A 268,861-nucleotide genomic window follows, 5' to 3' on the forward strand; every position below is an offset into this window, starting at 1 on the left:
AATGTAGTTGCAAAAACCTCAGAAAGGCAGTATATCAAGTCCCATTTCCCTTTCCTTATTTGAGATTCTACATGGAATGTTGCTACTATTGGAGATTCTAGATGGAATGTTGCTAGTGGAGAAGTAGCCTAGTGGTTAGTGCAGTGGACTTTGATCCTGGGGAACTGGGTTCAATTCCCACTGCAGCTCCTTGTGACTCTGGGCAAGTCACTTAACCCTCCATTGCCCCTGGTACAAAATACGTACCTGAATATATGTAAACAGCTTTGAATGTTTTTGCAAAAAAAAACCTCATTTCCCTTTCCCCCTTTCCCTTACCTAGGAACCAAACGGTGGAACTCCTTGCCGCCCAAAATAAGAAATATACAGGAATATACTAGATTCTGCAAAATCCTCAAATCGTTCCTATTCAAACAAACCCTCACAAAGAACGACCATATCTCAAACAACTATTTATTACCTGAATTGGTTATTACTCTGTTTACCATTAACCTTCTCTTTGCTTCATGTATAATTTCTCATTCATAATATTATCAATAGAAATCAAACAAAATAAAACATGGAAAAGAAAATAAGATGATACCTTTTTTATTGGACATAACTTAATACATTTCTTGATTAGCTTTCGAAGGTTGCCCTTCTTCGTCAGATCGGAAATAAGCAAATGTGCTAGCTGACAGTGTATATAAGTGAAAACATTCAAGCATTATTATGATAGTCTGACAGGGTGGGAGGATGGGGGTGGGTCGGAGGTATGCATGGGGACATCAAAGCATATCATTGATATTCTAACAGGATGGGTGTGGGTAGGTGAGGGGAGGGTGATCAACAGAGACATACAGTTTTATGGTTTATAATGGGCTAGGAACCCCAGGTCCTTGTTAAGTCCTTTCTGTTGGGTGTTAAAATATTCAATCATTCTGACTTCAAAGGTCTTACGTTCTTGTATGGTTTTACACTCCTCATTCATAATAGAATTTCTAAATGTTAAACATCCATAGTTATCCCAGTACATTTATGATACTGTATTGTAAAATTGGATTCTTACAACAAATTACTTTCTTATGTATTATTCCTTGTTATGCATCCTATACTGTTTGTTGTAAGCCACATGGAACTCAAACTTGTTTGGGATACTGTGGGATATAAAGGTCACAAATAAAATGTGACCCCAAACACTATAACTAAAAGACCCACTGTACAGTTGTAGCCCACCTATTCCGTCAAGAGGCCACGGCATCTTTTCCCTCGAGAAAGAACTGTAATTGGGAAGATTTAAAAAACTACAAATTTCACATTATTTAAGGAAATCATACATTCATCTTTATTGAAAACTTTTTATTTTCAGTAGGTCTGGTGGGTGGTTGACTTGGGGTCTGCCCCCATGGAATATCCTTTTCTGGTCTACGTCTGTGTTTTTATCTGTCCTACCTATTTAATGGAGTTCCTTTTTTTTAATATTGTGTTTTACTGTACACCACTTAGAACTCATTTGCGTGATATATGCAGTATATCAAGTTTAATAATAAATAATAATAATAATATTCCATTAATTATGTTTTGCTAGAAATAGCAGTGACTTTGTGGAAGGTCAGGTTGCTACAGCAGGGCTCAACCACCCACCTCTGGAACAGCTGTGACTTTTTGTTGAAAGCTTGTTTCCCGCTCACTGTCCAGATGATGTCTCTCTAGCCCTATTTTCCATTCCTAGACGCTGCCATTAACCTAATCAAAATGCCCCGATCTCCACAAGCAAAGAGAAAAACTCTTGATCTTCCTCAACAGGTAGAATTAGAAAATCCCAAATTTTCCAAGACTGTGGGTGATTGTCTCCACATTTACCCCGTCAGGATCAGCTTTGCTGCTTTTTAAGCTCTGGTGCTGCCTCTTGATTTCTTTGTATGCCTCACTCTATTTTTATCTGGCTCAGCTGATCAGATTTGTGGTAATTGTCTGGATAAACACACATATTCACAGCAACTTAATGAGATATAATCAGTAAGAACCCAAAGCTTCTAATATCCAGTCTTATAATGCAGCATTGGTCTACTGCGGGCCAGTGCAGTGTCTGTAGACAGTAATTGCTCTGGCTGCCCACACAAGCCAATTTATATGACCGTATAAATGTGGGGACAATTAAAAAAAAAATTTGTTTATAGAAGAGATTTATAAAATTACCCCACACAGGGGCTGATTTTCTAATTTTACTGGGCTTGTAGCCATTTACGATTAATGCAATCGTGGAAGCAGCAAGCAAAAGCGCAATGCGAATGTGTTAAAATGAGCTAATTAGTATTAAAAATGAGTAAAATGAGCATTCTGTGCGATGCACGGACATTTCCATGCAATGCACAGAAGGGAGCACCTACCTGTAATGTTCACATTTTTCCAGCAGGTCTGAGGTGGCATTGCATGTGAAAGGGCAGCTTCTTGGTGGAGTGGTCTGCTTGAAATTTTTAATAGTATCTGCACTTTTCATGTTTATTTATTAGGATTTATTTACCGCCTTTTTGAAGAGATTCACTCAAGGCAGAGTACAGTAAGAATAAATCAAACATAAGCAACAGACAATTACAGCAGTAAAAATATTCAACTAACAATACAAAGTATGGCATGGAGGGGCATAATTGAACGAAAACGTCTATCTCCATGGGCGTTTATCTCCGAGAACAGGTCCGTGAAGGGGCGGACCAAACCGTATTTTCCAAAAAAATAGACGTCCATGTTTTATTCGACAATTTGTGAGCTGGGCGTTTTTGTTTTTCAGTGATAATGGAAAATGAAAGCGCCCAGCTCAAAAACGAATAAATCCAAGGCATTTGTTCATAGGAGGGGCCAGGATTCGTAGTGCACTAGTCCCCCTCACATGCCAGGACACCAACCGGGCACCCTAGGGGGCACTTTTACAAAAACAAAAAAAAAGGTAAAAGAGCTCCCAGTTGCATAGCACCCTTCCCTTGTGTGTTGAGCCCCCCAAATCCCCCTCAAAACCCACTGCCCACAAGTCTACTCCATTACTATAGCTCTAAGGGGTGAAGGGGGGCACCTACATGTGGGTACAGTGGGTTTGGGGGGGTTGGATGACTAAGCATTAAGCAGTACAATTGTAACAGGTAGGGGGGGATGGGCCTGGGTCCACCTGCCTGAAGTCCACTGCACCCCCTAACAACTGCTCCAGGGACCTGCATACTGCTGCCAGGGAGGTGGGTATGACATTTGAGGGTGAAAATAAAAAGTTGTGAAACATCATTTTTTGTGGTGGGAGAGGGTTAGTGACCACTGGGGGAGTCAGGGGAGGTCATCCCTGATTCCCTCTGGTGGTAATCTGGTCATTTAGGGCACTTTTGGGGGCCTTATTCGTGGAAAAACAGGGTCCAGGAAAAGAGCCCTAAATTCTCGCTAAAAACGCATATTTTTTTCCCATTATCGGCGAAAGGCGCCCATCTCTGATCGCCCGATAACCACGCCCCAGTTCCGCCTTCACCACACCTTGGACATGCCCCCATCAACTTTGTCAGCATCCGCGACGGAGTGCAGTTGAAAACGTCCAAATTCGGCTTTCGATTATACCGCGTTATTCGTTTTTGTGAGATAAACGTCTATCTCCCGATTTGGGTCACAATATAGGCGTTTTTCTATTTCGATTATAAGCAGGATAGTATACTACTTACAACGTCAACACAATATGTAATAAAACATTTTCATAGACAGCATAGGGTAAAAGCAAAGATGGACCATAGATAGGTAAGAGAGTAAGAGGAGTTAGAAAATAAGGGGACTAATTTAAAGAAAGCTGCACATGAGGTCAGCGAGATGATTAAATATTATCTTAGCTAGGGTAGAAGTGGATAAACATGTCCTGCTGCAGTCATTAGTAGTAGTAGTAGTATGTACAGCCCGTGTCGCTCTTTGTGTGTGTGTGTGTGTGTATGTGAGAATAACAAGTTAGTTACTTCTTCCATTAAAGGCCTGGTTGAAGAGCCAAGCTTTCACCTGCTTCCTGAAGTAGAGAGAGTCTTATTTTTCATCTTATTCGTTACATTTGTATCCCACATTTTCCCACCTATTTGTAGGCTCAATGTGGCTTACATAGTACCGGAGAGGCCTTTGCGGGCTCCGGTGTGAACAAATACAGGGTGATGTTGTGGTAAGATCAAGTTCATGTGGCACAGCCACATTAAGGAATCGGAGAATGGAAGAGTTGTGTTATGTCTATTACGTGCTTTAGTTTGGTTGTGTCGCAGAGATTAGGCATTTAAGTTGGATCGGTAGGGTATGCCTTTTTAAACAGGTTGGTTTTTAGTGATTTCCGGAAGTTTAGGAGGTCGTACGTCGTTTTCAAGGCTTTTGGTAGTGCGTTCCACAGTTGTGTGCTTATGTAGGAAAAACTAGATGCGTAAGTTGTTTTGTATTTAAGTCCTTTGCAGCTTGGGAAGTGCAGGACACTCTTTCTTCCCACATGCAAACTTTCTAAAGTCACTGCTCCCATTGGTTATGTCTGCAAATACCCTTGTCTTTGCTAACATCATTTTATGTATTTTACGAGCTGGGTGTGGCATGGGTGGGACAGAGGTGTGGCTGGCTGTGTCAGCTAGTGTGAGGGTCAGTACCGCACTTGGTAGCTGTCAAGACTGCGGCCAGAAGGATGCTAGGCTGCATAGAGAGGGGTATAACCAGCAAAAGAAAGGAGGTATTGATGCCCCTGTACAAGTCGTTGGTGAGGCCCCACTTGGAGTATTGTGTTCAGTTTTGGAGGCCGTATCTTGCTAAGGATGTAAAAAGACTTGAACCAGTTCAAAGAAAAGCCATGGAAATGGTATGCGGTTTGAATAGCAAGACATATGAGGAGAGACTTGATGACCTGAACGTGTATACCCTGCATGAAAGGAGAAACAGGGGTGATAGTGATACAGACAATCAAATATTTGAAAGGTATTAATCTGCAAACAAACCTTTTCCAGAGACGGGAAGGCGGTAGAACTAGAGGACATGAATTCAGGTTCAATGGGGGCCGACTCAGGATGGAATAATGTCAGGAAGTATTTTTTCATTGCGAGGGTGGTAGATACCTGGAATGCCCTCCCGCAGGATGTGGTGGAGATGAAAACGGTAATGGAATTCAAAAATATATGGGATAAACACAAAGGAATTCTGTTCAGAAGGAATGGATCCAAAGAAGCTTAGTGGAGATTAGGTGGCAACACTGGTAATTGGGAAGCAAAGCCAGTGCTGGGCAGACTTCAGTGGTCTGTGCCCTGATCGTGGCTGGACAAATTCAGCTTCAGAAGTTGGAGAACAAGGCCAGTGCTTGGCAGACGTCTACTGTCTGTGCCCTGATCATAGCTGAATAGATTTGAATGGGTTGAAATGGAGCTTTTCAGGGGCTTCAATGACAACTTCTGAAGTTTTACAACAGGTTGTCCAACCTCAGTCCTTGAGAGCTGCAATCCAGTCGGGCTTTCAGGATTTCCCCATTGAATACTGGATTGGCACTAGCCTTTTCAGTCACTTGTAAGCCACTTTGAGTCTGCATCTTGTGGGAAAAGGTGGGGTATAAATACGATAGATAAATAAATAAATAAATAAATATGCATGAGATCTATTAACATGCACTGCCTCCATTGTATGCAAATAGCTCTAATGCATATTCATTGGGGAAATCCTGAAAATGTGACCTGGCGAGGGCCGAGGTTGGACACCCCTGTTTTAGAACAAGGACCGTGAAGGGTAGACTTCTACAGTCTATGCCCTGAAAATGGCAAGGACAAATCAAGATCAGGTATACATATGAAGTATCCAAAAACACAAGGAGAGTCCAAATCTTCCGCAAAAACACATAAGAAAAAAACAAATCAAGCGGAAGATATCCAGAAAGACCAGACTGAAGTCATAGATGTTAAAAGCCAAAATGATTTATTAGGACCCAACACGGTCCGTGTTTCGGCCAAAAAAGGCCTTCTTCAGGGGTCTTCAAATTGGCATATATGGATAATCCTTCCAAAACGTAGTTATAAAATGAAACGATCTGGACAAACATGCACTAGTGCTATCCAAATGCAGCATAGTCTCTCAAGTGAAAGACTATGCTGCATTTGGATAGCACTAGCGCATGTGATTTGTTGTTTTCATACATATGAAGTATCACATCATACTTTATGCTATGAGTTTATCTTGTTGGGCAGACTGGATGGACCATACAGGTCTTTACCTGCCATCATCTAATATATATGTTAAAATATATGTTAGAGGGGCATTTTCAATATGACGTCTAAAACCAATTTTGGACATTTTGCTAAAAACGTCCAAAAATCAAGTAGTGAACGTGGAGGGGCATAATCGAACGCGAACGCCCATCTCCATGGGTGTCTATCTCCAAGGACAGGTACGTGAAGGGGCAGGACAAACCGTATTTTCGAAAAAAATGGGCGTCCATCTTTTTTCCGATAATACGGTTTGTGCCAGGCAAATGCATTGGATTTGTGCGGATTTGAGCTGGGCAGTATTGTTTTTCAGCGATAATGGAAACCGAAGGCGCCCAGCTGAAAAACGAACAAATCCAAGGCATTTGGTCATGGGAGGGGCCAGGATTCGTAGTGCACTGGTCCCCCTCACATGCCAGGACACCAACTGGGCACCCTAGGGGGCACGTGTAACAATTAAAAAATTTTTTTTAAATACCTCTGAAGTCCAAAGCTCCCTTCCCTTGGGTGCTGACCCCCACAAATCCCCCCCAAAACCTACTGCCCACAACTCTACACCATTACCATAGCACTTATGGCTGAAGGGGGGGCACTTAGATGTGGGTACAGTGGGTTTTGGGGGCGGTTTGGAGTGCTCCCAGTTAGCAGCACAAGTGTAACAGGTAGAGGGGATGGGCCTGGGTCCACCTGGCTGAAGTCCACTGCACCCACTAACAACTGCTCCAGGGACCTGCATACTGCTGTGATGGCATTTGAGCCTGTAGGCTGGGAAAAAAAGTTGTTAAACTTGTTGTTTTTTTGGTGGGAGGGGGTTTGTGACCACTGGGGGAGTCAGGGGTGGTCATCCCTGATTCCCTCCAGTGGTCATCTGGTCATTTAGGGCACTTTTTTGGGACTTGTTCGTGAAAAAAAAAAGGGTCCAAAAAAAGTGACCCAAATTCGCGCTAAAAACACCTTTCTTTTTTCGATTATGGGCCGAGGATGCCCATCTCTCCTTGGCCGATAAACACGCCCCGGTCCCACCTTCACCACGCCTCCAACATGCCCCCATCAACTTTGCCCGTTTCCGCGACAGATTGCAGTTGAAGATGCCCAAAATCGACTTTCGATTATACCGATTTGGGCACCCACGGGAGAAAGACGCCCATCTCCTGATTTGGGTCGAAATATGGGTGTCTTTCTCTTTCAAAAATAAGGCGGATAGTGATTTTCGAACCAGAAAAATTCTGTCTTTTTGTTTCAAAAATGCCCATTTCCTAGACATTTTGTAGACGTTTTGTGCTCAGTGCATATTTTTTTGTCCAATTTTAGAAAAAAAGAAAACGTCCAAGGGAAAAACGCACAAAAAGAAGCCATTGGTACATATGGGGGGGGGGGGGGGGGGGCAGCATTCTTAGTAGACTGGCTACACAGACATCCCAGCAGAGCAGTGAAGCACCCTAGGGGGTGCTGCAGTGGACGTCACATAAAAGGTCCCAGGTACACATCTCACCGTTACCCCTTTATATTTTATGATGAGCCCTCCAAAACCCACCAAAAACCTACCGTACCCAACTGTACACCACTACAATAGCCCCTATCGCTGCAGATGTCACCTATATGTGGGTACAGTAGGTTTTTGGTGAGCTTTGGACAGCTCGCACTTTCCACCACAAGTGTAACAGATAGAGTGAGACATGGGCCTGGGTTCCCTTTTTCTACAGTTCCCTTCACTGACCACTAGGCTACTCTAGTAAGACTCTAATAAGACTGGCCATACAGTGGCATTCCTAGGGTGGCTGACACCCGGGGCGGATCGCCGATGCGACCCCTCCCCACGGTGAAATGACAGACACCCCCCCCCCCCCGGGTGCATCTTTACCTGCTGGGGGGTACCGCGTGTCTGTCGGCAACACTTGTTCCCTGCTCCCTCTGCCCCGGAACGGGTTACTTCCTGTTCCGGGGCAGAGGGAGCAGGGAAAGAGCGTTGCTGACAGACGCGCGGCACCCCCCCAGCGGTGAAACGATGGACACTTCCCCCTGGCGAAACGACAACCCCCCCCCCGGGTGCATCTTTACCTGCTGGGGGGGGTGCCTCGTGCCTGTCAGCTTCGCTCGTTCCCTGCTCCCTCTGCCCCGGAACAGGAAGTAACCCATTCCGGGGCAGAGGGAGCAGGGAACGAGCGTTGCCGACAGACGCGTGGCACCCCCCCAGCGGCGTGCACCCGGGGTGGACCGCCCCCCCCCCTCCTTGGTACGCCACTGTGGCCATAACATCTGATACCATCATAGGGGCTGGTATGCAGTGTTTCTTTCGCATCTTTGGGGGGGGTGGGAGGGGGTCAGTGACCACTGGGAGAGTAAGGGGGGTAATGCCTTAATCCCTCCAGTTGTCATCTGGTTATTTAGGGCACTGTGAGACCCCAGACGAGGGTTATGGGGTGGCCCTGGAATAACTCAGCCAGACAAGGTATATAAAGGTGAAAGTAAAGGTTTTATTCACCTGAACCCTGAGACCTGTTACATCACAGGCCAGGAACCTCAGATGCAAAAGCTTCTCTAGTTTAGTAACAGTCTTGAGTAGGCCTCTGGCTAGCAGACCAAGCAGTCTGTGGCTGGTGGGGCTGCCCCACCCCAAACACAGCATGTAAGTTCTTAGGTCTTTTGAGACTCAGGTCCGGCTCCAGCCAGCCCTCAGCAAGACTTGCAAGTCTTAACAAGAAACAAAGTTGGCATATTTCAGCCAGGTTACAGTATTTAAACGTATTCAGTAGAGGCATAGACTTGGGCTTCAGTTCTTCCTTCCTTGGGCCTCCTTATTCTTAGCCTGGCCCTGTCTTTTAAAATACCAATGATTGAATCCACCCCTCCTAGCTCACTTCCTTCCGGGGCAAGATCAGTGCTCTTAAGGTGGTCCAGACTAGTTAGAGAGGGACTTTTCTTAAGGGTGAGGGGCAGTTGCTTATAAACCCCCTCATAGGCACCTTTTGTGACTTAAGTCGTGATTGAAACAGGTCTAGACCAAAATGTCCAACTTTAACCCAGGACATTTGTGCTTTGTTCCATACCCTGGTTATCAATAGAAATCAAACAAAATAAAACATGGAAAAGAAAATAAGATGATACCTTTTTTATTGGACATAACTTAATACATTTCTTGATTAGCTTTCGAAGGTTGCCCTTCTTCGTCAGATCGGAAATAAGCAAATGTCATTTTCATGTTTTATTTTGTTTGATTTCTATTGATAACCTTAAGAGTGGACTAACACGGCTACCACACTCCACTTCCATATCCTGGACATTTGTGCTTTGTTCCATTATGGCAGAAAAGCATCCAAGTTCTGGGAATGCCCAAATCACGCCTCCAGCACGCCCTCTTGTGGTTTGGCTGTACTGCAGACGAACTGCATAGAAAAACATCTTAAAAATGGGTTTCAAAAATAGTGGTTAGGACGTTTTCACATCTGCTGCTTTGTGCCGCTTTTTCTATATTTTCTGTTTCGGAAATGAGCCCTTTTATTTATTTAAACACATTTACCTCTCACTCATCAAAATTCCTAAGCAGGTTACAACAAACATCCAACATAATCTAAAATAAACACCTGTAACATCTCAAGGACTCTGCATACAATTCAGTTGTAACCGCCTTATGAAAAATGTAAATAATCAGACTCTAAGCAGAAGGCTCTTCATTATATATATTCCATAGGTATGGAAGTAAATGCCCTATCTCACATGTTGGATTTAGAGAATACCCTAAGTGCAGGCGGAGACAGTTACTCCTTGGAGGCTGAAAGCAATGTACAACTAGTGACACAGTGAAATTCCAACCTGCAAATATTGTGCAGCAGTGCCGTGCAGAGCTTCATACAATATAGTTTATAGTTTATTTAAGGTTTGATATACCGCTGTTACAATATTGACTGATCACAGCGGTTTACAATAAAATAGAATTAAATTAAATTAAAAATAGAAAGGAACACCAGCTTAAAATAGAAAAGCAATCATTCACCCAGAAAAAAAGGAAGAGGCAGGAGCTAAATATACCTGAAATCATGGGAGTAGGTTGGGGGAGCTAAGAATTAAGAGGGAGTATTCGTGGGGCCAAAGTCTAACTGAAAAAAAAAAACGGTCTTAAGCATCAACTTAATTATGGCAAACAAGGATTCAGACCTAATGAAGGACAGCAGATTGTTCCAAAATTTAGGAGCAATATAGAAGAAGGCAGAAGTGCGGGTAGACTCATAATGAGCGAGTCGAGGAGAAGGGACAGTATGACAATTAGTGTCAAGAGATCTTAGAGAACACTTTAGAGTATAAAGTATGGTCAAAGAAGACAGATACAACAGGGAGCCTAAGTGAAGAGCCTTATGGGTGAGACAGAGAGTTTTAAAGATAGGACAGAACTGAATAGGAAGCCAGTGTAGGCGAGACATGAGGCCGAGGGAAGGACATTGCATGAGAGGCGGCGGGAGTGGTGGGATGTCCAAGAAGGAAACCTCGGGGCCTGTTGCAGGTGACCTGAATGATAAAGTGGAAGGTGAATGCCTGTTTATTCTTGGAGATCATGAGCAGGGGGCACTAAGGGATTGTACTTGGTCCAGAAACTAGAGAATGAACCAGCCCAGTGAAGATAGTGTGCCCCGCGAACCCCACCGCAGCTGATAACGCCAGAGAATAGAACCGGAGCATGGAGGAGCAACTACCGTGCTGGGTGGACAAGCTCCTGGGATGCTGTGACCAACCCAGCAGCCAAGCAGCGTGACAGACTGAGTGACGGGCTGCAGACATGGAAGGCGAAGCAGCCACACCGTGGTAATTGCCCGCAGCTAAACATCATCACTGGCACCACAGTTTACGCTACTAGAGAGAATCAGACGTCCACAATAGAGAAGACCCTAGTCATCCCGGTGGGGGCCTCAAAAATCCAGCCCAACTGAGATGAGAGATGGATGCTTCGGTCTTTATGAGCACCTCAAGTGAGAAAATATTTCAGAGGACAGACCCGCTCACAATCGAGGAGAGAGGAGAGAGCTGAGGACCGGTATGGAAGGGAGGCAAGGTCAAGGCCAACACTCGGGCACGTCTCTGAAGTTTGACTACCAACTCAGCAAATACTCTTCTTATTGTCTAGACTAGTCCAAAGCAGTGGCGTAGCTACGGGGGGCCTTGGGGCCCCTCCATTCCAGCCTCAGGCCACCCCAACCCTGATGGCCAGTCAAGTGCCTGTGTTTTGGCACTACTGGCTGCCCTCCCGCTCCCTGCACTGCTGTCCTTCAATTTTCCGGGCCACTGGCAGCGTCAGTAAAGTAAGCACACTGCCTTCAGTGGCCCGGAAGCTCTCCCTCTGCTACAATTTCCTGTCCCGCATAGGCAGGACGCTGCAACAGAGGGAGAGCTTCTGAGGCCACCGAAGTCAGTGTTTACCTCAGTGATGCTGCTGGTGGCCTGGAAAATTGAAGAAGGGCAGTGGTGCAAGGAGCCAGAACAGGCAACATTAAAAACTGAAGCCAATGTGGAGTGGAGGAGTGGCCTAGTGGTTAGGGTGGTGGACTTTGGTCCTGGGGAAACTGAGTTCAATTCCCACTTCAGGCACAGGCAGCTCCTTGTGACTCTGGACAAGTCACTTAACCCTCCATTGCCCCATGTAAGCCGCATTGAGCCTGCCATGAGTGGGAAAGCACAGGGTACAAATGTAAAAAAAAAATGTAAATCTTCTTTTCCCTCTCCTCCACGCAGCTGTTGGTCATCCCGTTCACGTAAAACAAAGCAAGTAAACCTATGAGCCACTCTGTCCACGTTGTTGTTCTTTATTGTTGGTAACATTTTTATTTGATCTTGCTTATATTTTCAAACATGCCGGCTTGTACAGCATGTGGATGTACACAGGGGAACTATTGGTTTCATCGGTTAGAGTAGTAAATATTTTTAAATTGTAAATCATTGTGTCATTTGGAGGGGCTGGCTATAGGGACTCCCTGTATTCATTCAGCGATGTTTTCACCTAGTAAAGGGCCACCAACATAGACATCATGTTATGAGAATCAGGTGCTTAACAATAAGAATTTCTATTTATAAGTACAATTAAAAAAAAAAAGCATTAAGTAGGTTGAATGAGGAGTGGCCTAGTGCTTAGGGTGGTGGACGTTGGTCCTGAGGAACTGAGTTCAAGTCCCACCTCAGGCACAGGCAGCTCCTTGTGACTCTGGGCAAGTCACTTAACCCTCCAATGTCCCATTGCCCCATGTAAGCTGCATTGAGCCTGCCATGAGTGGGAAAGTGCGGCGTACAAATGTAACAAAATAAATAAACCTGGGAGCATTTAACATCTTTTTTCCTGTGTCTACATCAAAAGAAAAAGATGGCATGTGGGAACTTGCTCCTTTGGTTTTGTGGAATGCAATGGTATATTATAAAAATGCACTTGCCTTTTTTTATTACTAGTATTTCATAGGGGGGGTATTGAATAATGAGGGAAGGGCTTCCTTCATGCAGAAGTTCTGTCCAGAGTTAGTCTAAGTGTGCCAACATCATCCAGTTCAGCACACTATTAGCCACCAAGTTCATGCAAGGTTAATTATGATCAGTGGAAAATAAATCTGTTGGGTCAGGCTGCTTGCTATGTGAATATTCCATCACTGTTTCACATTATTGCTATCAAGTATTATATATTAAGGGCATTTGCTTTAAATTTTGTTTTAATTTGTTTATCCAGTCTTTGCATGCACATGATTTTGCTTTTTGAACTCAAAGGGAATCCTAAGGGTGGCTGAACAATTAGGTATAAACTATGTTGTTTCTTACTTTACTTGTTTTGGACAGCTTTGGGTCCTACTGATCTGTACATCTCCTGTCTAGAATTTTAGAAGATGGAAATGAGAAAATAAAAATTAAGTTTTGGATGTACTCTGTAGAAGTTGATATTTGCTTTTGCAATGTGTGTATGGATGCCTGTTTTGGTGTGTGCAGGTCATATGGCTATGATTTCTGAACATGCGGCATCATTAAATGACAGATTTTTTAAATGCCCAGTTGGGTATATATGCTAATCTCAGCTTTGTTAAATGTTTCAGAACGGTGGTAGGAGGGGGTAGTCAATGATTAAATCTGTCACTGAATAGGGGTTCACCTGTAATGGCGAAGCAAATTACCCTGGTGACTGTATGAGACTCTCCCTTAATATACGATAAGCACAGGATTGCAGATAAGGAAAACAGGAGATACTCCAGGGATCGTTTCTACTGGTTTGTGTATTGTATGTTTGTGACATTACAGTAGAATATTGCCATAGTTTATTGACAGTATTTCTAGGATAAGCAGCGTAACATGTATTGTACTGTTTTGGGATCTTGCCAGGTAATTGTAACCCAGATTGGCCAATGTTGGAAAGAGGATACTGGGCTTAATGGACCTTTGGTCTGTCCCAGTATGGCAACACTTATGTACTTATGTAACTCCCTGGAAGATCCCCTGGATGGTCTGTTTTAGGTAAGAGACAAGTCAACACTGTATTTTCATCTGGGGTAAAGTGTGAAACATCCACCACCGCCTCAAAATAACTTAGCAAGGGACCCACTAATTGAGTTTGTAACATTTGCTCGTGAAATCTGTCAGAACCCGGTGCTGAAGATCTTTTAGGGGCTTTTAATGTGGCCTGCACCTATTTGGCCGAAATGGAGTAATTTAGCCTGTCCTTAACCTCTTGGGTGAACTTGGGCGTTCCCGAGTCCTGCAGATAAGCCTGTATATCTGCCATTATACCTAGTGAACTCAGATCCTTAGGATGTAAATTTTTGAAGTGGGGGGCAAAACTTTTCACTATCAACTCCATCTTGGCAGTTATCCCCCCCCCCCCCCCCCCCCCCCCCCCGTTGGTGTCTTGAGCGTCGGGATGTACTTTTGTCCCTCCCAAGCTCGCAACACCCTGGTGAGAAGCCTACCTGCTTTATTCCCAAGCCTGTAAAAGTTATATTTTCGGGCCTTCAATAATCGAAGCTAAGCGTGTGGCCCTCAAGACTTCAAACGTTGAAGGTGTAGGGCGGGCGATGTATGTGTGACAAGCCACTTTCAGTTTGCATTCTAAATCAATTATCCCTTGTGCTAAACGTTTTATTTCCTAGTACTTACGTAAGCGAAGATAGCACCTCTCATCACTGCTTTCACCATAGGCCAGAACAGCATATGTTCAGAGATCTCTTCTGGGCCTATCACAGCTGCTGCTAAATGGGAAAACAATTCTCTGCTCACTAGTATGTAAACTATTCTAGAAAGGGTTTGGTGGGCCCAGGACATGTGCATATAGTCTCTTTCTTCCAGGTGGAAGAGTCTCCAGGGATCTAATAGTCCCAATTCCTGGCTGAAGGAGGCTAACACCCTGGCTCCGCCCCCCCCGACGCCCACCGAGGTCCCTGAGGAACGGTACCACCTAGGGTCCATTACTTCATTAAAATCCTCTGCTATTATCACTATTATCAGGGGAGTTGTGGCATATTTTATGCAAACAGTTGTCTGTAAAAGGAACGATCATGTGAGACTGGGCCATAAAGTCTTATCAGTATCATCTCTCTCCCACTTAAGTTAAGATGAACTCCCATATAGTGGCCATGTGTATCTTGAAAAATCTGCCTTGCTTTGCATTTGACTGTCTTTCTCACCACTACAGCCACCCCCCCTTACATCCTTCAGAAGGGGAGCAAAAAAATATCACCCATCCAGTGATGCTTTAGCTTTTGGTGTTCTGCGAGGGACGACCTGGTTTCTTGCAGACACACTACATCTGCCTTAAGACTATTTAGGGCTCCTAAAAGTTTTGCTCTTTTTATGGGTGATGTTATACCACAGACATTCCATGACACAAATCGAGTGGTTCCCAATGTCATCTTGCTCGTGCCCTGCGATGCTAAATTGAACTAGATTGACTTCATTGATTGGTTCCCCTGAGTGCCCAGCCTCTCCTGGGGAAAGCAAAATAGTCCGGTCTTGTCGTAAGGTTTCTTGACTCCATTCATTCCACTCACACTCACTCATACAGCCAAGTGTCCCACCCATCCTCCCCCACCCTCCCCATTACACTGAATCTTATTCCCCTTCCCTCCCCCACTCAACCCTCGGTCTCCCGTAACTAACCCATCATGTTGCCTCCACATGTTAGTATGAAGCGAATCTAGAGATCAACTTTTGATGTCTGGGGGTCCCATGCCCCACGTACTCAACAATTCTATAATCTCAGCACATTGCAGCCCTTGTACTGCTAGAAACCAATCCCCCTAGTAGGCCATAATCTGTAGTAACAGTACATAACATCTTTGTAGTACCTTCCTGTTTTAACTATGCATTTTATGAGTAGCTGAGTCCTGTATGGCTTTTAATCCTTCCAGTGTGCCTTGAGGTGTTTCATAACTGCGTCATTGGCCAACCAATCATGTTGTATTTTGAGTAGGGCCAGATACAAAAAGAGGAACTTTACTTGCATTGCTCTCAGTTCCGAACAGATGGGTGAGAATCTCTGCTGTCTTTTTTGAAGGGCTGCAGAATAATCCTGATATATACTAACGGATGCTCCCTAATATTGCAATATATTCCTTTTTTTGGTGGAAGCCCTGTAGTATTTTTGCTTTATGCAAATAATTGTGCACCTTTATTAGGATCACCCGTGGCAGTTTCTCACCCTCCCACATGCCGCTCACTCTGTGGTCTCACTCTAGGCATAAGGAGCCCATGCTGTCAGACAGAGAAAATTCCTTTCTGAGCCATTTTTCCAGCATTGTGCCCAGCATGCGATCAGGAAGAGATTCAAGTATGCCAACAATTCTCAAATTGTCCCTTCGGGACCTGTTTTTTAAATCATCAATGTGTGCTTCCTGATTTTTCACCATTTTTTCTAGTTCCAATAGCCGTGTGGCAGCTGTATGGCTCGCATCTTCTGCAGCTGAAATCCTCTCCTCTAACTCCGCAGTGCGCTGATTGGTTTCCACCAGCGTGTTCTTCTAGCCCGTGAGCTGTTCTGAAAGTTTGCCGTGGTTCCATGGCGTTACACACCGCCTCTGTTAATTGTTGTAATTGCGGGGCGGTAAGCAAGGGAGCCTCAGGCTGTTCCACCAGCGCCATCTTGGCAACGCTAGCGTGTGGTTTTTTCCCTTTCAGCTTTTGTCACTCTGACAGGCATGAGTCCCTCTTTCGGGATCAAAAATCTGTCCATATAGGTGTGAATTTATGTAGCCTAACTTTCCAGCTCGATTTTTCTGTTCTTTGGGGCTTATTCATTGGCAGCAGGGTGCGGGACCCCGGAAAGGACCAGACCCACATCTGCACCTCTCAAAACATCAGATGATCTCTCTCACTAAATATTAATTTTAAATACAGTTGTCAATATTTTAATTTTTACATCTCAATTATTAATCAGTGTATGAATATGAGTATCACTATTGTGTCTGTTGTTAATCAGTTTCAAGACTCTGTGCTCCCACAAATCAAAACAGCACCAATCAGCTGGCAGTATAAAATACTCATTCGAACGAACAACTGTACCCTTGACAGCTCTTTGTGTGAATGAGAATTACTTTACACTGCCAACTGATTGGTGGCAGTTTTCTTAATGCACAGTCGCTGGCATTTTTCAGCTGCTGGAACACAAACAGAAGCACTGTGTGAGGTGTAGTGAGTAAAAGCAATTTGAGATGGCTTTGATTATATTGAAAGTATGTAAACTGATTACTCTCTTCTTTTGACTTTTCTTTTTTTGGTATTCTCCCCAAAGAAGCCTAGGTTTATGGGGCTAAACCAATGGCCAGGTCAGAGCACCCAAATATTACATTAATGAAGGAGAATGCACGTCTCAATTTTTATCTTTTAGGGGCCCTTTTACTGCTGGGTGTTGCACACAGCAAGTCGGCCCTACCGCCGGGTTTGCCCAGGAACCCAGTGGTAGTTCCAGGCTTATTTCCGACACTAGAAAATATTTTCTATTTTCTAGCGCTGGTAGGCAGGGGGGTGGGTGTGCCTGACAGTAATCAGGCAATACAGAGCTGTATAAATGATCACTGTTATAGATATATATACACAGATATTTTTTCTATATTATTTCTTCAGACAATCAGACGTAGAATTGCTTTCACTGGCACTATACCATATGACGCTTTTCATATGGTAACTTACTTCATACCCTTCTCGTCATCGGTCTTAGATGTTCATAAATATATATTTTTTTAGACTTTTATAATTTTTTAATTTATTATTTAAAGAGTAGAGATCCTTTTACTTAGCTTTAGAATCTTGTCTTGTCGGACTGAAAAAATGGGGCTGCATACCGACACGTGTTTCACTGGAAGCACTTTTTCAAGGTATGCCCCTAAGAAAAGAACAAAAAATCAGTCAAGCATCAGACAGCAGTATAGTTCACCAGTTCTTCTTATATCTACATTGTCATGGTCAAATACCTTTATGTCTCAATGTAGAGTACCAAAGTTTTAGACCCCCTCAGCCAACATGGCCGCGGCTTCTTTCTCTTGCCATTTTAAATTAAAAGTCAGGTGACTCCACCAACCAAATTAGACTGCTATTCAGTTTCTCTGTTGAGCCCATTAGGCTCAACAGAACTCAATTTAAAGATCCAGCTTTGCTCCTTGTAGTTTAGAATCTACTCAATATTACCTCCTTGAATATCTTTAATGACTATGTCAAGTATTCGCCAACGGAGATCAGCTGTCGTATGGTTCATCTGTGTCCAATGCTGGACTAGTGGCACTTCATCTGCTTGCATGGTGATCTTAGATTTGTGCTCAGTTAAACGCACTTTGACAGGTCTACTACTTCTTTATCACAGGGGCATTGAATAATATAAATTACATTTCTTGTGTTGCAGTCAGTATTCCTGTGTGCCAAAATTTTCTGGTTAATATTGGGAGCAATCCAGCTCTCCCCTTCTATCGTCAACGCACACCATTGGCAGGATCCACAGCTTCTATGTTCGGCATTTAATATTGTTATCATTTTATGAGGTTTATATTTAATCAATTCACCCATGTTTTTTCCACGCTGTAGAGCTATCGTTGGGTGATCAGAAAAGCATGGATCCAATTGGAGCAAATGCCAATGTGTATGGATAGCCCGTGTCACTGCACCCGACACTTGAGAATATGGTAAAACACATATGAGTTTATTGCTATTGATTTACTGGAATAATGTAATTCAAATTTCAGATTAGGATCAAGTCAATTCAACCATTGGACAAATTGAAGAAGTTGCTCTTCTGTATCTTTCCATAGGAAAAATATATCGTCCAAGTAATGCTTCCAAAGATAGACTTGGTCAAACTGAGTCTTTCCATATAACAAGTTTTCTTCAATTTCTGCCATGTATAATGTTGCCACAGAAGGGGCTACTGTAGCACCCATTGCTACTCCATGGATTTGTTCATAAAAAGATCCCTCAAAAAGGAAATAATTTTTGCATATCACAAGGGTAGCCATTTCCATAAGTAAAGCTGTCAGGAGTCTAGAAGGCATATTCCGTTTGAGAATTTTCTCAATAAGAAGCAAAGCTGAGTCTTGCAGAATGTTGGTATATAATGCAGATACATCAAGAGTGGCCATAATGATTGTTTCATTAGTGAATTGATAATCCTGAAGGATATTCAACATTTGTGTTGTATCTTGTACAAAAGATGTAATATTTTTAACGAATGGTTGCAGACAACGATCCAAAAGGATCGATAACGGTTCCAATATTGACTCCTTTGCCGATACGATGGGACATACCGGTGGATGTTCAACATTTTTGTGGATTTTCGGCAAAAAATAAATATGTGGTATCTTAGGATACTTAGGAGTAAGGAACATTATTTCTTTAGATGTCATACAGCCTATGCGTTGAGCCATCTGTAACAGGTTCTGTATTTGTATATCAGTAGTAGGGTCAGACGATAACAGATGATAATATTTAGCATTAGATAGATGTTTATAAGCTTCTGACAAATATGATTTTTCTGCTGTATTACTGTTGCACCGCTTTTATCTGCTCTAGAAATAATAAGGTCTTGCTGAGAACTAAGTTGTTGTAATGCCCGTCGCTATTTTATAGTTAAATTGGCTTGAATACGCTGATGAGACAGAGTGTCTTCAAAGACTTTTGTCATTTTCAACTAAGGCCTGAAAGACAGCAATATTTGGATTAGGGGCAGCTGGTGGAGACCAGCGAGATTTAGGTTTAACTAATGATATATCAGGACCTAATGGTTTAGTGTTGAAATAACTTCTCAAATGTAATTTTCTTATAAAAAGCTTTATTGCCACCCTCATTTTAAATGGGTCATATACATGGCTGGGAACGAATCCCAAGCCTGAATTTAATATATCATGTTGATCTTGACTTAAATTGTGTTGGGAAATATTTATTACTGCTGAATTGTCACTTTCTTTTGACGTGTGTTGTATCTTGCTCCTCCTGAGTCGTTGTTCATTTGGGACCTGTTGCCCTGATATTGACTCCTGCCTCTTTGACCTCAGGGAAAAGGGAACTTTTGTCCTCTATTATCTATTTGATTTACTTCTTCCCCTGAGCTGCTACCAGACTCACAAGAGGACCCTTCAAAATCAGCTTTATTAGAAATACATTTCCTCCTCTTGTTTGTCCAAGAATAAACTTTGTCTTGTATAATTATGCTGATCTCTATGATACTTCTTGATTTTTGTTTGACGTAATGTCTCACGGAATTTCGTTATATTCTGTTGCAAATCGGTCATCTGTTTAGTATATTCCTGATCATCTGATTGCTGTTTGAGTAAAGTTTCACATTCAGTGATGGTATTCTTAATTTGACATTCTACTACCGCTGTAGTCTCAATGATCAGTAACATCAGATCTCTGCTGCAACGGTTCAAAATTCCAATCCATTTCTCAAGGAACTCCTTATTGGACAGAAAAAGTTTTGTTTCTTTAATTATTCGCAAACCACGTGGTATCATAGTTTTTTTCACCACCAGGTTACTGCCAGAGCCCCTCACTGCCTCCTAAATAAGAGGCAGCAATTTTTTATTACCACATGAACATTTACTGCCCTTTAAAAAAAAACACTTTTACCCACAGTGGTAAAAGTTGGCCTCAGCGCGTGGTGATCCCATGAACTGATGCCACAGTAGGCCACCTTTGACCACCGTTTGGTAAAAGAGCCCCTTAATTTGAAGGAGAATTATAAGATATATAAATGTTTGGATATAAGCAATTCCAGCGAGCAAACCGTCTATGAGCTCAAGATAAATCGTTCATTTATTTTTCAGAAAACTTTATAATTGAACTATGAACTTTTTACTTATCAGCTGAGTGAGGATGACAAAGAATATAGACTCCTTGTGCCATTGAGACTGTGAAATATTTACATAGTGGTGGAGTTTGGTCGAGCTCAACTCATCTCTCTTTCATTTTTATATAAACCGAAATTTAAGAGATCTTTCGTATGATTTCATGTATGTTTTGATTTGCTGGAACACAGAGTAACAGTAGGTACAATAGAGATGCATATACTCTAATTATAAATTGGTTAATAATTAAGATTTAAAAATTAAAAAGTATTGAAAAGGTATTTAAAATGAAAAGGTATTTAGTGAAAATGAAGTCATATAGGGGCCCTGTTTACTAAGCAGCGTTATAGGCGCGTTAACATTTTTAACACGCGTTAACCATATACGTGCCTACAATATCCCTATGGGCGCCTACATGGTTAGCGCAGGCGCTAAGTGTAGGTGTGCTAAAAACACTAACGCACCGTAATAAACAGGGCCCATAGTATCATAATAAAAATGGATAGCAGGAAAATGTATCACCATGGTTTTTTTTATTTTATTTTATTTTATTTTAATTATTGTCACAGGAGCTGTTCAGACCATGGTGCTGAAAAAGAGTGGAAAGTGGTTACAAGGCTGACCAGGTGTGTATTGGCAGGGTAGCAGTGCTATGGGCTGCCAAATGGTAGGACCTGGGGTTCAATTCCTGGCTTAGTTCTTCCACTAGGATCAAAAAAACACACAAGGGTGGAAGAACGCCAACAAGTCCAAAAATGACCACTTCTGAAACCACGGTATTAAGAGCACCAAATGAAAGTTTATTTGGACCCTACACGGTCCGTGTTTTGGCTAGACAGCCTTCATCAGGGGTCAACAGCTTGATGTATACAGATTGGCTTCTCGATCTCTCAAGTTGAAGAAAAGTTTAACTAGATAACTCGTTTGAATACACCAGGCAGAGAGACGCGTTACGCTGTAACTCGACTCATTCGATCAGATACATTAATTAGATAGTGGCGCCGGTGGCACGCCTCCCTCCCACTCTCCTCACGTAGGCCATTGGTGGCTCAGGTTGCACGCCAGCTAACCTTCCTTCCCTTCCACTGATTGGGTGTGTCTAGGCTGTAGGTGCTGAGCAGCCTTTGCTCACAGCCCTGGGGGGGAAGAGAACTGTGACAAATGCTTCACTTGCTGCACGGCCATTTTCTTAAAAACAAAACAGGCTTTTACCCACTGCGGTAAAAGGGGGCCTCACCACACACCAAAAACATGTGCTGATGCCAGTGGAGACCCACTTTTGCTACAGCTTAATAAAAGGACCCCATTGTCATTACCCACTCGATACCCACGTGATGAATACGATGAAAAAGATGTTCTACTCCATGTGGAAACTCAAAAGAGTAAAACCTTTCTTCCCGAGATACATCTTCCGTAACCTGGTACAGTAAATGGTAATAAGTCACCTGGATTACTGCAACGCACTGTACGCTGGCTGCAAAGAACAGACTATCAAAAAACTCCAAACAGCCTAGAATACCGCCGCCAGACTCATTTTTGGAAAAACTAAATATGAAAGTGCAAAACCCCTAAGAGAGAAACTTCACTGGCTCCCACTTAAGGAACGTATCGCGTTCAAGATATGCACGATTGTACACAAAATCATCCACGCAGACGCCCCAACCTACATGCTAAACCTCGTGGACCTGCCTCCCAGAAACGCCAAAAGATCATCCCGCAAATTTCTCAATCTGCATTTCCCCAGCTGTAAAGGACTAAAATACAAACTGATACATGCCACCACCTTCTCCTACATGAGCACGCAGCTGTGGAATGCATTACATACTGACTTGAAAACTATTGACGAAATAACCAACTTTCATAAATCTCTGAAGACATATCTTTTCAACAAGGCCTACAAAGAAAACCCATAGCCTTACTAAATTACTTGACCAACCCAACCCAGTTAAGAAAGTCTACCTTCTATACTTACACACCTAACTCCTTTCTTTTTCCCCTTACTTCATCTTTGTGCATCACTAATTGTATCTGATATCCTGCCACATTGAGCCTGCAAATAGGTGGGAAAATGTCGGATACAAATACAATAAAATAAATAAATTAGAGAGGTTGCTGTTTCATTGAGTTTGCAATCTTTTAAACACAGATAAACATGGCAATACAATAATTAGGGTGTCCAATTTACTAGGGGAATGGTTAAAAACAACACGGGTATGAACACGAGAATAAAGGGTTAAGAAATGGCCAGTAGGTGATGAAATGGCAGAATCACTACGACATGGCCATTTCAAGGGGAGCTCTTGCCACCTTGACCCATTGAGGTGGTGGTAAGGGCTTCCGCACTAACCCGGCAGCAGTGGCGTAGCCAGACCTGACATTTTGGGTGGGCCCAGAGCTAACTTGGGTGGGCACTATGTATATAGGTTATGAGTAGCCTTTCTTGGGATACATACATAATATAGCAGCTAGAATGTTTCCTCTAACAGCTTTCCATAGGAAAAATGCATTCAAATTCTGATAGCACCTCAATAATAGCAACACAAAATCCCTTCACTGCCAGGTACTTTGTGAAGTAACACTATATCCTGCAAAGAGGCTTCTTAGAGCCTATGCTGCAAACCTTAACACCAATTCTGAATAGGAATACCAGTAACAGTACCTTTAAAAAGGCAGCAGTGAATGCAACAGCAATACACATCCCATTGGAATAGCCAGACAAGTCAGACTCATAGATCCTAATACAAACCACATGCCAGCAGAATCTCTCACCTGCTCGGTCACAGGTAGAACACAAACCAACCTTATCCATTACAAAATAAAGGACCAAAATTTTAAATTTGTCCTGTAGTCCTTCCTTTCCCTACCCCCCCTCCCATCCATCCCAGTGGCCCAGCATCAGCCCTCCCCTACTCTCCCCTACCTCCCCATCCATCCACATAGCCCAGCACCAGCCTTTCCCTTCCTCACCATCCTTCCCGTAGCTAGGCATCAGCCCTATCCTACCTCCACCCCTCCCTATAGCCTCAGCCCTGCCCTACTTCTACCCATCCCTTGCCCTTCCCCCACCCTGAAGCACACCAGCATTAAATATAAAACATTTTGGGTTTTTTAATGTCCTTTGCACTGTAGAGTCCACTCCCACCCAGAAACCTGCCTACATTAAATACAAAACTTGTTTTTTATTTTAACCTGGGCACTGTAGAGCCCACCCCTACCCAGAAACTCGCCTTTATTAAAATTTATTGTTGGTGGGTTTCTGGGTGAAGGTGGGCCCGTCACTGAGGGAAAAAAAGTATATTTAATGATTATACTTTTTTTCCATAGGCAGTGAAGAGTCACCCCCACCCAGAAGCCCACCACAAGCATTACATTGTATATAATATTAAAAAAAAATATATACAGTATATATATATATATATATATATATTTTTTTTTTTACCTGGGCAGTTGGGCTTCAGTTTTCGAAATTCTTATACACACCATACACTTGTGTGCACGTAGTGACAGATGACTCAGAGCACTGTAGATTGTGCTCTGTGTGCTGCTAGCTCCTGTGCTTGACCTGTTTGTGGCTGCAGGAGAGGGCTGAGGCCTAGGGGAAGGGGGCTCAACTGAAAGCTGATTAAGCGAGCCTGGGAAGGCCCAATAGCTCCTCCAGCTACTGCTGGCACGGTGGAGGACACCCAGAGCCACGTCATTATACGATACCGCTACGGCGCTACTGCGTAGGATGGATGGAGGGAACAACTACGACGCGCTGCGCGGCCGCGATGGGACTTGCTGCTGCTGCAAGTTCATTTTTCAGTGCCGCCGCCGAGCCGAAGGTAGGTGGACTGAGGAGAGATCAGCTGAGCCGCCCTGACCGCGACGTGGTACGCAGTGTGTGGGCGCTTGGGTGGGCGGGCCTGAGCTGAAATTGGGTGGGCCTGGGCCCACCCAGGCCCACCCATAGCTACGCCCCTGCCCGGCAGTAATTGGGCCGCATGTGACACTGCTCGATTACCGCCGGATAAACACTGGTGCTACAAAAGAAAAATAGTGCTGGAATGGCGCCTGCTGGGGGTGGGTAAGAACTACCACTGGGCTGTTGTGATAGCCCGGCAGTACTTCTGGTTTAGCGAGTGGCCCGCGTTGGGCTTACCGCCGCTTAGTAATGCTGAAGCTACGAGTATATCTCAAAGCTAACCAGCACGAGGACACTTGAACAATAACACCAGTTGGGTAATTGGTCATTCCATGTAGTAAGTCTCCGGAGGGAAGGGGGGGGAGGAGGGGAGGGTGGAAGGGGTGGGGAGAAAATGAAAATTGGTGCAAGAGAATAAGGCAAGTCATGTTGGCAGCTGAGGTCTCATAGCTAACGTACTATGTTGTATAACCATTTATAGATGGGGGTTTGAGCTGGGAGACCTCTATGTTTGATGTTTGCTGATATATGTTTGTTGATGTAGTCTATTTTTATTGATACAGTTTGATCATGGCTACACTTGTGTATTTCTCTTGCCAATAAAGACTATTAACAACAACAACAAAAAAAGTAATGCTGAATACATGTAGTAATACTATAGGAATGACAAGCAGTAGTAGAAGTAATTCAGGACCTGTGGTTGCAGAGTTCTGGAAGGAATCCTACTTCATAGCCCCACGGAAGGACTGTCACTGCAATGGCTGGTCTAAAGCAAGAGGAAAACCAATGGGTAATTTCAAAAGAAGGATCGTGGTGCATGTCCCACCCCTAATTCTAATTAAGCTGGAAGGCCCTGCCCCTTTCCTACTTCACAGGATTTATTGGTCAATCTTATTTGATTTTACAGTTTATTGTGCATTTCCATTGCGATTATTAATACTAATAGTACTTATTTTATAGCACCATACAATATGTTGTAGCACCCAGGCATCTACTTCCTTCTTTCCATCCCCTCAGGTGGCTCAAGACACTACCCCCCTCCTTTCCCCTTCCATATGGCCAGTATCTCCTCTTCCCTACCCCTCTCTACCATCTCTTTCCTTCTTTATTCTCTCAAAGGTGTCCATTTTCTCTTTCTTTCCCTATCTCCCTTCCCCTGCCACCACTGCTGCCCCATCCTACCTCCATACAAGTACCAAAAGAAGAAGTGGTTTGGCAGCAGGCCAATGAGCAGTGTGAATATTCATGGTCTACCCCTTGATGCAGACTTCCTGTCAGAAGGGGCAGGAATTGGGATGGAGCAGACCTTAAATATGCACACACAAGTGTTCAAAGGTCTACTACTGGAAATGCATGTTTTTCACTGCTGCCTCCTGAAGCCAACTGCCTCACACAGATGTCTAGTCCACCTACTGGTACTGCCAAACCAGATCAAGGTTTCAAAATATTAGCAATGAATTTTCATGAGATAAATTTACATACATTGAAGACCTAGTAAATGTACATTTATCTCGTTCATATTCGGTGTGGATATCCTAAAAATCCAACCAACTGTAGTGTCAAGAGGACAGGCTTAGAAAGCCCCATATTAGTCTTCTCTCTTCCATCCCTTTCACCTTGAGTTCCTCCTTATTCTCCCTCTACTCCTTCCCAAGCACCATTTTTGAAACCCACAATTTTTGCATACATTCTTTGACACAGACTCTGTCCCCCAGCAGAATCATCACCCAATCGTACGTTGCCCCCTTTCCCAATTTTTCCAACCCTTCTGCAAGCATGTCCCAGCTGTTTTCCAGCTGTGCTCCAGCTCACTACTGGTCCTGTCAGGGTCACCTCTGAGCTTAGCAGCAGGTATGTATGTATTGAAGAACATGACCTTTTATTAAGGTTCCAGTAATCTGCTTCAGGGACTGAAATAATTCAGACGGCCATCAGCTCTCAGGACAAATAGTATCGGCATTTGTCCTGAGAGCCAGTGTTGGATAGTAACTAAGTAAATGTAACTAGTTACTGTACTTAAGTAAAAGTTATATTACTTTTACTTGTAAAGAAGTACAGGTTAACATTTGTTACTTTTACTGAAGTAATAAGTACATAAGTATTGCCATACTGGGGAAGACCAAAGGTCCATCAAGCCCAGCATCCTGTTTCCAACAGTGGCCAATCCAGGTCACAAATACCTGGCAGAAACCCAAAGAGTAGCAACATTCCATGTAGAACCCCAAAGAGTAGCAAGATTCTAGAATTCTAAAGAATAACAAGATTCCATGCAGAATTTCAAAGTGTAGCAACATTCCACGTAGAATCCCAAAGAATAGCAAGATTCCATTCAGAATCCCAAGCACATAAGTATTGCCATACTGGGACAGACCAAAGGTCCATCAAGCCCAGCATCCTGTTTCCAACAGTGGCCAATCCAGGTCACAAATACCTGGCAGAAACCCAAAGAGTAGCAACATTCCATGTAGAACCCCAAAGAGTAGCAAGATTCTAGAATTCTAAAGAATAACAAGATTCCATGCAGAATTTCAAAGTGTAGCAACATTCCATGCAACATTCCATATAGAACCCCAAAGAGAAGCAACATTCCATTCAGAATCCCAAGTACATAAGTACATAAGCATTGCCATACTGGGGAAGACCAAAGGTCCATCAAGCCCAGCATCCTGTTTCCAACAGTGGCCAATCCAGGTCACACATACCTGGCAAGATCCCAAATAATAAGTTTGCCAGTTTTTACTCAGTTACATCTGATGCTTGCAGTTAAAAGTAAAAGTGGAAGTGAGATGTAATGATTCCTCAGTAAACCAAATGAAAAAGCAAAACTGGGAGCAGGATTTTGCTGTCACACAAACAGTGGGGCCCTTTTATAGAGCGGCGGTAAACCCAATGTGGACTTACCGCTCACTCTTCCGGAACTACTGCCAGCCCAACGCGGCCGCCAGCGGTAGTCCCACCCTGAGTGTGTGCCATTTCCGGGGGAAAAAGAAACCCCACAGAAATGGCTTGCATGGCGGTAACCCGTCAGTAATCGGGCATCACTGTGCGCTGCCCAGTTACCACTGGGTTAGAGCAGGAGCCCTTATCACCACCTAGGTGGGTGGCGGTAAGGGCTCCCCGTCACATGGCCTTTCAGTAAGTGTTCTGTTGCCGCATGGCCATGTGTGCCTGGGGTCTTTTACCCGCTGCGGTAAAAAGGGCCCTGGCACATGGGAAAAATGGCCCCTGCCACTAGCACAGGGCCCTTTTCCCACAGCTTGGTAAAAGGACCCCAGTGTAAATTATGCTGTTCAGTGAATATAGCCTATAATGAGTTGCCTGTGATTGTTGAATTGGTTTCTAGTCTCCAGTTAAATGGAACAGTGGTGAATTGGGTTACTTTAAAGCGGTGATGAAGCTGGTTGCAATTCTTGGTGAAGAGACATGTGTTTCGCCACCACAACAGACTGCTAGTCATCCCATGGAAAATTTTACATTGGCGTGAGTGTCCACTGGATTGATAATCCTTGGACAGGAAGTCTGTTGGTCTAGCCTTAAGACTGAAGGGTTCCCACACATTTGACATTCTTGCATCAGTTCTTGAAGATATTCAGACAGAGTTTGTCATCAGATAAAAAATTGTTAGAACAACAACGGTCGATGATTCCAACTTTGTGAAAGCCTTCTTTGTAATTGGACAATATGACGATGATAACAAAATGAAGATGAAGATGCAAGTGATGAATTAGACACCACTGCTTCATGCAGATGATAATGACAATAACGATGATAATGTATTCTTCGCTACAGTGGCGTAGCCAAGGGTGGGCTTGGGTGGGCCCAGGCCCACCCATTTTGGGCTCAGGCCCACCCAGTAGCAGCATATCTATGATGTGGCTGGCAGGGATTCCCCAAGCCCCACCAGCCGAAAACTCCCAACAACTGTCCCTCCTGCATACCTTGTAAATACCAGATGCCTGCAGTGAGCAGCGACTGATACATACTGCTCGCACCAGCCCCACAGCCTTCCCGCTGATGTATTCCTGCCTATGTGGAAACAGGAAGTTACATCAGAGGGAAGGCTGTGAGGCCAACATGAGCAGTGTGTAATAGTTGCTGCTCGCTGTCGGTGAAAATCTGCTATTTAAAAGGTATGCAGGGGAGGAGCTGATGTATGAAGGAGCATATGGCATGCAGTTGAGAGAGGGAGATACCAAATCACTTGCGGAGTACTTCTGCCCACCCATCTTGGGCCCAGGCCCACCCAAAATTGGGTGTCTGGCTACGCCCCTGCCTCCCCCCCTTGTCAGGCATTGCCCCCTCTGTGCCCATATGCCATTGCCATCCCCATACAGTATCTCACATTTGTGTGCCTTTCCCCATACTCCCACCTAATGCCCATCATCTCCCTTCTGTATCTGTACACCTCCCTATGTCCCCTTTCTCCCTCCTCCACACCAATGTGTTCCTCTCCTCTCTGATCCCACCCCAACCAGCTTCTCTTTCTCTCTCTTTCCTTCCCCTTATGCATCTGGCTCTTTCTCCCATTGTGGGTTCAGCATTTGACTCCCTCTTCCTTTATTCCCTTGGCCAGCATCCTTCTCTCTAACCCCTCCCTTAGGTCTAGCACCTTTCTCTCTTTGCTCCAACCCTCCTTGCAGGTCCACATCTCTCTCCTTTCCCTTCAGCTATCCCCTGCATATCCAGCACCTCTCTTCCAGCCCCCCCTACATGCCCAGCACCTCTCTCCCTTTCATCCAGCCCCCCTACATGTCCAGCACCTCTCCCCTTCATTTCAACTCTCAGCATATCCAGCACATCTCCCCTTTCCCTCCAACCCCCCCTGCAATTCCACCACATCTCCCCTTCCCTCCAACCTTCCCCCTGCAAGTCCAGTACCTCTCTCCCTTCCGTTCTCTCCAACCCCCTGCCCCTCACAAGTCTAGCACCTCTCCCTTCCCTTCAGCCCACTCCCCTTGCAGGGCCATCAGCTTTCCCTTCAGCCCCTGCCCCCCTCCCCTTGCAGGGCTAGCTCCCCATTGTCTTACCCCCCCCCCCCCAACACACATCCAGAAATCTCCCTTCCCTTGCAGTGCCAGCAGAGACCACTGTCTTCCTCACTCTCCCCCCCCCCCCAGTGCTTGTATTCAACACTATCGGTGCTGCATCCCCCTGCACCTCATAGTCTCCCACCCCCGCTGCAGCACTTGCAATTTGCACATACTTCAGCGATCCCTCTTCCATTATCCAGTCCATCAAATCTCCCCATTCTTAATCCAGCGTCTTTCCTTCCCTGCTCCCGCCACAATCCGACGTCTCTCCCTCATTTCAAATTTCCCGCTGCGCTCCCGCGTCCTCCTACCTTCAAATTCGACGCTTTCGATCGTCCCGCCTCCTCCGACCTGCTCTGGGACCTTCCCTTTGCCGCGTGCGTTCCGTTCTGCGTAAACAGGAAGTTGAATCAGCACGGCAGAGGGAAGGCCCCGGAGCAGGACATCACGCCGCGTCTGCAGCTGTGAGGCAGCGCCGTCGCCGAGCAAATTACAAGCGCTGCCGCAGGGGTGGGAGGCGGCGCTATGGTGGGGGTGGGAGAAGGTGAGCCAGCGAGGAGACACGGCGAGGAACTCTGGATGGGCCTGAAACAAAACTGGGTGGGCCTGGGCCCACCCAGGCCCACCCGTAGCTACGCCCCTGGTGTGGATAGGTGAGGGGTGGGGTGATCAACAGAGACATACAGCTTTATGGTTTATAATGGGTTAGGAACCCCAGATCCTTGTTAAGTCCTTTCTGTTGGGTGTTAAAATATTCAATCATTCTGACTTCAAAGGTCTTACGTTCTTGTATGGTTTTAAAGTTACCTTTCAGGATTCTCACTGTGAAATCACTTAGCTCATGGTAGAAATCAGCTGGCGGTAAACGCAGAGATGCACCAGTCCAGTGTATGTCCAATAAACACGCCCACTCTACCCCGGCCAGCCCACTGTTTGATGTGCATTTGTAAAAGGGCCCCTAAGTATGATATTTGTCATTTGTCTATAAATAAGCGCATAAAGATAGAACCGCCTTTTATACAGTCCTAGTTATGTGATTAACTTTAACCGGTTAAGTGCCGACTTCACCCATAGAATGCCCCTCCCCAAGTAACCAGTTTTGGCTTGGGTGCTAACTGGGCATTTTCTGTGGCACTATCGGAAAATACCCTGTAACCACCGGACAAGCGATTTAAACAGCCAGGAGCCTCTTCTTGCCGTTTAAATTATTTTGAATATTAGGCTTCAGGTTATTAAGTATTCCATAGCAATGCAGAGAAGGAAACAGGTCCAGGGAAAGGTAAAAGGCTCTTTCAGCGTCAGTCAATCCCTGCCTTCCAGGAACTCCACCCCCAGGGTACTGGGACTTCTGGGACCTGTAGTGAAGATTCCCCAGAGGGTATAGGGCCCTTCTACCGCTTCCCCCAACTCCTGCCTCAAGCACCCTTGGAGGGTTCTCACAATACTTAGCTTTCTGCATGCTATGGTATTACACTCGCTGTAGAAGCCATGCACTCGGACAGCTGCACGAGGCTCTACCATGTGGCTTTCTGCATCTGCCCCAGCGCCAGTGCTGTCTGCTTTGTAGAATGCACGCACACCCTCTAGGTGAACACACAAATCTAGAGCCCAACCAAAACCAGGATCTTCAGTTTCTGCAAAAATTGAATCTATGACTGAAATTGGCTGCTTGGTTTTGGTAGAAATCAAAGCCGAAAACAAAACTGCCCTCCACCAGGCCTGGGCCTGGATCCACAAATGGTGGTAGCTCCCTCCTCTTGAGCCCTTCTACTGGTGGCAGTGCCCCCCTCTCGAGCCCCCCCCTGGCAGCAACTCCCCCCTCTCAACCCCCCCCCCCCCATAGAAGCCCCCTCCTAGACCTACCTTTTTGTCAGTAGGTAGTGAGTACAGGACTACCGCTGGAAGTCCATGATGCCATTTTCTGGCCAGCTGTGTGCAGGAACAGGACCAAGTGAGGACACTCCTGTGCCCACTTCCTACCAATGAGAAGGTAGACCCAGGAGGGGGCTGCTGCCAGGAGGGTGGACTTGGGCGGGAGATGAGCTGCTGCTGGAGGGTCTCAGGAGGGGGAGGGGGAGCTACTGCCAGCAGTCCCATCTTCTGATGGGGGCTGAAAGTGATCATGAAGGGGGGGGGGGGGGAGAGAGTTTGTGGTTTCAGCTGAAAATGCCATGAACCCCAAATTCTGGGCTGGTTTCAGTGCCGAATCTGAAACCAAAACCGAAATTTGCTCAGCCTCTACATGACTGTTTCCAACAGTGGCTAATCCAGATCACAGGTATTTGTGATCTGGATTGGCCACTGTTGGAAACAGGATGCTGGGCTTGATGGACCTTTGGTCTTTCCCAGTTATGTACTTATGACTGGAAAAGAAAATCTGTCTGATTGATTCCTCTTGGCTCCCAGCATGTCCTGAAAACATGTGGATTGGATGAAAAATTAAAAAGTTTATTTATTTATTTATTTGTTGTATTTGTATCCCACATTTTCCCACCTATTTGCGGGCTCAGTGTGGCTTACAATAAGACTTGAATAATAGACATACATTTGTTACGACTAGGTTATGGATTACATTGAACAGAGTTGTGTGAGACATTCAAATATCCTTAGTAGTATAGCAGTGGGACAACAACATAGAGACATTAGAAGGAGACAATGAGAGAAAAAAGGGCATTATTAGGCACCTAGGCATATATAGATTGGATGAAAAATTAAAAAGTTGTGTTAGGGAGGCACAATTTATACATCTTTAATAATCTTTCTGCATTAACTGACATATAAGAATTTGGCGTGGATTACATGTAAATAAAAAAAGTATTAGAGGATGCCAATTGCATGCATGCATTTCTGGAATGCGTAGATGCAGATAAAACACCACTTCTCAAACTCATTTTGACCTTCACACACACTTTACTTCTGGGGGAATTCTGCACAACTTGTCCCTCACCTACACAGAATTCTGTAAAGGCAACTGGGCATCAACAGTTCTCCTGAATCTATCTCCCCCTCCCCTGCAGAGATCATATGGCAAGAAGAGAATTTAGATCCAGCTGCAGGGCTGCACAGATGTTGGCATGGTTCAAATGAACAGCTGGGCTTAGGCTGGCAGAGGAGGGGGTGTGGCCTGATGTGCAGCTATACACCTCCTCCTCCTCCTCCTCCTCTTCATACCATGATTGGGGCATGGAGGGGGAAGAGGCAAGGGAAAACCATGTTCATGCGGGATAAGTAGTTCAGAGGGGTGAGGGTCGCTGGAACAAGCTGAGTGCCATGGGGGGGGGGGGGGGGGGGATAGAGAGAGAGAGTAAGGCTTAATGCGTGGCTTGGTGGGTGGAGGCGCATTTCAAGGTTGAGTTACTGCCATGAGGATAGGAAGGGGGCATTGCAAGATGCGGTGAGTGCCATGGGGATGGGAAATGGGCAGTGTGTGTGTGCCATGGGGGGGGGGGGAGCCAGACTGTGTGTATGCAATAGGGTTGGGAGGTGGGGCAGAGGAGGATGTACCAATGAGAAGGGTAGAGGAGAAAGAGGTGGAGTAAGTTCCTGGGGGGGGGGGGAGCCAGACTGTGTGTATGCAATAGGGTTGGGAGGTGGGGCAGAGGAGGATGTACCAATGAGAAGGGTAGAGGAGAAAGAGGTGGAGTAAGTTCCTGGGGGGGGGGGGGTAGGAAGAATGAGAGGTGGGGTATGTGTCTGGGAAGAAAGAAGGAGAAGTGAGTGTATTGCCTGTGGGGGAAGACCTTGGGGACAGACTAAATTTGGGATCTTGCTGGGAGATAGAAGGAAAGAGAACTCAATTACTCCAGTTAGAGGGAACTAGGGAGTTGGGAGTCTGAACAGGGAAAAGACAGGGGGGATTTCAGGCCCGGGGAAGCTTGATCCCCCCCCCCCACCCCAAATACAAATAATCAGAATCGCACAGAATTTTCAACATTTTTTGTGCGGAATTCCCCTTAGAGTAACACACACATATGGGGTCTGAATAATTACAGAGACCCACTGGATTCGGGACTGTAAGGTTAATACTTCTTCAGATAATTCTATATACATATCTGACAACCTGAGGGAAAGAGGAGGAGGTCAGCCCTCTGACCTCTTCCAGTGAGATTAGCTTCTTCTCTCTGGGGAGGGGACAGAGAGCCCCCTGTCCTGGAAACCTTCACATCATAAATACGCAGTCCCTGTCTCTTTAAATCCAAGCCAGAGAAAGAGGAGAGCAGACAGCCTTGGATCTAGCCTCCTTGATAAGCAAGATTTACGAACGTTCAAAAAAAAAAAAAACAACAACCCCAAAACAAGAAGTTAACAAGGTAATCCTTCATGATGCAGGCCAAAAGGAGCTCCTGCCTCCCACAACCCATGCATAAATGAAGAGAAAAAGGCATCAAGCCCTCCAGATGCACCTTGCAAAAGCTTGCATTTCCTGGAGCATGAAGGCAGGCTATGCCTATTAATGCCAGTGGAGTGAGCTTTGCACTGGAGAATCGAATTGGTTGTTTAATTGTATGGGTGAGGTGTGTGTGTGTGTGAGAGAGAGAGAGAAGGGGGGGGGGGGGGGGGGAGAGTAGGAGGAGAGAGCGAGAGAGAGAGAGAGGGAGAGACACTGCATTGCTGATCCACGACTCCTGCATCTAGCTTGCCAGTCCCTGCCCCTCTAATGTGGGGGTGGTCGGCTCAGCCTCCGGAAAGAGCTCAGAAGCCAGAGATGGGTCTGATCTGATCGCCTGAAGGCTTTTGCCTTGGATGGTTTAGGTGCGCCGGAGATCCAGGAGGTGCTGGCCCGGTTCTGCTGCCTGCTTTTTCCCCCCCCCCACCCCCTGAGCAGGTCCATTTTGCACTGGCCAAGAGACACGATGAACCATCAGGAGAAAACGAAATCGTCTTGAATTGTGGCGACCCCTCGCTTCTTCTTGTCGTTTTTGGGGAGGATTTGCAAGCCTAATTACATGCATGTCCAGTGGGGGAAGGTTTAATTTTGATGATGGGGGCTCCTACTGTGGAGGCTGGGAAGACGGCAAAGCTCATGGCCACGGAATCTGTACTGGCCCAAAGGGTCAAGGCGAGTACACGGGCTCCTGGAGCCATGGCTTCGAAGTGCTTGGCATCTACACCTGGCCTAGTGGCAACACCTTCCAGGGCACTTGGGCTCAAGGCAAGCGACATGGCATCGGGGTGGAAAGCAAAGGCAAATGGGTTTACAAAGGCGAGTGGACCCACGGATTTAAAGGTCGCTATGGGGTCCGAGAATGCACGGGCAACGGAGCCAAGTACGAAGGAACCTGGAGCAACGGGCTACAAGACGGCTACGGGACGGAGACCTACTCGGATGGAGGTAAGGGCCTTGCATGCGTGTTCCTCCTCCTTCTCCTCCTCCTCCTCTTGTCATCCACCGCCCTGCGCCTTCTCTGCAGTTCAGCTGGCACCAAGGAGCAATTTTCTGACACACAGTAACGCAAATCTTCGGTTGCCACAGGTAGCCCTGAGTTCCCCGGGGCTTTCGGATTTCATTGCCAGGCAGCAGGAGCAGCAATCGGGAGGGGGAGGCTGTCTAGGCTAGAAGGGATGGAGAAAAGCTACAACTAAGCCTGACGCAGGTAAAAGGCAGCCAGGAGAAGCCAAGTCCAAAGCCATCACTTACGCGCTTAATTTAAAGCGCAGAGACTGGGAATCCAGTTGCCCCAGAGTTAAATAGGTGGCTGCAGGGTCTGGGGTGTGATACCTAACCTCGTGTGTAGCTTTACTACAGCCCTGCCTCCTCCTGTCACTTCTGAAGTGGGGAGAGGTCCTGCTGCAGCCCTGGGGCACCTTAGACCTGACTAGTCACTAGCCACTCATTTCCACTGCTCCTAGGGCTCAACCTGCGTACAGACAAGTAGAAATCAGTAAACAGTTTACTAATGGTATAATATAGACTGAACTAACCATAGCGCTGGGCTACTCAATATTGAAAAAAAAAAACCCAACTATTTGTGGTAAGGCTGACTATACTTTGGCCACTTCGCCTTTACCAAACATATATTTTGATTTTACACTCAGGTCTGAGAATAGCTGCTCATATTCCCATGAAGTCCTTCTGAGGTGTCAGCGTTTTTGGGTCTTTGTTAATAAAACACGTGCCACTTGTTTTCCTTTGTGTCTTATTTCAGTTGTATTTTCCTTTTCCATCTGAGACTGAGGAGGCTTGAAAGGTGTTCTAAATTCAATTTCCAACCACGATTGCATAGTACAGTGTTCCTGAAAAGGGAGCAAGATGCCTCCAGTTTTCCAGCATCACTGGAAAGACTGACATGTTCATAGCAGAGCTTGTCTGGTAGGACTAGTTTGTTTCCCAAAATAAGGGTGCTGCCTCCAGCTTCACCTCTGTGTCTTAGAAAGACACCACTTATCTTGTAAGTACCACTGTGATATACAACAACAAAGATACATTTTCTTACCTCAAATGGCATCTTATACGGAACATTCCTACTTGAACATACGGTGCCAAATTAAACAGGTTAATATTTGAAGTGGACAACCAAAGCAATTCATTTCTTGGCTCTGACCCGTCTGAAAATAAGTTCAGCTTCTATTTCTAGATCTCTCTTTTCTCCTTATAAAATTCTGAGTCCTCATTAGGATTGACTTTTGATCTCAGACCTTAATCTCGATAAAAGAAATACAGTGATCAGGCAATGAAGGAAGGTGATACACATGAAGTAGCTATATTACACTGGGACACACACCGGGTAATTGGAAGCTCTGGGCCGCTTTTCCAATCCTGGGAGCCTGGGAACACTCTTCAAGACAGAGAGGCAGGGACAAGTCAGTAGTCTTCATGAACCTTTAGGGTTCAAAGTACGTACCCTAGTACATAAAATCATCCATGGTGATGCCCCAGCCTACATGTCAGACCTGATAGACCTACCATCCAGGAATGCTAAAAAATCATCCCACACATTCCATCTCTTCGACAAGATATACCACAAAGACCAAAACTGTGAAACTCCCACATATACCCAGAAATGTTAATAATGCCTTCTGTTATATTACTATCATGTATTCCATTACCATGTAACCCAATATCCTTCTGTAACATCAAATGTATACTCTTTTCTCTATTCCACTATCCATAATGTATTGTAAGCCACATTGAGCCTGCAAAGATGTGGGATACAAATGCAACAAATAATAATAATAATAACCTGCCAGAAATGGCATCAAACATCAAACTGGAACCAGGTAACTCTTTGGTTCAATTTGTTCTTTACTAGTAGGGCTACCCCTTAGCTGTCTCCTAATACCTAAGAGTAAGGAGAAAGTTTATGTTCATATGCAGGCAGACAAGAAAAACAAGCTGTAGCATCTTGAAAGAAAAATCTAATGAACCACTACACACTGTTTGCCCTTTTTATAGGACCTGGGGCATGTTTTCTCCATCCCTTTACCTTGACATGTAGGCCTTTGTGTCCTAGGCTTTTCTCCATTCAGCTAAAAATGGAAGGGCCAAGACACACTTTTCTTGTGATGTGGGACAATGATATCTCTGATTGACCCAACACAAGACTCCTCCAGAGATGATGCTGTGTCAGAGTTTTGCCATTAGGTGGGCTCTCTATTTGAGATAACTGTTGAACCTATAACATATATTATTACTTACAAAAGGTATCCAATTTTCTCTCTGACCATTATGGCAACTACAATTCTGAGCTGTGGGGTTGCCAACATATATTTTTCAGTAGAGTAACTCCTAGCCCTGACCAATAAGAACCAAAATATATTTTTTAATCACATTCAATGAAAATGTAGACTCAGTGTAAGCAAGATTTAGACAGGCAATCAATGTGGACCTTAAATAACTGACCTCCCCTACACAGATCACAAGCTTTAATTTGAAATTCATATTCAATATTTTCTAGCTAAAACCAGTTCAAAGCATGTTACAAAAACATAACTAATTAAATAGTGGAAATAAACCTAATAAAAGCAATGACAACAGGGACAACTAATCAAACCTATAATATATTATCAAATCTAAACATTGGAAATCGGCTATTTGCCATCCATAACAATAACTTAAAATGTATGGAGGATCAGGCACCTATGAAGACCAGAAATGTATGACTTGACTGACTGCACTCGACTGCAAAATTAACAGAAGTTGATAGGGAGCAGTACTGAAAAATTAAAGCAAAGTCTAAATTATACTAAGTTAATTTGTTTTCTGTGAAACGCAGGCTGCTCCCTTGAAGTTCTTCTGAGGCCTGTCTTTTACCAATGACGATGACATTCAGGTAGTCAGTTATATGGCTATTTTATGGAAGTATAGCCCCGTATAGTAAAGAATGAATCTGACTTTCTTTTCTTTTTTTTCCCTACACAGCAGATATCAAAAAAGCAGTAAAAGCTCTGCACACTCTCTATTTGTGAAATCATGTTTGGCATGAATAATGTAGAAAGGGCAAGACAGATTCAAGATAAGGCCATTTCCTTTCGGTTTTCTTTTACTCTCTCTCTCTTCGAGGAGGCATTAATAGGAAGTGAAGTTCTAGAATGTAGTTAGAAACAACTTATGGGGTGTTTATTTCCCTCGTTTCTTTATTGTTTGACATAAGCACATCTTTTTAGGCAGAAAAATAGAGCTATGACATGGTCTACGGAATTAATCTAGTATTTCAAAACTTTAGGATGGGTAACACCCTTTCCTATAAATTGCCCAGTAAGAAAAATAGACGAAAATGTGGATGGAATCCTGTTCTATGCAGGTGATGCATCTTTTGAAATGCTAATTTTTAAAATTTTTGTTTTGTAACTGCGTGAAAAAAAACCCAACTTTTATCTAATAGGATGCTTATGTTGATTTAAACCAAGTCCTTTCAAACTAGAACCACTACTACTACTGCTACTCATCATTTCTATAGCGCTACTAGACGTACGCAGCGCTGTACAGCTGAATCAGGTAACTCTTTGGTAAGTGTTGCCATTGATAATGTGTTGTGAGGGACACTATTTGTGCTTCACTGACATTGAGTATAGGAACAGCAAAAACAGACGATTTGATCTGTTATTTAACGGTAGAAACACGGAAAAAGGAAAAATATTTCCTGTTTTGCCTTTTAACTTCAGGCATCTCTTAGTGATAATAGATACATGGCTATTGGGCAGACTGAAGGGAACATACTGGGGTTTTTTTTGCCGTCATTTACTATGCTACCATAAAGCAAAGGCATGAACGCATCTGATTGGCTGATATATGTTTATTGTACTTTAAGTACCACTAAGTTTCTCCGTTTCCCGTGTTTTTATTTCTAGTGTACTTTCTTTTTTAATTTCCTAAATGAAGAGTCCAGTGAGATAGTAACTGCTTAAAGACCACTGTCACATTTTAGAGTCTTTAAACGCTTCATCAGCCAACGCACATTCATAATGAGGATTAGGTGTCCTGTAATCGAAATTGTAGTTCAGAGATTAGTGATTGCCTCTGGCCAAAATGCAAAACTATTTTACTTGTCTTATTTATGGATGTTGAGATGAGCTCATTGAAATGTACTACGAAGCTGCATCCTGTGAAAATAGCCATAGTGACCGAAATGTATTTCTACACACGGAACCCAGCCAAACCTACAGAGCTCCACCAAAGCTCCGGGAGAGGAGTCTCTTCAGCACCCTGGAGAGCGGTCTCTTCAGCACCCTGGAGAGCTCTTGCTATATAACAATGCCCACACGGACGACTAACGCTTCACACTTCCTACACACTCCTAGAGCTGCTGACAACTTCTGCAGAGCTCAGGTTTTCTTAGTTTTCCTTAATAATCATTCAGAAGGAAAGTGGTAAAAGCTACTTGAACTTTATTTTCATTGCCGAATTAGTATTTATTATCGCTGTTTACCCTCGTCAGTAGCACTTTAAGGAAAAGGAAATGGGACTTGATATACCGCCTTTCTGTGGTATTTTGCAACTACATTCAAAGTGGTTTACATATATTCAGGTACTTATTTTGTACCTGGGGCAATGGGGGGGGGGGGGGGGGGGGGGGGGTTAAGTGACTTACCCAGAATCACAAGGAGCTGGGGAATTGAACCCAGTTCCCCAGGATCAAAGTCTGCTGCACTAACCACCACTAGCAACATTCCATGTAGAATCTCAAATAGTAGCAACCACTAGGCTACTCTTCCACTCCTTGGGATTCCAGAATCTTGCTATTCTTTGGGGTTCTACATGGAATGTTGCTACTCTTTGAGATTGTGAATGGAATCTTGTTAATGGCACACTTGATATACTTTAGACACTTGATATACTGCCTTTCCAGGTTTTTGCAACTACATTCAAAGTGGTTTACATACATTCAGGTACTTATTTTGTACCTGGGGCAATGGAGGGTTAAGTAACTTGCCCAGAGTCACAAGGAGCTGCAGTGGGAATCGAACCCAGTTCCCCAGAATCAGAGTCTGCTGCACTAACCACTAACTACTCCTCCACTCGATATACGTGTAAACCAACATTCAAACTGACTACAATGTTCTTAAAAGCAATACAAGTACTTGAAAAACTTACCTTTGCTGAAGTAAAACATTATTCATTTTAGGAGTTTTTGGAAAATTCCCTCTCTTTCCCGCCCCCACCTCCCAAAAAAGTCACATACTAAATAATTTAAAAAAATGTTTTTTGAATGTGTAGTTTAACTCCCTTCTTAAACCCCCTTTTATGTTTTTTTTTTCTTTTTAACTATTTTACTCCAGAGGGCATGTTCGTCTTGTACAATAATTTTACTCCAAAGAGAATCTACAATTTTCTGAAAAGTAGAAATTATTTTAAGAATTCAATGGGAAACCTGAAATTGTTTTATTAAGACAGCAAGGGTGAATGTAAGTAGCTAGAGGATGAGGTTCGAACAATCTAGATAGTATTCAAGCTACTATCTTCTGGAAGCAATAAATTTTCACAGAAATGCAAAAGATCAGGGAAAACTAGGCAGATTTAAGAACTGCTGCCTAGGCATAACCCTCATGTGTCTAATCCCTAAGAACTACTACTGTGCCGTCATTCTTTTTCATATGTATCGGTTGCTTATAGCTCAAACTTCTTTCCTATCTTGTCTAAGAGAATACACTGAGGAAGGGAGGGAGCAGGGGCCCGGGCCCGGCCCCGGCCAGGACACATGAGTGCCGGCAGAGAATTTTTTTCTTGGGGGGGGGGGGGGCGGCCATAACACAAAATATAGCGAGTTAGGAAACCAAAATAATAGAAATAGTTACAAAAACAGTTACTGAACCCTTTTTATTGCCCCTCCCCCCATTGTGGGCACTAATTGCTCGGAAGATATTTAGTGTTAGCTAAGCTTGGATTTTTACCTTTTTGATCTCGTCACCCAGTTCCTTGCATCACATAGACCATATTCTCAAAACTGCCCTCCTGAACTCCTTTCCAAGACCTCATTTTGGGATGGAAAGGTGTAAATAAATTAAACCGCGGAGCAGGTGGGAGGAAGAGGGGTTGGTGGTTGGGAGGCTAGGATAGGGGAGGGCAGACTTATACAGTCTGTACCAGAGCCGGTGATGGGAGACGGGACTGGTGGTTGGGAGGCGGGAAATACTGCTGGGCAGACTTATACGGTCTGTGCCCTGAAAAAGACAGGTACAAATTCAAGATATGAGTTTATCTTGGGCAGACTAGATGGACCATGCAGGTCTTTTTCTGCCGTCATCTACTATGTTACTATGTTACTATGTATGTCTAAAGCTAATGCAAGGGGCACATGCTGCTTTCTTCGTCCTCAAATCTTACTTTTGAACTTGTGCCTGTGATTGCAAACGGATTGTTTTCATATTTTAAAAAAATGTAATGAAATCTTATATAAACAAATTCTAGGGTTGAGTAAGGCTTTAAGCATCTCTTATCTCCAGTAACCGAGCAGAAGATCTCCACAGTATATTCTTTCTGCATTGCCTCTGAAATTGGAGGGAAGGAATGGAGCAGATTATGCTTTACATCGGAAAGCTGAGCATGCGAACTTTGCTCTAATTAATTAGTGAAATGTGTTCCATGGTAGCCCACAAAAGTGCGGGAGGAGAGAAAGGCTACAACCACGGATTTTATGAAGACACTTCTCATTAAGACAACATCAAATCCCTGGGCTGTAGAACAGCAGGCAGCAGAAATCTTTCTTTGCTTTCATGAACACATGGTGTGTGGGTGAAATTCATGAAACCCAAATGCAAGCGAGGTCTGTTTGTATCTCTGATTAGTCTGGCTAGATCTGGAGGATTCAGTTTGAATTGATTGTCCTAATTTTTTCATGCTAAAAACAGAGAATTCAGTAAACCCCCTTAATTATTATATGGAGAACTGTAAGCACTGGGTCGGACAGTTTGCATCTGTACAAGTGACCATTGATCTGAATTAGAAAGTGTCTTTTTTTTGTAGTGGGTAATGATGAAATGGGTTTCTCAGTAACCTAATTTATTTCCTTTCGTTTCTTTGAGATTGATATAGCTGTGGACAGTTTCCTAAAGGACAAGTCCATAGACCGCTACTAAATGGACTTGGGAAAAATCCACAATTTCGGGAATAACTTGTATAAAATGTTTGTACATTTGGGTTGCTTGCCAGGTGCCCTTGACATGGATTGGTCACTGTCGGGGACAGGATGCTGGGCTCGATGGACCTTTGGTCTTTTCCCAGTGTGGCATTACTTATGTACTTACGTACTTATTCTGGAGACCATGCTGACATCCACTAAACAGAGATCAATACCATCTCAACATAGGAGGGAGCCAACTTTTCAAAGTGATTGGGGATACTAAACTCAATGGAAATGACCCCTCCCTGGATACTGATAAGGAGTTTGCTCAGTATTGGGGGGTGCTCAAGCACCCACAGCTCTGGCTCCTATGCATCTGGAGAGAGCTACTCAGAGTGCAGAAGTGTAATCGGAAGCCCATCTGTCAAAATTAAATTAAAGTTAGTTAAAATAAAGCCAACAAAGTGGTCCTGTTGAGAAGGGTTACCAAATTCTTATAAACACTTCTAAGTCACCTGAGTGTCCGTCATTTTAGTAAGTGACACTTAGGGTCTCATTTTTCAAAAGAGAAAAACATCTAAAAAGTGTCAAAGCAGTATTTGGATATATTTCTTCTCAAAACGTCCAAATTGGTATTTTCAAAACCTGTTTTGCAGATGTTTATCTATGGAATTCATCTGCAATGCGTGCAAATCACAAGAGGGGGTGTTGGGGGCATTTTGGGGGTGGACTTTGGGTGTTCCTAACAGTTGGATGTTTTATAGCCACAATGGAACAAAACGAAAACGTCTAAGGCTAAAACTTGTTTTGATCTAGACCCGTTTTTAGAATGAATAAGACACAAAAAGGTGCCCTAAATCATTGTTTCCCAAGTCCTGTCCTAGAGTATCCCTTGCCAGTCAGATTTTCAGGATATCCACAATGAATATGCATGAACTTGATTTGCATACACTGCCTCCATTATATACAAATCAGCAGTGGCGTTCCTAGGGGGGGGTGCGGTCCGTCCCGGGTGCACGCCGCTGGGGGGGTGCCATGCGCCTGTCGGCGCCGCTCGTTCCATGCTCCCTCTGCCCCCTGGTGATACACCTCCCTCCAGCGAAACGACACCCCCCGGGCACGTGACACCCCCCCAGCAGGTAAAAATGCACCCAGGGGGGTGTCGTTTCGCTGGGGGGAGGTGTTGTTTCGCCAGGGGGGGGGGCGCATCGGCGATCCACCCCGGGTGTCAGCCGCCCTAGGAATGCCACAGCAAATCAGATTACCTCCCTTGCTCCCCCAATGGTCACTGACCCCCTCCCCCCCCCCAAAGAGGTGCACTAATAGAATTGGCTATAACATCTGACACTGTCATAGAGGCTGGTAAGTACTGTTATAGCCAATTCTATTAGTGCAGCAAGTAGGTCCCTGGAGTAGTCAGTGCAGTGGGCTGTAGAGGAGACCCAGACCCATACCTTACTCTACCTGTCACACTTGTGGTGGAAAGTGTGAGCCTTCCCACACTCCCCCAAAACTTACTGTACCCACATATAGGTGACCCCTTCACCTATAAGGGCTATTGTAGTGGTGTATAGGTGGGGGCGGTGGGTTTTGTGGGCTCAGCAGACAAAATAAGGGGGTAATGGTGAGATGTGTACATTGGAGGTTTTACATGAAGTCCACAGCAGTGCCCCTTAGGGTGTCTCATTGCTCTCCTGGGATGTCTGTGTGGCCAGTCTACTACTATTACTGGCTTCTCCTACATCCCAATGGCTTCGTTTTGTACATTTTGGACTTGGATTTGTGTTTTTTTTAATGGACCAAAAAGATAAACGCACAGAGCACAAAACCATCTAGCAGGTGGCCAATTCTGAAAAAAAAAAGATAGACGTTATGCATTTAGATTCTGCAAAACATCCAAAGTTCGATATAGACATCATATTGAAAATGCCCCTCTATAACAACTTTGACATTTAAATGTGCATCAGTTAAGAGTGTATTATTTCACTGTGTGATATTTGAGTGCTCAACTGAATGATTGATTTAGGGGGAGGGGAAGAAACGTGAAGACAGGAAGGCAAGAAAGTAAGAAGATTTGAAAGAACTACGAATTTCAGGAGGGAGAAGAGAGACTGAATGAATGATGGGACTGAAGCTACTGTAAGGCTGAGTGAGAAGACTAAGGAAACCGAGGGGACTGTGAGTTGTGAGCAAGAGGGTCAGATTGGGTAGCAAAGGGTGGGGCCCTTTTACTAAGGCATAGGAGGGGCTAATGTGGGCAGCGCATGCCAAATTAGCACTACTGCTAGGCTGGCATGTGTACCCAGCGGTAATTCTGAGTTTGACAGGCGCTGAATCCTGCGTTAGAAAAAAATGTTCTATTTTTTACAACAGGGGCCATTACCGCTAGGTCAATGGGTGGCAGTAAGGACTCAGGGCATAATTAGGCACCCGCTAGTTTTATTTTCAGTGAACACCCATTTCCCGGTCAGATAGGAACTATGGGTCATCTGTGGTGGTCATGTATAAAGGTACAGGCTTTCTGGAAGGCAATTCAACATAGACTACGGAGTTAGCTGTCTAAACCTATAACGTGGGCACCTGAATATTTTCTTTTCCCATTGAGTCCTCCTGGCCTTACTAAATCGCAGCCTTTACTGGTACGCCATGCTCTGTCAGTGGCTAGGGTCACTTTGGCTGCTCAATGGAAATCACCTTTGGTACTTTCCTTGGTTAAATAAGTTATGGTATATATGTGAAATGGAGAGACTCTGGGCAAATTGTTGCCACACTCTGACCAAGTGGGAAGCTATTCGGGATCCTTTCTTGAAACACTGCTCCTGATGGAAGCTCGGGATTGTGGAGAGGGGGGGAGGGGCTTTGAGGGGAGAGGGTTTTTGGGTTTTTCTTAGAAGTACATGTGCGTTTAGTGTTCTTGGTTTGAGAGTTATATGCTTATTGTTAATGTTTATTGGCGGCTTTGTTCCTCTTCTGTTGTATTGTACTTGCTTAAGTAGCCGTTTGTGGCTTGATGTTTATTATGTTTTGTCTCTCAATACTTAATAAAGATTTCTATAAATTAAAAAAGCCCCTTTTCCCAGCTGCAGTAAAAATAAAAATGGCCCAGTGCATGCCCAAAACACTCGCCCACACTAGCACAGGCCACGTTTTACTAGCGCAGGCTTAGTAAAAGGACCTCTGTACGAGGCAGTCAAAGGCAGCTGGAATAATCCCCTCCCCCTCCCACACACAAGGTGAAAAAGAGTAGGCCATGCTTTGAATTCCAGGACACTACCACCCTCCCAAGGAAACTCAGGAAAACAAGAAGTGCACTCAGTTTCACCATCAGCCAAGTGAAATAACACACACTTAAATGGCGCAGTTGCTTAAGTGATGCCATGCTTAACTGATACCCACTTAAGTGTCACACACTAAGATAACAGACACTCAAGTGTTGGGCAATCCTTATAAATGCAAGTACAGGTACGTGGAATTACTTAGGTAATTTGTCAGATGCAAATACGTCATCAGGTCAGGACTTTAATAATCCTACAAACTTCTGCCATTAATCACCGAGGCTCAGATGCACAAAAGTTGCCATTAAACACAGTGTATGTTTACATCTGCTGTTGAACTTATCGATTTTGAAACAGCGACCAATGCTCAAAGGAAATTGCATGCAAATAAGATGCATGGAAATTCTGCAAGCAGCTCAGTAGGGAAAGTGCCTAGCACATGCGCAGAACAGTCTCTTGGTAAGTGTCCATGTTCAGCGCATGCCGAGGAATCATTTTGTCCCACTGCTGCACTCTCTCCTTTCCCCCCCCCCCCCCCCCCCCCGCAGTGCTCTGATGCTGGCTCGCTCCACCTTTCTCCTGCACCTTACTTGCTCTCCCAGGCTGCTCCTGCTTGCTGAAAGGCCCCAGCTGACATCATAGGGGCTTTCCGCAGCTGATTGGCTGTCTGTTTCTATTTCTCCGTCCCCTCTAAGCTGTTTTCTGCTCTCCCACACTGTTTTGCTCCTCCCCTCCTATTTCAATGCTATTGAAAAATGTAAGCAGACTGCTCCTCCCAGAAGTTGCTCCAGACCTGACAGGAAAATTTGCACATTAAAGGTAGGCGCTCCTTTCTGTGTATTGCACAGAATACTCACTTTAATACTAATGAGCTCATTGTACATAAGTATTGCCACACTAGGACAGACCAAAGGTCCATCAAGCCCAACATCCTGTTTCCAACAGTGGCCAATTCAGGTCACAAATACCTGGCAAGATCCCGAAAAAGTTCAATAAAGTTTGTGATGCTTATCCCAGAAATAAGTAGTGCACTTTCCCCAACTCAATTTAGTAATGGTCTATGGACTTTTCCTTTAGGAAACCAGCCAGACCTTTTTTAAACCCTGCTAAGCTAACCGTCTTTACCACACTCTCTGGCAACAAATTCCAGAGTTTAATTACATGTTGAGTGAAGAAAGATTTTCTCTAAGTCGTATTAAATTTACTACTTTGTAGCTTGATTGTGTGCCCCCTAGTCCTAGTATTTTTGGAAAGAGTAAACAAATAACAATTCACGTCTACCCATTTCACTCCACTCATTATTTTATAGACCTCTATCATATCTCCCCTCAGCCGTCTTTTCTCCAAGCTGAAAAGCCCTAGACGCTTCAGCCTTTCCTCATAGGGAAGTCATCCCATCCTATCTTAGTGGATTGGACATTTGCATTGGTTTATCGGTAGCTGCTATGGTGAATGGTTAAAGCCACACAGAATCCCTTTGTGCATTAGATGCTAAGTAACGTTTGCTTTAGACTTGCTACAACCAGTCTAAAGCAAACATTGCAAGCACGGTAAGCTTTGTGTATTGGGGCCTCAGTCACTTTAGGAAAATATTGCCTGTTACTGGATAGCATCTCTTTGAACTCATTTTCTTGTTATCAGGCTATGGCATTCTTGTTTTAATTTCTAAATGAATGTTGCATCCAAGATCCCCTGCTTCCCCATGAAACAAGAGACAACACCCCCCCCTACCCCCAGTATTTTAGCATATCTTCCTACAGCAATAATTCCAGGTCTGTCAGCAGATACCCCTTTGAGACTGGTGTCAGACTCTATCCTTCCCCTATACTCTGGGCTTTCTGCACTGCCTCCCTCAGAAGCACCCCTGAGTCTGGCCAGTCCCAGGAGCATGTCTCCCACTTTGTTGGACAGGGTAATAATAATCTGAAGCAAATTAGGGCTTTTACTCCTCTTTTCAAAAGCACGATTATGATCCAGAAGAGCATTTAATACTGATGTTGGATGTATAAGAAGTAAATACAGAGGTTGCTTTAACTCATATGCCGTGTTGTGATTCAGAGGTCTGGGAGTTCAGGTCAGCTCCAGCCGACAGCACTTCCACTAAAAAATGAGTCACAGATAAAGGGTGCCTGTTTCTAGGAAACACAAACCTGAGGCATTTTCTTCAGGAATGGCTAAGGGAGTAGTTTCTCAGTTTATTCTGCTATTGCTTTCTAGACGTAATATACTTTTATTCTGCATTATTTGCTTATGAGTTTATGTATTTATGTGATGTGTACTGCGAGGAGTAGTTGACTGTCATTGTGCATTTTTTAAAATTGTGGTACACAAATTTGGTGGTCCTTTAATGGACTAGGCATGCAGTATATAAGCTTAACATTACACAAAGCAGCGACATCAGTGACATTTCATAGTATAGTACAGACAAGACCATTCTGTGCTACTACTAATCATTTCTATAGCACTAATAGATGTACACAGCACTGTACACATTATAAGCAGGTACTTTCTCTGTCCCTAGAGGGTTCAAAGTCTAAGCTTTTCTACCTGGGGCAATGGAGGGTTAAATGACTTGCCCAAGGTCAAAAGGAACTGTAGTGGGAAATGAACCCAGGTCTCAAGGATCAAAGCTCACTACACTAACCATTAGGTTACTCTTTCCCATACTACCTACAGACTTAGAGGAGTTACTGACCTTCCATAGCTGTGCCTGGCAGTGTATGCTGTAGGAATGTTTGGTACTCCATCCCAGAGCAGTTACTGAACTTCCTCAACAGTAACTGGCAGTGTATGCTGTAAGATTGTTTAATACTCCATTCTAGAACTGTTACTGATCTTCCATAACAGTAACTGGCAGTGTATGCTATACTGTTTGGTACTCCACTCTAAAACTGTTACTGATCTTCCATAACAGTAACTGGCAGTGTATGCTGTAGGAATGTTTGGTTCTCCATTCTAGAACTGCTGCTGATCTTCCATAACCGTAACTGGCAGTGTATGCTGTAGGATTGTTTGATACTCTGTTCTAGAACTGTTACTGATCTTCCATAACAGTAACTGGCAGTGTATGCTGTAGGAACAATTGATGCTCCATTCTAAAGTGGTTACTGACCTTCCATAACCATAACTGGCAGCAGTGGCGTACCAAGGGTGGGGCGGTCCGCCCCGGGTGCACGCTGCTGGAGGGGTGCAGAGAGCAGTCATGCGCCTGTCGGCTCCGCTGGTTCCCTGCTCCCTCTGCTCTGGAACAGGTTACTTCCTGTTCCGAGGCAGAGGGAGCCAGCGGAGCTGACAGCCGCGCGGCTGCTCCCAACACCCCTCCAGCAGCGTGTGTTGATGCAGGGTATGTTGATGCGCTGGGGGAGGGGGTGTTGATGCGCCGGGGGTGTGTGTGTGTTGATGCGCCGTGGGGTGTGTGTGTGTTGATGCTGCCGGGGTGTGTGTGTGTGTTGATGCTGCCAAGGGGGGTGTTGATGTGCCGGGGGGGTGTTGTGCTGCACCCAGGGGGGGGGGGGTGCGCAGCGGCGATCCGCCCCGGGTGGCAGCCGACCTAGGAATGCCACTGACTGGCAGTGTATGCTGTAGGTATGCTGTAGGAATGTCTGGTACTCCATTCTAGAGTGGTTACTGATCTTCTATTGCAGTAACTGGCAGTGTATGCTGTAGGCCTGTTTGGTACTGCATTCTAGGACTGTTAAAGATCTTCCATAACTGTAACTGGCAGTGTATGCTGTAGGAATGCTTGGTACTCAATTCTAAAGCGGTTACTGATCTTCCATAACAGTAACTGGCAATGTATGCTGTAGGAACATTTGATGCTCCATTCTAAAGTGGTTATTGACCTTCCATAACCATAACTGGCAGTGTATGCTGTAGGTATGTTGTAGGTATGCTGTAGGAATGTCTGATACTCCATTCTAGAGTGGTTACTGATCTTCCATAGCAGTAACTGGCAGTGTATGCTGTAGGAATGTTTAGTACTGCATTCAAAAGTGATTACTGACTTCCACAACCATAACTGGTAATGTATGCTGTAGGAATGATTGGTACTCCATTCTAGAGTGGTTACTGAACTTTCTCAACAGTAACTGGAAGTGTATGCTGTAAGATTGTTTGGTACTCCATTCTATAACTGTTACTGATTTTCCATAACAGTAACTGGCAGTGTGTGCTATACTGTTTGGTACTCCACTCTAGAACTGATCTTCCATAACCGTAACTGGCAGTGTATACTGTAGGAATGTTTGGTACTCCATTCTAAAGTGGTTACTGACCTTCCACAACCATAATTGGCAATATATGCTGTAGGAATGTTTGGTACTCCACTCTAGACTGGTTACTGAACTTCCTCAACAGTAACTGGCAGTGTATGCTGGAAGAATGTTTGGTACTCCATTCTAGAGTGGTTACTGAACTTCCTCAACAGTAACTGGCAGTGTATGCTGTAGGATTGTTTGGTACTCCATTCTAGTAACTGGCATTGTATGCTGTAGGACTGTTTGATGCTCCATTCTAGGGCGGTTACTGATCTTCCATAACAGTAACTGGAAGTGCATGCTATAAGTATGCTGTAGGAATGTTTGGTACTCCATTCTAAAGTTGTTACTGATATTACATAACAGCAACTGGCAGTGTATGTTGTAGGTCTGTTTGGTACCCCATTCTAGAACTGTTACTGATCTTCCATAACCGTAACTGGCAGTGTATGCTGTAGGCCTGTTTGGAACTGCATTCTAGAACTGTTACTGATGTTCCATAACTGTAACTAGCAGTGCATGGTGTAGGATTATTTGGTACTCTGTTATAGAACTGTTACTGATATTCCATAACAGTAACTGGCAGTGTATGCTGTAGGAGTGTTTGGTACTCCATTCTAAAGTGGTTATTAACCTTCCATAACTGGCACTGTATGCTGTAGGTATGCTATAGGATTGTTTGGTACTCCATTCTAGAACTGTTACCGATGTTCCATAACTGTAACTGGCAGTGTATGCTGTAGGAATGTTTGGTACTTCATTCTAGAGCAGTTACTGATGTTACATATCAGCAACTGGCAGTGTATGCTCTAGTAATATTTGGCACTCCATTCTTAAGCGTTTACTGATCTTCTATAATAAGCCACACTGAGCCCGCAAAAAGGTGGGAAAATGTGGGATACAAATGCAATAAATAAATATAACAGCAACTGGCAGTGTATGCTGTAGGAATGTTTGGTACTCCATTCTAAAGTGGTAACTGATCTTCAATAATAGTAACTGGCAGTGTATGCTATAGGAATGTCTGGTACTCCATTCTAGAGTGGTTACTGATCTTCTATCATGGTAATTGGCAGTGTGTGCTGGAGGACTGTTTGGTTCTCCATTCTAGAACTGTAACTGATCTTCCATAACCGTAACTGGCAGTGTACACTGTAGGACTGTTTGGTACGCCATTCTAAACTGGTTACTGATCTTCCATAACCGTAACTGGCAGTGTATGCTGTAGGACTCTTTGGTACTCCATTCTAGAACTGTAACTGATCTTTCATAACAGTAACTGGCAGTGTACACTGTAGGACTGTTTGGTATGTCATTCTAAACTGGTTACTGATCTTCCATAACAGTAACTGGCAGTGTATGCTAAAGGACTGTTTGGTACTCTGTTCTAGAACTGTTACTGATATTCCATAACCGTAACTGGCAGTGTATGCTGTAGGCCTGTTGGTACTCCATTCTAGAACTGTTACTGATCTTCCATAACCGTAACTGGCAGTGTACACTGTAGGACTGTTTGGTACGCCATTCTAAACTGGTTACTGATCTTCCATAACCGTAACTGGCAGTGTATGCTGTAGGACTCTTTGGTACTCCATTCTAGAACTGTAACTGATCTTTCATAACAGTAACTGGCAGTGTACACTGTAGGACTGTTTGGTTTGTCATTCTAAACTGGTTACTGATCTTCCATAACAGTAACTGGCAGTGTATGCTAAAGGACTGTTTGGTACTGCATTCTAGAACTGTAACTGATCTTCCATAACCATAACTGGCAGTGTATGCTGTAGGAATGTTTGGTACTCCATTCTAGAGTGGTAACTGATCTTCAATAACAGTAACTGGCAGTAATGGTAATGGTAAATTGGTTTTCTCCTGCTATTACCTTGCAGTTCTAAGCGGGTTACAATTTTTAAGAAGCTCGTTTCATTTAACTGGAAAGAAGGGCCATAGTAATAAATTCAATAATTGAAAAAAAAAAAATACATATTAACTAAAGTAAAGAATAATTACTGATGTCAATAATTAGGATGAGATACATATTTTTGAAACAAGAGGGATTTCAGATTTTTTCTAAAAATAATATAAGACTTAAAAGATTTGAAAATAGATATAATTATAGTCCATAATCTTGCCGCTTGAAATGCCAACCCTAATTCAAAGAGATGTAATCTCTGTTTTTCCTTTTGATGATCGGAAAGAATAACCTACAGTACCAGTGCATCTTGTTCTCAAAGCATAAGTATTTATAAAATGTGGATATAAGTAAGCTGTTTCTAAGCTATAAAGAAGTTTAAAGAGAAAACACGCCAGTTTGAAATCAATTCTGGCCTCAATAGGCTGCCAGTAAAATGTTAAATAGCTGGAAGTAATCCTATCAAATTTGGACAATCCAGAAATCATTCAAACTGCTTTGTTCTGTATCATCTGCAGTTTCCTTACCAAACTTCTATTACATTCTAAATATACCAGATTACAATAATCCAATTGAGAGACTAAAAGAGACTGAACCAGGATTCTGAACTGATCTAGTTCAAAATAACTGCGCACACATCTCAATTTTTTCATCAGGAAAAAACATTTCTTCACTAAGGAAGAAACCTGTTTTTCTATGGTTAAAGCACTATCAATAAACACCCCTAACATTTTAATGACTGTAGAAAATTCAAAGGTGACTTGGTTAATAATGATGGATTTTATAATATTCTCTGGCTGCATGTCAAAACAGATACATTTTGTTTTATCAGTATTCAGTTTTAATATAATCAAACATCCAATTATTTATTAATGATATGCATTGTTGAATTAAAATAGGTTCAGTTACTGAAATGGAATCAAATGGTATGCTGTAGGACTGTTTGGTTCTCCATTCTAGAGTGGTTGCTGAACTTCCTTAACAGTAACTGGCAGTGTATGCTGTAGGATTGTTTGGTACTCCATTCTAGAACTGTTATTGAGCTTCTAGAACAGTAACTGGCAGTGTGTGCTGGAGGACTGTTTGGTATTCCATTCTAGAGTGGTTGCTGAACTTCCCTAACAGTAACTGGCAGTGTATGCTGTAGGATTGTTTGGTACTCCATTCTAGAACTGTTATTGAGCTTCTAGAACAGTAACCGGAAGTGTGTGCTGGAGGACTGTTTGGTATTCCATTCTAGAGTGGTTGCTGAACTTCCCTAACAGTAACTGGCAGTGTATGCTGTAGGATTGTTTGGTACTCCATTCTAGAACTGTTATTGAGCTTCTAGAACAGTAACTGGCAGTGTGTGCTGGAGGACTGTTTGGTATTCCATTCTAGAGTGGTTGCTGAACTTCCCTAACAGTAACTGGCAGTGTATGCTGTAGGATTGTTTGGTACTCCATTCTAGAACTGTTATTGAGCTTCTAGAACAGTAACTGGCAGTGTGTGCTGGAGGACTGTTTGGTATTCCATTCTAGAGTGGTTGCTGAACTTCCCTAACAGTAACTGGCAGTGTATGCTGTAGGATTGTTTGGTACTCCATTCTAGAACTGTTATTGAGCTTCTAGAACAGTAACTGGCAGTGTGTGCTGGAGGACTGTTTGGTATTCCATTCTAGAGTGGTTGCTGAACTTCCCTAACAGTAACTGGCAGTGTATGCTGTAGGATTGTTTGGTACTCCATTCTAGAACTGTTATTGAGCTTCTAGAACAGTAACTGGCAGTGTGTGCTGGAGGACTGTTTGGTATTCCATTCTAGAGTGGTTGCTGAACTTCCCTAACAGTAACTGGCAGTGTATGCTGTAGGATTGTTTGGTACTCCATTCTAGAACTGTTATTGAGCTTCTAGAACAGTAACTGGCAGTGTGTGCTGGAGGACTGTTTGGTATTCCATTCTAGAGTGGTTGCTGAACTTCCCTAACAGTAACTGGCAGTGTATGCTGTAGGATTGTTTGGTACTCCATTCTAGAACTGTTATTGAGCTTCTAGAACAGTAACTGGCAGTGTGTGCTGGAGGACTGTTTGGTATTCCATTCTAGAGTGGTTGCTGAACTTCCTTAACAGTAACTGGCAGTGTATGCTGTAGGATTGTTTGGTACTCCATTCTAGAACTGTTACTGATCTTCCATAATCGTAATTGGCTGTGTATGCTGTAGGAATGTTTGGTACTCCATTCTAGAACTGTTACTAATCTTCCACAGCAGTGACTGGCAGTGTATGCCGAAGAAGTGTTTGGTAGTCTATTCTAGAACGGTTAGTGTTCTTCCATAGTGGTGACTGGTAGTGTATCCGAAGGGGATATTTGGGACTCCATTGTGAAGCAGTTATTGACCTTCTATAGCAGTGACTGGTAGTGTATCCTGAAAGGTTATTTGGGATGTTATGTGTAGAGCAGACACGGTTGATAGATGATAAAACTTTTATTATAGAATCACAGTTAAAAAGAATGCCTAACATGGCCACGTTTTGCCCAGCATGGGCTGCTTCAGGAGCAAAACAAACTGGTACAATAAGAACATAAGAACTGAGCCAGCATAATGGCATATCTAAAAACTGTAAACAAATAGGTAGAAATAGAAATCATAAGAATATCAAACATCTCAAACCATACTAAATAATAAGTAAATGCACACATGGGTAGAAGAGTACTAAATAGCCATAAGAGAGACATGGATAGGGTCTGAAATTTAAAGAACCTTATAAAAAATTAAAGGACAATAAATGTTTGCAGATCTTTTAATATAACCCTAATACATAAGTATATAAGCGTCGCCATGCTGGGACAGACCAAGGGTCCATCGAGTCCAGCACCCTGTCACCGACAGCGGCCAAAAGAAAAAGCAATTTGTCCCGCCCATCCTAGAAATACATATGGTCAGAAAGAGTATTTTGTACTCTAGAGCGCTTGCTGATTTTCCATAGCGGTGATTGGCTTTGAATACTGAAGGAGTATATGGTACTATATTCTAGAGCAGTTACTGACCTTCCATAGCGGTGACCGTTCCCTGTTAACGTGCTCCACATCATTCATTCTGAAGGGTCCTGACCTGTTTAGCCTTTCTTCTTAAGGAAGCTATTTAATCCTCTATCATTTTTGTTGCCCTTCTCTGAACCTTTTCTAGTTCCACTATATCTTTTCGGAGCTGGGGCAACCAGAATTGCAAACTAGGGGGTCCTTTTACTAAGCTGCAGCAAGCACTAATACGTGTTTACCACAGGTTAAAATACACTACAGTGGGGCAATCTGAGGCATCCCGTGGTAGCTTTGTGTTCGGCACATGCTAAAAAATATTTTTTTTAAGCACTGGGGGCGTGTTTATAGGCAGAGAGTAGGCATGCCCAGCGCTAATCGGTTAGCACAGCTGCATCACTGAGCACTAACCGATTAGCGGTTGAGAAACCACTGGTTGGTACTCAATGTAGATAAAATGGTTGCGTGTTGGCTTTCCAGATCCCATACCCCCCTTCTGCCCCTATTACCCTTTCTGGAGCCCGAGTCACCCTAGTCACCAGCTTTTGTTATCTTGGGCTCATTTGGGACTCCGCTCTCTCCTTCCTTCCTCAAATCTATTCTATTCTATGGCTTATATTTCGCTTTTATCTAAGGAATTCAAAGCGGATTACAAAAGATAACACATTCTTAACTAGAAAGAGTTACAGTAATTAAGGAAACAAATATAATTCAAATTCATTAAAACATATAAACTCATTTATAAAGCAACAATATGTAAGTTTTAAGAACTTTTCTAAACAAGAAATAAGGCGTAATTAAACGAATCTCAATTGGTAAAGTATTCCATATTCTTACACCCTGAAAAGAAAAAGAACGCTCCCATAAGGATTTCTGAGTCGTACCAAAATCAAATAGTAATGTTTTCAAACTTCTCAAGCCAGATCTATGTTTTAAAAATAGAAGTAGGCCTCCAATCATACCTGAATTTAATCCATAAAAGCATTTATAAATCATACAATTTAAAAATGAACACGAGATTATATTCTCAACCCATGTAATTCTTTAAAAACTACTATTACTACTTATCATTTCTATAGTGGTACTAGACATACGTAGCGCTGTATACTGGACATAAAGAGACAGTCCCTGCTCGACAGAGCTTACAATTTAATTAGGACAGACAAACAGGACAAATAAGAGATAAGGAAATTATTAAGGTGGGAATGATAAAACATGGGTACTGAACAAGTGATTAAGGGTTAGGAGTTAAAAGCAGCATCAAAAAGGTGAGCTTTTAGCCTAGATTTGAAGATGGCCACAGATGGAGCTCGACGTACCGGGTCAGGAAGTCTATTCCAGGCATATGGTGCAGCAAGATAAAAGGAATGGAATCTGGAGTTAGCGGTGGAGGAAGAAGGTGCAGATAAGAGAAATTTACCCAGTGAATGGAGCTCCTAGGGAGGAGTGTAGGGAGAGATAAGAGTGGAGAGGTACTGAGGAGCTGCAGAGTGAATGCACTTGTAAGTCAATAAGAGGAGTTTGAACTGTATGCGGAAACGGATAGTGAGCCAGTAAAGTGACTTGAGGAGAGGACTAATATGAGCATAGCGACACTGGCGGAATATAAGTTGTGCAGAAGAATTTTGAACAGATTGAAGAGGAGAGAGATGGCTAAGTGAGAGACCTGTGAGAAGCAAGTTGCAATAGTCTAAGCGAGAGGTGATAAGAGTGTTGATAAGGGTTCTGGTAGTGTGCTCAGAAAGGAAAGGGCGAATTTTGGTGATATGATAGAGAAAGAAACAACAGGTTTTAGCTGTTTGCTGAATATGTGCAGAGAAGGAGAGAGAGGAGTTGAAGATGACCCCAAGGTTACGAGCTGATGAGACAAGGAGGATGACAGTGTTATCCACAGAGATGGGGGAAGAGAAGAGGTGCAGAGAAGGGTGACAAAGATGTTACTAAAGCTTCACCATTGGTTATGTGTTGAAAAATGCATCACTTACAAGATAGCACTTCTAACATTTAAGGCCCTCAGAATAGGCACATCTCACTATCCCTTAGTCTCCCACAAGGGTCCTGCACTCCATTAATGACCACCGCCTTCTCCTTCCTAGCCCCAAATCTGCCCACAACGAATCCACCAGACACAGTGCTTTCTTCTTCCTTTCTCCTTTTATCTGGAACTATCTCCTGATTTCACTTCACAGCAAATTTTCTTTGAAATCCTTTAAAGCTAACCTGAAAGCTTTCCTTTTTGAGCAGGCTTTCGGGGACTCGGGATGACGGGATTTCCAGCATGAGACTATACCCTGTACCATTTCTCTGACTCTCCTCCACCCCTACTCTTTGTGTGAATTTATACCTTACTATTAAAATTGGCTTGCCTTTCCTATCTCTAAATGATTATAGGTTTGTAAACCGCTCTGCTTTGCCTCAGCAGCTAGAGCAGTCTTGGTATGTCTAAACAAACTATAACTGAACTATAACTATGGTTAGCATATGAGCCCTTACCACTTAGTAATAGGTGGGACAAAGGGCACCTGCACTAATGGTCATGCACGAATTGAGAAATTAGTGTTTAGCCATTAATTCAAGAAATGGAAAATGCAGTCCCACACTACTGATACCACAGCTTAGTAAAAGGACCCCTAGGAGAGGTTTATATTTATGTTTATTTAATTCTTACTATATCACGCCTCTCACTACTCAATTAAATTCAAGCAGTTTACAGATAAAATAAAAAAAAACCACCCAAAAAAAAACAGAAGTACAAGGAACAAGACCAAACAAAATAAATAAATAAATATAAGAAAAAAGAGTAGAAAAGAAAATAGTGAAAATCAAGAAAAAGTAAAAAATCATATAAAAATTAAAAAATACAATTAAAATTTGAAATTAAAATTACAGCACAGATTACCACAAGCCAGCTTACCTTTCCCTTGCTGAAAAATCCACAAAGGGAAAAAAAACCAACCTGTTTTTACAACCACTCTTAAGTTTCTTGAAATTAGCCTTGGCCATGGGATGTAAAGGAAGGGTAGTTCAAAGGGCAGGACAAGATTTTTAAAATCTGTGGGCTCCTTTTACTAAGCCGTGGTAGTGATTCCCAGTGTGGCAAATGCAATGAAGGCCCCCCCCCCCCATTCAGTTCCTATGGGCTTCGTCACATCTGCCGCGTGGGAATCACCACCCTGGCTTAGTAAAAGGAGCCCTGTGTGTCTTGTTGAATCCAACCTGGCAGCAAATAATAGTGGAATGGTTACGTGATTCTGATCTTGAGAATATAAAGTCCTTACAGGAATATATGGAATTAAAAAATAGTATAAATAACAGGGACTACCGGTATAGAACATCTTGGTGAGCTAGAATTTATTTATTTATTAGGATTTATTTACTGCCTTTTTGAAGGATTTCACTCAAGGTGGTGCACAGCAAGAATAAGTCAAACATAAGCAATAGACAATTACAGCAGTAAAAATATTCAATCAGTATTTTAAAATTAATTCTGTAGGATGCCGATAACTGGTGAGCATCCTTAAGTCCCAAATACAAGACAGGAAAAGTCCTCTATGACGACAAAGCATACAAGGTGAAAGTAGAGGCTGCCCAAAGACGAGTCACCACAGAAGATACGAGTCCAACAGTCTTTATTATTATACTTAAAAGAAAGACCTGACACGGGCCGTGTTTCGACGCACGCAAGCGTCTACTTCAGGGGTCATACAGTGAAATCCAAAACAATATACAGGACCGCAGCCCTGCTCTTCTCTGAAGTTTTAGACCTTACCCAAATTGCTTGTGTAGTCAAAGCAAACAGACAAGCTTCTTGCAACGACTATAGTAACAAAAATCGCAAAGGAAGCGTGTCAGGTCTTTCTATTAAGTATAATAATAAAGACTGTTGGATTCATATCTCCTGTGGTGACTCGACTTTGGTCAGACTCTACTTTCACCTTGTGAGCATCCTTAAGTAACGGAGGTGCCCCTTAAGCAACAGGAGAAGAAACATATAGGTAGCGCAAGCCAAATCGGCACTACCGCTGGGGCAGCATGTGTACAGATGGTGATTCCAAGTTTGGCGTGTGCCGAATCTCGTGGTAGAAAATATTTTTCTATTTGCTACTGTGGGGAGCGTTCCTGGCATAATTGGCAACACATAAGTAAACAATAGTAAGAGGATCACCATAAAGGACTCCAAGGTATAAGGTCACCAAACAGATAAAGAGGAATCCAATAAAAACTTATATGGAAATATAATGTTTAATTTTAACAAAATATTTCTAAAAAGCAAGGAAAAGACCTCAAAACGCCCGACCGCTTACTTTCAGTTTTCGGCGGCTTTAACTGGGGGCGTGGTGTTCTGACCAGTGATGAACACCACGTCCCCAGTTAAAGCCGCCGACAACTGAAAGTAAGCGGTCGGGCGTTTTGAGGTCTTTTCCTTGCTTTTTAGAAATATTTTGTTAAAATTAAACATTATATTTCCATATAAGTTTTATTGGATTCCTCATAATTGGCAACACAGCCACGTTGGCGCTGCATGGTTACCACGCGGACAGCAAGTGAGCCCTTCCCGCTAGGTCAGTGGCTGGCGGTAAGAGCTCAGGCCGTAAATAGATGTGAACTAGCTTTAATTTCTGCACATGCCATTTCCCAGCCCGTTAAAAAAATGGCCTTTATCCCAGCCGAGGTAAAAAAAATTAGCCCAGCACATGCCAAAAAGATGTGCCCGCGTTACCACAGGGCACTTTTTACTGCGACCCCCAGAGTGACACAGTCAAATTTCCAAGAGCCCTTAGCCAATTTAACAGGAGTATTTTGAACTACTTGGAGACGACATATAAGCAGGACCGCCGAGAGACTGAGCCGGGCCCTTGGCAAGGCCCCCCCCCCAATCACCACTGCTGCTGTCACCTCCCTCTCCTGCTCCCAGGCCGCCAGTGCCGCAGTCCCCAGTCTCCACCTACCTTTCCTCAACTCCCTTCTGTCTGCCATTCGACCCCCTTCATTAAAAAAAAAAAAAAATTTGAAATCGGCAGCGCAGCACCTTCTGTGTGAAAGCGGCAGATCACCTCGGGCTGGCCTTTCCTCACTGTGTCCCACCCTCATGGAAATAGGAAGTTACATCAGAGGAAAGCAGGACACAGTGAGGGAAGGCCTGCCCGAGGCGATCTGTCGCTTTCATACAGAAGGCGCTGCGCTGCCAGTTTCAAGATTTTTTTTTTAAATGAAGGGGGTCAAATAGCATATATTTTTGAATTCCATTACCGTTTTAATCTCCACCACCTCCCACGGGAGGGCATTCCAGGTATCTACCACCCTCGCAATGAAAAAATACGTCCTGACATTATTCCATCCTGAGTCGGCCCCCTTTGAACCTGAATTCATGTCCTCTAGTTCTACCGCCTTCCCGTCTCTGGAAAAGGTTTGCTTGCAGATTAATACCTTTCAAATATTTGATTGTCTGGATCATATCACCCCTGTTTCTCCTTTCCTCCAGGGTATACATGTTCAGGTCATCAAGTCTCTCCTCGTTTGTCTTGCAATTCAAACCCCATACCATTTTCTTCGCTTTTCTTTGAAACACTTAAAAGTCTTTTTACACTCTTGGCAAGATACGGCCTCCAAAACTGAACACAATACTCCAAGTGGGGCCTCACCAACGACTTGTACAGGGGCATCAACACCTCCTTTCTTCTGATGGTTATACCCCTTTATGCAGCCTAGAATCCTTCTGGCCGCGGCCACCACCGTGTCACATTGTTTCGTCACCTTGAGATCCTCGGACACCATCACCCCAAGGTCCCTCTCCTCAGCCGAGCTTACCAATCTCTCCCCTCCTATCTGGTACATCTCTTTTGGATTTCTGCACCCCAAGTTCAGCACTCTGTACTTGGCATTAAATTTTAAATAACAAAATATGAAAATACGTTAAACATTTATTCAAATTTTCATCCATAGAAAATCAAATGAAATCAATATAATCACTATAATATTTTACAAAACCCCTACAATCCATGGGCTAGCTTTCAGATTGCAAAGATACAGTGTGTCTCTTAAATCCCATATATGTTCCCACCACATACAAAAATAATATATAGGTATTTATCTGTTAACGCAGAATGTCTCTTCTAGAAAAAGAACAAACATGCCCTTAAATAACAACGAATAGGTACAATACTTGACGATAATTCTTGAATATGGAGAATTTGTAATCCAAAGGGATAAATCTTGAAAAACTGTCTGACGGGGTTGCAGGGGATCCCAAGTTGTGCTGAAAAACTACTACTACTACTACTATTTAGCATTTCTATAGCGCTGTACAAACATAGAAGAAAGACAGTCCCTGCTCAAAGAGCTTACAATCTAATAGACAAAAAATAAATAAAGTAATCAAATCAATTAATGTGAACGGGAAGGAAGAGAGGAGGGTAGGTGGAGGCGAGTGGTTACAAGTGGTTACGAGTCAAAAGCAATGTTAAAGAGGTGGGCTTTCAGTCTAGATTTAAAGGTGGCCAAGGATGGGGCAAGACGTAGGGGCTCAGGAAGTTTATTCCAGGCGTAGGGTGCAGCGAGACAGAAGGCGCGAAGTCTGGAGTTGGCAGTAGTGGAGAAGGGAACAGATAAGAAGGATTTATCCATGGAGCGGAGTGCACGGGAAGGGGTGTAGGGAAGGACGAGTGTGGAGAGATACTGGGGAGCAGCAGAGTGAGTACATTTATAGGTTAGTAGAAGAAGTTTGAACAGGATGCGAAAACGGATAGGGAGCCAGTGAAGGGTCTTGAGGAGAGGGGTAGTATGAGTAAAGCGACCCTGGCGGAAGACGAGACGGGCAGCAGAGTTTTGAACCGACTGGAGAGGGGAGAGGTGACTAAGTGGGAGGCCAGCAAGAAGCAGATTGCAGTAGTCTAAACGAGAGGTGACAAGGGTGTGGATGAGGGTTTTGGTAGAGTGCTCGGAAAGAAAGGGGCGGATTTTACGGATGTTGTAAAGAAAGAAACGACAGATCTTGGCAATCTGCTGGATATGAGCAGAGAAGGAGAGAGAAGAGTCAAAGATGACCCCAAGGTTTCAAGCTGAGGAGACAGGGAGAATGAGAGAGCCATCAACAGAAATAGAAAACGGGGGGAGCGGGGAGGTGGGTTTGGGGGGGAAAATGAGAAGCTCGGATGAACTGAGATGAAAAGTCTCCACTCAGAATCAAGCCAACTCGGCAACATAATGTTCCATCCAATAACAGTTCAACAGTTCTACATCAACAGGCACCAGTATTGGTTCCTGATGGCGATCCGCCAATTCTTGCTATTATTAAGATTGAGTTTGTGATGTTGTGGTTTATAGCTCCTGAAGACATCATCAGCGAAACACAGAACTGTGTTGAGCTGTGTATAAATATACTGAACCGCTTTTTCAGAATGTTGATATAGAAGTGTTGAACTGTTTATGCTTGCTTTGCAAGTTGGAAAATTATATTAACATTAAACAAAATATTTCTGCATATTGTCCCACTGTCCAAAGAGAGCCCCTGTTACAGGTAAGCAACTGCCCTTTTTCTGGTAGCAGTCTAAAATAAGTTATGTGTGACATCTTGACACCACAATAAACACCCCTCTCTCCACACACACACACACCACAATCAATACTCCTCTCAAAACACACACACACATACACAGCACAATCAATACCCCTCACAAAAATCTGAGCTTTATCACAGTTTGTGTCTGCGAATGAAGCCCCCCCCCCCACCACAATCAATACTCCTCTCAAAACACACACACATACACAGCACAATCAATACCCCTCTCAAAAATCTGAGATTTATCACAGTTTGTGTATGCGTGTCTGCGAATGAATCCCACCCTTCCTTGCTTGGTTTCTAAAGTTTGAATTTTCACCAGACCTGGAGTTTTTTGGCAAATGAGTAAATTGAGATATTTCAGTTTTGCTTTGGGCCTAAGATGCTTGGAGCAAGGGGACTTTTGCAATTCACCAACATTTTATAGCCTTCAAAATCCTACTCATAAAAAGGCACAGATGCGCATATTGATACCTTCCAAACTGCTCTTCCCTCACCTCACAACATTCCCCATGGTTGCATCAAATGGGAAAATCCATACTGACCCCCTAGCTTGAAAGCCACGTAGGCATTTTCCTTTATCATCCTGCAAAAAGGCGGTAAATAAATCCTAATAAATATCCTCTGACTTGTCTGATTGCACCACACTAATGTTACATGACAACTGGATTGGAAACAAAGCCGAGCTAGGCTGAAATATCTTGATATTTCCTTTAAACTGCAGAGCTCGCCATCAAAATAGAGCATATTCATGTCTGAAAACACATCTACAAAGTCAAAGAGCTTCTATCAGCCTCCCTTGTTGTGGCTGGAAAGCCTCCGAAACACTGACAGCAACAAGATCAAAAGCTAAAGCATTTCAGACAATGAGAGCGTTATCTGCAGGCAATAATGAACTGTAGGGTGTCATCATCCTCTTGACAAGGCTTTACCTAGAGCCCAAGCCATTAGCTAAACTGTAAAATGCAGATAAATCTACAACAGGACATGGGAAAGTGATTTATTACCTGCACAAACACACTGCTCCAGCTGTACAAACTACATCCGGATGGTGCCATTCACTAATGGACAAATATCTCACATTATGTAAGGAGAACTGATAAACCAAATAGATTTCTGTGCAAAGTTTCTATATTTATCACCATCTGTCTATAGCAGGGGTTCTTACCAGTGGTGCCCACACCTCCGAGGGTGTAGGAAAAGGTCAAACAGGGTGTAGAGAAGGGTCTTGAAATCTGGAGACAATTTATTGAAGCTTTCTAGACAGTGAAAGTTATTAGCAGTTATTGGAGTTGAACGGGTAGATGTGAAGCGTCTGTTCACGCTTTCCAAAAATACTAGGACTAGGGGGCTACACTGTAGTAAATTTAAAACGAATCGGAGAACATTTTTATTCACTCAACGTGCAATTGAACTCTGGAATTCGTTGCCAGAGAATGTGGTAAAGGCGGTTAGCTTAGCGGAGTTTAAAAAAGGTTTGGACGGCTTCCTAAAGGAAAAGTCCATAGACCGTTATTAAATGGACTTGGGGAAAATCCACTATTTCTGGGATAAGCAGTATAAAATGTTTTGTACTTTTTTGGGATCTTGCCAGGTATTTGTGATCTGGATTGGAAACAGGATGCTGGGCTTGATGGACCTTTGGTCTTTCCCAGTATGGCAATGCTTATGTACTTATAACTGTAATGTTAGTGACCTGTTAAGCAGTTAGCCGCTAACAGTGGCAAATCGGACAGCCAACTGGGTTCAGAGGCCTTTCTGTTAATTTTCAACTTCACTATCCCAGTCCAAGTGGGCTAAAGTATAAATCTATTGTCTTGGCTAAGTCATTTGGAATTCAATTCCATTACATTAAGAATTCAAAACTATATTGATTGTAGGAAATCCTGAAAACATTTCTTTTGAAGAAGTTGAGTTTTTTGGTCCTATGTTGCATTGTTCTAAGGGATTTATTTCATATTTTGATTTTGTATTGTTAGCTTGTAAGGTCTGCCTGTCTTTTCTTTGTGATCCACACTGAACCCATCGGGTAATTGCAGAATACAAGAACTAATGTAAATTCCCTGGGCTGCTTTTTTCCTTAGCACTGATATTCCTGGGTAGAAATTCAAAAGGATTTAAGCAGTGGTGCCATCAGGGGCAGATCGCCGCTGCGCCCTCCCCCTCCCCCGGCGAATCATAGTAACATAGTAGATGACGGCAGAAAAAGACCTGCACGGTCCATCCAGTCTGCCCAACAAGATAACTCATATTTGCTGCTTTTTGTGTATACCCTACTTTGATTTGTACCTGTGCTCTTCAGGGCACAGACCGTATAAGTCTGCCCAGCACTATCCTCACCTCCCAACCACCAGCCCTGCCTCCCAACCACCGGCTCTGGCACAGACTGTACAAGTCTGCCCAGCACTATCCCCGCCTCCCAACCACCAGCCCCGCCTCCCGATCTTGACTAAGCTCCTGAGGATCCATTCCTTCGGCACAGGATTCCTTTATGCTTATCCCACGCATGTTTGAATTTCGTTACCGTTTACCCCCATGAATCACCCCCCCCCCCCCACAGCGCATTGCTCTTATCTCCTAGGGGTGTAGGGAGCAGTCACACGGCTGTCGGCTCTGCCCGTGTCCTGTCCCAGAACAGGAAGTAATTTCAGAGGGAGCCGACAGATACGCAGCTGCTCCCTGCACCCCCTTGCAGTGTGCATCCATTGCGGACCGTCCCTACTGCCTCGCCCTTGGTATGCCACTGGATTTAACCAGGTAGGAAGGCTCCAACCTGGTCAAAACCTGCTGTTTGACCTCAGGAGGACAGTGATCCTTAAGCAGCTAGTGCTGTAACTGCAGTTGCACTAGCCTGGGGCAGTGGGGGGGGTCAAGCCTGAACTTACCCAGTCAGTGGTGATTTTCTGTCCGCTAACCCCCTAAATTCTATGAACTTGAACATGCATTTTATGCTTCCTGCACAGAGTTGTGCTCAGAAGTTATACAATAGCATCAGTTATGCATGTAATAATTTAGGGGCCTTTTTACTGAGGTGCGCCTAAATGTGGCCTGCGCTGGTGTAGGCATGTGTTTTGGATGCACACTGGTCCATTTCCTCAGCGTGCCTGGAAAACAGGCATTTTTTTTGTGTGCCGGAAAATGGACGTGCGGCAAAATTAAAACCAGCGTGCGTCCGTTTTCAGCCTGAGACCTTACCGCCACCCGACTTGGCGGTAAGGTCTCATGCGCTAACCAGCCAGTAAGGGTTCAACGCCAGTAAGGGGTAAACGGCCAATTACCACCGGGTAAGCGTCATGCGGTAGAAAATAGAAAATATTTTCTACTGCGTCTTTTAGGTGTGCGCCAAAAATGGAATTACCAGCCAGGGCACGAGGTAACTGGGCGGTAGTGCCAATTTGATGCGTTGGATGTGCGTAGGAACCTTTTAGAAAAAGGGCCCCTTAACTGGCATTAATAACCAATGAGTGGCTATAACTGGTGTTAGTTAGCACTAATGTCAAGCGTTTGTTTACACTTTCAAACAACAATAGAACCAGGGGACACAAGATGAAGCTAGAATATGGTAGATTTAAAACAAATAAGAGAAAGGTTTTCTTTACTCAGCGTGTAGTTGGACTCTGGAACTCGTTGCCGGAGAATGTGGTGGCAGCGGCTGGCCTTACGGAGTTTAAGGAGGGTTTGGACAGATTCCTGAGGGAAAAGTCCATTGAACATTATTACATTTTTGGGGGGTTTTGCCGGGTTCTTGAAGCCTGGATTGGCTGCTGTTGGAGACAGGATGCTGGGCTTGATGGACCATTGGTCTTTTCCCAGTATGGCAGTGCTTATGTTCTTATGTTAGCTGTACAATCTTCTGTCACCCAGCTCCTATCAATTCTTATTCACACTCTACCAATAGATATTTCAAGGGAGTATTGTAATGGATCTATCAGATCTCCATGTCACCACCATTCAGGCTATATATATGAGCCAGGCACTTATCTTTATGGTGGGCATGTATTCGTCATTGATCCAACATCTTTAATGTTTAACATTTAACGTTTTAGCTTTTATTCTCCATTTTTATATTTCTTCAAAGTCCAAAAATTTCATATAGTAAAATTCACTTAACTTGCAAGAATCTTCAATTCTTTTTATCTTTTGTCTTTTTTTTTTTCTTTTTCTTTATATCAACTGAAGTCAGAGATGCTCATTAATCCGACATGAACTCATGTTTCGCGTCACTTGCTGTCTCAAGGTACATCTCCTAAAGGATAAAAGATCTAATATATAACATCAAATAATATATCAAACTCTTGTATAAGCAATCCATAATTCACCATTACCTCTAAAGAGCATAAAAACCATCCATCGCTCTATTTTCTACCTTTTCAAAATGGCTACGGCGTTTTTCTGCTTTTATATTCATTAAGTAAATCTCTCTACAGCTGATTCGTGACGTGGACCAATCCCAAGAGCCCAGGCCAAACTCCACCTCCCGAAATAAAACCTTTTTTAAAAAGACTGTCATCCACTCTATTTCGCGGTTTAACCCGTCAGGGGCAACTGAATTCAGTGTAAATATCCAGCGTTGTTCTTTATAATTCAGGATACTTTCAATATTACCGCCCTCCCACCCTACTCCAATTTGATCACTCACTCTCCAGCGTATACAGGTGCCCCTGTAAAAATATATATGTTGGTAGGACTAAGCATAGCATAAAGCTACGATTAAATGAGCACAAATCTTGCATTACAACTGGCAAAATGGAAGCCCCGTTGGTTCAACACTGGGCTGAACATGGACATAAAATTTCTGATATATGCTGGAGAGTGATTGATCAAATTGTAGTAGGGTGGGAGGGCGGTAATATTGAAAGTATCCTGAATTATAAAGAACAACGCTGGATATTTACACTGAATTCAGTTGCCCCTGACGGGTTAAACCGCGAAATAGAGTGGATGACAGTCATCTAAAGAAAGTGTCCTATAAAGAACAACGTTGGATATCTACATTGAATTTAGCTGCTCCTGAAGGGTTAAACCGCAAAATAGAGTGGATGACAGTCTTTTTAAAAAAAGGTTTTATTTCGGGAGGTGGAGTTTGGCCTGGGCTCTTGGGATTGGTCCACGTCACGAATCAGCTGTAGAGAGATTTACTTAATGAATATAAAAGCAGAAAAACGCCATAGCCATTTTGAAAAGGTAGAAAATAGAGCGATGGATGGTTTTTATGCTCTTTAGAGGTAATGGTGAATTATGGATTGCTTATACAAGAGTTTGATATATTATTTGATATTATATATTAGATATTTTATCCTTTAGGAGATGTACCTTGAGGCAGCAAGTGACGCGAAACATGAGTTCATGTCGGATTAATGAGCATCTCTGACTTCAGTTGATATAAAGAAAAAGAAAAAAAAAGACAAAAGATAAAAAGAATTGAAGATTCTTGCAAGTTAAGTGAATTTTAATATATGAAATTTTTGGACTTTGGAGAAATATAAAAATGGAGGATAAAAGCTAAAACGTTAAATGTTAAACATTAAATATGTTGGATCAATGACGAATACATGCCCACCATAAAGATAAGTGCCTGGCTCATATATATAGCCTGAATGGTGGTGACATGGAGATCTGATAGATCTATTACAATACTCCTTTGAAATATCTATTGGTAGAGTGTGAATAAGAATTGATAGGAGCTGGGTGACAGAAGATTGTGTATGTATAATACCCCCTCCTTTGAGAAAATATTGATACTGTGACTTATGTTAGCTGTTACACATATTTATTTTTATTTTATTTTTGTTACACTTGTACCCCGCGCTTTCCCACTCATGGCAGGCTCAATGCGGCTTACATGAGGCAATGGAGGGTTAAGTGACTTGCCCAGAGTCACAAGGAGCTGCCTGTGCCTGAAGTGGGAATCGAACTCAGTTCCTCAGGACCAAAGTCCACCACCCTAACCACTAACCACTAGGCCACTCCTCCACTGTTGCTACTATTTGAGATTCTACATGGAATGTTGCTATTCCACTAGCAACATTCCATGTAGAAGTCGGCCCTTGCAGATCACCAATGTGGCCGCGCAGGCTTCTGCTTCTGTGAGTCCAATAGTAGCAACATTCCATGTAGAATCTCCAATAGTATCTATTTTATTTTTGTTACATTTGTACCCTGCACTTTCCCACTCATGGCAGGCTCAATGCGGCTTACATGAGGCAATGGAGGGTTAAGTGACTTGCCCAGAGTCACAAGGAGCTGCCTGTGCCTGAAGTGGGAATTGAACTCAGTTCCTTAGTTCCCCAGGACCAAAGTCCACCACCCTAACCACTAGGCCACTCCTCCACATTAACTGTCATAGTCGGGATTCTACACACAAAATCCATAGGGTGTAACTGCAAAGGCAGCATTGACCTGGAATAGGTGGGCTAGGCACAAGCATTTATACCAGACTTTGAGGTGCTTGTGCCTAAAGTTAGACATGTAAATTGAGACTTACGCTAGTATTCTATAAAGAGATTTGATATACAGGTACTTTTTTTTCTTGACCCTAGTATACTTACAGTCTACGTTTTGGGCGGGGGGGTGTTGGCACCCGGAGCAATGGAGGGTAAAGTGACGACCAGGGTCACAAAGAGCTGCAGTGGGAATTGGACCCTGCTCCCCTGGTTCTCAGGCCATTGCACTAACCATTAGGCTACTCCTCCATTTCCAATATAAAGCTCACACCAGTGGCGTAGCCACAGGTGGGCCTGGGTGGGCCGGGGCCCACTCATTCAGGGCCCAGGCCCACCCAACAGTAGCACATGTTTAGTGGTAGCTGGTGGGATCCCAAGCTCAGCCAGCTGAAGACTTTCTCCTGACGGTAATGAAAATGTTACTCTCCACGATACTGGCACCTGCGCATGCTGCTGCAAACTGCCAAGGTGGAAAGAAGCATTTTTCCACCAGCTTTTTTGGGTGGTGGTTGGGGGCTGGGTGCCCACCCACTTCTTGCTTAGGCCCACCCAAAATCTGTTGTCTGGCTACGCCCCTGGGTCACACTTAGCACACATCATCCCAGCACCTAACTGTGGTGGAGCAAACAGGAGTGGAAATCACAGATTTATTTATATCACAGAAAGGTGAGGGCGGCATAACGACTTATTTTTCTCAGGGGATTAAGGTGTTGTTGGGGGGGGGGGCACCATCTAACTAGAGAGAGAAGCATGTATGCACTGAAGAGGAGGGGAGAATGAGGGGGGGCGGGGGTTAGAGAGCCGGGGACACACGGGGGATTGAAGGGGAGAGAGAGAGCCATGGATATATAGAAGAGGAGGCAGAGAGAGCCTCAGACTCATGAAGGAGTGAGAAATGACCAGGGAAGGGAGACATTCGGGGATCTATGGAGGAGTGGAACAGCTGGAAATACAGGTAGGAGGGAGAGAAGGGCTGAGGATACCCAGTGGTAGCAAGGGGGGAGGGGATAGAATGAACAATCCTGGTCTGGACTACAACGGGTGGGATACTTGAGAGAGAGCCAGGGATACACAGAGGGCAGCAGTGGGGAAACTGAGTGGAGGAGAGAGAGAGCTGGAGATTACCAGGGAAAGGGATACATGCAGGATTGGGGGGAGGGGGGGCAGAGAATCTAGGATATACGTATTAGAGAGAGAGAGACTAGGAATAAATGGAGCCAGAAGGGAGAACAGCCAAGGATACGCTTGTTAAGGAGTTAGAGCCGTGACTTCCAAACCTGTTTTGTGGGAACCTGGCCAGTCAGGTTTTCAGGATATCTACAATGAATATCCATGAGTTTGATTTGCCTACCAAGGAGGCTGTGTATGCAAATCAATCTTTTGAATATTCATTCTGGATATCCAGGAAGTAATGTCAGGAAGTATTTTTTCACGGAGAGAGTAGTGGATGCTTGGAATGCCCTCCCGCGGGAGGTGGTGGAAATGAAAACGGTAACAGAATTCAAACATGCATGGGATAAACATAAAGGAATCCTGTTCAGAAGGAATGGATCCTAAGGAGCTTAGCCGAGATTGGGTGGCAGAGCCGGTGGCGGGAGGGGGGGATAGTGCTGGGCAGACTTATACAGTCTGTGCCAGAGCCGGTGGTGGGAGGCGGGGCTGGTGGTTGGGAGGTGGGATAGTGCTGGGCAGACTTATACGGTCTGTGCCAGAGCCGGTGGTGGGAGGAGGGGCTGGTGGTTGGGAGGCGGGGATAGTGCTAGGCAGACTTACACGGTCTGTGCCCTGAAAAGGACAGGTACAAATCAAGGTAAGGTATACACAAAAAGTAGCACATGTGAGTTTATCTTGTAGGGCAGACTGGATGGACCATGCAGGTCTTTTTCTGCCGTCATCTACTGTGTTACTGTGTTGGGTAATAACTCATGTGAGTTGTATAGGGTCATGTGAGAACTATGCTGAGCCATGGTCTCTACCCGCCTCAGTAAGATTTTTATGCTGTTAATACAATTAAATATCAATACATGCAAAAGAAGAATTTTCACAGCTAAAACTATCACTGACAAATAATTAGAAGACTATGAAATCTGGTATTGGACAGTCTCCTTTTTGAGAGAAAAGAACACAATGGAGTTCCTTATGGATCATCTTTCACACAATTCTTCAATTAAACTACTTCAAGCATTGTATTACTATCAAATTATTTAATCTTATTATCAATAACAGCACACACCACTACTAAATCTCATATTCCACATCAAGTCTCTTAAATAATCCATTATACAGGAACTAGCGTCCAAGTAATGGTCCAATGTTGTACAGTTCTTTATTAAATATGACCTTCAACAGATCCAACATCCACGCTTCACATATTTCTCAGGAGTAATCCAATCCACTTGATACATAATCCTTTGCTCCACATAAGAGCGCTGATATTCAAAGAAATCTCCACTTTCACTGTATAAATAGCGCCTTGTAGCGCTATAGAAATGCTAAATAGTAGTAGTAGTAGTAGTAGTAGCGGCTTGATCAAACAAGAAGTGGTCTTCACAAACATTCTTCAAACTTTCATTCGGTCTCAACACTGGCCGTGTTTCAATCTCTTCATCAGGAGACCTTCCACAAAACATTAAACAATTACCCTCCATATCTCAATACATACAATCTTATCATATCATAACATCGTATTAACAATACCTTATTCAGCCTTTCAAAATTGCCTGGAACACCAAGAGTTCCCTCCGTGTGTGGCAAACCGCACTGCTGATCAGATGACTCTACATCCCCTTCAGTCCCCATTTTATATCGTCATCAATAATGGCCAGTCTACTGCTTTATTTAAACCATTGGGCTCCACCGTATCCCACTTATAGATCATTCTTTGTTCTCTCTTAATGAGCTCTTTCTCACAACTACTACTCCCCCCTCCCTTCCAACAGACCAAACCACAAACTGCAAGTCCTCAACAGTGTGTCCCAATTGCACCCAATGGTGTATCAATTTTATGCAACCTGATATTACTCAAATGTTGCGCAATACGCATCTTAATTTTTCGAGTTGTTTCACCAATATACCAGAGGGAACACGGACACCGTATCCCATATATAACATTAGCAGTATTACACAATCAGACCTTGCCCTCAAATAAAACTCTCTCCCCAATGTCTGAACCCATACTCGATCAGTGCACAAAGCATATTTACAATATATGCAGGCACCGCACTGTGCATGCCCCCAAGGTCCCTCCTGCCCTGTTTGCACTACTAATCTCTTCCTCAAAAGGATTTCCCCAAGATTTCTGTCCCGGGTGCAGGAGAAACGTGGCTGCATGCACAATTGTTATGATGACACTTGACGTCACAGCGTTGTACACTAGTATACCTCAGAAGGATTGCCTTCAGATTCTCGGGCGGACATTGCATAGTTTAGATCTGCCCTGCAGGAAAATTGAGTTGTTGAAGCAGATGGCGAGCTTAGTTATTGAAAAGAATTATTTCCAATTTGAGGAACGTTTCTACCTGCAGATTAGGGGGGTCGCCATGGGGGCTACCAATCCCGGGGCAAGCAGTTGCTTCCCCATGTCTGTCTCAATAGCAGACTATGGACTTTTCCTCCAGGGATTTATCCAAGCCTTTTTTAAACCGAGATACACTAACCGCTGTTACTACATCCTCCGGAAAAGAATTCCAGAGCTTAACTATTAATTGAGTGAAAAAATATTTCCTCCTTTATAAGTATTTCCATGTAACTTTCTCGGGTGTCTCCTAGTCTTTCTACTCTTAGAATGAGTAATGTGCTGCGTATGTCTAGTAATGCTATAGAAATTATGATATAGTAGTAGTAGTAGTAGTAGTAGTAAAAAGAGATGAAAAATGCTGGGCCCAAAATACTCATAAAAACATTAAACAAAATAGGAGACAAAGGCGACCCCTGAGGGACTTCACAAATAGGAAACCAACTTTTCAACAAGTTACCCATGTTTTTTACTTTGTATCTCCTATTCTGTTAAAAAAAACCTCTAAACCAGTTCAAGACTGCCCTACCAAACCATGATCGCTCAATCGTTCTAACAACAAAGCATAATCCACCGTATCAAAGGCTCCTGAAACATCAAACTGCAATAGGACAGATGATATTTTCTTGCCTAAACATGTTTTCATATTAGATACTAAAGTCAGTAGCAAAGATTCTGTACTGTGAAAAGGTCTATAACCATGCTGTGACATATGTAAGCCTTGAAAAGCATCTAAAAACTCCATTGTTTGAGAAGCTGCTAGAAATTCAATCAACTTTACCATCCAGGGTATACTAGCCACTGGACGAAAATTTGAAGTCAGAGTCAAATCAGCTCCTTCTGACTTCGGAATAGGTGTCAAAATTATTTCACCAAAACTCCCTCCTTAAACAATTTTGGTCTTTTCCCAGTATGGCATTACTTATGTACTTATCCATGATACCATCTCTTTTGGCATGCTATTCAGTAAAAATGATGGACATGAATCTATTAGACATGATTTTTTCCTAATTCCTTCAACTTAATTGCTATCTCTCTGTTGTCGTTGTGGGTTGGAAACTTTCTTTAAGTGATTCCAATTAATTGTAAAAGAGCATCTGTAGTGGTCAGACCACAATGTTTAGTCCCAACAGATGTCCAATAGTCCGACTATGGGACTCATGATTTCATTGTTGTTGAAGGTAAGCAGGTCTAATTGGTGGCCCTTGTTGTGGGTTGGGAAGAAGAGATCTTATAGCTCAAAGAGGACATGAAAGAGTTGAGATCATTTCTGCTAGTGTCTGACAGGTCTTCTAGATGGATATTGATGTCCCCAAGGAGTAAATTGTACAAGCTGTCGATAGAATGTTTTGAAATGAATTTGAAGAATTGTGGGAACGCTTTCGGCCACTTATTGGGGGAACAGTAGCATAGTATACATATTAAGTAGTCTTGTGACGGTGGATCTTTGTGATGGCATGCAAGGATCTCTAAGTCTGAGGGAATGAGTCTGCAATAAGGATTTCAAATATGTCCTTGTATATGAAGAAGATGTCCCCTCCCCTCTTCCCATTATGCTACAGTGTGATAGCATTGTATCCCGTAGGGGAAAGTTCTTGATTCGGGGGTCTTCTTCAGAAAATAGCCAGGTCTCTGTTAGAAAGAGACATCTGAGTTGGTGTTCCTCAAGCAAATCTCTGATGAGTGGACATTTATTTCCCACTGATTGGATATTTAGGTAGTAGCAGCAAATTGGGATAGAGGAAGAAGTGGTATGTTTTGGGGGCTGTATGTGTTTGAAAGTCCTGTTCCTTTGGCTTTAAAGTGGATTTGTTTTTGTGCCTTCCAAAACGTTTGTAATTGGAAGTACCTTGTAGAACATTGATCGTGCTGCGTAAAGTTTGGGTACAGTCGATCAGATTATTTATGGTCAAGCTCCAGTCAGGTAAATGCAGGTAAGCTGGGTTGGGGATGTAGTTATGTTCTAAGTTGGGAGATTGAATGAAGAGCCCCTGACCACCGCTAATGAGGATTAGAACTAACCAGAACCATAAGTTCGGTGCCATGATTATCAGATATTATCTCGGAATACACTGTTGCAGAGAGGTCAAACGCTGAGGACAAATCAAATTGGAATAATAGTGCACTTTTTCCTTCACTTAACAAAAGTCTGGCATGGTCCAATAGGGAGCAAAGGACTGTTTCAGGCAGAGAATCCTTCAGAGAAGTTGTGACAGTGATTACATCCCAAAGGTTCCCTGTGGCCTAAGTCTACTAGGAAGATAGGGTCGATTGAGCCTGGCTCAAATTGAGGTGTGTCATCATTATAACATAAATCCAATAAACAGGACCAAATATAGATACAGGGATAGTTAGTATATAACAAAATCAGTTTTCCCAGTAAGCATTCTCAAAGAACCAATTTTTCAATGCCATCAGTATATTCACATTCACACAATAACATTTTTTTAAATAACGGGATCCTCAGGTATCACAATGCAAGTGCTACCAGAAGTCATTTTTTTGATATAGCACTACGTACTCCTCATTGGTCCCTTATTTTATCTTTAATCTTTTTATATCAAAAATTCAAATGCTACTTAGCTTAGAAAATGAATGGAGCCTCTGCCAAAATGGCCAGGTTTTGCAATCTTCTTCAGGGTAGAGTTCCATTGAAACATAACAAAAACTGAATTAGTCCAACTAAATAACAAAAACTTGCAGGTAATAATAAAAAGGCAGCTCATAAATAGCATCTGCAGTTTTCTCATATATCTTCAGAGAGTATAGCGACGGCGTCTGACACCACAAAATATATAACAGCAAGTAATCAGTAAGCTAACATGTTGATTGGATACAGCAAACCACCAGTACAATGCTGATTGGCGAGAACAAATGTCATTCAGCTGGATCATACCAATGACCATCACTCTAATTCTGCATTAAGACCAGAAGGGAAAAGTGTTTTCAATTTAAAAGTCTATCTTTGCTCCTTATAATTTTTATTTATCTATTTAAAAAATGTATAGACCACCTAAAATGAGGTGGTTTCCAATAAAGCATTCATAATCCATTCCACATTATACCAAAACAATACATAGCAGAACACATTACAACAAAATCCCCACAATATCAGAAAAATAGTCAAAAACAACACAGCCACAAAAAGCTTTGTCTTCAACAATTCTTTAAACTGCACAAAACTATCACAAAGGCGAAACTGTCCAGAGAGACCATTCCATAATGAAATTCCCACCGACACAAATGCAGAAGCCCTTGTGTCAGCATAATGTAACTGCACTACCTCATTTTGTTGACAGTCGCATGGCAGTCTCTGATCTTAATACCCGTCTTGGCTGGTAGATGGACAAAACTCGTTTCAAATAATATGATGCAGCAGCATACAACATCTGGTATTCAATCATCAGTACCTTAAAGTGTATTCTTTGTTGCACTACTTAAGCACTGGAGGAATATGAGAGAACTTTGACAGACCCACTAAAACTTGAGCAGGCCGCATTCTGGATTTAGCAATTGTTCAACATTCCCACCCTCCCACCCAAGTGGAAGTGTCCAAAATGCGCCACTGTAAATCTTCAAGTCATTGATTGCAATCTCGCCAGTGTTGCACTAAAGGTGCCGATAGTATCGGATTCTTTATGCGTGATTTATGGTCATTAAGATGAAGTCTGATAGGATGACTTGATTGTCCAATATACAATTGTTAGCAAGGGTATATAATCATGTAGATGGCATTAGCTGTTTTAAAGTGGTACGAGTATGAGATGATATACGCTGAACAGTTGTGGGACATACCCAATCAATGCCCTCATTCATTAAAGGGCACCACTGACAGTCACCACATTTAAAATGTCCCAATTTAAGGTTAGTAGTTTCTGCATAATCCAAATGCTTATAAGACAGGAATTCACCAATTGTCTGACTCCGCCAAAAAGCACAAATTGGGTGATTTTTAAAGCATTCATGGATTTGTATAATATTCCAATGTGAATGGATTAAAGTAGTAATTTTACAACTCGATGTTGAGAATGGTAAGACCGCCACCAACTTGTCTTCTTCTGCAGATTGCTTATACTGAAGTAGAAGGTCATGTTGGGCATATTTAGCACTTAAATATGCCTTTTTTATGAGCTTCATAGGATAACCACATTCTATGAGGCAAGATGACAACTGATCAGCCTGAAATTCAAAATTATTCCCCCAGAGGAACAGATTTGTCTTAACGCAAAAATTGACTGATTGGCAGACTTGCTCTCAGGTGGTATAGATGGAAACTAGAAAAATGTAACATAGTGTTATGAGCCATGGGTTTTTGATATAAAGTAGTTTGAATAATGGCACCCACTCTATATATCCAAACATCCAAAAATTCCAATTTTTGACAATCAAAATGCGCTGTGAATTTAAGATTACTCCACGATGTATTAATCCACTGTGTGAATTCTAATAATTGATGTTCTGTTCCTTGTTACATAGACAGTGGAGGCCATGTGGCCTAGCAATCTCAACATCTGACGAACTGATACCTGCTGACTCTGGTGCATCTCCTGAACCACTGAGATGAAAGCCTCTATGTATTGTGCTGGAAGTAGAGAATGACATGGGGACAAAGTTTGTCTCCGTCCCCGCCCTGTCCCCGTGGGTTCTGTCCCCATCCCCACCCCGTCCCCTTGGTTACTGCGGTTTTGCTGTCCCCGTGTCATTCTCTAGCTGGAAGGAAAGCACTAGCTTGAGTCTTGTTTAACAGGGCTCCAATGAACTCCAATTGCTAGGATGGGCTGAGGTAGGACTTGGGGTACTTTTGTGATGAACCCTAGTAGCTCTAGCACCCAAATGGTTCTGTGCATCGATTCTTTGGCCCTCTCCTCTGATGCGCTCTTGACCAGCCAGTCATCTAAGTAGGGAAACACATACATCTCCAGTCTATATAGTGACACTGCGACTACTGCTAGACATTTCGTGAAGACCCTGGGTACTAACATGAGGTCGCGGTTACTGGTAGTGGTGTTTCCCTACTTGGAATCTCAGATTCTTCCTGTGGCCGAGATGCATCTATTTGTGGGTATAGGCATCCTTAAGTCCAGTGAACATAGCTAATCTTTTTCCTGAATCATGGTGACAGCTATTTGTTCAGGACCCTCCTGTCTTTTAGGTGACCACTTGGAATAAAATTTCTTCCTTTTTCCCCCCTGGTGGAATGAGTTTGACCGCATTGGGCTGTAAAAGGGAAGAATTCCTTTGTAAGCAATTCCTGGTGCTGAGAGATTAACTTTGGTGCTCTCAGTGTCCAGTTTGGAGGGAGTCTGTCCAATTGTAGTGGACTCTGAGGTTACAAGGAGCCAGATTTGCTGGAAAAAATTCAGCCTCTTTTCTACCAGAAGGTTGTCATGGGAATTGCAGTTATGATCTCTTGGAGCCAGCCAAAAGCTCACTTTATACCTCTCGTTGGATTGCCGTCTGCTTCTACTCTAGCCCAGCACTTCCTGAAGAAGGTATTTCATCTTCATGGGCTACCATCCATTGTTTCTGATCGGGGAATCCAATTCATCTCCAGGTTCTGGTGGAGCCTCAACCACTCCCTACAGGTGAAATTACACTTTTCCTCTGGATAGCACCCCCAGACCAATGGGCAAACCAACAAGTTAACCAAATTCTGAAAGCCTTTCTGCAGGTCCATGTCTCTGCATCCCATGATGACTGGGCTCGACTACTCCCCTAGGCAGAATTCTGCTACAATAATCATATAAGCGAATCCACCAAGGCATCCCCCCTTTTGGATTGTGTATTGCCAATACCCTTGAATTCCCATTCCTGTGCCACAAGCTCCTGAAGTTCTTGTGCTCAAAGAAACTGTCAACTTCCTTTTTCAGATTTGGAAAACCACTCGGAGACTCCTGATCCAAGATGCCCAGAGATATAAGCAGAAAGCCGACAAACGAAGGCACCCTGTCCCTCATCTTCAAGTCAGAGATCTGGTCTGGCTTTCTACACAGAACTTGCGCCTCAAGACGCTCTCTGTCCAATTTGCTCCCTGGTTTATAGGACCGTACCCAGTGATCCAGCAGGTGGGGCGTCACTTAGCAGTTGAAACTTCCACCCTCTCTACGGGGGGTCCACAATATTGTCTTTCAAGTATTGTTACTGAAGCTGTTGGTCCTGTGGAGGACCACCAAGACTCCTCCTCCAGTCTTCGGCTTTTCCCAAGTTCCAGTCTTCATCTCTGTGGTTCTTCTACCAGATATCTAGTATCCAATCTAGTCTGGAGGTGACTGTTTGCCATCATCAGAGTTCCCCTACCTACAGAGTTTGGAGCCAATGACGGCTTGAGGGCTCGCTATTGGGCCAGACACCCAGAACCCTAACATACCTGCATGGGAAGGCACTATAGATGAAAGAACATCTCACACTGAAAGGAGAACACAGTGATGCCCTGCTCCACAGAAAAAGAAAGACTGAGGGATCCGCACTCATGCAGTGGGCGGGAAGGAAACAGCGCATACACAGTGGGATGCTGCTAGAAAGTTCTACATTTATCTTGCTAGTCGGTGTTCACACCAGGCTCTGTCAGATGACATCACCCAGCTGTGAGAATACAACTGGCCTGCTTATCCTTGAAGAAAACATTTTCAGCAGGTGTATTGCTGTTTTATAGCAATGTACATATAGGGACATCCATTGCAGACATAGTGAGTGGCACTTGTGTTTGTAATGGGGCACAGGGGGCTACTGCTGACTACATAATGGATGCTGCCTTCTCTGGCTTCCTATCTTTACTCCATTATTGCTGTGTAATTAATACATCAGAAAGCACTTTCTGCTGATTGATTACATGCAAAGTGCTACGCCAGGGCATAATGTCAGTGCAAATGTTGCATTAAGGGTAAGTAACAAAATTGAAGGGTTACAGAATTTCCCTTTAACATCCTATCTTGAGCTGCAGCAGAGTACTGGTCACACTAGTTTTTCAGATATCTAGAGATGGAAAATTTCCTTATATTTTGGTTTCATTCTGCAGTAGAGCTTGGTGTTTGAAAGCACTTAAAAATCTGAATAAATTTAAGGGAAACGGGACTTGATTTGATATACTGCCTTTCTATGGTATTTTGCAACTACATTCAAATTGGTTTATATATATACAGGTACTTATTTTGTTCCTGGGGCAATGGAGTCACAAGGAGCTGCTGTGGGAATTGAACCCAGTTCCCCAGGATCAAAGTCCACTGCACTAACCACTAGGCTACTGAGAATATGCTGGTGTCGCCCTAATATAAAGTTCAAATATAGCACAAGCTAAAGAATTGTTTTAGCTTGTGCTATATTTGAGCTTTGTATTAGGCCCCCACCCCAGCCTTCTTCTGAAAATTTCTCTTCCTCCCTCTCCCATCATTTATTCCCAATCTTCTCTCCCCATCTCCTACCAGCTGAGAGCTAGGCTGTTATACACATCTGTTGCAAGACTGTTGGTTCATTTCTCTCCATTTGTCCTTGTAGTCTATCCTGAATGCATAGGACTTTCTCATTCCTGGCAGCTATATGTTTCATTGCTTGTTGTCCTATCCTAGCTGTCACCACATGGGAAACAGTATTTCAGTGCCTCCCAGCCCACCACTACCCATAGAAAATTGCATTTCTGCAGCTGAGAACTCCTCCTTCCAGCCAGGACATAGACATCTGGTTCATTGGACAGCAATGGTGACACAGGTGAAGTGTGATTGCCAGGTTGACACGGGCTGGGGGGAGGGTAGGCACTCCTTTCACCCATTCACCTCTCTCATTAGCACTAGTCTTGTCTGGCAGACTAAAAAACTGGTGCAGCGTATTATAGTAACATAGTAGATGATGGCAGAAAAAGACCTGCACGGTCCATCCAGTCTGCCCAACAAGATAACTCATATGTGCTACTTTTTGTGTATACCTTACCTTGATTTGTATCTGTCATTTTCAGGGCACAGACCGTATAAGTCTGCCCAGCACAATCCCCGCCTCCCAACCAGCCCCCCCCTCCCACCACCGGCTCTGCCACCCAATCTCGGCTAAGCTTCTGAGGATCCATTCCCTTGGAACAGGATTCCTTTATGTTTATCCCACGCATGTTTGAATTCCATTACCGTTTTCCTCTCCACCACCTCCCGTGGCAGAGCATTCCAAGCATCCACCATTCTCTCCATGAAAAAATACTTCCTGACATTTTTCTTGAGTCTGCCCCCCTTCAATCTCATATCATGCCCTCTAGTTCTACCGCCTTCCCATCTCCGGAAAAGGTTTGTTTGCGGATTCATACCTTTCAGATATTTGAACGTCTGTATCATATCACCCGTTTCTCCTTTCCTCCAGGGTATACATGTTCAGGTCCGCAAGTCTCTCCTCATACGTCTTTTAACGCAAATCCCATACCATTCTCGTAGCTTTTCTATGCACCGCTTCAATTCTTTTTACATCCTTAGCAAGACACGGCCTCCAGAACTGAACACAATACTCCAGGTGGGGGCCTCACCAACGACTTATACAGGGGCATTAAAACCTCTTTTCTTCTGCTGGTCACTATACATCTCTATACAGCCTAGCAACCTTCTACTTACTGCCACCGCCTTGTCACACTGTTTCATCGCCTTCAGATCCTCAGATACTATCACCCCAAGATCCCTCTCCTTTCGTAGTGCTGCTGTAGGGATTGGGTCAACCTCGCTGACACAGAATAGAGTATATTTGCTATGGATTGCAAAAATAAGAGATGATCCCTACCTGAATATGGCTTACTATTGTTGTCCAGCTCCATGGCACTAATTAAAGGAGATAACTGGTTTATAGCTTAGTTACGGCTTAAGCTAACTAGCAGATCACAGCAGTTATGTCTAAACAGGAAAAAGAAAAGAACTACAATTCAAGACAGGAAAGAACAGCAGACAGGCTGATTCTAACATGGAGATAAAAGTAGGAAAAAGGGGGAGATAGTATTAAGGAAAGACTATCTCTAAACTTTGAATCCTGTTTAGAAGGAATGGATCTACGGAATCTTAGCGGAGATTGGGTGGCGACGCTGGTAAATGGGAAGCAAAACCGGTGCTGGGCAGACTTGTACAGTCTACGCCCTGATCGTAACTGTATAGATATGGAAAGTTTAAGAACAGTGCTGTGCACACTTTTATGGTCTGTGCCTTGAGAAAGGCAAGGACAAATCAAACTCAAGTATACATATAAAGTATCACATTCCATGTAAAATGAGTTTATCTTGTTGGGCAGACTGGATGGACCATACAGGTCTTCATCTGCCCTCATTTACTATGTTACTCCTTTGGGGTTCTACGTGGAATGTTGCTACTAATTGGGATTCTGGAATCATGTAACTCTTTAGGATTCCAGAATCTTGTAACTCTTTAGGATTCCAGAATCTTCAGAACTTTTAGTACAAGAAGAGTGCTGGGCAGACTTCTACGGTCTGTGCCCTGAGAATGGCAAGGACAAATCAAACTCAGGTATACATATAAAGTATCGCATACCATGCAAAATGAGTTTATCTTGTTGGGCAGACTGGATGGACCATACAGGTCTTCATCTGCCCTCATTTACTATGTTACTCCTTTGGGGTTCTATGTGGAATGTTGCTACTAATTGGGATTCCGGAATCATGTAACTCTTTAGGATTCCAGAATCTTATAACTCTTTAGGATTCCAGAATCTTCAGAACTTTTAGTACAAGAAGAGTGCTGGGCAGACTTCTACGGTCTGTGCCCTGAGAATGGCAAGGACAAATCAAACTCGGGTATACATATAAAGTATCACATACCATGTAAAATGAGTTTATCTTGATGGGCAGACTGGATGGACTGTTCATGTCTTTATCTGCCATCATTTACTATGTTACTCTTTGGGGTTCTACATGGAATGTTGCTACTAATTGGGATTCCGGAATCATGTAACTCTTTAGGATTCCAGAATCTTGTAACTCTTTAGGATTCCAGAATCTTCAGAACTTTTAGTACAAGAAGAGTGCTGGGCAGACTTCTACGGTCTGTGCCCTGAGAATGGCAAGGACAAATCAAACTCGGGTATACATATTAAGTATCACATACCATGTAAAATGAGTTTATCTTGTTGGGCAGACTGGATGGACCGTACAGGTCTTTATCTGCCATCATTTACTATGTTACTATGACTAGGGGAGGGAAGGTAGGGAATAACAGTGATATTTACAAAAAAACAAAACACAATCCTTGATGGGAGTCGAATGCTTTATGAAAAAGTCAGGCTTTCAGGGCAGATTTAAATTTCTCAAATGAGAGTTCAGCACAACTTGGAAGAGGCCGAGCTCCATAGAAAAGAAGCAGCAAAAAAGAAGGCATAATGTCTGGTAAATTCTAACTGGGCATGCCTGGGGCCAGGGAGAGCAGTCTAACCAGGGAGTATGGGATGGTGAGACCTAATAAGTAAGGATGGAGGGCTATCCTAAAGACCTTAAAGGTAAGTGTAAGAGTTTTGAAGATTATCCATTTTTCAACTGGGAGCCAACGGTGTTTATGAAGCAAGGGGGAAGACATGATCAAATCTTTGTGCTTGACATAATAATTTAATAACTGTGTTCTGGAGGAACTGCATGAGAATAATTTTGCAGTGGAAAGAAGAGGAAAAAGTCACTGCCTTGATGAGAAGCTTAGTAAAGCCAGAGATAAACTTGGTAACTAATTTGAGCGTATTTTGGTAGGAAATTGCCCTCATTTTTCTAAGACAACTAAGAGATCTTAGTTTCAATAAGACAACTATTAAAATTAAGATCTCTTTAGAGATCACGTGATGCCTTAGAAGGAAGCAGCAGCACGTTGTTATTCCTCTTGGGCCCCCTCCCGATTTTCCGACCCATTTCGGTAGGAATGTGAACGATATATGGGGGAGTATCACACACGAGTAGCAGACAGTGTATGGAATCCTTTCTAATCCATGCAGAGGCGGGGATGCCGAGCAAGCCAGCGAAAAACGATTCGGTGAAGACCCGCGGGCCGCCCGAAACAAAGATGGCGCGGAGCCCGGGCGCCGAGACACAGCTGTTCAGTGACCTTTAGCTGCAGCAGATTACAGATGCGGTAAAAGAAGCCACAGAACTGCAGTTTGCTCAACTGTCTGAACAAATGTCAACTATAGAAAAAGCGCTCGAAGATACTGTGCGTCGCACGGAAGACCTCGAAACTCGAGTAACAGAGGCAGAGGAGCGAGAAAAGGCCATAGAGTCATTGGTACAAGCCTTGCAAAAACTGGTAAAAGAACAAGGGCAGCTGATCGACAAGTTGGAAAATCGCTCCAGACGAGCTAACATTCGCATTGTGGGATTTACAGAATCGGTCCCGGACCAAGCTCTTAGCACAGTGTTGGAACGCTGGCTTAACACAGAACTAGCACTAACGGACAGCATGGGGAAGCTTTGCCTGGAGCGCGCACGGCTGGGCCGCAGACAGGAAAATACGGTCCGCCCCAGGGTGATCATTGCAAAGGTTCATAATTTTATCCACAAAGTGGAAATTTTGAGAGGGGCACGACAGAAGAAAGAACACCTTAGTTATGAGTGCCAGCCTATAAAAATTTTTCAGGACTATTCCCTGGCACTACAGCAACGTCGTCGGGAATTTACTCCGATTTGTAACATGCTATATGCTAAGAAAGTGAAATTTATGCTGTTATACCTGGCAACTCTCAAGATATTTCACAAAGAACGATGGCACGTGTTTACTTCGCCTCAGCAGGCGGATGGCTTCCAGAAGGCCATGAACATCAAAGAGGAACCTACCACAGGACAGACAGAAAATTGCTGAAACAACACCACAAGGGCAGGACAACAGTGGATTACAAAGCGCTAGAACAATGGACAAACGTCAAGCCTAATGAGGAGCACGGTAAGTGCCCACAAGCGCTATGCAACGGGACTTTGGTGAAGCAACCAATTCCTCCCAAAGCCCCATCATTAGGGTGGGCTGCGTGGACTCTAGTGCAGCACAGCAGTACTGGGCCTAAAATTGCCGAAGGGCAAGCTCTATCGGGTTTTATAATGGTTGGACTTCAATGTTAATGGTTGCAAAGTTAATATGTAGAACCAGAGAACGTGAATGAGTGTGTGTGTGAGTGCTGCAAGTGAGGTGGGGGGGAGGGCCGGGAGGGAGGACCATCACAGTGATTGCTTATTGCCTAGATTCTGTCGGGGGATAAGAGGGGTGTTATGGGTAAATTTAGGGGTTCATATGAGAGGAAGGGTGTGGGAGGGAAGGGAGGGAAGGAAGGGGGAGAAGGGGGGAGGAACACAGTCGGGAATAGGGAAGGGACCACACTTTATCTTGAAGGGAATCATCCATCTCCTCACCTATTATAACCACGTAGGACACCAACAACTGTCCCAAACCATAGGATTAGTATATGACACAGAGGTGGTAGGGCGAGGCTGGGCGCCTGACACCCACAAAACAGAAGGTATGCGCTATAGAATACATCACAACACAAATGGCGGTTAACTCAGTTAGATTTAACACTTGGAATGTAGGAGAAATCACATCCCCTGTTAAGCGTGCTAAGGTGCTGACAACGCTACATAGGAAGCAAACAGACATTGCTTGTATACAAGAAACCCGTCTATCCAATGAAGAACACCAAAAGCTAAAGAGAAATTGGGTTGGGGAGGTTTATGCATCCCCGGCAGAGGGCCGCAAAGGAGGAGTGGCCATACTAATACGAAAAGGCTTAGCTGCCAAATCAGAGCTCATAATGACAGACACCATGGGTAGATATGTGCTCCTTCATTTATGGTTGCAGGGTAGAGAACTGCTGCTATTGGCGCTTTATGGGCCCAACATATATGACAAGAATTTTTACTATGATTTGGTGCAAGTGTGTAGGCCTTATAGATCTTTAAAGCTCATGGTCATGGGAGGTTTTAATTTGGTTGCACAGCCCTCAGAAGATTGTTCAGAACCAGGTAGGCACATAGAGGGGGACCACGTGCACGAGTCCTTCCCACATTTATGCAAAGTCTGGATGTGGTAGATACCTGGCGAGCCCTCCATCTGGGGCAAATCACTGTGGATTGAAATTCCATGTGCAAAGGGGAAAAGGATAGTGATAGGAGTGTACTACCGTCCGCCTGGCCAGGACGAACAGACGGATGCGGAAATGTTAAAGGAAATCAGGGACGCAAACAAACTGGGCAACACAATAATAATGGGGGATTTCAATTACCCGCATATAGACTGGGTTAATGTAACATCTGTACACGCAAGGGACATAAGATTTCTTGATGAAATCAAGGACAGCTTCATGGAACAGCTAGTTCAGGAGCCGACAAGAGAAGGAAAAATACTAGACTTAGTCCTTAGTGGTGCTCATGATCTAGTGCAGGGGGTAACGATACGAGGGCCGCTTGATAACAGTGATCATAATATGATCGGTTTTGATATTGGCATTGAAGGAAGTGAAACTAGGAAATCAAGTACGCTAGCGTTTAACTATAGAAAAGGTGATTACGACAAAATGAGAAAAATGGTGAAAAAAAGACTGAAAGGAGCAGCTCGCAGAGTAAAAAACTTGCATCAGGCGTGGATGCTGTTTAAAAACACCATCCTGGAGGTTCAGGACAAATATATTCCACGTATTAGAAAAAAGGGAAAAAAGACTAAACGTCAGCCGGCGTCGCTAAACAGTAAGATAAAGGAAATCATTAGAGCCAAAAAACAATCCTTCAGAAAGTGGAGAAGAGAACCAACTGAAAGTAACAGGATAGATCATAAGGAATGCCAAGCCAAATGCAAAGCGGAGATAAGGAGGGCAAAAAAGGACTTTGAGAAGAAATTAGCGTTGGAAGCAAAAATACATAGTAAAAACTTTTTTAGATACATTAAAAGCAGGAAACCGGCCAAAGAGTCGGTTGGGCCGCTGGACGAAAATGGTGTTAAAGGGGCGATCAAGGAGGACAAAGCCGTAGCGGAGAAATTAAATGAATTCTTTGCTTCGGTCTTCACCGAGGAGGATTTGGGGGGGACACCGGTGCCGGAAAGAATATTTGAAGCGGGGGAGTCGGAGAAACTAAACAAATTCTCTGTAACCTTGGAGGATGTAATGGGTCAGTTCAGCAAGCTGAAGAGTAGTAAATCACCGGGACCTGATGGTATTCATCCCAGAGTATTAATAGAACTAAAAAATGAACTTGCGGAGCTACTGTTAGAAATATGCAATCTGTCCCTAAAATCGAGTGTAATACCGGAAGACTGGAGGGTAGCCAATGTTACTCCGATTTTTAAGAAAGGTTCCAGAGGAGATCCGGGAAATTATAGACCGGTGAGTCTGACGTCGGTGCCGGGCAAGATGGTGGAGGCTATTATTAAGAATAAAATTGCAGAGCATATACAAAAACATGGACTGATGAGACAAAGTCAGCACGGATTTAGTGAAGGGAAGTCTTGCCTCACCAATCTAATGCATTTTTTTGAGGGGGTAAGCAAACATGTGGACAATGGGGAGCCGGTTGATATTGTATATCTGGATTTTCAGAAGGCGTTTGACAAAGTGCCGCACGAAAGACTCCTGAAGAAATTGCAGAGTCATGGAATCGGAGGTAGGGTATTATTATGGATTAAGAACTGGTTGAAAGATAGGAAGCAGAGAGTAGGATTGCGTGGCCAGTATTCTCAGTGGAGGAGGGTAGTTAGTGGGGTCCCGCAGGGGTCTGTGCTGGGTCCGTTGCTTTTTAATGTATTTATAAATGACCTAGAGATGGGAATAACTAGTGAGGTAATTAAATTCGCCGATGACACAAAATTATTCAGGGTCGTCAAGTCGCAGGAGGAATGTGAACGATTACAGGAGGACCTTGCGAGACTGGGAGAATGGGCGTGCAAGTGGCAGATGAAGTTCAATGTTGACAAGTGCAAAGTGATGCATGTGGGTAAGAGGAACCCGAATTATAGCTACGTCTTGCAAGGTTCCGCGTTAGGAGTTACGGATCAAGAAAGGGATCTGGGTGTCGTCGTCGATGATACGCTGAAACCTTCTGCTCAGTGTGCTGCTGCGGCTAGGAAAGCGAATAGAATGTTGGGTGTTATTAGGAAGGGTATGGAGTCCAGGTGTGCGGATGTTATAATGCCGTTGTATCGCTCCATGGTGCGACCGCACCTGGAGTATTGTGTTCAGTACTGGTCTCCGTATCTCAAAAAAGATATAGTAGAATTGGAAAAGGTACAGCGAAGGGCGACGAAAATGATAGTGGGGATGGGACGACTTTCCTATGAAGAGAGGCTGAGAAGGCTAGGGCTTTTCAGCTTGGAGAAGAGACGGCTGAGGGGAGATATGATAGAAGTGTATAAAATAATGAGTGGAATGGATCGGGTGGATGTGAAGCGACTGTTCACGCTATCCAAAAATACTAGGACTAGAGGGCATGAGTTGAAGCTACAGTGTGGTAAATTTAAAACGAATCGGAGAAAATTTTTCTTCACCCAACGTGTAATTAGACTCTGGAATTCATTGCCGGAGAACGTGGTACGGGCGGTTAGCTTGACGGAGTTTAAAAAGGGGTTAGATAGATTCCTAAAGGACAAGTCCATAGACCGCTATTAAATGGACTGGAAAAATTCCTCATTTTTAGGTATAACTTGTCTGGAATGTTTTTACGTTTGGGGAGCGTGCCAGGTGCCCTTGACCTGGATTGGCCACTGTCGGTGACAGGATGCTGGGCTAGATGGACCTTTGGTCTTTCCCAGTATGGCACTACTTATGTACTTATGTACTTATGTACCCATTTATCGAGAGCCCATGGGACTTATTCCCGACTAGATTACATCTTAGTGGCGCGGTCACTGTTCCCGGAGGTGCTCTCAGTAAATATAAGCACGGCAGATATCTCGGACCACGCCATGGTCCGGCTAGATTTGGAAGCTCAGAGATATTATCAGCAGCAGGAGCGGGGATGGCGATTCCCTGCCTATTTAGATCATAATCGAGATTTCGCAAAATATATTTGGGCAAAATGGGAGGAATATGAGCAATTCAATGAGAAACAAAGATGATCCAACCCTATTTTGGGCAACTGCAAAAGTGGTTTTGAGAGGGGAGGTGATAGCTTTTGTGCACGCGCGGAACAAAAAAATATCTGGGGCCATCATAGACTTAGAGAAGAAGTTGTTAACAGCAAAAAGGAAAGTCATAAGATCGCCGACAGGAGCAAATAGAGAAGAGCTACATGCAGCGCAAGTAACCCTTAATACACTGTTGCATGAGTGGGCCACAAGGGGGTTACTTTATAATAAATACAGACTACATAGATTTGGCAATAGGGTGGGCCCTATGTTGGCAGGGATGGTCAAGACATGGGGAGGAGTGGGGGGGGGGGGCAATAACTGTGTTAAAGGACCACCTAGGGAAACCACAGCACACTAACGAAAAGATAGCAGAGATTTTCAGCCAACACTTCTCTGGGGTATATGCTGCACCAAATGCAGGCGACGCGGTAGCAATAACTAAGCATCTGCAGCAAGCTAACCTACCCCTGCTAACACCTCAGGAGATAGAGAGCTTAAATGCCAAGGAATTACAGGAAGGCATTAAGACGTTAAAATTGAATTCTGCTCCGGGCCCCGATGGCTTATCAGGCGAATTCTATAAGTTATTGAATGTTAAACTCCTAGGCCCACTGCTCTCTTACTATGATCAGACAGTAAATGGGGACACTTTCCAGCGCATACAAATGAAGCGTTGATTGTTCTATTGAAAAAACTGGGCAGAGAGGAAGATATGCCTGATTCATATAGACCGATATCATTGCTCAATGTGGACTTGAAATTGCTGTCAAAGATAATGGCCAACCGCCTCTCCCAGATTTTGCCTCGGTTAATTAGCGCAGAACAGGTAGGTTTTGTTAAAAATAGACAGACAGTACATAATATCTGCAGGCTATTGCTGGGGATGGCAACTTGCCAACGCCATGAATGGCAGTCCCTAGCAATAAGCCTAGATGTAGAGAAGGCATTCGATAAGCTACATTGGGATTACCTATTTGAGGTGTTACATGTAATGGGATTCGGGGACTGGTTTATTCAAGCGCTTCATCTGCTATATAGAGATCCAACTGCAGCCCTGCTAGTCAATGGGATTAGGACACCAATGTTCCCCATAGGTAGAGGAACCCGTCAGGGGTGCCTGCTTTCCCCACTTCTGTTCCTTTTATCACTAGAACCGCTGCTGAGAAACTTGAACGCAATTGGGGAGATTCAGGGAGTGAAGTTGGGGGACATTATGATCAAGACTTTAGCCTTTGCGGATGACCTATTAGTGCTACTTCAGAACACACAAACTTCATTACCCCGGTTATTACAAGAGATAGAGCAATATGGGAAACACTCCGGTTTTGTTTTAAATATGCAAAAGTCAAAAGCACTCACAGTGTATGGTGATGCCTGTGAGGGAAGGGGGAGGGGAATGGCTGTGCTGGATGCAGGGATACCCCTTAAATATTTAGGAGTATATATACCACAGAACTTGTTCCAGTTCTATGATGTCAATGTAACCAAAGATAGGTTACGTGCTTGGCAGGGTTATCCATTGTCACTACTGGGTCGCATTGCTTTGTACAATGTTGATAATACCACGCTGGCATATATGTCTTCCAAGTACTTCCCCTATATCTAAAACAAAGATGAGAAACAACTTAATAGACAGCTACAGCAATTCCTCTGGAGAGGGAAAAAACCAAGAACTTCTCTAGCTATACTGCAAATACCTGTGGAATATGGGGGCCTAGGCTTCTTGAGCATACGACAGATGACGATCACAAGTGGCATGCGCCATATAGCAGATTGGTACCGGACATCACAAGACTTTTCTGTAACGCCAACAGAACTAGAACTTACCGGTAATGTGCATTTCAGTTGTTGGTTACATGAGACAAGGGGACATAGTAACATAGTAGATGACGGCAGAAAAAGACCTACACGGTCCATCCAGTCTGCCCAAGATAAACTCATTTGTGTATACCTTACCTTGATTTGTACCTGTCTTTTTCAGGGCACAGACCGTATAAGTCTGCCCAGCAGTATTCCCCGCCTCCCAACCACCAGTCCCGTTTCCCATCACTGGCTCTGGCACAGACCGTATAAGTCTGTGCTCCACTATCCTCGCCTCCCAACCACCAACCTCTCTTCCCCCACCTGCTCCGCCACCCAATTTTAGCTAAGGTTCTGAGGATCCATTCCTTCTGCACAGGATTCCTTTATGCATATCCCACGCATGTTTGAATTCCGTTACCGTTTTCATCTCCACCACCTCCGCGGGAGGGCATTCCAAGCATCCACCACCCTCTCCGTGAAAAAATACTTCCTGACATCTTTCCTGAGTCTGCCCCCCTTCAATCTCATTTCATGTCCTCTCGTTTTACCGCCTTCCCATCTCCTGAAAAGATTCGTTTGCGGATTAATACCTTTCAAATATTTGAATGGGACCCATGCCGTATGAGTTGATGCGAACGTCGATACCACCTACAGCAAAGAGAGTTTGGCGGTGGGTATGCAAGTTACGTAAATTTTCCGCAAAGGCTACTCCATTCCTATCTATCTGCGGAAATCCAGCTTTTCCCCCGGGAGATATGTATTCAACTTTCAAAAGATGGCAACAGAAAGGAATTAAATATGTCTACCAGATCCTGACGGAGGAAGGCCGATTGCAACCCTTCTCAGAATTACAATGTACATATTCTCTGCCAGGATCAGATATATTTCACTATAGCCAATTGAAGCATTACACGGACAGTTTGGCATGGCAAAATTTGACTGAGGATGTACAAGAGGAAATCTCCATGGCATACTCTCTGACAGCCCAGCAGAAAATTCCACTTTCATTTTACCATAGACATATTCATGACACAGCACCGGAATTGGCCTTTGAGCGACTGGCAAAAGATTGGTCACTTGATCTGGGCACGGTAGTGTCAGCGGATATTTTTCAAGCGCATGTTTTAAAAATGAAGAGATCAACCAATTTTACCTGATGCTGGGAACTACAATATAAGTTTGCCCTGCGAATGCACATAGCCCCAAGATGGGCCTTTCACATGGGATTATCCCCAGCGGGGGAGTGGGTGCTACCTTAGGACACATGTTTTGGACATGCCCATATATCAAACGCTTTTGGAGACAGCTTTTACGAACGACATTGCAATTATGGGGAATGAATTGGATTTAGGATTGTCAGTTATTATTTGGCCATCTTAAGACCACAAAACAGACGTCCAAAGGCTTTAAGGAATTTACCGATCGGGCAATCATTGTGGCGAAGAAGGTGATCTTGTTGGAGTGGCTCTCAAAGAATGCCCCAACCATACAACAATGGAGAGCCCAGATGATACAGCTAATGAGAATGGAGAGGTTAGAAATGCCAAAATTGGACAAAAAGAGAGGCCAGCCATTTGAGAAGCGGTGGTCGGCATTTTGGCAAACCCTAACGCCATCAGCAAGGGGTCATCTGTTAAATCTTTGACTCTCTGGGGATGCTGGTGAGAGAGAGAGAAATGAACTTTGTGATTTGATAGGTCCCGGGAAGGTAGAGCCTAAGAATGTGTTCGAGAGAGAGAGGGGGTAGGGAGTTTCAGGGGGGAGATACAAGGGGGGTGGGAAAGAGGGGAGGCATAAAAATAAAAAAGTCAAAGCTATTGGAGTTTGGTGATATCAGCAATGTTATGTATTTCTATTCTTGTAGTAACTTGTGTTAGATAAGAAAAGTGACAATTTGTTTGATGGACGTGTTATGTTGTGCTTTCTTCAATAAAAATTATTGAAACATAAAAAAATTAAAATCTCTTTGGTTAATAGTACTGTCCATCCATGGTCTATGCCTAGCGAGCATTGAAGTGCCACTAATTACAGCTAAAACTAATTTGAACACAACAGCATATGAGTTTCCTAGCCTTACCTTCCTTTTCCACTGCAGATGTGAGAAGCAGTAGCTTGAAGCAGGTCAGTAAGATTCTCCATTATTTTTCCAACTTTAGCTGAATATTAATAAGAATATATGTGCATGGGACAGAATGCAAAACAATAAATGTCTAATGTTAAACTAGGAAGATCTTCCAACTAGCAAAACTAGGAGCGCTGCTGTTTTGAAATCAGTTGCTTGGAACTAAAAAGGACCAGCACTGGAAAAGGGATAGGAGCAGGAAGTGCTCAGCTTGGTGGAACTAACTGGACTTTATTATTAAAAAAAAAAATTGAACTGAAGATTGACCACAGAGCCCTTGGGACTTTCTCCCTAACCAAGAACCAGAAACTTCACACCCAACTCTGCCCTACAACGGCAAAAGGAAGGCACTTGCTTCTTTTTGCCATTGGAAGGCAGAACTGATGGAGCCTACTTTCTAGTATAGATTTGCCCCAAAAATGCTGCTCATGATTCTTGTAAACCCAAAATACCCAGTTGCACACATATCTGTGGTATACATATTTGTGTTTATTATTCATTTACTATAGTGTTCACACTTTAAAGAAATCTAAGCAGTTCACAAAAATATTGAATCCCCCCCCCCCCCCCAAAAAAAAAAAAACAACTTTGTCAGAATCATCATGCCCTCCTTATATATCTTGAAAATTTAGTGTGGTCAAATGGAAAACAAAGCAAAAATTATTAGGTGGAATAATTGTATGCATATATTCATAAATTACATAAATCCACAAAAGGTACCTGTCCTCCATGACAAGTCCTGACAATGTATTTATTTGGAAAAATATAATACACCACTTTCTTGGCAGCATATAGATAGTTAAGTTATATTTTAAAGAACAATTTTACAATGGTCTATAACAGATCACAGGACTAAAGACTGACATGACACTCAAGGGAATCATAGCACAATAATAATTTACCAATGAGAGAATGTCAGAACTTTGAGAAGAATTATGATTAAATGCCAGAAAATAAGAGGGGGAAAGTGGTGTCTGATAGAAAATGAAAATGTTAAGTAGTGTTTCCCATCAACAATACCAATCATGACACTCATGGACCCCCTGTTATGTGATAATTTGTTGTGGAACAGATGCAGAATGAACACAAAGTAATATGTCAGCCCGGCTTGGGCATAAGTAACAGAAATGTAATCTGCCAGCCAGTTGGAGAGTGTGCATATCCCTATGGTGACCCCCATCCTGTTGGAATCAAAAGAAATAAAAAGCTGGGTAGACTGTCAATAGGAACTAGTCTGCTTCAAGTAAAAGGCCAATGCTCACTTGCAGTCCAGAGTGTGCAGTATGCTTTCACCAGGATGGGTATGAAGTTTGGGAAAGAATGTTGGAAGGATGATGGAGTTCCATCTGAATCAGTCTGACATCATTTTAAGCAGAACAGGGTGCACATGGAGAGCTACTCTTATGATGAAACTTCATGTAAGGTGGATCTGCTGCTAAGGCCTAAAGCTCACTGACCCTGCGAATTGAACTAATTGCCACCAAAAACAAAACATTCCAGGTCAAGTACTTCAATGGGCAGGAATCAAGCAGATCAAAAGGAGATTTCATCAGCTGGGTGAGGATGACATTGAGGTCTCATGACACAGGAAGATGCTTGACAGGGGGCTTTGTCAAAAGCAAACCTCTCATGAAACGAACAACTAGAGGCCGTCCAGAGATGGGCTTACCTTACACACAGTGATGGTGAGCACTTATTGCATTGAGGTGAACCCTTACAGAGTTGGTCTTAAGACCAGACTTGGAGAGGTGCAGAAGGTATTCAAAGCAGGGTCTGTGTAGGGCAAGAAAGAAGATCTAGGGCCTTGCCCTCACTTCAGACGGCAAAGACAGCAAGACCTTGAAGACGCCCTTTAGGAGATGCAAGGAAGCAAATTCTATGCTCTCAACAGCCAGGCTGTGAGGGCCAGAGACTGGAGGTTGGGGATGCAGAACAGATCCCTCATTCTGCGTTATGAGGGTTGGAAAACACTCCAATTTCCAAGCTTCTTCAGAGGATAACTCCAGAAGAAGCAGGAATCAGATTTGCCTGGGCCAATATGGGGCTATTAGAATCATGGCTCCCCGGTCTTGCTTGAGTTTCAACAAAATCTTCCCCACGAGAGAAATGGGAGGATATGCATACAGAAGGCCATTCCCCAAGTGGAGGAGGAAAGCATCTGATGCTAGTCTGTTGTGTGCTCTGAGCCTGAAACAGTACTGATGGACTTTCTGACTGTAAGGAGTGGCAAAGAGATCCACTGAGGAGATGCCCCATGCTTGGAAAATCTCACGGGCAATGTCCATGCTGAGTGACATGCAGTTGCATGACCCTGCTCAGTCTGTCAGCCAGGCTGTTGGATTTGCCCGCCAGGTATGTGGCTCTGAAAACTATGCTTTCCGGACAGCCACATCAAGATGGCCTCTTGACACAGAGGGTTGTGATCCGGTACTCCCTGCTTCTTGGTGTAATATATCGCAACCTGATTGTTTGAATGAGTATAATTTGGTTGAACAGCTGATCCCTGAAAGACTTTAGAGCGTTCCATATTGCCCGTAGCTCCAGAAGGTTGATATGAAGATCTGTCTCCCGAGATGACCAAGCACTCTGAGTATGAAACCCATCTATGTGAGCTCCCCACCCTAGGTGGGATGCATCCATCTTCAGCACCTTCTGGGGCTGAGGAATTTGGAATGGAAGTCCCATGGCCAAATTGTCCACCAGAGCAGGGATTGAACCAACTCTGAGGTCACTTGGATGATATCCACTAGGTTCCCGAAGGCTTGTGACCACTGGGAAGCTAGGGTCCACAAAAAAGTTCTCTTGTAAAGGCATGCCAAAGGAGTGGCATGCACAGTAGAGGCCATGTGGCCTAGAAACCTCAACATCTGCCGAATTGTGACCTGCTAGTTGGCTCAAACCCAAGTGGTGAGTGCAATGAGAGTGTCCATCCTTGGCATAGGGAAAAAGGCTTGCTTCTGCCGTGTGTCTAGCAGGATTCCAATGAATTCCAATTGCTGAGCCGGAAGCAGATGGGATATGGGTTAGTTTAAAACAAACTCTAGTAGCTCTAACACCCAAATAGTTCTCCTCACGGACTGCTAAGCACTGTCCCTTGACATGCATTTTACTAGCCAATCGTCCAAGTAGGGAAACACATGGACTTCCAGTCTGCATACATGCAGTACTGAAAGTGGTGTTCCCATCCAAAATCCTTCCTGGGTCTGGAAGTATCGGGATATGCCAGACTCTAGTGGGAGAGAATCCGCCAAATCAGTCAAACTGTACACTAAGTTGTGCAGGTACAGGCTAATGTAGAGCTGGTATGACTGTATACAGGATATGAGCATTGAAGCTTGATACATTTTCTGCCCAAATAAGTCCAAAGTTCGAGCTTCTCTGCCTAGGGGCACCAAAGCAAAGTCTCTGGAACTTTTGGCCCATTTGAGCATGGATTTCACCACTAGGTAATGATGAGGCAACTGCTGCTTATCCAATCCAGGTGAACTCTGGATCCGATACATGGTGTCAATTTTTGGGGGGAGGACAGGGACAGAGGGGTCTCCGAGTTCTTCACCTGAATGTCACACAGGATCTTGTGAAGTGGGGCAGTCGCAGCTTCTTTAGGTGGACAGTTGTAGTCCAGGACCTTGAACATTTCAGCCCTGGGCTTGTCCTTTGTCTGCAAATGAATTGGGATTGCAGACACCATCTCCTTCACAAAAGCAGAGGAGAGACTCTTGCTTCTCCTCTGGTGGGGAGGGGTCTGATGGAATACCATAGGACTCTTCCTCTGAAAAGTATATAGGATATTCATCAGACGCCCATGAGTGGTCTGATTTGGTGTCAGCAAAAAACTCCTCATGGGAGGGAAAGGGAAATGGGACTTAATATACCGCCTTTCTGAGGTTTTTGCAACTACATTCAAAGCGGTTTACATATATTCAGGCACTTATTTTGAACCAGGGGCAATGGAGGGTTAAGTGACTTGCCCAGAGTCACAAGGAGCTGCAGTGGGAATCAAACTCAGTTCCCCAGGATCAAAGTCCACTGCACTAACCACTAAGGGCTAAGACTGAGCCTATCTTTGGTAGGAGGAACCAGGTACCTGCCTGGAAGGGCGCTGGATGCAGGCTTCACTCACTACTGCATCAAAGGGGTACCCGCGTGGATGGCTGTTGACTCCGATACTGCACATGGCACCAGCATCGGAGACCTTGCCACAGGCTGAGGGCCCCGTGAGGCAGCAGGTAAAGGCATGGCTGGCACAAGCATCCCTGATGCCAATGCACTCTACTGAAGAAGCCCCACCAGGTGCTCTTGGAGCATGGCCTGGATCTGCTCGAGGGTTGACATCAGGAAAGGCTGGGGCATTGGGTCAGAGACAATCTGCTGAACTGCCAGTGTCAACTTGGATACCTGGTTCTGGCTGCATGGAGATCTCCTTACGGGCACCTCCTCGATGGAAGGAAAGCGCTCCTCCTGGTGCCAACCCTTTTTGGATACTAGATCCCTCAGTGCCCCCAGCACCACGCATCGATCAAGATCGATGCTTGTGCTTCTTGGGCTTCACCCAATGCCAACCATTGACATTCCTCAGTGCCGATGAGGATGATGTTGAATCCTCATGCCTCCTTGGTGTCGGGTCCTATGCTGACTAGTCCCGGGGGCCCTGCACTGTGGTTGGCCTTGAGGCAGGTGGAGACCTGTTTGATGCACATCTACTCCCACAGGAGCGCTGGACCTATGTCTATCAGCCATCGGTGCAAACACTGATGTCAATGCCAACGATTCAGACCTGGCTCCAAAATTGTTCTCTATCTGAGCCTTTCTGGACTTCTGTGTTCTTTTTTTCATACGCTAACAAAGAATACAGTTAGTAGAGATATGGTCTGGCCCCAAACATTGGATATACCAGGAATGAGTGTCAGCCCCAGAGATGGTCTAACTACAATGAGCATAGCGTTTGAAGCAACTGGGAACCTTCAATGCCAAATGAAAATTAAAACTGTAAGGGAAGGAAGAAAAAATATCTTAAAGAGGGAACAAGAAAAATGCAGGCCAAAAAAAAAGCCCTGTAAGGAAAGGAACAAAAAGCATTTGAAAAAAATTACTGAGAAGATGCTGTGAGGGGCCGTAACAAACGGTTCTCTCCTCATCATAGATGAGACTGATGGTCCTGCACTTGCAAGGTGAGTGGGAAAGCACTCGCACATGCACAATAGGCACGCTGCCATAAGCTCTCAAAGTTATTTTACGCTAGGCAGCATTTCAAACAGGGTGCCGTGGATGATGTCACCCACATGTGAGAATCAACTGGCCTGCTTGTCCTTGGAGGACAAAAAAATACCCTTGTATAAATCTTCTTGGCCACTTCATATGCCCTGAAAACTTGGTGGCAATAGGACACTAAGGGCCTCTTTTACTAAACTTCCTCTAGCAATTCGAAGTACAGCAAATGTGCCATAGCCCATTTAATTTGGATGGGCTGTGTCCAGAGCTGGAATAAGGCATAGGCAAACTACAGCTGCCAAGGAGTCCCAATTTTTGAGAGGGAGATTTTAGTACTCACCCCCAGCCCTGCATTGGCTCCACCCACTCTACATAGCTCCACCTCCTGGCACACCTCAAAACCAAAACCACGGCCATTTCAGAAAATATTTTATTTAATAGCCTAATTCCCTTTTCAATTAGCTTTCAGAGCCCAAAACCTCCTGCCTCAGGTCAGGTCAGTATAATGCTATTATGGTATCCTCTCCTGACCTGAGGAAGGAAGTGCTGGTCTCTGAACGCTAATCAAAAATGTTTTAAAATCAGTGAAGGTATCACCTTATTTTCTATTGTGTTTTATTTGCATTTATTAACCTTTATTAATACAGCTACCACATTATTTTATACTAAATTAAAAATAATTTTCTGTACCTTTGTTGTCTGGCCATTTACGTTTTCTAATTGTGTTACTCCCAGTCTCTTGATTCTGCTTTCCTTCATCTTCTCTTAACTCTCTTGCCAGGGTTTCCTGTCCATTTGTCATTTTTCTTTGTTTTCTTCAATATTTTTCTGCCTCTCTCTGTCCAGAATTAATTCATCATTCTTACTATAATTTCTTTTACTCCATCTACCTATGGCTTTTCATCTTTTCCTCACCCATGTTCTCCCCATGCCCCTTTCTCTTATTTTCCAGTCTTTCACTACTCTGTCCTCTCCCCCTTTCCATCCAGCAGCACCCCTCTTTCTCTCCTCATCCTTCCAGTGTCTCCCTTTTCTGCATCCTTCCGTCCAGCATCTCCTTTTTCTTTCTATCCTTCCATCCAGCATCTTCCCTCTTTCTCTCCCCATCCTTCCTCCCATCTATCCTCTCCTGATCCTTCTATCTAGTGTCTCTCTCTCCCCCCTCCTTCTATCCAGTGTCTCTCTACCCTTTTCTGTTCAGTGTCCCCTCTCTCACATCCTTTCAGTGTATCCCCTTCTCTCTGCATCCTATCTTTCCACTCTCTCCTTTCAACCTCCCACTCCCCCTTCCACCCAATATCCGTTTCCTGGCCACTGCTGCTTCTCCTGTTGGGCAGCAGTGGCCGCAACAACAAAAAAAACCAAACTAACAGAAAAAGAAAGTGCGGGGCCATAGCAGCCTTCAGGTATGGGCTGTTGGCTCTGCCGCGTCTCTCTCTGCCCCCAGAGCAGGAAGTTGATGAGGTGCTCCAGGGGCAGACAGAGGAGCATCAGAGCCAACAGCTCATGCCTGAAGGCTGCTATGGCTCTGCGCTTGCTTTTTTTTGTCGAGGCCGCTGTTGCCCAACAGGAGAATCAGCAGTGGCCAGGAAATGAATACTGGGTGGAAGGGGGAGCCGAGCGGGATGCAGTTGTTTTACCACCGCGGTGTCACAGTGGGAGACTTTCCCGCTTTGGCGAGAGATGACCCGCCAAAGCAGGAGTCTCCCACTGACTGCGGGAGACTTGGCAGGTCTGAAACTAGGTATATGCCCCAGGCCCAAAGGTTTATGGGGACCCTGTCAGATGTGCTCAGGATTCAGGAGGCTAGGATTGCCAACTGCCTGGATTTTTTCTTGATTGTAAAAATGTGTAAAGTTACCTGTCTCAAAGACAGAAGGATGTGGATATTTTTCAGATCTTAGCTCACTACAGCTCTCCACCCCCCCCCCCCCACCCCCACTCTCTTTCTCACTTCCAGTGAACAGACTGTGGTAGCATTCAGCCAATGGGAAGGCTACTAGTCACAGAAAGGAGGGGCTGAGCAGCAAGGGCTACGGGGCGGGGGGGGGGGAGAAGCTGAGCTTTGCACAGGGTGTTTGGAAACAGTGTTGCCAGGTGGGCGGTTTTACCGCCCAATTGGGCGGTTTTCCGCGACCTGCCGTGGGAAATTTTTGCCCTCGGCGGGTTGCGGTTTTTTGGGCGTTTTTTTCGGCCGTGGGGGCGGGGCTAGTGGCGTTTTGGGCGGGGTTAGTGACGTTCTGGGCGGGGCTGATGACGAGGGAGGCGGGGCCGATGACATGGGAGGCGGGGCCGATGACGGCGGGGGCGGGGTTGATGACGGCGGGGGTGATGATGCGGGGGTGGGGGTGGGGTGTCAGGGGCGGGGTTTGAGTTTGGGTGGGTTTTGGGCTGGATTTAGGCTGGTTTGGGTGGGAAAAAAATTTTCCACCTGGCAACCCTGTTTGGAAAACCAGTGGAATTAGTGAGTGTTCTGGGGTTGGGGGGAAATATTGTTGAAAAGGAGGACTGAAAATGGGGAGAAGTGTGAAGGGTCTGGAAAAGAACTGGCAGCAAATGCCAGAATTTTACATGATGGTGGACAGACCCAGTGGGGTGGAGGCACTGCCTGGATGAGCACATGAGCACCAGGACAGCACTAGAAGAGAGCTAGCTAGAGCGCATGCATTCATTTGTGTATGTTTCTGTGGCTTTGGTGAGGATAGACACATAAATAATGCTTCCCTTTGAAAATCTGGGCTGGAATGGAGAAGCTCACTGGTATAAATATACCTCTGCACATGTAAAGTGAAGGGAAGTTTTCAGCCCAGGGAATTTACTGGGCAAATTCCTGTGAACACTGTCCTAATAATGCCTCCATTCTGCCTGTATCCTTTCAAAAGTATATATAAAAAAAAAAAAGCTAAATATTTTATTTTGCCTTTAAAACTTTGCAAATTTATATCTTGGACACGTGGTCCATGTCACTCTTTCAGGCAGTTTGCTCTTGGAATCTAATTTGTACATGTGGCAATGGAGAGTGAAAATGATTTACCCAGCTTCCACGTTCTCAGCCCACTGCTGCAGAGCTGCCAAGTTACCCAGCTCCAGGCAGGAGAATCCTTGGCCAGTTCTGTTTATTTTTAAACTTGTATCCTAATTCAGTATTCTATTTATAGTCCCCGATTCCACCAATTGAAATCAGGACTTCAGGTTCCATAATGTACCAGGATAGGGTTGCAGAAATCCAGGATTGGCTCAGATTTTCCCTCCTGGAACTGGGTAACTTAGCAGCTCTTCAGCTGTAACCATGAAGCCTCTCCATTTAAAGCATTGGCCTGCATAGTCCCCATGCTCACTCACAGATTATGCTATCATACCCGCAACTAGGCTGTGCACTTTTCCCTGCTACTTCTGGAGACATGAAATGATGATGGGGTAGGGTGGCCCACAAATATTTTTGCCTAAGGTCAAATAGTGTTAATCTGGCCCTGCATGTCACATTTGCTGTGTGGGAATCGCTAGCGCAGGTTAGTAAAACAAGTCGTAAATGATAAATTTTCTTGGAAAACAGACATACATAGAGGGTGATTGTAGAAAATCTCCTCCCTCTCTTCTGCATTGCAGCAATCCTAAAAAATTAAAGTAAAAATACTTCTAAGGGACTAAAAAATATCACCTGTTTTTTAAAAAAGTTTTTCAATCATAACAAATTCAAGGATAAACACTTGACCCGGCAAAGTGTTATAACAAACAAATTAATAAAGAATAATGTATTTATAGCATATATAATAACACTCAAGTCCACTTTATATTTGGATTTCAAGATCGCTAAATAGGAGGAATTTAAGGAAACCAATTTAAAGGCAATTACACCTAGGAAAAAAAAAACAGGGATGTAAACCATTAAACTCCTTCCACTCTTTTAGGGGAAACAAAAGATGTTAAATGGGAAGGTTCCATGAACACATATTTAACCATATTGTACCTAAAGATACATTCCAAAAAAAAACAAAAAGGCACACAACTGCTTACAAAACAGTAGATAAAAAACAACACAGCGAAACGTGGCCACGTCGGGTATTATTCCAAATAAATGCATTTGATTCCACTGCTTTGTTGTTTTTTTTACCTAAAGATACATTTACAAGGAAATCTTAGATAAAATGTGCCGCCTAGTTTCAATAACAAGAATTGCTTGCGCCGTCTCTGAGTGTCCTTCGACACATCTGGAAACAAAGATATTTTAAAGCCCCAAAATAATTTGTCCTTTTTTTGAAAAAACATTCGAAAGAGCCATGTTTGTTGGGAAGTAAAGCTACTGTGGCTACCAAGGTTGCCGCAGTAACCAATTCAGTTTCAGGAGTTTCCAAAAGGGCAGTCACGTCCAAGGGATTTTGTTGGTGTTGTGAAACCACTTCTCTTTGAGGTATGTAATACACTTGAGTAAAAGTAGGTAAATTTGTTTCAGGAATTTCTAATATTTCTCGGAGATATCTTTTTAACATATCAAGTGGTTTCACCATATTGATCTTAGGAAAATTTATAAATCTAAGATTACAAATTCTCAAATGATTATCATAAATTTCTATCTTACTTCTCAAAGTTGAGATATCTTTTAGGATTGCTGTTTGTAAATTACCCATATTTAAAACATTTGTTTCCATAGTCTCAATTTGTTCAAAAGAAGATTTTATGTCTAGTTCATTTTTCGCCACTCTTCGTTCAGTCTCTGCAACGTTTTGCGAGACTGAGCTACTTTGGTGTAAGAAAGTTTGTGCAAGTTGAGAAATTAAATCCCAGAGAGCCCAAAGTTACCTCTGCCGGCTTTTCCAGTAATCCAGAGGGCACAGTGACCAAAAGTTCGGGATTCTTCCCATGTTCAATTCCTCGTTGTCCCGCTCCTGATGTATCCGGACTGCTCACCTCAGGAGGATTCAATTCCCCTCCAATCTCCCTCACAAGATGATTCATCTGAGCTTCACTCGTTACTGGGTCCACGCCACTCCGTGGTGGAGGCCCCGTCGATCCCTCGAAGGGGTAGCTAGTTTGCTGTGGTTGCAGGGGTGGAGTTCTCTGATTGGGGCTCAACGTAACATCATTCCCTGGAAACGCCAATACCTCCTCCAGGACGCCGGCGTTTGCTAAGGGATTGCTCCCAATCTCTTGAACCTGTCCTGGAGTCCTCACAAAACGGTCTATAGGACCAACAGGTAATGGGGCAGGCAGTGGGGAAGCCCGAACTGCTGCCCTGCCTCTTTTCGGCATATTGAACAACAAGGTAATGAGGATCTCTGTTCATTAGTATTAATCATGGCGCAGAACCCTGCCCATTAATATGGGTGCATATTCAAGCACACTGATCTCCATAGTGGGCAATTTGAATATAAAACATCGATGAAAAATATTCTGTTTCTGCTTAATACATCTGAAATGTGTAAAGAATGTGATATATATATTTAGGAAAACCATGGGATATAACTTGGGAACAAATCTTCTCTTTATCATATCAGTGCATATTTAAATATGCAAAACTCACAAGTTGCCATGATGCCGCGTCTAAATGAAACATCAAGGTTCTTACACAATACTCCTAAACTATTCCCAGATTCTGATTTAACACAAATGTCACTGCAAAATACATACACTAATATCTGCACAATCTAGAACCGCTCAATATGAATCAAAGCCCAAGTTCTGGTTTAATTCTAACTTATATGATCCCCTCCAAAACACCTTAAGTTTCTGAGATACCAATGTTTAAAACATTATTTTCAAAGAAAAAAGGTGAAAAAAACTTACCAGCATACGTTAATTCAAATTGCGACAAAGAATCACCGCTCAAGTGCTTCTTGGAGGTAGTTCAATCCAAACTGCACCAACCGCCACCTGAAACTGTACATGGCCAAGACCGAACTTATTGTCTTCCCACCCAAGCCCACTTCTCCTCTCCCTTCACTCTCTATCTCAGTTGATAACACCCTCATCGTCCCCGTCTCATCTGCCCGCAACCTTGGTGTCATCTTCGACTCCTCCCTCTCCTTCTCTGCGCATATCCAGCAGATAGCCAAGACCTATCGCTTCTTCCTCTATAACATTAGCAAAATTCGCCCCTTCCTCTCTGAGCACACCACCCGAACTCTCATCCACTCTCTCATTACCTCACATTGACTACTGCAACCTACTCCTCACTGACCTACCACTTAGCCATCTATCCCCCCTTCAGTCCGTTCAGAACTCTGCTGCATGTCTTATCTTCCGCCTTGACCGATATACTCATATCACCCCTCTCCTCAAGTCACTTCATTGGCTTCCGATCAGATACCGCATACAGTTCAAGCTTCTCCTACTAACCTACAAATGCACTCGATCTGCAGCCCCTCCTTACCTCTCTACTCTCATCTCCCCTTACGTTCCTACCCATAACCTCCACTGTCAAGACAAATCCCTCCTTTCAGTACCCTTCTCCACCACCACCACCTCCAGGCTCCGCCCTTTCTGCCTCGCCTCACCCCATGCTTGGAACAAACTCCCTGAGCCCATACGCCAGGCCCCCTTCCCTGCCCATCTTCAAATCATTGCTCAAAGCCCACCTCTTCAATGTCGCCTTCGGCACCTAACCACTACACCTCTACTCAGGAAATCTAGACTGCCCCAACTTGACATTTCGTCCTTTAGATTGTAAGCTAGTTTGAGCAGGGACCGTCCTTCTTTGTTAATTTGTACAGCGCTGCGTAACCCTAGTAGCGCTCTAGAAATGTTAAGTAGTAGTAGTAGTAAAACAAAGAATCATTGTACATGAAGCGTGCGCTTTAAATGTATGCAGCTCATGTGTAAGTGGGACAATGTCAAAAACTTTAAAATATACTAAAAATTACTGTAATGGAAGTCCCAGAAATGAATATACATTAAAATATATATATTATGTTTCTAAAACAAAGTAAAAAAAAAGCACCTCTAAAAAGATATATTATTTTAAAATATGTAACATATTTCATGATTTACTAAGGCACAGGCCTGCTGTGGGCAAAAGGGCACTACCGTGGGGCGTCCCACTGTAGTTTAGCCATCAGCACCCACTTCTCCTGTGGTAAAAATTTTTTTATATTTTTTGCTACAGGAGGCATGTCTGTGGGTGGAGAGCAGGCGCGCACACATTACCACATGCTACCCGATTAGCATAGGAGTAGTACGGGAGCCCTTACTGCCTCCAAAACAGGTGGCAGTGAGGGCTCCCAGCAGTAGTGACCATGCGCTAAGGAAATTACCACATTTGGCCATTTAAAAAAAACTGTGGCCATTTTTCAGCCACGCTACAAAGTGGCCGGAGCGCGCAGCAAACCCACACATTAATTGTGGTGCTGGCCACTTTCTATCGTGGCTTGGTAAAAGCACCCCATAACGATCACAGAAAGACAGATTAATCCATTTCATTACTTAAACCAGCTAAACATTGTTCCTGCTGTACTATATCTTGGTCAATATCTCCACCCTGCTCAGATGTTCTTCCTATCTTTAATACACAGAATCTCAGGTCTGAAAAAATATGTGCTGGTGCAAGACAGTGTTGAACCAATGGGGCAATAGTGTTACCCCTTCTGATGGTACTTTTGTGCTTAATCGTTGTTTTTGATTGTCTTTCCTACATATATTAGGGAGCATGGATATTAGGTCTCCCTGTGTTATAATCAGAATGATGATGTAATGGAATTTCCCAGTTTTTGGATGTTCAAAATCTGTTATAGACATTTATGATGGACAAATAGAACACAAACCACATGGATAATGACCTAAGATCAAACCAGTTTCGACAATCGCCCTAGGAAGAGTGGCTGAGTCCATATTAATGTGCAAGGTTGTGCACAATGATTACTAACACAGGTCATGATATTTTTTTCAGTCCCTTAGAAGTATTTTTTACTTTGAATTTTTAGGATTGCTGCAACTCCATTTTTGGATAGTATTTTTTATACTGAGTGGACTGTACAACATTGATGAGAATTAAAACTTAATTATACAAACACTCCTTGTTCAATATTTATCATTTTAATAGAACATTAGTTATAGTTCATCTCCATATGTTTAATATTAGCACTTTGTTCACATGAGCTTTCTCCATTTTATATCACCTCATCTGTAACCCTTCCATGATCAAATATTAGATGTACATATCACACATAGGATGTGGTATTTTTCATGTGTTGAGTTTGTTTTAAGGTATTAATCCGCAAACGAACCTTTTCCGGAGATGGGAGGGCAGTAGAACGAGAGGACATGATATGAGAGTGAAGGGGGGCAGACTCAAGAAAAATGTCAGGAAGTATTTTTTCACGGAGAGAGTGGTAGATACTTGGAATGCCCTCCCGCGGGAGGTGGTGGAGATGAAAACGGTAGCGGAATTCAAGCATGCGTGGGATAAACATAAAGGAATCCTGTGCAGAAGGAATGGATCCTCAGAAGCTTAGCCGAGATTGGGAGGCACGGCTGGTGGGCTAGTTCTGGGCAAGACTTCTACGGTCTGTGTCCTGAAAATGGCAGATACAAATCAAGGTAAGGTATACACAAGAAGTAGCACATATGAGTTTATCTTGTTGGGCAGACTAGATGGACCGTGCAGGTCTTTTTCTGCCGTCATCTACTATGTTACTATGTTTACATTCTGCCCGATATTCAGCACTATATAACTAGCCAGGAATGGCTCCTGGTCGGTTAAATAGCAATTAACCGGTTATCCGCAAATATTCAGTGGGAGATAGTCGGTTATCTCCCACTGAGTATTCAAAATCAGTTCTTCGTGGATAAAGCAAAGATACTTACCTGTAGCAGGTATTCTCTGAGGATAGCAGGCTGATTGTTCTCACATGTGGGTCGGCGTCCACGGCGTCCCAGGAATGGAAGATTTTTCCAGCAAAAATCAATAAAGCTTTAAGGCAGCTTCTGGAGCGCGAGGGACTCAGTTATATCAAAAAGCAAATAAAGAACAACAACTCCAAAAGGGGAGGTGGGCGGTTTGGTGAGAACAATCAGCCTGCTATCCTCGGAGAATACCTGCTACAGGTATCTTCGCTTTCTCCAAGGACAAGCAGGCTGCTTGTTCTCACATGTGGAGTATCCCTCACCCCCAGGCTCACTCAAAACAACAAAAGGTCATTTGGGCCTCGCAACGGCGAGGATATAACAAAGATTGACCTACGAAGAAACATCTGAGAGTGCAGCCTGGAACAGAATAAAAATGGGCCTAGGGGGGTGGAGTTGAATTCTAAACCCCGAACAGATTCTGCAGCACCGACTGCCCAAACTGACTGTCGTGTCGGGAATCCTGCTGAAGGCAGCAATGAGATGTGAATGTGTGGACTGATGACCACGTCGCAGCCTTGTAAATCTCTTCTATAGTGGCTGACTTCAAGTGAGCCACCGACACTGCCATGGCTCTAATGCTGTGAGCCGTGACATGACCCTCAAGAGTCAGCCCAGCTTGGGCATAAGTGAAGGAAATGCAATCTGCTAGCCAATTGGAAATTGTGTGTTTCCCAACAGCGACTCCCCTTCTGTTGGGATTGAAAGAAACAAACATTTGGGCGGACTGTCTGAAGGGGCTTGTCCGCTCCACATAGAAGGCCAATGCTCTCTTGCAATCCAATGTATGCAACTGACGTTCAGCAGGTCGGGTATGAAGACAGGGAAAAAATATTGGCAAGACAATTGACTGGTTCAGATGGAACTCCAACACCACCTTCGGCAAGAACTTAGGGTGAGTGCGGAGGACTACTCTGTTGTGATGAAACTTGAGGTAAGGAGCATGCACTACCAAGGCTTGAAGCTCACTGACTCTACGAGCTGAAGTAACAGCCACCAAGAAAATGACCTTCCAGGTCAAATACTTCAGATGACAGGAATTCAGTGGCTCAAAAGGAGGCTTCATCAGCTGGGTGAGAACGACGTTGAGATCCCATGACACTGGAGGAGGTTTGACAGGGGGCTTTGACAAAAGCAAACCTCTCATGAAGCGAACAACTAAAGGCTGTTCAGAGATAGGCTTACCTTCTACACAGTAATGAAAAGCACTAATTGAACTAAGATGCACTCTTGCAGAGTTGGTCTTGAGACCAGACTCTGGTAAGTGTAAAAGGTATTCAAGCAGGGTCTGTGTAGGACAAGAAAGAGGATCTAGGGCCTTGCTGTCACACCAGACGGCAACCTCCTCCATTTGAAAGAGTAACACCTCTTCGTGGAATCTTTTCTGGAAGCAAGCAAGACTCGGGAGACACCCTCAGAAAGACCCAAGGAGGCGAAGTCTACGCCCTCAACATCCAGGCCGTGAGAGCCAGAGACTGGAGGTTGGGATGCAGAAGCGCCCCCTCGTTCTGAGGGACGAAAAACACTCCAATCTCCACGGTTCTTCGGAGGACAACTCCAGAAGAAGAGGGAACCAAATCTGATGTGGCCAAAAAGGAGCAATCAGAATCATGGTTCCACGATCTTGCTTGAGTTTCAGCAAAGTCTTTCCCACCAGAGGTATGGGAGGATACGCAAACAGAAGGCCGTTCCCCCAAAGGAGAAAAGCATCTGACGCTAGTCTTTCATTGGCCTGAAGTCTGGAACAGAACTGAGGGACTTTGTGATTGATCTGAGTGGCGAAAAGATCCACCAAGGGGGGTGCCCTACTCTTGAAAGATCTTGAGCACTATATGCGAGTTGAGCAACCACTCATGAGGTTGCATGATCCTGCTCAACCTGTCGGCCAGACTGTTGTTTACACCTGCCAGATACGTGGCCTGGAAATACATTCCGAAACGGCGAGCCCAAAGCCACATCTGAATGGCTTCCCAACACAGGGGGCGAGATCCGGTGCCCCCCTGCTTGCTGATGTAGTACATGGCAACCTGATTGTTTGTCTGAATTTGAATAATTTGATTGGACAGCCGATCTCTGAAAGCCTTTAGAGCGTTCCAGACCGCTCGCAACTCCAGGAGATTGATCTGAAGACCGGATTCCTGAAGGGACCAAACCCCTTGAGTGTGAAGCCCATCTACATGCGCTCCCCTCCCCAGGAGAGACGCATCCGTTGTCAGCACTTTTAGACACGAGGAATTTGAAAAGGACGTTCCCAAGGTCAAATTGATCGAATTGTCCACCAGCGAAGGGAATTGTGAAATTCGGTGGACAGCTGGATCACATCCTCTAGATTCCCTGCAGCTTGATACCACTGGGAAGCCAGGGTCCATTGAGCAGATCTCATGTGTAGGCGGGCCATGGGCGTCACATGGACTGTGGAGGCCATGTGGCCGAGAAATCTCAACATCTGCCGAGCTGTGATCTGCTGAGATGCTCTGGCCAAGGAAACTAGGGACAGAAGATTGTCTGCCCTCACCTTGGGAAGATAGGTGCGAGCCGTCTGTGAATCCAGCAGGGCCCCTATGAATTCTAGTTTTTGAACTGGAAGAAGATGGGACTTTGGGTAATTTATAACAAACCCAAGTAGCTGCAGCAGTTGAATAGTCATCTGCATGGACTGTAGAGCTCCTGCCTCCGATGTGTTCTTTACCAGCCAATCGTCGAGATAAGGGAACACATGCACTCCCAGTCTGTGTAGCGACGCTGCAACTACTGCCAGGCATTTTGTAAATACCTTGGGCGCAGAGGCGAGACCAAAGTGTAGCACACAATACTGGAAGTGCTGTGTTCCCAGACGAAATCGAAGATAATTCCTGTGAGCTGGAAGTATCGGGATGTGTGTATAAGCATCCTTTAAGTCCAGAGAGCATAGCCAATCGTTTTTCTGAATCATGGGAAGAAGGGTGCCCAGGGAAACCATTCTGAACTTTTCTCAGACCACGTATTTGTTCAGGGCCCTTAAGTCTAGGATGGGACGCATCCCCCGTTTTCTTTTGCACAAGGAAGTACCTGGAATAGAATCCCAGCCCTTCTTGCTCTGGTGGAACGGGCTCGACCGCATTGGCGCTGAGAAGAGCGGAGAGTTCCTCTGCAAGTACCTGCTTGTGCTGGAAGCTGAAGGACTGAGCACCTGGAGGGCAATTTGGAGGTGTGGAAATCAAATTGAGGGAGTGTCCTAGCTGGACTATTTGAAGAACCCACCGATCGGAGGTTATGAGAGGCCACCTTTGGTGAAAAAATTTTAGCCTCCCTCCGACCGGCAGATCGTCCGGCACAGACACTTTTATAGCGGCTATGCTCAACTGAAGCCAGTCAAAAGCCCGTCCCTTGCTTTTGCTGGGGAGCTGCAGGGGCCTGTCTAGGCACACACTGTTGACGAGAATGAGTGCGCTGGGGCTGAGTCTGAGAAGGCTGTCGAGAAGGTGGATTGTACCTACGCTTATTGTAAGCATAGGGAGAATTCCTCCTTCCCCTGAAAAAACGTCTACCTGATGAGGTAGATGCTGAAGGCGCCCGGTGGGAGAGTTTGTCGAGGGCGTTTTCCCGCTGGTGGAGCTGCTCGACCACCTGCTAGACTTTCTCACCAAAAATATTATCCCCCCCCCCCCCGGCAAGGAACATCTGCAAGCCACTGCTGGACTCGTCCAGGTCAGAGGCACGCAGCCATGAGAGTCTGCGCATCACTATACCTTGAGCAAAGGATCTGGATGCAACATCAAAAGAGTCGTAAGCACCCCTGGACAAGAATTTACGACACGCCTTCAGCTGCCTGACCACCTCCTGAAAAGGCCTGGCGTGCCCCACAGGGAGCTTATCTACAAGGTCCGCCAGTTGCTTCACTTTGTTCCGCATATGGATGCTCGTGTTGAGCTGGTACGACTGAATCTTGGACACGAGCATAGAGGACTGATAGGCCTTCCTTCCAAAACAATCCAGGGTTCTAGATTCTCATCCCGAGGGCGCCGAGGCAAAATCTCCAGTACTCCTGGCTCTCTTGAGCGGAATCCACAACCATAGAGTCGTGAGGTAACTGCGACTTCATCAACAGGTTCTCTGTGAATCCGATAGTGGGACTCAGCTTTCTTGGGATGGTGGGATTAGATAGTGGTTTCATCCAGTTCCTTAGCAATGTCTCCTTAAGGACATTATGCAGAGGGACAGTGGATGACTCCCTAGGTGGCGAAGGATAGCAAGGACCTCGAGCATCTCAGTCCTGGGCTCATCCACAGATACCAAAGGGAAGGGAATGCCCACAGACATTTCCTGGACAAATGAAGAAACAAAAGACTCTCCAGGGGAGAAAGCTTTCTTTCTGGTGAAGGAGTAGGATCAGAGGGAAGACCACAAGACTCCTCAGAAGAGAAATATCTGGGATACTCTTCTTCATCCCACGAGGCATCCTCCTTGGTATCGGACAAGAGTTCTTTAACTGCAGTCCGAAACCAGGCCCGTCTCGACGCCGAGGAACCCCATCCTCGATGGCGATGCCGAGAAGTCAACTCCCGTGCCGGCGGTGATGAAGCTCCCTCCAGTGACTTCGACCTGGGTGGCAGCCGAGGCCGATGCCGCGTTACTGGCATCGGGGACCACACTGCAGAGCCAGCTGCCGCTTCCATCGACAGTACCGAGGGCGCAAGCACCCCCGGTAGCGAGGCAGACTGACGCAGCAGCCCTTCCAGAAGGCCTGGAAGAATGGCTCAGATGCGCTTGTCTAGAGTCGCTGTTGAGGAAGGCTGTGGGGTCGGTGAAGAAGTTGGCATCAGAATCTGTGGAGGCCTGGGAGGCGGTACCGGGCTGTCCGAAGATCGACGCACCGACACCTCGATTGTGCCAACAGAGGGGCACAAAAAGAGAACCGCGTACACGCGGCAAGCAGGCCGTGACAAAAACGAAAGGAAACTTAAAAGGGGAAAAAATGAAGAATGTAAGGGTTTTTTTTTTTAAACTGGAAAAGAAAAGACAAAGAAGGCAACTTAAAACAAAAAGAAAGCGCAAATGAACAGTGCTAAACGCCAAAGTCTTTCTCTGGGCCTGAGGGAGAGAGACCGACACGCAGCCACTCTCCTCCACAGAAAAAGAAAAACTGAGGCGGGAACGGAAAAGCGCGGGTGGGAAGATGGCTGCGCATGCGCAGTACAAGTCCCTCGCGCTCCCTCTCTCATTACCTCTCGCCTTGACTACTGCAACCTACTCCTCAGTGGCCTCCCACTTAGCCATCTATCCCCCCTTCAATCCGTTCAGAACTCTGCAGCATGTCTTATCTTCCGCTTGGACCGATATGCTCATATCAACCCTCTCCTCAAGTCACTTCACTGTCTTCCGATCAGGTACCGCATACAGTTCAAGCTTCTCCTACTAACCTACAAATGCACTCAATCTGCAGCCCCTCATTACCTCTCTACCCTTATCTCCCCTTACGCTCCTACCCGAAACCTCCGCTCACAGGACAAATCCCTCCTCTCTGTACCCTTCTCCACCACCGCCAAGTCCAGGCTCTACCCTTTCTGCCTCGCTTCTCCCTATGTGTGGAATAAACTTCCTGAGCCCATATGCCAAGCCCCCTCCCTGCCCATCTTCAAATCCTTGCTAAAAGCCCACCTCTTCAATGTCGCCTTCAGCACCTAACCATTATACCTCTATTCAGGAAATCTAGATTGCCCCAATTTGATTGTCTGCACATTTTGTCCATTAGATTGTAAGCTCTTTTGAGCAGGGACTGTCCTTCTTTGCTAAACTGTACAGCGCTGCATAACCCTAGTAGCGCTTTAGAAATGTTAAGTAGTAGTAGTAAAAGCTTTATTGATTTTTGCTGGAAAAATCCTCCGTTCCTGGGCCGCCGTGTACGCCGACCCATGTGAGAACAAGCAGCCTGCTTGTCCTCAGAGAACTGGCAATTATCACACAATATAGCCAGCTATCCGCTAATATTCAACACATCACCGACTAAGTTTGTCAGCCAAATTGGTCTGCTGAAATTGCAGGCCTGTTTCTGACTGGCTTCAACTTAACTGGCCAGTGTTGAACATTGATTTGGCTGGTTAAGTTGAAACCAGCCAACAATAAACTGGATATTCATTGGTCAGTGGAAATAGCTCAGCATTAAATATCCGGGCTCAGCACCGACCGCAGGAAGCAGCCCGGCCAACTCCTACGGTCTAATTAATTGGCCCAATTATGTTTACAGAACCCTGATGCTGGCGCATATGCCGAACACCACCTGTGTTGGGTCTGACAATAAAGCAGATACCTACCTGTAGCAAGTATTCTAGGACAGCAGGCCATTCATTCTCACATGTGGGTGACGCCATCCACTTCGCCCTCTGCAGAGCGCTTTCCAAGCATATAAGGCTTTAAGAGACAGACTATGTTCTTTTCCTCCAGGAACTTGTCCAAACCTTTTTCAAACCAAGATAATGCTAACTGCTATTACCACATCCCCCAGCAACAAGCTGCAGAGCTTAACTATTCTTTGAGTGTTTTAAAAGTATTTTCTTGTAATTTCATTGAGTGTCCCCTGGTCTTTGTACTTTTTGAAAGAGCAAAAAATTGATTCACTCAACTGTCTCTTTTCCAAGCTGAAGAGGCCTAGCCTCTTTAGTCTTTCCTCATATGAAAGGAGTTCTATCCCCTTTATCATTATTGTTGCTGTTCTTTGAACTTTTTCTAATCCCGCTTGTGCGGTTGCATGACCCTGCTCAGTCCATTGGCCAGAGTGTTGGATTTGCACGCCAGGTATATGGCCCTGAGAATCATCATGTTCTGCATGGCCCAGTGCCACATCCATACAGCTGCTTGACACAGAGGGTATGATCTAGTAAACCCCTGCTCGTTGGTGTGATACATTGCCACCTGGTTGTCCATTTGAATGAGTACAATTTGATTGACCAGGTGATATCTGAAAGGCTTTAGTGTTCCAGATTGCCTATAGCTCCAGAAGGTTGATCTGAAGATCTGATTTCTGAGCTGATCAAGCACCCTGGTTGTGAATCCCATCCAGGTGAGCTCCCCACCCCAGGTGGGGTGCATCTGTTGTCAGCACCTTCTGGGACTGAGCAATTTAGAATGAACACAAGACCGTAAGAATAGCCATACTGGGTCAGACTAATGGTCCATCTAGCACAGTATCCTGTTTTCCAACAGTGGCCAAAGCCAGGTCACAAGTACCTGGCAGAAACCCAAATCGTGGCAACATTCCATGCTACCAATCCCAGGACAAGCAGTAGCTTCCCCATGTCTGTTGTAGACCTCAATCATATCTCCTTTCATCCCTTTTCCAAGCTGAAGAGCCCTAACCGCTTTAGCCTTTCCTCATATGAGAGTTCCATCCCCTTTATCATTTTAGTCGCTCCTCTTTGAACCTTTTCCAATTCCACTATATCTTGAGATACAGCAACCAGAACTGAACGCAATACTGAAGGTGCGGTTGCACCATGGAGCAATACAAAGGCATTATAATATTTTTGGTCTTATTCACCATCCCTTTCCTAATAATTCCTAGCATTGTTTGCTTTTTTGGCTGCCGCTGCCACACACTGAGCAGAAGATTTCAGTGTATTATCTACAACGACACCTAGATCTTTTTCTTGAGCGCTGACCCCTAAAGTGGACCCTAGCATCAGGTAAATATGATTTGGATTCTTCTTCCCAATGTGCATCACCTTGCATTTGTCCACATTAAATTTCATCTGCCATTTGGATGCCCAGTCTTCCAGTTTCCTAAGGTCTTCCTGCAATATTTCAAAGTCCACACGTGTTTTAACAACTTTGAATAGTTTTGTATCATCTGCAAATTTAATCACCTCACTCATCGTTTTGATTTCCATATCATTTATAAATACGTTAAATACCACCAGTCCCAATACAAATCCACTGTTCACCTTCCTCCATTGAGAGAAATTACTATTCAACCCTACCATTTAACCCTACCCTCTGTTTCCTGTCCAATAACCAATTCCTAATCCACACCAGAACCTTGCCTCCTATCCCATAACTCTTTAATTTTCTCAGGAGTCTTTCATGAGGAACTTTATCAAAAGCTTTCCGAAAATCTAGATACACTACATCAGCCAGCTAACCTTTATCCACATGTTTATTCACGACTTCAAAGAAATGAAGTAGTTTGGTGAGGCAAGACTTCCCTCGGCTGAACCCATGCTGACTCTGTCCCATTAAAGCATGTTTGTCTACGTGGTATGTAATTTTATTCTTTATAATAGTTTCCACTATTTTGCCCGGCACAGACGTCAGGCTTACCGGTCTGTAATTTCCCGATCTCCTTGGAACCCTTTTAAAAAATTGGCATCACATTGGCCACCCTCCAATGTTCAGGTACTACGGACAATTTTAACGACAGGTTACATATTACTAACAGCAGATCAGTAATTCATGCTTGAGTTCTTTGCAAACCCTTGGATGTATGCCATCCGGTTCAGGTGATTTACTACTCTTTGTCAATTTGGCTCAGTACAACTTCCAGGTTCACAGAGATTTCTTTCAGTTCCTCTGCATCATCACCCTTGAAAACCATTTCCAGTACAGGCAGATCTCTTACATCTTCTTCCATAAAGATAGAAGCAAAGAATTCATTCAGTTTCTCTGCTATGGCCTTGTCCTCCCTGAGCATCCCTTTTGCTCCTTCATGATCTATCGGTCCCACGGATTCCCTCACAGGCTTTCTGCTTCTGATGTACCTGAAAAAGTTGTTATTGTGAGTTTTAGCCTCTGTGGCAAGTTTCTTCATAATCTCCTTTAGCCTTCTTTATTAATGCTTTGCATCCGATTTGCCAGTGCTTATGTTGCTTCTTACTTTCTTCATTTAGATCCTTTTTCGATTCTTTGAAGGACAATCTTTTGGCTGTAGTAGCCTCTTTTACTTCACCTGTTAACCACACTGGCTGTCGTTTTATTTTTTCAACCTTTGCAAATACGTGGAATGCATCTGGACTGGGCTTCCAAGGTGGTATTTTTTAATAATAACCACGCCTGATTTAGTGTCCTAACCTTAGCAGCTATCCTTTTAGTTTCTTTTTAACTATTTCCCTCATTTTATTATAGTCGCCCCAGAGGAGACACTGAAGAAACTCCAAAGTCACCAATGACATCTGCTAGATTTCCGGAAGCCTGACACCACTGGAAAGCTAGAGTCCACTGGGCAGTTCTCATGAGAAGGTGCATTTGAGAAAATAGGAAGGGAAATAAGAACTTCCAAAGTAAAAATAAAGCAAAACTAGGAAAAATCTCAGAGGGAAGGCATGAAAAAACTTTAAAAAAACAAACAAAACCACACACCAGACACTGTGAAGGGCACGGGACAGTGCAAACTCTCACAGCAGATGACGAGAGAATGCTAGTCCTGTGCTCTTATGGCGGGCGGTAAGGCACTCGTGCACATGGTGGGGACGCTAGCACTTGCTCTTAAAGCCAAGTATGCCTGGAAAGTGCTCCATACCGGGCAACATAGATGATGACACCCACATATGAGAATATGGCCTGTTTGTCCTCTGAGAAAGTTCTGCTATCCCTATCCTGGAGGCCTCTGGTGCTTTTTCTTGCTGTCACTTATCTAGTGCTTTGGACTTCCTCTCTTTTTGCTGATCTATACAAAAGGTGGATGTTCTGCTTCCAATTGGGTTAGCCATTAAAGGTAATACTCCATACCAAATGATACCGTGCAGCAGGTAATAAGTATAAAGTGAAAGGTCCAAGCCATGGATAGACACAAACAGTTGCTAATACTATACTGAGCAAGCTATCCTATGATTTGAGGATGACATCAGCTAGCACCTGCTTTGTTCATAAAAAAATATGCTGGATTTATATATCTTTTCTACCTGCTTTTTTTTTTCAGATTTCTGCTATTTACTTGGATTAAGTTTTTACTGCACTGTGCACTTTTAGCTTCAATTCTACCCTCCCTCCTCCCCTGAAGATAGTGAGCTCCACAAAAGGCACATTGTGTATTAAGTACCAAAGGACATGTCCTTTTCTGCACCCTTCAATGTGCCTACTGTGGCACTGTTGCATATTTAATGCCTGTAACTTTGCCAGTATAGAGGCAACTACTTTTTGGATCTTTTTTTTTTCTTTGAAGGATGGGTGATTTAGCACAGTCATTTTCTGTGGTTGGTATAGCCCTTTTATCCCATTGAGAAAGCCTTCATTATGTCAGTGGCCCATGTGAGTATAAGCCTACCAGACTTTCAGTATAAGTCACAAGAAACATAAATGAAAAACCAAGGAGACTAGGATTTTTATTTTTTGTTACATTTGTACCCCGCGTTTTCCCACTCATGGCAGGCTCAATGCAGCCTTGTATAGAATCTTGGTTTACTCTATGGAGCAGTAGCCTAGTACACTGGTTCCAAAACATGGTCCTGGAGACACCCCAACCAGTCAGGTTTTCAAGATACCCACAATGACTATTCATGAGAGATATACTGAAAACCTGACTGAGGTGCCTCCAGGACCAGGTTGAGAGCCACTGGCCTAGTAGTTAGAATGTGCTGAGACCCAGAGAAGCCAGGGCTTAAATTCCATTGATTATCCTCATAGCCTTGGGCAAAACATTGTACCTGAGGCAATGGATGGTTACATCTTAGATTGAAAGCCCTCTAGGGACAGAGAAATACATAGTACCTAAAGTAACTCACCTTTAACCACTACTCAAAGAGTAAGCTACAACCCAATATTAAAGATGTTATCATTAATACTTTTTGTAGACCATAAGCGAAGGGAGTGGGTGGGTGTGATTTAGTTTCAATGAAGATGAGTGGATATGCCATCTCACAGATTCTTTTACTGTCTTATAATTTCTGCTGTTTTTGTCCCTGTCTTATTTTCCCATCAGGCCAGGTTGTTTAGTTGGCTTTGCCTTTATTTTGATTTATATAAAACTTGCGTAACTCCCCCTTCCCGTGTGTTGGGCCGAGAGTTACCCCCAGAGGCAGGTGCATAAGTGGTGTCTATAGCCACATTCATACTCTTACTCTCTTAACTTTGTCTTATACCACAAAGAATAATAAAGGCAGAGTAGGTCCTCCTAGAAGGCAGCTATTGCCTAATTCAAGGGTCACAATTTCAAGACTGGCTGGTACCTGAAACCCTATTAGATACAAAAGAGGTCAATACAATCCCGAATGGAGTGGATTGGTTAAATGCCAAGTTGACTGTTTACTCTTTCAAAAAAAATACAGACTACAGAACACTCCCTGAATTGACACAACTGAACATTTAAAACAAATAGGACAAAATATGTCATTCAACATATAGTTAAGCTCTGAATCTCACTGCCAAAAGAAGTGGTAAAAACAATTAATGCTGCTGGGTTTTAAAAAGGTTTGGACAAATTCCTGGAGGAAAATTCCATAAACTGTTAAGGTGGACCTGGGGGAGGACACTGCTTATCCCTGGAAGTCAGTTGCATGGAAGTTTGCTACATTTTGCCATTCTGCCAGGTACTTTTGACCTGGACTGGCCACTGTTGGAAACAGCATACTGGGCTAGATGGAGCCTTGGTGTGACCCAGTATGGCATGTTCCTATGAGATCACTGTATTTAGTGACATACCAGTTTGACAGAAAAATATAGTAAAAGGTAACTAGAGGTTATAAGTAGTTTTAATGAACTTTCCATTAATGTGCATGAGTATACAAGGATGATGAAAACAGACAGTTCATAAAATCACTATACAGTTGTTGCATTGGATTAATACTTCTAGCTGTCTTTTGAACAGATCTCCCATTTCCGACATCATTCTGCAAAATACTCCTTGCTCTTTATGGTAGTACCTTTAGGGGGGTTTTTTTCTCTTTGCTTCGCCGTTGTCTTTATCTCCTTGGTAAGTCAGTGTATCTTTTGACTGGGCAAAGATTAAGCCCTGTGGCCCTCCTCATCTTAGGTGACAACAGGGTTTCTGTGCTCTCACCTCTGTGCTCACTCTGTCTTTTTGCTGTTGCTCTGTGGCCCGAATGCTATACTTTGCCTGTACAATAGCCTGGGTGGGTGTATTATCTCCTAACAGTTAAGGTGGTAGTCACTCACCATCTCCACTGCCTCCAGTTTTAGGTCTGTCTGGAACGGTACTGTCAATAGCTTCATTCTGTGTTCTGATTGAGGTTCAGAATCCAGTTTCCCCATGACCAGATTTTCTTCCTTAGGGTACTCTGATTTGGCTGACCTCCTCTGATCAGTCCACAAAATATTGGAATAATGTTCTCCCCTTTAAAAGGGGACAGCTGCAGATCAAGACTTGCACCTCTATGATGGATCTTCCTCCTTTTTCTCTTTCCTTGGTCCTCTGACTCAAGTGCTAAGATTCTAGTGGGCCCCTGGGTAAGGTAACCCATTCACTGTTCTACATGCTACTTGTTGGGCACCCTCTGAAGGAGGAAAAGCTGGCTCCTCTTATATACTCAGTGTTTTATACTTCCCTCCAAAGTCTAAAACTCAAATGTTATTGGGTGATTCTCCCAGAATAGCCTAGTTCAGACTAGTAACATAGTACATGTCAGCAGATAAAGACATGCATGGTCTATCTAGTCTGTCCAACAAAGTGGCCAGAATTGAATCTGGTTCCACTTTAATACATCTCTCTGCCAATTTGGGGGCACAGACTGTATAAATCTGCCTGGCACTAGTCCTACTTTCCAACTACTAGAGTTGCCATTGAAGCCCACTCCAGCCTTGATCCTGATCTGTTTTTGCAGTTTATGGGACCCAGCCCATAAAAGTCTGCCCAGTATTGATGTTACTTCCAAACTGCTGAAGCTACCATCAAAGCTAAAGCGAATGCTACATACCTGTAGAAGGTATTCTCCGAGGACAGCAGGCTGATTGTTCTCACTGATGGGTGACGTCCACGGCAGCCCCTCCAATCGGAATCTTCACTAGCAAAAGCCTTTGCTAGCCCTCGCGCGCCCATGCGCACCACGCATGCGCGGCCGTCTTCCCGCCCGAAACCGGCTCGTGCCGGCCAGTCTCACATGTAGCAAGACAAAGAGAAAGGAAGACACAACTCCAAAGGGGAGGCGGGCGGGTTTGTGAGAACAATCAGCCTGCTGTCCCCGGAGAATACCTTCTACAGGTATGTAGCATTCGCTTTCTCCGAGGACAAGCAGGCTGCTTGTTCTCGCTGATGGGGTATCCCTAGCCCCCAGGCTCACTCAAAACAACAAACATGGTCAATTGGGCCTCGCAACGGCGAGGACATAACTGAGATTGACCTAACAATTTTTCCAACTAACTGAGAGTGTAGCCTGGAACAGAAAAAACCATGGGCCTAGGGGGGTGGAGTTGGATCCTAAACCCCAAACAGATTCTGAAGCACCGACTGTCGTGTCGGGTATCCTGCTGCAGGCAGTAATGAGATGTGAATGTGTAGACAGATGACCACGTCGCAGCTTTGCAAATCTCTTCAATAGTGGCTGACTTCAAGTGGGCTACCGACGCTGCCATGGCTCTAACATTATGAGCCGTGACATGACCCTCAAGAGCCAGCCCAGCCTGAGCGTAAGTGAAGGAGATGCAATCTGCTAGCCAATTGGATATGGTGCGTTTCCCCACAGCCACTCCCCTCTTGTTGGGATCAAAAGAAACAATTGGGCGGGCTGTCTGTTGGGCTGCGTCCGCTCCAGATAGAAGGCCAATGCTCTCTTGCAGTCCAATTTGTGCAGCTGACGTTCAGCAGGGCAGGAATGAGGACGGGGAAAGAATGTTGGCAAGACAATTGACTGGTTCAGATGGAACTCCGACACAACCTTTGGCAAGAACTTAGGGTGAGTGCGGAGGACTACTCTGTTATGATGAAATTTGGTGTAAGGGGCCTGGGCTACCAGGGCCTGAAGCTCACTGACTCTACGAGCTGAAGTAACTGCCACCAAGAAAATGACCTTCCAGGTCAAGTACTTCAGATGGCAGGAGTTCAGTGGCTCAAAAGGAGGTTTCATCAGCTGGGTGAGAACGACATTGAGATCCCATGACACAGTAGGAGGCTTGATAGGGGGCTTTGACAAAAGCAAACCTCTCATGAAGCGAACAACTAAAGGCTGTCCCGAGATCGGCTTACCTTCCACACGGTAATGGTATGCACTGATTGCACTAAGGTGAACCCTTACAGAGTTGGTCTTGAGACCAGACTCAGACAAGTGCAGAAGGTATTCAAGCAGGGTCTGTGTAGGACAAGAGCGAGGATCTAGGGCCTTGCTGTCACACCAGACGGCAAACCTCCTCCATAGAAAGAAGTAACTCCTCTTAGTGGAATCTTTCCTGGAAGCAAGCAAGATGCGGGAGACACCCTCCGACAGGCCCAAAGAGGCAAAGTCTACGCTCTCAACATCCAGGCCGTGAGAGCCAGAGACCGGAGGTTGGGATGCAGAAGCACCCCTTCGTCCTGTGTGATGAGGGTCGGAAAACACTCCAATCTCCACGGTGCTTCGGAGGATAACTCCAGAAGAAGAGGGAACCAGATCTGACGCGGCCAAAACGGAGCAATCAGAATCATGGTGCCTCGGTCTTGCTTGAGTTTCAACAAAGTCTTCCCCACCAGAGGTATGGGAGGATAAGCATACAGCAGACCTTCCCCCCAGTCCAGGAGGAAGGCATCCGATGCCAGTCTGCCGTTGGCCTGAAGCCTGGAACAGAACTGAGGGACTTTGTGGTTGGCTCGAGATGCGAAGAGATCTACCAAGGGGGTGCCCCACACTTGGAAGATCCTGCGCACCACTCGGGAATTGAGCGACCACTTGTGAGGTTGCATAATCCTGCTCAACCTGTCGGCCAGACTGTTGTTTACGCCTGCCAGATATGTGGCTTGGAGTACCATGCCGTGACGGCGAGCCCAGAGCCACATGCCGACGGCTTCCTGACACAGGGGGCGAGATCTGGTGCCCCCCTGCTTGTTGATGTAATACATGGCAACCTGGTTGTCTGTCTGAATTTGGATAATTTGGTGGGACAGCCGATCTCTGAAAGCCTTCAGAGCGTTCCAGACCGCTCGTAACTCCAGGAGATTGATCTGCAGATCGCGTTCCTGGAGGAACCAGCTTCACTGGGTGTGCAGCCCATCGACATGAGCTCCCCATCCCAGGAGAGACGCATCCGTAGTCAGCACTTTTTGTGGCTGAGGAATTTGGAAAGGACGTCCCAGAGTCAAATTGGACCAAATCGTCCACCAATACAGGGATTTGAGAAAACTCGTGGACAGGTGGATCACGTCTTCTAGATCCCCAGCAGCCTGAACCCACTGGGAAGCTAGGGTCCATTGAGCAGATCTCATGTGAAGGCGGGCCATGGGAGTCACATGAATTGTGGAGGCCATGTGGCCCAGCAATCTCAACATCTGCCGAGCTGTGATCTGCTGGGACGCTCGTACCCGCGAGACGAGGGACAACAAGTTGTTGGCTCTCGCCTCTGGGAGATAGGCGCGAGCCGTCCGAGAATCCAGCAGAGCTCCTATGAATTCGAGGTTCTGCACTGGGAGAAGGTGGGACTTTGGATAATTTATCACAAACCCCAGTAGCTCCAGGAGGCGAATAGTCATCTGCATGGACTGTAGAGCTCCTGCCTCGGATGTGTTCTTCACCAGCCAATCGTCGAGATATGGGAACACGTGTACCCCCAGTCTGCAAAGTGCCGCTGCTACTACAGCCAAGCACTTCGTGAACACTCTGGGCGCAGAGGCGAGCCCAAAGGGTAGCACACAGTACTGGAAGTGACGTGTGCCCAGCCGAAATCGCAGATACTGTCTGTGAGCTGGCAGTATCAGGATGTGTGTGTAGGCGTCCTTCAAGTCCAGAGAGCATAGCCAATCGTTTTCCTGAATCATGGGGAGAAGGGTCCCCAGGGAAAGCATCCTGAACTTTTCTTTGACCAGATACTTGTTCAGGGCCCTTAGGTCTAGGATGGGACGCATCCCCCCTGTTTTCTTTTCCACAAGGAAGTACCTGGAATAGAATCCCAGCCCTTCCTGCTCGGATGGCACGGGCTCGACCGCATTGGCGCTGAGAAGGGCGGAGAGTTCCTCTGCAAGTACCTGCTTGTGCTGGAAGCTGTAAGACTGAGCTCCCGGTGGACAATTTGGAGGTTTTGAAGCCAAATTGAGGGTGTATCCTTGCCGGACTATTTGGAGAACCCACTGATCGGAGGTTATGAGAGGCCACCTTTGGTGAAAAACTTTCAACCTCCCTCCGACCGGCAGGTCGCCCGGCACTGACACTTGGATGTCGGCTATGCTCTGCTGGAGCCAGTCAAAAGCTCGTCCCTTGCTTTTGCTGGGGAGCCGAGGGGCCTTGCTGAGGCGCACGCTGCTGACGAGAGCGAGCGCGCTGGGACTTAGACTGAGCCGCAGGCTGTCGAGAAGGAGGATTGTACCTACGCTTGCCAGAAGAGTAGGGAACAGTCCTTCTTCCCCCAAAAAATCGTCTACCTGTGGAGGTAGAAGCTGAAGGCTGCCAGCGGGAGAACTTGTCGAAAGCGGTATCCCGCTGGTGGAGTTGCTCTACCACCTGCTCGACTTTCTCTCCAAAAATATTATCCGCACGGCAAGGCGAGTCCGCAATCCGCTGCTGGATCCTATTCTCCAGGTCGGAGGCACGCAGCCATGAGAGTCTGCGCATCACCACACCTTGAGCAGCGGCCCTGGACGCAACAGCAAAGGTGTCATACACCCCTCTGGCCAGGAATTTTCTGCATGCCTTCAGCTGCCTGACCACCTCCTGAAAAGGGTTGGCTTGCTCAGGGGGGAGCTTGTCCACCAAGCCCGCCAACTGCTGCACATTGTTCCGCATGTGTATGCTCGTGTAGAGCTGGTAAGACTGAATTTTGGCCACGAGCATAGAGGAATGGTAGGCCTTCCTCCCAAAGGAGTCTAAGGTTCTAGAGTCCTTGCCCGGGGGCGCCGAAGCATGCTCCCTAGAACTCTTAGCCTTCTTTAGGGCCAAATCCACAACTCCAGAGTCGTGAGGCAACTGAGTGCGCATCAGCTCTGGGTCCCCATGGATCCGGTACTGGGACTCGATCTTCTTGGGAATGTGGGGATTACTTAGTGGCTTGGTCCAGTTCGCCAGCAATGTCTTTTTGAGGACATGATGCATGGGTACTGTGGACGCTTCCTTAGGTGGAGAAGGATAGTCCAGAAGCTCAAACATTTCAGCCCTGGGCTCGTGCTCCACAACCACCGGGAAGGGGATGGCCGTAGACATCTCCCGGACAAAGGACGCAAAAGACAGACTCTCGGGAGGAGAAAGCTGCCTTTCAGGAGAGGGAGTGGGATCAGAAGGCAGGCCATCAGACTCCTCGTCAGAGAAATATCTGATGTCCTCCTCCTCTTCCCACGAGGCCTCACCGTCGGTATCAGACACAAGTTCACGGACCTTTGTCTGAAGCCGTGCCCGGCTCGACTCCATGGAACCACGGCCACGGTGGGAGCGTCGAGAGGTAGACTCCCTCGCCCGCACCGGCGAAGCTCCCTCCGCCGACGGGGAGCCTTCCTGGGAGGCTACCGCAGTCGGTACCGCGGCGGAGCCTTCCTGGGAGGCTACCGCAGTCGGTACCGCAAGCGGCACCGATGTCGGAGACCTCACCCCGGGCAAGGGGCCAGCCGGCGCCTCACTCGACGGTACCGGTGGCGCAAGCACCCCCGGTACCGGAGGGGAAGGGCGCAACAGCTCTTCCAGGATCTCTGGGAGAACGGCCCGGAGACTCTCGTGCAGAGCGGCTGTGGAGAAAGACATGGAAGCCGATGCAGGTGTCGATGTCAGAGTCTGTTCCGGGCGTGGAGGCTGTTCCGGGCTGTCCATAGTGGAGCGCATCGACACCTCCTGAATAGAGGGTGAGCGGTCCTCTCGGTGCCGATGCCTACTGGGTGCCGACTCCCTCGGCGACCCAGAGCTCTCGGTGCCAACATGGGAAGGGGACAGGTGTCGATGCTTCTTCGACTTTTTGGGACGAAGCATGTCACCGGAGCTTCCTGGCACCGACGAGGACGTAGAATCCAACCGTCGCTTCCTTGGGGCCGAGGCCGAAGAAGGTCGGTCTCGAGGGGGCTGTACCGCAGGAGCCCTCAGGGTAGGGGGAGACCCACCCGAAGGCTCACCGCCACCAGCAGGGGAATGGACAGCCCTCACCTGCACTCCAGACGAAGCACCACCGTCCGAAGACATCCGCAGATGAGGAGGTCCCTGTACCACCGACGCCGACACAGCCTTCCGATGTCTCAGCCCCGATGCAGAGGGTCGATGCCTCGATGCACTCGATGCAATCGCGGCCGAGGATGAAGGTCTGGATGCTGGCGACGTCGATACACTCGATACTCCCGGTGCCGATGCCGACGAAGAGCCCGAGAACAAAACGTTCCACTGGGCCAATCTCGCTACCTGAGTCCGCCTTTGTAAAAGAGAGCACAGACTACAGGCCTGCGGGCGGTGCCCAGCCCCCAGACACGACGCGTGTCTATCAGTGAGCGAGATTACCCGGGCGCACTGGGTGCACTTCTTGAAGCCGCTGGGAGACTTCGATGTCATGGGCGGAAAAATCGCGCCGGCGAGATCAAAACTCGTAATGGCGAAGATGGCACCAAAAAAGAGGGGAAGAAAAACTTCGAACCAAGGCCTCAAAAGGGCCTACCCCGACGACGAAAGAAAACTTAACGGGGCAAAAACTAGAAATACAGGAAGGGGAAAAGACCGAAAAGGTCTCCTTCCGAATGTTTTTTTTTTTTTTCGTAGCGAAGTCCAAAAAAAAGACGCGCGAGGTCGACTTTTGGGGCGTGAACGGCGTAAACACGACCGTACCGAGCGCGGACAAAAGAAGACTGGCCGGCACGAGCCGGTTTCGGGCGGGAAGACGGCCGCGCGAGGGCTAGCAAAGGCTTTTGCTAGTGAAGATTCCGATTGGAGGGGCTGCCGTGGACGTCACCCATCAGTGAGAACAAGCAGCCTGCTTGTCCTCGGAGAAATCCAGCTAAGATCATTTAAGTTTTGCTTTAATTGCATTCCATCCTTTGTCTACATAGTGACCTTGTTTATCCCATGCATTCTTGAATTCTATCACCATTTTTGTCTTCACAACCTCTTGTGGGAAGGCATTCCAGGCATCCACCATCTGATTAGCACCTTTCTGGAAAAAAGACTCAAAATGTCCTACTAATGCATCAGAAAGAGCATTTTGGCAGCCTGATGCATTTCTAACACTTGGTAATTTTAATCTACATGTTGATTAGCTTCTATTGTCTTCTATGGTTCTCACCTGATTTCATAGCCCACGCGAGAAAGGCCACACTTTTGATCTTATGTTCTTTCCAGCTCATATTATGGAATATTTCTTGTGTCTTTGATCTGTCTTGCCCCACTTATTACTCATTACAACCCCACATATGTCATTGCAAATGAAGGCTTTAACTGCTAAATGGCACTCAGCTGTGGAGGGGGAGACTCGGACCACATCAGATAATGTACACTTGTTGGATGTAATGTTTGAGTGGTGTTTTATGTTCACATAGAGATTATTCAATCTGATATAATCTGTGCTTCTCACAGCTATGTGGCCTCATGGTTTACTGTGGCTTCAAAAGAGAAGATATTCTTATTGTAGAAGACCTGGTTGTTAGCTGATAAAGTGTATAGGATCCTTCTAGATCTCTACCAAACTAGAGTGAGTGATACAAAGCATATATTTTATATGAAACGCATTATGTTTTCTTTGAAGAGTCCACGTGAATTGTTTGCAACTGTATGTGAACGATTATGTTCCCCGTACAACTACTATCTGAGTACAGATTGATCTGCTGATTATTTTCTGAATTTTGTGGGTTCTTTGTGAATCGATGCAAGATGCTGTTACTGCATGTAAGGCTGCTCCACATTTAGATTTAGAGGATAGGTCTTTCATTCTGATATACCATCATAATCAGGAATTAGAATTTTGAGATTCTTTTTCTCCACTGAACTTTTTGAAGATATTTGTGCAACTTTGGTGTGTTTGCACAATATATAATTTCTACTTGACCCTTTACAAACTCATATGAGCAATAATTGTTCATATTGAAGACCTTTTGTGCACTCTGGTTCAAGTATCACTATCATCAGGTGAGATTTAGATTTCTTTGAAACTTGTTGTTAGACCTATCTAGCTATAAAAGAAATAAGTATGATTCCATGATATTGAACAATTATTTATTTCTAACTTACTGTGTTTGTGTAGTTTTAACCCAGTTTCAGAAGTTTGTTATAAATAACGATATTCTAGATCAACATCTATATGGTTTCTGCATGTGTCACAGCATACTCATTTTCAGTGACAAATATATGTTACAGGGGCTCACAATGAACATTGCCTGCTATTTTTACATGTTGCATCAGTATTTGGTCCAACTGTTTCCAAACTGCCACCCAACAAGGGCGAATCAGACTTTAAGACCCCCGCATCCCCTCTAGAAGCGCACACGCGATCCGGGGAGCGATTCCTTGCGCCCTCGCCCTCCGACGCCATAGGCCACGTGGAGATCAATCAGGGAACCCCCTGCCCGCTACAAAAAAGGTAAAAGTTACCTGCTTTCCGCTCCGAGCTGTAACGAACTGGTGTCCAGTGAGTAGCTGCAATAAACATTTAAATAAACGCCCTTAAGGACGTCCAAAATTTTCTTTTTTTTTTTTAACGGAGCCAGCGGGAGGGGGGAGAAAAGGAGGGACCTGGCACCACCAGGTTTGCACTTGCTCAAGAAGAGCCCTCAACCCCAGGTACTCAACAAAACCTAAAAATTAGGCTTGGAGACCTAGCCAGAGCTGCTGCTGTGTGTGACCACCACCTGCTGAGATAGAGAACATACTGAGGAGTTTCCGGCAGCACATGACCACATATAGGGAGGCAAAAGGATTGCTCTCTATCTCCACCTGCTGGTAGATGGACACAACCCACCAGTCTATGGATTGATCAGCATGATGAAATGGAAAGCAGTGTTCTGCAAGGACTGCAGTATTTTAGGTGTCCTCCTTATTGGCATTGATATTTAGTATCTATTTGCATCTTTTTTGCATATGCACACCGTAGCATATGGACTATATGAAGATGTGAAGGTATGTTCTTTGGACCAGTGGAGACTTCCTGACTCACAATATTCTGGTGTTCATGAGTGATGAGTGTTGCCTCTCAGTAGTTGATGGAAAATAGCCTAGATATTAATTAGTAAAAAAAAATAAGGGGGGGGGGGCAGGGGATGGAACCAAGATGGTGGCATCCGAGTGAGATGCAGTTCTGGAGGCTCCCACTACTGCTTGAGAAAATTTTCTTAATTTTTGTTTGGATTTCAATTACTAGTAATGCTCAAACATACAAAAAACAGTGGGGAGATCCTCCTAACCCTTCTGCTACTTCATTGCTGTGTCAGACCACAACTACAGCAGTTGAGGTGCCTTCAATGTCAGACGGATCTGTCAGTCAGTCTTAGGAAGGAGACTGACCTAAACAGTGAAATTTCACTGAACTCTGAGTCAAGAACACTCTCTCCTCCCAAGAATGTTGCAGGAATGTGCAGTCTGAAGAGGACCAGGGTTTACTTCTGGGTTGGAAGTGCAGACTCTTCAGCAGACTTTCCCGAGAATTGATACAACTTCAGTTCTGGCATTAAGGACGTTGCCAGAGCTTGTGGGTGAACAGCTGCAGTGAGCTGGTGGTGAAATGCAGAATGGATCTGAAGAAACAGCTATGAGAGCAGGTGGCAGCCTTGTGAATGCTTCTGCAACTTTGATTCTTCTCAATCCACTGAAACTGCAAAATAATAATGGATGCACGACAGATTGCCCTGGAAAGTTTGCTCCTCCTTTGTAACTAATTCCACTGAACAAGACTTCTAAATTGCCAGATCTGGAGACTAATTTAAATCACCACTCCTCTAGGACTGATGGTATTAAAAAGATTGTCAGATATGAAGGTAGCATCACTGCAAAAAATCTTCAAGATAAGAACATAATTATCAGGAAAACAAAATCTGGAAAATTCCATTAGAAACCTGAATGAGACAAACTTTCCATTATCCAGACTGGTACCACCTAGAGATCTGTTTCACAATTTCCTGACTTAAGTTTTGAAATACTAAAAAATGTGCCTTCTATTCAGAAGATATATTATTGATCAGGCACTACTACTACTACTACTACTACTACTACTACTATTTAGCATTTCTATAGCGCTACAAAGCGTACGCAGCGCTGCACAAACATAGAAGACAGACCCTGCTCAAAGAGCTTACAATCTAGTAGACAAAAAATAAAGCAAACAAATCATTTAATATGTAGAGGAAAGAGGAGAGGAGGGTAGGTGGAGGCGAGTGGATACAAGTGGTTACGAGTCAAAAGCAATGTTAAAGAGGTGGGCTTTCAATCTAGATTTAAAGATGGTCAAGGATAGGGCAAGGCGTAGGGGCTCAGGAAGTCTATTTCAGGCATAGGGCGCAGCAAGACAGAAGGAGCGAAGTCTGGAGTTGGCAGTAGCGGAGAAGGGAATAGATAAGAAGGATTTATCCAGGGAACGGAGTGCACGGGAAGGGGTGTAGGGAAGGACGAGTCTGGAGAGATACTGGGGAGCAGCAGAGTGAGTACATTTATAGGTTAGTAGAAGAAGTTTGAACAGGATGCAAAAACGGATAGGGAGCCAGTGAAGCGACTTGAGGAGAGACAGACATAATGGCATAAGCGACTTGAAACATAATGGCATAAGCGACTTGAAACAGACAATGGCAAAGGCATCGGGGTTAGATGCTTCTGATGTAGATATAGGAAGGAAAAGGTACCTATGCCAAAACAGTGGGTAGTAGTAGTAGTAGTAGTATTAAGCTGGTAAACTGTACTATTTCTTGAAGTGTATTTCTTTAGTTTGACCAGCAGGTGGTGCATATTTGTGTTTAAAACTGTTAGAGGAATGACTGTTCCTTCTTTTAATTAGCACACAGATAAAGGAAATGCTTGTAGTGATATAACCAACTATTTTTGACACTTCTTGTTCAGGGCTCTGATTGGCTCAGGAACTCATTTCATTTGGATTGTACTGGCTTTTGCTCCAGTTTCAGGCTGTGAGAAGAGAGAGAAAGCTCTTTGCTGAAGCCCTATAAAACAGTTATATTTGATAACTGGTGAGCAACTATAGGTTCAGATTGCCCCAGGTACTTTCTAGAAAGTAAACAAATGTTTAGTGTTATAATTGATCCATATTTCAGTTACCTGCTATTGTTTGCCAATTGCACATTTTTTGTTGTTTAATTTTTAAGACAATATACAAATTTACTTTGTTGCCGCTGCCTGTATGGACTGATAAAGAATCCTGGTGGTTTGTGTGTTGGGTCCATGAATGCTTTCTAGGAACTGTGGGACACCTGGAAGTGTGGCCCCAGTAACCTAGAAATCACTGGGGATAATTTGAGAGCGAGAGACTCGCCCAGAGGCGGTTGTGACCCAGTCAGTGGGAGAAGAGTGATCCCTCTTCATCATCCACAAATGGCAGGTGCAGGTGGACCTGAGCTGTGCTGGGGATGGACCCTCTAAATGGCCGCAGGGTAACCCCAGGGGGGTTGCTAGGCATTTTGTGACAGTACCTTACGAACGTCTCTTGGTGTTTTGTAAGATAAAGAAGTGACCCTGATAATCCAACTTTCCTGGGTAAAAAAAATATTGATCTTTCTGAATGTCTTCAGCTGCCTGCAGTATAGAAGGAAATGGTTCTTGATTATACAACTATCAGTTGGTTCATTGGGGGCTTTCTACTATGCTTTACATTCAAATGTTTTATTTTCTATCAAAATAATAGATACATTTTCTTTGAACCAGCTCAATTGCAATACTTCCTCAAAGGTAAAGGGGTTTCATGAATAACTGATAATGCCACAAACTAGGGGCTGTTTGCTAAGACACACTGTAGGCGCACTAACTTTTTAGCATGCGCTAAAAATTAGCACGTGCTAATGCTAGATGCATCCATGTATTCCAATGGGTGTCTCTATCGTTAGCGCAGCTTAGTAAACCTAGGTCTGTTTTGAATAGAAGGGATTTTCCTCCCTTTGCCTTGTTCTTGTTTTAACTTCCAACTTCCTCTGGATTTTATTTTTCTTGGTTCTGTCTCCATGTGTGGACCATATTATGTAACTTTTTTTGTTCCTTATATACTAGTAAAAAAGGCCCATTTCCGAAACCAATGAAACGGGTGCTAGCATGTGTCTTTTTTTTGTGTGTATGTGTCACAGAGTTTTCGTGTGTGTGTGAGGGTGGAGTGTGTGTGCAGGTTGTTGATGTGTCTTTTTTTTTTTATTTGTTTTTTTGGGTGGGGGGTTGTGCTGTGCTGGCAAAGTGGGATGGATTGGTGTGTGGCTTTGAGGGTGTGTTTCTGTTGTATTGTGTGTGTGGTTTTGTCTGTCAAGGAGGTTTGTGGAGGGGGTCTTTCTGTTGGTGAAATGTAAATGTGGTTGTAGGGGGGTCAGCCTTTGTTGAGTGGTGGATTGTTTTTTCCGGGTTTTTTTTTTTGTGTTGTGCTGAGGCAGCAGTGTTGTTTTAGATGGGCGGAAGGTAGAGGCATGTTCTTGGTCTGTCTGGTTTTTTTGTCAGTTTCAGGGCTGCTGTAGGGGAACGCTGGAAGTGAAATGTGCTGTGGGAAGCAGCGCCGTCTTTTTCCGTTGGGCTGGGGTTCTGGGCATCCTGGAGGTGGGAGACGGCTTGCCTGAGGACGCGGATGGTTGTTTTAAGTTGGCGGGAGAGGAGCACGGTCTCGGGCCGTCGGAGGGTGATCCGGTATGTTCTGTCCATTTCAGGCCTGCTGCAGGTGAATGCTGGAACATTTATGCGCTGCAGGAAGCAGCGCCGTCTTTTTCCGGATGCTTGGGGAATCCCCGAGGTGGGAGATGGCTTGCCTGAGGCTGGGGATGGTTGGCCACATCCTTTGCCGCTTCAGCAAAAGGGGAAGAGGAAGGGGGTAGGGAGTTACCTGCAGCCGCGTGAGAAACCGGGTATTCTTTGTTTGTTTTGTATTATTAGTTTGCATTTCTGTTGTAGAAAGAGTGGATGCCTTTCAAATGATGGAGGTGGTGTGTCGATGTGCGGTTGTTTCGTTAGTTTTGCAGCCAGTCTCCAGCAATTCCTAGGCAGGGAAGGAGTAGGGGAATTTGCTGCTGGCTGGGTCGCAGGTAATCCTTCCAGCTGGGCCACAGCTTGTCCTGTTCGCCCACGTCCCAGATGGTGAGGAGCACACTGTTCTCCGACTCCACGTCTAGCGAACCCAAATATAGTCTGTGCTATAGGCCCTCCGGCACTCTTCAGTACCGGCATTAGGCATTTAAAAATTTCTCCCCCCCCCCCCCCTTCCGGTCTATTTTTGCACATACCCACAACAGGAATATTCTTCTCTCGTTCAAGCGGTGGTTCTGTGCTCTCCGTGCTGCACAGATAATGAGCCATTCTGCTGGTGAATGCTCCTCCCTTATTGCCATGTAGTTTCCTCTGATAGGTCCGTCTTACGTTGCCTGGGAACGGTTTTGTGATGGTCCTTTGTGTTTCAGGACATTGAGTGTTTTTTCTGATTGGTCCGTCATGCGAGGGCAGGGCTGAGAGACATGGTCAGTGTTGTGGCTTCACCACCATGAATCCATGAACCCTTCAGGGAGTGACTGAGTGACTTCAGAACGTTGAGGGTGAGTTGTATTATAGTAGATTGTTGGGTTTATCAGAGGTTAGTCTTTGATTGCACAGAACAAAAACTCCCTCAAGCATTAGTGGTCTCTAAAGAGTCTTTTTACTAAAGCTTAGCATGTGCTGAGTGCCATTGGTATAAAATAGTGCACACAGCATTTAGCACATGCTAAGCTTTAGTAAAAAGGACCCCTAAAACATTTGATGGTACTGTCTTCCCATTTACTGTTTGGAGAATTGAGTATACCTCTTCATTAAGAAGCGGATTATCAGGTTAGTACAGCATAACAAGTTTATACTGCCACATCTTCCATATTTTTAAGCTGTGGTTGATGAACAATTAATATCCTTATTAGAGCCATGGTCCAGGAAATTTTTCTTCTTGTCCTTGATTAATGTAATTCTATTTAAGGACTAGTAGCTGTTCCCATAAAAGCTTTCCAGTGCACCAGCATGGCTACTTGTGTGTTATTTCCATTTTCAACATACTGCACCTGGTCCTAAGACACTACACTGGCTCACAGCATCTTGCCATCTTCATTTTAAACTACTTTTGTTAGTTTTCAAAGCAATACAATGTATAGTTCCACAAAGAACATCAAAATTTATATGGAACAATCACAGCACTTGGCTTAAGTGCTGTGATGCTCTATATAAATTTTTATGTTCTTTGTAGCCTAGCCAGTTGGCACTATTAGAGGCTATAGAAATGATACATAGTAGTAGTAGTAGTTTAGAGAAGATACTTACCTGTAGCAAGTATTCTCCGAGGACAGCAGGCTTTTGCACTGAGTCTTCTGGCGCATGAATCATGGGTACCGCACATGCGTGGATGACTTCCCGCCCGTTGCACCCTTTAGTTAAATCAAAAAGCATACAACAAACTAGTAACAACTCCAAAGGGAAGGTGGGTGGGTTTGTGAGAACAGGGTTTGTGAGAACAATCAGCCTGCTGTCCTCAGAGAATACCTGCTACAGGTAAGTATCTTCGCTTTCTCCGAGTACAAGCAGGCTGCTTGTTCTCGCATGTGGGTTATCCTTAGCAACCAGGCTCACTCACAACAATGAACATTAGTCAATTGGGCCTCACAACGTCAAGGACATAACAGATTGACATGAAACCATAAAAGAACTGAGAGTGCAGCCTGGAATAGAACAAAAATGGGTCTAGGGTGGTGTTGGATTCTAAACTCCGAACAGATTCTGCAGCACCGACTGCCCAAACTGACTGTCGCGTTGGGTATCCTGCTGAAGGCAGTAGTGAGATGTGAATATGTGGACTGATGACCACGTTGCAGCCTTGCAAATCTCTTCAATGGATGCTGACTAAGTGAGCCACTGGCGCAGCCATGGCTCCGTGACATGGCCCTCTAGAGTCAGCCCAGCTTGGGCATAAGTGAAGGAAATGCAATCTGCTAGCCAATTGGAGATTGTGCGTTTTCCAATGGCGACTTCCCTCCTGTTGGGATCGAATGAAACAAACAACTGGGCGGACTGTCTGAAGGGCTTTGCCCACTCCACGTAAAAGGCCAATGCTCTCTTGCAGTCCAAGGTATGCAAACTGCTTTCGCCAGGGCGGGTATGAGGACGGGGAAAGAATGTTGGCAAGACAATTGACTGGTTCAGATAGAACTCCAACACCACCTTCGGCAGGAACTTAGGGTGCGTGCGGAGGACTACTCTGTTGTGATGAAACTTGATATAAGGTGCATGCACTACCAAGGCCTGAAGCTCACTGACTCTACTAGCTGAAGTAACAGCCACCAAGAAAACGACCTTCCAGGTCAAGTACTTCAGATTGCAGGAATTCAGTGGCTCAAAAGGAGCTTTCATGAGCTGGGTGAGAACGACTTGGAGATCCCATGACACTGGTGGAGGTTTGACAGGGGGCTTTGACAAAAGCAAACCTCTCATGAAGCGAACTAAAGGCTGTCCAGAGATAGGCTTACCCTCTACACGGCGATAAGCACTAATCGCATTAAGGTGAGCCCTTACTGAGTTGGTCTTGAGACCAGACTCTGACAAGTGTAAAAGGTATTCAAGCAGGGTCTGTGTAGGACAAGAAAGAGGATCTAGGGCCTTGCTGTCACACCAGACAGCAAACCTCCATTTGAAAGAGTAACACCTCTTCGTGGAATCTTTCCTGGAAGCAAGCAAGACTCGGGAGACACCCTCTGAAAGACCCAAGGAGGCAAATTGTAAGCGCTCAACATCCAGGCTGTGAGAGCCAGAGACTGGAGGTTGGGATGCAAAAGCGATCCCTCGTTCTGGGTGATGAGGGTTGGAAAACACTCCAATCTCCACAGTTCCTCGGAGGACAACTCCTTCTAGAGAGGGAACCAAATTTGACGAGGCCAGAAGGGCGCAATCAGAATCATGCTTCCGTAGTCTTGCTTGAGTTTCAGCAAAGTGTTCCCTACTAGAGGTATGGGAGGACACGCATACAGGATACCTGTTCCCCAATGCAGGAGAAAGGCATCTGACGCTAGTCTGTCGTGGGCCTGAAGCCTGGAACATAACTGAGGGACCTTGTGATTGATCTGAGTGGCAAAAAGATCCACCGGAGTGCCCCACGTTCAGATCTTGCAAGCGACGCCCATGTCCAGTAACCACTCATGAGGTTGTATTATCCTGCTTAGCCTGTCGGCCAGACTGTTGTTTACACCTGCCAGATAAGTGTCTTACAGAAACATGCTGTGACGGCATGCCCAAAGCCACATCTGGACGGCTTCCTGACACAGAGGGTGAGATTCGGTGTCCCCGCTTGTTGGTGTAATACATGGCAACCTGATTGTCTGTCAATCAATATGATTTGGTTGGACAGCCGGTCTCTGAAAGCCTTTAGATCGTTCCAGATCTCTCAGAATTCCAGAAAGTTGATCTGAAGACCTTTTTCCCAAGAGGACCAGGCTCCTTGAGTGTGAAGCCCATCTACATGAGCTCGCCACACCAGGAGGGATGCATCTGTCCTCAGCACTTTTTGTAGCTGAGTAATTTGGAATGGACGTCCCAAGGTCAAATTTGATTGAATCGACCACCACTGCAGCGAATTCCAGAAGTCTGTGGACAGTTGGATTACATCCTCTAGACTCCCTGCAGCTTGATACCACTGGGAAGGTAGGGTCCATTGAACTGATCTCATGTGTAGGCGTGCCATGGGAGTCACATAAAATGTGGAGGCCATATGCCCCAGAAGTCTCAACATCTGCCGAGCCATGATCTGTTGAGACTTTCGAACTATGGACACCAGGGATAGGAGGTTGTCTGCCCTTGCCTCGGGAAGATAAGTTCGAGCTTGAGTTCAGAGCCCCAATGAATTCCAACTTTTGAACTGGGGTAAAATGGGACTTGGAGTAACTGATTACAAACCCCAGTAGTTCTAGCACCTGAATAGTCATTCGCATTGACTGTAGAGCGCCTGCCCTCGAGGTGCTCTTCACCAGCCAATCGTCGAGATAAGGGAACACATGCACTCCCAGTCTGCGTAGCGACGCTGCAACTACCGCTAGGCACTTTGTGAACACTCTGGACGCAGACGCCAGACCAAAGGGCAGTACACAGTACTGAAAGTGCGATTTCCCAGCCGAAATCAAAGATACTTCTTGTGAGCTGGGAGTATCGAAATGTGTAAGCCTCTTTTAAGTCCAGAGAGCATAGTCAATCGTTTTCTTGAATCATGGGAAGAAGGGTGCCTAGGGAAACCATCCTGAACTTTTCTCGAAGAAATTTGTTCAGGGCCCTCAGGTCTAAGATAGGACGCTACGGGGATTCTTTTTTTTTTTTTATAATACAATAAAGAAAAAGGCGAATAGTCACGAAGACTCTTTCCTGGGCCTGAGAGGAGAGCAGAAAAAACCTACCGCACCTCAATGCGGAGAAAAGAAAACTAAAGGGCACGCTCGCATGATGGGTGGGGTTGTCCGCACATGCGCCAAAACTGGGCAAAAATTTATTTTTGCTTCAAAATTTGCTCCGTTTCCTGAGCCGACGCAGACGTCAACCCACATGTGAGAACAAGCAGCCTGTTTGTCCTCAGAGAACCTTGTTTACGGAAGTAAGTTCCTTCAGTCCAAATCTGCTGTTTTACATTAGCTGACCCTGTAGATTGGAGCATTCTATTTATTTTTTAGCTATAATGGGTGCAGCATTGGATATACTCAAATTTAGGAAGCAGTCCAAAACAGTGTTATTTTAAGGTGTATTGGAGAGCAACAAGGTTTATTTATTCATGTTTAGGTTTGTTTTATTAATATATTTTATTTTTATTTTACCTTTATGTGTGACTGTTTTAACTTAGGTATCGCTCAATATTTTATGTTGCCTATTTCTGATGTTGATATGTTACCCACCAAGGATATTTATGTGGGGAGGATACAAAATATTTTTAAATAATTGGCCATTCCCTTTACTGCCTTCAATTGGTCAGTCAATGACTACCTCATTCTCTTGTCTTTCTACAGGTACATATCAGGGCCAGTGGTCTGGTGGCATTCGTCAGGGCTATGGTGTGCGCCAAAGCGTCCCTTATGGAATGGCTGCAGTTATCAGGTCTCCTCTGAGGACATCAATTAATTCTTTGCGCAGTGAGCATACTAATGGAACTGTACTTCACCCAGATGCTTCACCTGCTGTGGTGGGAAGCCCTGCTGTGACAAGGGGGGGCTTTGTGCTCATGGCCCACAGTGATGCTGAAATTCTTAAGAGCAAAAAGAAAGGAATATTCCGCCGCTCCTTGTTAAGTGGACTAAAGCTGCGCAAATCAGAATCTAAGAGTTCACTGGCAAGTCAGCGGAGCAAGCAGAGCTCCTTCCGAAGCGAGGCTGGAATGAGCACAGTGAGCTCTACTGCCAGTGACATCAACTCTACTATCAGCTTTGGGGAGGGTGAGAGTGAGCTCTCAGTCATTGAAGATGACATTGACGCTACCACTACAGAGATTTACTTGGGGGAATGGAAGAGTGACAAGCGGTGTGGCTCTGGTGTAAGCCAGCGGTCTGATGGGCTGAAGTACGAAGGGGAATGGGCAAACAATAAGCGACATGGCTATGGGTGTATGACTTTCCCAGATGGCACCAAGGAAGAAGGGAAGTACAAACAAAACATATTGGTAAGTGGGAAGAGAAAGAACTTGATCCCGCTCAGGGTCAGCAAGATCCGGGAGAAGGTGGACCGGGCTATAGAGGCATCAGAGAGGGCAGCCGACATTGCCAAGCAGAAAGCAGAGATCGCAGCTTCCAGGTAAGTCATGACATCTTTTACTGGGTGTGGGGTGGAAGTCTCAGAGAAGTCATATTATATGTTAAGATACCATTGCCAATTTGTCTGGAAATGAGACTGTTATTAAATGATAGCTGCTGCCTCTTATGTTTAATCAGTCAATTCCTGTTTTAGAAATATGAGTTAAAACTGTAGTTTTAACCTATATAAAAATTCAAAGGAAGGCTGAATAAGAAACAAGCCTTTGTGATTAACTGCATTTTCACTGCCAGAAAAGATCCAAGAGTTAAATTCCCTTCAATGTTCATTCTCATTCACTTTTAGCTTTTCACTTAAAGTTAGGCGCTAGGATGCTGTGTGCTAAACATCTGTTATAGAGTGCACATTTAACCCATTAACTTCCCAACCAACTTTAAAGCTCCTTTTAGAAAGCAGCACTAATTAGCATGTGTTGAATGCAGAGAAGCTTGTGAGACCCCAATGGTAGTACCACTTCATAAAAGGAACCTTTTAGCCTGATAATTCACCCTGAACATCCCCACTAAACATCTAATTCCCCTTCAGCCTTACAATCTCCCATTAAGCTTCCCAGTCCACATTCAACCTCTTCATCATCCATTCTTCTGTTAGAAGTCCCAGCCTCATCCTCAGTCATGCATTTTTCTCCAAGGATATCTAGTTTGGTATTAGTTTTCCTAGTATTTAAGCAGTGGATTCTCTGGGCACACCCAGGTACTCTCTCTTATTACACTCTATGCTGAGCACATTGTTTAAGATCAGGAAAGCACAGTGACTCAACAGGCCATAATCAGAATCAACAATCTTTTCTTCGCACAGTGCTGTGGTAATCTAAATATAAGTCAGCTGCTGCCTGTAAAATCCATTTTTTTATATAAGTGCATAAAAACATACAACTAAGAGAATTTCTCTCTACAGAGAATATAGAAAGAAGAATCAAACAAAAATTGTAGATGAGAGCAACATTTGAAAGCTACCCCCCCCCCCTTCATTAGATCAGGGAAAGAGCAGCAGTTAAGATTGTACTTTTCAAACTCAATGAACTGCTGCTTTACTAAGTGGAAGGGAGCTTAAGTAGCTTTCAAAAGCTAGTCACTAATAAGAATGCATTTTCTATTAGCTGTGTTTGCATAAGGTAGCAACAGCCCTACAACCAAATTCACCACATATAGTGCCCTGTCATGCTCTTACAATTGGTATTAACTCTTCCTTCTGTTAGTTACTAGTTTTATGCTCACAGCCAAGGACTGGTCTATTAATTTCCTGCTACTGTACTAAAGTACAGGTTGCTTCTTACTCAAATCTCAAGAGGATCTGCTACACCACAGGTACAAAACCAATCATGACTGTACCCTAGGTATAGCACAGATTTGAAAAGTTGAATCAGAGTATAGGACTTGATATACCACCTTTCTCTTACAATGGAAGCAGTTTACATGTTATATACACCTGGGAAAATGGAGGGTTAAGTGACTTGCCCTGAGTCATAAAGAGCAGCAGTAGGAATCAAACCCAGTTTCCCAAGGATCAAAGCCCACTAGGCTACACAGGGGCAAAACCAGCATTAGCTTATCACTTAACTGGAGCCATTTGGAAACCCTACTGACCCCTCTCACTTGTAATCTCACAGATATAGGCCCTTACTTCAGAAGATATATTTGAGGTTTCCATCTGTCAATTGTGACATATGTGAATACTGCATATGCATGGTATGTACCCATTTCAAAAAAAAAACAAAAAACTTTGTACACAGAAATCCACATTACAGGGTAAATTCTGTACAAGTCACCTAAAGTTAGGCGCTAGGATGCTGTGTGCTAAACATCTATTATAGAATATTAAAGTAAGTCAACATTTACACCAACATTTCAGTGCAACTGCTTAAGTCTCATCATTGGCTAGTGTAAAATGTCCACAACTAAATGTTGAAGTTGAACATGTAACTGACATGATTCTAAAAGCGTAGCACATAAATGTTTGGCATGCCCATCTTACATGCAAACCTTATAGATTTTGAGCACTTAAGTTTATAGAATAGCAGTAAGTGTAGTTACACTTGACACTGCAAATTAGTGCCAATTAACTCTCAATTACTACTTGGTGCCAATTACCACCTAATTTACCAATTAAGTTAAATGTGTAACTGTCAGTATTGTAACACCTATGCATGTAAATGTGCACACAAGATGATAGAATTAGGGGTACATGTAAACTGTAAGGAAGTATGGTTTGGACAGAACCAAAATCTACATGTATATTCCTCACTTGAGAAGGGGGAAAGCAGTCAGGTTTTCAGGATATCATCAATGAATATGCATGATTTATGCAAAAGGGAAGTAGTGCATGCAAATTTAATTCAGCAACATCATTGGTATCCTGACATGCTGGTTGGATCCTCAGTTGAAACTGTTCTACATAAAAGGGCTCTCAACCCAGTTCTCAGGACAACTAGTCACACTGGTTCCCAACACAGGCCTTGGCCACCCAGCCAGTCTGGTTTTCAATATCTCCATAACAAACATGCACAAGAAAGGTCTTCATGAGCTGCCCCCCCCCCCCCCCCCTTTGAACATAAATCCCTCTCATGCTTATTTTTTATGGAGATCTTACTGTCTGGAAGTTCAAGGCCTGTGTTGAGAACCACTGCTGTAACAATTTGTTTCAGCTTCTCCAAATCACCGCTATTCCAAGGTGGTTTTTAAGGTAGGCATAAATCTCTATCTCCTCAGTAAGGACTGTGGCAAAGAATTCATTTAAAGTTTTTCAGCGGTTACCTTGTTCTCCTCGAGCATTTTTTTAAACCACTTGGTCTTCTAGCAGACCAACTGTCTTGCTCTTTTTACCCCTTGGTCATAAGCACATAAATGCCACACTGAGAAATGACCAAAGGTCCATCGAGCCCAACATCCTGTCCACGACAGCGGCCAATCCAGGCCAAGGGCACCTGGCGAGCTTCCCAAACGTACGAACATTCTATACCTGTTATTCCTGGAATTGTGGATCATCTAGCAGACCAACTGTCTTGCTCACAGGCCTTATACTTCAAATATACTTTAAAGTGTTTAGTACAGTTTTAGTTTTTGTCCAAATGAGAAGTTTATTTTCAAAGACTCTTGGTCTTTCCCAGGGCAACACCAAGGGCATTTAAAACCCTAGCCAAGCTTGCAGTAATGTTGCGGAGGAACTGAAAGAAATCTCTGTGAACCTGGAAGATGTACTGAGCCAAATTGACAAACAGTAATAAATCACCTAGACCAGATGGCACACATCTCCAAGGGTACTCAAAGAACTCAAGCATGAAATTGCTGATCTGCTGTTAGTAATACGTAACCTGTTAAAATTGTTTGTAGTACCTGAAGACTGGAGGGTGGCCGTGACACCAATTTTTAAAAAAGGTTCTAGGCGTGGATCCAGAAAATTACAGACCGGTAAAAGCCTGACGTCAGTGCTGGGCAAAATAGTGGAAACTATTATTAAGAACAAAACTACAGAAACACATAGACAAACATGGTTTAAAAGGACAGAGTCAGCATGGGTTCAGCCGAGTCGCACCTCACCAATTTGCTTCATTTCTTTGAAGGCGTGAATAAACATGTGGATAAAGTTGAGCCGGTTGATGTAGTGTATCTAGATTTCCAGGTTATCAATAGAAATCAAACAAAATAAAACATAGAAAAGAAAATAAGATGATACCTTTTTTATTGGACATAACTTAATACATTTCTTGATTAGCTTTCGAAGGTTGCCCTTCTTCGTCAGATCGGAAATAAGCAAATGTGTTAGTTGATATGTAAGTGAAGCATCAAATCATTTCAATGACAGTCTAGCAAGGTGAGGGTGGATAGGAGGTATGCGTGGGTACATCAAAGCATTTCATTTCATTGATAGTCTAACAGGATGGGTGTGGGTAGGTGAGAGGAGAGTAATAAATAGAGAAATACAACTTTATGGTTTATAATGGGCTAGAAAACCCAGATCCTTGTTAAGTCCTGTCGGGTCTCAAAATATTCAATCATTCTGACTTCAAAGGTCTTACGTTCCTGTATTGTTTTAAAGTTACCCTTCAGGATTCTTACTGTGAAATCACTGGTGCAGTGTCCTGGTCCTGTAAAGTGTTGGCCCACAGGGGTGGGAATCTGACTGGCACCAGCTTTCTTCATGTTGTGTCTATGTAAATTGAATGTTGTCTTAAGCATCTGGCCTGTTTCTCCAATATAGCATCCTTTGTTACATTTTTTACACTGAATGATATATACCACATTGGAAGATGAGCATATGAAAGATTCCTTCATGTTGAATGTTTTTCCTTTGTGAATGACTGTGGGGTCCTGTGAAATGTTTTGGCATAGCTTGCAGCTGGATATGTTACAGGGAAACGTGCCCTTTTCTTTTTCAGTCTGTGTTGGGAGTTTACTTCTGATTAGCTTGTGTTTTAAGTTGGGTGGCTGTCAGAAGGCCAGCACTGGTGGGGAATGGGAATATCTCTTTCAGTAATTCATCCTCCTGAGGCTGTAGGTCTCTTATGATTTTCCTCAGTTTCTCCAGCTCTGGGTTGTATGTAACTACAAGGGGGATTCTGTCTGTGGCTTTCTTTTCTTTGTACTGTAGCAGATTTTCCCTGGGTGTTTTGAGGGAGGAGGCAATATTTCTGGAGATTATTTTGGGGTTGTAGCCTGTTTGAAGGATGTGGTCAGGATTTCAAGATGTCTGTCTCAATCCCCTGGGTCAGAGCAGATACAGTGGTATCTTGTGGCTTAGCTGTAAATAATGGATCTTTTTGTATGTGAAGGATGGAAGCTGGAGTTGTGGAGGTAGTGCATCTGTTTGTGGGTTTCTTGTATATAGATGTTTGTATACAGCCATCACTGATTGAGACTGTGGTGTCCAAAAAAAATTGACTTTCTGGGGAGTAGTCAATTTTGAATCTGATTGTAGGATGGTATGTATTAAAGGAATAGTAAAATTGAGTTTCTTCCCCCTCCGTCCAAATCATAAAAATGTCATCGATGTACCGGTAGTATTTTAGAGGTTTGGTCTGGTATGTCTTCAGAAATGTCTCTTCCAGCTCAGCCATAAAAAGGTTGGCATATTGGGGTGCTGTCCTGGTGCCCATTATTTGTAGATAGATATTGTTGAAGCGGAAGTAGTTGTGAGTTAAAATAAATTTGATTAATTTTGTAATAGTTTCTGGTGAGTATTGATGGTCCAGTGTGGATATTTTTAGGAGTCTCCCACATGCAGCTATGCCATCCACATGTGAAATGTTGCTGTATAGTGATTCTACATCCATCGTGACCAGAAGGGTGTTTGGTGGTAATTGCCTTTAAGAGTGGACTAACACGGCTACCACACCTCTCTACTCTAGATTTCCAGAAAGCTTTAGATCAAGTTCCTCATGAAAGACTCCTGAGAAAATTAAAGAGTCATGGGATAGGAGGCAATGTCCCTGTGTGGATTAGGAATTGGTTATTGGACAGAAAACAGAGTAGGATTAAATGGATCTGTATTGGGACTGGTGCTATTTAACATATTTATAAATGATACAGAAGTCAAAACAAGAGGTGATTAAATCTGCAGATGATACAAAACTATTCAAGGTTGTTAAAACATGTGCAGACTGTGAAATATTGCAGGAAGACCTTAGGAAGTTGAAGACTGGGCATACAAATGGCAGATGAAATTTAATGTGGACAAATGCAAGGTGATGCACATTGGAAAGAATAATCAGAATCATAGTTACCTGATACTAGTGTCTATCAGATGTAGGCGATATACTGAAATTTTCTGCTGCATGTGGCGGCAGCCAAAAAAGCAAACAGGATACTAGGCATTATTAGGAAAGACGGAAAATACTATAATGCCTTTGTAGCGCTCCATGGTGCGACTGCATCTCGAGTGTTGCGTTCAGTTCTGGTTGCCAATCTCAAAAAAAAAAAAAAAAAAAGATACAACGGAATTAGAAAAGGTTCAAAGGAGAGCGACCAAAATGATAACAGGGATGGAACTCCTCTCATTTGAGCCAGTCAATAGAATAAAATAAAACCTAGAAAAGAAAATAAGACGATAGTCCAATAAAGAAGGTATCATCTTATTTTCTTTTCTGTTTTCTTTTATTCTATTTCTATTGACTGGCTTTAAAGTGGACTAACATGGCTACCACATCTTTCTACTCTCATATGAGGAAAGGCTAAAGAAGGCTATTCTGCTTGGAAAAGAGATGGATAAGGGGAGATATGATTGAGGTCTACAAAATCCTGAGTTGTGTAGAATGAATAGAAGTAGATTGTATTATATATAGGGATAACTGGAAGATTTACATGTAACTTCCTCAAGTGTCCCTTAGCCTTTGTACTTTTGGAACGAATAAAAAATGATTGTGCGAAGATGTAAATGGGAAAGTGCTAGCCTCGTACTTGGAGAACTTCATTGGCTACCAACTAGGAAAGTGTTCAAGATGATGGTTTTGGTTTTTAAGCTACTATACTACCAACCTATTTGAGGATTATTCATCACTATGAACCAGCCCATATACTTAGATCCATCTCACTTAGTATTAGAAACCCTAAATTTAGCTTCTTGACAAAACAAAAATGGAGGAGTTAAGGGCTTTAGCATGGTAGGTCAGAGTTATTGGAACAAATTGCCCACCAAAAGGCTATATGAATTTTATGAAAAGTAAAAAAAAAAAACAACCACCCCTTAGCAAAAAAAAAAAAAAAAAAAAAAAGAAAAGTTTGTCTAGTATTCTACTCTTACGGTATTTTGTTACTTATGTCCATAAAAGTGATATACTACTACTTAACATTTCTAAAGCGCTACCAGGGTTACGCAGCAGGGACTGTCAAGGAGCTTACTATCTAAAAGACAGGTGTACAATCTACAGACAAGTGTACAGTCAAAGACAAGTGTAGAGTCCGTCTGATAGGGCATACTATATTTCACGAAAGGTTAGGTGCCGAAAGCAGCATTGAAGAGGTGAGATTTAAGCAGAGATTTGAAGATGGGTAGGGAGGGGGCTTGGCGTAGGGGTTGAGGAAGGTTGTTCCAGGCATAGGGCGAGGCAAGGCAGAATGAGCGGAGCCTCGAGTTGGCAGTGGTGGAGAAGGGAACTGAAAGGAGGGATATAAATCTGCCTCTAGAGACCTTGTGTGGGACAAAGCATTTCTGAGAACACTACCCAATGTTCAGTATTTCTACTTCCTATCTAAAATCCTAAAACTGTCTTTTAGAATCTCCCCTCCTGAATCTGTTTAGCGGTTAGTATTCACGGTGAATGTCATTTGCTACCGTCATATCAGGCAACTACCAAGCACTCATCCCACCCAGCTGCTACAGTTATCTACATTCCTACTATGGCCAACTATCAGGCAATCAATTATCAAGCACTCATCCCACCCAGCTGCTGCAGTTCTCTACATTCCTACTGTAGGCCAACTAAATTTAGTCTTGAGTACCAAAACTAGCCTGAAATTCGATTTTCAGCCGAACCCCTCCCCCCCCAAATTGTCATCTCCCACCATTCCAGGTCCTTTCCGGGCCTACCTTATGAGCCCTAGTGGCCTAAATAGGGCAAGCGATATCTCCTGTTGCTCCTGCTGACTCAATGGGTACTGAGATTGCTGCTGAAGGTCAAGGCAGCCATTTTGACAGCAGGAAAAGGAGCAACCGAAGACTGCTCACTGTACAAATTTTACTCCTGCTGAAATTCTGTACAAAAAAAAAAAATCAACACTCTGCACACAGTTTGCAAATTCTGCAAAGTTCTGTAAGTTTGGAATAATTGTATAGCCCCCATCTCCCTGTACAGATAGCATCCATTTTTCTCAGCACCCATAGCATGTTTTTTTTTTTGCCCCCCTCCATCTATATTTTTTCCAGCCCCTTCTGCACCTACACAGCCTTTTTTTACAGGCCTTTATCACTTTCTCCACCCACATAGAATCCCCCTTTACAGCCCCTCCCTCCCCCACAGAGCATCCCCCTTTTTTTGCAGCCCTCTCCCACAGAATTTTTTTCAGCCATCCATAGCATTTTTAACACCCCCTCCTCCCCCACAGCATCCCCTTTTTATAAAGGCCTTCCCTCCTCCAGAGCATTTCTTTTTTTAACAGTCTCTCTCCCTCCAGCCACCTCTGCACTCACCCATGAGGTAGGAGGAGCAGTTGCAGCAGCAAGAGAATCTCTTTGGGACAAGAAAGAATCCCACTCTTTCCTGCCCTGCTGCTGCCGCTCTCACCAGTACTGTGCTTTTTTCAAATGGCCGCCGAGACTTCAAGTGGAAGTCTTGGTGGCCATTTGGAAAAAGAACAGCACCGGCGAGAGCGGTGGCAGAGGGACAGAAAAAAAGTGAGTAGTGCCCCCAAAAAAGCCAGTAGACTACCAGGGCGTGTTGTGCTCGGGCAGGCCGGGTGGCAGTAGGCGTTTGGGGGGGGGGGGGGGGGGAGCGAGCAGGAGGAGAGCACAGATATGTTGAATTCTGCGCTCCAATTGTGCAGAATTCCAGGAGTAAAATCTCAGCAATTTTTAGATGAAGTCAATTCATCTTTCAACTCCAGGAAAGCCCATGGTTACCTATTGACTTAATTTTATTTATTGCATTTGTATCCCACATTTTCCCACCTATTTGCAGGCTCAATGTGGCTTACAGAGTTTGGTTATGACAAAATCATTCCATGATAACAGATACAATTACCTGCTTATAATCGAAATAGAAAAACGCCTATATTGTGACCCAAATCGGGAGATAGACGTTTATCTCACAAAAACGAATAAACCGGTATAATCGAAAGCCGAATTTGGACGTTTTCAACTGCACTCCGTCGCGGATGCGGACAAAGTTGATGGGGCGTGTCGAAGGCGGAACTGGGGTGTGGTTATCGGGCGATCAGAGATGGGCGCCTTTCGCCGATAATGGAAAAAAAATAGCGAGAATTTAGGGCACTTTTCCTGGACCCTGTTTTTCCACGAATAAGGCCCCAAAAAGTGCCCTAAATGACCAGATGACCACTGGAGGGAATCGGGAATGACCTCCCCTGACTCCCCCAGTGGTCACTAACCCCCTCCCACCACAAAATATGATGTTTCACAACTTTTTATTTTCACCCTCAAATGTCATACCCACCTCCCTGGCAGTAGTATGCAGGTCCCTGGAGCAGTTGTTAGGGGGTGCAGTGGACTTCAGGCAGGTGGACCCAGGCCCATCCCCCCCCTACCTGTTACAATTGTGCTGCTTAATGCTTAGTCGTCCAACCCCCCCCCCCCAAACCCACTGTACCCACCTGTAGGTGCCCCCCTTCACCCCTTAGGGCTATAGTAATGGTGTAGACTTGTGGGCAGTGGGTTTTAAGGGGGATTTGGGGGGCTCAACACACAAGGGAACGGTGCTATGCACCTGGGAGCTCTTTTACCTTTTGTTTTGTTTTTGTAAAAGTGCCCCATAGGGTGCCCGGTTGGTGTCCTGGCCCCTCTCACGAACAAATGCCTTGGATTTATTCGTTTTTGAGCTGGGTGCTTTCATTTTCCATTATCGCTGAAAAGCAAAAACGCCCAGCTCACAACTTGGCGAATAAAACATGGACGTCTATTTTTTTTCGAAAATACGGTTCGGTCCGCCCCTTCACGGACCCGTTCTCAGAGATAAACGCCCATGGAGATAGACGTTTTCGTTCGATTATGCCCCTCTTAGTAATGTACAAAGATTAGACAATTAGTAATGTACAAAGATTAGGTGAGGGAGAAGGAAGGTGTTAGGCAAGATATAAGGTGGACTGTAATAATTGGGTGAGTTGGTGAGGTAGTTTAGTAAGGCTATGGATTCTCTTTGTAGGCCTTGTTGAATAGATGTGTCTTCAGAGATTTACGGAAGTTAGTTATTTCATCAATAGCTTTCAGGGCTGTAGGAATTGCATTCCACAATTGCATGCTCATGTAAGAGAAGGTGGTGGCATGTATGAGCTTGTATTTTAATCCTTTACAGCTGGGGAAGTGCAGATTGAGAAATTTGCGGGATGATCTTATGGCGTTTCTGGGAGGCAAGTCCACAAGGTTTAGCATGTAGATTGGGGCATCTGCATGAATGATTTTGTGTACAATCGTGCAGATCTTGAACGCAACTTGTTCCTTGAGTGGGAGCCAGTGGAGTGTCTCTCTTAGGGGTTTTGCACTTTCATATTTGGTTTTTCCAAATATGAGTCTTGCGGCGATATTCTGGGCTGTTTGGAGTTTTTTGATAGTCTGTTCTTTGCAGCCAGCGTACAGTGCATTACAGTAGTCCAGATGACTTATTACCATTGATTGTACCAAGATATATCTCGGGACGAAAGGTTTTACTCTTTTGAGTTTCCACATGGCGTGGAACATCTTTTTCGTTGTGTTCTTCACGTGAGTATCGAGTGTGAGGTTTCGGTCGATGGTAACTCCAAGAATTTTCAGATTTTGTGCGCTGGGGAGAGAACAATATGGTATGGTTATTGTGGAGTAGTTGTTTTTGTTGTGTTGTGAGGTGAGTACGAGACATTGTGTTTTCTCTGCGTTGAGTTTCAGCTGAAATGCATCCACCCAGGAGTGCATGATTTGGAGGCTTTGGTTGATCTCGTTGGTGATTTCGTTTAGATCCTGTTTGAATGAAATGTAAATCTTGACGTCGTCTGCATATAAAGGGATTAAGGTTTTTGATTGGCTAGAAGTTTGGCTAAAGGTATGAAGAGAGTTGGTTATAGTGGGGATCCTTGGGGAACTCCACTTTCAGGTGTCCGCATTTGTTGTTACTTGGTATGATCTTGTGGTTAGGAATCCTTTGAACCATTTGAGAACTATACCTCCTACTCAGAAGTATTCTAGTATATGTAGTAGTATTCCATGATTAACCATGTCAAAGGCACTGGACATGTCGAATTGTAGGAGGAGTATGTTGTTACCAGTTGCAATTGCTTGTTTGAATGAGTTCACTGCAGATACTAGTACCGTTTCGGTGCTGTGATTTGACCGGAATCCTGATTGGGACTCATGCAGAATTGTTTGTTTAGGTAGTCAGAGAGTTGATTCGTCACTATGCCCTCCATGAGTTTGGTTATGAGCGGAATGGATGCTACTGGGCAATAGTTGGTTAGGTCCATTGTGCTTTTCTTAGCATCTTTTGGCAGCGGAGTAAGATGTTTCCTTTTTCCGTGGGAAAGAGACCATTTTGAAGCCTGTGGTTTATATGATTCGTGAGGTCTTTTTTGAATTGTTTGGGGGCGGATCTTATTAGGCTATTGGGGCAGATGTCTAATTTGCATTGGGATTTGGCGTATTTTCCGAGCCATTGTGAGAATTCATCTAGCGATATCGTGTTAAAGTTGGTCCATGATCAGGCGACCCTCAGGGGGAGGAATGCTGGCTTCGGCCTAACCCCTGGTAAGCCTTTCCTCAGCTGAGAGGTGCCCAGCTCTACCACCGGCTGCCTTTCAGGTGCTGTGGAGGACTTGCAGCTCATCTGCATATCCTTACAGCCTTCTCCGGGGTGACACCCAGGTCCACTCCGATCCACTCAGGGCCTCCGCTTTAGGCGTGCGGGGCATTTTTCTCTTTACATCTAATCTTCTTCCCAGTTGCTAAAGTACCTCAGTCATTTATGGCCCCTATTCACATTCTCTTCCTAGCCCTGTCCCTTCCTAATCTTTTCCCTCACCCCCTACCTCTCTCCGCTACAGGAACTCACTGCCCATCCATCGACTTCATCACCTCACCTTCTCCTACCCTCTTCCTCCCTTCTTGGCTTTTAATCTCCGCCTCTTTCTTCCGTCCATTTTGCCTTCCCCATTCCACCTAAATACCTCTCGCCTTTGACGCCACACCTCTCCTACTCTCCTCCGCTCTCTTTTACTCCTTCTCTTACTCTCAGCCGGTGACATCAATCCCAATCCTGGACCCCCCTCACCAACTATTATCCCAACTCTACAGATCTCACCGTGACCTCTCTAACCTCATCTCTATTTCTCTACTCCCCTCCTCTTCTCTGCCCTTCTCTTGCGCCCTATGGAATGCCCGCTCTATCTGTAACAAACTCGCCTATATCCAGGACCTCTTTATCTCGCGTCACCTCCATCTGCTCGCCATAACAGAAACTTGGCTCTGCCCTGATGACTCTGCTTCAGTCGCAGCCCTGTGCCATGGCGGTTATCTATTTTCACATACTCCTCGCCCTGCTGGCCATGTTGGACTACTTCTCTCTCCGTCCTCCAGATTTCAACCCCTTCTTCCACCTCAATCTCACTGTTTTTCCTCCTTTGAAGTCCACTCTATCCGCCTTTTCTCTCCTCTGCCTCTTCGAATAGTGGTCATTTATCGTCCTCCTAATAAGTCCCTTTCATCCTCTCTCAGTGAGTTTGACGCCTGGCTTGCCTTCTTCCATGATCCTTCCTCCCCCTCTCTCATCCTTGGTGACTTTAATATTCCTGCTAATGATCCTTCCAACTCTTATATTTCCAAATTACTCGCTTTAACGTCCTCCTTTAATCTCCAACTATGCTCCACCTCCCCCCCTCAAAATGGTCACTGTCTTGATCTCATCTTCTCCTCCAACTGTTCACCCTCTAGTTTCCTTGCCTCTGATCTTCCCTCCTCTGATCACCATCTTATAACTTTCACACTTAAATCTCCTCCCTCCCAGTCCCGTCCTATCTTATCTAATTTATCTAGGAATCTTCACGATATTGACCCTTCATCTCTATCCTCCCATGTTTCAAACCTCCTCTCTACTGTGGCACCATCCACGTCTGTCAACGAGGCTGTTTCTTCTTACAACAATACTCTATCCTCTGCCTTAGACACTCTTGCACCTTTGATGACCCGCCCTGTAAGGTGTACAAAACCCCAACCTTGGCTGACTTCTAATATCCGCTACCTACGTTCCTGTACCCGCTCCGCCGAACGCCTCTGGCGGAAATCTCGGGCCCTTGCTGATTTCTTATACTTTGAGTTCATGCTGACCTCCTTCCAATCTGCTCTTTTACGTGCCAAACAGGATTATTATATCCAACTGACCAACTCTCTTGGCTCTAATCCTCGACTTCTCTTCACCACATTGAACTCTCTCCTCAAGGTGCCCCCTCCCCCAACAACCCCTTCATTATCTCCTCAGACCCTTGCTGAATTCTTTCACAAGGTTCAAAAGATAAACCTTGCTTTCTCTACCTCACCACCTCTCCCCTCCACTAGTCCGTTCCCCTCATTACTACTACTACTACAATTCCATTTCCTCCTTTCCTGAAGTTACTATTGAGGAAACTACACTTCTCCTTTCTTCCTCAAAATGTACCACCTGTTCCTCTGATCTCATTCCCACCCACCTTCTTAATGCCATCTCTCCTGCTCTTATTCCTTTTATCTGTCACATTCTCAACCTCTCAGTTTCCACTGCGACTGTCCCTGCTGCCTTTAAACATGCTGTGGTCACACCTCTCCTTAAGAAGCCTTCACTCGACCCTACTTGTCCCTCTAATCACCGACCCATCTCCCTCCTTCCTTTTCTCTCCAAATTACTTGAGCGTGCTGTTCACCGCCGCTGCCTTGATTTTCTCTCCTCACATGCTATTCTTGACCCACTACAATCTGGTTTTCGCCCTCTCCACTCAACCGAAACTGCGCTTACTAAAGTCTCCAATGACCTATTACTGGCTAAATCCAGAGGTCAATATTCCATTCTCATTCTTGATCTTTCTGCTGCTTTTGACACTGTCGATCACAGCATACTTCTCGATACCCTGTCCTCACTTGGATTCCAGGGCTCTGTCCTTTCCTGGTTCTCTTCCTACCTCTCCCTCCGCACCTTTAGTATTCACTCTGGTGGATCCTCTTCTACTTCTATTCCTCTGCCTGTCGGCTTACCTCAGGGTTCTGTTCTTGGTCCTCTCCTCTTTTCTATCTACACTTCTTCCCTTGGCTCATTAATCTCATCCCATGGCTTTTCCTACCATCTCTATGCTGATGACTCCCAAATCTACCTTTCTACCCCTGATATCTCACCTTGCATCCAAACCAAAGTTTCAGCGTGCTTGTCTGACATTGCTGCCTGGATGTCTCAACGCCACCTGAAATTAAATATGACCAAAACCGAGCTTCTCATTTTCCCCCCCAAACCCACCTCCCCGCTCCCCCCGTTTTCTATTTCTGTTGATGGCTCTCTCATTCTCCCTGTCTCCTCAGCTCGAAACCTTGGGGTCATCTTTGACTCTTTTCTCTCCTTTCTCTGCTCATATCCAGCAGATTGCCAAGACCTGTCGTTTCTTTCTTTACAACATCCGTAAAATCCACCCCTTTCTTTCCGAGCACTCTACCAAAACCCTCATCCACACCCTTGTCACCTCTCGTTTAGACTACTGCAATCTGCTTCTTGCTGGCCTCCCACTTAGTCACCTCTCCCCTCTCCAGTCGGTTCAAAACTCTGCTGCCCGTCTCGTCTTCCGCCAGGGTCGCTTTACTCATACTACCCCTCTCCTCAAGACCCTTCACTGGCTCCCTATCCGTTTTCGCATCCTGTTCAAACTTCTTCTACTAACCTATAAATGTACTCACTCTGCTGCTCCCCAGTATATCTCTCCACACTCGTCCTTCCCTACACCCCTTCCCGTGCACTCCGCTCCATGGATAAATCCTTCTTATCTGTTCCCTTCTCCACTACTGCCAACTCCAGACTTCGCGCCTTTTGTCTCGCTGCACCCTATGCCTGGAATAAACTTCCTGAGCCCCTACGTCTTGCCCCATCCTTGGCCACCTTTAAATCTAGACTGAAAGCCCACCTCTTTAACATTGCTTTTGACTCGTAACCACTCGCCTCCACCTACCCTCCTCTCTTCCTTCCCGTTCACATTAATTGATTTGATTACTTTATTTATTTTTTGTCTATTAGATTGTAAGCTCTTTGAGCAGGGACCGTCTTTCTTCTATGTTTGTACAGCGCTGCGTACGCCTTGTAGCGCTATAGAAATGCTAAATAGTAGTAGTAGTAGATCTGCTGGGCTTTCCCCAGGTTTTGGATCTAGACCAAAGATGCTTGTGTATTCAATGGTGTTGGTAGGTATCATGCGTCGGAGCTTTATAATGTTTTCATTGAAGTAATTCACAAGATTGTTTGCGGATGGGCTGTGTTGTTAGAGGTCACCGGTGTAGTACTTAGGAGATTGTTTACGAGTGAGAAGAGTTTGTGTGTCTCTTTGTAGTTTGGTCTTATTTTGGTTTTGTAGTACGTTCTTTTAGTTTGTCTTATAGTATACTAGTAAAAAAGGCCCGTTTCAAATGAAACCGGCGCTAGCAAGGTTTTCTTCGGAGTGTGTATGTTTGAGACTGTGTGTGTGACAGAGAGTGTGACTGGGTGCGAGTGTGTCTATGACAGTGTATGTATGAGAAGAGTGTGTGCCAGGGGCCCATCACTCCCTCCTCCCTCCCAGTTCCAGGGTCCCCCTCCCTCCTCCCCAGTTCCAGGGTCGTCCCCCCTCCCAGTCAGCTGTGCACCGCAGCTGACCTTGTTAAATCACCGAGGGCAAGACTCTGGGAGGAGTTAATTGCTTTGCAAGGAGCTGTGCCCTCCAGCTGACCTTGTTAATCACCCAGGGCAACCACTCCAGGTGCTTGAGAAAACAATTATCTCCCTCAGCTATTTCTCTCTGCTTGTTTTAGTGCTACTTGCTAAACCGGATATCTATGCCACCTCAAGTTTCCGGCTGGAGGCTTCAATTAGAACGTTGGCGGTGCCTTTATATAGAGATTTGTATCTTCTTTGAAGCTGTTTCCAGTCTTTGAGTGTATGTTCATCTTTTTTTCTTGGTCCATGCTCGTTCTAATCTTCTGACCTGTGTTTTTAGTTCTTTCAATTCTTCATTGAAACATGGTATTGAGTTTTTTCTATGTGAGGTTATGTTGTCTAGTACTGTTCTGCATCTGTTGTCCCATTCTTGGAGAAATTGGGACGATTCTGTAGGTGTTGTCCATTCGTCTGTATAGAATTGCTGCCAGAATGTTCTCACTCTTAACAACTCACAAGGTTTTCTATAGTGGAACCCCAGTTTATCTTGCTTCCATGGTGATTCCATATATCCCCTCACATACATTTCGTTCTTAAGGATAAAGCGAAGATACTTACCTGTAGCAGGTATTCTCCAAACACAACAGGCTTTATAGTCTCACAAGTGGGTGATGCCGATCTGCATTGCCCAGTCTGGAATTTATGAACGCTAATAAGAACTTTGTGGAGCGCAAGCCACGTTCCACTGCACATGCGCCTTCCTGCCCACTGCGAGAACGCGGTCTCAGTTTAATACTATAGCAAAAAAATAAAGTACAAATAAAGGAGACAATTCCAAGGGGAGGTGGGAGGAATTATGAGACTATGAAGCCTGCTGTCCTTGGAGAATACCTGCTACAATAAGTATCTTTGTTTTGTCCAAGGACAAGCAGACAATTCTCACAAGTGGGGAATCCCTAGCATGTAATAAATAATCCAGGCTCACCAAAACAAACATTGGTCAATTGGGGATATGAGTGCAGATTGGAACAGAATAAAACAGGCCTAGGAGGGCAGAGTTGAATTTTAGACCCCAGATTCTTCAACACTGCCCGAAATGGCTGTTGCGTCCAGTACCCTACTCAAGGCAGTAGTGTGGACGACCTCGTCGCAGGCCTGCAAATTTCTACAATGGAGGCTGACCTCAAGTGGGCTACCAAAGTGGCCACCTCTGACATCATGAGCCGTGACATGACCCTCTACGGCCAGCCCAGCATGGGCATAAGAAAATATAATCTGCCAGCCAATTAGAAATGGTTCATTTCCCAATGGCGACCCCCTCCATCCTGTTGGGATCAAAAGAAACAAAAAGGTGGGCGAACTGTCTGTGGGGCCTTGTCTGCTCCATGTAGTAGGCCAATGCTCTCTTGCAATCCAAGGTGTGCAAAGCTGCTTTTGCCAGGATGGGCATGTGGATGGAGAAAAAAATGTTGACAAGACAATTGACTGGTTCAGATGGAACGCAGACACTACTTTCGGCAGGAATTTAGGGCAAGTACGGATGGCTACTCTGTGGTGATGAAACTTAGTATGAAGTGCATCCACTACTAAGGTCTGAAACTTATCAACGCTACGAGCTGAAGTAACAGTCACCAAGGAAATGACCTTCCAGGTCAAGTACTTCAGATGGAAAGAATTCAGTGGCTTGAAAGGAGCTTTCATCAGCTGGGTGATAACGTTGAGATCCCATGACATCTGACAGGGGGCTCTGACAAAAGCAAACCTCACAAGAAGCGAACTAGAGGCTGTCCAGAGATGCTTACCCTCTACACAGTGATAAACACCAATTGCACCTAGGTGAACCCTTACTGAGTTGTTCTTAAAACCAGACTCAGAAGTGTAGAAGGTATTCAAGCATGGTCTGTGTAGGGCAAGCAAGGTGATCTAGGGCCTCGCTGTCACACCAGAGGGCAAATTTCCTCCATTTGAAAGAATAGCACTTAGTGGAATCTTTCCTGGAAGCCAGCAAGACCTGGGGGAGACACCCTCCGAAAGACCCAAGAAAGCGAATTCTAGGCTCTCAACATTCAAGCCGTGAGAGTCAGAGACTGGAGCTTGGGATGTAGAAGTGACCCCTCATTCTGCGTAACGAGGGTCAGAAAACTCCAGGAGGGAACCATATCTGCTGCGGACAGTATGGCATGATCAGAATCATGGTTCCGCAGTCTTGCTCAAGTTTCAACAAAGTCTACCCCACTAGAGGTATGTGAGGATATGCATACAGAAGACCTGTCCCCAATTGAGGAAGGCATACGACGCTAGTCTGTCATGGGCCTGAAGCCTGGAACAGAACTGAGGGACCTTGTGGTTGATCTGTATGGGGAAAAGATCCACCAAGGGGGTGCCCCATGCTCGGAAGATCTTGAAGGCTATGCCTATATTGAGAGACCACTCATTTGGTTGACATTATCCTACTCAGTCTATCAGCCAGGGCACTGTTGACGAGCCCAATGCCAATTCCCCCCTGCTTGTTGGTGTAATACATTGCAACTTGATTATCTGTTTGGATGAGAACAATTTAGTGAAACAGCCAATCTCTGAAAGCCTTTAGAGTGTTCCAGATCACCCAGAGATCCAGACCATTTCCTGGGAGAAATAAACTCCTTGAGTGTGAAACCCATCTACATGAGCTCCCCATCCCAGGAGATGCATCCATTATCAGCACTTTTTGTGGCCGAGGAATTTGGAATGGATCGAATGGTCCACCACTGAAGGGAGCATACAAACTCCGGGAACACTTGGATGATATCGTCAGACTCCCCGTGGCTTGATACCACCGAGAAGCCAAGACCCATTGAGATCTCATGTGCAGGCGTGTCATGGGCGTAACATGCACTGTGGAGGCAATAGGGCCCAACAATCTCAACATCTGTCGAGCTGTGACCTGCTGAGAAACATGGACCTTGGACGTGAGTGCAAGAAGACTGTCTGCTCTCGTGTCTGGGAGGTAGGCTCATACCATCCAAGTATTGAGCAGGGCTCCTATGAACTCCAGATCGCTGGGAAGGGCAGAGATGGAACTTGGGGTAGTTTATAATTTTATTGGTTACATTTGTATCCCACATTTTCCCACCTATTTGCAGGCTCAATGTGGCTTACATCTTACCGTAAGGCGATCGCCTAGAACGGTATGGAAACAGATACAATTTGATGGTCGGGTAAAGTTAGTATATTCAGGTTCCTAGGGATCGAAGATAGGAAGTAATATATAGTGTCCTGTACAGTTTATGGTTTGCTGTGTAAACCATAAACTGTAGCTCCTGCACCTGAATAGTCATCCACATGGACTCCAGAGTACCCTTCTCTGAGGTGCTCTTCACTAGCCCGTCAAGTTACAGAAGATATGAACGCCCAATCTGCGTAGTGATGGTGCAACTACTGCTAGACATTTGGTGAAGACCCTGGGAGCTGACACAAGGCTGAAGTACACGGTACTGAAAGTGATGTGTTCCCTGCCAAAATCAAAGATACTTCCGGTGGGCTGGAAGTATAAGGATGCAAGTATATGCATCTTTTATGTCCAGAGAGCATAGCCAATTGTTTTCCTGAATCATTGGGAGAAGAGTGCCCAGGGAAACCATCCTGAACTTTTTTTGGACTAGGAATTTGTTCAGGGCCCTTAGGTCTAGGATAGGATGCATCCCTCTGCTTTCTTCTGCACAAGTACCTGGAACAGAATCCCTGACCTCCTTCCTCTGGTAGAACGGGTTCAACCACATGGGCCTTTAGACGGGTGGAGAGTTCTTCTGCAAGTACCTGCCTGGGCTGAGAGCTGAATGAGCTCTCGGTGAGCAATATGGAGGCTTTAGGTGCCAACTGAAGGCGTACCTGAGATGGATTATTTGAAGAACCCACCGGTTGGAAGTTGTAAGACTACCTTTGGTGAAATAAATTTTTTTTAGCCTCCACCAACCAGCAAGTCATCCAGGGCCGACCCTTTTACTGCAGCTATGCTCTAGTGGAGCCAGTCAAAAGCTCATCCCTTGCTCTGCCTGGGAAGCAGCAGGGTCTTTAGGTGCATGCTGTTGACGACCACACTGGGCTTCAGCCCGAGTAGGTTAGCAAGTCAAAGGGTTGTTATCTATGCCTTGGATAGTAATAGGAACTCCTCCTTGGCTTGCAGAAAGTCATCCTAGCTGAGGAGGTTGATGCAGAAGACGCCCGAGAGAGAAAATATGGCAGTGTGTTTTTTTGATTTGGCCAGCGACCCCCTCAACCTTCTCTCCAAAGAGGTTATACCCCCGGCTGGGAATCTACAAGGTCCAGCACCTTTAATTTTAATCTCCTGCTTTATGGAATTTATCTTTTCATGCCCTTTTGAAGGCTTATTTTCTTTCAGATAGTATTTCAAACATAACCGGGGCAGCACCTGCAATGGGGGGATTTGCCTGGGGTTGTGGCAAATGAATCAACTGTATGCTACTTGCTTATGTCTTTGTATGCATAATCAGTTGTGACTTTTTATTACTCAAAATTTTAATGTTTGGTTGTGACTGGGCATTTGCTCTTTCCCACTTAACAAATGGAATTCTTTTCTATTTATTTTGCTTTTTATTGTAAACTTTGTTTTGCCTACAAAAATGATAAAACTATAGCAACATCTGCACTAGGAAACTCACTCAGACATATCTTTCTGGTCTAAAGTATGCCACAAAGCAATAATCACAAGAAAGAAGCTAGATCTTACCTACTAATTTTTTTTCCTTTTGGTCTTACAAGACTTGCCCAGAACCTGTTTGTTATGCCTGCAAACCAGCAGATGGGAACAAAACTGCAGTTAGGTCTGCCTAAGGGCATCAACTCTTCGGCTGAGCAATGGTACTGTTTTAGCCTTCAGCCTGACTTCAAATCCCTCTCTATAACTGTCCCGATGTATGCAAAGGAATACTAAGAGTGAAGGATATCCAACTTTACAAAAATAAAACTTATAATACTTCAAACAGGAATAAAAACAAACAGCAGTGCATTGAGTGGACAGCAAAGGCTCAAGCACAAGGAGGGCACCTGGACTGGTCTGGTGGTGTTGAAGCTCTTCAGCTTGGAAGAGAGATGGCTAAGGGGGGATATCATTGATGTCTACAAAATCCTGAGTGATATGGAGCAGGTGGAGGTGAATTGATTTTTCACTCATTCAGAAAGTACTTTTAAAAATAAATAAGGAAATTTTTCCACAAAGAATAGTTAAGATCTGGAACTTGTTGCCAGAGGATGTAGTAACAGCAGCTAGCATATCCGGGTTTCGAAAAATGTTTGGACAAGTTCCTGGAGGAAAAGTCCACATTCTTATTAAGATGGACATAGGGGAAGCCACTGCTTACTCTGGGAATAGTAGCATGGAATGGTGCTACTATAATTGTGTTTCTGCCAGGTACTTGTGACCTGGATTGGTCACTGCTGGAAGCAGGATACTAGGTTAGATGGCCCAGTATGGCTATTCTTATGTTAAGACCTTCCTTAAGTATCCTTACCAGACCAATCCAGAATCTGCAAGGTATAGCAAAAGCAAATCTTAATGTGGGAGTGATTCTATAACCAGCAAATCTTAATGTGGGAGAGATTCTATAACCCTGCCCAAAGAAACATGTGCCCCAAATACACTTCTGAGCTTGTAGCCACATTGAGTCTATAGCGGTGGTTCTCTCAAACCTTATCCTGGAGGCACCCCAGCCAGTCAGGTTTTCAAGATACCCACAATTAATATTCAGGAGAAATTGGCATGCACTGCCTGAACTGCATGCAAATCCATCTCATGAATATTCATTGTGGATATCCTGAAATCCATACTGGCTGGAGTGCCTCCAGGACCAGATTTGGGATCCACCGTCTATAGTGTTTTGTGGATGTATGCAGGGAGAACCCTGTATCTGCCCTAGAAAAGGGAATAGGAGCTACTGTATTAACCCCACACAAGCTTACTAGACTTTAGGAGGCTGCTTACCCTATGGAATATAGATAGGCCATTGAAAATCTCCTTAAACCAATATGCAAGTCAGCTTAGCAGCTGTTGAACCCATTCTTTCAAAAGGGGCAATTAAACACCCAGCCTAAAAAAAAAGATCTCAGGAAAATCGGCCTTGAATAGATTCTGGAAGCTGAAAAAAAGTGGCCCAGACACACATAGTCTTCAGTAAGATCCTTAAATGTTACCTTCAAGGGTTCAAAACGTGGCAAGCCCAACATCCTGAATTCTGTGTAAACTCCAATTGCGCATACAGGGGAACAATGATGAAACATCCCTTTCAAGAAAGGAACCATGTTAGTATGGGCAACTATAGGAATCCTCTCTGCCTCCAAAAAAGAAGGTACAGATGCCACTTAAATCAAAGTACTGACAGTCAATTGTGTCTGATGACCTTCCTGGAGGAACTCCAGAAAATAAAATGGATGCTTTATGGGAAGCTTCTGACCTACTTGCATACCACACTTCAATTTGACTGCATTTACCAGAGGGTGTGTGTTTTGAAGCACTTTCTAGCTAGAGGCAGCAGAATTCTGACTTTCACCGAGCAGCCACACCAACTTAACATGACCACTCAAAACCCAAGCCAAAAGATACAGATGGGTTCTACATTGAGTTCCTTTATGAGAAATCCCTTATTTTGGATGGTGCAAAAACAACTGACCAATCTAGAGGCAGAATAGGTCTGCTAACAAATCTGGAAGTAACAAAAACCACCCTACCAGGGTAAGCAGCAATTTTCTGTAGATATGGAAGAATTATATACAGGATACTCTCAAGTTCTGGACTGGCACATCCAGACTCAGAACTATGATCCAATCATCCCTCCCCACTTCCCCTCTCCCAAGGATTGACTGTTCTGCTGCATTTTTAATTCTATTGAGAAATTGCAGTTCATTTTCACGTCTTTTAGCCTGACCAGCACCCTTGCTCTGCATGGCAGCAAAGGAGGTATTGCAAATATTAAACATGTTTTCTACAACTACAAAACAAAGGCACCATTGCATCAGCCTCAGTTGCCATGAGGTCCAATTGGGAATCTCCATCTAACACTTATGGTAAAAGTGAAGGCCTTTAAAGACAACTCCCATTCCCCTGAACAAGGGGCATGTCTAGTGAGGCATGTGATTGCAGATGTAAAGAATATTCAAAGTGAGCTGCACAAGGGGGCAAGATACAATTCTAGCCCATAGAGGCACACTCTTACATTCTGGGCCACTATTACACTTATGTCTGTCGCTTGTATTCTTCTGGAGCCATCTCGCCAGAAACCTCACCAGCCTTCCTGTTATCAAGCTGCTAAGGCCTGCAAACTTACTGAACTGCCTATGTTTATCAATGACCTCAAGCAAGAGGCACAATAGTCAGTTTATTCTATGAAGCATCTGTTCCTAGAGCAGGGGTTCTCAACCTAGTCCTCGGGACAAGCAGCCAGTCAGGTTTTCAAAGATATCCACAATGAATACACACAATTGATTTGCACACACTGCATATTATTATTTTATTTATTGGTTACATTTGTATTCCACATTTTCCCACCTATTTGCAGGCTTATGCATATTCATTGTGGATATCCTTGAAAACCTGATTGGCTTGGTGCGTCTTAAGGACTAGGTTGAGAACCCATGACCTATAGTGATAACACTAGCCAAGACAAATGGTGCCTGTTAGAATAAGCTATTTGGGAAATTAGAAACTCTTCTAAGCTGGTTGGGTGAGTGAAGCCACCCTTTTAAATTGTTCCTTGCCTGCCACCCCTGTGAAGACAGCAGCACTTCTAGCTTAGTAGACAACTGAGTAGATAGCTCTGTAGAGGGCAAAAGGCACCAGGACTATGGTCACAGTTCTTGACTCCAGTCGGTGCATATAAGCACAAACCTAAAGGGACTGCCTGGCTCAGAAGCAGGCAAACCTGGCTATAGAGCTTTGGTTGCTGTGGAAGGAGAACCTTCCTTGTGACCGACTTTGTTCCCAAATAATTCTACAAACTGCGAGGGAACCAGATTATTTCTGTTGAAAACACTCCAGAGTAATGATGCAGCTGTACAACATGAGCTCTTATTGGGGCACCCTCTTGCTGCATGCCCACTCAGATGAGCCACTCATCAAAATAAAAGAACCCTGATCACCTTGCAATAGAGAAAGTGCCTATCACACTGCCCTGCAAATGCTGTAACACCAAAGGCCATTGCCTAAAACCAAAAGTGCTGGCTGACCTAAAATCATGAACTTCAAATACTTTTGATGGAAGCCAAAAAAATAAAATAAAATAAGATGCCTCAAGGTCTAAGGCTTAGGTATTCTCCTGGCAACACTACTGCAATCATTTACTACAAGGTTCACATTCTGAAACGAGTCACTTGGTGACCAATTACCAGAATAAGGCCAAAACAAGCACTTTGACACTATGAAATAAATTACTTTGAGTACTAGAACCATCACCCCCAACCCAAGTTTTACATAGTGGCTTGAACTGCAACTTCAAACAATACTAAAAAGGAATCGAGTGGGAGGAGTAACTCCAGATTGTAACCATGTTTTACTACATCCAAAACACTGGTCAGATGTAAATTGGGTCCACTCCTCAGCAAACAACCATATTGTCACCTATGTGAACAGAAATGGACTCAGGTGCTCACAGTCACTAAGAGTCCCTCCCTGACAGGCATCGAGTGATGTTGAATGCAAGTATTCAGAGCGTGCTAGTGCCTGGCATCCCAAAACCTGGTGCTGCCAATGGCCTAAAACAAAGGCTGTTTAAAGTTTATCCCCAGAACACCTCTGTGGCTCAAGATCTCCCAAGAATTTCAAAAACTTCAAGGTACTTGCCAATTAGCATCTATACACAGAAAGGAAGTTTTCTGAGCTGGTTTTGAAAGTTGTGTCGGCCAACCAATTTCAGAGCCATAGACATCTGGCAGAGAGACTGCCGTTTTCCAATTAATTATACAAGGCATCAATGTTCTCTCTAATTATTGCTGGCCCATGTGTGCATGAAGTGGTTACTCACCTGAAAGCAGGTGCTCCGAGGACAGCAGGCCAAGTATACTCACATCTGGGTGACATCATCCAACAGAGCCCGGTTCAGACACCAACCAGCGAGTTCAAGAATTTTCTAGCAGCGTCTCACCACACATGCACTGGTGCCTTCCTGCTTGACACAGGAGCACAGGTCCCTCAGTCATTACACAAATTCAACTCCTAGGAGGAAGTATGTTTTATTTTTTTGGACTCCTGTCCTTGGAGAACACCTGCTAAAGGTAACTTTGCTTTCTCCGAGGACAAGCAAGCCATCCTTTTCTCACTGTTGGGAATCCCTAGCTACCAGGATCATTGAAAACACTAGGACAATAGGGACTTGAAACATCAAGACCTGTTAATCAACCTGAAAATTGATGTACTAGTTGTGGAAGTGCAGCCTGTTAACGTAAAATAAAACTGGATCTATGGGGTGGAGTTGGATCCTAGATGCCGAACAAGTTCTGCAGGATTGTCTGATCGAACCAGTTGACATCAGGTAATCTGCTCAAGAAGTAATGAGATGTAAATGTGTGGACAGATGACATTACAGCTTTACAAAATCTCCTCTATGGAGGCTGACCTCAAGTGGGCTACCAACATAGCTGTGGCTCTTGCTCTGACATAAGAATTGATATGCCCTCGAGTCAACCCACTCTGGGCATAAATACAGGATATGCAATCTGCTAGCCAATTGAAAATGTGCTTACCAATGGCTACCCCCATCCTGTTTGGGTCAAGAGAAACAAAAAGCTAGTCCGCTCCAGATAGAAGGCTAAGGCTTGCTTGCAATCCAAGGTATGTAGTACGCTCACTAGGATGGACTTGTGGTTTTGGAAAAAATGTTGGTAGAACATTGACTAAGGATTGAACTTAGGGTGCATGCAGAGATCTACTCTACTGTGGTGAAAGTGTAAGGTGGATTAGTTAGCTACTAGGGCCTGAAGCTCACCGACTCTGGGAGCTAAAGTGACCGCCACCTTAACAACTTTCCAGGTCAAATACTTCAGCTGACAGGAATCAAGTGGCTCAAAAGGAGCTTTCATAAGCGGAAAACCCACTGATCTGGGGGGCTTTCATCTGCTCCAGGAAGAAGGCTAAGGCTCGCTTGCAATTCAAGGGATGCAGCACACTCTCGCCAGGATGGACATGTGGTTTTGGGAAAAATGTTGGTAGAACGATTCACTGAGATGGAACTGCTACACTACATTAGGAAGGAGCATAGGGTGCATGTAGAGAACTACTTTATTGTAGTGAAACAGGGTAAGGTGAATCAGCTGCTAGGGCCTGAAGCTGACACTGCGACCTGAACCGACCGCCACCACAACTTTCCAGGTCAAATACTTCAGATGACAGGAATCAAGTGGCTCAAAAGGAGCTTTCATAAGCTGGGTGTGGACATGTTGAGATCCCATGACAGTTGGAAGTTTGAGAGGGGGTTTTGTCAATAACAAACCTCACAAGAAGCAAACAATGAGAAGTTGTACAGAGATGGGCTTACCTCCCACACAGGCACATGAAAGAGAGAATGGGATCAGGCCCCCTCCAAATCAGCAGTACCTGTTCAATGGCTGGTGGGGTAGCTGAAGTCCTGCCAGCCAAAGAAATACGCTGCCCGAGTCAACCCCTTCCTCCTCACATTGCCTCAGGAGACAGAACTCAGCAGGGTGCCTCTAGCTACCGCTTGCAGACTATGCTCAGGAACTGCTGGCATCGGCAGCTGGATGTATCCCGCTGACTTCCTCACTCCTGAAGCGGCACAAGGAGGAAGGGGGCCGCTTTGGCAGTGGATTTCTTCGACTGGCAGGACTTCAGCATCCCCACCAGCAAAAGAATGACATCTAATGTGGGAGGGAGAGGGAATGTGTGCCCCCAATGGACTGCTGGCTATGTCACATCTTTAAAATCACTGCAGTCCTATTAAAAAAAAAAAAAAAAAAAAAAACTTACATGATACTAGAGGCTCTACAGAGATGGGCTTACCTCCCACACGGTGATAAGCACTAATTGCTGAGATGAACCCTTACAGAGTTGGTTTTTAAACCAGACTCAGAGGTGCAGGAGGTATTCAAGCAGTTTTTTGTAGGACAAGAGAGGGGATCTAACGCATAGCCCTCACCACCTCTACTTAAATAACACACCTTAGTGGAGTCTTTCCTAGAAGCCAGCAAGATGCAGGCCACTCCCCACTCAGAAAATCTTGCGGGCTACGCCCATATTAAGACCAAAACGCTACTCAGTCTGTCCGCTAGGCAGTTGTCCTTTACTGCTAGGTATGTGGCTTGGAGGTCCATCCCATGAAGGAGGGCACACTGCTACCTGACAAGGGGTAGGATCCCACACACCCCCCTACTTGTTTACATAAAAACACTACAATCTGGTTGTCTGAGTACAATAATTTGGTTTGCAGCCAATCTCAAAGCCTTCTAGAGTGTTCTACATAGCCTTGAGCACAAGGAGATCGATATGGAGATCTTTTTCTTGAGCCAAGTTCCCTGGGTGTAAAGCCCCATCTACATGAGCTCCCCATCCTAGGTTGGATACATCACAGCCTTCTGAGTAAGTGAAATTTAGAATGGCAGTTCCACTGCCAAATTCATCCTAAGGCAGAGTCAACTCCGGAGGAAATCTGGATTACATCCACTAGATTTCCAGCCAACTGAGACCACTGGGAGGCTAGGATCCAATGGGCCTCTATTAAAAGGAAAAACATGCCAACAGACTGACATACACTGTTGAGGCCATGTGGACGATCAATCACATTTGCCAAGCTGCAACCTGCTTAGAACTTGTGAGGTGAGCTACGTTTTCTGCTCTCGCTTGTGGAAGAAAACCTGAGCTTGCAATGTTATCTAGTAAGGCTCCTATGTATTTAAGTCACTGAACTGAGAGACTTGGTGTACTGAAAAACCCTCGTAACTCAAAAACCCAAATAGGTGCATTGACTGACACCCCCTCCTATGATATGCTCTTGATCAGCCAATCGTCAAGATAGGGAAACACAGACACTCTCAGACTGTGAAGATATGCTATTACTACCCTGGGAGCCAATGCAAGGCCAAATGGTAGTACGTGGTACCTATAGTAGTATTTCCCTATTCAAAATTTGAGATACTTCCTGTGACTGGGAAGTATTGAAACATGGGTATAGGCATCCTGAACTTATCAGGAATTTGTTCAGGGCCCTTAGGTTTTGTTTTCTTGGGCACAAAAGTACCTGTAATAGAATCCCTTCCCTTCCCTTCTACCCCTGGTGGCACAGGTTCGAGAAGGGCATAGATTTCCTCTACAAGTACCTGCTTGTGTTGAGATGAGTGACAATCTGGTGGTCTTGGAAGCCAATGCAGAGCACAACCGAGAGACTATTTGAAAAGCCCACTGGCAGCAGGTTACAAGAGGCCACCAGTGATGGAAAAAAAGATTCAGCCTTCTCTCTACCGGTAAGCTGTCTCGGACAGCAGCTACGAGTACAGCTATGCTCTCTTGGAACCAGTCAAAAGCTCATCTCTTGCTTCAACTGGGACTTTTGAGGATGGGATTGGCAAGGCCAAGAACTCTGGGTCTGTTGGGAGAGTGGGAAGATGGTGGAAACCTATGCCTTTCAGAGCAGTAGGTTCACTAGGCCCACTCAAAAACCTCCATGAGGAAGAGGATGTAGCTGGAGGATTCTGAGTTTGGATGGTGTCCTTTTTTTTTTTTTAATGAGGTCAGCAACCTCCTCCATCTTATCTCCAAACAAGTTGTCACCCTGGCAAGAACGTTCGCCAACCTCTCAAGAACCACCGGTTCTACATCAGACATGCAACCATGAGAGTCTGCACATCCCCACAGTCTGGATGCTTATAGTGCCCCTGGTAAGATATTTCCTGCACTCCAGTTGCTTACTGACCAACTGGCGAAGCTCTAGAGTATTGTGTTCAGTTTTGGAGGCCGTATCTTGCTAAGGATGTAAAAAGAATTGAAGCGGTGCAAAGAAAAGCTACGAGGATGGTATGGGATTTGCGTTACAAGACGTATGAGGAGAGACTTGCGGACCTGAACATGTATACCCTGGAGGAAAGAAGAAACAGGGGTGATATGATACAGACATTCAAATAATTGAAAGGTATTAATCCGCAAACAAACCTTTTCCGGAGATGGGAAGGCGGTAGAACAAGAGGGCATGAAATGAGATTGAAGGGGGGCAGACTCAAGAAGAATGTCAGGAAGTATTTTTTCACGGAGAGGGTGGTGGATGCTTGGAATGCCCTCCCACGGGAGGTGGTGATGAAAACTGTAACGGAATTCAAACATGCGTGGCATAAACATAAAGGAATCCTGTGCAGAAGGGATCCTCAGGAGCTTAGCCTAGAATGGGTAGCAGAGCTGGTGGTTGGGAGGCAGGGCTAGTGCTGGAAAGACTTATACGGTCTGTGCTAGGGCTGGTGGTTGGGAGGCAGGACTAGTGCTGGGCAGACTTATACAGTCTGTGCCGGGGCTGGTGGTTGGGCGGCGGGGATAGTGCTGGGCAGACTTATACGGTCTGTGCCAGAGCTGGTGGTGGGAGGCGGGGCTGGTAGTTGGGAGGCAGGGATAGTGCTGGGCAGACTTATAGGGTCTGTGCCAGAGCTGGTGGTTGGGAGGCGGGGATAGGGCTGGCCAGACTTATACGGTCTGTGCACTGAAGAGGACAGTACAAATAAAAAAGTAGCACATATGAATTTATCTTCTTGGGCAGACTGGATGGACCGTGCAGGTCTTTTTCTGCAGTCATCTACTATGTTTACTATCTCTGCTCCTGCAGGAGAGAATCCACAACACAATGTACTGCAGACCGAAGACTGCAAGTAAAGGCTCATGTAGAGCTAGATGCGGGCAACCAGCACCAAGGCCTGAAAAGTCTTCCTCCCAAACAAGACTAGTGTCTGGCCTCTCTACCTGGGGGAGCTGAGGCATGAGTCTCTTGGATACAATACTGCGTATCCACCTTCTTGAGAGGGAAGATTCAGTTCTTATCAGTACATCCTTAAGAATAAGATGCAATGGTAGTTACCTCTTTCTTTGGAGACTTGTAGTCCAAGACAGTCAACATCTCTGCCTTGGGATCTTCTTCAGTTTCCAACTTAAATGGGAAGGCAGAAAAGCCATCTTTGATAAAACCAGTGAGAGTCCCTCAGGTGGAAAGTCTCTCTTGAGGTGGGGAGGGTTCAGAAGGTATCCCCATAAGACTCCGAGAAGTAATATGGGTCCTCTTCTGAATCCCATGAGTGGGCCCATTCAGGCTCACCATACTCGGGTTGTTCTGAATGAGTCTGCCTGCCTCAACTCAGTGGATCTATGTCCATGCCCCAAAGAGGATCAAGGTATAGCCCTAAACTGAATCTGGGAAAAATTCCACTCCTAATGCAGTGGTACTGTATGCATCAAGGTTGATGTCGACACCCATCAAGGTGCTGGCATCAAGGATCCCTGAACCAGCATGGAAGGAGCTTTGGGAAGAATCTGGGCTGGATCCACATGTGGAACCAGTGCTCCTCCCTGAGCATGGCTTGGAACCACTCATTGAAGTAAGGCATCCGCAAAGGCGGGGTAGTCGGAAGAGAGGCAGCCTGAGTTGGTGTCACTGTCTGACCGGTAGTGGGGACCTGTCTGCAGGGAGACTTGTACACCAGTACCTCTTCCAAGGAGGAGGAGTGCTCCCTTGGTGTTTCTCAGGTACTGGTGATGCCCTGGTGCTCCCTGGCACCATGCATTGAGAACCGAATCTTGGTCTTCCCCACCCCCAAAGCACACATTGCAGACCTTTGGTTCCAAACAGAATGATCAGCCCCGGGGCCTACTCTCAGCATCCAATGTTGAGGGAGGTGGAGACCTCCTCGCTGACAGTGAAGTCTTGGCAGTCATTGAGGTCAATGCTTCTGTTGCCAATGTTGATGTATACTGGCCTTCAAGGAGCCAGAAAGCTTGTCCCATTGAACCTGCTGCGCTGTGTTCCCAGCTGCATTTGCAAACAGAAAGAACAAGAATTAGGTTTATGGTCAGGTCCAAAGTACCCAATGCACATGACGTGTGTCACCCAATTACATTGGGCACACCTTTTGAAGCCACTGGGGGGTCCGCTTGGATATCGAGAAAAGAAATTAAAATCCTCAATTCTGAACCAGAAAAAGGGGGCAGTGTTCATAGTAAAACATAGTGACAGCAGATAAAGACTTGAACAGTCCTATCCAGTCTGCTCAAGTCACACTCATTATCAAGTTATGATTAAACCAGCAATGAATGTGATATTTTACTTAATATACATATTTCATATAAAATACATCAAATTGAGGTTTGGGATCCAGTCTAAAAGGACCTAGCAATATATGAAAAATAAAGGGTCATGCTCTTGATATACTGTTTTTCTGTGGTACAACCAAAAAGGTTTACATGCTCTATGCTGGTATTTTTTCCGTCTCTACTGGGCTAACAGTGTGTGTGTATGGGTGGTGGGGGGGGGGGGGGGGTTAATCTGGGACAATGGAGGGTTAACTGACTTGCCCAAGGTCACAAGCAGCTGCAGTAGGAACTGAACCCAAGTAAAAAAACAAAAACATGCTAACTAGAACTTTAGTGGTGGACTACATAGCAGGAGTAGTGCTTCAGGTTTCCAACAGGGGCCCCACATCTGCACCATTACACAAACTACTGTAAGGGAAAGAAATGCAACAGCACTAAGGCATGCTCCTCACATTGCTAATCATGGCACACTCAGGCCTGTCCACTTAAGCTCCCTTTAGCCTTGTTTCCCTAGCAGCTGAGTATCAGCTTACCTGCAGCCAGGACTTTCTGCACAGGAACTTGTGTATGTGTGTGCATATTTAGTTAAATCACACCTGCCACTGAAAAAGCCTGTCAAACCACCTTAGCCCTACCTAGGTAGTGTTAATGCGGTTTAGATAAAAGGCTGTCATCAGTTAAACTGTGTAGCTAACTGGGTATGGCAGCTGAATCAGTGGTACCTGAATAATTCCCAGTAGCTGCCCAATATTCCTGGTATCCAGGTTTAGGAAATCCCACAGCAGCCAGCATTAAAAAAAAAAATAATAATGCTAGACCACACTGGGCTAAGTACCAAGCCAATAAATTTTTAACAAGCCTTATTCAAGTGTAGACATGGCAAAAGGTAACTCAAAGCATTCAATTCATGCAGTAATTCAAGACAGTCAACAGTAATTAAAAAACTTGTTGCTGTGTCCTGAAGTAGTAGGTGGGGGGGGGGGGGGGGGGGGGTGGGGTGGTGGCTTACACCAGTTATGCCCTGGACACAAGCAGAAATTTTCTGTTGTAAAATTTCTTGCACTGCCATATCTATCATCATTCAGAAACCTGCAGCAGTAATGTTAAACAAAACTATATATGAGCATGATTTTTTGCAATGCCATATCATTCAGGTAAAGAAATCTGCAGACATAACATTAAAAAACTATATATGGGCATGATTTCTTGCACTGCTATATCATTCAGGTAAAGAAACCTGCAGCAGTAACATTAAACAAAACTATATATGGGCATGAATTCAACCACTTGTATAGCACATGCAATTTTGTTATAAAGTCCCTGACCTTTAGAAGAAATTGGTGACAATTCATCAAAAAAACTCCAAAGTGCATTACAAAATATATATAAATCAAACTGTACCTAGAAATGCACCAAGTTCTTACTTTGTATGTGCATTATTAGAAGATAAAAAAAATCTGCCATGAGCAGCCCTAAAAGGAGGACTGATAGGTACCAAATCCTGATGCAGGTCTACTCATCTGCAAAATGGTCATTCTCTACCAGAATGTGAACTGCTCTTTCCCTTTCAAAGTTTATGATAAAAGTCATCTCATAATTCTGGCAACAACTGCAACCTCCCCCACCCAAATCCAACCCTATCCCAAGAAGGCAAACACCATAATAAGATACAATTGAACATAACAGGGCCGCAGCTTTATTCAAAATGTTTACAAATTCCTTCTGCACAGATCTGAGCCAGTCTAGCCACTTGCTTCATCTTCTTTGGACCTGCCCTAAAACTAGCTAGGCCAGACAGACCCCTCTTCCATTTGAGTACGGCCTTTGTCCCAGCGCGCACCATGGTCACCTGGCAGCATCTGGGGATCACTTCACAGCCACGCCCTCAGCCCTCCTGCCAGCCAGCAACTGACGTGACCCCCACCGCCAGTATCATGCCTTGCCACGTGATTCTGGGTTAGTGCCCTTCAGGTATCAGCGCCACATAGCAAGGCTCAGTTAAACTTCCAACACTAATGGCTACTGGCTCAGGTACCCTGCCACAATCAAGAGCAGTGGCTCCTACATGCCCTATGACCCCCCCCCCCCCCCAAAAAAAAAAAAAAAAAAAAAAAACTACAGCTGTGTTTACACAATTCCAAATGCTGATTTAATTGCCCCTTGCATCATCATATTGAACAGGTCATTCCCAATGTCAGACAACTGAACACCATCTTGTTTATAAAGGCTGGCACACTCAGCTGAGAAAAACTCATGTCGGACCTGCATGCCACCAAGGCTTCTGACAAAGTCGCTTATTTGCTTGTTAACTTTCTTTCTACTCCTGTCCAAACACTTTTCATGTCTCCTTCGTCTATTAGGAAGGATGTCTGACCAGATAATTTTTGTATTGGGATAGGTTGTATTCAGAAAGACAAGATCCTTCTTAATACATTTTATCAGTCGTATGCCACTAATCTGTTCAAAGTCATTGCTTCCCAAGTGGATCACTAGGGCATCAGGACAGGGTTGGACCTCAGCTTGCCTCAACAGGGCTGGAAGCAACTCATCCGAACGCACCCCTTTGTCCATCCAGAGCACCTGGACTCCATTTGCTATCAGACCAAGATGTTGTCCATAGGAGCTATTGCATGCTCTTCTGCTTGCACAGGCGATAGCAGTGTGTCCAGCTATCCACACGCACCGGACCTGCAGAGGCACTCCTGTGTATGGGGAGGAAAAAAAAAAAAGTTAAGAATTTAAAGCTGTTCTTATGCCTAGTAAACTCAGAGCAAGTATGTGATGCAGACTTCCACCACACAGTTCTCTGAAGGTAGTAGGGTAGACCCAAGGATGCCATCGTAGGCAATCGGATCCAAAAAGTATGATTTCTGAAAATGATTTGATTCAGGCCCACTACCAGTTAACTTCTGATTAGTACCCCAAAGGAAGGCTTAAATCCCTGTACGTCAGCTAGCACTTACTATGCTTAAAGACCCTTGATAAAGGTACACCATGGTAATTTTAAAAAAAAAAAAGGGGGGGCATACAAGTCTTAGTCTCTTGCCCTGGACAATATGCAGATAACCAGGAAGCAATTCCAGAACATGCAGCAGAAATGCCTTTTCCAGAGAAGGCCAACCAATTGGCCTGCAAGTAACACATGGGCCTCCTTCCTTGGGGCCATTCTCTAACTCAGTTGTGATGCATAAACTTATGACCTCTCTTGGTGTTAAAACATTGCATGCACCTACCATGTCCTAAAGACTAAAGCAGCCAGTGTCTGTCAGGGAGCTCGCAGGTACCCCAGGCGCAAGATTGGTGTAAACCCTCTTACTACCTGTGGGACATCTCAACCAACAAATCCTCCTCCCACTACTTCTAGCTACATACAATCCTTCCATTTGATTTTGTATTGTGTCACCCCTGCTTAATGCCAAAAATTAGGCGTTGAACAGTCCTGGAAGTCACAGTATTTTATTTACTGCATTTGTATCCCACATTTTCCCACTTATTTGCAGGCTCAATGTGGCTAACAGAGTTTTGTTATGACAGTCATTCCAGGATATCAGATACAATGAGTAATGTCTAAAGATTAAGTAGGAAGCGAGAAGGAAGGTGTTAGGTAGGTTAGTATAGAAGGTGGGCTTGTATAACTGGGTGGTTGGTGAGGTAATTCTGTGTAGATTGCAGGGTAAGGGCCAGCAGAATTCAAGTACTACTACTAAACCATTTCTAAAGCACTACTGGGGTTATGCAGCACTGTACAATTTAACATAGAAGGACAGTCCCTGCTCAAAGAGCTTACAATCTAAAGGACAAATGTACAGTCAGCCAAGTAGGGGCAGTCTAGATTTCCTGAAAGGTATAAAGGTTAGGTGCCAAAAGCAACATTGAAGAGGTGGGCTTTGAGCAAGGATTTGAAGATGGGTAGGGAGGGGGCTTGGCATAAGGGCTCAGGAAGTTGATTCCAAGCATAGGGTGAGGCAGAATGAGCGGAGCCTGGAGTTGGCGGTGGTGGAGAAGGGTACCGAGAGGAGGGATTTGTCCTGTGAGCGGAGGTTTCAGGCAGGAACGTAAGGGGAGATGAGGGTAGAGAGGTAATGAGGGGCTGCAGAGTGAGTGCATTTGTAGGTGAGGCCAAGCTTGAACTGTATGCGGTATCTGATCGGAAGCCAGTGAAGTGACCTGAGGAGAGGGGTGATAAGAGTATGGGTTACCATATGGCTCCAGAAAAAGGAGGACGGATTGCGCCAGCCGGGTTTTACTTCCATTGCTTTGAATGGAAGTGGATTGAGCCAGCCGGGTTTTACTTAAAGCCGGCTGGCTCAATCCGTCCTCCTTTTTCTGGAGCCAAGAGTATATCCCGGGACGTTTTCGTTCTTATTACTGCCTCCAGATTTTCGTATACAAAAGGTGGAGGAAGGGAGGGGGAAGAGAGCATTTCAACGGTTTGTCTCTCACTTTTCTTTTAAAAGATGAGACACACACCTACTAGACAAAACAAGGGGAAGCCCCCGATCCTAGAAGCTCACCCGCCTCGGTGGAAACAAGGGCTGGCACTGGTGCCGGTACCGCTACCGCCAATGGATCAGCTGCTGCCGCCGCCGCAGGCCGCTCCTGTTGCTCTCCCTGCTGCGGGGACACCGTGGGCCAGCTGGTCTCTTCCTCCGCTGCCGCCGAGATCTCCTCCACTGCCCGGCTTAGTCCCGCCACCCAAGGCGAGCCTCTCTTTTCCGCCTCCCGCTGAATCAGGGAGTAGAGATGCTGCAGTTCCTGCTGCGAGGCGGGGAACTGATCCCCCAGGTGAATTAACCCACGGCCCGAGGGCCTGGGCAGAAGGGGCTGCTGCTGAGGCTGCTGAACGCCAGCGGAGGCCTCCGGGAACACACCGCCCATGCCGGCTCGGGCCTCGCTCCACCCCCAACCGTCACCCTGCCAGGCCGAGTTCCAGGAAGCGGCGGCGGCGGCCGCAGGGACTTGGGCGCCTCTGGCGCCGGGACCGAGCAGCGAAGGAGGATACGCCGTCTCCCCTCTGCCACCGGGACCGAGTAAGGAGGGCGGGTAGGCCGGCGCCGCCTCCCCTCTGCCGCCGGGGCCGAGCAGGGACGGAGGGAAGGCCGACTCCCCTCGGCCGCGGCCGCCGGGGCCGAGCAAGGACGGAGAAAAGCCGGCCTCCCCTCGGCCGCCTGGCCCGAGCAGCGACGGCGGAAACGACGACTCCCCTCTGCCGCTCGGACCGAGCAGCGGCGGGATGCTCCGCGTTCTCCCGCGCGTCACGTCCGCGCCGGCCCAGCCCAGTACCTCCGACGCCCGTCGGAAGGGGAGAGGGCTCGAACACTCTGCAACCGGTGTCGACATGCGCCGAACAGCATTGGACATCAGTCGCAGGGCGGTTTGCACCTGCCCGGCGGGGTTCGCGCCCCCCAAAAAATTCTCCACACAACCCGCGCGCATTCCTGACATGGCGCAGGCTTAACCGCCGCCGCCGCAACAACGGAAAAGACGACGCGCTTTCCGACCACGCCCCCTTTCTCGTGCCTTCCTCGCCAGCTCCTCCCTTAACCGTCCCTTGCTCGGCTGACTCCGCCTCTGACTCCTCCTCCCGCCAGTCGCAAAGCTCGCCCTTCTGCTGCTGTGCTGTGTCTGCGCGCGACTATCTGGGAATGGAGAGAGGGCGCCAGACAGTGTGTTCCGTTATTCGGGAGCGTGACCTTTACTTCCCTTCTGCACCTGTGAAGATTTGGAGTACGGTCAGGGAGGCTTCCCAGGCAGGAGACCTTGCCACTTATTCCTGTCATTTTTATTTGATTTTATATTTCGTTCCTTGTGTGAGTAATAAATAAATGAGCCTTTATTTATTACTCACACAATGCCAGTCCTGACGTTTTGGGTGGCCACTGTGTATATAGGTATATGAGTAGTGTTTTTTGGGATATCATCTTATTTTCTTTTCCAAGTTTTATTTGGTTTGATTTCTATTGATAACCTTTAAGAGTGGACTAACACGGCTACCACACCTCTCTACATGTAGAACCCCAAAGAATAGCAAGATTCTGGAACCCTAAAGAGTAACAGGATTTCAGGCAGAATCTCAAAGAGTAGCAACGTTCCATGTAGAACCCCAAAGAACAGCAAGATTCCAGAATGCTAAAGAGTGACAAGATTCCATGCAGAATCTCAAAGAGTAGCAACATTCCATGTAGAACCCGATCTGACGAAGAAGGGCAACCTTCGAAAGCTAATCAAGAAATGTATTAAGTTATGTCCAATAAAAAAGGTATCATCTTATTTTCTTTTCCATGTTTTATTTGGTTTGATTTCTATTGATAACCTTTAAGAGTGGACTAACACGGCTACCACACCTCTCTGCTTTGGGATACTACAAAATAATGCCTTAGAATACACTTGATGATGAATTTCTAAGTAATCTGCCCAACAGCTGCCCTGCATCAATGTAAACCATATATATTCTTAATGGAAAAATAAATATTTTTAAATATAGCTACATTAAGTCTACTATAATGGCAAACATCTCAACACACACGAAAGGATTCTGCAATATAATTACAGCAATGATATATATATATACTTCAAACTTTGCAAACGTTAACACCAATTCCAATAACAATACCTTTACAAAGGCAGCAGTGAATATACACAACGGCACTACGCATCCCATTGAAAGAGTCAGACTCATAGATCCCCACACAAACCACATACCAGCATACTCAGTCAAATGCAGAACACAGACCAACCCTCATCAATTACAGAATAAAGGACCAAAAATTAGAAACTGTCCTGTAACCTGACACCAGCTCTTCCCTTCCCTACCCCCCCATCCATCCCTATAGCCCGTCATTAGCTTTTCCCTTCCCTACCCCCCCCCCCCCAACTGTCCTTGTAGCCCGGCATCAGCTTTTCTTTTCCCTACCCCCTCATCCATCCCTGTAGCCTGGCATCAGTTTTTCCCTTCCCTACCCCCCCAATCCATCCCTGTAGTCTGCCATCAGCCCTTCCTTTCCTTCCCAACACCCCCACCATCCTCGTAGCCTAGTATCAGCCCTTCCCTTCTCCACCATCCATCCCATAGCTAGGCATCAGCTGTACCCCACCCTTGTAGCCTAGCGTCAGCCCTGTCCTACCCCCACCCATCCCCCCATGGTCTGGCATCTCCTGTCCCTGTCCCCCCCCCACCCTTAAGGACACCAGCATTAAATATGACCTTTTTTTTTTTATTTTTTTTTTAATGTTCTGGGCACTGCAGACCCCTTTCTGGGTGGAGGTCGGCTCTTCACTACTTTGGGAAAAAAAAGTATACTGAATGATTAAATATACCTTTTTTTGCCCTTGGCAGTGAAGAGTCCACCCCCACCCAGAAGCCCACCGGCACCACCAGCCAGCATTACACTGACTTCATTACACGTTAAAAAAAAATTTTTAACCTTTTTTTTTTTTTTACCTGTGCAGCTGGGCTTCAGTGGTTGCAGGTGGTGAAGAGCTCAGCACTCACTGTGCTGTGTGCTCCGCTCCATGTCGTGTGGGGCCGCAGGGGAGTGCTGACTAGGCCTGGGGGGGGGGGGGGAAAGGCTGCCGCTGCACTGCAGGGCACAGAACGGAAACGGCAACAGCGACACTGATGGCAGCCGGCACAGCACATTTCCCAAGCTGAACTGCGGTGCTGTGATGCGCACTGGGGGCAGGGAAGAAAGAGCAAGGCAAAGCAGCACAGAACGGGGAGCGAGCAAGCAAGGCACTGAACAATGGACTGGAGTACTGGCGCCGACGTGCAGCTGCAGCGCAACCTCTACAATGACTATGCCTACACTTCCGGATCAGGACTCGGGAGGAGAGCTGCCGGCTGTCTGGGTGGGCGGAGTAAAGAAAACTGAGGGAATGCGCTCATGTGACGAGCTGCACACACGCCAGAAGATTCTGGCAAAACTTTTTTATATATTTTGCTTGCAAAATGCCGATTCCTGGGCCGACGCGGACGTCGACCCACATGTGAGAACAATCAGCCTGCTGTCCTCGGAGAATACCTGCTACAGGTAAGTATCTTCGCTCTCTTGCAGTAACATCATCCAGCGATGCCCACATGGAAATACTCCCTAGCAATCATTCCAGAAGCTTTTGGGGGGGGGGGGGGGGTGCTCACTGTGCATTTATGCATCTTCCTGCCTGCCTCTGTCACACAGGACCATAAGGGTTTTGTTCTTTTTGCAGAGCAGGTTGGACATCTTTTTCATTGTCCCCCACAGCTGAAATCAGAAAGTTAATGCTTCGTGTTTTCTCTGGTTATTTTCTTTTCATTGTGTGTTTTTCATTGTGCAAGTCCTGTTGAGTGGGGGCTTTACCTTTTGTTATCCTTAGGCAGTTTTTTTTGGCATTTTCTAAGTTTTCTTTATTTTCTGTAGCCTACTAGGCTCTCCTAGGCCTTGAGTTCCTGATCAGGCTGACAGTTTTCAACAACTGAGTAATTTGGTTGCACTGTGGCCATTTTTCTGGATATTTACTAGAAAACTTCCAGTGGTTTTAAAAAGTGTAGCAGACCCATGTCCATTATGGAAACCCACAAGTTGTGCTTGCAGTGGTTGGGGCCTGATTAAGATTTCTCTTGTAAACTGTGCAGATGTCAAGAAAAGGTATCTGTCATGGTTGGGAAAGGTAAGCCCTTGGGCTGTGACGATATTGGCTGTACCTGGGTGGCGTAAATGCTATGCAGCCCTCATCGACAACTACTGACGGGACTGCCTGGCAGAGTCCGGAAGCTGAAGAAGGCAAGACCTGACTCAGTCTGGCTGGAGCATACACTCTAGTGGCTTCCTGAATCAGTTGAGGGGTGTGACAGCATCAAGGATTGAGAGAAAAAAAGGATTTTTGGTGCCAATTGGTATTGGGGATATTGGTCTCAACAAGGAGGTTAGATTGAGAACAGGAGACTGCATGACATCAAAAAGCTGAAGACACAAAGAAGTAGAATGATCAACAGGACATTTCCAAAAAACACCAGGGAGATGAGAAGTAAAAGCAGTTCTTTAATAGTAGATAAGACTTGACACGGCACCAAGTTTCAGCCAACACCGCCTGCCTCAGGAGTCTATAAGTTAAAATAAGATACATAAATATAGGTCCATGGAAATGTATAAAATCAAAAATAGTATATGACTATGTATAAGGCATAAGATGTACATATAACAATAAAAACATATATTTAAAAAAAAAAAATATATATATATCTAAGAAAACATACTGAATGAATCAAATAAAAACACAAAAGCCATCAGGGAACATATCCAAAAGCATATTATATAAGTACATAAGTAATGCCACACTGGGAAAAGACTAAGGGTCCATCAAGCCCAGCATCCTATCCACGACAGCGGCCAATCCAGGCCAAGGGCACCTGGCAAGCTTCCCAAACGTACAAACATTCTATACATGTTATTCCTGGAATTGTGGATTTTTCCCAAGTCCATTTAGTAGCGGTTTATGGACTTGTCCTTTAGGAAACCGTCTAACCCCTTTTTAAGCTCTGCCAAGCTAACCGCCTTCACTACGTTCTCCAGCAACGAATTCCAGAGTTTAATTATGCGTTGGGTGAAGAAAGATTTTCTCCGATTTGTTTTAAATTTACTACACTGTAGTTTCATCGCATGCCCCCTAGTCCTAGTATTTTTGGAAAGCGTGAACAGACGCTTCACATCCACCTGTTCCACTCCACTCATTATTTTATATACCTCTATCATGTCTCCCCTCAGCCGTCTCTTCTCCAAGCTGAAAAGCCCTAGCCTCCTTAGTCTTTCTTCATAGGGAAGTCGTCCCATCCCCGCTATCATTTTAGTCGCCCTTCGCTGCACCTTTTCCAGTTCCACTATATCTTTCTTGAGATGCGGCAATCAGAATTGAACACAATACTCAAGGTGCGGTCGCACCATGGAGCGATATAACGGCATTATAACATGCTCACACCTGTTTTCCATACCTTTCCTAATAATACCCAACATTCTATTCGCTTTCCGAGCCGCAGCAGCACAATGAGCAGAAGGTTTCAGTGTATTATCGACGACGACACCCAGATCCCTTCCTTGGTCCGTAACTCCTAACGTGGAACCTTGCATGACGTAGCTATAATTCGGGTTCTTTTTTCCCACATGCATCACTTTGCACTTGCTCACATTAAACGTCATCTGCCATCTAGCTGCCCAGTCTCCCAGTCTCGTAAGGTCCATCTGTCATTTTTCACAATCCTGTCGCGAGTTAATGACTTTGAATAACTTTGTGTCATCAGCAAATTTAATTATCTCGCTAGTTACTCCCATCTCTAAATCATTTATAAATATATTAAAAAGCAGCGGTCCTAGCACAGACCCCTGAGGAACCCCACTAACTACCCTTCTCCATTGTGAATACTGCCCATTTAACCCCACTCTCTGTTTCCTATCTTTCATCCAGTTTTTAATCCACAATAGGACTTTTCCTCCTATCCCATGACCCTCCAATTTCCTCTGTAGCCTTTCATGAGGTACCTTGTCAAACGCCTTTTGAAAATCCAGATACACAATATCAACCGACTCCCCTTTGTCCACATGTTTGTTTACTCCTTCAAAGAATTGAAGTAAATTGGTCAGGAATATATCATGTTATGATGAGTGAGTAAACAGATGGTGCTGACCTGTAGTTGGTAAACGCCAGTTGATGGAGTTGAAGAAAGTGATCCTCGTAGTAGATCCAGTTTCTCCACCTTTGTGGTGACTCTTTGGTTTATGAAAAAGCTGAAGCCAGTTAGGCTGATTTCCCTTTCTCTCCCCTCTGCGCAGCTGTAATCCCCATTCACCCAACAGAAAGCAACAAAGCTATGAGCTGTTCTATCCACATTGTCATTCTTTATTGTTTGCAGCATTTTTATTAATCTCACTTATATTTTCAAACATGCCGGTTTCTGCAGTATACGGATGTACACAGAAGTATTGGTTTCATTGGTTAGAGTAGTAATTAGTTCTAAATTGTAAATCATTGTGTCAGTGGCGTAGGAAGGGGGGCGGGAGGGGCGGTCCGCCCCGGGTGCACGTGCTCGGGGGGTGCCGGCCCCGCTGGTTCCCTGCTCCCTCTGCCCCGGAACAGGTTACTTCCTGTTCCGGAGCAGAGAGAGCAGGGAACCAGCGGGGCCGACTCAGCTCTGAGTGACGTGCACTCGGGGCGGATCGGCCCTCCCGCAGGTAAGAATGCGCTCTGGGGGGGGGTTCGCTCTGGAGGGGGGGGTGCGCCGCAGAGGGGGGTCGCACCATGCTACACCCGGGGGGGGGGTGCGCAGCGGCGACCCGCCCCAGGTGTCATTAGTCCTCGCTACGGCACTGCATTGTGTCATTTGGAGGGGCTGGTTATAGGGACTCCCTGTATTCATTGCAGAGATGTTTTCACCTAGTATAGGGCCACTAAAACAGACATCATGTTATGAGAATCAGGTGCTTAATAATAAGACTTACTATTTATAAGTACAATTAAAAAAACCCCAAAAACATTAATTTGCTTGAAACCTGGGAGTATTTAACATTTTTTTTTCCTGTGCGTAAATCAAAAGAAAAAGATGGCATGTGGAAACTTGCTCCTTTTGTTTTGTGGAATGCAATGGTATATTATAAAAATGCACTTGTCTTTTTTTATTACTACTATTTCACAGGGGTGTATTGAATAATGAGGGAAGGGCTTCCTTCATGCAGAAGGTCTGTCCAGATTCAGTCTAAATGTTCCAACATTGTCCAGTTCAGCATTCTATTAGCCGCCAAATTCATACAAGGTTAATTATATTCAGTGGCAAATAAATCTGTTAGTGATGGAATATTCACATAGAAAGGTAGCTGTTTCATTAGTGCTACAACACATTACATACTAAGGGCATTTGCTTTAAACTTTGTTTTATTTCGTTTGTCCATTCCTTATATGCACATGGTTTCGCTTTTTAAACCTAAAGGTGAATCCTAAGAGTAGCTGAACAATTAGGTATAAACGATGTTGTTTCTGACTGTACTTCTTTTGGACTGCTAAGGGTCCTACTGATCTGTACATCTGCTGTCTAGAATTTTGGAAGATGGAAATGAGAAAATAAAAATTAAGTTTTGGATGTACTCTATAGAAGTTATTTACTTTTGCAATGTGTGTATGGATGCCTGTTCTGGTGTGTGCATGTGATAATGTTTGAATATCTGTCTATACTTATGGGTATGATTTCTGAATATCCGGCATCATTAAAGGACGAACTTTTATGCCCAGTTGGGTATATATGCTAATCTCAAATTTGTTAAATGCTTCAGACATATCCGTTGACTTGCTCCCATGATATAACTGAATTCCATTGTTCTGTCTCACTGTATTTTCAAATGTAAGCCACATTGAACTTGAGTTTGCTTGGGATAATGTGGGATATAAATGTTCAAAAAAATTCTTTATCCTCCACCTTTTAAGGCACTGCCTATCCAGCTGGATGGTGATAGCACAGGGAAAGCAAGTTTGGTCCATTGAAGACTAACTCAAAATATCCTGTTCCTTAGCTGGGCTCTAGTATTACCATATTGAAAATGCGACCATACCATCCCTCTGTGTTTATGTTCCACTAATAAGTTAATTGATTAACTGGCTTTCTTGAAAGGATTATATAACCTTTGGATGCATGACTAGGAACAAAAACATATACTTATTTATTCAATATCACAGTTCCTCATGTACAGCCACAAAACAACCTGTTAGGGTGGGTAGCATTCACAATGAGCTCCTTTTGTTATCGACCAGATAGAAGAGGTAAGAGTTTTCAGTTTTGGCACAGTATAAGTCATCTCAAGAACAAAATATAAGAACACCAATGGACTGCATTAGATCTACGTGAAACAAAATATTTATTTTTATTTTGACTTATAAAACCACTTGTCCCTGAAACATGTTCAAAACAGAATAATCTATTTGTGTATCTAAAATGTAAACTCCTGCAAAACAGTTGAAGATGTGATTCCATGTGCCCCAATGAAAGGAGAGTTTAATTTTACTTCTATTTAATTTCAGTGTATTCCATCTTTATAACACCAGGCTGAGCCCATCAGGAAACAGGAAATGTGGCCATCTGTATTGTATGAATCTGACTCTGGCTGCTCCTGGTTGTCTGAGAAGGCACCAGAGGTCCTCTTGGAGAAGGGGTCCCTTGGTCCTCCCTCATACCTCTCCTCTCCACATAAGAAGAGAAAGTCTCGCCCTGAGGGCCTCTCCTTTGACTTTGTGCAAGAGATAGCTAAGTCCATCCCATTTGAGCTAGAGACTGAGGATGAGCCCAGGGTTCAGACGTTGAACATCCTGCAGTTTGATGATCTCCTTCAGGGAGACTGTGATATTGCCCATGCACAGAATCCTGAAGCTAGTGTAGATGAAGATATGGGAGGGCCCCCTTACTGTACAGCTAGTCAACAAGAAGATTGACTCTATGATAGAGTCCAGAAAGCTCTGGGATTCATGAAGCTCCAACTTCCTTACAATTCTGTGGTGGTCGCATCTGCCCTCAAAAGATCCAAGAGTACCAAGACTGACGTCATGATGCCTCCAGGAATGGAGGCTAAAACCTTGAAATCTTTTGGGAAGAAGATGTTCCAGAATGCTATGCTAGTATCACGCATAGATTCTTACCAGCTGTTCAAGAGCATGCACTTTCAGAACATTTTGCCCAGTGTGTTAGAGTTCACCTACTCTCGTCCTTGGGAGAAGGATGAGGAATTACACTAGCTAGTAGTGAAAGTGCAGAAAGTACATAGTTCAGGCAACCTATGATGCGTTCAGCATGATGTCCAGGGCCTCCGCTATAGGGATTGGGATGCACAGACCTCGAGCCAGCAGTGAAGGAGAAGCTGGCGGATGTTCCGTGCCGTGGATACACTCTTTTTGGTGACAAGGTGAAAGTGGCTACAGTCCTTATCAAGAAGCAGTAAGATACAATGAAGTCACTTTCTAGGCCCACTCCCACCTCCACTTCTAGGAGGTATTATGGGAGAGATCAGTGGTGACCCTATTACTCTCAAAGAACAAAGGTATTTTCCCTCCTCTCGCCCTTCCCAAACATCAGAGGGATCTCATTCCTGCCCAGAGCAGCAGAGGGACCAGAAGCTGCCACATTGGGTCAGATCAAAGGTCCATCAACCCCAGCATCCTTTTCCAACAGTGACCAATCCAAGTCACATGTGCCAGACAGGATCCCATTCCTTATTGCTGATACCCAAAGATAAGTGTGGCTTGCCTAAGCCTATATGTTTAACAATGATTTATGCACTTTTCCTCCAGGAACTTTTTTAAACCCAGATATCCTGCTTTCACCACATCTTTCTGCAACAAATTCCGCAGCTTAATTGTATTTTGAGTGAAAATACATTATCTGATTCATTTTAAACGTGTTACTTACTCATTTTATGGCATGCCCTTTAGTTAAACATAAACAACTGTTTTCACCTGATCTGTTTCACCCGTAATTTTATAGACCTCTGTCATATTCCCTTCTCAGCTGTCTTGTCACTGTCCTGGAAGGGTGGAGAAGTTAACCCTGGGGGTGGTAGTTTAGAAGGAGTATATAAAATCCCAAAAAGAAGGGAAGTGTACAATAGAGTGTATATCCTGTCATAAAGCATAGGAACCCCCCCCCCCCCCCCCCCCCCCCCCCCCGGGCACCTCAAAGAAGTAACGCTACCTGATTGTACAGAAGGGCAACTTGGGTATAGTCCCCACTAACACAGTTAAGGTGAACATCTGGAACCTGCTTGGAAGGTTGTAGCTAGACAGGGGAGGCTACATGGGAAGTGGCAGGGAAGGACTAGCCCATCTGGAAGTTGTTTGGATACTTCCCTGAGCATTGAGAGTGATAGAGCACTAAGAAACTGAATTGCATCCTAATTAGCATTCACAATTCACAAGTATAATTCTCTCACAAATAACTCACTTACTGAGGATAGGGCTTTAGATACTCAGCTCTAGCATATATTACTTAGCTTGAACCGAGATGCTCAGCCGTCACTTCAAAAGATATTTTTCTTATATAAGTGAAAACAACTGGCGAGTACTACTACTACTACTACTTAACATTTCTAGAGTGCTACTAGGGTTACGCAGCGCTGTACAATTTAACAAAGAGAGACAGTCCCTGCTCAAAGAGCTTACAATCTAATAGGCAAGTGAACGGTCGGTCCTCACATGTATCCTCACATGCCCTGAAACAAGGAAAAGGGAAGAGAGTACTGGTCATTAACAGAAGCGCAGGGAGCCACATAGATGAGGTGAAGCCAGTGAGAAAATTGACCAGTGATGCCAACCCTATCCAGAACAGCAAAGAAGAACAGCCAATGCACCCTATCAAACACCTTTTCAGCGTAGTGATAATAGGCACATAAGGGTTCCATTGGCCTGAGCACTATGTAAAAGGTGTAGAGCTCTATGTATATTATCAAAGGTTTGGCACTCCTGAATGAAACCAGCCTGGTCCTTGTGGATCAAGAGTGAGAGGTAATGCTGTAATCGAGAAGCTAAAATCTTGGTAAAGATTTTATAGTCAACCCCCAAAAGGGATATAGGCTGATAAGAATTATATAATTGAGGATCTTTACCAGGTTTGGGCAAGACCATTATAGTAGCTAGGTTTCACATCCCTGGGAGTGGTTGGCCCTCATTGAAGGAGTTAAACCCCTGTAGGAGCAATGGGGCCAAAAGTCTACCAAAGATCTTATAAAACATATTAGTAAATCCGTCAAGGCCTGGAGTCTTACTGGGGGGCAGTGCATGGATCGCTTAATAAATCTCATCTAGTTCTACTGGCCAAGGAAGCATTTGTCTAAATAGGTAGAAATAGAATCCCCAGATGCCCAGTCTCCCAATCTCGTAAGGAAATCTTGTAATTTTTTCACATTCCTCTTGTGATTTAACAATGTTGAATAACTTTGTGTTGTCAGCAAATTTAATTATCTCACTAGTTACTCCCATCTCTAGATCATTTATAAATATGTTAAAAAGCATCGGTCCCAGCAAAGACCCCTGGGGAACCCCACTATCTACCCTTCTCCATTGAGAATACTGACCATTTAATCCTACTCTCTGTTTTCTATCTTTTAACCAGTTTTTAATCCACAATAGAACACTACATCCTATCCCATGACTCTCCAATTTCCTGTGGAGTCTTTCATGAGGTACTTTGTCAAATGCCTTTTGAAAATCTAGTTACACAATATCGACCGGCTCACCTTTATCCACATGTTTGTTCACCCCTTCAAAGAAATGTAATAGATTGGTGAGGCAAGATTTCCCTTCACTAAATCCATGTTGGCTTTGTCTCATTAATCCATGCTTTTGAATATGCTCTGTAATTTTGTTCTTTATAATAGTCTCTATCATTTTGCCTGGCACCAACATCAGGCTCACCAGTCTATAATTTCCCAGATCTCCTCTGAAACCTTTTTAAAAATCAGCGTTACATTGGCCACCCTCCAATCCTCCAGTACCATGCATGACTTTAAAGATAAATTACATATTACTAACAATAGTTCTGCAAGTTCATTTTTCAATTCTATCAGTACACTGGGATGAATACCATCCGGTCCAGGAGATTTGCTACTCTTCAATTTGTCAATATTTTTCTCAACTCATTGAAGCTGAAAATTCAACCAAGCACCTATTTAAAACAGTAAACAGTGTACTGCAAACCCCACAACAGAACCAGCCTTAACAGTCACAACTAACCAGCAATGAGTTTGGCACTTACTTTTCCAACAAAATTTAAGGTCTCTATCAGGACCTACAGACAGTCCCATCAAAGCTCCCACCAGCTAATGAAGAGAACACTCTCTTTTCCCCACCATGCACAGCCATATGGGATTCATTCAATCAGGTCACAGAGGAAATTCTTGAAAATATCCTGAAAGGTCTGCGGCCATCTTTCATTTCGATAATACGGTCAGGGATACCCAAATCCAGAAATTTGGTCGTCCTTAGAGATGGTCGTCCCTAGACTTGGTCGTTTCTGATTTTTGGCGATAATCGAAACCAAGGATGTCCATCTCAGAAACGACCAAATGCACTGCAGTGGTCTTCATAAATTGCTCCAGGTACATAGCTCCCTTACCTTGTGTGCTGAGCCCCCCAACCCCCCCCCCCTAAAACCGACTACCCACAACTGTACACCACTACCATATCCCTTACGGGTGAAGGGGTGCACCTATATGTGGGTACAATGGGTTTGTGGTGGGTTTTGGAGGGCTCGTTTCCTCCAGAAATGTAAGGTGGGGGGATGGGCCTGGGTCTGCCTGAAGTGCACTGCACCCACTAAAACTGCTCCAGGGACCTGCATACTGCTGTGATGGACCTGAGTATGACATCTAAGGCTGGCAATCAATATTTTTAAAGATGTTTTTTGAGGGTGGGAGGGGGTTAGTGACCACTGGGGGAGTAAGGGGAGATCATCCCCGATTCTCTCCGGTGGTCATCTGGTCATTTCGGGCACCTTTTTGTGCCTTGGTCCTAAGAAAAACACGACCAGGTAAAGTCATCCAAGTGTTCGTCAGGAACGTCCTTGTTTCTTTCAATTATGGGTCGAGGACGTCCTAGTGTTAGGCACGCCCAAGTCCCACCTTTTCTACACCTCTGATACACCACCTTGAACTTTGACTGTCCCTGCGATGGAAAGCAGTTGGGGACGTCCACAATTGGCTTTCGATTATACCGATTTGGATGACTCTGTGAGGACGCCCATCTTCCGATTTATGTCGAAAGATGGGTGTCCTTCTCTTTCGAAAATGAGTGCAATAGTATATACAGGTACTTATTTGTACCTGGGGCAATGGAGGGTTAAGTGACTTGCCCAGAGTCAGAAGGAGCTGCAATGGGAATCGAGCCCTGTTCCCCAGGATCAAATTCCACTGCACTAACTACTGTATATAATATGTAAACTGTTATGGAATAATCTGTCTCATGAGCTGCATAGAGAGGAGATTTAGGGACTTGAAAGCACTGCTGTTTGTGGAGGTTTCTGATAGCTGACATTAAGGTTTGTATATCACTGCAGTACCTCTAGAGAACTGTGGTGGGTAAGGGTTCAGGTCATGTGTGCAGGGCCGCCAAGAGGAGGGACAAAATTCCCCGGGCCTCCAAGGGGGGCCTGGCACCGGGGTCAGGCCACCGGCGCTGCAGTTCCTGGTCTCACTTGCCTGACTCCTCGGCTCCGGGCCCCCTGCATTCGAAGCAGCAGTCACAGATCGCCTCCCTTCGGGCCTTCCCTCCCTGTGTCCCGTCCTCTCGGAAACCGGAAGTTACATCAGATGAGGGCGGGACACAGGGAGGGAAGGCCCGAAGGGAGGCGATCTGTGACTGCTGCTTTGAATGCAGGGGGCCCAGAGCCGTGGAAGCAGGCAGGAGAGACCACGGACTGCAGCGGCGGGGAGCGATGGGGCGGCAGCGGCAGGGGGAGCGACGGGGGGTGGCAGCGGCGGGGGTGCGGAGATTTTCTTGGATTGGCAGATAAGATGTTTTTGAAAATAAATAAACCTGTATATGTGGTTACCCCATACTAGTACCCTTCCATGCTTGATTCTGTCAGCACACCTGTACTGCTCTTCAGATCTGGTTAAACATTAAGCTTCTCGATAACCATAGGGCATCTTGGGTTGACCCCTTTCCCGTCACATTGGCCTTAGCCTGCCTCTTTTAGTCTCATTATTTATGGAATTGTCCTCAGCACACCACCAGTTAAATCACTAGGTAATGGGTTCTGGACCCCAAAAGAGTTTTAAAACTTTGAGCAAAAAGGAGGTTAAGTGACTTCAGAGGACCCTGGTGTGGCAAGTGGCAAGTAGTCTTAATTGGAAGTCTGAGTAAATCTTTTAAGAGAGAAACACAAAACAGAAGGAAAGGTGGTTCCTACACTGCCAGCTATGCTCAGAAACTGGAGGAAGTGTCTCAGAAAGAACACGAACAGAATAATTATATGCTGTGAACACAAGCAGCCTAATTGGTGCTTTTCAGCAGAGCTGTCTCGGCCTGGTGAAGTTGGGCTTTGAGTAACAAAGCTTTCCCTTCAGCTCATGAACAGCACCTTAAATAAAAGCTGAAACCATGCAGATGAGGGGAGGATATCTGAAACAGCAGTGGCAGGGCCTCACTGGGTAATGAGTGGCAAACTTAACAGTATAGGGTGGCAGACTTTCCACTTCCCCAGCATCTCCAGCAAGTCACTATCTAACTTACAGGCACAGGCGTATAGCTTTTGGGGTTGTTTTTTTTTTTTCAAAAAGTGAAGCTGCCATTTTACTTTTTTTTTTTTTTTTAATGGGGCAAATGGCACAGGACAAGGTATGCTTAATGGTAATTTCCTAGAGTGTTTCATATCACTGTTTGGAAGATTACATCTTTCAGTCTGGAACTTTTTCCAGTGTTATTTAAACAGTTTCCTCTTTGTAGCAAACTGCTGAATGGTATTTTGTGTGCTGTCCTGGGTTTATTTATTATTATTTTTTTTTTTATTTGCTGCATTTGTATCCCACATTTTCCCACCTATTTGCAGGTTCAATGTGGCTTACATTACAGTATATAGCAATGGCATCACCATTAACGGAGTAAGAGGTTCAGCATATTGTTACAATTAATATACAAGAGTAACAGGTAAAGTAGGGTAAATAAAATGACAATACATAACATAGAGAGTAGGAAAAAATGTAATGTTCAATAATGATAATATGATAAAATAATCAAATCAGAAGGGATCAATATTGGTTGGTTCTGGTATAGATTAGGAAACAAGTCATTAAGGAGGATTCTTTTTGTAAGTCTCTTGGAACAGGTACGTCTTCAGTAACTTCCGGAAGGTTGTCAAGTCGTGCGTAGTTTTTCTAGTATTCGGTAGTTTATTCCATAATTGTGTGCAGAGGTAGGCGAAGCTAGATGCATGCATTGACTTGTATTTAAGACCTCTGCAATTGGGGTAGTGGAGGTTTCGGAAAGTACGTGATGAACTTTTGGGATTTCGTGTTGGTAAGTCAATTAGGTCTGACATATATGATGGGTTGTTATCAGAAGGTGGATGACAAGTGACAATAACTAAAATAAGCACTTTTATACCATAGATTCAAGGCTCTTATACTCTCTATCTTTCCCTGTGCCCTTCAGAAGAACAGAAGTAAAGGTTAAAAGGATGGGTAGGCTGTAGTTTTCAAGATTAACTCTAGATTCATGACAGCAGATAAAAGGCACCAGGCCTGTCCAGCAGCTCTGTCCATTTTTTCCTTTCCTGGTACTAGATCTTTCACGTTATATTCATGTGCTCATAACTAAGGATCTTGAATGCTTATCCCAGGCCTTTATCTTCATATCCTCCTAATTAAGGATCCTCAGTGTGTGCTCCAGGGCTTTAATTTTGTATCCTCCCAACTAAGGGGCTCAAAAGCGTTGGGAAGCCCAACGCGGGCGTACTGAACACTAAATCGGGACTACAGTTGGCCCAACACAGCCGCCGGCGGTAGTTCTGCTCCGAGCGCATGCCATTTCCAGGGGAAAAAGAAACCCCTTGGAAATGGCTTGTGCAGCGGTAACCCGGTGGTAAGCGGGCATCTCCACCAGGTTATTGCATAAGCCCTTATCGCTACATCAATGGGTGGCGGGCTCCCCACTGCATGGCTATGTGGTAAAAAGGGCCCTGGCGCAGTCCTTTTTCCTGCAGCTTGGTAAAAGAACCCCTAAGAATCCTGAGTACTTATCCTGGGCTTTCCTGAATTTTTTTTGTTGTTTTTAGCTTCAGTGGGAGGCCATTGATATATCCACCACTCTGTTAAGAAACGTTGCACAGTTTCACTCCTGAGTCTTCCTTCTTTGACCCTCAGATCATTAGCACGTATTCCAGAGGTTTCTTTCCATTTTAAAATGCTTCTTGTGCATTATTTATATCTAGGGCCATGGCTGGGCAAGGTGCATGATCATGTGGGGTGCTAGCACATCTAATCTGGGAGCAGGGTATAAGAAATCCTTGCTGCTGCGGTAGCAGCAGGCACGCTCTTGATACTGTACGTGGCCACTGGCATGTAGCCATGTCATAGGAGAGGGAACTTCAGTAAGCTTGCTGCATCAGCGGAGGAGTTCCTGGCCTTCTCAATGCCAGCCTTCAGGGCCGCCGAGAGACTGAACCGGGCCCTAGGCACAGCCGCCGCCCCCTCGGATCGCCACCGCCCCCCCCCCCCCCGGATTGCTTCGCTGTCGGGGATCCTGAGGCCCTGCCAGCAAAAGACGTCTTCCTCCAGCGCTGCTCTTCTGCCGATTGCCTGCCCCTGCGGCTGGTTTTTCTCTCAGGGCATGCTCGGTTTCAAAACCGAGCATGCACGCCTGAGAGGAAAAGCAGCCGCGCACTCAGCTGGGCAGAAGAGCAGCGCTGGAGGAAGACCTGCAGCATCTGCTCCTCCAGGTCCTCCCCAGCCTCCAAGGGGGGCCCAGCGCTGGAGTTTTTTCTCTCCTGTTCCTGCCGGGACCTGATCACTTGGGTGCCATCAGGAGCGGGAGAGAGAGAGAGACCCCGGCACCGGGCCTGGGGATTTTTGCCCCCCTCTCGGCGACTATGCCAGCCTTCCCCACTCTCTGGACTCCTGGATTGCCAGCTGGCCTGGCAATGGACCTGTCTAGGATTTCTGATAAACCCTAGTAAAATTCCTTAATACAAAAAATATGTATATGTATGTTTATTGGATAAACACCAGAGAAACACTACATTCCCTAGAAATTGCTTGCCTTGGATCCTCTACTCTGTTTATTGCCTTTTCCATGCTGACAATGTCACAGCTGTACAAACATATGTATTTGATTTAAACAGAAAAGGTACCCAATAATGGCACTTTGGGCACTGTTTTTCTAAGCTGCTCTATAGGTGCTCTAGCGTTTTTAGCGTGTACTAACGCTAGAGACACCCATAGAAATATATGGGTGTCTCTAGCGCTAGCTTGCACTAAAAATGCTAGCACGCCTTAATAAACAGGTGGTGGGTCAGTGTTTTTTAAATACTGATGCTGCCGACTTAAATAGACCCGGATATTTGTTTATTTTGGTTCTTATATCCCAAATAATCCAAATACCAATTATTCAGCTCTATGTGGCTTACAACAGTTAAGTAAAAGCAGATACAAATATTGATGCAGAGATCAATCTGTTAGGGCAACTTAGCTAGAGTTCATAGGTTTTTACAGAAATGCTAGAATTTGATGGATAACCTACTTATTTCAGGAATTTTTCAGAAATTTTTGGAATATTAAATAGTTAGAAATTCGTTTAATTTCAACTGGTAAATCATTCCACCATTTAGTGCCTATGTGAGAGAAATCTTTGCTTAATATAGACTTGAAATTGATGTTTTTATAGTTAGGATTTAAGTATAAGGTATTTTATGGATGCATTTTGAGCTGGTAAATCAATTAACTCCAACATGTTTTCAGTTGCCAAACCATGTATTATTCTGTAAATGAACGTGCAGGTTTTGAAATTATTCTAGCTTTGATTGGAAGCCAGTGTAATTGGCTGTGTTTAATGTAGTTTGCATTTTTTTTGATTAAAGATTCTTTATTCCCTAGGTAATATGCATTGCAGTAATCTAGTTGTGATAGGACCAGTGCTTGCACAATTATTCAGAAAGAATTGGATGGGAAAAGGATCTAATTCTTTTTAGCTTCCATAATGATCTGAAGGTCTTGGATACCACAGTGTTACCTTGGTCTTCTCCTGTTAATTGTTGATCTATAATGATTCCGAGAATTTTCAGAGATGTTTCCAGTGGGTCGATTTACTTGGTTGATGGTGAAGCTAGAATGGGTTGAGAAGTTATTGGAATTATGGATTATAAGAAATTTGGTTTTCTCCCTATTCAGTGCTGGACCATATCCAAGCACTGGTGTTGGACATCAGGGTTTTTGGCAGTGCCCAACAGTTAACAGGTATAGCCGGTATTCAGTGCTGTACCCACATAGCTTACCGACACAGTTAGTACTGCTGTTTAAGTGGTCTTACTTGCTCGGTTAGCTATTGGTTGGTTATTTGGTTGTGGGGGTTTAGCGCCTATTTAAATCTGAGACACCATTTTTTGGTCTTTTACAAGCATTAATGACACTATGAGAGTGTGAAGTTGAGCCCACAGTGAGTAAGATGTGAATTGTTTTGTGAAAAAGATTTTCCAACACCAAAGAAATTAGCATCTTTCTTTCTTTAGAATATAATGGGAGAGCCTCTGATGAAGCTAGTCAGGCGAAACGGGTACCTGTCGGAATCTTCTTAAAGACAAGTGATAAGGTTTTGTGGTTTTTAAAGTTAATGCTAAGGAAGAATGAAGAATTGAAGAGGTGTTAAGATATTTTTGAAAAAATAGAGAAAACAATAAAATAATAAAAAAGACTGTATAAAATAAAGAATGAATATCAACAGGTTTTTTTGGACCAATGATTGAATGTGGGCTCATGATTTGAACAAACCATGTAAATTACGTGGCAATATTTTCATGTAGCATTTTCTGAGGTCCTTTTTCCTATATAAAAAATAAACCTTATTTGGTGGTATTGGAAGTTTTTGAAAGTTCTTCGTTGTTTATAGTCAACACTAATTAGAGAGTGCCAAGGTGGTCAGGAGGGGGAGGGGGGATATTCCGCAGCACTTCACCAGGTAACTTCCACTGAATATTCTCTTTCAACTGGCTTACTGTGATTTAAACAGTCAGAAGCTAAGGTCTTCTGATTATATGGAAAATAAACACCTTAATGCAGGACTGGATTTAAGATTTTGGCAAGACTAGGCAGCAAATCCCAGGATAGAGTGGGGATGTCAGCTATTCAAACAGATTGGAGAGCTAGGCGAGGAGTGGAAGATGGCTGTAGTGCTACAGTGGTGCCTCTTTGAAGCATTACACACACATGGTACTAGAGTAAGCAGGTGCAGGCTCCATTTTGGCCTGTCTACTTGGCACCTTGAGTACTTGGTGTGTGTTGCATACGATGCCTATGCCTAAATTTACAGTTTATAAACCCTACATTGGATCTGTGCTACGATTTTGTTGCCTGACAAGAGTTTTGGCCTCTGTCACAACTGCGCACCAATAACTGTTTTCCTCCCACAGCGTCCCATGTGACCAGATACTAATAGAATCTGTCATTCAGGTGCTTGGACACAGGGAAGTCCTGGAGATTGGCTTTCTGGAAGACCTGAAGTGCTTTTGTTACAAATCTGTTTCAGTAACATTTTTCCTGGTTGAAAAGTCCATAAGGGGGAGCTGGAGTCTGTTACTCATCGTTATTTGACTCGAAACGTACTAAAGATACTATAGGATTTTGGGTAGGCAAATGGGGAAATAAATACAGTGTATATCATCTACAGCAGACATTTTAGGATTAACGAATGTAGAAGTGAGGCTGCACAATGTCATCCTAAGCAGATGCCTAGAGGAGGTGTGCACTCAGGTATTGAACTTGAGGCCTAGGTTGCCACCTGACCCAGATTCACCTAAGAGGCTGATCCCAGTCTTAGTTTCATCCCATTCCTACAGATCGTGTCGTGGTTCTTTTAGAGAAATTTGAATTGCTTGTCCACGCATGCACTAGTGACTAGCATAACTAGACTGGGCAGGTCGCAGGTCTGTAGCCCTACATAAACTATGCAGAATGCAAAACCTTCCCAAAGTTATTCTCTCAACACATACGGAAAAGCCATTGCAAAACTCAACCGGATGCCCAGTGAGATATTGTGACTTTTCTGCAGCTTGCCCATGATGACTCAATTCCCTGTTCCAGGAGCAGTGATGATACTAAAGTCTCCTGGAGGGGAAAATCTGGTGAAAAGAGCAACCACCATATTCTGTTTGGAAAGGCTGATTTTCAGTAGTATTGTATAAAAAGATCAGGAGTGGGGAGGAGGGGTTGACCTTGTATGCTTTGTGAATTGGGAGGCATTTCCAGGTTTGTGGGCTATCGAGGTCTCTCTCTGCGGTTCTAAATGATTTTCTACCTGGAAAATTCCCACTTGACAGTTCCTACCCTCCAATTACTCTCTGGTTAATTGCCATCTAGGTCTATGTCCCCCTAACCAATTCCCACCCCTCCAGCAAGGACAATTCCCCTCCATAACATTTATATTACCCAAATATGCTTCTAAACAGTATAAATCTTAGGGAAAAAAAGAATGTTGCCTATTTAAATATTGCAAACATATATCCAATTATCAATACTCAATTAGAAATAAATAACAAGTTTCAAATCAACTCTTATTCTGAGAATTTAACATATATGCTAAAAAGCAAGATTATGAACTATACCTTGACAAATTTAGGTGCCCTTTTATGAACTGGCGGAAAAGCTACCACAGCGTTGGGTGGCGTGCGGCAAATGGGCCCTACTGCTGGGCTCGTTTCAGTTCCACCGCTAGAAAATAATTTTTATTTTCTAGCACCGGTGGGCGGGAAGTAGGCATGCCCGGTGGTAATCGGGTTACCACCAGAGCCCTGTTAAAGGCTCTGACAGTAAATGGCTGCACAGTGCATCTATTCAGAAAATGCCCTTGTACCTGCTGTGGTAAAAGGTGGCCTCGGTACATAAGTACATAAGTAATGCCACACTGGGAAAAGACCAAGGGTCCATTGAACCCAGCATTCTGTCCACGACAGCGGCCAATCCAGGCCAAGGGCACCTGGCAAGCTTCCCAAACGTACAAACATTCTATACATGTTATTCCTGGAATTGTGGATTTTTCCCAAGTCCATTTAGTAGCGGTTTATGGACTTGTCCTTTAGGAAACTGTTTAACCCCTTTTTAAACTCTGCTAAGCTAACCGCCTTCACCACGTTCTCCAGCAACGAATTCCAGAGTTTAATTATGCGTTGGGTGAAGAAAGATTTTCTCCGATTTGTTTTGAATTTACTACACTGTAGTTTAATCGCATGCCCCCTAGTCCTAGTATTTTTGGAAAGCGTGAACAGACGCTTCACATCTACCTGTTCCACTCCACTCATTATTTTATATACCTCTATCATGTCTCCCCTCAGCCGTCTCTTCTCCAAGCTGAAAAGCCCTAGCCTCCTTAGTCTTTCTTCATAGGAAAGTCGGTGAGTGGCAATCCCACATGCCGATGCCACCAAGGGCAACCTTTTACCACCACTTGGTAAAAGGGCTCCTTAATGTTAAAAATAAAAGATAGCAAAAAAAAAAAAAAAAACCCAAAACAAAAAAAAAACAATCAACAGCAGACTAAATTTTAAAAATTGTTACTATAAAAGAGGAGATTAAAAAAAATTGCGTACCTATGTTGTTCAAACACCACATATGCTGACAAACAATGAAAGTACACCCACAAAGGCAACCTAAAAAAAAAGTAGAAATACAAGCCACAAACACTGTAATTATAATCCTAAATAATTGTGAAACCAGAAAACATATTTAAACCATCAAATCATTATTGATATTTTACTGAATATACTGAAAAAGGAAAAATGAACTTACATCAAAAAGCACTAAATGGAACTGCCCGGATGCCAAAGAATGAATTTTCAGTACGTAAGCAATTATCAGTGAGTGTAGCTACACGGCGCACAGTGCTCCTTGTGGATGACCTCATAATGTTACTTATTCATGCAGCATAACCTGCCAGGATACCCTAATCAGCCATAAAAATGTACCCCCCCTCTCTGTTAAGTCACAGTGAATGGGCTGTGTCGACATTAGCGCACGGCAGCCATTTAGTAAACCGGGGGGGGGGGGGGGGGTGGTTAAGCAATTGCGCATACTAATTTATAACATCAGGTGGGAATTGACTCCTCGAGGTGGGAAATGGTCAGGGGGGATTTGACTTAGATGGCAATTGTCAAGAGGGCAATTGGTGAGTGGGAATTGTCCAGGTGGTTACTCACCGGATACCCTCTCTAATGATATCAATACTTCACTTTCCCCAGAGTAGCGAGATAGAGAAGAAATGAAAACAAATGTGTTTAAGAGCTCTTCAAAATCTTGAAGCTGGATCCTGCTGTCTGCAGGAGAGCAGAGAGCAGCCGAGTTTTCAGAAGGGATGCACAGAGGAAGGCACTGCCATGGGCAGCTGGAGAAAAAAAACTCCCTCCCTCCCACCCTTAATCCACTTCATGTCCAGTGGCCACAGTAGCCTTATTAGAAATGACAGATGGTTGGAGACATGATGCTTCTCCCTCCTCCAGATGCTAATTATGGTACAATATGTAAATAAGGTTCCAGCTCTTGCTTCATACATGCAGTGTTCGCAGAGTGATGTCTCTTCAGCATCCTAATAAAGGACCAGCAACTCAGCTGTGTTGGGATCACACCTCTCCCATGTGCTAAAATGAGGTTGATAAGTTTTGTTTTATCACATTAAAAGCCAGATGCACATTTCAAAAGCATACCGTGACTGACATAAAAATTATCTTATGCCTCCCACCCTTAAAGTATGTCCAAGGACTTGTGATGAGAAGGCTGAACATATCCACAAGCAGATAGCCTGTCCCTGAGCCCCATAGCAAATGTTATAAGTGGGTCTCAAATAGCAGTGTCCCAAATCTGATCACACAGGATATTACTGGTCCTGCATCCAAGCTAAAGAGAATTGGGTGGGGGGAGGTGGATGAGACAGAGCCAGTACAAACCATCTGGAACTTCCATCACAGGGACATACATTGCATTCATTTATAGAAAAGCTTTCAAATTCATGTACGTGTATTGCTTACAGTAATGTCTTTTGTTGTCCAAGCTCTTTTTCTCACTCTGCTTTCACCCTGTGCTTCTCTCCTGATTCCTTTTCTATACCCCCCTCCAATTTTATCCTTCCTTCTATATGTTTCTCCTGCTTTTTTGCCATCTCTTCATCGATTGCCCTGCCATTGACCTTTCTTGGCCATGTCATTTCTCTATTTCCTAATATCTTTCACTTGTCCCTTAACTGTCTCCCTGAACCTTCCCATCACTCACGTAAGGGGCAATTCTATAAATTGGTGCCTCGGTTTAGGCACCCCAATTCCTGCACTTATGGGCCGATGTTCAAAAACCCCGCGCTGTTCCGAATAGAGCTGTAAAAATAGTGCCGGAACCGTATGGGGCAATAGCGCTCCTGTAATCATGCAGATTTATGCATGCTATTAGCATGTTTCCAAGGCACAATCCTCCTGCAGAAGTTTTTGGCAGGTCTGGGCTGTCAAAAAAAGCGCGGACCTCCAGAGACCCCCCACCCTGACAGAGGACTGACCCACCTCCTTCTGACAGAGGACCAACCTGACCCCCTACCCCCAACAGAAGAGAGGGCTGGAAGTCCCATGGTCCTCCAGCCCCTTGGCCCTCTGACACAATGGCACAGGGGGCTGGAGGTCCCATGGACCTCTAGCACCTCTACTCCTCCTCGATAGAAGAGAGGGCTGGAGGTACCCTTATATGGTAGAGAAACCCCACCTAGCGCATACCAGGATGCACAGGGCAGGGTGGTGCCATTTTGGAGGCAATGCTGGAAGAAGGAGGGAGTGCTACTCCCTCCTCTTTCATCTTCAGGTATAGGGAGGGTTCAGGGCCGTTAACCCACCAGGGTGAGTGGGGGTAGGGTTGCCCACTGGGCCACCAGGGAGTTTTTTGTGTCAGGGGGTAGGGGGGCTAGAGGCCCACGAGATCTCCAGCCCCCGTGTGCCCTTGTGTCGGGGTGGGGTCAGGGGGCTGGAGATCCACTGGACCTCCAGTCCCTCGTGTCAGTGTCCAGGGGGTGTGGGGTATTGGGGGGGACACAAGGCCACCGGGACCTTAGCCATTGGGAGTCCACTGGACTGCCTGGGATAGAGCAGGGGATAGTTTCGGCAGTTAGTGCAGTGCGCGTCGGCGGGTGCCATTTTTTTCCTTTTTCCCCGGATTTTGTTTTATTAATGCACAATACCTTCCTTCTGAAGAAGTCAGGAGCTTCTCTTCAGGCAGCCCCGTCTTTTCCTCAGCAAACTTCAGTTGCTGCAGCCTCTCAGTCTTTCCTGTCAAAACATCCCTGGGTGGAGATTTTGGATCCTGAGGAACTATCTGACACAGATGGCCCGGTTTTGTCTCCAGGCTGTCCCTCAGAATCATTGGATTTGGCAACTGAGGTCACCCTGCCTTCTAAGGAGGGGGATGACCCGACGGCTGCCTGCCTTTTTCGCAGGGAAGAGCTTCCCTCCCTGATTATTAGGGCTCTTGAGGTTTTGGCCATTTCACCCCCTGAATCATCAGGGGGAACAGGTCCGGTGCCCTCTATTATGTCTGGCACCAGATGCCCACCTCGTTCCTTTCATGTGCACGAGGCTATGAAAATCCTTAGTTTGGCGCAGTGGGATACGCCGGACAGTGAGCTTAAGGTTGCTAGAGCTATGTCGAATCTTTACATGCTGCCTGCTGCTGACTTAGACTTGCTGAAGGTTCCTACGGTGGATTCATTAACCACAGCGGTCACTAAGAAAACTACTGTCCCTGTGGAGGGTGGCACGGCGCTCAAGGACCCTCAGGATTGTAATTTGGAGACTTACTTGAAGCTGTCCTTTGAAGTAGCGGCCCGTTCCCTGCAAGCTTCAGTTTGTGGCTCCTATGTGGCGCGGGCATGGTTATCATGGATACAGAAAGCCTCCTCTCCAGAGGACATCGTGACTGTTTTGCCAGCCTTAGAGTCCGGTTTAGCCTTCCTTGCGGATCTCCTTTATGTTTTTTTGAGGGCTTTGACGAAGGAGGTTTCCCTAGCGGTCACCGCGCGTCGCTGGCTGTGGTTGCGACATTAGGCTGCAGATGTGGCCTCTAAGTCACGGCTGGCAAGGCTTCCTTTTAGGGGAAAGCTTTTGTTTGGGACAGACCTAGAACAGATTGTGAAGGACCTCGGTGACTCTAAGGGCCAGCACCTCCCGGAGGACAGGTCCAAATTTGTGCGACCGGCAGGACCTAGACCTAAGTTTAGGGATACACGTTGTTACCGTCCAGATCGCGGGGCCTCTTTTCAGAGAGCAAGGTCTTCTCAGAGACCTCAGCCCTTTCGAGGTGACAGGTGGGCCTTCCTTTCCGGTAACAGAAACCAGCCCGCAGCCAGATCCGCCCAATGATGGGGCCCTGGTCCATCTCCAGCCAGTTATTGGGGGCAGGCTGTCCCTATTCCTGGTGGAGTGGACCAGGGTAACATCTGATGGATGGGTCTTGGAGGTTATCAGAGACGGCTACAAGTTGGAATTGGCTTGTCCGATAGTAGACTCATTTCTGAAATCTCCTTGCAAATCTCCCGCCGAGGTGCAGGCAGTTCGTCACACCCTCCTCAACTTACAACGACTGGGAGTCATCCAGTCTGTACCCCCAGCAGAAAGAGGGTGTGGTCGTTACTCCATTTATTTTGTGGTGCCAAAGAAGGGTGATTCTTGGGGACCCGTCCTAGATCTCAAGTGCATCAACAGGTCCTTACGGGTTCGGCATTTCCGCATGGAAACCCTCCGCTCCGTAGGCAATTATCTCACCCCACATAATAGCCTTAGCAGATTCTCAAAAAAGCACAGGGTCCTGACAATGTTCCCGATTATAAAATTTATAATACGCCCACTTTTCTCTAATATAGGCCAGAAAGGTCTGATCATGATACAATTCCAATGGGAACATCCACTTTCTCTGTATGGACTGAGTACCAGGCATGGACAATTTTATGGATATAGCCGCGTGGTCTGATATTATTGTGGGGTCTATGTCAGCTGCTTGAACTTTAGAAAAATTATCCCTATCCACCAAAAGATAATCAATATGTGATTGTGTTTGATGCGCCCTAGATAAGTGGGTGTAATCACGATCCTCCGGGTGAAGTACCCTCCAAACATCCACCACTCCCAAGGATTCACATAGTAAAGGTATCCCCTTGGTAGTATCCATACGAGCTCTATGTGGGTTTTGTGTTTTGTCCAGATCTGGATCTGCTACTACATTAAAGTCTTCTCCAATGACAGTAATAGAATTGGGGGTGGGATGTATTCTACTGATAAGATTCCCAAAGAACATCCTATATAATAAAAAGCACCTCCAACATTCTGAAGCTGACTCTGTGGCACTGTGGCAGTGTAGGGTTCGTAAGTCTGTAGTTCAGCGTTTCATTGGCTCTCACTGTCCCCGCCCTCACGTCAAGGAAATGGAATGCTGCATAGTTGCCAAGCAAACAAACGTGACGTCACAGGAACGAAGAACCAATCAGACAGAACGGAACTTGGAGGAGGGAAGTGGAGTGGATTGAATCTCTAACAAACAATCATATACAGGGAGGTAGGAACGTCAGTGGAGGCAAGTGCACAGAACGGAAGGGAAGACAAACATTTCATCACTTTGTCACTCAAACACATACACACACAGACAGACATCACACACACTCGATCACTCTGTGTATCTCTCTCTTACACTGTCACTCTCAGTCTCTCACATGGGCAACCGTATGTTGCATTCTCACGAGTAAGGAGCTCTTCTGATGTGATTGTTAAACTGATTGAAGGGCCTGAACAAGGAAAACTTTTACCACATTGTAACACAGTTTACACAAAAAATATTGTACATAAAGAAATCTTACACATGTAAACAACAATTATATTCAGAATACCAACGTGGAAACATTAATGGCAGGAACTCATTACATTGCTAGCGCCCGTTTCATTGCATTAAGAAACGGGCCTTTTTTACTAGCTTTACTATAATTATTAGGGGCGTATACATACCCAGAAGGAAGGGGACTCCATCTATTAGTACTTGAACATTAATGTGTCTACCCTGCTGCTTAACCACTTGCATTGCTTTATGAAATAACATTACCACTCCTGCTTTATTCCCCAAGGCTGTCTCCGCCAATATATCACCAACCCACCACGTCTTTAGTTTATTACGTTCAACTGAATTTAAATGGGTTTCCTGGAGCATGGCTATAGATGCACCCCTCCTTTTTAGATTCTGCAAAATTTTCTCCCACATTCCAGGAATAAAGGTTCAGTCCCAGGATGGTCTTTTAGAATAGCTAATTAACTGATAATAGGGAAATCCAAATTCATATGAGAGACACCAGCCCAGCTCTGGAATCCCCCACACCAGCCTCAAATGTTGACATTCCTCCCCCAAGATTTGCATCACAGAGTTATAAAACCATAGTACTGTAATACAGGATCCAAACTTCCCCCCATATCCTTCCCTCCCACCATTGTATCCCCCCTCCCGTTTCCACCCAAACCCCAACCCACAAAAAATATAGCTCCCCAGATCGCAAGGGAAGCGTCACTCTCTTTAACCCCGCCCCCCTCCTCTCATGCTCATACCACATACAGCGCAAAAAAAAAAACACAAAACAAAACTTTAAGATTAGGTTCTCACATATAATCTCCCGGATCAGCTGCCATGAAATCATCCGCAAGTCTCGGCCAAGCTTGTCCATATGAAGCCTGCCCAGTATACCTACACTTTTAGGCAGATCTTGGTCCATTATCATGTCTATATCCGCAATGTAGTCCGGGGACAAAAGGTCTCCTAATACCGAAATGCTTCCAAATCATCCAGAATATACTGCTGAATTGAGTCAACCAAAGGTTAGTCCCTATTCAAAGACCGTCATTAACAGTCTCTTAGGAAGAATGATTAATCATCTGTCCTCCACATGAGCTTCAGCTGACCATGCTATTTAGCGTTTTCAAATAATCCTGGGCATCTGCTGCCCTCTCAAATAGATGCTGTTGCCCATCGTGATTAATGCACAGTTTAGCAGGGTAAAGCAAAGCAAAGCGTATCTTTTTAGTGGGTAGTTCTGTGCACACTGGCGTGAAGATCCTCCTTTGTTGTTGTACCTGCTGGGAGTAATCTTGGAAGTAGAGAATAGTTGTCTGCCTTTCCAAATAGCAGCTAAAATCTGTTGTTTGTGCCGAAAGTTCAAACTCTTAAATATTACCACTCTCGGCCAAGTGGAATTTGGTCAGGCCATCCCCACCTGGTGCGCTCGCTCCATGCAAAAATGTTGCAGCTGCTCAGTAAGCTGAAGGGCCTGAGGAAGCCATTTTTCCAGAAAGTTCGAGAGGTCTTTATGTGCCAGTGTCTCTGGTAGGCCCACCAGCCTTAAGTTATTCTGTCTGCGTCGGTTCTCTAAGTCATCAAGTTTGGATTCTAGATCTGCCACTTTCTGCTCCAATGTCGCCTGTGCCACCTCCATGGTCGAAGTGCGATCTTCCACTTGCGATGTGCATTGCAGGCCTGAGTCCAGTTCCAAGCTCATGCTATCTATACGTTCATGCGCTTCTTCTGCCCTATCATATATCTGTTGTAACTTCTTATGCGGGGCAATGTCAACTGCCCCCGAGACTTCCGCAGTGATCTCAGCTACCCAAGATGAACCCACCGTTCCTTCCTTTAAATTGTTCTGGTCCTCCATTTTACTTTCCATTACATGCGGCTTCTCCTGGTCTTTACGAGTGCTTTTTGTCATCATTGCTGTTCTTTTGTGCTGCCCCATAGTATTCTGATATGCTAGGTCTATTAGTAGAGGAGTTTTGCTGGTTTAACAAAAAATTATTTCACTGTTTTCGGTGCTAAAGGTCTGATTATTGAGAGGTGAGCACGGAGCTCTGCGTTTCAGCGTCTACTCCGCTGCATGGGGGTCACGTGATCTCTTACACATTATTTTTAAATGTATTCTACAAAGGTTTTATTATCTATGTTTTAATTTATACTGCTATTGTATCTAGTTGCAAGATCAATTTTGTTAACACAGCTTCTCTCAGTTAGCCTAGCAGGGTTTAAAAAAGGTTTGGCTTGCTTCCTAAAAGAAAAGTCCATAAGCCATTATTAAAGTGGACTTGGGAAAATCCACTGCTTATTTCTAAGATAAGCATCATAAAATGTATTGTACTGTTTTGGGATCTTGCCAAGTACTTGTGACCTGGATTGGCCACTGTTGGGAACAGGATACTGGGCTTGATGGACCTTTGGTCTGTCCCAGTATGGCAACACTTACGTACTTACGTAATGTGACCATGTCGATGTTCATTTACAATGTACACATATTTCAATTTTAGTTAAAAGATTTTACATGGATGTCTACTTCATACATTGTACTATTCATTTTTATTCTTATACTAACGTTTTACACATTATTTCTAAATGTATCCATAAAGTTTTATTATCTATGTTTTGATTTATACTGCAATTTGATTTTTTTTATTAGTTTTGATTTATACTGTTATTTATGTTTGATACAGACCCCCGAAGCAGGTGCTGTGCTGTTGAATGGGAATCCGATCAGGGGATTTCCTGGGGCATTTTCAGATCTGCAAAGATACTTGGCTCTTCTCAAATACAATTTTCAAGCTTGCATCTATACACAAAACCTGGTATTTAAAGGAAAATGAAATTAAACTCAAGCCAGATATGAAACACTTGCTGATCTACCATACATTATCTTTTTAATTCCAAATAAAGTTCTAGGAAGCATAGTCCATAATCAACATTTATGAGCTGAATCATTACATCTGATCATGGAATGTGACCCTTGCCATGACTGCCCTAAATTCAGTGTATTGCCCTCAGTATTCATTACTGAAGGCTTAGCATACTGTTGTGTTGCAGGATACCATTTGCCTTGTCAGTGCATGAAAATAAAATAAGGGATTTTTTCTATCTGGCTTTTCTAGCTGGTGCCAGGGGAGGCGTTGGTGATTTCACCAGGGGTGGGTCAAGGCAATCTGCTGCTTGAGGCAAAGGATAAGATTTATTTATTTATTTATTTGTTACATTTGCATCCCACATTTTCCCACCTATTTGTAGGCTCAATGTGGCTTACAATAGTACCGTAGAGGCGTTCGCCAATTCCGGTATAAACAATTACACAGTGATGTTATGGTAGAATAGGGCTCATGTGGAACAAACATATTAGGGAATCGTACGGAGGAAGAGTTAAGTTATGTCCAGAGAAAAAGAAGATAAAGAAAGAAAGGCAACATTCTATGTGAAGAAAAATTTACAACTTTTACACCACAACTTAAAGACAAGATACAAGGAAAAAATTCTGAATTAAACTCTTAGGTAACAGAAGCAAAGAGCAGGGGAATGGGGAATGCCCTCAGCCAGAGATCTCAGCACTTAACATTCTATTGGACAACCTGGGCTGAATTATCACTACTTTCCTTAGCAACTATTAATTCTACCAATTTTTTGGGCTGCATAAATATATAATTAACAGAGTCCAGAGAGATTATACAATGACATGGAAAAATTAATTTAAAAGTGCCCCCTAAAGCAAGGGTTCTAACTTTTAACTTCAAAAACTCTCGACGACGAGCCTGAGTCTCTCTGGTTAAATCAGGAAAAATGCGAACTGCTTCCCCCCAAAATTTGTCATTCAAATGACGGAAATAAACTTTAAAGGTATTCATCTCATCCATTTCAAGTGCATAGGAAACTATAAGAGCAGTTATCAATTCTAAAGAGTGTTCTAAGAACTCTGTTAAGTTCATCTCAGGTTGCTGTGGTGAAGAATTCAGGGGATCGGATTTTCTTCCAGTTATGTACTGTAGCCGAACTAGAGGGGGAAATCCCTCTGGTGGAAATTCAAGTAGTTACGTTATGTCCATTACGTTCTTTGGTTTCGTCGTGTTGCTGGGTTCAGGTATTTAAGTAGGGTCGGTAGGGTATGCCTTTTTGAACAGGTAAGTTTTTAGTGATTTCCGGAAGTTTAGGTGGTTATGCGTTGTTTTCACAGCTTTTGGTAGTGCGTTCCATAGTTGTGTGCTTATGTTGGAAAAGCTGGATGCATAAGTTGATTTGTATTTGAGCCCTTTGCAGCTTGGGTAGTGGAGGTTTAGATATGTTCGTGTTGATCCGGTTGTATTTCTGATTGGTAAGTCGATGAGGTCTGTCATATATCCCGGGGTCTCGCTGTAGATAATCTTATGAACCAGGGTGCAGATTTTGATAGCAATACATTCTTTGATTGGGAGCCAGTGCAATTTTTCACGGAGGGGCTTGGCACTTTCGAATCACGTTTTTCCAAATATGAGCCTGGCTGCCGTGTTCTGAGCGGTCTGAAGTTTCTTTATGAGATGTTCTTTGCATCCCGCATAAATTCCATTGCAGTAATCTAGGTGGCTTAGTACCATTGATTGTATCAGGTTCTGGAATGTTTCCCTTGGGAAGAATGGTTTCATGCGTTTGAGTTTCCACATTGAGTGGAACATTTTCTTAGTTGTGGATTTCACTTGCCTCTCTAGTGTTAGGTTGTGGTCGATTGTAATGCCGAGGAGTTTCAGGCTGTCTGAGATGGGGAGGGTGTAGTCTGGGGTGTTTATATTTATGGGGTTGTTCACGTTGTGTTGGGATGAGAGGATGAGGCAGTGTGTTTTTTCTGTATTGAGTTTTAGTTGAAATGCATTTGCCCATGAGTCCATGATGTTCAAGCCGAGCTTAATTTTGTTGGTGATTTCTGTCGGATCGTGTTTGTAAGGAATGTATATTGTGACATTGTCCGCATAGATGAAAGGGTTAAGACCTTGGTCGAATAGGGACTTGGCTAGTGGGGTCATCATTAGGTTGAAGAGGATCGGTGATAGTGGTGATCCTTGAGGTACTCCGCAGTCTGCTTTCCATGGTGATGATATGTTTGAATTTGATTTCACTTGGTATGTTCTAGTGGTTAGGAAACCCTTGATCCAACTGAGTATATTTCCTCCGACCCCGAAGTAGTCTAGGAGTCGAATGCACTGGACATGTCGAATTGGAGGATAAGTATGCTTTTTCCTGTTGCTATTTCTTGCTTGAATTTTGCTATGAAAGTAATTAGTACTGTTTCAGTGCTATGAAGGGGGCGAAATCCTGATTGTGATTCGTGTAATATTGAGAATTTATTTAGTTAATCAGTAAGTTGCTTGGTTACCATACTTTCCATCAATTTGATTACCAGTGGTGGGATTGATGCTACTGGTCGGTAGTTGGTGATTTCGTTTGTATTTTTCTTGGTGTCTTTTGGTATTGGGGTGCGTAGGATTTTGCCGTTTTCCTTAGGGAAGAGACCTTGTTGAAGCATGTAGTTTAGGTGGGATGTAAGGTCAATTATGAAGCGGTCAGGTGCGGATTTTATTAGGTAGCTGGGGCAGGTATCCAATTTACAGTGGGTGTTAGAGAACCTTTTGATCGCCTGGGTGATTGTTTCGGCAATGAGGGGAGTGAAGTTTGACCAAGTTCGGTCAGCTGGGTATTCTCCGGGGGTTGGATCCAGACTATTGATGAAGTTTTCGATATCGGTATTGTCCTGAAGTAGCGTGTTGCGTAGGTTTGTAATTTTTTCATTGAAGTATTTAGCAAGTTTGTCTGCAGATGGAATGTCAATATTGGTTGTGGTGACCGCCGTAGTGTCTAGTAGTTTGTTGATGAGTTGGTAAAGTTTCTTTGTGTCTTTGTGTTCAGGCCCTATTTTGAGTTTATAGTATGTCCTTTTGGTTTGTCTTATTGCGTATTTGTATTTTCTTTGTATCTGTTTCCATGCATTGAATGTGTGTTCATCTTTTATCTTTTTCCATGCTCGTTCGAGTTTCCTGGATTGTGTTTTTAATGTTTTCAGTTCATCATTGAACCATGGTATAGTGTTGTGCCTACGTGAGGTTCTTGTTCGTAAGGGTGCTATTTCGTCTAGTATGCTTCTGCATCTTTTATCCCATTCTGTGAGGTAGTGTGTGGAGTCCGTTTGTGCTGTCCATTCGTTATTGTATATTTGTAGCCAGAATGTTTTCGGGTCTATTTAGCCTCTGGTGCTGTAGGTTGCGTGTTCTTGTGTGCAGTTTGAGCCCTTCTTCCTCTATTTTATGGATAGGTTTAGTTTGTAGTGATTGGTCCATGGTGTCTCTGTCCATTTGATATCTGTTATTATTAGGTTCTGGTCTGTTGAGTTTATGTGAGATGAGGTCGAGTGTATGCCCTTTGACATGGGTTGCTTGCACTTGTGGCCATCTAAGTTCCCATGAGTGGAGGAATTCCTTATATTCTCATGCATTTGTAGAGTTTGGGTCTTCTAGGTGAAGGTTGATGTCTCCTAATATTAGTATATTGGTGTTGGTTGCACACGTGTTCGAAATGAAGTCTGTGAAGATTGTCTGTCCATTGTTCCAATTACCTGGTGGTCTATAAAACAAGACACAATTCAGGTGATCAAGCAGGGTTTTGTTGTGGATTCTGATTGAGGCAATTTCAAGTTGGGGTGTTATGGACTCAGCAGTGGTTTCAGTGGTAAACTGTGATCAATAGATTAATGCTATGCCTCCGCCTCTCTTTTCCTTTCTGGTCTAGTGAGTGATTTTGTATCCTGGGGGGCAGAGATCTAGGATTATGGGGTCCTTTTGATCATGGATCCAGTTTTTAGTGATGAAAAGTAGATCAAAGTGTTCTGACGTGATCCAGTCTATTACTATTGTTGTTTTGTTTACTACGGATCTAGCGTTGATGTAGCCCAGTTGAAGTTTTTGGTGTGGGTCGTCTATGCTTGGTGTTATGTGGATTTTTGTTAGTTGGCATTTCTTTGTTATTGTGGGTTTGTTATAGGGTTTCTTTCCCTTCTGTTGGGGTTGTCCGCATGTTGGTGTTTTTTTCTTTGTTTTGGTTGTTGACGGTTTGATGAGGTGGGGTGTATCTAGTCGGTCTTTGGTGATTATGTATATTGGGATGATGTTACTTTCTGCAAGTGGGGTAGTTAGTGTTAAACGGATCAGTGATAAGGAGTAAGTTGCTAGGAGTAATTTGATGGTATTCATTTTGGTATTAGTTCTTTTTAAAAAAAAATAAATACAGATAATGTACTCACGGTCAGATGGTTTAGAGGTGTTGCTCCAGGGCGCAGTCTCCGTGACTCTGAGAGCTCGCCGGGGGGGATGCACCTCACCCAAGGCAGCTAAAAAGGGGGATCCTCTCAGGGAGCAGAAAAGACTCTTCACTCAGTACACCGACCAGGTGGTTTCCCCAAGAAAAGCAAATCTTTATAGTCCCTGGTTATACTCAGCAAAAATAGTACAGTTTAGGGACCCTTTTACTAAGCTGTGTGTTTTACTGTGCTTTAAATACTAGTGTGGACTTGTGTTAACATTTAGCATGTGTTAAGACAGACAGCGGGGTAAAAATACAGCGATAACTATGTATTGCTGTAATGGGCAGGAATCAGGCAGGAGAGTGTTTTTTCCTGACAGCGCCTGGGTGATTATCCTCTGCTAGTTGTCCCAACTGGTGATAGCATGGCCGCAATTACCAATCTCAAAGAGGAGGAGGTAACTGCTATGGTGCTACCGACACTCAGGATTTTATAGACCTCAATCATATCCCACCTCAGCTGTCTCTTTTCCAAGCTGAAGAGCCCTAACCTCTTAAGCCTTTCCTCATATTGGAGGAGTTCCATCCCCTTTATCATTTTGGTAGCTCTTCTTTGAACCTTTTCTAATTCTGCTATATCTTTTTTGAGATACGGAGACCAGAATTGAACGCAATACTCAAGGAGAGGTTGCACCATGGAGAGCTACAGAGGCATTATAATATTCTTAGTCTTGTTGTGCATCCTCTTCCTAATAATTCCTAGCATCCTTGTTGCTTTTTTGGCTGCTGCATTTAAAGGAGGTGTGATATGGTCTTCTTTGGTGTTGATAAAGAAAAGGGGAGATAGTGGGAAAATGACCACGGACTCCAGAAACAAGAAGGACAATCTTGATCAATAAATCTTCTCAAGTATCAAGATTGTTCTTCTTGTTTCTGGAGTCCGTGGTCATTTTCCCACTATCTCCCCTCTTCTTTATTGGCTTCTTTCCATGGGACTACATAGTTCTCCGCCCCAGCGGATTTCTACTGGATCATTCTGTTCTTTGGTGTTGGCCACAAAATAGCCAATTCCATTTTACAATGGGAATACGTGTCTATTGGAAAAAAAATATCCTGTCTGCTTTTGTGCCTGCCCTGAGGCATGTGCAAATGTCAGCTAGCACTTTAGACCTGGGGTTAAAATCAAGGGGCATATGCAAAACCAAATCACCCCACCCCTAATCCCCTGCAACTCATGATCACCCTTTCCATCCCCAAAATTCTTCCCCCGGCTCATACCAGTGGAAGGGAAAAGCAATCCCCTGATGCACCTGCCCTCTCAGCGCCCAGATTCAGAATGGAACCTCTGACCCCTGGTGGTAGTTTTATGATACTACTGCTAGGGCTTAATCTCCAAAATAAGGGATGATGATGATTGCAAGTGAAGCCTGAAAGCATTTACTAGCTGTGGCCTGCCCGTTAGCTTACTGTTATTGTACCATTTCAGCAGTGGGAAGTCAGATGTCCTAAATATCTATGTTCTCTCTCATCTCGCCAAGTAGCATTGCAACAGTAGATGGTAACAGATAAAGCTGAACTGGCCCATCCAGTCTGCTGAATTAACTGCTAGAGCTGTGTGTGAACTGCCAGCTTTAGGAGTTTGAGCATGTGCAAAATAATTGCTCCTTATCCAGGTCACATTCTGGTGTCTGGTTCTCTAGTGTCCTGAGCTGATGAACAGATCCAATTCGCCTAGATCTGAAAAGGCCAGACGTTATCACAATATACTGTAACTAACTATATATGTAAACACGCACTCCCCCCGCCTTCCACCATATCTTTTATTCAACCTCCCAATCCATGCTTTAATTTGGTGCAGCACTGGTTTCCCCTACCTCTGCTGGAAGTTGTTTCTGGTGTCCACCACCCTCTCAATGAAGAAACATTTCCTCATATTTCCTCTAAGATTCCCTCCTTCTAACCTTCCTTTTTCTCCTTGTATTTTATTTAAACCTGCTACGTATTTCTTTTCCCTTCCTTCAGTGTGTACATTTTGAGCTCTTTTAGTTTCTATTCTTAGGTCTATGTTGCAGCTTCTGCAGCAATTTCATCGCTCTTCTCTGAACTGCTTCCATCCTCTTGCGTCCTTCTGCAGCCAGAACTTCAGTTTGTTTCAGCTGTCATTTGCTGGTATTTTGTTACTGTCATATAGATCCACAGTAACAAAATAAATGGTACAGACAACATTAATTGGAAAAGTCTAATAAATCGACGTAGAAGCAGGAACAATTTTACATATTTCAAAGGGAGTGTGATGAGATCCCGGAATGCTTATTAGGCCTAATGATTAAAGCTGGAGATGAATAGATGAACCTGTTCACTGATTAAAACCTTGTCCACTTCCTCTCAAAGCCTCGCTCCCCACTATCATTTCCACGTACGCAGTCACAGATATTTAGGTATTCTTCAGTTTGCTTAATTCAGTTCAGTACTCAGAAAATACAGCAAACTGAGATTAAATTGGATGTTCAGTCAGGGACACGGACTGTTATATGTAATGTCTACAATAGAAATGTTTAAAAGCTGCTCATCCAGGGCTCTTTAAAGTAAGGACCCATCATACCAAAGACACTGGTTAGTTCTGCATGGATGGGGAATAAAATGATGCCTTTTGTATGTGTGCAAGAGGGTTAAGAGAATGAGAGAGAGAGAGAGAGACACCAAGGTAGAAGGCAAAAGTTTACTATGAAATGAGCAAAGAGACCCTCGGATTGCTTGCATAGGCCTTGACCTCTTAGTCACGCTTCTCTGAAAATTCATGGCAGTGTGTATTTCCTTCATTGATTCTCACAAATAGAAACCGTTGGAAATTCTTCATATATTTTTTCTTCTTTTTTTATATGCTCTTAATTGTTAATATATACCGTAAATTAACTCACTTCACTAGGTAGTGCTATTATCAAAGCTTACCCAGTTGTGGCTAGACTATAAATAATACTACAAATAATACTACAGTGCTCAGCTGTGCAACTCCGAATGATTGAACGTATAGTTTAGTTCAACATACATCATTGCACTGGGTCCCTTCCTCCTCCAGTATATGATATTAAGTACTTAGTAATAGTAGTTAACAATCAATTTTATAAACATAAAGTACATATCTGGAGATGGTTTGTTAATTCTCCATATTCCACAACGAGATGTGAGTTTTTTTCAATCAGAGTGAGATATAAACGTGATCATGTGCTCGTGCTCACTTAAAACAGTCCCACAAGTTTCCCAAACTTGTTATTCTTCCATCCGTAGGTATTCCCTTCCCATTAAAGAACTTCCCAATACTAGCTGTGTTTCGCAGTATGGTGCTTCATCAGGGGAATTCTCATATCCTGCAAGTTAGAAACATTGTGTTACAACCCGCACTTGGTTTTCCAATATGCATGGAACACTGCTGTATTACTAGTTCCTTAGATATAAAATCCTGCCCTTATAATCTTCAGAATTATATTTCTCTCTTAAGAAATAGATTAGAATCATTCTCAAATTTGATTATAACATTCTAGGCATACCTGAAGTGTGACAGTCTCCCAACCTACGACTCGCCTTTCTGAAAAGACGCCAATGCATAGTGTGTATTTCCTGACAAGCCTGTAAGGAGTTCACGGGAGATGTTAGCATAGATGTCAACATTTAAAAATACAAATTACTTCCCCCCTCCTTGCTGTGAATGTTAGTTTTGATGATATGGATTATAAATTTGTTTAAATAATAAAGAAAAATTGATAAATTTGGTCTTACAGAGGTCAGATAATGGAGGGGGAGTGGGGCTGTTGTTGATGGGAGGCTTAAAAAGAGGTGAGCTAGACTGCCCACATTGAATTTCTGCTTTTCCTTTGTACCCTGGCACCCTGGCAATGGTATAGTTTATAGGTCAGGGGTAGGCTAGAGAGAAGGGTGATAGTGGAGGGAAAGGGTATGTGTCATATACTGGGGAGGAAGGGGACCAGTTGCAGGGCTAATCCCCCAATGGAAGTATGACAGTTTGCAGGGGGCAAGAGACACTACTGGCTAACCAGCAGGTTGAAGGGCATGATTCTGTGGGCTCTCTAGGAAATTTATGGTGGTGGGACTCACCTTCATCACTGGGGAGGCCAGATGACCAGAGAACAGGTTTGTGGGCCTTTCTCCCAAAGTCTGCAAGGTGGATTGCGCAGTCTGGGAGACACATGGCTACTCCAGGTAATCCAACCAGGCTTTATTTATTCTGCAGTGATGTTAAGATCTAGGAGAGGTAGGCTAGAATAGGGGCGTAACCACAGGTGGGCCTGGACGGGCCCGGGCCCAGCCACTTTCCTTCCAGACCCGCCCACCTAACATCCCCCGGGGTTTATGGTTTGTGTACTTGTATATGGGTTAAGCAATTAATAAGACTGCAATGTTGTATATGCTGCTTTCCTGACCACTGCTGGTTGAGAGTGAGAGGGGGGGGGGGGTGCCAGGGCTAAAGAGATGAGTAAACGAGCCTGGCACGTCCTGTTGTGCTGCCTGTGGCATCACTCTGGAAGGTCAGGTGCTACATTGGAACCACAGGGGACTTAGACCGCACAGAATCAAACAGCCTTTATTCAGATGCTCATGCTGTTTGTTTGCTAATTAGGTGTCGAGGCTTGGGTTCTGCTGCAAAGGAAGCCCAAGCAGATTCAGCTCCCAGCTGGGTCTGTTTGAAATGAAGCAGCTTATGCAGGTTCCTAAAATCTCTCTGTGAGATGACTGTGCCATGTTGACTTCCTTCAGAGGGTCAACACATTGTTGTGCCTCTCAGCTCTGCACTTTTATTATTTCATCCCACCCCCACTTTGCTAGCTGCAGACTTGTAGTGATGGACTTGTGCAACACAAAGACAAACCTGTTTTAATTTCTCATTAACCTGAAGGTAGACTCATTAAATGGAAAAGAAATCCCCTTCCTTCAATACTGTGCAGAAAGCATAACATAGTAATGTAGTAGATGGCAGATAAAGACCCATACGGTCCATCCAGTTTGCCTAACAAGATGAACTCATAGCATAGGGTATGCAATAACTACCCTGTTCCTTACTATGAACTCATACTTTAGGATTGAATGCTACTAGTGGGCTAAAAGAGAGGGGGGGGAGAGAGAAAGAGAGTGAAAACCATGAATCTAGAAATAAATCAGCCACCACACAGCAGGTTAAGGCATGCTAGTTAGTACTGTAACGTTCCTTATCCGCATTTGTGCAGGTAATTGCAGTGAAAATAGGAATAATAATAATTGTAATAAAATCTTTATTAACAGTTTCTGTTCACAAGGTTATAAGTCCTAAGGAGCTTCCAGGTTGAGAATGGGAGGTTAGAAGGCACCAGGTTGGGATGATAGAGTATACTCTTCTCCTGTCAACTCTGCCCTTCAATGGGTAGCTGCTGTGTGGACTGATTACAGGTGACTGCCACTGTTTTCCACCTGACTGGAATCTGCTGCCCAGGCCAGATAACCCAGCACCTCTTCCTCTCTGTCTCCTGCAGGACAGCCCTCTCACGAGCCAAGGCGGAGGCGGCCAGCACAGCAGCGCAGAAGGCCCAGGAGGAGGCCCGTGTGGCCAGGATTGCTTCCAAAGAGTTCTCGCCTTCTTTTCAGCACCGGGAAAATGGTCAGCTCCTTATTTCTTGTAGCCTACATCTGTCAAAAGCATGAAGGGGGGAGAGGGTTAGTTAGTGAAGCCCTTCTCCAACTGTCTAAATGTATTACAATCTTCTACATAGAGAATGGGAGTAATCCTCTAAGCATGCCTCCTCCATTCATAGGCTTTATGTCTCAGGGACTGATGCAGAAAGCCAAACGTTACAGCCATGTGCCAGTGGCTGAGTCAGGGGCGTAGCCAGACAGCAGATTTTGGGTGGGCCTAGGCAAGAAGTGGGTGGGCATCGAGTGTTCTCCCCCTCCCACCAAAAAAAGATCTCAGCTGGTGGGAAAATGCTTCTCTCCACCTTGGCAGTCTGCAGCAGGCATGTGCTGAAAACTGAGAATGCGCAGTTGCCAGTATCATGGAGAGTAGCATTTTTGTTACCATCAGGGGGAACTCTTCAGCTGGTGGAGCTTGGGATCCCCACCAGCTACCGCTAAACATGTGCTACTGTTGGGTGGGCCTGTGCCCTAAGTGGGTGGGCCCTAGCCCACCCAGGCCCACCTGTGGCTACGCCACTGGGCTGAGTGCACGGCTTCTAACTCAGATGTAACAACAAAGTTTTGCCTGCTGATGCAGTAAGCTATTCATATGCAGATATGAAGCACACAGAACTGGTGTGTTAATCATGATAGCCTACTGGATGTGAGGTCACAAGGTCCTGCACCGAGGGCAGCTAGTTCTGTACAGATGTCCGAGCAAAGCAAAAGTGTTGGCACACATCTGCATATGTGCTGGAATGTTATTCTGCAAATAAATATTGGTATCAGAAAAATTTCTTGCACATAAAAATTTTTGTGAAACCAATATTTTTGCGCACAGCTTTCTAGTTCATGTGCAGATATCATTTTTTCCTACTCAGACCTTACCTCCTGTTCGTTCCTAAAATTATGGGTATTGTTATACTCACAGCAAAAAAAGAAAAATCTGATATTAGACCCTACTGCAGAAGAATGAACTGATCCTCCTCGGACCTGGATTCAAGGTCTAGTGTTCTGCTTGCCTTAAAGTCTTCCAAAAGAAAAAAAAACCCATGGGAAATACAAAAATATAAAACTAAACAAAATAAACACATTTTGATTCTCAATAAATGTAGTATGTGATAAGCTCACACCCGAAACCAACGGGATTGCTTAGAGCATTCCAAAAATGTCACCAAAGGCACTTCTGTGTATTTAAAAAAAAATCCTTTAATTGGCATATTTTCCCATAATCTTGAACGGTCCCTTCATTGTTATGGAAAAATATGCCAATTAAATGATTTTTTTTAAATACATTGAAGTGCCTTTGGTGACATTTTTGGAATGTTCTAAGCAATCCCGTTGGTTTTGGGTGTGAGCTTATCACATACCACATTTATCGAGAATCAAAATGAGTTTATTTTGTTTGTTTTTATATTTTTGTATTTCCCATGAGGTTTTTTTCTATTGGATTTATCCTGTTTTCCCTGTACGGGTTTTTCATTTATTTTTTTCTCTTGTAGTTTTGATAGTTCTGCTTTAAAGTGGAGTGGAGGAGTGGCCTAGTGGTTAGAGTGGTGGACTTTGGTCCTGGGGAACTGGGTTAGATTCCCACTGCAGGCACAGGCAGCTCCTTATGACTCTGGGCAAGTCACTTAACCCTCCATTGCCCCAGGTACAAATAAATACCTAAGCTGCATTGAGCCTGCCATGAGTGGGAAAGCGCAGGGTACAAAAAAAAAAGTCTTCCACAATGGGGCCAAATAGCTAATAGTCTCATTTTAATATGCTGCGTGCAAATGTCCTTTGCGCAGATTCACACAGCATTATCTTCTGCATGAATCACTTCTCTGCATTGTGCAGCCATAAAATTGCACTAACCATGTGCTTCCCCTGCCTGCAATAGCCTTCTGCATCAGCCCCTCATCTTGGTAACCAGAAACATCATCTCTTGCTCCAGCAGTCCCTATTGTAAACCCTACAAGGAAGAGGTTATTCTCTGAGGACAAGCAGTCCAGTTGTATTTTCACAGCTGGGGTGGTGTCATATGATGGAGCCCAGTAAGGATGCTGACTAGTGAGATTTATATAGAACTTTCTAGCAGCATCCCACCACGTATGGGCTGGTGCGTTTCCGCTTGATGCACAAGCACGGGTCCCTCAGTCTTCATTTTCCCGCGGAACAGGGAGAACACGTCATCGTGTTCTCTCAGTGGGTATTTTTCTCTAATTTACAATGCCTTACTATATGGGTATTTTGGTCCCTTTCTTGTGGATTCTGTTCCACAGGAGCAAGCTACGGAGCTTCACAAGTTGGCCAGTAAGCAGCTAGAATGTATTTGTTTGTTTTTGTTTTTTACATTTGTACCCCGCACTTTCCCACTCATGGCAGGCTCAATGCGGCTTACATGGGGCAATGGAGGGTTAAGTGACTTGCCCAGAGTCACAAGGAGCTGCCTGTGCCTGAAGTGGGAATCGAACTCAGTTCCTCAGTTCCCCAGGACCAAAGTCCACCACCTTAACCACTAAGCCACTCCTCCACTCTACAGGAGATATCTGTCCAGGTGCACATATGATTCTTTTGAAATTGTATCCAGACTCTCCGTCATGGGTGTAGGGATGCACAAACTCTCATGGCCGCATGTTTCTGACCTAGAACCAGAGGTTCAGGAGAGGTTGGCAGATGTGCCTTACCAAGGAGACAATTTTTTTGGGGGGGGGGGGGACAAGGTGGAGAAGGTCGCTGACCTCATAAAGAAACATACTGATACCATCCAAACCCTGCCTCTGCAACCTTCAGCTGCAGCCTATTCATCTCAGAGGTTTTCGAGTTGGCCTAGGTGGCGGCCCTACTACTCTCAAAGGCTTAGGTTTACACCACCTTCTTACTGTGCCCAGAACCCCCTGGCCCAGCATTCCCAGCCTCGCCAGTTCTGACCTCAGAAGTCCCAGCCAGCACTCCAGTCAAAGCAAGAGGTGAATTTTTGACTGGCTCTAAGAGAGCATAGTCACATTCACAGTAACCATCCTAGATAGTCTACCAGTAGGGGGGAGGCTGAAATTTTCCAATACAGGTAGCCCCTTGTAACCTCCAACTGGTGGGTTCTTTAAATAGTCCATCTCGGTTACACCCTGCATTGGCATCAAAGACCACCAAATTACCCACCAAGAGCATTGCTCTTGGCACAAGCAGGTACTTGTAGAGGAAATCTCCACCCTTCTACAGACTAATGAGGTCGAATCCGTGCCACCAGAGGAAGAAGGGAAGGGATTCTATTCCAGGTACTTCCTTGTGTCCAAAGAGATTGTGTGTGTTGGGGGGGGGGGGGGGGAGGAATTTCATCTCATCCTACACCTAAGGGCCCTGAACAAATTCCTGGTCAAAGAAAAGTTCAAGATGATTTCCCTGGGCACCCTTCTCCCCATGATTCAGGTAAAAGATTGTCTATGCTCTCTGGACTTAACATAGTAAGTGACAGCAGATAAAGACCTGAATGGTCCATCCAGTCTGCCCAACAGTCATATTCATTATCAATTCAAGATTTAAATCAATAGTGAAGGGATGCCTATACCCACATTTTGATACTTCCCAGTCACAGGAAGTATCTCAGATACCAAATAGGGAAATTAGGGTATTCACCAAGTGTCTAGTGGTAGTTGCAGCGTATTTGCACAGACTGGGAATATATGTGTTTCCCTTTCTGGACGAATGACTGGTCAAGTGCACATCACAGGAGGGAGTGACAGAGTCAATGTGCCTAACTATTCAAGTGTTGGAGTTTCTAGGGTTCGCCATAATCTACCTCAAATCCCACCTTTTCCCGGTCAAGCGATTGGAGTTCATAATTGGCTAGCAGATTGCATCTCCTTTACTTATACCCAAGCTGGGCTGACTCTGGAGGGTCATGTCAAGGCTCATAATGTCAGAGCCATGGCTATGTTAGTAGCTCACTTGTAGTCAGAATCCGTAGAGGAGATTTGCAAAGCTGCAACGTGGTCATCTGTCCACACATTCACATCTCATTGCTGCTTTGAGCAGGATACCCAACGTGATAGGCAATTTGAGCGACAGCCCTGAAGAATTTGTTCAGTGTCTAGCATCCAACTCCACTCCTCTAGGCCCAGTTTTCTTTGGTTCCAGGCTGCACCTTCACAAATAGTATGTTAATAGTTTACGATTAATTGACTTTCAGGCCTCGACATTTCAAGCCCCAGTTTTTGGTGAATCTGGTAGCTATGGATTCCGAGCTGTGAGAATACAACTGGCCTGCTTGTCCTTGGAGACAGCAAAATTACCCACCTTTAGCAGGTGTTCTCCGAGGACAACAGACCAAGTATTCTTACATACCCTCCCACCTCCCCTTGGAGTTGTATTCTTTAGCTATTTTATATGACTGAGGGACCCATGCTTACGTGTCGGGAGAGAAGGCACCAGCGCATGTGCGGTGGGACGCTTGTAGAAAGCTCTAGTCAGCGTCCATACCAGGCTCTGTCGGATAATATCACCCCGGCTGTGAGAATACTTGGTCTGCTGTCCTTGGAGAACACTTGCTACAGGTGAGTAACTTCACTTTACCTGCAAAAATGTCATGGCACCTGGCATACACTGTGAAGCTGCCCAGTGACCCACAAACCCCTGATGCTATCATGCAGGAAGATATTCTGAGGAAAGTGCTATTAAGCCTTTAGTGGGGTGTAAACAATAAATAAATAAATAAAATAAAATGCCTTAAAAAAAAAGTCATCATCTAGAAATGAGTCAATGCTTAAAAGACCTATTAGCAAGAAAAGAAAAGTATGAGGTCTTCCCAAGGTAACTACATGATGTGCCCTGAATGTGGAGCCCTACAGGGCTATACTGGATTTCATGGCAGGATTTTCAAGCTACCCTTCCTGCCGAGTCTGCATTGCCTAGCAGCCTGTCCCAAAGAGCTGGTATGTAGCATGCCAGGTTGCCCAGTCAGTCATCCTGCACTGTCATTACATGGTGTGCAAGGGCTGCCCAGATGCCCCTCCTGCAGGGTCTGAGAATGAAAACAAATTATTTTGTGTCAGAAGCTTGCTGCTCTGTGGCTGTGGCTGCCATGGCTTCATCTGTCCATCACACTAACTGCTGCGTAGGACAGAGGTAATACCAATAAAAAAACCCACAGGGAACAGATAGATGAGGAAACAATTACAAGACCTGTCTACAGTGCCAAAATCCCATCACAGGATCAATGAGCCCCATCTGCTGCCAGGGAGCCTTTATAATTGTCTCTCTCTCTCTGTAAACAAATGAAAACTAGCGTTTTCTTTCCCACCAGGTATTTCTCATCTCATATCACTCTTTCCCATCTCCCTATCCCTCTGTCTCTTTTCTTGCTTGGAACTTGACCCAACTCTCTGTTCCTTTTTGGAGATTTTACCTGGCGCTTGCAATGTTGTGTGTCATCTTAAAGCAGAGAGAGTAGGGAAATGTACCTTCTTCTTTTTTAGGTGTCAGTTTAGATTTTAAGCTCCAAAATACACTCAGATTCTGGAAGCAGGCACTGAAATCCACCAGGCCCATATCTGTCAATACCTTGAAGCCTATTTGAGGGATCCTGGGAGAGGGAACAAGGGAGTACTTATGGCTGTCCATTAAAGCTCACTGGTGTCCACAAACATTGGCATTTTTGGAGGTCAAATACAAGAGAATCTGCCTCTTAATTTTGGGAGAAAATGCGATGTCAGTCTTTTCAGTGTTTTTTTTTCTCTTTACATTTGATGGTAAGGGGCTCCATGGAGTCAGGCAGAGTGGCCCAGTTTCTACTTTCCTGCCACAAGCATGTTTTTCTTTCTGGTCTCAGTGCTGTTGTGACCCATGTTAACCCCAGACCTGAAAGACCATTTGACCAATGTGTGACATCTTTTGAAAAATACCAGTCTTTAACAAGTGCCTCCATTTACCCCTGGATTCTCTATATGACGCTCAATATTGCTTGAGCAAATGTGGGTGTGTGCCCAATTTGCACCTGCAGTTTAATTGAGTAATGAGCCAACTAGCACCAATAAATGGTTGCTAACAGTTATTGACGATAATTGGCAATTATTTGGGTTTATGCACGCGTCTTGCTAAGCGCTATTCTATAAAGATGCACATAAGTACATAAGTAATGCCACACTGGGAAAAGACCAAGGGTCCATCGAGCCCAGCATCCTGTCCACGGCAGCGTCCAATCCAGGCCAAGGGCACCTGGCGAGCTTCCCAAACGTACAAATATTCTATACATGTTATTCCTGGAATTGTGGATTTTTCCCAAGTCCGTTTAGTAGTGGTTTATGGACTTGTCCTTTAGGAAACCGCCCAATCCCTTTTTAAACTCTGCTAAGCTAACCGCCTTCACCACTTTCTCCGGCAACGAATTCCAGAGTTTAATTACGCGTTGGGTGAAGAAACAATTTCTCCAATTTGTTTTAAATTTACTACACTGTAGTTTCATCGCATGCCCCCTAGTCCTAGTATTTTTGGAAAGCGTGAACCGACGCTTCACATCCACCTGTTCCACTCATTATTTTATATATCTCTATCATGTCTCCCCTCAGCCATCTCTTCTCCAAGCTGAAAAGCCCTAACCTCCTTAGTCTTTCTTCATGTAAATCTCAGTGCACAACTGAAAAAGAGGGCATGGCCATGGGAGGTGCATGGGCAGGTCAGGGGTGTTCACTAAAGATGAGCACAGTATTATCGAATTCAGAGGTTTGGCACGAAGATTTACGCCAGGTTTCAGTTGGTGTAAGTTCTCACACCCAAAGTTAGGCGCTATGTGCTATTCTATAAATGGCGCCCAAATCGGAGCGCTGTTTATAGAATAGCGCTCAGAACTAAATTTTTTATAGTGCCCAAACTTGAGCGCCATTTATAGAATCTGGCCCTTAACATTTTTTGTGTATGTGTGTTTACACAACCACAAGCAGCTACTGGCTTTCATTGTGCTGAGCCACCTAGAAACATCCCAGTGAAGACACTGGCCACCATTTCTCACCCTTTCACTTTCTGCTCTACTGCAGTTGGCCTATAACTCTTTCAGATCAACTCCCAGACCTGAACAGTTTGCAAGGTAGCTCTTTAAATTAATTGGTAACCAGTGGTTTCCATCAATACAAGGACTGAGGACCAGGGTTGCCAGGTGGAAAATTTTTTTCCAGCCTAAAGGAGCCCAAAATCCAGCCCAAAACCCGCCCAAACTCAAACCCCGCCCCTGACACCCCCGCCCCCGCGTCATCACCCCCGCCCCCGCCGTCATCAACCCCGCCCCCGCCGTCATCGGCCCCGCCTCCCCCGTCATCGGCCCCGCCTCCCCGTCACTAACCCCGCCTCCCCCGTCACTAACCCCGTCTCCCACGTCACTAACCCCGCCCAGAAACGTCATTAACCCCGCCCACCGCGGCCGAAAAAAGCCGGCGAAAAAACCGCAAAAGCCGGCGAAAAAACCGCCCCGAAGCCAAAAAGGAGCCCAAAAAACCGCAACCCGCCGCGGGCAAAAATTTCCCGCGGCGGGTCGCGGAAAACCGCCCAATTGGGCGGTAAAACCGCCCACCTGGCAACACTGCTGAGGACTCCAGGACAGTGGCATACCGAGGGTGGGGCGGTGGGGACGGTCCACCCCGGGTGCACGCCGCTGGAGGAGTGCAGAAAGCAGCTGCGCGGCTATCGGCTCCGCTGGTTCCCTGCTCCCTCTGCCCCGAACCTTCCGAACCGACAGCCGTGCGGCTGCTCCCAGCAGGTAAGAATGCACCCGGGGGGGGGGGGGCTTGGGTAATATGCCGACGACCCTCTCCACCCCCCCTCCTGCCATCACCTGCCTTTGCTGGCGGGGGACCCCAACCCCTGCCAGCCAAGGTCCTCTTCTTCCCACAAAAGGCTTCCTTCTGTTTCTGACGTTCTGCACATACAACGTGCAGGACGTCAGAAACAGAAGGAAGCCTTGCGCAGGAAGAAGAGGACCTCGGCTGGCGGGGGTTGGGGTCCCAGGCCCCCCTGGCCTCACGTAGATAGCCACTGCTGCACGTGTAACTGTATGTGCCATTTATAGAATTAGGTTTCCTCAGTCCACAGCACCAAAAGATTAAGGGGTTGATGCTTAATGCCAGGTTTGCGCATATGTTATACAGCACTAAATGCTCAGACGGCTCGAGCGCTGATATTAACGTGCGCGCTAAAGATGGCTGCAAATTGTATTTAATTAGGGCTGCATTTCCTTTTTTTTTTTTAAACAATCTTTATTAAATATTTTAGTAAATAAAAATGCAAATATCCCCTCCCTTCCACCCCCATGTTGTCAAGTATCTCTCCAGGCTACATCCAAGCTGCTATCTCAAGTTATATTAGAGTCCAATATCAATCCACACACCAGGCTTTATATATGTCCCAGATTTTATGGAATTGCATTATTCGACCCTGGTGAATTGCTGTCAGCTGGGACATCTGATAGACATAATACAGTCATCTTAAGCCTTGAACAAGCAAGTTGCTAGCTTATATATCTCAACTTTAAAGGGCTGCATTTCAATTAAAATTTTAATGGTGCAATTTAAGGTATGCTATTTGTTTATTTTTGCTCTCACTGCAGTTCCTTATGACTCTGGGCAAGTCACTTAACCCTCCATTGCCCAGAGTCACAAAGAGCTGCAGTGGAAGCAAAAATAAATAAATAACAGAACTTTTTTTTATCATGCAATTAATTGCAATTACAAATTTTAATCAAAATGCAGCCCTAAAAAAGTAATAAAAATCATTAGAAATACAAACTGAAAAATTATATATTTAAGGGCCTCTTTTACTAAACTGCGTTACCGATTCCCAGCACGGCAAATGAGAGGAAACCCATTCAATTCCTATGGGCTTCCTCTTAATTCCTGCACGGGAATTGCTAGTATGGCTTAGTAAAAGAAGCTGTAAAAAATCTAAATCGACATGCAGAATAGCTATAGAAAGCCTTATAGTTTTCAGAGCCTACTGCAGAAAAGCAAACCTAATTTAAATGGATTTACATAGATGTTAATGAGGTCAGTAAGTATTCCTTCCCAATGCACAAATGAAAGCACTGCAATGCACAGAAGGAAATAATGGTCCATAATGCTGAAAAGTTTACCTCCAGGTCAGGGGCAACGTAGAAGATTTTCAGGAGAAGATTTCTGATCAGTTCCTCACATTAAACTGTGAATTTTGTCTTCTTTTGCAAGCAGAAGGGAGCCCATGCAGCTTTTAACGCTGATATTGAGAAACAAATGTGTACGAGTCTCAGCACAACCAAAAATAAAAGCACATATGGGCGCATTTTTTCTGTGCTTAAATATGAACCTTTTTAAGTGCAAAATGTTTGAAAGGCTCATATTGAAAAGCATAGAAGAATAGCCCCAATGTGTGTTTGTACTTCCAGTTTTGTCTGGACCTGCACACAAGAGTCACGCTTGCTGCAAAACCCTCGTGTGCATGTGTCAGGCACGTTCTTCGGTTTGTTAGTGCAAATTAATTACGCATATTATTTGCATATCATTTCCTTTGAGCATTGCTTAGTTATTTTTCTGCGCTATTGATGCAGTATGACGTTTTGCATTGTTGGCTTTAGCGCCCGGCTTTGAGCATTGGCTGTGATTGGTAAGAAGCACCTCAGGGGATAAGCTCTAAAGAGTAAACCATCCTGCGCTTATACCTTCCCATAGTGCTGCTGCACCTTATGGCTATATATCTCTGCAAACCGCTGTGCCACAGTTAATGGGGAAAAAAACTGTTTTGAGGCTAGTCCTGGGATCTGGAAGGCACCCTGCACTGTCTGTTCATCAGCTGATGCTTACCATCTGCTCACTCAGATGAAGGGGAAGCTACCCAGCACTCCTTTGTTTTTGTTTTTTTTCTGGGTCCTCAAGCACCTCAGGTTGGAAGAAAGAAGATGAGATGCAGCAAATTATACATTGGGAACAGCTGGCAAACTAAATCTGATGTTTCCTGCACATTTATTTTTAAATAATGATCAGAAATGTGAACTGGTCCTTTGTGTTGTCTTAGTAATGGCAATTAGGTGCCTTTCCAGGGTGTTGGGTAGAGTAAAAATTATGAGAAATTGTTTGATGATCAAATTAATAAGTCTGTAGCTGGGAACAATTATGCAGCCGCAGCCCACAGTGTTAAGAGAATAGAGAACTCCTGCCTTTCTCTGCCTTATAATTCTTAGTTGTTTAGTACCAGTTGCAATAAATGGCACGTATTCCATTCTTTATAAATCACACTCGCATCATGTTCAGCCTCCTCTTACAAAACAGAAGCTACAAGCAGAGTCCAACTGCAAGAATATCTTTGCATCCCTTATCAAACATATTTTTTGCAAATAAGCCATCGTGATGACAAGAGGCAGCGATGCAATGTGAACAGCACCATCCTTTCAGCTCCCACTGAATCTTGGATCCACGCCTGCTTATTGGTGCGTGGGAAGAAGCACAACCTGCTTCACATAATACTCTCAGACTTGTTCATATAATTGTAAAGCATTCCTTAACATATGAGCGTGCATTAGGAGCTTCTGTTAGTTGGGTGAAGGACACTTGAGTTTGACAAAACTTATTTGACGTTGCTTTTCCACCTGCTACCTCTATCATTAGCCTCTCTTCCACTTGATGTTTACTGTATGGATACCATATATTCAATCCGGCACTTTCTGTACTGCAGAACGCAAGGCCTGGATGATAATATAACACCAGACCTTTAAGAGAAAAATTACATTGGCTTCCATTAAAAGAACGCATTGCATTCAAGGTTTGTACCGTTCATAGGATCATACACGGTGAAGCTCCGGGATATATGTCAGACCTCATAGACCTACCAACCAGGAACTCTACTAGCTCATCTCGTACGTTCCTGAATCTACACTATCCCAACAGTAAAGGACTGAAATATAAACAAACGTATGCATCTAGTTTCTCCTACATAGGCACACAAATCTGGAATGAACTACCAAAAACCATAAAAACAACCCATGACATAATTAATTTCCGTAAATTACTGAAGACCAATTTATTCAAGAAAGCTTACCATAATAATGCACCCTGATTATCAATTAACAAGATGTACAATGGACTTTCACAATATTAACGAGAGCCTTGAATCAAATAGATTGAAAATTCTGCAGGAAACAAAACACTCCTTGGAATCACTGTGGATTGAAATTCCATGTGCAAAGGGGAAAAGGATAGTGATAGGAGTGTACTACCGTCCGCCTGGCCAGGACGAACAGACGGATGCGGAAATGTTAAAGGAAATCAGGGACGCAAACAAACTGGGCAACACAATAATAATGGGGGATTTCAATTACCCGCATATAGACTGGGTTAATGTAACATCTGTACACGCAAGGGACATAAGATTTCTTGATGAAATCAAGGACAGCTTCATGGAACAGCTAGTTCAGGAGCCGACAAGAGAAGGAAAAATACTAGACTTAGTCCTTAGTGGTGCTCATGATCTAGTGCAGGGGGTAACGATACGAGGGCCGCTTGATAACAGTGATCATAATATGATCGGTTTTGATATTGGCATTGAAGGAAGTGAAACTAGGAAATCAAGTACGCTAGCGTTTAACTATAGAAAAGGTGATTACGACAAAATGAGAAAAATGGTGAAAAAAAGACTGAAAGGAGCAGCTCGCAGAGTAAAAAACTTGCATCAGGCGTGGATGCTGTTTAAAAACACCATCCTGGAGGTTCAGGACAAATATATTCCACGTATTAGAAAAAAGGGAAAAAAGACTAAACGTCAGCCGGCGTGGCTAAACAGTAAGATAAAGGAAATCATTAGAGCCAAAAAACAATCCTTCAGAAAGTGGAGAAGAGAACCAACTGAAAGTAATAGGATAGATCATAAGGAATGCCAAGCCAAATGCAAAGCGGAGATAAGGAGGGCAAAAAAGGACTTTGAGAAGAAATTAGCGTTGGAAGCAAAAATACATAGTAAAAATTTTTTTAGATACATTAAAAGCAGGAAACCGGCCAAAGAGTCGGTTGGGCCGCTGGACGAAAATGGTGTTAAAGGGGCGATCAAGGAGGACAAAGCCGTAGCGGAGAAATTAAATGAATTCTTTGCTTCGGTCTTCACCGAGGAGGATTTGGGGGGGACACCGGTGCCGGAAAGAATATTTGAAGCGGGGGAGTCGGAGAAACTAAACAAATTCTCTGTAACCTTGGAGGATGTAATGGGTCAGTTCAGCAAGCTGAAGAGTAGTAAATCACCGGGACCTGTGGTATTCATCCCAGAGTATTAATAGAACTAAAAAATGAACTTGCGGAGCTACTGTTAGAAATATGCAATCTGTCCCTAAAATCGAGTGTAGTACCGGAAGACTGGAGGGTAGCCAATGTTACTCCGATTTTTAAGAAGGGTTCCAGAGGAGATCCGGGAAATTATAGACCGGTGAGTCTGACGTCGGTGCCGGGCAAGATGGTGGAGGCTATTATTAAGAATAAAATTGCAGAGCATATACAAAAACATGGACTGATGAGACAAAGTCAGCACGGATTTAGTGAAGGGAAGTCTTGCCTCACCAATCTAATGCATTTTTTTGAGGGGGTAAGCAAACATGTGGACAATGGGGAGCCGGTTGATATTGTATATCTGGATTTTCAGAAGGCGTTTGACAAAGTGCCGCACGAAAGACTCCTGAAGAAATTGCAGAGTCATGGAATCGGAGGTAGGGTATTATTATGGATTAAGAACTGGTTGAAAGATAGGAAGCAGAGAGTAGGATTGCGTGGCCAGTATTCTCAGTGGAGGAGGGTAGTTAGTGGGGTCCCGCAGGGGTCTGTGCTGGGTCCGTTGCTTTTTAATGTATTTATAAATGACCTAGAGATGGGAATAACTAGTGAGGTAATTAAATTCGCCGATGACACAAAATTATTCAGGGTCGTCAAGTCGCAGGAGGAATGTGAACGATTACAGGAGGACCTTGCGAGACTGGGAGAATGGGCGTGCAAGTGGCAGATGAAGTTCAATGTTGACAAGTGCAAAGTGATGCATGTGGGTAAGAGGAACCCGAATTATAGCTACGTCTTGCAAGGTTCCGCGTTAGGAGTTACGGATCAAGAAAGGGATCTGGGTGTCGTCGTCGATGATACGCTGAAACCTTCTGCTCAGTGTGCTGCTGCGGCTAGGAAAGCGAATAGAATGTTGGGTGTTATTAGGAAGGGTATGGAGTCCAGGTGTGCGGATGTTATAATGCCGTTGTATCGCTCCATGGTGCGACCGCACCTGGAGTATTGTGTTCAGTACTGGTCTCCGTATCTCAAAAAAGATATAGTAGAATTGGAAAAGGTACAGCGAAGGGCGACGAAAATGATAGTGGGGATGGGACGACTTTCCTATGAAGAGAGGCTGAGAAGGCTAGGGCTTTTCAGCTTGGAGAAGAGACGGCTGAGGGGAGATATGATAGAAGTGTATAAAATAATGAGTGGAATGGATCGGGTGGATGTGAAGCGACTGTTCACGCTATCCAAAAATACTAGGACTAGAGGGCATGAGTTGAAGCTACAGTGTGGTAAATTTAAAACGAATCGGAGAAAATGTTTCTTCACCCAACGTGTAATTAGACTCTGGAATTCGTTGCCGGAGAACGTGGTACGGGCGGTTAGCTTGACGGAGTTTAAAAAGGGGTTAGATAGATTCCTAAAGGACAAGTCCATAGACCGCTATTAAATGGACTTGGAAAAATTCCGCATTTTTAGGTATAACTTGTCTGGAATGTTTTTACGTTTGGGGAGCGTGCCAGGTGCCCTTGACCTGGATTGGCCACTGTCGGTGACAGGATGCTGGGCTAGATGGACCTTTGGTCTTTCCCAGTATGGCACTACTTATGTACTTATGTAATATTTAATTCTTTATTTCCTAATCGCTCGTACTAATTTTGAAGTTTAATATTCATGATTGTTCAAGCTAAGTTATCACAATTTTATTATAAGTTGAACTTTCCTAACTGAATACCTACTCCATTCTGTCTCCTCTACCTTAACTATGTATTTCTTTTTTCCAGAACTGGTAATCACCACTACGGAATTATGTAAGCCACATTGAGCCTGCAAATAGGTGGGGAAATGTGGGATACAAATGTTATAAATAAATAAATAAATAAATAATATTCATATGTAACAGAGACCTTGGTCCCGTCACCTCTCCTTTTCCCAAGCTCATTAGTACATAAGTACATATAAGTACATAAGTAATGCCACACTGGGAAAAGACCAAAGGTCCATCGAGCCCAGCATCCTGTCCACGACAGCGGCCAATCCAGGCCAAGGGCACCTGGTGAGCTTCCCAAACGTACAAACATTCTATACTATCAAGCCATTGTGACATCACTAATGAGGTTGGCTCTTATTGGTGGAATGAGCCACTATGACATCACAATAGGTTAAATCACTGCTCTATGTAATAAAAGTGAGCCAAGTAGAGGACATAAGTACATAAGTAATGCCACACTGGGAAAAGACCAAGGGTCCATCGAGCCCAGCATCCTATCCACGACAGCGGCCAATCCAGGCCAAGGGCACCTGGTGAGCTTCCCAAACGTACAAACATTCTATACAATCAAGCCATTGTGACATCACTAATGAGGTTGGCTCTTATTGGTGGAATGAGCCACTATGACATCACAATAGGTTAAATCACTGCTCTATGTAATAAAGTGAGCCAAGTAGAGGACATAAGTACATAAGTAATGCCACACTGGGAAAAGACCAAAGGTCCATCGAGCCCAGCATCCTGTCCACGACAGCGGCCAATCCAGGCCAAGGGCACCTGGCAAGCTTCCCAAACGTACAAACATTCTATACATGTTATTCCTGGAATTGTGGATTTTTTCCAAGTCCAATTAGTAGTGGTTTATGGACTTGTCCTTTAGGAAACCATCTAACCAAGACATCTCTCAGAATACATCTTATTGCTAATTCACAGATGTAAACTATGTGTAATACCTTTGTGGGGTAAAAGGGGCACTCAGGGAAGACAAAACCATAGCGGAGATATTAAATGAATTCTTTGCTTCAGTCTTCATCGTTGGAAGATTTTAGAGAGATACCAGTGCCAGAAATGGTATTCAAAGCTGACGAGTCAGAGAAACTGAATCAAATCTCTGTAAACCTGGAAGATGTAATAGGGCAATTTGACAAATTGAAGAGTAGCAAATTGCTTGGACTGGATGGTATTCATCCCAGAATACTGAGAGAATTGAAAAATGAACTTGCAGAACTATGGTTAGTAATATGTAATTTATGTTTAAAATCAGGCATGGTTCTGGAATATTGGAGGGTGGCCAATGTAACGCTGATTTTTAAAAAAGGTTCCAGAGGTGATCCGGGAAATTATAGACCAGTGAGTCTGACGTCGGTGCCGGACAAAATAGTAGAGACTATTATAAAGAACAAAATTACAGAGCATATTCAAAGGCATGGATTAATGAGGCAAAGTCAACATGGATTTAGTGAAGGGACACCTTGCCTCACCAATCTACTACACTTCTTTGAAGGGGTGAACAAACATGTGGATAAAGGTGAGCCAGTTGATATTGTGTATCTGGATTTTCAGAAGGCGTTTGACAAAGTACCTCATGAAAGACTCCAAAGGAAATTGGAGAGTCATGGGATAGGAGGTAGTGTTCTATTGTGGATTAAAAACTGATTAAAAGATAGAAAACAGAGAGTAGGGTTAAATGGTCAGTATTCTTAATGGAGAAGGGTAGTTAGTGGGGTTCCCCAGGTTTCTGTGCTGGGACTGCTGCTTTTTAACATATTTATAAATGATCCAGAGATGGAAATAACTAGTGAGGTAATTACATTTGCTGACAACACAGTTATTCAAAGTTGCTAATTCGCAAGAGGATTGTGAAAAATTACAAGAGGACCTTACGAGACTGGGAGACTGAGCATCCAAATGGCAGATGAAGTTTAATGTGAGCAAGTGCAAAGTGATGCATGTGGGAAAGAGGAACCCGAATTATAGCTACATGATGTAAGGTTCCACTTTAGGAGTCACTGACCAGGAAGGGATCTAGGTGACATCGTTGATGATACATTGAAACCCTCTGCTCAATGTGCTGCTGTGGCTAAGAAAGCAAATAGAATGTTAGGTATTATTAGGAAAGGAATGGAAAAAAATAAGAACATTATAATGCCTTCGTATCGCTCCATGATGCAACTGCACCTCGAATATTGTGTTCAATTCTGCTCACCGCATCTCAAAAAAGATATAGTGGAATTAGAAAAGGTGCAGAGAAGGGCGACACAAATGATAAAGGGGATGGGACGACTTCCCTATGAGGAAAGGCTAAAGCGGCTAGGGCTCTTCAGCTTGGAGAAAAGGCGGCTGAGGGGAGATATGATAGAGGTCTATAAAATAATGAGTGGAGTGGAATGGGTAGACGTGAATCGCTTATTTACTCTTTCCAAAAATACTAGGACTAGGGGGCACATCATAAAGGTATAAAGTAGTAAATTTAAAACAAATTGGAGAAAATATTTCTTCACTCAACGTGTAATTAAACTCTGGAATTTATTGCCAAAGAATGTAGTAAAAGCAGCTAGCTAGCGGGGTTTAATAAAGGCTTGGCTAATTTCCCAAAAGAAAAGTCTATAAACCATTATTAAGATCAACTTGGAGAAAATCCACTGCTTATTTCTAGGATAAGCAGCATAAAATGTATTGTACTGTTTGGGGATCTTGCCGGGTATTTGTGACCTGGATTGGCCACTGTTGGAAACAGGATGCTGGGCTTGATGGACCTTCAGTCTGTCCCGGTATGGCAACACTTATGTTTTTGTGGAGTATAGTGTTATGATGGGCAGAAAATAGTTCCAAACAGAAGGCAAATTGCTCCACTTGAGGAAAAAGCACAAAGCTTGAAACAGTAGAGCAAAAGAAAGACCCTCTCACAGATGGTGTCCAAAAAAGGTCTTCATTAAAAAGTTCTTCCAAAACATAAAGGGAGACCCGACACGACTTGTGTTTCGGCCTAAACAGCCTGCATCGGGGGTCTAGGAAACTTTCATGCATTACATATTCCTAGATTAATCGTCGAACGGCAAAATCTCCACACAAAGGTTCCTCCAAAAGATAAAAATGCTCAAAACCAAAATACAGTGAAATAAGCTGTATCTACGCATTGAAAGGACCCAAAAAAACCTTGTCCAGTTCAACCAAAGTGGGTAGCCTGACCCGGTTTGCGACCTCATAGCTTAAAAGACATTAAGCCGTTAGTTACAAATATGTGCATAGGACTCACAGAACATGTGAGTTAGTGGAGGGAAGCCAAACACCCAGGAAGATGGGCTCTAATGTCATCAACTGCCTGTCTCGATAGCCAAGACCACTCTCAGACAGTCCACTCAAAAACATGTTCTATGAAAAAGTGCCCTGGTCTTGAGACTCAGAGGAGAGACATGAGGCTGAAAGATTTGTAGTGAGAGATTGGTTCCCAGTCTGCATGACACAGTCCTAAGGAGTGATTTCCTCCTTGAGATGCAAGGGACGGTACAATAGGAGATGTGTGAAAGGGACCTGCTGCCAACCTGTATCTTGCATTGCCATAATCTCTGCCCTCGATATCATGTAGGTGTCATAGCTTGGGCCTATATCAAATAGCATCATTATTCACATCAGATGAAAGGTATTAATCTGCAAATGAACTTTTTCCGCAGATGCAAAGGCGGTAGAACGAGAGGGCATGAAATGAGATTGGGGTAGACTCAAGAAAAATGTCAAGAAGTTTTTTTTCACGGAGAGAGTAGTGGATGCTTGGAATGCCCTCCTGCAGGAGGTGATGAAAACGGTAACGGAATTCAAACATGCGTGGGATAAACATAGAGGAATCCTGTTCAGAAGAAATGGATCCTCAGGAGCTTAGCCGAGATTGGGTGGCAAGAGCCGGTAGTGGGAGGCGGGGATAGTGCTGGGCAGACTTATACGGTCTGTGCCAGAGCCGGTGGTGGGAGGCGGGGCTGGTGGTTGGGGGGGCGGGGATAGTGCTGGGCAGACTTATATGGTCTGTGCCCTGAAAAAAGACAGGTACAAATCAAGGTAAGGTATACACAAAAAGTGGCACATGTGGGTTGTCAAGTTGGGCGGACTGGATGGACCGTGCGGGTCTTTTTCTGCCGTCATCTACTATGTTACTATCCTGCTTATAATCGAACGAGAAAAACGCCCAAGTTCCGACCTAAATCGGGAGATGGGCGTTTTTCTCACAAAAACAAATAAAGCGGTATAATCGAAAGCCGAACTTTGGACGCTTTCAACTGCACTCCGTCGCGGATGCGGACAAAGTTGACGGGGGCGTGTCGGAGGCGTGGTGAAGGCGGAACTGGGGCGTGGTTATCACCCGAACAGAGATGGGTGCCTTTCGCCGATAATGGATACGTTTGTAGCTAGAATTTAGGGCACTTTTCCTGGACCCTGTTTTTTCACGAATAAGGCCCCAAAAAGTGCCCTAAATGACCAGATGACCCCCAGAGGGAGTCGGGGATGACCTCCCCTGACTCCCCCAGTGGTCACTAACCCCCTCCCACCACAAAAAAATGATGTTTCACAACTTTTTACTTTCACCCTCAAATGTCATACCCTCCTCCCAAGCAGCAGTATGCAGGTCCCTGGAGCAGTTGTTAGGGGGTGCAGTGGACGTCAGGCAGGTGGACCCAGGCCCATCCCCCCCCTACCTGTTACAATTGTGCTGCTTAATGCTTAGTCGTCCAACCCCCCCAAACTCACTGTACCCACATGTAGGTGCCCCCCTTCACCTCTTAGGGCTATAGTAATGGTGTAGACTTGTGGGCAGTAGGTTTTGAGGGGGATTTGGGGGGCTCAACACCCAAGGGAAGGGTGCTATGCACCTGGGAGCTCTTTGACCTTTTTTTTTGTTTTTGTAAAAGTGCCCCCTAGGGTGCCCGGTTGGTGTCCTGGCATGTGAGGGGGACCAGTGCAATACGAATCCTGGCCCCTCCCACGAACAAATGCCTTGGAGTTATTCGTTTTTGAGCTGGGCGATTTCATTTTCCATTATCGGTGAAAAGCAAAAACGCCCAGCTCACACCTTGGCGAATAAAACATGGGCGTCTATTTTTTTTGGAACATACGGTTCACTCCACCCCTTCACGGACCCGTTCTCGGAGATAAACGCCCATGGAGATAGGCGTTTCTGGTCGATTATGCCCCTCTATGTTACATCAGATAGCATCTACCTTCCTGTTACATTTGCTCTGTATTAATAGGTTACAACAAATGTGCATGGGGAAACTCCATCACTATAGTTCTGTGGGATAGTCTCTGGCCATTCTAGACCATACAAAATAAGAGATTAGCACATGTTTTGATTGGCTGCACATCCCCTTGTTCCCCATCCTTAGTACTTGATTCACTATCCTCCATCCTTCTCCCCTTTCCCCCCGTAGTCATTATAGCTCTGACTAATTCATTCTCAGAATACGTTACTCGGATAACAAAATTGTGCAGCATGTTTGTAATGAGATTGACCTGTGGTTGCATTGCTGTCAGTCCTGCTCCCGGTCCTGTTTCCTCTGTGTGCTGATTATCCAGGAAACACCAGCAAATCTGTCTCTACATTTTCTCCTGTTTTCTTTCTTTCCAGGGCTTGAATGTCAGAGGCCAAAGCGTCAGAATTCAAGTGACAATATTGAAGTCATCTCAGTGGGCACGCCGCTCCAACAAAGCCCAGAATTGTACAGGAAAGGAACAACCCCTTCAGATCTGACTCCTGATGAAAGCCCTCTGCAAAGCCTCCCAGCTAGCCCCCCGTCTACGCCTCTGCCTTCTAAACTTGTCCCCAAGGCCAGAAACAGGAGTGCCCACTTCTCAAGGCAGGTTTCTGTGGATGAGGAAAGAAGTGGGGACATCCAAGTGCTTCTGGAAGGAAGAGGAGGGGATTATGTGAGAAGTTTACAGAGCAGTCAGTCTGGGCCCTGCTCAATCCCTGAAGATCTCAGGGGGCGGATCTCTAGCCACAAGCACGTGGTCTCCAACCACAAACCTAGGGAGAGGTGGACAGATTCTCCAACTAGGATTTCATGGACTTCCCATCGATCTCATAATTACAATTCAGGCAGCACTAAGCTGCTAGAATTGGATGAGGAGAAACTGAGCAATTATGAGATGGAAATGAAGCCCCTGAAGCGAATGGATTCTTATATGCAAGAGATACACCCCCAAAAGAGACAGTATAGCAAAGCCAGCCCCAGGAGCATGAGGGAAGAGTTGCACACAGAAGATTGTGGTTATGGTGTTCAGAGGCTGAGGGCTAAATCCCAGGGGAAAGAAAACTTTAGGCCAGCTTCCTTGGCTGAGCCTACAGTGCAAAAACTGGAAACTCTGATGTTTGGGGACAAAGCAGAACCACGGCTTCTGAGGCGAGATTTAACCCTCTCCCCTCCGCAGAAATCCTTACCCCTTGCACTAGAAACCGATGAGGAAACCACCACTGAAAGCAGATCTAATGCAGTAAGTACAAACTTTATACAGACCTTGTTATGCTTTCTGAGACCCAGATCAAAGCTTTGGACTAGCTTTTGAAAGAGCTAATCTGCAAGGCGGCTGCGCAATGTCTAAGCGCCCTAGCTGTGAATTTTAGTGGCACTATAGGAGCAATTCTGTAACCTAGGCACTAACATCTACATGTGTCTTTACACATGTAAATGTTTAGCACACTGTCATATACATGCCTGTGTGCACACTTAAGTATGTATATGCTAGTTTGTACGTGAAGGGGGCATACACAGGGGTGGAGCATGGCAGTGGTGTAGCCAGAAGACAATTTTTGGGTGGGCCAGCGGGTTGGATGGGTGGCCACTACAACCCCAACCCCCCCCCCCCCACGCAGCGCACAGCACCTTTAAAGTTATCGACGCTGCCTCCACTCACCTTCTCCCACCGTGGCGCTGACTCGTCTCCTGCACTTCATGGTCTCCGTCTCCCACTGCCGCGGCAGCGCTCTATCGGCGCTGCCTGCCTGACAGCTGACAGACGCGGCGCGACGACGTCCTGCTCCGGGACCTTCCCTCTGCCGCGTGCAATCCACCCTACGTAAACAGGAAGTTGAATCAACGCGGCAGAGGGAAGGCCCCGGAGCAGGAGGACGTCGTGTCGTGTCTGTCAGCTGTCAGGCAGGCAGCGCTGATAGCAAATTGAAAGCGCTGCCGTGAGGGTGGGAGACAGACACCGTAAAGTGCAGGAGAGGAGGCAGCGCTACGGCGGGGGTGGGAGAAGGTGAGGACGGGCCTGAGACGAAACTGGGTGGGCCTGGGCCCATCCAGGCCCACCCGTAGCTACGCCCCTGGAGCATGGAAGGGACATAGGCAGGGTCCCCACATGTAACTTATATGCATATGATACAGACGTTTAAATACTTGAAAGTTATTAATATAGAAACAAATCTTTTCCAGTGAAGGGGGAATGGTAAAACTAGAAGGCATGAATTGAGGTTGCAGGGTGGTAGACTTTGGAATAATGTCAGAAAAGGTTTTTCACAAAGAAGGTGGTTGATGCCTGGAATGCCCTCCTAAGGCAGGTGGTAGAGAAAAAATGGTGACAGAATTAAAAAAGGGATGGGATGAACACAGAGTATCTCTAATTAGAAAATGGATAATACAAAAAAAAAAAAGACTTAAATGGCTGCGTATGTATGGATGCGTCAAGTGGCACTTAGATGGTGATTCCATCTTTGAAAAACTAAGATTGGTGCCGAGCAGAGTTGTATGGTCTGTGTCCTGTATATGACAGTCTGGTTTAGGATGGGCTGGAGAGGGCTTTGACAGCAACTTCAGTAGCTGAAACTTGAGGACAGTGCTGGGCAGACGTCTATGGCCTATGTCCCAGAAATGCCAAAGAAAGACCATGATCGAGTATTTTATATAGGTTCAGTGAGGGTCCGCCAGGGCGGAGGAACGCCGAGAACCCATGATGAAATCAACAGCACAGAAAGGAGTGGGAAATGGACCAGGCAAACCAGAAGTAAACAAGGAGACTTCAAATGATGATAAATATTTTTTTGATGAAGACTTGACACAGTACCGTGTTTCAGCTGTTAGCCTGCTTCAGGAGTCTTTGTATAAAATATGTAAACACATCTACTGGTCAAAGAATGATAATACAATGAGATGAAATGTGGTCTTTAAAAAGACCTTTTTTGTGAAATCCGTAGATCCTGTGTGTGGTGAGCTGTATTTATCACTAGTAAAAATGGCCCGTTTCTGACACAAATGAAATGGGCGCGAGCAAGGTTTTCCTCGGAGTGTGTATGTTTGGGAGAGTGTATGTGAGAGTGACTGTGTGAGAGTCAGAGTGAAAGTGTGAGTGTGTGTGTGTGAGAGAGAGAGTGAGTCTGGGTGTGAGTGTGAGAGAGTGTGTGTGAGAATGAGAGTGTGTGCAAGTGTGTATGTGAGACACAGTGTGAGAGAGAGTGTGTGTGAGACAGATTCTCTGTGAGAGTGAGTGTATGAGACCAAGCGAGTGTGTGAGTGACTGTGTGGCACATAGAGAGTGAATGTGATACAGTGTGAGACAGAGTGTGTGAGAGTGAGAGTCAGAAAGACATTGTATATGAGAGAGAGAGTGTGAGCCTTGCCCTCCCAATCCATGCCCATCTGTCCCCTGCCCCCTCCATTCATCCTTTTCCAGCAATTCCCCTCTCTCCCTGAGCCCTGCCCTCCCAATCCATGCCCATCCATGCTCCTCTGTCACCTGCCCCCTCCATTCATCCCTATCCAGCAATTCCCCTCTCTCCCTGAGCCCTGTCCTGCAATCCATATCCATCCATGCCCATCTGTCCCCTCCATTCATCCCTATCCAGCAATTTCCCTCTCTCCCTGAGCCCTGCCCTCCCAATCCATGCCCATCCATGCTCCTCTGTCCCCTGCCCCCTCCATTCATCCCTTTCCTGCAATTCCCCTCTCTCCCTGAGCCCTGCCATCTCAATCCATGCCCATCCATGCTCCTCTGTCCCCTGCCCCCTCCATTCATCCCTTTCCTGCAATTTCCCTCTCTCCCTGAGCCCTGCCATCCCAATCCATGCCCATCCATGCTCCTCTGTCCCCTGCCCCCTCCATTCATCCTTTTCCAGCAATTTTCCTCTCTCCCTTCCATGACCCCCCCTTGCATCCATGCTCCTCTCTCTCCCATGTCCCTGCCAGGCCCGCCCTCTTTCCCCCCCCTTCGCATCCATGCGCCCCCCCTTCGCATCCATGCTGTAGTTTCTCCCCTGCCCTCCCGCTCCCATTGTTCAACTTTACTGCCCACCCTCTTCTCTCCCCCCAACATCCCTTTTTTTTTTTCTTTTTAAATTTACCTCGATGGCGGTTCTGGCAGCGCAGCGTCAGGAAAGGAGGTGGCGCTCCCGACGTCTAGCCTTCCCTTCGCTGTGTTCCGCCTTCTTTTGACGTCATCCTTGACGTCAGAAGTAGGCGGAACACAGCGAAGGGAAGGCTAGAGACGTCAGGAGCACCGCCTCCTTCCCTGACGCTGCGGTTTGTTTGTTTTTTTTCCGCCCTCGACGTCATGACGTTTGCCCTCAATGTCATGTCGTTTGACGCGAGGGCGGGGCAGAGACGGCTGGCAGCCTGGCTGGCTTCACACCACGAATCCATGAACCCTACAGCCAGGGAGTGTTTGAGTGGCTTCAGAACGTTGTCTTCAGAACGTTCACGGTGCGTTTTATTATATTAGATTGTTTGATGTCTCCTCATTTACTTCTGGTTCGCCTGGTCTATTTCCCACTCCTTTCTGTGCTGCGAGTATTTTATATCACATTCATTGTTGGTTTAATGGTGAATTGATAATGAGTGTAACTGTTGGGCAGACTAGGTGGACTGTTCAGGTCTTTATCTGCCATCATTTACTATGTTACTATGTAGGGAAGGGGAGATGGACCATGAGGAATAGGGAATGGAAGGGGAGATGCTAGGCTATACGAAGAGAGATGATTTAGGGCCTTCTCCTGCCTCAAGGCTGGTGGGGGTAGGGGGGCATGGTTGAAAGTTTGCCTAGGGTGTCAGATACCCTTGGGCAGGTTCTGTCTCTGGGGAGTTCATTCAGAGTTTAAGGTCAAACAGCTGGCCAGCAGCTTTGATCTTAGACACAAACCCTCTGATATTCAGGAATGGCTCTGCTAATATTCAGCACATTGCTGGTTAAGTTTGGCGGCCAAATTGAACTGGGTTCGATTCCCACTGTTGCCTAATGGTTGGCAGTGGGTTGAGATCCTGGAGAACTGAGTTCAATTCCCTCTGCAGCTCCATGTGACCCTGGGCAAGTCACTTAGCCCTCCATTGCCCCAGGTACAATCTATAACTTCGATTGTGAGGCCCATTAGAGACAGTGCAAAGTACCTGTAATAGAAATTGTAAACTGCATAGTCACCTCAGGGATCACTTGTGGTGTATCAAGTGCTGAAACAAATAAAATAAATAAATAAAGTCATAAACTGGCTAGAGGGGATTACTCGGTATTACATAGACAGAAGACTTTGTCATCTGGAATGCTGCTCCTTTACAGGAACAAACCCGTTTGTTAATGCTGCTTACCTATTAGCTTAAAAAGTCAAAATTCCAGATGCTCTCCAAAGTATACGAAGGATGAAGATTAATTAATTCCATAACAAAATCAATTCTGGTCCAAACACTGGGGATGTGTCTGGCTCTGAGAAGATATTTTATGACCGTAGCAGTGGACAGTCCCCTTACAAACGAGTGGTGTAATTTAAGAATAATTGTATTTGTAGTGCAAGTTCAGTAGGAAAAAACAAAACAGGAAACCTAGTACCTCCTAGATCTGCTAGTTAGCCCAGGCAGTATAGCAAGATTTAATAAACTATAAACTTCTAAATATGAAGCAGTAGATTTCTTGTAAAAGGGTTTTCTCAGTGAATTTTTGAGACAGGTGAACATCTGGTTAGCACAATTTAAAAAACGCGTTTAAGAGTACATATGAGGAAGAACCACAATCCCCACAACACAGGAACTTGCCATAGGGCTCCCAAAACCTGCCACACAAGAGGGGAATTTTTTTTTAAATGTATTCTTGTATCCCACTATTATCCAAAAACAGGTTTCGGTTCAAATTACATTCTGGTTAACAGTTACAGTATTGGTTTGCAGTTCGGTTGAGACTTATAGTGATGGCTTAAGTCAGCAACCCTATAAGTAGTATGTTTCAAGGACCCCAAAACCTGCCACACAAGAGGGGATGTCTAAATAGGTCAGCAAATATATGTACAGTATGTTTCAGGGACCCCAAAACCTGTAGTACAAGAGGGGATGACCCACTAGGTCAACAAGTATATGAACAGTGTGTGGCAGGGACTCTACATCACATGGCACCAGATGGGGAAGCCTGCCATGGAGGCAAAGATGTACAGAATGTGCCATGGGGATGCCAAACCATGCAGCACAAGAAGGAGAGGCCTGCCACAGCACTAGTGGCATTGAAAGCATGTGAGATGGAGCCAGCAGGCCACCGCAAAGATGTGTGTAATGTGCTAGTGAGGGCTCAACTCCTGTTCGCACAAGAAGTGGAGATGGGTGGCCATAGAAAAGTTTAAATGAAAAATTGGGGAGGGAGATGAAAAGAGAATGAGTATGAGGGAGGAGGGAGGAAGGAAGAGATAAGGGAAGTGAGTAAAAGGTGGGGAGAGGGAACCAAATAGGAATGACAGGAGTGAAACATACACTGTTACACTCTAAAACTTCTATATCTTTTTTATTACATTTGTACCCCGCGCTTTCCCACTCATGGCAGGCTCAATGCGGCTTACATGGGGCAATGGAGGGTTAAGTGACTTGCCCAGAGTCACAAGGAGCTGCCTGTGCCTGAAGTGGGAATCCAACTCAGTTCCTCAGGACCAAAGTCCACCACCCTAACCACTAGGCCACTCCTCCACTGTTGCTACTATTTGAGATTCTACATGGAATGTTGCTATTCCACTAGCAACATTCCATGTAGAAGTCAGCCCTTGCAGATCACCAATGTGGCCGCGCAGGCTTCTGCTTCTGTGAGTCTGACGTCCTGCACGTATGTGCAGGACGTCAGACTCACAGAAGCAGAAGCCTGCGCAGCCTTCTACATGGAGTGTTGCTAGTGGAATAGCAACATTCCATGTAGAATCTCCAATAGTAGCAACATTCCATGTAGAATCTCCAATAGTATCTATTTTATTTTTGTTACATCTGTACCCTGCGCTTTCCCACTCATGGCAGGCTCAATGCGGCTTACATGGGGCAATGGAGGGTTAAGTGACTTGCCCAGAGTCACAAGGAGCTGCCTGTGCCTGAAGTGGGAATCCAACTCAGTTCCTCAGGACCAAAGTCCACCACCCTAACCACTAGGCCACTCCTCCACTCCAACTTCTATATCTCACCACATTCCCCCCCTATCCCCCAACAACCAACACTCCTCCGCACACCATATCCTCATAAGATATTGCCATAAACACAACTTTCCCAGTCTCCACCCCCCCCCCCCCCACACACACACAGATATACCAATGCTCTCCCAATGGACATACACACCATACAGTTCACAGACATGCACAATTTACATATACCACAAGTCTACTTCCCCCCACCTGCTCACCCATCCATCCAGCCCCTGGAGATACACTTTACCATGTCTTCCCCTTCCTCCTCCCCACCAGACATCCATGAGTCTGCAGATGACGGAAGGGGAAACACACTGTTGTGTCACACTAAGTGGGCACTTTGCAACTTGTTTAATTTCCTGACTTGGCTGTGCTCACCTGAACTGTATTCCCCTTTTCAATGTGGCTGACAGAAAGTTACACCAATGAAGGCAGAGCTGTTTGTCTTAGTACATTTGTGTTGTGGAGATCTGCAGGGTCGACGAAGCACAGCCAGAGCCCTTCTGTGCAGTAGGTAGTGCTCTGTTGTCCAGTGGCCCTATCCTTGCCAGTGGCGTATCAAGGGGGGGGGGGGCGGTGGGGGCGGTCCGCCCCGGGTGCACGTTGCTGGGCGGGGTGCCGCGCGCCGGTCAGCGTCGTTCGTTTCCATGCTCCCTCTGCCCCGGAACAGGTTCCTGTTCCGGGGCAGAGGGAGCATGGAAACGAACGACGCTGACCGGCGCACAGCACCCCCCCAGTGGTGTGCACGAGGGGGTTCTTTCACCGGGGTGGGGGGTGTCTTTTCACGGGGGGGGGGGGTCGCGCTGCACGGGGGGAGGCACTGCACCCGGGGGGGCGGGGCGCATCGGCGATCCGCCCCGGGTGTCAGCGCCCCTAGGAACGCCACTGATCCTTGCTCTCTGGTTTGAATGTACTGAAGGCTTTTGCAGGAGTAAAGCCATGGAAGCATTGCTCTGTGTAAGAGAAATATGTGTTTTACCAAATTACTGCCAATACTTTGGGCAGGAGAGCTGTCATTTTTGGACGAACAAGAACAATCGACTTAAAGGGAGTATAGGTGTTTTCTAATGCTTTGACTACAGATCATCCTTTTTTACTTGCTTAGCCATTGTTTGTTGTTCTTTTGGACTGTAAAAAGCAGAGCCGCCGTGAGGGGGTGGCTGGGGGGCAAAATTCCCCGGGCCCAGGCCTCCAAGGGGGGCCCGGCGCCGAGGTCTCTCTCGCTCCTGCTCCTGATGGGACCCAGGTGATCGCGTGCCGACAGGAGCAGGAGAGAGAAAACTCCAGCGCCAGGCTCCCCTTGCATTGCCTGCCGAGCGGCTGCTGGGCCCTCAGGCCGCGCATGCTTGGTTTTGAAACTGCCTAGTCTCTTTAGTAGAATTGATTGAAGTATATGCAATCAGCATAGTGTTTGTTAAAAGCAGGGGAGTCTCATAAGTCGCCAGGGTTTTAAATTTTTTCTGATAACCCTATTTGCGACAGTTATAATCATCGGCTCACCCTACCAACCACCTTCGCTGCTATGTTTTTATAGTTTTTTTTTAATGAATTTTATCTTCTTTGTTATTCTACCAATGCCTGATGTGTGGCTATTGCTTAATATTGCATACACATAGGAGCATCACAGTGAAACAGTCTAATATTATTGCTTTAAAACCGTCATGTATTTCACCACCATGTAACCCAAAACCCTCTGTAAAACCAATTGTATGTTCTCTTCTGCCTCCAGCATCCATGAAGAATTGTAAGCCACATTGAGCCTGCAAAGAGGTGGGATAATGTGGGATACAAATGCAATAAATAAATAAACTAAAAATATATTATGACAAGGCTGTAAATACTTAAAAAAAAAACAGCTTAACTTAGCTTTCAATTTAAAGCGCGGAACTCTCCCCACAGTTTTGAAACTGAGCATGAGCGATGTGAGAGAAAAGCAGCCACAGGGGCAGGCAAAGCGGCAGAGGAAAGACTAGCACTGGAGGAAGACCTCTTTTGCTGGCGGGACCTCAGGATCCCTGCCAGCCAAGGTACTTGCGATCCTGGAGGGGGGGGAACGGCGGTGGCAATCCTGGGGGGGGGGGGGGGGGGGAGAGAGCGGCACTGGTTGCCCTGCCCCGAGTTCAGCTCAGTCTCTCAGCAGCCCTGGTAAAAAAGTATTTTCTGTTATATCTCTTTGCTGCTTTTTTGTCATGTCCCTGCGGAGGCAGACTGAATACGTGTTTGAAAATGTATGTAAATAAAACACAGTGGAGAATGGAAGTGTTGAGCATGTTCTGGGTGCCTCCTCTTCCGTTCCAGACACCGCTGACATCAGAAGAGCAACTTTGCCTGTCTGAAAAGGGACAATGAGGCTTACACACATATTTTAGTGAGGTTGATAATGGATTCTTCAGCTCAAAACTGGCTCCACCCCAAATCCTTCATTAAATGCTCACGAATGGCCTATTCATTTCCATTTGGTTTCCCAATGCTTCAATTATTTAATCAAAGAATTGGATTTAAAATATTAATCAAGTCTCCCCTGAATTCACCATCCAGCCTCAAACTGGGTGAATCGGCACCAAAACCTACAGTAAAGCTAGGGCTTCTAATGTTTGATTATAACAAAAACAATCCACTAAGACATCCCTGATGGGGGAAAGGGTTTTTTTTGGCTATAACCAAAATACCGCTAAAATAATGATGTCATCTCATTGCTGCTCTCATGGCTGGATGGTGCTATTAGAGTGTAGCTGTTTGCCACCCTAGTCTCATGCCTGGCTGATTACAGCTGCTGTTTCTGCTGTAGACGTGGACCTGTTTCCTTTTTCTGGCCCTATGGTTAAAACATCCTCTGTAATGTGAACTATGGGGCTTAGTATTTACAGAGGTCCAATTAGTTCAAAATTCAGCTGTTTGAATCACATGAGACTTCACAAGTTTCAAGTTTATTTCAATTTACTAATCCGCCAGTCGGAAATACCATCTAGGCGGCGTATAATGAAATCAAATATAAAGAGAGTGATAGTATGTGCACACAGACAACAGACAGTGAGGCAAGAAGGGCGGAATTCCATATACTTAAGGAAAAAGAGAGGGAGGGATCAAACGACAGCGGAGGCTGAAGGAATGAGATAACTGCTGCTTCTGCCATGGCCATAGAAGAGATGAGGAACGATGAAGGGGCAGATGACGGTCTATAAAATAATGAGTGGAGTGGAACAGGCAGATGTGAACTGCTTATTTACTCGTTCCAAAAATACTAGGACTAGGGGGCATGCAAAGAAGCTAAATTTTAAACAACTCAGAGAAAATATTTCGTCATTCAACGAGTAATTAAAATCTGGAATTTGTTGCCAGAGAATTTGGTAAAAACAGTTAGTTTAGCAGGGTTTAAAAAAGGTTTGGATAATTTCCTAAAAGTCCATAAGCCATTATTAAGATGGACTTGGGGAAAATCCACTGCATATTCTAAAATAAGCAGCCTAAGGTTTGTTTTACTGTTATGGGATGACCTGGATTGACCACTATTGGAGATGGAATAATGGGCTTGATGGACCTTTGGTCTGTCCCAGTATGGCAATACTTATGTTCTTATGTTAAAAAAAGCAGCTAGGCTGGCCAAATACCAGCCAGTTGGAAATCCCAGAGTGGCACTGATGGCAGGGATCCCCCTAGAGAGAGAGCTGAATCAGTCAGTAGGTCAACGGGGAGTCTGTGCCACAGCTCCCTATCGTCCTCCCTTCTCCTCCTTGCAGCACAAGTACATTCAAAATATGTGGTCATGGAGTGGCCCTGTAAAAATGGAGGGGTGAGAGTGGTGGGGAGCTGAAGCGCAGCTGTAGCTAAGTCAGGGTTGGCAAAGTGGAGTATGTAGAAGGCTGAAGACCCTTCTACCAGCCCTGGTTCTATAGCATTGTACCAGGAAGTAGATTGGGCAGCCCTTTTCTTATTTATCATATTCTCCACACAGCAGGTATCGAGGTGGCAGTGGAGTCTCATTTGTTTTCTAAATACAAAGGGTAGTGTAGTTGGGTGGCAGTAGGATTTCACCCATTCTCTATATACAGAGGAGAGTGTAGCTGACTGGTAGTAGGGGGATCACCTGTGCTCTATTTATACAGAGAAGTAAGCTACCATTTGTATATACAGCACCATGAAATCCTTTTATTTGGTTGACTTTCTAGGACTAGTTCCTAAGAAATCATTTATACCCTACCAGCAAATCATAATGTTACTTAGAACCATGGCTGTGTAGAGCGGAATAGGAGAGCAGTTGGTGGACGAAGTATATTGGGAGCAAATTTTCAAAAGCCATCTACCTGGATAAAATGGTTTCCAACTGGTTACAAATATACCCAGTTGATTGATCCGTTCCTAGGTTTATCACACAGCATGCAGGGACTTGTAGTCTTGCTTTTCCTAGGGACTATAAGAAGGAAATCAGAACTACGAGTCCCTACATGCAGTAGGGTAAACCCAGGACTAGAGCAACCCTGTTGGGTAAATCTGGAACCAGTTGAAAATCCTTGTTATGTTTATGGAACAACATGCATACTTTACCCTCATGGAGAAGAGGGCAGGATAGGGTGGGAAGGGCAACAATGCCCACAATTTTGAAAGAAAAAAGTACAAATCTTTGTGAATACCTTGTCCAAGTTAAATCTGAAAGGGAAGTATTCTTGCATCTTCCATTTGAGAACTAATGTAAAGGTCTGTACGGAAAATGCCTGAAAGATTTGGAACTATGTGCACTGCTTTGAAAAGTGTTCCCCCTCTGTTATTAACATACAGCAAAATAGGCTTCAGATTAGGTTGTTAATAAGATGACAGTGAGCATAGATCCTACAGAAAGGCTTAATGGCAGGAAAAGAAGCGGTGGGGTTAGAAGGCAGACACAACGGAGGTGCATAATGCTGTTTCAGTACTAGACACCCCCAAGTAGAGTTTCATTGTACACATCCCTTTGACTGTTAATGCACAACACTCTTTGAGCAAAGCTTCTAGGAAGCACATGACGCTCATAACATCTGTTTCTCTTTTCAATTCCAGGGCTCGGCTCCTATCCTAGTTCTCATGGTGATCCTGCTCAACATTGGAGTTGCTATTTTGTTTGTTCACTTTTTCATCTAACAAGACATCCATTTTTCTGTTTGCAAAACAGATGGGACACATACGGACTGGGAAGGAGGAAGACAAAGAGATCAGTCTGTGAGAAATTCTCAGTCATCTTTTTTTCCCGACCCAGGACGTCGTTGAATATCACGCAAAGTTTGCGGTTTTTTTTTCTGGGTAATGATTTTTGGATTTTAGCCAGAATTGGTTGCTTGTATAAAACTGTTCTGTGTGGCATGGCAGAATGTCCCACCTCTCCCAGCTCTACACAGGAAGATGCTGTCCCAGCACCAAAGGGACCAGAAGTGGCCAGAGGAGCAGAAAGCAGGGGGGCAGCCAAGAAGGGTCTGAAGGACTGACCTAGTGACCACAGTAGGAAGTCAAAAGCTCAAGGAACAACTTTAAATCTTCCTTGATATCAAAAAATGCACTAAAAAATGAAAATGAGGACAAGGCACAGAGGCATGTGTTCTTTTCCAGGTCCAAGTAGAACTGTCCCCCTTTAGTATTCCCTCCACCTAAAATCAATTTTTTCAATTGATATTTTGGTAAAATCATACAAGGAACACATGATTCATTTGTCATGCAGGCCTTTCATGGTTTTTTCCCTTTCACTGCTGAAGAAACCTGTCTTTACTTTTAATTAGGGGTGGGGGGGGGGGGACTGGTAGCTCCTCTTGAATCTTCGTTCCACCTGCAACCCAATCCTCCTGCTAGCCTGGTACCATACCACAAGTCCCACTGGTATTTCAGGCACCCTTCTAACCCCAACCTAGTGCAGGTGAGACTGGGTGCTATGGTGTTTGATGCCAAGGAGTTCAATTTCTAGATCAAACTGGATCCAAGCACAACATGTGACAAGATCTCTGCCATGGACTCTCCCTGCTATCAGGCTGGAGCTCTGGATCCAGCCTTCCAACGTGTCCCTCTAAAACCCCTGTGAAAACAGCAGTCGTGAAGGTCATGTCTTTTCTAGGTGTCCCTTCATTCCACATGGGGGGATAGCTTTGTAATCTACCCTAGGTATTACATTATTTTTATTTGATTCGAAGAATTTGGTATCCCGCCATCATGGGTTTAGTAATGTAACTGTTACCAGACAATAACTTACATGACAATAAGAAACACTCCGGCAGCCATGGCCGAGGGAGGGAAGGGATAAGCACAGAATGACAATAATAAAACCACAATCACAACAGTATAAATCAGGAGATAGGAGGAAAGGGACCATCAGAAACTAGCGTAATATCTGTCATCCATCAGTCTCACTCTCTAAAGTAAGAGAGAAGCAATTTGTCCATCCTGACCAGGGAAAGCCTGGTGAAAGAGGCATTATCCCCACGTGGAAGCTATGAAAGTCTCCAGGAAACCAGATGGATTTTAATTATGTTTTCTGAATAATTCTGGGTCTCCTGCCTGCATCTGAAAAACTGCAAACAGACGTAGCAAATATATCTGTATCCAGCAAAAATATCCACCAAAGAAGAGGCACAGTTCACTTATATATTTATACAACAGAAAAAGAAATCCATCTCTTTCTCTTCTCCCATCCACAAATAGTTTATAATTTTTGAGCTATTCACACAGAACAGAGAAACATGTAGGCAGATAAGGACTATATGGCCTATCCAGTTTGCCCATCCATGCTATCTACTCTCCCTACCACTCCTATGTACTTATCCCAAGCTCTGTTGAATTCACTGTTTGCATCTCCACCACTTCCACGGGGAGGTGGTTCCACAAATTCAGCACCCTTTCCATGAAGAAGTATTTTCTCAGGTTACTTCCGAGTCTGTCCCCTTTCACCTTCATCCTATGCCCTCTCGTTCCAGTTTCCTTTCAATTGAAAGAGACTCACCTCCCGTGCATTTATTCCATGTAGGTATTTAAATGTCTCTATCATATCTCCCCTCTCCCGCCTTTCTTCCAAAGAATACATATTGAGATATTTAAGTCTGACCCCATACGCTTTATGACAAAGACCACTGACCATTTTAGTAGCCGCCCTCTGGACCGACTCCATCCTGTTTATATCTTTTTGAAGGTACGGGCTCCAGAATTGTACACAATATTCTAAATGAAGTCTCCCCAGAGTCTCATAAAGGGTCAGCATCACCTTCTTTTTTCCTACTGGCCTGTCCTCTCCCAATGCACCCAAGCATCCTTCTAGCCTTCACTGTCACCTCAAGATCATCACACAAGATCACACCCAAGTCCCACCCCCCCCCCCTTTTGTACACCCTTTCACCCCCTAAACTATTCCCTCAGGGTTTTGCAGCCCAAATGCAAGACCCTGCATTTTTTAGCATTAAATCTAAGCTGCCAAATTCCAGATCATTCCTTTAGTTTTGTTAAGTCCATCCTGATGTTATCTACACCATCAGGGGTGTCTACCCTATCGCAAATTTTAGTATCAATCCAGGGGTATGCTGGTAAACTTTTAACAACAGGCTCTTTTTCCGGACATAGCCAGCTCTGCAGTTGGAAGGGCCAGGGGCGGCCGGGGGGGGTGGGGCAGCAACACTTGCCTCTCTCTCCTCCCTCCCTTCGTGCGGGCACGCTAGGTATACCTTTGCTGGCAGCCAATAAATGGACTGCCACCACTCCCAACGTCTCACATGCTCGAGAAGGCCCAGCCTGCTGCCCAAAGCTGGAAACAAGGAGCGGGGAGGAGCAGCAGCAGTCTATTTACTTGGCTGGCAGGGCTCAGCATCCCCACCAGCAAAGTAAAAGAGAATTCAGCAGGGGGCCCAAGCCCACATTTTGGGAGCCAGTTGTTAAAGTAGCCATGGAGGGCCCTACTTTAACAACCGGCTCCCAAAATTCTTAAAAACATAACAACCGGCTCTTGCGAGCCTGCTCCAGCACACCACTGTATCAATCACAAAGCGACAAACCTTACCAGACAGCCCTTCAACAATATTGCTACAAAAATGTTAAAAAAAAGAACTGGCCCAAGAACCAAACCTTGAGGCACAGCATGGGTAACATCCTTTTCTTCAGGTTGAGCTCCATTTACCACTACTCTCTGTCAGGGCCACTGAGAGACTGGGCCGCCCCCCCCCCCCCCAGGCTGCCGCGCTGCAGTTCTTCACCCACCCCCCTCCGTCCGCCACTGGGCCAGGCCCCCTCCATTGAAATCACAGCACCTCACTTGTCACCTCACTCCGTGATTGAAAGCACAACAGCGGCAGATTGGATTTGCCTCCCTTCGGGCCTTCCCTCCCTGTGTTCCGCCCTCACAGAAGTTACATCAGACGAGGGCGGGACACAGGGAGGGAAGGCCCGAAGGGAGGTAAATCCGATCTGCCGCTGCTGCGCTTTCAGTTATGGAGGTGACAGGTGAGGCACTGTGATGATTTCAATGCGGTGGGCCCGGCCTGGTGGTGGACAGTCGAAGGAGCCGAGGGCGGGTGAGATCGGGAACTGCAGCGGAAATTTTGTCCCCCCTGCCGTCCCTCCTCTCGGTGGCCCTGCCCTCTGTCGCCTTCCACTCAACCAGGACCATTTAACAGATTGAAGGAAACAGTCCTGTTTTGCTTTCCTTTCCAGCACATCATGTTTTGGCTCTGCTCCGGCTTCCTTTTTTTTTTTTTTTTAAATCAGAAATAAATGGCTAGAGCTGGATCCAGTTCTTTAACAGCTGCCGTCATGAGACATGTTCTCAGCTCACAGTGGTCCGTTGCTTTTGGTAATCTAAATCTAGCAGAAGGTCTCCGTCTAGTTCAGGGCCTGTTTATAGGGAAGCAAATTTCCCAGGGGCCACCTTGGCAAACTGAATGTTGTGATCAAGGCAGAACTTCAGAGCACTTGGTACCAGAAGCCCCAGTCCAGTCCAGTCCACACACCCACACACCTCTCCCTGGAAGCAGGGAGAGGAGGAGAGCTGTATGGAACTGGTTTACCTGCGTAATTTGCTTTCGTCTTTTGCATGTGCTTTGACTTTTTTTTTTAAACAAAAATATTAAATGGCTACTGCAGCCCTAGAGAGAACCAAATAATAAATATTGAATTTGCAGGTGTATGGCTCACAACTGCTGGGAAACATGTTTCTAAGTCTGCTGGTTATTCTTTGTTTAAATGAAAGAAAAATAATCAAAACACAAATACGCTGAAAGACCCTGAGACTTGTGTACAGACAGCGGATAGTACCCTACAATGCTTCTGGACTGATGGGAGTCAGAAACTTACAGCTGGTTTCCATCACCATGATCTGAAGTGAGGCTGCTGTCAATAGCAAACTCCTGATAACACCCACGTACTCTCCGAGTTAAAGATGGAGGTATGTGAAGGGTTCTCCTGTTCTCCAAGCTCGGGACCTACGAGCACTCCTTCCTTCCTCTTACATCTTCTTTGCGTTGTCTTAATCATTTGGTATTAAAACCTAGACAGCCTCTTCTTGTGCTGCTATTATCTCAGTTACAGACCTGTCACCGCATTCCCTTCCCTGTTTTAAAAAAAAAAAAAAATCCCCACTGACTACTTTTTATCTGTCTGATTGATATTTATCAAGCTGTCCCCAGAGTACTCCTTAGCCAACCAGGTTTTCAGGATTTCCACTGTATGCAAACCTCTCTCATGCGCAGTCACTGGGGACTTCATGAAAACCAGAATGGCTGAAAGGTACTTCAGGATCAGTTTAAGAAACACTGTGTCAGATCATGCCATTCCAATATTTTAACATATCCTTTTTAAGGGCTCAATAAAAGCAATTTTGTAGGGCTGATAAGTAGCTGCATTCCAGGAAAATGAAAGAATTATGCATCAAATTGACAAATTTATACTTTGCCACTGATATATAGCTATTAATGAGATTCATACGGTGTCTGCTTGAGCACTGTGTGTTATATATAAGGGTCAACAAAACCAGCATATTCCCAAACTATGTCATTTGATTCTTTAAACAAAAAGAAAGAAAATTTAGTCTTTACCTCAAAGTATTCAACTTTCAATTGACCTCGTACAAGTATCTGCAAATGGTGATTTTATTGACACCTATGAATACAGAGCAATGATCTCTTAAATGTGTTTAATTCTTAAATCTAATGTGGAAATAGACACTAATGATTATAGTAACACTCTCCAGACACATTAGCAGGGCTTTTTTTGAGGGCATACTTGGGGGTACTGAGTACCCGCACCTTTTCCATTGTCTGCTAAAATTGACCCATGGTCCCCGAGTTTTAATGAAAGAGCTCAGGCTCTACACACCAATTCTGCCTTGTCAGAGATTCTGTGACTGATTGCAGGGGCCCTGGCTATTGTGGGGTGGGTCACTCAGTGATCACCCCCATCCCTGAAGGGTGGCCTGGCATTTGAGTACCGGCCCCTTTTTTGCTAGAAAAAACACACTGCACATTAGTAACCGGTATAACACGTCCAGACATTGAAGGTTCTTTGATTTGGTGTCACTTAGGTTTAACAAACTTAGGGTCAGACATACTGAAAGGTTTTACCCCTTTGCTATTTCTGGGTATCCATAAGGTGCAGCAGTTAAACTATTTGCGAAGAGAACCTCAGTGGGAGAACAGCATCATATCTGTTCCCGGCAGTGGCGTAGCTACGGGGGGCCATGGGGGCCTGGGCCCCCACAAATATCGTCAGGACCCCTGGTTTGGTTGGCGGGGGTCCCCAACCCCCACCAGCCGAAGCCTTCTTCAGCGCCAGTCTCCGGCACAGCTGCGTTCACTGCCCTGCTTTCTTCTTGCTCCACCTGTGCATGCTGACGCTCCTTCACGTTTGCGTAAAGGATCGTCAGCGTGCACAGAAGCAAGAAGAAGAGCAGGGCAGCGAACGCGGCTGCGCCAGAGACCAGCACTGAAGAAGACTTCGGCTGGCGGGGGTTGGGGACCCTCGCCAGCAAAGTATTTGTTTTTGCGGGGGAAGCGATGAGGGGAAGCGGCAGGGAGGTGAGGGGGAGCGACGAGGAGGGGAAGGGGGAAGTCACTCAAAATGTGCCCCCAACCTCGGGCTCTGGCCCCCTCCCACCGTGAGGTCTGGTTACACCCCTGGTTCCCAGGAAGAGCTGCTGTATTATGTACAGATGTGTCATGGTTGCTCTAACCAGTTAGCTTAATATACTACACAATCGTTTGGAAATCATTCTTTTCTTGGTATCATTTACCTGGGATAATGTGCCATGGTATACAAGGCCAGTTCAATTTTCCAGCACAGCTTAATTGAAAAGGGCTAGTGCATTTTTTAGTTCTTGACACAGACCCTGTCTAGAGGTGCAGAAACAAAGAGATGCTTACACTACAAGAACAGCAGTTCCCATGCTTGTCCTGATGGCCCCCAAAGCCAGTCAGGTTTTAAGGCTATCCATGATCAATATGCATAAGCAATTTGCATATATGGGAGTGTCCAATGTATGCAAATATAAAATGTGTTTACACTGGAACCTATACACTACTTCCAGGAGTTCCGTTTCCTGTTGGGACTGGGATAAGGGAGAATAATACTCTCTAAGGCCCCCTCCAATGGGGAACTCTACATTTTCATTCTCACACAATTGTCTTCCAAAGGACTTTGACTGTAGTCAGAAGCAGAAATGCTGCTCACATTTATGAAAGGGGTTAAAAACAAGACTTTTACACTTTGCACTACCCTTCAGGCTGAGATGAGCTTTGCACATCCATATTTATTCCTCCTGGGTCTCTGTGCTAGAAAGCAGACTCCCCACAACAGTAGGGGCGTGCGTCATTTCATTGTATTTAGAAAACAAACTTTCCCCCCTATTTTGTTTCATTCTTATTGGAACCAGGGATCATAGGAAAAGTGTGAAAGAAGACAGACATAGGAGTAATCTAAAAAATATTCCTTTAGAGAAAGAGTGGTAGATGGGTGGAACAGCCTCCCAGTGGAAGTAGTGAGTTGAGGACAATATCTGAATTCAAAGAAAGCATGGGACAAGCACAGAGGATCTTTGGGAGGAAGAGATTGTAGATCTTAATAATTGACATGGATAGACGCAGGATCGCACCAAACCAGAATCATGCTCTGTAGGATATGCTCCATGATGCCCCACCCCACTGCACCATCACCAAAAAAGAGCAGAGAGTAGACAGGGAGTAATTTTGGCACTCTACCCCCCCCCCCCCCCCCCCCTGTGCTCTGTGTGGCCATGTTGCTCACACAGCCCTTGGTACAACCCTGGATGGACAGACTGGATAGGTCATGTGGTATTTTTCTGCTTCTATATCAACCATCAGCACAAGCCAAGTCTCCCCTCCTGTCAAAAAAATGAGTGCGACCCGTGGTAGCCTACCACGTTTAAAAAAAATTGAAGCCTCTTATGGGTCTGCTCACACCCCTCACACTCAATCTGTGAGGATCTCCAAAGGCCAAATGAGATAAGATCAATTCTTAGTCACTCTTGCCCTGATGGTTCCCTATTTCAAAACGTCACTGATCATTTTGAGGCTGGTGCCATTTTACTGTACCTCTGCAGGTTTCCATTTGCACCGAAGTAGTGGGTACCAAGCCTGTCTTTGGCCGCAGTCAGGTTTCAAGAGATCTAAAATGCATGAGATATGTTTGCATACATTGTGAAGCCAGCCTAGGGAAATTTATTTCATTAATTAATCATTGTGGATCTGTTAAGGACTTGATTTGCTGTGCAGTCCCCCAGGAGAGGTTTAGGAAGCTTTGGACTAAGGTCAAACAAAAGACTTTACAGCCAAATGCTGGAGCCACTGTCTATAACAACTTCTGGGAGTAAAGCTGTCCAAGGTTGCAGGCTTCTTTGGTTTAATCAGTCTCGTTATTTCTCTCTGATGCATGTAAACTCTTAATACAGTGCAACAATTTTGTGCTTTGACAGAACAAATAAGAAAAAGTATGTTGAATATATTCAAACTTTTTCTTCTTTCTAATGTGGCTAAAATTTACTTTTTTTTTTTTTCCTTGGATAAACTCGCTTGGTAATAAAAACAAAATAAAAAATACAACTTTCTTTAACAAATGTAAATGTTTCAATCTTGTTGTAGACTGGTATAAAAATGTGGTTGTGGTTTATATATATATATTTTTTTTTATTTAACCCTTAGCTTTGGCTTTTTATAATTCTGACTCTGAAGAGAGTCCATGGCCCTTCTTTGTTCCCCACATCTAGGAAAGGTACTTTGTAGCATAGTCATAGAGGACAAAACACATGACATAGGACTCAATTCAAATACTGGGTGCTTAGGGAAAATAGAGGGGCGTCTCGCATGGTGATGAGACTTTGGCAGGAAAAAGTGCCACAACCACGGATGACTTCAGCTTCTTTTTATGCAGGAAACAGGCATCCCCAGTGAATCTGGATCAGGTACACATACAACACTGTCACATCATGCTGCAAACTCATCCACCTTAACAAGAAATAAAGCAAAAATAATCAGAATAAACCATTCCATACTTCTTACACTGGATTTTATGTTTAAATCTTTTTATTGAAGTATTATATAAAACATCGATACACAATGTTCAACGATTAACCTTCCTAATACAACAGACAACTATCCATCCGTCCACATACATCAAAACATTTTCTTCTTTTTCTCCCCAAACAACCCCCCCTCCCCCCACCCTCTCCTCCTTTTAATTGTAAACCTTTTGTTATCGGAATCCCCAAAACTCACTTTTAACATAATATCTATCAATCCGTTCCAATACACACGTAACTGCCCCTTCCCTCTGAAAGCTCCAGTATCTTCCACTGTTATTGAACATGCTGCATACCCTCCATCTACCCCAGAAAGGACATGGAACTCCATCAGTGAATCAAAATACAGTGTTTCCACAAAACTTTTGCTCCCTCCCCCTGTTCCCCCCACTCCTTAACCAACCCTTATCTTGAGATACTAAACAGCAATTCCCCACGCCCCCTCCCCACCCTCCCTTCCCCAGCCATCTTACAATTGTCTCGAGTGTGAGCAACTTAACCTCCTTCACCTCTTATGGACTTTACCCCAGGAGTTTTACAAATTGTTAATAATGAAACTCCTACCTCTTGGGCTCATTATTTGTAAATAAGGGTCCCAAATTGTCAAAAACTGTTTCTTGCGTCTTAAAGTGCCTTTCGCATCTCGAGCTTCCCATGCCATCAATTGGTGTATCTGATTCCTCCAATGCCCCAAAGCTGGAGTCTCCGACCCCACCCAGTATTGTAAAATTGTTTTCCGAGCCACCAAGCATAATTTCCTACAAAGCAGTCGCCCAGGCCCCTTTAAATTGCGAAATGCTCCAGGCACATCCAAGAGTAATTGTTCCATTGAACCGTGAAGAGATCTATCCACCAGGCGTTCCAAAAAACGCACCACCTGGTTCCAAAATCCTCTCACTTTCTGGCAAGCCCAAAATGCATGATAGTATGTATGTCTAGGATGACCACATTTGGAACACTGCGAATCTTGGCCCCCTTCCACATGTGCTAACATCGCCTTAGTCATATATGCCCGTAGGATCACCCGAGCCCCACATTCCCTCAACCGCATATCAGATGTTAAAGTATAAACTCCTTTTAAAGATTGCAAAACTTCCCAAGTACCTAGCCCCACCCCCGATTCCTCCTCCCATTTTGCCTTGATCCCCTCAAACCTTCTAGCGGGACATAACTGAACAAGGGCCTGCACTAACCCAGAGATGGACAATCCACTATCAGAAATCTTTGAAAAGAATGACCTGAGCTCTACTCCTAGCTTAAATTGCAACTTATTCCTGTCCAAGGTCCTTACATAGTGTGTTAGCTGTGCGTAGGCAAACTGTGCACCCCACCCCCCAGGAGACTCTTCCTCCCAAGTTCCTAGCGGTTCCAACTCCCCTGTGGCTCCCATCACGTGCTCCAGAAGATATATCCCTTTTTGCTCCCATCTCTTAAACCAAACATTATCCCATCCTGATCTAAACCATCCATTTCCTCTAATAGGCAACTGATCCGACACCTCAGGGTCCCCACCTAGCCGCCTCACTAGAACCTTCCACCCCTCTCTCAATGAATTCAAGAGCACACTCCCCTTTATACCCTCAGGCAACTGACTTTTTTTGCAGTGCAACAGAAAATAAAGATGATAAGGCGCAAAATGTTCCTGTTCTAAGTATAATGGTGTGTAAACTGTTGTCCCCTCAATCCAATCTCCCACATGCCGAAGCATACAAGCTTGGTTATATAGCTTCAAGTCTGGCAGTCCCAGACCACCTTGCCTCCAATGACCTATCAATAGTTCCATTCTCAGCCTCGACTTTTTCCCTGCCCAACAAAAAGCACTCACCCATTTATAAAATAATCTCAAATCTTTCTGAAGAAGGCGTATAGGCAATATTTGAAGAACATATAACCACTTTGGAAACTGAACCATCTTTATCAGATTAATTCTACCCATTAAAGAAATTGGCAATAAACGCCACCGCTCCAACTTCTCCTTGGTATCTTCAATCAATTTCCCCACATTGAGCTGATATAAATTTGTCACATCCATGCTTAAATTAATCCCCAAATAACGAAATGAATCTGATGCCCACCTCAAAGGGAAACCCTCTCTCCATTCATCCTTCACTTGGACTGAGGAAGGTAAAGCCTCCGATTTCCCCAAATTCAATTGGAGACCTGCAAAGTCTCCATACTCACCAATGATTTCCAGAAGAGCCGCCAAGGAACTTCGAGGACTCTCCAGATGTACCAGTATGTCATCAGCAAATGCCGCTACTTTGAAACAACCCTCCCCCACTCGAACCCCCTGAATATCTTCTGTTGCCAGTATCTCTCTAATTAAGGGATCTAAAGTCAGCACAAAAAGAAGCGGCGATAGAGGGCATCCCTGCCGGGTACCCCGTAGGACTGGAAACATCGCTGACGACATTCCATTCACCAACACTGTTGCCTGTGGCTCCGCATACAACGCTCTTATTCCTGAAACAAAGAGACCCTCAAAGCCATATGCCCTCAATACTTCAAACATAAAGTCCCATCTCACTTTATCAAATGCTTTCTCTGCATCAAAACTTACTAGGATAGATGGTATCCCTCTCTTTGATCTCTGCTCCAAAGAAGTCAAAATTCTCCTTACATTCTTGGTGATTGATCTTCCCTTCACGAATCCTACCTGTGCTTCATGTATAATTTCTGGAAGCACCTTAGCCATTCTATTAGCTAAAACTTTTGCCATCAACTTCGCTTCAAAATTAAGCAAAGAAATCGGCCTATAAGATTCTGGCAACAACGGGTCCCTACCAGGTTTTGGCAGCACAATTATTTGTGCCACCGTTAAGGACTGCGGCATAGATTCCAATTCTATAATTTTATTAAACATAGCTGCCAACGGGGTTGTGATCTCCGTACCCATTAGTTTGTAAAACTCGGCTCTATACCCGTCAGCTCCAGGTGTCTTGTTCAACGCACTTTTCCCTATCGCCCCCTCCACTTCTTCCACACTTATTTGTTCATTCAACTGTCCTCTAGTTCCCTCATCTATCAAGGGCAGTAGCTTGGACTCCAAATATACGTCCCCCCTCAAACCTAAGTCCGGAGGGCTTTTATATAGTTCTGTATAATACCGGTGAAATACCTGGGAAATCTCCCGATCGGTACGGACTAAATGGCCCCTCGACTCCTGGATTTGCAGTATCCCCTGAGGGCGGACTCTAGGTCTCAACAAGTTGGCCAACATTCTCCCCGTTTTATTACCATGCTTATATAGCTGATATTTATAATATGTTTGAGACTTTACTGCTCGTTGATGGAGCAATGAGTTCAACGCCACCTGTGTCTCTAGTACTAATTGCCTGGTCTTCCCCGATTGTTCCTTCCCAAATCTTTTCCTAGCCCTACGCAACTGCTCCCCCAATCTCAATATCTCCCTATCTCGAATCTTCCTACTCCTACACGTGTAGCTAATTATTTCCCCCCTAAGAACTGCCTTTGCGGCCTCCCAATACAGAATCGGGTCATTTGTATGTTCCTCATTGTGCCTTGCATACCGATGCCAGCAGTCAATGATATGTGCTCTAAATTTTTCATCTTTGTATAATTCAATTGGGAATTGCCAACTCTTGGGTCTACTATCTGCCAAACCCACCGACCACTCCATTAGCACCCAAGCGTGATCTGATATCACATATGGTCCCAACTCCCCTTTCTCCACCTTCCCAAATACCCCCCTAGAAATTAGAAGATAATCTATCCTTGCCTGAGAGGAGTGTGCTCTCGAAAGGTGAGTATAGTCTCTCTCAGTGGGGTGCAACGCTCTCCAGCTATCCACCAAATCAAACAGATGAACCAGCTGCCTAAGACCTCTATTCCCTCTATATGCCTCTGAAGCCCTCCGCCCCGTACTATCCATCTCTGGGTCCCACACTGCGTTGAAATCTCCCCCCACCACCTTATCCAAATTCCTTTGTTGTAATAATAACTGTATTATACGATTGTAGAACTGCTTGTCATACTGATTCGGGGCATAAATGTTGCATAGCAGATAGGGGCGACCTTTTATTGTTACTTCTACCATTATATATCTCCCCCCTGAGTCTACATATAACACCCGATGACTATCAATAGTACCCTTCTTACATAAAATGGCTACTCCTCCTTTTTTATGGATGGCATCTGCGGCCCAGCAATCGCCTACCCACCAGGTTTTAAGCTTACCATGTTCTCCAGCGTCCAAATGGGTCTCCTGTAAAAATGCAATATCTATGTGGTTCCTGTGTAGGTGTTGTAATATTTTTGTCCGCTTAATGGGTGAATTTATGCCACCCACATTCCATGTTACCACCTTCACTTTATGAGCCTATAACCCCAAAGTAGCATATCAAAAAATCTTTTCTGTGAATTTGGGAGGAGATAGCCCAGCCTCCACCCCCCCCCCCCCCATACAGACTCCAACTCTTTCCAACTCCCCTCCGCTACACTGGATTTTATGCACGCAATGCATCTACATTATCCTGGTAACTTGATAGATCTTGTTTTGCACCAGCTTTATACACTTATAAGATTACCCTAAGGTCTACATGGACAAGTGTATGCCCTGCCCATTCACATGCTGCAGGCATAGGTGCTCCCAGGGGCAGAAGCTGGGTGCAGCTGTGAGATGTGTTATAAAATAAATGCATTTCTGTGCAAATAGGTGGAAAAGCAATGGCTGCCTTGGTGTAGGAATCTTGAGGAAGACAATTTCACAACGACTATTGCCTTTATAAAGGACACAGCATATTTGCTTACATGACATCGCAGTATAGGTGCTCTGTTATAACAGTAACTTCTGTGAGGTCACTTAGACAGGTACAAAGTTTAACCCTTTAGTGTCCAATGTTTCCGTAATAAGCCATGTGGGAACAGATTGATGGGGTAGAGAATCCACAAAAGTGGAGAACTCAAGTCCCACGGATAGTTACTAAACTAGAGTGGAGGAGTGGCCTAGTGGTTAGGGTGGTGGACTTTGGTCCTGGGGAACTGAGTTCAAGTCCCACTTCAGGCACAGGCAGCTCCTTGTGACTCTGGGCAAAGTCACTTAACCCTCCATTGCCCCATGTAAACCGCATTGAGCCTGCCATGAGTGGGAAAGCGCGGGGTACAAATGTAACAAAAATAAAATAAACAAAGAGGAAGTGGGTAAAAACCAGGAATCCCAGAAACTGGATTTCAGTAAAGATGAATCAAAGTTTATTAAACAATATATTGACTCGACACAATGTTGTGTTTCGGCCCAACGGCCTACATCAGGAGTCTAAGTACTGGAACAAAGAACAATGACGATGATCCAGATTGGGCTATACTGGAGAATTGCAGTCTGTAATGCGATGGTCTTGAAAAAGACCTTTACTTAAAAGTATATTGCCGGATCACTCGCGTGAGCGTCTGAGCAGTGCAGGGAATGACAGCTTATATAAGGTAAAATTATGTATAATCATACCTGATAATTTTCTTTCCATTAATCATAGCTGATCAATCCATAGACTGGTGGGTTGTGTCCATCTACCAGCAGGTGGAGATAGAGAGCAAACTTTTGCCTCCCTATATGTGGTCATGTGCTGCCGGAAACTCCCCAGTATGTCGATATCAAAGCTCCATCCGCAGGACTCAGCACTTAGAGAATTACACCCACGAAGGGACACTCTGCCCAGCTCACCACCGCCGAAACGGGGGAGGGGAATTAACCCAGCTCATCCCCACACAAGTGGGGGAGGGGAATCCGTCCAGCTCATCCCCGCGGAGCGGGGGAGGGACACCACACCCGCCGATGCGGGGGGATCTGGCTTATCCTGCAACCGCAACCGCGGGAGGAGCTGACTGACCCTAACACCGCCGAAGCGGGAGGGGTACAAAGCTGCCCTACAGCCGCACGAAGCGGGAGGGAGTGCCGGCAGAATTTTAAGTCTCAATCCAGCCCCGTAAAACGGAGGGGAGAGGAATGCAGCAGCTCACTGTAACACAAACTCGTCTTAACTCTTGAAGAATCCAAGTGAAAAAACTTGAACACGAAGTCTTTCTGAAGTAACTGAAGACTAAACTTGAACCTGAAAGGCAACCAGAATAAAAACAGTACAGATATCTGGGAGGGGCTATGGATTGATCAGCTATGATTAATGGAAAGAAAATTATCAGGTATGATTATACATAATTTTACCTTCCATATCATCAAGCTGATCAATCCATAGACTGGTGGGATGTACTGAAGCAGTACTCACCCAGGGCGGGACCTAGAAATCCCTGACCGCAACACTGAAGCTCCAAACCGGGCCTCCGCCCGAGCAGCCACAGTCAAGCGGTAATGCTTGGAGAATGTATGGGCCGAAGCCCAAGTTGCCGCCTTGCATATCTCTTCCAAGGAGACGGATCCGGCCTCTGCCATCGAGGCCGCCTGAGCTCTTGTGGAGTGAGCCTTCAGCTGGATAGGCGGCACCTTCCCCGCGGCCACATAAGCCGCTGCAATGGCTTCCTTGACCCATCTTGCCACTGTAGGCTTAGCAGCCTGCAGACCCTTACGAGGACCTGCAAACAGGACAAACAGATGATCCGACTTCCGGAAATCATTGGTCACTTCCAAGTATCTGATGATGACTCGTCTCACATCCAGATATTTAAGAGCAGAGTACTCCTCTGGGTAGTCCTCCCTACGAAAGGAAGGGAGACAGAGCTGCTGATTCACATGGAAGCGAGAAACAATCTTGGGCAGAAAGGAAGGCACTGTGCGAATAGTCACTCCTGCCTCAGTGAACTGCAGAAAAGGCTCTCGACATGAGAGTGCCTGGAGCTCGGAAACTCTTCTGGCTGAAGTGATAGCCACCAAAAAGACTGCTTTCAACGTCAGGTCTTTCAGAGATGCCCTCGACAAGGGTTCAAACGGCGGCTTCTGCAATGCTCTTAGCACCAGGTTGAGATTCCACGCAGGCACCACTGAGTGCAGAGGAGGGCGCAGGTGATTAACTCCCTTGAGAAAGCGCACCACATCTGGCTGCGAAGCCAGGGAAGCACCCTTCAGGCGGCCCCTGAAGCAAGCCAGAGCCGCTACCTGGACTTTAAGGGAACTGAGCGACAGGCCTTTCTCCAGACCTTCTTGTAGGAACGCCAACACTGAAGAAATTGGAGCCGTGAAGGGAGAAAGAGAGCCTGCTTCACACCACGCTGCAAAGATACGCCAAACCCTGGGGTAAGCAGTAGAAGTAGAGCGCTTCCTCGCTCTTAGCATAGTGGCGATAACCTTGTCTGAGAAGCCCTTCTTCCTCAGACGCTGCCGCTCAATAGCCAGGCCGTAAGACCAAAGGGGGAGGGATCCTCCATCACCACGGGACCCTGATGTAACAAGCCCTGCTCCACTGTCAGCCGCAGAGGATCGTCGACTGAGAGCCTGATCAAGTCCGCATACCAGGGACGTCTGGGCCAATCCGGACCCACCAGGATTACTCTGCCGGGATGCCTTGCCACCCGGTCTAGCACCCTGCCCAACATGGGCCAGGGCGGGAACACATAGAGGAGCTCTTGTGTCGGCCACTATTGTAGGAGAGCATCTACTCCCAGGGATCGAGGGTCCCGTCCTCTGCTGAAAAAGCGCGGCACTTGGCAATTGGCCGATGACGCCATCAGATCTAGGCTCGGCTGGCCCCAGCGCTTCGTGATGTCCAAGAACGCCTGAGCAGATAGCTGCCACTCTCCGGGCTCCAAGGTATGGCGACTGAGAAAGTCCGCCTTGACATTCATGACTCCGGCAATGTGGGCCGCTGAACCTGTGCTCCAGGTTCGCTTCCGCCCACTGGCAAAGATTCATAGCCTCCTTGGCTAGAGGGGCGCTCTTGGTACCTCCCTGGCGGTTGACATAGGCCACAGCCGTGGCATTGTCCGACAGGGCCCGTACAGGCTTCAACACCAGTACCGGGATGAGCTCCAAAAGCGCCAACCGAATGGCTCTGAGTTCCAGGAGGTTGATAGACCACTTTGCTTCTGCAGGAGACCAGAGCCCCTGCGCTGTCCTTCCCAAGCAGTGGGCTCCCCAGCCCGACAACGAGGCGTCCGTCGTGACGACAATCCACGCTGGGGTCACCAGAGGCATTCCCGCAGACAACTTGTCTGTCTGCATCCACCAGCTCAGCGCCTTGCGCACTGCTGGATCCAAGGGAAGGCGCACAGCATAATCCTCCGACATTGGAGTCCAGCGCTGCAGCAGGGAGTGTTGTAGTGGTCTCATATGAGCCCTGGCCCAGGGCACCACTTCCATCGTGGCCATCATAGAGCCCAACAGCTGCACATAGTCCCAAGCCCGAAGAGGAGAGGCTACTAGGAACTGGTCCACCTGAGCCTGAAGTTTGACAATCCGATTGTCTGGCAGGAACACTCTGCCCACTTGGGTGTCGAATCGAACTCCCAGATACTCCAGGGACTGAGTCGGGCGCAGCTGGCTCTTCTCCCAGTTGATGATCCATCCCAGGGAGCTCAAAAGAGCAACTACCCGGTCCACAGCTTTGCCGCACTCTGCATAAGAGGGGGCACGGATCAACCAGTCGTCCAGATAAGGATGGACTTGTACTCCTTCCTTTCGCAGGAAGGCCGCTATGACCACCATTACTTTGGAAAAGGTCCGCGGAGCAGTAGCCAACCCGAACGGGAGGGCTCTGAACTGGAAGTGTCGGCCCAGGACTGCAAAACGCAAAAAGCGTTGATGAGGAGGCCAGATGGGAATATGCAGGTACGCTTCCTTGATGTCCAAGGATGCCAGGTACTCCCCTGCCTTCACTGCCGCTATAACAGAGCGGAGAGTCTCCATGCGAAAGTGCCGCACTTTCAAGGCCCGATTGACCCCTTTGAGGTCGAGGATAGGCCGGACAGAACCTCCTTTCTTTGGTACCACAAAGTAAATGGAGTAACGCCCCTTGCCAAGCTGACTTTCTGGCACCGGAACGACCGCACCCAGGCGGATCAGATTGTCCAAAGTCTGCTGCACTGCCACAGCTTTGACCGGAGACTTGCAGGGAGAGAGTACAAACCCGTCTCTTAAGGGTCGGCAGAACTCTAGCTTGTAGCCGTCTCTGATGACTTCCAGCACCCAAGCGTCTGAAGTTATTGTGGTCCACTCGCCCAGAAACGAGGACAGCCGTCCTCCAATCTGCACTGGGGCGTGGACCAAGACCCCGTCATTGGGTACGAGACCCTGGGGGAGGACCGGAGGGAGCACCTCCGGGACGGCGGTCTCTGCGAAAGGAATGCTGCTTGGGGGAGAAATTCCTCTTAAAGGAAGAGGGGGCAGAAGAACCCGACCTGCCCGGGCGGTACCGACGGGCTTCCTGAAAACGTCCTCTGGAGGTACCGGGACGAGCACTAGCCCGAGCCCTGACCTCTGGTAACTTCTTGCCCTTAGACGTGCCGAGATCGGTCACGATTCTGTCCAGCTCGACCCCAAAGAGCAGCTTGCCTTTAAAAGGCAATCTAGCCAGGCGGGATTTAGAGGCGTGGTCAGCAGACCAATGTTTCAGCCAAAGCCACCGCCGCGCAGAGACTGTCTGAGCCATGCCTTTAGCTGAGGCTCTCAAGACATCATACAGCAAGTCTGCCAAATAGGCTAAGCCCGATTCCAGGGCTGGCCAATCAGCCCTCAAGGAATGATCCGAGGGGGAAGCCCGCTGCACCATAGTCAGGCACGCCCTGGCCACATAGGAGCCGCAAACTGAGGCCTGCAAACTTAAAGCAGCCGCCTCAAAGGACGACCTTAAGGCCGCCTCCAATCTCCTGTCTTGGGCGTCCTTTAGGGCCGTGCCACCTTCCACCGGCAATGCCGTTTTCTTAGTCACCGCAGTGATTAAAGAATCCACGGTAGGCCACAGATAGGCCTCACGTTCACTCACAGCCAAAGGATAGAGGCGGGACATAGCCCTAGCCACTTTAAGGCTCGCTTCTGGGACATCCCATTGAGCCGAAATTAAGGTGTGCATGGCATCATGCACGTGGAAGGTTCTAGGCGGGCGCTTCGTCCCCAGCATAATGGCAGAGCCAACAGGGGCTGAGGGAGAGACGTCCTCCGGAGAGGATATCTTCAAAGTGTCCATGGCCTGTAACAATAGGTTGGGCAAATCCTCTGGGCGAAAAAGCCGCGCTGCAGAGGGGTCATCCGCTCCATCCGAGCGGGGATCCGTCTCCTCCAAGGAATCCGCAAAGGACCGTTGGGAGACCTCAGACACGCTGCCCTCATCTACATCGGAGGAGACTAATTCCTCCAAGGCCTGGGAATCAACCCGAGGGCGTTTACCTCTGGGAACCTCAACCTCTTTACCAGACGAGGGAGCGGGGGCAGCGTTGTGCATGAGGAAGGCCTGATGCAGCAGCAAAACAAACTCGGGGGAGAAACCCCCCAGACTGTGCACTCCCGCAGCCTGGGCAAGAGCCCTAGGCGCGCTCTCAACCGGCGCTCGCAACAGCGGGGGAGAGACATGCTGCGCATCCAAAATGGCGTCCGGCGCGAAACTCCGCGAAGGAGCCGCGCGGGAAGAACGGCTCTTAACTTTAGCCGCTTCTGTGCAGTCGCCCAAATTAAGGGCGTTCATGGCATTAATGTCTCCAACCTCAAGGGCGGCCCAAGAAGAAGCCGTCCGAGCCGCGTGGCCGGCCAATATGGCGGAGGCGAGGAGCGGGGGATGGGCGTTTATGGCGGGAAAAACCGCCACGCCGGAGGAAGGACCGGGACATTCATCGGTCACGAAACTGTCACCCAACAAGGGCGAATCAGGCTTTAAGACCCCCGCATCCCCTCTAGAAGCGCTCAAGCGACCCGGGGAGCGACCCTTTGCGCCCTCGCCCTCCGACGCCATGTGCCACGAGGAGAAGAATCGGGGAACCCCCGCCCGCTATAAAAAGGTAAAAATTACCTGCTGTCCGCTCCGAGTTGTAACGACCTGGTGTCCCAGTGAGTAGCTGCAATAGACGCTTAAATAAACGTCGAAATAAACGCCTTTAAAGACGTTAAAAATTTTTTTTTTTTTTTTTTTTTTTAACGGAGCCAGCGGGAGGGGGGAGAAAAGGAGGGACCTGGCACCACCAGGTTTGCACTTGCTCAAAAGAGCCCTCAACCCCAGGCACTCAACAAAACCTAAAAATTAGGCTTGGAGGCCTAGCCAGAGCTGCTGCTGTGTGTGACCACCACCTGCTGAGATAGAGAACATACAGGGGAGTTTCCGGCAGCACATGACCACATATAGGGAGGCAAAAGTTTGCTCTCTATCTCCACCTGCTGGTAGATGGACACAACCCACCAGTCTATGGATTGATCAGCTTGATGATATGGAAAAGGACAAATACGCCAACAGATTGATGGGAACATTAGACACTAAAGGGTTTTAAAGGTACTTTGCCTAGAAGTTTTGCACCAGTTTTCAAAGGAAGGGCATGCAGGCAAGTTCACTATAGATACTTTTTCCCTTGAAAATGCAAAACTCCTCTATGCATATCTGCAGAATACATCCACAAAGATATATGCATGATGTGGGACAACATATAATTCTACCAGACACAGCTTGGGGCAATGAACCCTTTTTTAATATTGGTGCTGATACTCATCCAGTCACTTTAGTGAATTTGCTTTCTGAATGAAGCTGGTTGAGCTCATAGAGAGATGTTACTGGTTCAGACACCAGCCCCTGGCTTCTATATATGGTGCCCAAATTTGGGCGGATCGCTGAGATGCATGCGTAACTCAATACTAACAAGCTGTTAACCATCAGTAATTAACATAGTAGATGACAGCAGAAAAAGACCAGTCTGCCCAACAAGATAACTCATATGTGCTACTTTTTGTGTATACCTTACCTTGATTTGTATCCCACGCATGATGAAAACGGTAACGGAATTCAAGCATGTGTGGGATAAACATAAAGGAATCCTGTTCAGAAGGAATGGATCCTCAGGAGCTTAGCCGAGATTGGGTGGCAGAGCCAGTGGTGGGAGGCAGGGCTGGTGGTTGGGAGGCGGGGCTAGTGCTGGGCAGACTTATACGGTCTGTGCCCTGAAGAGGACAGGTACAAATCAAGGTAGGGTATACACAAAAAGTAGCACATATGAGTTTATCTTGTTGGGCAGACTGGATGGACCGTGCAGGTCTTTTTCTGCCGTCATCTACTGTGTTACTATGTTAATTAGATGCTAACACTCAATTATTGATGTTAATTGACAGTTGGCTGTGCACTATTCTATAACATTGGGTGTCTAAATCTCATGGTGCACAACCCAAAAGGGGAGGGGCACAGTATTATGGAATAATGGGTCTCCGTGACCAATTGGGCACCATATTTCAACAGACGTATGTCTGGAGCCGAGTGCGGCACTAAGCATTATTCTATAAAAGGGTGGGAGCCCTTTACAGAATAGCGTTTAGTGGCAAACTTTTCCAGCACTATTTATAGAATCACCTCCTAAGCGACTGGTACTGATGAAAGAACATGCTTTTGATCACTTTTTTTGGAGGGGGGAAAAGGTTCAAACAGAATGATCATTGTTTGTGGCAATGACTAGGACAAGCTTCAAAAGCTATTTTTCTTTTGTCTAAGAAAATAAAGTAGAATAATGTGGAACTCCATAGCACAGTCTAGTTTTATACCACTAACCTATATGTAGACCAGAAAACCTCAAGCACTTCCCACTGGTCCTCATTAAGGGGGTTGAGAACGGCTGCCTGTCTGGAAAACAAACTAGCTCTCCAAAAATTTAACAAAAGGAGATTGAAGGCGATCAAATTTGGCACTTGGGAAAAATCTGATGAAAAGACACATCCAGTTCAAAAATGGGCCAAATCAGATTGAGCGTTACAGAGAAATGTCCCCTCAAAAATGGCCCAATGCATGCAGTTCCAGCTTCTGTAGCAAAGAAACACAGCAGCTAGGGAATTCTTCAACTACCTCTCCCCAACCTTCCAAAACTACCCCCTGCCACTAACTCTACCTCCTCTCTACCACTAACTCTACCTCCTCTCTACCTCCCCCCCCCCTGCACATCTCAAAACTACCCTACACAACTACTTCCCACCTCCCAAAGCTAATACCCCACTGCCCATGAATGAAGTTGCCTCCTCCCTCTAAGTGAAAAACACACAGACACAACACATCCACAGAGGCTCTTGAATAAACTCAACAGGCTGAAGTCAGGACCCAAAGTGGTGAACTGGATTAGAAACTGGTTGACAGACTGACACCAGAAGGTGGTGGTCAATGGAATTCACTTGGAGGAAGGAAAGGTGAGTAGTGGAGTGGCTCAAGGATCGGTGCTGGGGCTGATTCTGTTCAATATATTTGTGAGCAACATTGCCAAAGGGTTAAAAGGTAAAGTTTGCTGATGAATAATAGAGTGGACACCCCAGAGGGAGTGGAAAACATGAAAAACGATCTGCAAAAGTTACAAGAATGGTCCAATGTTTGGAACTTAAAATTTAATGCAACTAAGTTCAGAGTGATACATTTGCAGAGCTGCATGGGAACGGGGTTTGTGGGAATCCCCTCCTGGGTCACTGGAATCCCATGGGGATGAATGTAGGTCCTACGGGTTCCCGCGGCAGTGTAGTGTTGGACTCGACAAACCCCAGGCAACATGGCGTCTAGTAGCACCCTGAAGATCTGTACAGTCCTCTCCCCTCCCTTCCCAGGTCCAGCCAGCATCTCTCTCTCCCTCATTTCCCAAATCCTGATTCTCTCACCCACTACCACGCCCCTCCTCCCAGGTCCTATAGTCTAACTAACCTGTTTCCTTGGCCGGCAGCGATTAAAACATGCTGGCTGGCATCTGGGCCTTTCCTCTACTGGGTCCTGCCCTCATGAGGTAAGTCCCCGCATCCGTGAAGGTGGCACCCAGCAGAGAAAAGGCCCCTAACACCAGCCAGAACAGTGTGTTTTAACCTCTGATGCTGCCAGCCAACGGAAACAGGTTAGTTAGAGTCTAGGACAGGGGAGGAGGGGGGTGGTGAGGGAGAGACACTAGACTCGAGGGTGGTGGGAATGACGGAGAGGAAAATGTGCTGGACCCTGGGGAGGGAGATGTGCCTGGGCGGGGGGGGATTGGAGGGAATTATGCCAGACTATTGATTATGGGCAGGGGAGGGATAGGGCACAGACAAGAAATGCTGGGCATAGCATAAAAATAGAGACAGGAACACAGGGTAATGCTGGAAAAGGGATGAGATAGGAACATAAGAGGGGCGCTGTTGATCACTGGGGGGGGGGGGGGGGGGGGGGGGGGAAGGATACAGAGAGGCAATGCTGAAGGGGAGGATAAGGACACTAAAAGGGCAGATACTGACCATGGGGGTAGACAGGGTGTGGGGACCTCTCTGTTTCCCTCAGCTCCTCCAAGTCTGTTACTCTAGCCTCAAGAGAAGACACTCACTCTCAGAGCTAGGAGCTCTTGGCATCAAGCAAACACATAACCTGTCACCAACTGGGAGATAATCACATATATGACACTCAGTGCAAAAGTGCTGTTGGACTGCTGTCTGCATCTTAGTATTGTGTTCTTTAATTAAAACTTCTTAATGTATTAGGGATATTAGATCAAATATAAAGAACTTTGAGACCATATGGTATACTGTGTGATTTATTTAGTGTTATTAAAACTACCCTCTTGTTATCCTAATTAGAATAATTGACTCTAAGTTTAGACTATAGATGATGGCATGTGTTAGGGGTGTGCGGGAGTTGGGGAGGGTGGGTGGGAATGAAGACTAAGCTGGGCCCTGCTGTGCCTTCTAGAGGCTGTGGCAGAAAGTTCAAGCTTTAAAACTACGGGGAAAGGGGTTGGAGACTAGTTAATAAAGTTTTTTGGTTTTTTTTTATTCTGTCTTTATCAATAAACCCACAATACCTCTTTTAAACCCCAACCTTTAAATCACCAAAGCACAGAGTAAAACAAATATTCACTTACCCAGAGAAATGTCCTCAGAACTTCTTCTGCATGGGTACCAGATGACTCTTGGAAAAACTGACCACCCATCCAAATGACGGCAACAGCGACACAACTCAGGCTGTGGAAGCACGGCTCTCCTGCTCTGCCCTTGTCCAGATATGGGTGAACTTGCACCAACTCTCTCCGGAGAAACACCACCACGACCCTTCAAAAACATTCTGGGAGACGTAGCCAGGCCAAAAGGCAGCGCCTGGAATTCAAAGTGCTGACCCAGCACCCCAAATTCACTAAAGACTTATCTGTTCGAAAAGGCATATCCTAATGATCCAACTTAATCACTTGAATCCAGCAACTCAAGTAAACCCAGGCTCGTTTTGAACTTGGTGAACTTTATATAACTTCCCTCTCTATGTTTCCTATTGTGTCCGTACATATCTATTTCATTTGTAACACATTGCTCTATATTTGTTTATTGACCGGAGGAGGCTTTCGCCCCACGGCACTATGTAAGCCACATTGAGCCTGCAAATAGGTGGGAAAATGTGGGGTACAAATGTAATAAATAAATTGGAGAAAGAGCTGTTATGGCAGCCAAATGGGAATATGCAAATATGACTCCTTGAGATCCAAGGCCATAAAGAACTCTCCCAGTTGCACTGCCATCAGAACGGTGAACAATGTTTCCATGCAGAAATGTTGAACCTTGAGGCACTGGTTCACCTGCTTGAAGTCTAAAATCAGGCGATACGATTCCCCTTTCTTTGGTACTATGAAGTAGATAGAAAGAGTGGGATCTCAGGTGCTGTTCTTCGGCACCAGCACCACTATGTCAAGGTCCCTCAAGATGTGCAGGGTGGAAACCACTGCCAGTTATTTGGACAAGGCGCTGCACAGAGATTCCAAGAAAAAAAAATCTCCTATGGGAAAGGAGAACTCTAACTTGTGAACTTCTCAGATAATGTCGAGGACCCACTGGTCCAAAGTAATTTTGGTCCACTCCTCGTAGAAAGGGGTCAGCTGACCCCCTACGAGCAGCAGCAAGCAGTGGACCGGCGTCCCATCATTGGGAGGCTCTTGCTAGGGGTGCTGGATGAGTCACAGGCCCTAGGGCTCGCTTGCCCCCTTGAAAGGGCACCTGCGACTGATACCTGGGCCTCTGAAATGAAGAAGCTGAAACGTGTCATGGAATCCTTAAACCACAGACAAGATGAGCCTGCTCGAAACTCCTGCTTCTGACTGTCCTCAGGGAAACGTTGCGCTTTGGAGTCCCCCAAATTCTTCACCAGTTTCTGAAGAACCTCGTCAAACAGCAGGCTTCCCCTTCCAGATAAGCCAACTCGGACTCCATAGCCGGAAAATCTGTGGTCTATTTGGTGACCGCCTCCACCAATGTGTCCATTCTAGGCAGCCTAAACCCCTCCAGCTGGTTCACAGGCACAGGGTAAAGGCATGCCATCACCTAAGCCACCCCGAGCCCAGAATCCAGGGTGGTCCATTGGGCCAAAATGAGCTCCTCAATTGCGTCATGCACCAGAAAGGCCCAGGACAGTCTCCTAGTGCTGGTCATCTTCAGGTTAGTTGCAGCCAGGGCCGGGGGTTCCTCAGAAGAAATACTGAGCACCTTTAGTGCCTTGAAAATCAGGGACAGCCGTGGGACCATCCAGCTCACTAGCCAGGACCTCACCCCCCCCCCCCCCCAATAGAGGAGACTGGTCCACCATCCCTGACAGCGCCGGCTCCAACATCAGAGAAGAAGGGGGGCCAGCAACCCCACTTCAGATGTAGACCCCCACAAGGAGGATTCATATCCAACACAGGGAGAGGATCTGCCCATGACTGACTGTGAACCAAGGAAGCTGCAGACTGCTGTGCCTACCTCATAAGGTAGGCCTGATGCAGCAGAACAAAGTCGGGTGAAAACGGCACCTCAGCTCCAAGTACCCAGGGAGCCTCTGCTCCCAATGCCGATGAGGGACCAGATCCAG

At 44.9% G+C, this 268,861-nt stretch overlaps 2 protein-coding genes across 3 annotated transcripts; one reads left to right on the top strand and one right to left on the bottom strand.

Moving 5' to 3' along the window:
- The first annotated feature begins 34,357 nt into the window (after positions 1 to 34,357).
- JPH3 (junctophilin 3) lies at positions 34,358 to 243,556 on the top strand. 2 transcript variants are annotated; one of them, XM_030204565.1, is made up of 5 exons: positions 34,358 to 34,739; positions 136,043 to 136,820; positions 211,917 to 212,041; positions 231,671 to 232,536; positions 243,476 to 243,556. In XM_030204565.1, the coding sequence occupies exons 1-5, from the start codon at positions 34,358 to 34,360 to the stop codon at positions 243,554 to 243,556; spliced, it is 2,232 nt and encodes a 743-aa protein (XP_030060425.1). The 2 variants fall into 2 exon arrangements, with proteins under 2 accessions (XP_030060425.1, XP_030060426.1); XM_030204566.1 differs by having other exon boundaries at positions 231,671 to 232,533.
- On the bottom strand, positions 169,254 to 173,094 carry LOC115470933. Its single transcript, XM_030204567.1, has 2 exons — positions 172,105 to 173,094; positions 169,254 to 170,292 (listed from the first exon to the last, which is right to left on the bottom strand). Exons 1-2 carry the CDS (start codon positions 173,033 to 173,035, stop codon positions 169,718 to 169,720), a joined length of 1,506 nt encoding a protein of 501 aa, XP_030060427.1. The 5' UTR covers positions 173,036 to 173,094; the 3' UTR covers positions 169,254 to 169,717.
- Positions 243,557 to 268,861: the final 25,305 nt, after the last annotated feature.

Source organism: Microcaecilia unicolor, chromosome 5, assembly GCF_901765095.1.
Source record: "Microcaecilia unicolor chromosome 5, aMicUni1.1, whole genome shotgun sequence".
Taxonomy (NCBI): Eukaryota; Metazoa; Chordata; class Amphibia; order Gymnophiona; family Siphonopidae; genus Microcaecilia; species Microcaecilia unicolor.

Bases quoted from the DNA above. Each gene is read 5' to 3' on its own strand.
- JPH3 (XM_030204565.1), top strand. From the start codon at position 34,358: ATGTCCAGTGGGGGAAGGTTTAATTTTGATGATGGGGGCTCCTACTGT. The intron at 136,821-211,916 runs GTAAGTCATGAC...TGTCTCCTGCAG, and splicing joins GCAGAGATCGCAGCTTCCAG to GACAGCCCTCTCACGAGCCA. The intron at 212,042-231,670 runs GTCAGCTCCTTA...CTTTCTTTCCAG, and splicing joins TTTTCAGCACCGGGAAAATG to GGCTTGAATGTCAGAGGCCA.
- LOC115470933 (XM_030204567.1), bottom strand. From the start codon at position 173,035: ATGTCAGGAATGCGCGCGGGTTGTGTGGAGAATTTTTTGGGGGGCGCG. The intron at 170,293-172,104 runs GTGAGCTTCTAG...CCCCATACACAG, and splicing joins CCTTGTTTCCACCGAGGCGG to GAGTGCCTCTGCAGGTCCGG.